Source organism: Sciurus vulgaris (genome assembly GCF_902686455.1).
Source record: "Sciurus vulgaris genome assembly, chromosome: 17".
Classification (NCBI taxonomy): Eukaryota; Metazoa; Chordata; class Mammalia; order Rodentia; family Sciuridae; genus Sciurus; species Sciurus vulgaris.
The window spans coordinates 53,017,829-53,295,279 of NC_136478.1; the positions used below are offsets into that span (position 1 = coordinate 53,017,829).

At 48.9% G+C, this 277,451-nt stretch overlaps 17 protein-coding genes and 1 long non-coding RNA gene across 38 annotated transcripts in view; 8 read left to right on the top strand and 10 right to left on the bottom strand.

Annotated features, from left to right (window-relative positions):
• The window catches only part of CD177 (CD177 molecule), an 8,899-nt gene extending 5,159 nt beyond the window's left edge, over window positions 1-3,740 (top strand). The window contains exons 6-9 of one of the 2 annotated variants that reach the window (XM_079117118.1): window positions 1,612-1,752; window positions 2,352-2,537; window positions 2,630-2,764; window positions 2,947-3,740. In XM_079117118.1, coding sequence (XP_078973244.1) covers window positions 1,612-1,752; window positions 2,352-2,537; window positions 2,630-2,764; window positions 2,947-3,185 — 701 coding nt within the window. In that variant the 3' untranslated portion in view covers window positions 3,186-3,740. The remainder of the gene's footprint in view (window positions 1-1,611; window positions 1,753-2,351; window positions 2,538-2,629; window positions 2,765-2,946) is intronic. The other variant, XM_079117119.1, reaches the window with a different exon arrangement.
• Window positions 3,741-15,545: 11,805 nt separating this feature from the next.
• On the top strand, window positions 15,546-17,819 carry TEX101 (testis expressed 101; the record flags this gene model as incomplete). Its single annotated transcript, XM_079118697.1, has 4 exons — window positions 15,546-15,609; window positions 15,841-15,984; window positions 17,297-17,425; window positions 17,590-17,819. The coding sequence occupies 4 exons, from the start codon at window positions 15,546-15,548 to the stop codon at window positions 17,817-17,819; spliced, it is 567 nt and encodes a 188-aa protein (XP_078974823.1).
• Window positions 17,820-55,987: 38,168 nt separating this feature from the next.
• Window positions 55,988-60,374, bottom strand: LYPD3 (LY6/PLAUR domain containing 3). The gene is made up of 5 exons (XM_079117033.1): window positions 60,208-60,374; window positions 59,463-59,594; window positions 58,531-58,701; window positions 58,046-58,207; window positions 55,988-57,026 (listed from the first exon to the last, which is right to left on the bottom strand). Exons 1-5 carry the CDS (start codon window positions 60,290-60,292, stop codon window positions 56,521-56,523), a joined length of 1,056 nt encoding a protein of 351 aa, XP_078973159.1. The 5' UTR covers window positions 60,293-60,374; the 3' UTR covers window positions 55,988-56,520.
• Window positions 60,375-66,556: 6,182 nt separating this feature from the next.
• Window positions 66,557-86,081, bottom strand: PHLDB3 (pleckstrin homology like domain family B member 3). Its single transcript, XM_079117117.1, has 15 exons — window positions 85,504-86,081; window positions 84,462-84,644; window positions 84,101-84,238; window positions 81,082-81,210; window positions 80,761-80,922; window positions 79,624-79,737; window positions 79,406-79,489; window positions 78,130-78,243; window positions 73,585-73,681; window positions 73,361-73,451; window positions 73,189-73,276; window positions 72,194-72,250; window positions 68,990-69,209; window positions 68,224-68,309; window positions 66,557-66,985 (listed from the first exon to the last, which is right to left on the bottom strand). Exons 1-15 carry the CDS (start codon window positions 85,735-85,737, stop codon window positions 66,851-66,853), a joined length of 1,932 nt encoding a protein of 643 aa, XP_078973243.1. The 5' UTR covers window positions 85,738-86,081; the 3' UTR covers window positions 66,557-66,850.
• A 1,554-nt stretch (window positions 86,082-87,635) lies between these two features.
• On the bottom strand, window positions 87,636-114,991 carry ETHE1 (ETHE1 persulfide dioxygenase). Of its 7 annotated transcripts, none has more exons than XM_079117124.1 (8): window positions 114,973-114,991; window positions 108,453-108,591; window positions 105,024-105,168; window positions 104,565-104,713; window positions 90,528-90,657; window positions 88,557-88,646; window positions 88,024-88,140; window positions 87,636-87,832 (listed from the first exon to the last, which is right to left on the bottom strand). In XM_079117124.1, exons 3-8 carry the CDS (start codon window positions 105,166-105,168, stop codon window positions 87,780-87,782), a joined length of 684 nt encoding a protein of 227 aa, XP_078973250.1. In that variant the 5' UTR covers window positions 108,453-108,591; window positions 114,973-114,991; the 3' UTR covers window positions 87,636-87,779. The 7 variants fall into 7 exon arrangements, with proteins under 7 accessions (XP_078973250.1, XP_078973249.1, XP_078973248.1 ...); XM_079117123.1 differs by lacking the exon at window positions 114,973-114,991 and adding an exon at window positions 112,340-112,472; XM_079117122.1 differs by lacking the exon at window positions 114,973-114,991 and adding an exon at window positions 111,886-112,016.
• On the top strand, window positions 111,975-114,872 carry ZNF575 (zinc finger protein 575). Of its 2 annotated transcripts, none has more exons than XM_079117129.1 (4): window positions 111,975-112,113; window positions 113,001-113,109; window positions 113,555-113,668; window positions 114,145-114,872. In XM_079117129.1, exons 3-4 carry the CDS (start codon window positions 113,572-113,574, stop codon window positions 114,801-114,803), a joined length of 756 nt encoding a protein of 251 aa, XP_078973255.1. In that variant the 5' UTR covers window positions 111,975-112,113; window positions 113,001-113,109; window positions 113,555-113,571; the 3' UTR covers window positions 114,804-114,872. The 2 variants fall into 2 exon arrangements, with proteins under 2 accessions (XP_078973255.1, XP_078973254.1); XM_079117128.1 differs by lacking the exon at window positions 111,975-112,113 and adding an exon at window positions 112,613-112,747.
• A 3,948-nt stretch (window positions 114,992-118,939) lies between the features above and the next one.
• On the bottom strand, window positions 118,940-146,423 carry XRCC1 (X-ray repair cross complementing 1). 3 transcript variants are annotated; one of them, XM_079117034.1, is made up of 17 exons: window positions 146,229-146,422; window positions 145,742-145,834; window positions 138,217-138,327; window positions 127,695-127,853; window positions 126,698-126,772; window positions 126,504-126,615; window positions 126,156-126,265; window positions 125,971-126,082; window positions 125,599-125,857; window positions 125,199-125,315; window positions 122,020-122,113; window positions 121,754-121,886; window positions 121,422-121,473; window positions 121,191-121,330; window positions 119,911-120,001; window positions 119,461-119,536; window positions 118,947-119,377 (listed from the first exon to the last, which is right to left on the bottom strand). In XM_079117034.1, exons 1-17 carry the CDS (start codon window positions 146,277-146,279, stop codon window positions 119,264-119,266), a joined length of 1,899 nt encoding a protein of 632 aa, XP_078973160.1. In that variant the 5' UTR covers window positions 146,280-146,422; the 3' UTR covers window positions 118,947-119,263. The 3 variants fall into 3 exon arrangements, with proteins under 3 accessions (XP_078973162.1, XP_078973160.1, XP_078973161.1); XM_079117036.1 differs by lacking the exon at window positions 138,217-138,327 and having other exon boundaries at window positions 118,940-119,377; window positions 146,229-146,423; XM_079117035.1 differs by lacking the exons at window positions 145,742-145,834; window positions 146,229-146,422 and adding an exon at window positions 143,559-143,702 and having other exon boundaries at window positions 118,949-119,377.
• Window positions 146,424-147,121: 698 nt separating this feature from the next.
• On the top strand, window positions 147,122-152,184 carry PINLYP (phospholipase A2 inhibitor and LY6/PLAUR domain containing). The gene is made up of 6 exons (XM_079119744.1): window positions 147,122-147,535; window positions 147,629-147,775; window positions 148,655-148,771; window positions 150,230-150,382; window positions 150,598-150,741; window positions 150,889-152,184. The coding sequence occupies exons 2-6, from the start codon at window positions 147,706-147,708 to the stop codon at window positions 151,041-151,043; spliced, it is 639 nt and encodes a 212-aa protein (XP_078975870.1). The 5' UTR covers window positions 147,122-147,535; window positions 147,629-147,705; the 3' UTR covers window positions 151,044-152,184.
• A 3,994-nt stretch (window positions 152,185-156,178) lies between these two features.
• Window positions 156,179-161,543, bottom strand: IRGQ (immunity related GTPase Q). 2 transcript variants are annotated; one of them, XM_079117408.1, is made up of 3 exons: window positions 161,274-161,543; window positions 160,436-160,961; window positions 156,179-159,245 (listed from the first exon to the last, which is right to left on the bottom strand). In XM_079117408.1, exons 2-3 carry the CDS (start codon window positions 160,957-160,959, stop codon window positions 157,928-157,930), a joined length of 1,842 nt encoding a protein of 613 aa, XP_078973534.1. In that variant the 5' UTR covers window positions 160,960-160,961; window positions 161,274-161,543; the 3' UTR covers window positions 156,179-157,927. The 2 variants fall into 2 exon arrangements, with proteins under 2 accessions (XP_078973534.1, XP_078973535.1); XM_079117409.1 differs by having other exon boundaries at window positions 161,402-161,535.
• A 119-nt stretch (window positions 161,544-161,662) lies between these two features.
• ZNF576 (zinc finger protein 576) lies at window positions 161,663-166,467 on the top strand. Its single transcript, XM_079117410.1, has 3 exons — window positions 161,663-162,033; window positions 162,339-162,439; window positions 164,400-166,467. Exons 1-3 carry the CDS (start codon window positions 162,005-162,007, stop codon window positions 164,825-164,827), a joined length of 558 nt encoding a protein of 185 aa, XP_078973536.1. The 5' UTR covers window positions 161,663-162,004; the 3' UTR covers window positions 164,828-166,467.
• Window positions 166,468-170,904: 4,437 nt separating this feature from the next.
• ZNF428 (zinc finger protein 428) lies at window positions 170,905-180,386 on the bottom strand. Of its 4 annotated transcripts, none has more exons than XM_079118051.1 (4): window positions 179,465-180,386; window positions 176,920-177,016; window positions 176,272-176,477; window positions 170,905-171,569 (listed from the first exon to the last, which is right to left on the bottom strand). In XM_079118051.1, exons 3-4 carry the CDS (start codon window positions 176,345-176,347, stop codon window positions 171,067-171,069), a joined length of 579 nt encoding a protein of 192 aa, XP_078974177.1. In that variant the 5' UTR covers window positions 176,348-176,477; window positions 176,920-177,016; window positions 179,465-180,386; the 3' UTR covers window positions 170,905-171,066. The 4 variants fall into 4 exon arrangements, with proteins under 4 accessions (XP_078974177.1, XP_078974176.1, XP_078974174.1 ...); XM_079118050.1 differs by lacking the exons at window positions 176,920-177,016; window positions 179,465-180,386 and adding exons at window positions 177,261-177,364; window positions 177,448-179,414; XM_079118048.1 differs by lacking the exon at window positions 176,920-177,016.
• On the top strand, window positions 173,796-176,267 carry SRRM5 (serine/arginine repetitive matrix 5; the record flags this gene model as incomplete). Its single annotated transcript, XM_079117200.1, has 1 exon — window positions 173,796-176,267. A coding segment is annotated over exon 1 (1,593 nt), but the record flags the coding sequence as incomplete, so codon positions are not given.
• Window positions 180,387-182,252: 1,866 nt separating the features above from the next.
• CADM4 (cell adhesion molecule 4) lies at window positions 182,253-196,213 on the bottom strand. Its single transcript, XM_079119849.1, has 9 exons — window positions 196,067-196,213; window positions 186,728-186,874; window positions 186,320-186,472; window positions 185,932-186,066; window positions 185,432-185,596; window positions 185,248-185,338; window positions 184,636-184,808; window positions 183,804-183,932; window positions 182,253-183,276 (listed from the first exon to the last, which is right to left on the bottom strand). Exons 1-9 carry the CDS (start codon window positions 196,128-196,130, stop codon window positions 183,167-183,169), a joined length of 1,167 nt encoding a protein of 388 aa, XP_078975975.1. The 5' UTR covers window positions 196,131-196,213; the 3' UTR covers window positions 182,253-183,166.
• Window positions 196,214-202,527: 6,314 nt separating this feature from the next.
• On the bottom strand, window positions 202,528-219,190 carry PLAUR (plasminogen activator, urokinase receptor). Of its 3 annotated transcripts, XM_079117690.1 has the most exons (7): window positions 218,984-219,184; window positions 216,977-217,088; window positions 214,255-214,397; window positions 206,745-206,894; window positions 206,062-206,196; window positions 204,523-204,669; window positions 202,528-203,074 (listed from the first exon to the last, which is right to left on the bottom strand). In XM_079117690.1, the coding sequence occupies exons 1-7, from the start codon at window positions 219,054-219,056 to the stop codon at window positions 202,818-202,820; spliced, it is 1,017 nt and encodes a 338-aa protein (XP_078973816.1). In that variant the 5' UTR covers window positions 219,057-219,184; the 3' UTR covers window positions 202,528-202,817. The 3 variants fall into 3 exon arrangements, with proteins under 3 accessions (XP_078973816.1, XP_078973817.1, XP_078973818.1); XM_079117691.1 differs by lacking the exon at window positions 204,523-204,669 and having other exon boundaries at window positions 218,984-219,190; XM_079117692.1 differs by lacking the exon at window positions 206,745-206,894 and having other exon boundaries at window positions 218,984-219,189.
• Window positions 213,427-214,245, bottom strand: LOC306648020. The gene is made up of 2 exons (XR_013760250.1): window positions 213,623-214,245; window positions 213,427-213,574 (listed from the first exon to the last, which is right to left on the bottom strand). It is a non-coding gene; the product is annotated as an uncharacterized lncRNA (long non-coding RNA).
• Window positions 219,191-227,182: 7,992 nt separating the features above from the next.
• LOC306647564 (uncharacterized protein) lies at window positions 227,183-240,305 on the top strand. 2 transcript variants are annotated; one of them, XM_079117050.1, is made up of 7 exons: window positions 227,183-227,247; window positions 228,409-228,510; window positions 228,757-228,897; window positions 235,030-235,161; window positions 236,849-237,013; window positions 237,280-237,423; window positions 239,485-240,305. In XM_079117050.1, the coding sequence occupies exons 1-7, from the start codon at window positions 227,193-227,195 to the stop codon at window positions 239,718-239,720; spliced, it is 975 nt and encodes a 324-aa protein (XP_078973176.1). In that variant the 5' UTR covers window positions 227,183-227,192; the 3' UTR covers window positions 239,721-240,305. The 2 variants fall into 2 exon arrangements, with proteins under 2 accessions (XP_078973176.1, XP_078973177.1); XM_079117051.1 differs by lacking the exons at window positions 227,183-227,247; window positions 228,409-228,510; window positions 228,757-228,897 and adding exons at window positions 231,312-231,451; window positions 233,489-233,629.
• A 15,833-nt stretch (window positions 240,306-256,138) lies between these two features.
• On the top strand, window positions 256,139-259,811 carry IRGC (immunity related GTPase cinema). 3 transcript variants are annotated; one of them, XM_079117243.1, is made up of 3 exons: window positions 256,139-256,352; window positions 256,829-256,899; window positions 258,304-259,811. In XM_079117243.1, exon 3 carries the CDS (start codon window positions 258,370-258,372, stop codon window positions 259,762-259,764), a length of 1,395 nt encoding a protein of 464 aa, XP_078973369.1. In that variant the 5' UTR covers window positions 256,139-256,352; window positions 256,829-256,899; window positions 258,304-258,369; the 3' UTR covers window positions 259,765-259,811. The 3 variants fall into 3 exon arrangements, with proteins under 3 accessions (XP_078973369.1, XP_078973370.1, XP_078973371.1); XM_079117245.1 differs by having other exon boundaries at window positions 256,203-256,352; window positions 256,829-256,903; XM_079117244.1 differs by lacking the exon at window positions 256,829-256,899.
• A 6,676-nt stretch (window positions 259,812-266,487) lies between these two features.
• Window positions 266,488-277,451, bottom strand: part of SMG9 (SMG9 nonsense mediated mRNA decay factor) — a 20,248-nt gene continuing 9,284 nt past the window's right edge. For both annotated transcript variants that reach the window (XM_079119850.1, XM_079119851.1), the window contains exons 7-14: window positions 274,658-274,769; window positions 272,814-272,909; window positions 272,304-272,389; window positions 269,682-269,788; window positions 268,868-268,975; window positions 268,585-268,713; window positions 268,170-268,314; window positions 266,488-267,001 (exon numbers count right to left, since the gene is read on the bottom strand). In XM_079119850.1, the coding sequence (XP_078975976.1) occupies window positions 266,923-267,001; window positions 268,170-268,314; window positions 268,585-268,713; window positions 268,868-268,975; window positions 269,682-269,788; window positions 272,304-272,389; window positions 272,814-272,909; window positions 274,658-274,769 (862 nt within the window). In that variant the 3' untranslated portion in view covers window positions 266,488-266,922. The remainder of the gene's footprint in view (window positions 267,002-268,169; window positions 268,315-268,584; window positions 268,714-268,867; window positions 268,976-269,681; window positions 269,789-272,303; window positions 272,390-272,813; window positions 272,910-274,657; window positions 274,770-277,451) is intronic.

Below are 277,451 nucleotides of genomic sequence, written 5' to 3' on the forward strand. Positions count from 1 at the left end.
TCCCTCATGGGACTGTTGGGAAAGGCTACACGTGTTTGCAAATGCTGATTCCTAGGACCAAGAGCTTCTGCGCCGCGAGGCGACACGGCTGATCCCGTGATGAACTGACGACAGGGCCCAAGCTCATGGTTCTCAAACTAGACTCCTGAGGGCCACTGAGGCCACGACAGGTGAAGATGGTCACAATACCTGCTGTCCCCTCACCTACTCCAAACCCAACCCTGAGGAACCAGGATACCTGAGTTCCCAAACTAGCTCTGCCACTTACTGGCTATGAGACATCGGGCGAGCTACTCAGTAGCTACCCAGACTGTTTTCCTGACTTGAAAACAGGGGTGATGATGATGATGATGATGACAGTGACGCCACTGACTGGGGGTTGCGGGGGAAGAAATGAGGTGATCTAGTCAGAGGTGAAGATGAAATGAGCCAACTCATGGAAAGCAGTTACAGCAGCCATGTACACTAGGCATTTGAACGTTTTTGTTTGGAACATAGGATTTCTCAGTTAAAAGGAGTGTAGCTCAGAGGTACAGAACTTGCCTATCATGCAGAAGGCCCTGGGTTCTAACCCTAACCTTTTTTTTTTTTTATTTTAAGCATCAGCACACATCTATAATCTCAGTGACTTGGGAGGCTGAGGCAGGAAGAATCCAAATTCAAGGTCAATCTTGGCTATTTATTTATTTGGTACCGAGGATTGAACCCAGGGGCACTCAACCACTGAACCACATCCCCAGCCCTATTTTGTATTTTATTTAGAGACAGGGTCTCACTGGGTTGCTGAGTGCCTCACCTTGCTGAGGCTGGCTTTGAACTCGTGATCTTTCTGCCTCAGACTTCCAAGCTGCAAGGATTACAGATGTATGCCACTGCACCCAGCATCGTGGCAATTTAGGGAGACCCTGTCTCAAAATTTAAAAATTTTAAAGGACTGGGAATGTAGCTCAGTGGTAAAGCACCCTTGAGTTCGATCCCCAGCATTGCCAAGAAGAAGAAGAAGAAGGAAGAAGAAGAAGAAGAAGAAGAAGAGGAGGAGAAGGAGGAGGAGGAGGAGGAGGAGGAGGAGGAGGAGGAGGAGGAGGAGGAGGAGGAGGAGGAGGAGGAGGAGGAGGAGGAGGAGGAGGAGGAGGAGGAGGAGGAGGAGGAGGGGGAGGAGGAGGAGGAGGGGGAAGAAAGAAAGAAAGAAAGAAAGAAAGAAAGAAAGAAAGAAAGAAAGAAAGAAAGAAAGAAAGAAGATTTTAAAAAGATAAATAAGCCACCTTCCTCATTATCCAGAAGAGGACCTTGAAGCTCAGGCAGGGAAATAGAGATAGGCTGAGGGTAAGAACCAGCCATCTATGGCTTTCACATCCAAAGGGAAGAGAAGGCTTCCTCCAAGGATCACAACAGGAGGTTCCTACAGGTGCTCATGCAAAATGAGGTGAGTGGTACTCATGTCAGGATGCTGAGGCTTCCTGGTCCCTTCTAAGTCTGAAATTGAGGGACTCCACAGCCAGGTCAGTTGGAGTGTGATTCTGAATGTGATCACCTTTCAGAGCACGGGACCTGGAGGAACAGGCACGGTGGATTCCCTGGCTCATGCAAACCCTGGTGATTTTCTGTCCCCAGATACTCTGACCTGTCATCAGGGGAACATGTTGCAGATGGGGAGAGACTTGGCTCAAGAACCAGTTGAATGGGACTCATCCACGGACCAGATGTGTAATGCTGGGGAGGTGTGTCAGGAAACACTGCTGCTCATAGACTCAGGTGTGTGGGCTGAGCAAGAGGTGGTCGTGTCCCTGCACTGTGGCCAGTCCATGCCCACCTGGGACTGTCCTGCCCACCTCTGCTCGCGGCTAGATATCTCAGTCCAGCACTCTACTCTTTGGGCCCTGGTTTCCCCTGTTGAAAACTGGGGGCAGTTTTGACAGGAATAGTGCCTATCTTGCAGGGTAGCCATGAGGATGTTGGTAGCCTCCATGCAAAGGACGGAGAATGGTGCTGGCACAGAGGCACCTCAATGACTTCATTCGCTTAAAAAATGTTTTTTGAGCACCTGTGTTAGGTTCTGCAGAACCAGCAGGGAAAAGAACATACGGAAAGTGAGCTGAAGGTTGCAATTTTGCTACAGAAGCTCAGGGCAGACTTTATGGATAAGGTGACATTTGAACAATACCTGGGAGGTGGCAGAACACAGGGGAGAACCCAGTTTCTGCCCCCAGTCTTTGTTGGGCACTAGGATGATCTGTGCTGTTATAATCCAGGAATGGTGTTCACCTCACCCTCTGTCTGGGGGGCGCTTCATGGAAGTCAGAGTTGCTGCCTGTTGCCTCCCCAGCCCGGGTCTCACTCTCTTCCCTCCCCAGGAAACAAATCTCTCTTAGTGGGGAGCAAAGGCTGCAGCAAGGCGGGGGCACAGGATTCTCAGGCTGTCTCTTTACACTCTTGGCCCCCCGGAGTGCTGGTCGCCTCCTACACCCGGTTCTGCTCCTCTGACCTGTGCAACGCAGCCCGCAGCAGCAGTGTCCTGCTGACCTCCCTCCCTAAGCCAGGTACGTGCAGAGACACAGATACTTGAGGCTTAAGCAGGTGGCTGCCAGTGACAGCAGAGCTGTGCACCTGCAAACTTGTCTCTGCTCCCCAGCTGCTCCTGCCCCAGGAGGCCTGCAGTGTCCTGTCTGTGTACAGGTTTTTGGATTCTGCTCAGGAAGCTCCAACTTTGTTACCTGCCCTAAGGACACCACTCATTGTTATAATGGTAACATTGATCTCAGTGGAGGTGAGTGCTGGAGGCTGGGTTCCAGGGATAAAGGGAATGGAGGCTCAGACACCTGGGTCTGAGGGAGGAGGCTGGGCCTGGACCCCTGGGTCTGAGGGAGGAGGGCTGGGCCTGGACCCCTGGGATTAAGGACTTTATGTGTGCTGCATTGTATACCCTGTGACTGGATCTTCACCCTCCAGGTGGGGTGTCTGCCACACTGAGCATTCAAGGTTGCATGGCCCCAACTTCCAGATCCTTGCTGAACCATGCCCAAACTATTGGGATCTTCTCTGTACATGAGAACTTTGAAGATAACAAAGAGTATAATCCTGAGCCTATATTCCCAAGTGGAGTTTCCCAGGCCACATATCTGCTCTGGGTGGTGGGACTTGGGCTATCACTAGGCCTTTGGTGTGGGGGACTTTGCCCTCCCTACTAAATCCATTTCCCCGTGATTCTTAACCTCTGCTGACCACCTAAGTCCAAGCCTCCCTTTGACCTCATAATCGAATGGCCTTGGACTCCAAATTATCTTCCCATCGTCTCCATGAAGTATCCCTTCTCACCACCCCCCACCCGATTCCTGTCACCTGGTAATAACATGGGGGTGCCAAGGAGCAGCTGAACTTACCCTGCAAGTATTGGTCACATGTGTCTGATAATAAAGACCCTGTTCTTTCTCCCAGTACTGGAATTTCTCTATGTAAGGGGAGGGAAGGAACCCAGGGAGAGAATCGCCATCCAAAGCTCATGTTTCTTTGTTCTGGTTCATATCTTCATTCCAACTTGGGTGCTGGCAGGGCCTTCAGGGTGTCACAGACCAAAGTGTTAGGGCATCAGCGTGTCTCGGGAGGTGAAGGAGCACTGGGGCCATTGACTCTTCCTTATCAGTCGGGGTCCCAGCACAAACAAGGGCTCACCTCATCTGAGTAACTGGAGGACAGTTTAGTAATGGGAAAACTGACATGAGAGGCTGAGAGGAGTTGACATCAAAGGGGTTCTCACAGTCTCCCAGGGTTGTTACCACTGGGTCTTTGTTACCATCCTAGGCCTGAAAGGGTGAAAATGAGCCATTGCTGGAAAGAGAGAGAGTGAGAGAGAGCAATAGGGAGGGGGCTGAGGAATTAATGTTTGAAATTCACCCAATGTCCTCCCCAGGTCTCCTGTTGGGGCTCCTCATGGATTGAGTTCATCTGGAAGCCATAAGGCAGGAGATCACACTGATGCAGTCCCTGCATCTGCCACTCATAGTACACAGTAGGAGAAAGAAGGGGAGGAGGATGGATCTTGGGGAGGAGACAAAGTGTCCATCACAGTCCACCACCTTCTCCCTCAACATCCACCTTTTTCCCTTCTCCGGATGAAAGTTGGAGTCCTCCATACAGAAGGTGCACAATTCCCATGAGTAATTACTCAGTCATTGTAACATTATGTGATAATGATAATGAAGCCCTCCTCCTACTGTTAGACCACCATCATATACCATGGCGAGAGAAAGGTGGGGAGGAGAAAACGTAATAGCTGTTAAGGTCCTGGTAGCAGGTGTCAGAGCTGCCTTCTCCACCATTCACTCCATAGTCCCTTACCTCCTGCCAGCACCTTGTTTGAACAGTCTTCATTCATATGGGGAGTGAGTCTTGAATGGTCTTGTCTTCCTTGAGTTTCTGCACTTATCCATGGAATAGAAATATCCATGGCCAAAGAAATATCCCCCCAATGTCTTGCCTGCCTTCCAAACACAGTCTCCTTAACCCATCAACTCAACCTCCTACTGGTAATCAGTTTTGCCACCCTGACCAACAGAGCAACCCTATTTGGTAGGTTTCAGCTTGGGACACTCATGGCTTCCTATTGATTAGAAGGATGATGTGATTCTTCAACCACACCAGCACAGGGTCATAGGGACAAGAACCAAATTATTTCAGTGGGTTTTTAGATCCAATAGTGGGAAGGACACTCCCTTAACCTTCCCTTACATCCTGGACCCTTGCATTTGGCCACAGAGGAAGAGGGACAACATTGGCCATGAGTTTAACATGTGCAACATTTCCTGTTGGATTTCTGGCTCTCATCTCTTACTTGGTGTCTTAATAAGCCATGCATAGGCCATTCCAACATTTGAATAAGCCAACTGTGGCTGTGTAGTGGGGTAACGGGGAAAGTCAGTGAGTTCTAGGGTGTGATATTACCTTGCCTCCTTTGCCTTAAGATGCATCCCCTAGTTGGAAGCAATATTGGATGGGACACCATAGCGATAGGGAATTCTCTAAGTCCCTAAATGACAGTGTCTGTAGAAGCACCGAATAAGGTGCAGAGAGGGAAAACGAACCCATGGTGTTTGTCTATTCCCGTAAGATAAAGCATAGTCCTCTATAATGGAATGTCCTGTGTGGTTACCCTACTCGCAGAGGCTACATAGTCTGGCTGTAGAATAATGGTATAACAGGGTCTTGACCTTGGTCTCCATCTGGACTGGGCACCGAGGACAGTCAGCCAGGTCAGCCTTGGGGATACTTAGCCCATTTGTGGTAACCATGCATGGCTGCATCCCTGTCCACATGGCCATTCACACCTGGACCCAATGAGCCAGTGCTGATACTGTCCACCAACACTATGAGCCTCCTGCCCAGTGGATGGAATCCAGTGGGTGAACGTGTGCAGCGTGGATAGCATACACTCTATGCATATCCCAGAGGACCGTTCACATGCTTCCCTGTCCCCATTTTATAATTCTATTATTTTTGAGTCCTTGACCATGTGGCCCAACCTGAATCCATGCAGAAATGGTGCTAAGGCTCCCTCTCCCTCACCATATCTCACCATGATAATCCATGCAAAATCCTGGTATTCACTTTCCTTCCTCTGTAAGGAGGTCACAGAGGATTCCCAGGAGCCCATAGATGTGGTGGAGGTAGAGGCAGGAGGAGCAGGTGCTATGGAACTTTGAGCTACCTGCAAGGTATTCAACTGTGCCCCTGACCTGCTTGAACCTGATCCCATAATACCTTTTACATGGATGAAGGATGCTACTATGCAACCTAATGTCAAGTTTTAATAGTGCAGACAGCTCTTAGGACATGATGTTCAGTTCAAGTCGCATTGCCCTTGGTGTCTCATGGTCAAGTACTCAGATTCCATACGGGATAGTTATCTGCAGAAGGAAACATATCTTTGATCCGGAACTCTGAGGTTCTGCAATGTGATTATACTATTTTCTCATAATGTTACAGAAACTTTTAATAACATTGGGTTTGTTGGTCACGTGCCCTGAGATTCAAAGCAGCTGGGTTTCCAGCCTGGAGCTTCTGCAAAATCATTTCTTCCCATCAAAACTGGCAGTCTTATGGGTCCTCTGACAAACATGTAAGAGGACCATATCAAAATGTGCTTTATTTCTTCCACCTCACTCCCCAAATCTTAAGGGATGTGTGTCTTTTTTCATGTCAGCAGCACAAAGAGCAGCGGATTCTCTCAGGTTGGACATGTCCCAGACCTGTAGGAATTACACCAGGAGAGGGAGTAAGAGGCTGGATATCAGCTCTTGTGCCTGAAATATGAATGAAAATTCTTCTGATTATCTCTGCCAACAAACACAGAAAATATGCACATTTAGATCTTTAAGAAGCCACAGCCAGAGTTGCTGCTGCAACTGCCATTGCCCCTTCATTTGCCACAACCTGTCATCTCTCTCCTGATCCTTTTGCAGTGACCAGACAGGCATGGTAAACTCTTTAATGTTGCCACTAGTCTCAGGAATTCCCCCTGGAATTCATTATTGCTTCTAATTTATTGTTTTGACAGGGGTGATGGTGACATAGTGCCAGAATTGCTTTTCGGCTTTTTCTACCATAGTGGCTTTTGCTGGATGAATCAGGAAAAGTTATAGGGGATTTTCCCAGTTCCTATACAATGATACACTCTGAGACAACCTAAATCACAGAGAGTGGGTCTATCTGTTCCCTGGCATGGTGCATAGTGCATCCCTGTTGACAAATAATTCCTTGGAATCTCCCATTGACCAGTGTCCTACTCCCCCAGTCGAATGGCCCCAGGTCCCTCTGCATGGGGGAAGTTTCACTGTTGACACCCTTGGCCACATTTCAGGATCCTTCTCAAACAGACCTAGCCTCTTCTCCATCACACGAGTCCAGGTCTTTGAACTGTCTGGGAACTGAGCGGTCATTGTGGTGGTTCACGCTAATTTTCTCCCCATGAAAGTAAGAAAATTTTGTATTTATCAAGTGTCACCCTGCAGCTCTTTTCAAGGATCAGGGCACCTTGTCTCTGAATGTCAGTGTCACCACTTGGTCACTCCAAGATCTCTTTTCCCACTGAGATCAGGGAACCCAACTCCATTACATCATTTCCCATAAGCATCTTCTGCCTCAGAGGTTGGAGAACGGTGACTCGGATCATGGTCTCTGACTGTCTTGTGGCTGCGTTTGCACTGGGAACTTCTTGTGCAAAGGTGCACATCAAGATTGCACCCAGTTGCTCTGGTGACAGCTGGCCTGAGAAGGCTCTGTGCAAAGGCAGGGAGCTCTATCAGTCTGAACCTTGAACTCAGGCACCAACTGTTGGGGATAGAGAATTCTGGGCATAATAAGATAACCACGATGTCTCACAAATGCCAGGACCTTCAAGTCTGTCTGCTTTGCAGAACCTTTCCCACAAATAACCTTTCAATGATAAAGCCTATATAATAAATGTGCCGTACTAGCTCTGGGTCACTTTTCCTCCATCAGAGGTGGTGTTCCACCTGGTCCTAGTTTTCTCCCTATAAGTGTTTGTGAGTCTTTCTTAATCCCTGATCACCCTTTGCTAGTTTCCAAGGTTCAGCTGAGCAGGTCATGGCAACCACAGAGCTCCTGAGACCCCCTCCTCCTTGTATTTCTTAATCCCTCCCAGGGGCTGTGGTGGGGAGCTGATGGAGGAGTCTGTGGCTGGTCAGTCATTCCATTCAGGCTTTCTCATTTCCCCAAGCTTGGAACTCTCTCTCTCCAGGATGCAAGAGAAGTCCCAGCATTGACTCCAGATATTAACTTACTCCCCTAGCAGATTAGGAATGTCATTCTCAAGTGCTTGAGGAAACACCTCAAATCCCAAATCCCATTAATTTGGCTCTATCAATTCTCCTTCTTCATTCTATTTGATCTTAAATCCTTAGAATCCATATCTGCCAGGGTCCAGGTAGAAATCAGAAACCACTCATTAATATTAATTTGGAAAGTTTTATAAATTATTAATTAGTAGAGGGGATTAGCTACTAAAGGGTAAAGAGAATTCTAAAGAAAAGGAGCACGTTTGTCAAGAATCAGATGGCTCTAGCTGTGTGGGTCTGTCTTTGTGTCTTCTATTCTATTCCATTGCTCTACACGGACCTTTATTTTATTCATTCATATGTGGTGCCGAGACTCAAACCCAGTGCCTCACACATGCTAGGCAAGCACTCTACCATTGAGCCACAACCCCAGCTACATGTCTGTTTTTATGCCAGTGCCCTGCTGTTTTGTTACTATGGCTCTGTAGTATAATTTGAGAACTGGTAGTGTGATGCCTCCAACATGGTTCGTTTTGCTCAGGATTACTTTGGCTATTTTGGATTTTTTGTTCTTCCACATGAATTTTAGGATTTTTTTCTAGTTAAGAATATCATTGATATTCTTTGATGGGGATTGCATTGAATCTGTAGATTACTTTTGGCAATATGGCACAATAAGGGGAAGGTGGGAGGGAAGGAAAGGGGAGATATTGGAAATTGATCAAATTATGTTACGTAGATGTACGAATATGCCACAATGAAACCCACTGTTCTGTATAATTAATATACACCAATAGAAAAACGGTAGGGGCAGATGGCAGGTAGAAAATTCAACCTCTGGGCTGGGGATATACCTCAGATGGTAGAGTGCTTGCCTCGTGAGCACAAGGCCCTGGGTTCAATCCCCAGCACCGCAAAAAAAAAAAAAAAAAAAAAAAAAAAAAAAGAAAATTCAAATTCAACCTCTCTCCTAGGGCTGGAAGAGAAGCCCTTTCTCCTGCGGTGTTCCTCTAGCACCCTCTACTGGCCAAGTCTCACAATGTGAAATACTTGGAAGGTGGGGTCCTAGCTGTTTCACAAGTGGGGTGATGAAAAGTGGATCCCCAGCTTAGAGGCAACAAATGGGATAATTGGCCCCAAATCAATTCACACACACACACTATAGGATTTATGCCAGTGCAGAGTGGTGTCCTGTAATTCAGTGTGTGGCTCATTCACCCCAGATCATGTCTGCTGTTCTTCCTGTGTTGGAACCTCACTCTTGGGGGTGTGGAGAAAGTGAGCCTCCCTTGTGAGGTAGCTGCCCCTGGCACCATCCCTGGCAGGTTTTGTGCAGGGGTGGGCAGAAGAGGGGAGGACATCTTCACTGGCAATCAATGTGCTGGAGATTTGTCTGTCCAAGGACCCTGTCCTGTGTCTGAGGGCCACGGACCTTCTCCACCAGTGCATTTATCTTACCAGTTTGGTGGAGGTTGAATACCCTTAAAAAGTAAACTGAGGCACAATATAATTTTTAAAGAGTTTATTTGAGCAAACCATGATTCATAAATTGGACAGCTCCAAACTCGAAGCAGGTTGGAAGCTCCATCAAGGGAACGCTGGGTGGAAGCTTCCATAGGACGACACAGAAGTGAAGCAAAGAAAACATTTGAATAGTTGCAGTTAAACAGTTGTCTTGTTTTGTTGGTGCTGTTGGAAGCCTCTAGTTATATAAATTTATTGACTGCTTCTGATTGGTTGAACTTCAATTCTATTTTTTTCTTTCATATAGGCATTTATTAAAAAATATGTCAAGTTTCACGTAAGTTTGCAAATCAAGAGAGGTTAAGGTCACGTATGAGGCCTGACTGGCTGTCTGATCATGGATTCTTCAAGCTTGGTATCCATGTTAACTTACTTTAATGACCCTGACCTTGCTGTCCAAGACTCTGCCAGTCTTTCCCTCAGGCTCTGGGCTTGGTCCTCAGCCAATCTGCCTTGGGACTACAGAAGTCAAGGGACTCAGTTCCAAGAAGGCTTTTTGAATGCCCACTAGCATCTCCACTGGGACACTGTCTTTTTTCCTATTGCTCCTGTTCCCCAGGGTTGCTTTCTAGGATCATCCAAGGAAACCAGTTGAGTCAACACATTCACCACTGTTGCCATAGTGACAAAATGCCATGACTACATCTATTCCTAGAACTTTGTCCTCTGCTTGCCACCCCTCCCCACTTTCTTTTGCTATTACCACCGGTGACAATTTGAGCAATTGTGATGTCACCACAGGCCTTGTCTCACCTGTGCTCCATCTTTCTCCATCATGGTGGGTATCTCTACACTCCTTTTATGTCGCAGCAACCTAATCCCAGAATCCAGCTTTGATGGTCTTTGACGTGATGTCACTCCTGATTCCAATGATTGAACTGCTCAAGATTCCTAAAGGAAATGGATGACACCGGACCACTGTGAATCTGGGTCAGGTTGTACCTGCACAAGACTCTGCATCAAAGGGGTGGATGACAGAATATCATCTAATGCTTCCTTTTCTTCATTAGCCTATGTGACTAGTTCCAGAATGTCATGTAACTCTGCACTTAAAAGGTTGGAAGTCAATGTGCTTCTTGGCTGTAAATATGCATGCCATTTCACTTTTGTGCCTGTTTGTGCTGATCTGGGATGGGGCTTCTTAAAAGCATCCTGCAACCATCCTGTGATAGGAAGATGCATGCAATAGTAACTGGAGTTGTCTTAGTTATCCAATTGTAGTGCTGAATACGGAGCACAGAACTGTCTATCAATGGAGCCAATATGGTGCTTCTGCTCCTTTCTGACCAAAATCTTAAGGGAACTCATTTATTGCCATGCCACCTCACAGACCCCACCTAAACCCATAGGAACAAGTTAGAAACAGTCCATTTATAGGGCCGTTCTTGGAATAATATGCACAACAGTTGTAATTGCTTTACAACTATTTTTGCTTGAGAAAAGACCTCAAGGTGCTCAGGTCCCCAGTCCCGTGTTCCCCTTTGTACTAAAGGACACAATGGTGTAACATCTCTGCTAAATATGGAAAGAAGGGGCACCAGTACCTTCATGATCCCAATAGTCTGCAACTATTTGAAGGGAGTTGGAGTAACAGAAGCTTGGGTTTTATCTAGACTAGCAGCTGGTACCCCTTTAGCTTTACCCACATCCACCCATCCCTGAGTACTTAACAGATAGCCCAGGCCCTTGCCATTTGGAACAATACTTGAGCTGCTTTTTCTAGGTAGGGAAAAGACATTATCTTTAAATTTAATATTCAGACCACTAAATTTCAATTGAACTCCTTGAAGTGCTTCTCCCAGGGATTTGTGGTAATTCTGATACCTTCCTTTCACTCCACACAGAATGCAAGTGAATGGTAGGGCCTACCATGTCTCTCTAAGACAACTTTCTCTTGATACTGTGCTTGTCGCCTTGACCCTGGGGCAGCAGCAGCAGAAACAGTGCTGTGGGAATTGCTGGGCCCACAGAGCTGGGTGGTGGCTTTTCCATTCTCCTTCCTAGTGACCCAGCTCTGGCCACCCACTCCTCCACCTCTACCTCCACCACTGTTGCTTCTGCTGTGGCCAACGTGTGTCCGTGGGGCGTGGTCACGTGCATGGGACTTGGGCCCAGTTATCACTATCGTACCATCACCATCACTGCCAGCTCCCAGTGGGAAGTGAGGGGCAGACAGAGGGTGGAAGCTTGCTTTGGCTTTGTGTTCTGCCCAGAGGGTGACTCTGGACATGGGCATTTAGGAGATTCCTGCCTGTTTCACCCAACTTGGGTGAAAGCCTTGCACCCCACTCCAGGAGTCAGTGAAGGGGGCAAGGGTTAGGGTGAGGAGGGAGGGAGTAAAGCACAGGTACTTGGCACAGGCCCCACTTGAAGCTCAGCCTCTATTGATGCCTGCACCGCCATGAGGAGCTACTGCATTGGCTATAATTGTACACCAATCTTTCTTTTCTGTAAATCACGTTGTTTGTTAATAAACTATAGTATTCCCCCTAGTCCATGGGGAGGGGCATCAGTATACTCACATGGTAGCCCCCGTCATCCATAATGGTCACCACCACCCCACACATGGGGGTTGAAGGTCATCCCAGGAGCTGGTGCACACCAGTCTATCTCCTCTTTTCAATGACCATAGCTCCGGTGCCCATGGAAATTTCCCTGGTCTCCTGATTGGTGCACCAAATGTAATATCCACAGCCAAGTTATCCTAGGGCAGTGGGATGGGGTGCTGAGAGACCAAAAAAGACACCTGAAGACAGGTTGAGAGGTGGAAGGTTTACTGAGAAATGCTTACGGGGAAGATCCAGTGTCAACAGACTAGTTAGGTGCACCTCCGTTTCACATGGTCCTTGGATACTTCCCTAGAAAGTACAGTGGTGATGGGCTGGACGGGTGTACCTGTTTCACATGGTGTTTCTGTTGTTTCACCAGAAGAAAGTTCCTCTTTCCTTCTTGGTGCTTGTCCAAGGGCGGCTAGCTGGATGAACACTTCCCTCTCTACAGGGCTCTATTCTGCAGCAGTCACCATGGGGAGAGGGGTTTATAAGTTTGGCTACAGCAGCAGTGACATCATCACTTTGCTAGTTTGCTTACCTCCTTGTATGACCAGCATCCCAAGGAGCAGCTGTCCTGGTGTTTGTGCAAGAAAGCAGCTCCTACAGATAACACCAGCTGGCCCTATTTGCAACATATGTGAGAAAGAGATAGTTGGTGTCCTTCAACATGGTATTTATCTGGTATAACTAGTCCTAGTACTTTTAATGAGTGGTAAGCTCTTAGTGTATGTGTGTGTATACATATATATATATATATTTTTTAACATAAGATTAGGTGTTTTTACCAATCCAATTCTTTTTTTCTAAATTTTTTTTCTTAGTTGTAGATGAACACATTACCTTTGTTTCATTTATTTATTTTATGTGGTGCTGAAAATCAAACCCAGTGCACTACCACTGAGCTACAACCCAAGCCCCAATGCAATTCTTATTGTCGCATTTTTCTCTATTAAAAAGAAACACTTATTTTTAGTTTAACTCCCAGAATCAGTATCATTTCTAAAAGATCACAAAGGGATCCTTACATCCTGTTATATTTGGGTACTAAGAATTGAGCGGGATAGTGACTTGGACTCCTGGGTCTGAGGTAGGAAGGGTTGAGGGTCTGGACTTACAAGTATAAGAGGGAATGGGGAGACTGGGTTCACACATCTGAGAGAGGTGGCAGCTGGTACAGGGACCCATAGGTTCTTGAGCAATGAGAGGGCTGAGGAGGGGTGGGTCAAACATCAGGGACCCAGCATTTGAGGTGGATTTCTCACTATCTTTTCTGTAATTTTGTTCCTGGAGGCAGAATGAAAGCCAGAGAGTGCTGGATGCGTTGGAGCACGCCTGTAATCCCAACAACTCAGGAGGCTGGTAGCAACCTGTGATCACTTGGTTACTGGTCATACATATAATTTAAGGACATACAAAGTGATGCTGAACAGGGCATTCCTCTATTCAGCTCTCCAGGAGACGATGGAGGAGGATGGTGCAATGATACAGTCGGAGAATGAAGGCTAGGCCGAGCAGTGGCCCCTGCACATGGACTGAGGAGGCCAAGTTGATATCCAGTGGGAAGGAATTCTGGATGGGTGCTGGAGCAGGGGAAAGACTAAGAACATGAGAGGTCATCTGGATAGGCCATTTGGTTCAGTGGGTAAGGATCCAGGGTTTAACATCCTAGTGTGGCTGGAGAAGCAGAGATAATGCACCTCGAAGAGAAGAAAAAGTGAAGCAAGGTCACTTGGGTATGCACCGCACACACTGCATTGCAATGCCTGGACCTGCAAAGACCAAGCCGGCGCTCTTCAACCAGGTTGCCCACTACTCACCTTCTGCGCATGCACGCCTTCTAGCCAGGGATTGGCTTCTCTGTGGCCAATGAGGAGCAGCGATTCTTCAGGTTCATCCAATGGAGTTCGTCCAATGCTTTCGCGTCAACCAATGGGACTTCGAATGTCCTGTCCGGTAGAGGCCAGCCCCGCCTTCCGAGTCCCCGGGAGCTAGATTGTGTGAGAAACACCGGCCCGCATGTTTGGCGTGGTGAGAGTCTGGTGAGGTCATCTTGCAGTCAGCAAGAATTTGCTGTTTTAAAGGGGAGAGAAAAAAAAGGAGGAAGGGGACCTAGATTCTTGGATTCGGAGGAAACGGAAAGCCGTGGGGCAGACTTCCAGGTCTGAGAGAGGAGGGGCTGAGGCCCCTACTCCCGCGTCGGAGGAAAGAGGGCTGGGGGTTTGATCTCCCGGGTCTGAGGGAGGAGGCTGGGCCTGGACCCCTGGGTCTGAGGGAGGAGGCTGGGCCTGGACCCCTGGGTCTGAGGGGAGGGCTGGGCTTGGACCCCTGGGTCTGAGGGAGGAGGGCTGGGCCTGGACCCCTGGGTCTGAGGGAGGAGGAGCTGGGCCTGGACCCCTTGGTGCAAGGGAGGAGGCTGGGCCTGGACCCCTGGGTCTGAGGAAGGAGGACTGGGTCTGGTCCCCTGGGTCTGAGGGAGGAGGAGGCTGGGCCTCGACCACTGGGTGCAAGGGAGGAGGCTGGGTCTGGTCCCCTGGGTCTGAGGGAGGAGAGCTGGACCTGGACCCCTGGGTCTGAGAAAGGAGGACTGGGTCTGGACCCCTGGGTCTGAGGGAGGAGGACTGGGCCTGGACCTCCAGGTCTGAGGGAGGAGGCTGGGCCTGGATCCCTGGGTCTGAGGAAGGAGGACTGGGTCTGGACCCCTGGGTCTGAGGGAGGAGGAGCTGGGCCTGGACCCCTGGGTCTGAGGGAGGAGGAGCTGGGCCTGGACCCCTGGGTCTGAGGGAGGAGGGCTGGGCCTGGACCCCTGGGTGCGAGGGAGGAGGCTGGGCCTGGACCCCTGGGTCTGAGGGAGGAGGCTGGGCCTGGACCCCTGGGTCTGAGGGAGGAGGGCTGGGCCTGGACCTCCAGGTCTGAGGGAGGAGGCTGGGCTGGACCCCTGGGTGTGAGGGAGGAGGCTGGGCCTGGACCCCTGGGTCTGAGGGAGGAGGGCTGGGCCTGGACCTCCAGGTCTGAGGGAGGAGGCTGGGCTGGACCCCTGGGTCTGAGGGAGTAGGACTGGGTCTGGACCCCTGGGTGCGAGGGAGGAGGCTGGGCCTGGACCCCTGGGTCTGAGGGAGGAGGCTGGGCCTGGACCCCTGGGTCTAAGGGAGGAGGGCTGGGCCTGGACCTCCGGGTCTGAGGGAGGAGACCGGGGCTTGGAAATTTGGGTCTTGAGGGAATAAACAGCTAGAACCCCAGTTCCCAGATCCCTAGGTAGGGTAGGGCTGAGCTCTCAGAATCCTGGGTTCTGATGGAGTTAGGAGCTAAGGGCTGACATATTCGGTCCCTGAGAAACTGCTGATTTAAACTTGACTCCCAAGTCTGAGGGAACAGTCTTTGGACCCACACTTCTGGATCCAGAAGTTTAAAGGTATTGGGTTGCCTGATTTCATAGTTATAGGGAATGGGTGGCTGGGTCTGAGAATTACAGCCATGGAAAGTGAAGTATAATAAATTTTGACCTTTCCTAAATTCACAAGTTAGGTACAGACTGACTTCAGAGGTCACAGACTTATATACCATCAGTCTACCCTAAAGTCAGTACTTGCCAAAAACCTAGATTTTGTCACAAACCTGGAAGTTGCCTTTTCTACGTCAAATCGCAGATCCTGATCAGTTCTTCCCAACCTCTCTAAAAGAAGCCATGCGAGCCTACCATTTCCAGGACTTCCTGTTCCTCTTTCTCCTAGGAGTCTCCTCCTCGACCTGTAAGTATGTGGGATGGTGGAAAGCGCATCTGGGTCACAAGAGGATGGATTTATGGTGAAAGTGACTTTGGGCTGGGGATATACCTCTGTTTGTAGAGTGCTTGCCTGTCAAGCACAAGGCCCTGGATTCAGTCTCCAGCACTGGAGGGGGGTGGGGGGCTGGGGGGGATAGAGTGACTTTGACCCCAGAGAGAAGGGCAAGGGCTTATCTTTATCTCATTTTCTTCACAGTGGCCCAACATATGTATTGTCATAAAGGTGTGTACGTGAATGTAGAAGATGACCCAGCCCATACCTTTAACTGGACCACAGAGAAAGTTGATACTTGTGACAATGGAGAACTTTGCCAGGAAACTGTATTATTGATTAAAGCAGGTAAAACGAGAGTGGAACAGTTGGTTGGTTGGGAGAGGGGGGTGATTCTGCCCTTATCACTGTTGTTTCCCCTTCCTCAGGCCAAGCATTCAGCCTGCCATCCACTTTCCTTTCCTCCTGTCTCATAACAGGGCCCAAGACAGCCGTTTTGGCCACTAAGGGCTGCTTCCCTCAATTGATTGAGTCAGTGACATTTGTGAAGCACACTCAACCTCCTGGTTTGACTGCAGTATCCTTTAATAACTACTGTGAGGATCCACTTTGCAACAGCCAACAGAGTATAGCTGACTTTTGGAAACCAGAAATGACCTCAGGTACCCTGGAAATAGGTGCTAAGAGAAACTATAGGAACACTTAGAGAGATTGTATTTTTCCTCTTTGTGTTCTTACTTGACCAAGTGGCACATACACAAAAGAACCTTCCAGTCCAATTAATTGTCTTTTTCTAAGCTGTTACCTTTGGGGTCTAAGCAATTCTCAGAATAGAGGGACATCAGTGAAGGCTGGAATGTAAACTGAATTTATATTTATTAAGCAATAAGATATCTGTGTAGGTTTTTGAGTAGGGTGGTGGCATTGTCAAACAATTTTGGTTCCTCATTGCTACATGACAACAGCCCAATTCCTCCATTTGACCTCAAAGCCTATAATAATCTGACCCTGTCTGTCTTTTCAACTTCACTTCCCTTTTTCATTTATCATATTCTAGTTGGGGCTAGTATTCAAATCCTTAACAATGGAGGTGGTACTGGCCATTAAAAAAAAAAAAAAAACAGTTCAACTGTACTTATGCCTACCCACTGAATATTACCGCTAAAGCTTCTCACAGTTCTTTAAATTCACCAAACTGGTTCACATATCTTGGACTTTGTCCTTGCTATCTCCTTTGCTACCCCCACCAAAACTCCATTTATACATTGCTAACCTCTGTTCATTCTCCCTCTTAAATCAGGCTTCAGCTCTTTGAAAATATTTACTTCAATGTTTTTTAGGTAGTTAGGTCTACCTCCATTCCTTTGCCATTATATCTTGAACATAGTACGTACTGATTGTAGTTAATTACATGTCTCTCTCCCTGTAAACAATGATGCTAGAGCAGTGTCCTCCTCATCTATTGTCACACCTAAGCAGAGAGTTTGGAAGTCCTGTGGATGGAATTGTGACACAAAATCAGCTGAGGAAGGATGGGGGGGCTTCAGTAATGGGCTTTATTAGAGTGGCAGCAGGAGAGGCTTTGGGAAAAGAAGGCAGCAAGGAGAGACTTCTTCAGAGATGGGATATGTCCTGAATTGTCCCTCTCTTCCCCCTCCAGATACCAATATGTCAGCAACCCTCCATTGCCCAACCTGTGTGGCCGTGGGGACCTGTTTAAGTGCTCCTTCTCTGCCTTGTCCCAATGGTACAACTCGATGCTATCGAGGAAAAATTGAGCTCAATGGAGGTAAAGTGAACTGAACATCTGATGGTATCAGAGACTGGAAAAACCAGACATCTGAGTAGACCCTGAGAGGGGCTGGCACTCAGAATTTCAAGGATGAGGGAGGATTGGATTCTCCACTGCTTTCCTGAAATATTGCTGTCTCCCCATCCTTCCTTCTTCCGTAGGAGGCATTGACTCATCTGTGGAGGTCAAAGGCTGTACAAACCTAATTGGTTGCAGGCTGATGGCCAGAATCTCAGCAGTAGGACCCATGACGGTGAAGGAAGTGTGTCCTCATCAGTCTGTCTATCAATCCCGAAAGACTGAAAGTGGGGCCACTTGGCTTCTTGTTTCAGTTTGGTGTTTAGGGTTATTGCTACCATTGCTGCTGCAATCACTTATCCATTTTTCCTGAGAAGGCTTTCCTGTTCCTGTGTCTCAAAAAACTTTTGACCCTGATGACCCTGGTCATCAGTTGAAGGTAGAGATTTGAAGGGGCAGAGAGAGATGCTGTGGATATATTTGACATGTCTAATAAAGTTTCTACTGTGGTTTGTGTATGTTTCAAGACTAGAAATGGAATTTTAGTGCTGAAATAAAATTTGTTCAACTCATACATTTTCCAGACAGGGAATCTGAGACCTGGAAAACTTAACTGAGTTTTTTATATTTACAGAGCTGTGGACAGAGTCAAGACATGAACTTAAATATTTTGACCCGAAGTCTGGTTTTCCTTTTACTCTAATATGCTAACTTCTCTTGCTACCTGGACCGTGACTAGCCTCCTCCAGAACCCTCCCAGCACAATCTTTTGGCCAAAGTCAGCTGCTTTGTGGTTCTAATAATTCCCTAGGAGGGAAGGCAGAAGAGAAAAATAAGACTCAATTCTCTGATTAGGGGCCCATCTCCCTATGTCTTGTTGGTCCCTGGCCTGCTCTGAAGCATTTCCTCCCTTCTCTGTGGCTTATTTAATAGACAGACAGAACTTGGGAAGAAATCAGGGTTTGGCAGAATATGACGAATGGGGTCCTGGGATTTAGGAGGAAAATATTGTTTGGAAAATTCTCATTTGCTTATTTACTTATTACTCAAGACTACACAGAATCTTAACTGTAAAAGACTCAAATACAGGAGGCATCCAGAGGAAGTAAAATGTGGGGTGAGGGTGGGGACAAAAACTAAAAGCACAAAATCTACTAGATATTTCTTATAGGACTCTGGCTTTCTTTTTCTTTTTGTAAAAAAAAAATTTTGTAGATGGACACAATATTTTTTTTTTTTTTTTTTTTTTTTTGGTGCTGGGGATCGAACCCAGGGCCTTGTGCTTGCAAGGCAAGCACTTCTGCCGACTGAGCTATCTCCCCAGCCCTCCTTTATTTTGTTTAAATTTATTTTTATGTGGTACTGAGGCTTGAACCCAGTGCTTCACACATGCCAGGCAAGTGCGCTACCACTGAACTACGACCCTACCCTTTCTTTTTCTTTTTTAAAGGCAAACTCAATGACATTTAATATGCCAATCAGTGTTAATAAAACAAGTCAAAAAAGTGCAAACATGTTTTAGATCAAAATTAATGAGAAAACAAATGAGAATTTTTTGGTCATCTATTAGCCAATATTACTAGTTAAATAACTAATCACAGATAAAATATATTTTGTGAAAAGTTTGGAAGAGTCAGTGGTCATTCTGGCATTTCTAACAGTTATGTACAGTATTATCAAGTTCACCTTATATATGCAAATGTCGAAGAGAAACCAGGCAAAACATTTTAAATCAGACTAACCATACAATCAAGTGAAAAACTTGGGAGAAAGAAGACATTTTTTTAAACAGCCAAGGAAGGACATTATCAGAAAGAAATACAAAAGTAGCAATCATACCACATTAATACAGCATTCCAAGGGGGCAAAGTGCAGTTTTTCAATGCACTAATTTCAAAGTTCAAAGAGGAAAAAAGACAAATAGCCATTTTTCATGAAGGGCAGCTTATATTACTGAGTGAATGCAGAAAGTACACAATTTTCAAAATTTCAGTCTGTGAATGTTTTGTTTTTTAAGCTATATCCATCATAGTCCAAAGAAGTTTTTACAATTTATACAAATGTTTAGGCCACAAACTTTTTTTTTTTTTTGTACTGGGAATTGAACTCAGAAGCACTTTACCACTGAGCCAGATCTCCAGCCCCCACCTCACTTTTATTTTTTATTTTGAGAAAGTATCTCACTAAAGTGTTCAGGGCCTTGCTAAGTAGCTGATGCTGGCCACAAACTTGCCATCCTCCAGAATTGCTGGCATTACAGGTGTGCACCACTGTGCCCAGCTACAAAATTTTAAAAAGCATTTTTACATAAACATATAAAATATTTTAAAACAGTGTTTAGTTTAAAATAATTTTATCACAATCCCACATTCTACCAAATGGAAGATAGTGACTTTACCATTTCAATGCACTAATTTCAAAGTTCAAAGAGGAAAAAAGACAAATAGCCATTTTTCATGAAGGGCAGCTTATATTACTGAGTGAATGCAGAAAGTACACAATTTTCAAAATTTCAGTCTGTGAATGTTTTGTTTTTTAAGCTATATCCATCATAGTCCAAAGAAGTTTTTACAATTTATACAAATGTTTAGGCCACAAACTTTTTTTTTTTTTGTACTGGGAATTGAACTCAGAAGCACTTTACCACTGAGCCAGATCTCCAGCCCCCACCTCACTTTTATTTTTTATTTTGAGAAAGTATCTCACTAAAGTGTTCAGGGCCTTGCTAAGTAGCTGATGCTGGCCACAAACTTGCCATCCTCCAGAATTGCTGGCATTACAGGTGTGCACCACTGTGCCCAGCTACAAAATTTTAAAAAGCATTTTTACATAAACATATAAAATATTTTAAAACAGTGTTTAGTTTAAAATAATTTTATCACAATCCCACATTCTACCAAATGGAAGATAGTGACTTTACCATTCATAGACTGAAACTCAAAAATTCCATTTCTTGTAAGTCAAAAGTTGAGCCTTTAGAACTATCATCTCTGCCTACTTTGAACTTCAAGGCTGAATTTTAAAATATTTTTGTCTCTTTGAACTCCTGTGGTAATAGCCCTAGAACCTGAGTCATTGCCTCTTACGAGCTAGTTCCTGCCTCCTGACCAGAGAGCATTCCAGAGAGCATTTTAAGTGTAATGACAACACAAAGTATCAGATGTTGTGAGATACTGCTAGGGCAGAACCCAGGGAAATGTAGATCACCGAACAACTATATTAGAGCAGAGAAGTGAATTATCAAGTTAATGACATCAACTTCCATGTGTAAAAAATAGGAAAAGGGAAAGGTACACTCATACACTGCTGGTGGGGCTGCAAATTAGTGCAGCCACTCTGGAAAGCAGTGTGGAGATTCCTTAGAAAACTTGGAATGGAACCACCATTTGACCCAGCTATCCCACTCCTTGGCCTATACCCAAAGGACTTAAAATCTGCATACTACAGAAATACAGCCACATCAATGTTCATAGCTGCTCAATTCACAATAGCCAGACTGTGGAACCAACCTAGATGCCCTTCAATTGATGAGTGGATAAAGAAACTGTGGTATATATATACTATGGAATATTACTCAGCCATAAAGAATGATAAAATTATGACATTTGCAGGCAAATGGATGAAATTGGAGAATATCATGCTAAGTGAGATAAGCCAATCTCAAAAAGCCAAAGGACGAATGATATCGCTAATAAGTGGAGGTTGACACATAATGGGGGGGAGGGAAGGGTTAGAGTTAAGGTTAGGGAGGGGGGCAAGTATGGAGGAAGGAACTACTGTATAGAGGGTAAAGAGGGGTGGGAGGGGTGGGGGGAAGGGAAAAAAATAACAGAATGAATCAAACAACATTGCTCTATGTAAATTTATGATTACACAAATGGTATGCCTTTACGCCATGTACAAACAGAGAGGCAACATGTATCCCATTTGTTTACAATAAAAAAAAAAAAAAGAAAAAAAAAATAGGAAAAGGTGAGCAAATCAAACTTAAGCTGAAGAAACAAAAGCTTAAAAATCCAAGAGCTGATTAAGAAATCAAAATAAGGAAAAGATAATATTTTCTTAAAATAGTCCTGCAACAGCATACGCTAAGACCATACACAAAAATTAACTCAAAATGGAAGATAGACCTAAACATAAAAAACTATACACCTGTTAGAAGACAACATAGAAGAGAATCTTCATTACAATACGAAGTACAATCCACCAATTGACAAATTAGACTTCAAAATTAAAGACTTGTTCTGTGAAAGATTCCTTAAAAGAATGAGAAAACAAGGTACAGACTGGGAGAAAATATTTACTAAATATCTGACAAGGACTCATATCTGGAATACAAAAAAATCTCAAGTCTATGTATTCAAAAAAGTTCCAATTAGAAAATTAGCAAAAGTTATGAAATGTATTATGAAATGAAAAAGCATTTCTCTGAAACGGATATATATATGCCTGATTAAAAACATGAAAAGCCTTCAACTTCTCTAGCCATTAAGATCATAATGAAATAGCACTACATACTATTGGAAAAACTAAAAAAAGTTACCATACCAAATTCTGGGGAGGAATTAAGAAAACAGACCTCTCATACACTGCTGTTGGAATGTAAAATGGCACAGCCACTGTGGAAAATAGTTGGGCAGTTAATGATAAAACTAAATATACACTTACCCTCCCCCCAACCCCCGTAGTCATGCTGCTGGGCATTTATTAAATGAAACCATATGCGAATTCTGTACGTGATTGTTCAAAGCAGCATTATCTGGAATAGTCCAAACTGGAATCACCCAAAATGTCTCACCATAAGGGGATGTTAAACAAACTCCACAAAAGAAAAAAAAAATTATTGATACAAATAAAAACTTGGCTGGATCTTGAAGGCATTATGCTGAATGAAAAAAAGTCAGTCTCAAAGATCATATATGTATGAGTCCATTCATATAATACTCCTGAAATGCAAAATGATAGAATATTTTATTAACTAAATATATTAAAACATTACCATTTCTACATGTAATCAAAGCAAACATTTTAATGAGCTATTTTGCTTTCTTTTTATATTAAGTGTTCAAAATGTAGTGTGTATTTTACACTCATGGTACATCTTAATTTGGATTTTCAACATTTTAGGAACTCAATATCCTTACACAACTATTATATTTAATGGCTACTATACTGAACAGCAAAGGTCTAAATAATAGGAAACGTATTCAAATATATGGCTTGTTTTTAATTGTGGCATTTTATTTTGATTATTTTTTATATATTCCAGTTGCAAATTATTTTCTAGGTATGTTATTGAAAATGATGTCATTTACTTTTTTACCTTGTCCTTCTATTCTCTTAATAGTGTCTTTCATAGAGCTGAAATTCAAATTTAATAAAGTTCAATTGATCAAGTTTATGGATCATGTTTTCAGTATTGTAAAAAATCTTTGCCCAATACCAGGTCACATTTACATATTTGTTTATTTTAATGCCGATATTATTATCTTGATGACTGTAGCTGTATGCCCAGTCTTAAAAGCAGATCCTGGGGTAGGCACAGTGGCACTTATAATCTTTGCAATGTGGGAGACTGAGGCAGAAGGATCACAAATTTAAGGCCAACTTGGCAACATAGTAAGACCTTGTCTTAAATTTTTTTTTTTTTTTTTTAACTTTTAGAAAGCAGGTACTGTTTTGGTTTTCCAACTTTGTTCTTGTTTTGCAAAACGTTCTTGCTATTCTAGTTCCTTTGTGTTTCAAATGAATTTTAGGATTGTTTAGTTATCCTGCTGGGATTTTGATTGGTATTGCGTTGAATCTGTGGGTAATTTGAGGAGAACTGACATCTTAACAACACTACATCTTCTTACCCATTAACCAGTATATTCCCCTATTTATTTAAATGTTTTCAATTTGTTTCAGCATTGCTCTGTGGTTTTCAGTATACAGTGTTGGCAAGAGTATGGAAAAGTTGGACTCAGACATCACAGGTGGGATATAAGATGATGTAACCACTTTAGAAATACTTTAGCAGTTTTGTAAAAAAAAAATTAAAAAAAAAATTGCCATATGGCCCAGCTATCCATTCAACTCCTACATATCCCCCAAGAGAAATAAAAACAGATTGTATTATGAACACTTGTACAAATATTGGTAATGGCTTTATTTGTAATAGCCAAAACCTGTATATGACCCAAATGTTCATCAAGAGGTGCATTTAAAAGGAATGAACATTATTTTCCAGGGTCTCTCCTCATGCTTGCATGTTAGGTAAGAACACTACTACTGATCCACACCCCCACCCTCATTTTCATTTTTTAAATTTTAATGGAGACCAACATGACCATCTTTTCTGTAAAGTATCACTTTTTCCTATTTTTTTTTTTTTTTCCTTTTGCAAGGTTGGGGATCAAACCCAAGGCTTTGTGCATGCTAGGCAAATGCTTTACCATTTAACTCCATCACCTGCCCCCAAATCGGACATTTTAGGTAATATATTGTAACTACCCTTGATTTTTCACTCCATTCAAACCCAGGGTTGTTTATGTTGAAATTTGTTTGGTCACTCGACTGGAACAATTTTCTGGAGCCTACTCTTCTGCAGTGTGTGACTGCTGGTATCTGAACTCAGATGTTTCTTTAAGAATTCTTGTTTTTCTTTTAAACCTGGTTTTGGGAGTCACTCTGGTTCAGTACAGTTTAGCGGAGAGCCAACCATTGCTCAGCGATTGTGTTTAAATATCCTGAGTCAGTAACTCTCCCTCCATTTGCTGGTGGAATTTTGGTGTGGGGAATGGTGTGAGAGTCTATATCATTCATTCATCTGTGAATTAATTCACTGATAGCTGAATAGACTACTGAGAGAAGGTGGAAACTGTAGGCAGGTTGGGCGTGGTTGGAGGAGGTGGATCTTTGGAGCCTGCCCTTGGGGACCATATCTTGTCACTGTCTGCCTCCTCCTCCTCCTCCTCCTCCTCCTCCTCCTCTCTCTCTGCTGTCTGGCTGTCGTGAGCTGAGTAGCTTTCCTACACCATGCCCTTCCACCATGACGTTCAGCCTCACTTCAGGCGCAAAGCAATGGAGCCAGCCAACCAAGGACTAAAAGCTCCGAAACCGTGAGCCAAAATAAACTTTTCCTTCTTTAAGTTGTTTATGTTTATTTCAGGTATTTAGGCCACAGCAACAAAAAGCTGACTAATATAACAAACCTCTCTAAAAACAAAAAAAAGAGTAAAGGGGAATTTTTCGGAATGCCTATACTTGCTCCCATAGCCTGGAGCACTACTCAATTTGGCAGGAGAGATGGACACTGAGGTTTTCCTCTTCCAGGGAATGGAATGTTCCTGATAGTAATCAAAAAGTCCTAGACATCTCCCTAGGGATTAATTGATACCCATATCACCCTCTGCACTGACCTTATGAATTTTCATGATTGGGTTTCTGTCTACCAAAAAGGGATTACACAGAGTTAAAAGGCTATTTTTTGATGCTTCCAAATGCAAACTTTCCAAAGAGTCCATAGGTGATACAGATGTTTCAGGCTAATGTGATTTGTGTGAAGAGTATTAGCCCTGCTGTGTGCGGTGACAGACCATATGTATGATGTTGGTTCCATAAGATTATAATGGAGCTGAAAACTCCAGTTGCTTATGACACTGCAGCTGTCATGATGTCACAGCACAGTGCATTACTCATACATTTGTGATGATGCTGGTGTAAACAAACCTGTGATGCCACCAGTTGCATAAAAGAGTTACACAACAATTATGTATAGTACATAATACTTGACAATGAGAATAGATGACTGTATTGATATGTTTACTATACTTCTGATTGTCAGAGTGTACTCCTGTATGTATTTAAAATTTTTTACTCTGTAACAGTATGGTGGACAGGCACTATGCAGAATGCCTATAATTCCAGAAATTTGGGAGACTGAGGCAGGAGGATCATAAGTTCAAGTCCAGACCCAGCAACTTAGCAAGACATTTTCTTAAAATAAAAAAAGGGCTGGGATATAGTTCAGTGGTAGAGCACCCCCTGGGTTCAATCCCCAGTACTGAAAAATAGAAAAACTATTGCATTATGCTGGCAGCAGCCTCATACATCTGGTATGTACTGCCTCTCTTGATTGCATTATTTTCTGTTCAGCTTGATTCAGTCTGTGTTTTGCTTATCGTGGCCTTAGGAACAGGCTACACCATATATATTGCTGTGGTTTGGAACTTGAATGTCCACCAGAAGTCTCCATGTTAAAGGCTTGGTCCCCAAGGTGGAGCTACTGGGAGGTGGTGGAACTTTTAAGAGGTGGAGCCTTATGGGAGGTCCTTACGTCACTGGGGGAGTGCCCTCAAAGAGAACTGTGGAACCCTGGCCCCTTCCTGCTATCCTCTTTGCTTCCTGGCTATGAGGTGAGCAGTTTACTCTGCCATAGATTCTCCATCATTGCTATCTGGCACCCTCACCAGAGGCCTAAAAGCAATGGATCTTCCTGGTCATGGATTGGAACCTCTCAAACTTTGGACAAAAGCAAGCTTTCAGTGACTGAAAGCTGATCATACCCACCACACACACACGCTCGTGCCTACAGCTTAGGTGTGTAGTAAGCTTCACCATCTAAGCTAATGTAAGTACACACGGTGAGAAAATTCCCTAATGGCGTATTTCTCAGACGTTATCCCTGTCATTAAGTGACACATGGTTGGATGTAAATTCATTGAATTATATACTTCAGTTTTGTGCTGCTATACCTCAATACTAAAAAGTTAATTTTTAAATGTTTTAATTAAAACAGTCTTATATATTAGTATTCTCAAGATACCCAGAATACTGGAACGCAGGTCTGGCTTGGTGGAGAATACATGGACAGAACTGAGCAGAGGTGCTTAGATCCCCTCTCTCACCACAAGGCAGCTCTCTCCCCACCCTCTGCTTTCCACAGCCAAGTCCTCTGGGAAAACCAGCAGCATGGGACATTACCCATTCAGAAATGTCCCTGAAAGAGGAAGCTTGTATGTTTGGGAAATGGGAAACGTGGGCCTGGCGAGAATGCTGTGTAATGGTGCAGACCTCTCTTTGGAACAGTGTAGCCCTTAAGGACAAGGGTTCAAATCCCAGCTCTTCCATTTCATGGGTGTGATCTTATGAATGCTCCTTAACTTCTCCGTGCCATAGTATTTTCATTTGCACAGTGGAAATAAAAATAGTACACACGTTGTGGGGTTGTTGTTGTTAGTGTTAAATGAATCAGTCATGAAATTCTTGGAACATAGCCTGTGTGTTAATCAGCTTTCTGTTGCTGTGATAGCCAGGCATGGTGGCACATGCCTGTAATCCCAGCTACTTGGGAGGATGAGGCAGAAGGATCACAGGTTTGAAATAAGCTTGAGCAACTTAGCGAGATCGTACCTCAAAATAAAATCAAAAGGGCAGGGGATGTAACTCAGTGATAGAGCACTTGCCTAAGCATATGCAAAGTCCTGAGTTCAATTTTCAGTCCAGAAAAAAGGTAGGGGGGCGGGTATAAAACTGAGACAATCAACGTATAAAGAGGAAAGGTTTATTAGGCTTACTTTGGCTCACAGTTTCAGAGGTGTCTGTCAGTGGTCACTTGGTCCTGATGCTTTGGGTCTGTGGCATCATGGTGGGTCTGCATGTCAGGTGAGGCCTGCTCATCTCACAGCAGCCAAAGGCAAAAGAGAGAAAGCAAGAGACCAGGGTCCCAACCCTTTCAAGGGCACGTCCCAACTACTTCCTCTCACTGGCCCCACCTCCTACAGCACTGCCACCTCCTATAGCTCTAGGGCTTGTGATCTCCTAGCCTTTACTACATGAGCCAACCTGGCACAGAATAAAAGCTCAAAGCTCAGGAGACTAAAATGGAAGCCTGCCCTCCTGTTTCTTTAGGGTCCAGCTAGGTGTGGGAAGCCTGACTAAGATGGAGATGATCGTTCTTGTTTGGCTTTGGTGTTCTTGCCCAGAACTCAATGGCCTACTCACCACAGCTGGTGCTGTACAGGTCTGTAGCCCAGAGGGTTCCCCGTCTTTCCTGGTGCCAAAGCTGGGTGATCCTTATGGTGGTCAGAATACTGGCTCCCCCAAGAAGTCCACATCCTAACCCCAGGACCGGAACACGTTCCCCCACAAAAGGAACCTTGTGGCCTCGTTAACAATCTTGAAATGGGGACATTATCCTGGATTATTCAGGAGGACCCTGTATAAGGGGGAGAAGGAGGAGTCAGAACCAAGGAAGGGGGTGTGACAAGTGAAGCTGAAGTCAAAGCCATGCAGCCAGGAGCCAAGGAAAGCAGGGGCTTCCATAAGGCTGGAAAGGCCAAGAGCAGATTCTCCCCTAGAGCTGCAGAGAGCACAGCCCTGGAGTTCAGCCCTGGCCGACCATTGCTGGTTTCTGACCTCCAGAACTGTAACATAACAGGTTTGTGTTGTCTCAAGCCACTGAAGTGGGTAATTTGTTGCTGCAGCAATAGGAAACTAACATGCTCAACTTGAAGCAACACCTGGGTGACTTGGTGGTGTTTGTAACCGTGCCTCTTTGTTTTCTTCCTTTATTTTTTAAAAATATGATCTCATTGTTTCAGAATTCAGTAAGTATATACAACCATTTTGGGAAAACATCAGTATTTTGCTGAACATAGGGAAACCCTGCCCACGTACCCAGCAGAAATGCAGACATTTGTCTGCCAAGGGACCCCAGCAGGAATGGGTCTCGCTGCACTATGGCCATTGCCCAAACCAGCAGCAATCCAGATTCTGCCAACAACAGAATGGGTGACTAAACGGTGACGGGTCCCACAGAGCAGTGAGGCTGAAGGGCTGCAGGCACAGGCAGCAACATGGGTAAGTCTCAGACACAGGTGGAGTGAAAGGAGCCAGATAAGCCAGGCATGGTGGTGCCTGTAATCCCAGCGACTTGGGAGGCTGAGGCAGGAAGACAGCAAATTCGAGGACAACCTGGGCAACTCAGCAAGACCTGTCTCAGAAATAAATAAATAAATAAGCCTCGGGTATAGCTCAGGGGTAGAGCACTTAGCTCACGCACATGGGGTCCAGCACCCCCCAAATTTTTTTATTTAAAAAAGGAGCCAGACATACACAGAATATAATTCCACTTATCTGAAGTTCAAAGACATACAAAGTCAGGGCTTGAGGCTGTAGCTCAGTGGTAGAATGCATGCTTAGTTAGTGTGTGAGGCCGGGGGTTGATTCAACCACCCACCAAAAAAAGACAACAACAGTCTGTGCTGTTAGGAGTCAGGACAGCTCTCCCTGGAGAGGGGATGGAAGGGGACGTCGGGAGGCTTTGGGGGAGGTGTAGGTCATGACCCCGAATGAATGTGGGTGCCCATGACACAGGTGTTTGGTTGGTGAGAACCCACTGCTGTGTGCACTCCCTTTTCTACACGTTATGCTTTAATAATCTTTTTTCATTCTGCAAATACAAAAAGGTCACGGAAATTCTCCTTCCCTACGCTGTAGGAGTTCCCTTTCCAAGAGGCACCCAAGCTCCCAACGGCTTCTGAAATCCATCAGAAAGAGTTGGTGGCTATACAGGTGTACATAGGCACAACACACATGTGAACAAGGACACACGTGCACACACGTTATGCACACAGCAGTTATGCACACACGTGCATGAACACCATACGTGCAAACACAGGTGGCCGTGAACACACAGGTGACACACACGTCACACACACGCGTGCACACGTTCCCTCATCCCTGCTTTACGCTGACGGTCTACACTTTGCTTCACCCACTTTCCATTACGACCATGGAAATCATTTTGGGTTAGGCCCCAGAGAGCCTCCCCGCTCTTTCTCAGAGCTGCAAAACATTTCATTGTGTCAGTGGCCCGGGTCCAGCTGGGCTGCTCCAACCCAGGACTCTGTGGACAGACTGCTGGGCACAAGTCGGCCTGGATAGGCTGTGTGGCCTGGGGCGAGCTACTTAATCTCTCTGCGCCCCAGTTCCTCATTTTTAAAACGAGCCTTAATCATGGTCCCTACCTTGTCTGGTTAACATGAGGGTCAATGAATTGTTATTTTTAAAGCACTGACAGTAGTCCCTGATACCTTGTAAGTGAAACGTGACCTTTTGGGGGTTTTGTTTACTTGATTTTCTGTCATCTCCCTCGTGTAGGTCACTTAGGTCTTTGTAGTCATTTGCCATTTCAGATAATGCGGTGACACACTCTTTTAGAAGCACATCACCGTGGGGTTGCCAAGCCCCAGGCTGGGGAGGAAGTGCAGTGGTAGCATTTGCCTTGCCTGGGTGAAGCCCTCAGTTCCATCTCCAGCACCACAAAAAAAGGGGGTGATTTTTCACTTGAAGACACGTTGTCAAATTTCTCTGCATAAAGTTTGCACCAATTTACAGGCCTGCCCACAAGGTAGGAGAGAAGCCCTGTCCCCACTGTCCCTGGTTGTGGTGATGGTGTCCAAGACGCACGTGTACCCGAACACCCGTCAAGCTGCAGACCACAGAGATGTGCAGGTTCTGTACACTGAGTCCACCTCAGGCTGGAGCACTGGCCTGGCACAGGCACGGCCCTGGCTCCATCCCCGCCCTGCAGGGAACAAGAAAAGGGAAAAAGAAACATCAGGGCGACATATATGCTTCCGTCTTTTTCAAGTCGAATAAACTGAACAAAAACCGCTTAGGACCATCATGTTAAGCCAAATAAGCCAAACTCAGAAGGTTAAGGGTCGTGTGTTTTCTCTCCTGTGTGGATGCAAAAGAGGAAAGAGGAAATCAAAGGTGGGTGGACCTCCTAAAGATCAAAGAGGGGTCAGTGAAGGGAGGGACGAAGGGCGGGGCGGGGGGAGAGGGAGGGGGAATGCTGGGAGTGCTAGTGGCCAAATCACATTGTTATACTGTGGCCACGTAGGAATATGTGACAATAAATCCCATCCACATGCACAACCGTAATGCATCAATAAAAATAGGTGAAAAGAACAAGCCAAAAAAAAAAAAATTGCTTACAAATTTTAAACACTGACCAAATGGTTAATTATATTAACAAACTATCACTTATTTTTCAGGGCTGATCGTGATACATGGTTATTTTCTTCTAAGAGTCCTTATCATTTAGAGACACGTGCTACACGTTCTGCCTCTTCAGAAGGTACAGGCGATGTTTGGGGTTGACCTCAAAAAACTGGAAAACTGGACAAAACGGGAGCGGCTGGTGATCGGCCCACGGGGCTCCGTCACTCTCCTCCCCTACATTTGTGAAGTTTGACATTTTCTGTAATAAAAAGAGAAGAAAAAAGCATCACTGTTGCGACCCCCCAGCCCTTCCCTGTCCACACCCCTCCTGCACCTCCTGAGGCCGGCTGGGTCCCCTGGGGTCTCCTTTCGGGAGTTGAGAACCAGTGACTCCAATTCCTCTCCAGACGGGGTCTGGGTTCCTCAGAGGGGTGTTGGCCTAAAAATCAAGAAAAATGGCACAGGGTAGGGTTGAGGGGGTTTTGACACAGAGGAGATGCACAACTCCCTGAGAGGGCACCGTCCCTCTTCTTCAAGAGTCCAGGAAACATACCCTGGGTTTCTGGAAGCTTCTTCAGCTGCACTGGAAAGTCCCTCTAGGAAGCTCGCCATCCTGTGAGGCCAGGTGGTGGACAGTAGGCGTCCCCTCCTTTGGTGGATTTGTTTTATGTCAAGTCAGGGAACTGCGGGCGATGCTCCCAGCCCTCCCTTCCCTACGGAGCTCTGAGTTAACATAGCACGCAGGCATTTGGTATTGGAAGGTGGAAGGGAAAGGTCGGCCATTTTCTTTATATATCCAGGAGGTTCTAGCAGCCTGGGGGACACTCTGTGGCTCACATTCATTATCACTTATCTGCCAGTCACTTTGGTAGTGGTGGTGGGTGCCAAGCCCACAGCTACTCTCTATCTGTTGGATTTTCTACTTCAGTTTCTCTGGCTTTTGGGCAGCAAGCCTATTTACTGTGTGTCTCAGTCCATTTTCTGTTGCTCTAACACAATATCGGAGACTGGGTCATTTATAAAGAGGTTTGTCTACCTCATGGTTATGGAGGATGGAAAGGTACTGGCATCTTCTCAGCTTTTGGTTAGGGCCCCGTGCTGTTCAACTCATGGAAGAATGTGGAAAGGGGAAGGGGGCGTGTGGAGAAGGAGAGCGTGTGCAAGGGAGCGGGCGGAGGCACCAGGCTTGCTTTGTGATAACCCATTTCTGTAACAACTAACTTACTCTTTTTTTGTTGTTTTGTTGTGGTATTGGGGATTGAACCCAGGGCTGCTCAAACACTGAGCCACATCTCCAGTCCTTTTTATTTTTTATTTTAAGTCAGGGTCTCTGTAAGTTGCTTAGGACCTCCTAAGTTGCTGAGGCTGGCCTCGAATTTGCAAACCTCTTGCCTCAGCCTCCCAAGCTGCTGGGATTACAGGTGTGCCACCATGCCTAGCGATAACTAATCCACTCTTGTGAGAACAACATTAACTCCTTTGTGAGATTACAGCCCCATCACCTAATTACCTCTCAAAGGCCCACTACCTCTCAACATCAGCACATTGAAGAACTGAACCTCCACATGAGTCTAGGTGGGGATAAGCCATATTCAAAGCATAGCACTCTGTGACTCAGAGTAGCCCCCTCTTTAAGATCTCCTATACAGGGAGTTGGAGAAGCAAGGTGGCAAGAGACCCTGCAGGTTCCAAACTACCCTCTGGTTCCACTCCTCCTCCCAGGTTCCTGTCTGTCCTTGCTCCTCACTTCATATCCCTCTTTCCTACCTGCTCTTCAGACTTCAGTGTCCAGCACCAAACACGGGAGGGACAGCCTTGCACAGATCACATGACCACCTTTCACAGTTGCTTCAGGTCCAATTCCTATAAGAACCCCTTATTGTATATGGGAGTAGCTAGGCTCCAAGATGGCCCTAGTGATCCTCGTCTCCTGGGACTGTTGCACTGCAGATGTGACTCTGTGTGGATTCCTGGTAGTGTAAGTCCACTTTCCATCACGGTGACACAATAACTAAGATAATCAAGAGGAAAAGGTTGGGGCTGCAGTTGGAGCTCAATGGTAGAGCACTTGCCTAGCACATGTGAGACACTAGGTTTGGTTCTTAGCACTGCATATAAACAAATAAATAAAGGTCCATCAACAACTAAAAATAATTTTTAAGAAAAGAAGAAAAGGTTTATTTCGATTCTCCACTTTCAGAAGTTTTAATCCAGGGGCACTTGACCCCATTGCCTCTGGGCCTGTGGTGGTACAGTACATCATGGCAGAGGAAGCTGCTCGCCTCGCAGCAGCTGGAAAGCAGAGAGAGAGGAAACCCCCCTTCAAGGACCCAATGACCTAAGTTCCTTCCATTAGGCTCCACCTCTTCAAGGTTCTAACACCTTTCAAAAGCACCAAACCGAGGACCAAGACTTTAACACATAGGCTTTTGGGGGCCATTCCAGAACTGAATACAGCACCAGTCTATCATAAAACAGACATCATCACTTTGCTTTGTTTGCTCTGGGGGAAGCCAGCCACCCAGCATGTCAGGATGACAACCAGGCAGCCTTTGAGGAAGACCGTGCAGCTGAGAAACTGAGGCCTCCCACAAACAGCAAGCACCAGCTTGCCAGCCTTGTGAATGAACCACCTCAGAAGCAGATCCCAAATCAAACGTCAGTCAAAGGCAATAAGTAAATAATCAAGAAATGATCGCTACTGTTCAAGCCACTAAATTTAGGGATGTTTTGTTATGTAACATTACACAACTCATACATACCTATATCTCATAATGGTTCTGCTTCTCTAAGCAAACTCTGATGCACTCACCATTTCCATTTCCTATGTGGCCACCTTGGACCCTCTCAGGGCTCACCTTGCAGAGGAATGAGCCTCAATGTGCCCAGATGGGTAGGACCCCTTGCACATGGTCGTAATGGCAGGAGCCAATATTCACTCGGTACTTACAAGGGTCAACTCATCTTATCCTCCTATTAACCCTGGGAGGTCACCCACATAGAGTGATGCTTTTAGTAACCCCACTTTTACAATGGGGGAAATGAGGCACAGAAAAATCTAAGGCCAAGGGATATTTACCAGTGCGGAGGGAGTATTTGGAACCAAACCATCTGGCTCCACTCAGAGCAGGAGATAAGCAGCTCAGAAAGCAAGGAGCAGGGTGTACCTGCACATGACAGGCTTGCTCCCCTCATGGCTGGAAACAGGGAGCCCTCCAGACCTAAGCTGTGAGAGGCCAGTTGCCTTGACCCTCTATCCAGAAGCACTGAGCCTTTGCAGGAGGGGCCCAGGTTGCTGCCCAACCCTGTGCTCGGGTGTGGGCCGATGATGTTCTTTCTAGCCCCAAGATGGTGACAGAACCCTTGTTTCAGATCTGATGGCTGGTGCTGGGGACATCCATAGGAGTACCGTGATGAGCATGCAGGGAACCAAAGTAACTGTCCTTATTGCAAAAGCTCCAGGATCTTTACTCTGGGCCAGAATAATATCACCAAGTGGTTGGGAAATACCACTCCCTCTCACTGTTCGGAGACCAAGGACCAGAGCTCTGACTGGTAAAATGCAGAGAAAGTAATTAATTAATTATCCTGAGGAGTGATAAATCTTCCAAATATGGTCTCCCCAGGGGAGAAATCCAAAATTCCTCAGTGACAATTCAGGAGGAGGGTTGAAGGACACACATCTGCCATCTTGGATTTGTCACAGTAGATGTGAAAGCATCTGTGTTATTATAGACGGAGCCTTTCAAAGCCTGTGAGCCTTGAGGGCAGGGAGGTCACTCTGGAAGACCAGGAACCAGGGAAAATCCCACACCCAAAGTTACTGTAAGAATGACAGCTGCAGACCAGCCCAGTCCCCCGTTCTACCTCCTGGGTGCAGGAGGGATGGGAGTTGGTTGATCCCTGCCTCGGGCCCCCATGCCGAGACAGCTGTCTCTAATCCTCTGGTGACAGACCAGCTAGTTCAGTCTTCTCAGGGAAGTTCTAGAACCATCTGTTCTGATGATTTTCACAAGAAGCCAACCTCCTCTGGGAAACTGACTTATGCAAACCACTAAGGTTCCCTCGCCTATAAAATGGAGATAATCACAGTCCCAGTTTCTTGGAGCTGTTATGATGTTTTGGTGGCTTCTGCACGTGAGATGCATGGACTCCGGAGGGCACCCAGGTTTGTGAGTCCCGAAGTCTACGCAAGAACTACCAGAAGAGATTTTGAAATGAGCTCGGAAGGTCTTGGGATGCATGGCGTCCTGGTTTGTACCTTTATTTTAAAACTAATGCTTAAATGAGCTTAAGCCAAAAAAAGAAAAAGGAAAAAGAAAAGAAAAGCATAAATAAATAGATAAATAGCTGTATAATTGAAAAATAGGCAGATTTTTAAAAAAATGGCCAATACTGTGGTAATCCCAGAGACTCAGGAGACTGAGGCAGGAGGATTACAAGTTGGATAGCCATCAGTGATAGAGCCCCCTGGGGTCAATCCCCAGTACCACAAGAAAGGGAGGAAAGAAGGAAAGAGGGAGGGAGGGAGGGAGGAGAGGGAGGAAGAAAGAAGGGAAGGGCCTGTGAGTAAGAACAAGTAGCTTCAACTGTCCACTCCTCCTCAACCAGCTAATGTGACCGACTGACTCCAAAGCTTCCTGCCAACTTCCTCTGGAGAGCCAACCACACCCAGAGGAGAACTGCAGACCCAGCAGCTTTTTACTGAGCCACGCTCTCCTGTTGGTTGCCTTTCCACGCAGGCCCCATCCATCCTGAACCTGGGAGTGTCCTTCGAAGAAGTTGCAAGTGGGAGCCTTCTGGTGTCCCCGCCCCAAGGGCCTCTGACGCTCACGCCTGGGAGCAGAGCCCGAGAACTGTGAGCTGGCAGGAGCCAGGGCACCCGGTCTTGCTAGCCCTGATTCTTTCCTCCTTCCTGGATCCATCTCCACCATCACCATGGAATTTTGTAGTTTCATGATTCTAGACTCGGCCATGTGACTTGCTTTCACCAACAGAATGTGATAGAAGGGGCAGTGTGCCAATTTTAAGCCTGGGCCCTGACTGAGAGGCCTTCTAGGTTGGCACCTCTATGAGAACAAACCCAGGAGAGCTTATTGGAAGATGGAGTACAACCAAGTTGTCCCAGTGATCACAGCCAAGACCAACTCAGATTGGCTAACAGCTGACCCCCAGTCAGGAGCAAGCACAGTAGAGCCCGGGAGAATCATCCATTCGAGGCCAGTCTACATTGCCCACCCACAGATTCATGAGTTAAACAACTGTGACTGAGTGCTGGTCTGGTTTGTTCCACAGCATAATCATAGATAACTGCTACAGAAGGCCTTAGCTCCCCAGTCAAATCCTGAAGCCAGACTGCTTGGATTTGAAACCCATCTCTACCCAGTCAGCTGAGTGAGTTCAGCGACCTGTGTCATAGACCCCTCATCTGTAGAATGGAATAATAGCAGTTTTGACCTGTGGAAGTTATCAATATCAAAATGGAGTCACAGCGAGGAGGCTACAGAAAAGGAGCCCTCACACACTCATCCTGAAAGAGGATTTACCACAATATATCATACACATACGCTTGTGAGAATATTAGACAGACTCCAAAACCACAAAAATCCCAGGTAAGTCCCTTCTGTAAGGACATTGCCTCAGCAAACAGCCCCTGTTCCAGGGAAGCCCCTTATACAGAGCACTTGCCCAGCAGTGGCCGTCCCCACCATAAAGCCAACACCAGCTTCTGCAGCAGCTGCTGCCACAGTGGTGTGCTTCCCAGCAGCTCACGTGGACTTAACATTTTTTAAAACATGCCCAGACCCCGCCTCTCCTGGTGTGCCTGCCACTCACAGATCTTGGATTGCAATTCCCTGCTAGTTCCTGACACTCTTTCATATTCTTTTTTTTTTTTTTTTTTTTTTTTTTTTTGTACTGGGGACTGAACCCATGAGCACTTTGCATTGAGCTACATCCCTAACCCTTTTTATTTTTTATTTTGAGATAAAGTCTAGCTGAGTTGCCCAGGCTGGCCTTGAACTTGCGATCCTCCTGCCTCAGCCTCCCTAGTTGCTGGGATTACAGGCATGGACCATGGCACCTGGCCCTGAGAAATACACTCTTTCTTTGGGGAACCTCTCTCTCTCTCTCTCTCTCTCTCTCTCTCTCTCTCTATTTTAGGTTGACAAACCAACAAGATTGACCCTCATGTTTATGGGGCTTCCATTGCTGTGTGAGCAGGAAGCCAAAGATCCAGATGCAAAGACGTCACGTCAGGTAGCGACAAGGGTTCCCGGGGAATAAAGGGATGAAGGGCTGGGGAGAGGCTGCTTTCATAAGTAGGCCAAGAGGCCCACTCGGAGGGATGACATGAAGAGGGAGCGGAGGCATCTGAGCTGGAGAGGGAAGAGCAGTCCCCATGGGCTCACCAAGCTCCCTGGAGTCTGGGTCTCTTGTTGTGGTAGTGAAAGGAGCTCCTGTGGAAAGAATTGCAGGGAGCACCTGGGTCACAGTGACCGCCTGGTGCCGGTCTTGTCTCCACTATTGGTATTTTTCACCCATGAAATATAGGGTCTCCCTGTTCCAGGGCCACAGGAGGGAAATCCTCATGAATGGAAGAGAAGGCCCCAGGGGATCTGGAGGAGAGAAAAGTGATTTTGTTCCACCTGACTTGCTATCATTGGAATTCCTACAGCAGGATTGAGTCCAAGTACTATTTATGTGATTAAAAAGGAATGTAGTGCATAACAATAATCCCAGCGGCTCAGGAGACTGAGGCAGGAGGATTGTGAGTTCGAAGCCAGCCTCTGCAACTTAGTGAGGCCCTAAGCAACTCAGTGAGACCCTGTCTCTAAATGAAATGCAAAAAAGGGCTGGGGGTGTGGCCCAGTGGTTAAGTGCCCCTGGGTTCAATCCCTGGTCCCAAAATTAAAAAACAAAACAAAATGTAGAACTATCCAAAAGTCCATCACTGCTGAATGGACAAACAAAATGTGGTGTCTCCAGATAGTGGAACATAAGAAGAAGACAAGAAACAAGGCAAAGCTAAATATATGTTAGCTGTAGCTAAATGTAAGTCAGGCACTCCTGTAATCTCAGTGGCTTGGGAGGTTGAGGCAGGAGGATCACAAGTTCAAGGCCAGCCTCAGGAATTTAGCAAGACTGTGTCTTGAAATAAAAAATAAAATGGGCTGGGTTCGAGTCCCTGTACCAAAAGAAAAAAGAAAAAAGAAAGAAAGACATGATTGGTGTTGAGGGGAGTGCTCTGTAGGTTCCGGGTGGGCTTGTTTAAATAGGACAGCCTGGGAAATCACAGAGAGAGGTCACCTGAGGAAGGAAGAAAGAGATGAATCTAGTTAGTGTCTATAAATTGCTTAGAACTGTCCTTGGTACCAAGTAAGCACTAGCTAAGTGTTAGTTCCACACTTGTGGCTGATGGGGGCACAGTGGACACTCTAGACTCGGCACAGCAAACGCAGGCTTCTGAGGAGGGAATGGCCCTGTGGTCGAGGCTCCCGGGGAAGGCCGGTGTGGCTGCCCAGGAACAGCCAAGGGTGGCGCCAGGAGGTGAACCAGGAGGTCGCAGGGGTCCAATCCTGCAGGGTCTGAGGGCCCCTAAATGAGAAGGAAGTGCTGAAGAGTTTCAGGAGTGAGCTGCCATGAGCAACCGCCCTGCTGCCCACCGCTCCCTCACCCCTCTCTCCTTAGGCCTGAGTCCTCCTGCCCCACCGGCCACGCGTGGCTGTAGGCTTTGGGGAAGTTTCTTCTCTTTTCCTTGCTGATTGGAAGGAGGCAGCTAAGCAATCTGAGAAGGTGCAGAAGATGTGTGTCCCAGTATGTATGGAAACATCCGTGTGATGTTTTTCCAGGATTGGCTATTTCTTTTTTAAATATATATATTTTTAGTCATCATTGAATCTTTTGTTCAATTTTATTTATTTATTTATTTTTCGTGGTGCTAAGTATCAAACTCACACATACCACCACTGAGCCACAACTCCAGCCCCCGGGGTTGGATTATTCTGTAGTAGGATCCCTTCCCAAGATCCCCAGCATGTATGACATAACTGTTTTAAGTTGTTGTTTTGTTTTCTTGGTACTGAGGATTGAACCCAGGGGTGCTCTACCACTGAGCTACAGCAGTCCTTTTTATTTTGAGACAGGATCTCTCTAAGTTGCCCAGGCTGGCCTCAAACTTGTGATCCTCCTCCCTTGGCCTCCTCAGTAAGTGGGATTACAGGCATGCACTGCGCCCAGCTAGGACCCAATCATTTTTAAAGATGGCATTGTAAAAGCTAATAATAATGTGAAGACTGAGACTTTCAACTCTCTTTCCAGCTAGCTCCAAAGTCATCCACAACCCCACCCACCTTGACCTCATTCCCAGGAGCTCATTCCTGCCCCAGCGTTGCACCAGCAATTATCTTTAACTTCACGCATTCCTTCTATTAGGGACTTTCTAATGACTCTAGACTCTGAGGGTCCCGGATACTCCCAAGAACTAATTCACAGTAGGTGTTCATTAAAAGCCTTTGGAATGAATAAAAATGGTTGTTTGGTTTTAAGTCTATACTACCGAATAACAAGTTGACAACCTGAACGTCTGACGCTCCAATTCTCTCTTTGAAACTTGCCTGTTCACAGGTTCACAAGCTCCAAACTGTGTTACAGGGCAAAGTCCCCACGGCAAAGTTCTCTCCAGAACGGATCCTGAACTATGTTCCCAAACCTTCCTCCCTAATCCCTCCCTCCCAGTTCCCTGTTCTCTTAGGTTTCTGCACATGCTTCTTGTCCTTTAAGGCCCTGCTCTGACGTCACTCTCCCAAAAGACGTGCTGCAAACCCAAGCGGCGTCCATGCGTCAGCGTCCCTGCCGCAGGATTTAGCCACACGTTGGTGTGCACGCGTGAGCTAGCGCGGCGGGACCTCCCCGGGGAGCAGGGCGGGATGCGAGCTCTCAGCTGACAGTGCTCCTCTGAGCCACCAGGGGGCGCTCTCTCAACACCAGCCGGACCTGGCGACGTCCCCAGGCGCCAGTTGCTTTTAGGATTAACAGTTCAGACATGGACTGGATGGGACGCCCGTCCATTCAGAACCTCGGCCCCGCCTTGGGTCTGTCCAGGGCTCTGCCTCTGCCCAGGATGGTCGGGTAGATTAGGGAGATTCTGGCACAGCTGTCGGACACTCAGCAGGAAACCAACGGCAAACAGAACCTGAGTAACTGCCGAGGGTTTTCATAGACTATCAGGGTGGAGGCGGTGGGTAGGGAATCCACAAAAGGCGCTCTGGCACCCAGGGCTGGAAAGGAGGGAGCTCTTACCATCCGGAGCCAAAGGGCAGCCATCACCAGAACCCAGAGTGTGAGGACAGGACCTCCTGGAAGGGTTTGTGGCCTCCTGGGGAAAGACCCAGCCAGCCCAAGGCAACCCACTTCAGGGAGGAGCTAGGGAAATAAATGTCCCCACTGGTCAAACCAAACAGGAAACTAGAGCTCAAGAAAGCCCAAACGTGGTACATACTGACGAGCCTCCCAAGGTAGGATCACACTCCCAAGAGACAGTGGGAAAGGAGGAAAGTGAACCTGCAGAAGCAATTCAAAACTAACAAGCCAGGTGCTGTGGTGCACACCTGTAATCCCAGCAACTCTGGAGGCTAAGGCAGGAGGATTGCAAGTTCGAGGCCAGCCTCAGCAACTTAGGGAGGCCCTGTCTAAAAATAAAATATAAAAAGGGTTGCAGATGTAGGTCAGTGGTAGGGTTGGGGATGTAACTCAGTGGCACAGCATCTCTAGGGTCAATCAATCGATCAAATATTTGGTGAGGGTGTTGAGTCAGTCAAGAAATTTGGACTGGATTGGTTAGAAGAGTCAAGTAAAAACGAATTTCTCTGGGACTTCCCATAGAAACCACAACCACTTCCTTGCAGACTAGGGCTGTCTTGCAGGAATGAATGATGCCAACGGTCAAGCTTCAGTTCTGGGGGAAGCCTGTCGGGAGAAAAGTGCAGAGAGGGGAGAGGAGAAGACAGCACCCTCTCTTCTCAGAATTCCTGGGATACATGAAGCCTTTAATATCTGAACTCATTTGTTATCCATGCAACAAACACCTAGTGAGACTCTCCCCTGTGTCCAACCCTGAGCTGTGTGCTGCTGCCAACATGGCCCCGGCCTTGTCCTCGGGGACTCAGAGGCCAGTGGCAAAGGCAGGTTCATTCCCCAGATACCCATAATCCCAAGTGATACCAGATACCCATAATCCCAAGTCAGACCAATGATGGGGCAAATCCCACGGAAGGAAGCTAACCTAGACGGATACTCAGGGAAGGCTTCCTGATGGAAAGGGCATCGGCCGAATTTTGAAGGAGTATTGTGTCAACCAGATAGACAGGTGGGGGTGGGGACAAGGGAAGAGCAGAAGGAACAGCACATGCGAAGGCCTGCAAGCAAGCAGATGTTTACAGTCAGAGCGACTGGAACATAAATGTGAATAAAGGGTAGGGAGAGGCTAAAGATAAGCAGGATAGGTCCTAGATGGCCTCCTGAGCCCTGGTGGACCTTATCCTGAGAGTGTTAGGGGGTCATGAAAAGAATACAAGCAGCGGAGGGTTTGACCAGATTTGCTGATGATTTCAACTGCAGAACATGTGGAGGTCAGCATAGGCTGAGTTATGCTGCTATGACAAACAGCTCCAGAATTCAATGGCTTAAAACAATGGAGGCTTATTCTTTGCTTGTGTGACATTTGTGATGGATCTCTAAGGATTCTTTATTTCTTTGTTCCTTTTTTTTTTTCTTTCATTCACGGCATGCTAGGTAAGCATTCTGCAGCTGAGATATATCCCCAGCCCAAAGACTCTTTTCTACCATTCTTCACTCTAGGTCCCTGGCTAACAAATGCTCCACCATTTGGAAAGTTGCCAGTCATGTCAAAGAGGGTAGAGAAGATGAAGCATCTCACACATTAGCTCTTAAATGCTTCCACCCGGATGTAATATTTGACACTTCTGCTCTTTCTCTTTGACTGTGGCAAGCCGCTAGCCATGCATTTAAGGCCCGGGAAAGTGCAAGCTTTCCCTATGCCCAGAAGTCTAGGGGGACAGGCAACTGCTGAACAGGAGCAATGGCCACCACAGGATGCGAAGGTGGAAGCAGCGAGAACAGAGAGCAAACAGGAGAAGGGTGACCTGGCGTAGGTGGTAGAGAGAAATGAATAGATTCCCAAAACATTTAGGAATCATACAAAATTCCCTTCAGAGAGTGGGAGTAGATACAGACATAGTAGCTGATTAATACGTCCCCACAACAACCTGCGAAGCAGGAACTGATGTTGCTTCCATGTTACAGATGAGGAAACCGAGGCATGGAAAGTGGGCCTTGCCCCAAGTCTCAAGCTCTTGGAAGAGCAGGAATCTGTACCCAGCCCACCAGGCTCTCTGCACAGAGAAGAGAGAGGGGCTCCTACATGGACTGCGTGCTCTTGGTGAGCACAAGATCAGGGGTCTGCTACCATCCCCACCAGAGTCCTCAGTGGAAAGAATGCTCGTCACTTGAGAATGCGGAGGGGGAATTCCACAGCTGCTTCCAAGTAAGAGGGTGTGGATGGGAATGAAGAGATGCGGACAAATCCTGTCTCCAAGGAGTTGGGAAAATCCCCTTGCACAGCGGACTGCAGACCAGAGGCTGCTGGTGCTTCAGACTCTTAATTAATTAATTTATTTATTGTGCTAGGTATTGAACCCAGGGGTGCTCTACCTTTATTTTGTTTGAGACAGGGTCTCTCTAAGTTGCCCAGGCTGACCTTGAACTTGCGATCCTCCAGCCTCAGCCTCCCATGTCACTGGGATTCACAGGCGTGGGCCACCCTGCCTGGTGCTTCAGATTCTTTTTCACTGTGTGAAGCAGAAGTTGGAGCGAGCTCCTGGGGACATCCAGACCACCCAGGGGTGCGCAGGAGGCACCTCTCTCCAGCAGGCATCTCCAGGGTGCTCCTCCGCAAGGAGAGAGCCGCCTCTCATTTAAGGACCCTCCCTTTCCAAATGGGGACGCTGAGGATCAGAGAAGACATGTAGTGTGTCCGAGATGGCAGAGCAGAAGGATGGGAGAGATTCATCAGAAGGGGACTGGACACTCAGACAGTGGTCCCTCGATCCCATGACCACCCCGTTTGTTTTCAGAGGCAGTGGTATTTATTGACCTTTTTGGGCACAGACCAGCATTTATACAGAGATCATCTGTTTACATAAAGGTAGCAGATCGTTCTGCCTATGACCTTTTTAAAACAGTATTATCTTCAAGATCTTTCCAGATGAATACAGAGATGTATCTTTTTTTAATGTTCATCAAGCATCGCGCTGTCTGAATGTACCACCATTAAGTTATCCAGTCCCCTTCTGATGAATATCTAGCTTATTCTAGTTTCTTCGTGTGTTGAGAACAGGGAGGTTGTTTTCGTTTGGTGTTCAGGGATTGAAAGGTTCCTAGGTTTGCGATCTGTTTTGGTCGGCTTGCTTTGGTTGCTTTTATTGTTTGCTGTTACAAACACTACTCCAGTTAACGTCCTTGGGCAGACTTCACGTCAGTCATACGGGTCGATGCCTGTAGGACAAACTCCCAGGAGGAAAACTGCCCAGTTGAGTGTGGTGAACGTGGTTTATGGTTGCAGAAAATTAAGCTTCCTCCTTCAATCCAGTGGAAAGAAAAATGGTGATTTTGTGCATTACGACGGGATTCCTAGGTCACCCGGTGACAGGACACAGGGTGGAGGGACTTTTTTTCTAAATGAAAAGAGAGAGTATGTTTGCTCAGAATGTCACTCCAACATTTAAGGCAAGAGAAAATTGCTATTGTCAGTGAATGTGCACACAGAGAAAATTTGAATTTTTAATTGTGATATTCCCTTGCAAAGATAAAGGGGGGAAAATAGGGGTAAACAGAACCAAAAAGTCTGTTTGGAGAATGTAGAGATCTGCAGGCTGCAGGGACGAAAGATGTTTGCAAGCTTCCAGCTTCACTGCTGGAAAGAATTGACTGTCCATTAAAATAATCACAGAAAAAATGATGCACATTTTTCTTTTTGAAAGACATTTCCAAATATCCCCTGTGTAACAAATGGATGGCCCAATCGTAAAAAGGACCTTTTGCTCTATTTTTTTTTTTTGTACCGGTGATTGAATTCAGGGGCACTTAACCACTGAGCCACATCCCCAGCCCGTTTTTGTACTATATTTATATTATTTGTGTAGCTCCTTATTTTTGCTGAGGCTGGCTTGAATTCATGATCCTCCTGCCTCAGCCTCCGGAGCTGCTGGGATTATAGGAGAGCACTACTGCTGCTCTCTGTATTTCTAAAAATGTTTCACAGCAAGAAGGCACCTGTATACTATTTATATAATTAAAATATAGCCAAGTGTGGTGGCTCATACCTGTAATCTCAACTACAAGGGAGGCTGAGGCAGGAGGATTACAAGTTGGAGGCCAGCCTCAGTGACTTAGTGAGACCCTGTCTCAATATAAAAATAAAAGGGGCTGGGGATGTGGCTCTGTGGTGGAGTGCTTGCCTAGCATGTGTGAGGTCCTGGGTTCCATCCCCAGCACTGAAGAAAATAAAATAAAAGCCCTTCATTAAAAATACTCACTTGGGAAGAGCAGAAACCTGGAAGCCCAGTTTAAGCAAACCCACCCTGTCCCTTGTCCCCAGCAAGCCCTGCCCGATGTTGAAATCTTACTTCCCATACGGTGGATCCCAAAGCTGACACCTTGGGAGAAAACAGAGGGCAGAGATTTGTCATTTCCCCTCTGTGTCTTTTCACCTGACTCTCTCCTCCTGTTCCTCACTTCCTCTTCCTCCTTTCTCTAGCCTCTGCTTCGGCAATCCCGAGTTAGGAAAAGTTGGAGCTGGCTTTGGGTTTTAACCTGACCTCCTAGCACCCTACAAAAGGAATGCTATTGTTCCCCATTTGACAGATTGGGAAACTGAGGCTCAAAGAGAATAAATGGCAGATATCAAAAAGCACAGACTAGTTCCCCAGAACAGTCTTGCAGAGTCACGGAGAACTGATGCCAATGCTTGGATCCCAAATGGGGAACCACCATCAGTGCGCGGCACCCAGTTACGAGAGGGCAGCGCCCCCGTTTTGCCAACGTGCAGCTGTCCATCAAAGCTGCACTGTTCAATGTGGTGGCCACAAGCCACGTGTGGCTCTTTAAGTTAATTAACATTGAATGAAACGAAAGCCTCAGTGTCTCATACCGGTCCATTTCAAGTGCCCCCGCACCTGCATGTGGGCGTGGCTACCGCACCGGTCAGCACAGACTGCCGGCCGCTGGCCTGGTGGTGGGAATTCCCACCGGTGCTCAACCTGGAGATTGCTTTTCAAAGACCCAGAAATCATTCTTTCCGAGGGAGGGACTGTCGGAAGATTCTTTCCAAAGAATCTTTTCCAAAGATCAAAATTAGAAAAAGCTAGATATTCATCGGAAGGGGACTGGATAATTTAACGATGGTACATTCAGACAGTGTTATGCTTTATGAGCATTAAAAAAAAAAGATACATCTCTGTTAATCTGGAAAGATCTTGAAAATAATACTGTTTTAAAAAGGTCATATGCAGCTGGGCGCAGTGGTGCATGTCTGTAATCTCAGTCGTTGGGGAGGCCAAGGCAAGTTCAAAGTCAGCCTCTCAACAGCGAGGCGCTAAGCAACTCAGTGAGACTCCGTCTCTAAATAAAATACAAAATAGGGCTGGGGACGTGGCTCAGTGTTCGAGTGCCCCTGAGTTCAATGCCCAGTATCTGCCTTTAAAAAAAAAAAAAAGGTAATATGCAGAATGGTTGCTACCATTTTGTAAAAAAGCCCCATATCTGATTTGTCAACAACTCTATCCCACCATGTTTTTGAAATGATTTCATGTTTTTGTCAGATTTTTCACATAGCTCACTCATCAGGAAGAAAAATCCCATTAGCATCGTCCCCAACTGAGGTTTGGGTCCTTGGTCCCCATATCTGACGGTGATAAACTCTCACCCTGGAGATTTCTAACTCGGTAGCTTGAACCCCGGATTGTGTTTCCATGTGAACCGCGGGATACAACCTGTGCATTATGAGCAGAAAAACCAGAAGACGCAGGGTTCAGAACCAGCAGCAGCTGCAGGTTCCTAGACGCCTAAGACCAGATCTCCGCCACCCTCACGCTGCCCCTAGGAACTGTGTGCAAGGCACCCCTGAGACACCTGGGCTCACAGAAGGCAACTCACCTGCCCAGGTGACTTTGGGGTGGACCTGCCCCACCCCAAGCGACATGTCGGCTTCTTCCTGGGACTTCCCTGTTCTAAGGCAGGCCATAAACGCCATGCTGACTTTGCCCACTGGGAGGTTTAAAATGACACTCACGGAGGCCATTAGGGTCACAGTAGGCTGACGCTGGGCTTTGTGCTAATGCTAGGTCAGAGGTGGGGAGTGAGGAAAGAGTGAGAGGCACATGCAGGCAGAAGAGAAGTTGGAAACACAAACCAGAGCCAAAAAAAAAAAAAAAGGCCAAAGAGAAGAGGGGGTGCGGGAGGAAGCACCCAGCTGGCCGAACGTCTCCCAGTTCTAAATGGTATTGGATGTTGTGATGGATTCTAACTCAAGTGTCTGCGGCCACTTGTCCCTCTGGGCTACCCAGTTGAACAGACGGTGAGTTGCAGAAGGTCAGGGCAGGGCCTGTCCCACTCATTTCCGAACACGTTCATGTCAACTAGTTGTTTGGGGCTCTCCAGGGCCAGTTGGCCTGGGTTCAGAGCTAAGCTCTGGGAAACCTCGGGGAAGCGACTTGATGTTTGTCCTCAGGGTTGGCCTCACAGGAGAGCTCACAAAGTGTTTTAAAATTACTGAAGCTGAGGGAGGATAAGTGGGGTTCACGCCTGATCTTTTCAACTTGCCTGTTGGTGTGCAATTTTTATAATGAAATTTGGAAAACACGTGCACATACTGTTTTATTTTTATTTTTTGAATTTTATTTGGTACCAGGGATTGAACTCAGGTGCACTCCACCACTGAGTCACGTCCCCAGTCCTATCTTGTATTTTATTTTTTAGAGACAGGGTCTCACTGAGTTGCTTAGTGCCTTCTTTTTGCTGAGGCTGACTTTGAACTCTTGATCCTCTTGCCTCAGCCTCCCGAGTCGCTGTGATTACAGGTGAGCGCCACCACGCCCAGCTTCAAATACTGTTTTATAAGAGTGCTTTGAGGTTTCCAGTGATAGGTACAATGTCTGCATAATTCTTGGCAAGTATAAACAATGACTGTTTTTTTAAAAATGGAATGAGGGGCTGGAGTTGTGGCTCAGTGGTGAAGCACTCGCCTAGCATGTGTGAGGTACTGGGTCCGATCCTCAGCACCACATACAAATAAATAAATAAAATAAAGGTATTGTGTCCATCTACAAAAAATATTTTTTAAAAATGGAGCATTTAATAGGCAAATATCTACTCTCTATAAATTGCAGGAGACACAGAGACAAAATAAGTGACACTTGTCAGGTGCCGTGGCGTGTGCCCTCATGGAGGCTGAGGCAGAAGGATCACCTGAGCCTGGGAGGCCAAGGTCATTCTGGACAATGTAGCAAGATCCTGTCCCTGAAAATAACAACAACAACAACAACACTTACTGAGCACTTCCAAGAGGCCAACTTGTCCTGTTTTATATATCAATATACTCCTTTTAATCTTCTCAACTACTCTAAAAGGTAGGTGTACCACTACCATTTATTTTTGGTAAATTATCTCATGTGTTCTTTCTTTTATTTATTTATTTATTTTTTTATTTTTGCAACTGGGGATTGAACCCACAGTCTTTTAACCACTAAGTCTCACCCCCGTTCCTTGTTTTATGTTTTATTTTGAGACAGGGTCTCACGAAGTCCTTTAGGGCCTCAGTAAATCGCTGAGGTTGGCCTTGAACTTGCAATCCTCCTGTCTCAGCCTCCCAAATTGCTGGGATTACAGGTGTGTACCTCTGTGCCTGGCTTCTTTTTTAATTTTTTGACACAATTTAAGGTTATAGAAAAGTTGTAAAAAGAATACAAACAATTCTCAGGTACCTTTCAACCCGATTCCCCAAAGTTATCATTCACCACATTTATTTTATCATTTTCTGCGTATATAAATATTTTCTCCTGAACAATTTGAAAATAATTGGCAGATGTTGCCTCTAAAGATACATCAGTGTGTATATTCTAGTATTAACCTTTGTGTGTGTGTGTTTCTGTGCAGCGCTGAGATCCAACCAGGATCTTAAGCATGCTAGGCAAGTGCTTTACGGCTGTAATGGGCTGACAGATCTGGCTCCATGAGAATGTTATAGGCCAGACTCTAAGAGAAATGACTAAATGGACTCCATTTTTCTCTGAGACTCCATGTTATGTAGGAAATAAGTTTCTCCCATGGGAACACCCCGCCTCTGTGCCCATCATCAGTTACTTGGTGTGACAGGTTTAATAATATTCAATGGCAAGTCCTATGTAGTAACCAATGTACCATGTGAACAGTGATTGTGTGGATGTTAGCAACCATTCTTTAGTTTGTACCTAGGTAAGGGTCAGTTTGACCCACTTCCCCCTCTGTCGATGATCTCATGATGTTAGTTTGTAATTTTGAATCATAGCAACAGACACTTAATGACTGATGTGATTTTTGGTATAAAAACCCCTACAACCCTGTGGTTGGGGCTGTTCTCCCAATAACCATTTTTTTGGGGCATTGTGTGAGACAGTCAGCTGGCCGGCTTAATAAAGACTCTCAAATTTGGACTTCTCAGTGGTGACCGGTCTGTTCTTAAGTTGCGCCCCATAACATGGCCAAGCTACGTCCCCAGCAGTGGCAGTGTGTATATTCTAAACCCAAGGTCATTCTCCTACATAATCGTGGCACACATATCAAGGTCAGGAAATCAACGCCAAACATACATGATCTCGTTTGCGAACCTCATTGAAATTCTATCAGTAATATCTGTAGCCGAAGAAGTTCCTGATCACGTACCACCTACCTCCTCTTTGGTCTCCTTTCTCCTGGAATGGGCTCTGTGATTTTTTGTGTTTGATAACATTGATATTTTTTTTTTGGAGTGAACCCAGGGGCACTTAACCACTGAGCCACATCCCCAGTCCTTTTCATTTTTTTATTTTGACACAGGGTCTCACTAAGTTGCTTAGGTCCTCTCTAAGTTGCTGAGGCTGGCCTCAAACTTGCAATCCTCCCACCTCAGCCTCCTGAGTCACTGGAATTACAGGTGTGCGCCCTCACACCCAGGGACGTTGATGTTTTTGAGAATACAGATCAGTTATTTTGTAGATCGCCCCTCAGCTGTGTTGTCTGATGTTTCCGCATGATTAGATTCAGGTTATGCATGTTTTGCCAAATACCACGGAAGTGATGCTGTGGCCTTGCTCAGTGCTGCTTATCAGGAGGCACATGATGTCTCTTTGTCCCGTGACCCCTGATGTTAGCTTTCATCACTTGGTTAAAGTGGTATCTGCCAGATTTTTCCTTTTATGTCACTATTTCCCTCCATGGAATTCATTAGTATCTTGTGAAGAGACAAACTGTGAACATATCTTGTTACTCCGCGGATTCCCAGCAGCTGATTTCAGCATCTGTCACTGATTCTTAACTGAATCCATGATTATTATGACACGAGCTGCCCGGCAGTGCTCTGAGTCCACCTTTCCTGCTACTTTCGTGAGTGGACTTTTGACCACAAGGAAGAACTTTTCCTTTTTTCTTATTTATTTATTTATATCAATGTGAACTCATATTTAGTCATGTGGATTCTTATTTATTTCATTATGAACTCATGATTATCCATAAGGGTTATTTTTATTCAGTGGGTTATAATCCTTTACCATCACCACTTAATTTAATTCTCAACTTGTCCCAGATTTGGTCACAGGGAGCCTCTTCCAGATGTCTTCCTCCCTTGTCTGGTGGTCAATGCCTGTAATCCCAGTCACTCGGGAGGCTGAGGCAGGAGGATCACATGTTTGAGGCCAACCTTGGCCACTTAGTGAGACCCTGTCTCAAACAGGAAGAAGGAGGAGGAGGAGGAGAAGGAGGAGGAGGAGGAGGAGGAGGAGGAGGAGGAGGAGGAGGGGGAAAGAGGATACAGCTCAGTGACCAGCTGCTTGCCTACCATGTGCAAGACCCTGGGTTCCATCCCTTGTACTGGAAAAAAAAAAAAAAAAAAAAAAGTGTTGAGCAAATGAGTGAATGATCTGTCAATCTCCCAGGGCCTAACTTTCCTCCTTTCCAACCTTAAATTCCACTCACTCATCATCTCTCTTTTGCATATACTCTCAACTTCCCAATTTTGTTTAGATGATCTGGTAACATCCAATTTTTGACATTGCCTGCCCCCAAGATAAGTGACCAAAGCTAAAAAAAAAAAAAAAAAATCACACCACCCTACTGTTTTTGTCAGCTTTTTTGCTGCTGTGACTAAAAGAACTGACAAGAACAATGTTAAGGGAGGAAATGTTTATTTAGGGGCTCACAGTTTCAGAGGTCTCAGTCCATAGACAGCTGATCCCATTCCTTGGGGGCTGGAGGTGAGGCAGATCATCATGGTGGAAGAGTGTGGCAGAGGGAAGCAGCTCATATGATGATCAGAAGGCAGAGAGAGAGAGGGAGGGGGAGAGACTAAGCTCAGCTCACCAAATACGAACCGTAATGATCTACCTCCTCCAGCCACACCTACGCACCGCCAGTTACCAGATCATCCTATCAGGGGATGAATCACTGATTGGGTTAAGGTTCTCATAACACAAACCTCTGAATGATCTTGCATCGTCTCACACATGATTTTTCGGGGGACACCTCACACTCAAACCATAACACATGCTGAAAAGTGTTACTTTAAGTTCATGATTTTAAATAGGTGAAATCTGCTGGGCCCTTAATTTCGCCTAGGAATCAGCCTCAACTTTGAGTCCACTCACCTGCCCACTGTCCTGCTTCATGCCTTCTCCACTCTCCCCAAAGCTCCTCCCACTATCCCTTTGGAAAGGGGTGGAGAATGGGCGGGGAGCACAACTGGACACCCAAGGCCTGGAAACCAGGTGGCCACCACGCCTGACAGTGTGACATTTAAAAAGTGGTCCTGGCCATAAAGGAGTGACTCCTACTGAGCCTCCCTCCCCTAGGAAGCAACTATCAACTCTGCAGATCATTTTAAAAAATAACAATCTGATTGCACTGGAGACTGACCAGAAGTAAGCAAAGCTGGAATAGTTTCTATAGTTGGAAGAATAGAAAAGCAGACACTGAATTTTCAATGGATTTTTGGTGTTTTAGACTGAGGGGAGGGTTCATTTGGTGCCCTAAGTAGAAATCTTGTAGTCTTGCCGCGCACACCTGTAATCCCAGCGGCTCAGGAGGCTGAGGCAGGGGGACCTCCAGTTTGAGGTCAGCCTCAGCAACTTAATGAGGCCCTAAGCAACTCAGTGAAACCCTCCCTCTAAATAAAATATAAGAAAGGGCTGGGGGTGTGACTCAGTGGTTAAGTGCCCCTGGGTTCAATCCCCGGTACCCCTTCCCCCAAATCTTGTAGTCTCACTGATTTGTAAAATCAAAGGACAACTGTAAGGTATGAGGAGAAATCCCAGAAAGGAAAGATGCAGAAAGGAAGAACCCAAAATCCTTTTTATAAATGCCACCCAGATCTCCACATGACCCGCAAACTGCACATGGGCAGGGCAGACTGTAAACATCCCTGTTAATGCTGCAGAAGTCAACAGAATTTCATCGGCCATTCTAGAAAGGAAGTCCACACAGATAGAAGAACGTCGGAGGGACACCAGAGCCCTCCGATGGCCAAAGCTGGAACAATTTGAGTCCCAAAATACATAAAGTAGTACTGGATTATAATTCAAAGTGTAAAGTGAATACTTAGGATTCCATGTGGGTCGATTAAAAAAGAAATGGAGCACAGACAAATCTCTCAAGCAGAAAAATTCCAAAAAATAATGTAGAAACTCTGCCCTGAAGAGAGAGGAGTGTAACTGCCGCTCTGCAAGCATGAGCTACGAGTGGGAACTTGCTTCCCAAAGTAGAGTAGGGAAGACACTGGGGGTGGACTAATGTCCTAGTGAAGAGACCTGGAAGCACCACCTCAGCCAGGTCAAGGCCAACAGCGACAGGGACAAGCCGTGCTGATTCACGTGGGTGGTGGTACCTCTGATGGAAGAACCACTACCGTTTACCACATCACAGGGAGCGAAAGAAGTATCACGCGATAGAATGAATATCGTACGTTTCCATTTCTACAAGGTTCTCAGATGGAGACAATGTGCCCTAACCCCTAACCCTGTGGTTTTGTCAAAGAGGTTTCAAAGCAGTCCCAATAGGAAAGTGTCTCCAACCAACCATGGTGGAACAATTGGAAAAGATGAATCTCCACCTCTCATCACACCATGCCAGACATTAGTTTCAGTGAATCATGGGCCTCAGTATAAAAGCTGAAAATATAAAGGTTCTAGAGAAAACGTAGGTGAGTAACCTCATGATGTGGGAGTAAGCAAAATTTTCTCCTTTTTTAGTGTATCATCAAATGGTTTAATGTGGTACTCATTTAAACCTCACAGTAACCCCAGGGTCGAGGTGGGGATATATGCACTAGTGACATAATGTAGAACCAGGTTAAGGCCAGGAGTATTCAGCAGGTTGCTTCCTTCTCCCAGTGAACCTCTCAGGATGTGAAGTTAAGACATTATTAACGATTCACCGCTGGTTATTGACTTATTTATTTATTTATTTATTTATTTATTTATTTATTTTTGGTCCCAGGGATTAAACCCAGGGGTGCTTAACCACTGAGCCACATCCCCAGCCCTTTTAATATTTTATTTAGAAACAGAGTTTCACTGAGTTGCGTAGGGCCTCACTAAGTTGCTGAGGCTGGCTTTGAATTTGTGATCCTCCTGCCTCAGCCTCTGGCTGGGTATTCTTAGAAGACAGAGATCGGGACAGGAGACACAGGGAGAATGCCATAAAAAGACAGAGACGGGAGTGACGCATACACAAGGGACGCCCGGGCCTGCCAGAGCTGGGAGAGGCAGGGGAACGGAGCCTCCCTGGCACCTTCAGAAGGAGTGTGTTCCTGCCAATACCTGATTTCCAATCTTCAGCTTTCAAAGCTGTGAGGCAATATATTTCTGTTTTTTTAATACATGCATTTTTTAGTTGTAGGTGGACACAATACCTTCATTTTATTTTCGTGTGGTGCTGAGGATCCAACGCAGGGTCTCACGTGTGCCAGGCGAGCCAGACCCCAGCCCCATTTTAAGTCACTCGGTTATGGTGCTTTATTTGGCATCTTGGAAAGTGGACGACATCTGACGGCTGCTTAGCTATGGAGGTGAGAAAGGGGCCGGGGACGATGACTCCCTGCAACTTTGGTGGCTTTGATACGGCAGCCATGCTTGGAGGGTCATCTTTCCTCTGTTCCTCATCTGTGCTTGAAAAATGTCCTACCTCGCTGCATATCAGGACATGCTGAGTCTGGGGCTCCCCCACCACACCAAGGACTCCAGGCGTTGAAGGACTCTGTGATAGCAAGAAAGGGACACAGTGCAGGGAGCATGCCCTTCTGGGCCGTAGCTTCTTCTCATCTTCTTAACTACCACCGTAATGGACAAGATCCTGTCTGGCGGAGTACAATCATTGATTTCCCTGTGGGTAATGACTGGTTTCGCCTTCACTTGCAAATTTATTTCAGCTTCCCTGATGTCCAAATGTCCTTTGAAACTGAAAGTGGCACTCAGCTGTAATCCCATAAGAGGCTGAGGAAGGGAGGATCCCTATTTGCAGGGCAGCCTGTGCAACTGAGCTGGACCCAATCTCAAAATAAAACACGAAAAGGGCTGGGGATGTGGCTCAGTGGTAGAGCACCCCTGGGTTTCATCCTCAGTGCCCCCGCTCCCATACACAAAAACAAAAACAAAACAGCAGCCTGAAAGGTTCTTGGAACCAGTGGTAACATTTTCCTGATTCCCTCATTAATCAATAAGGTACAGAAGATGCTTGACACATGTTCATATTTGTGTGAGAATCTTAGAAATATCCTTTAGCATCTGCTTCAGCTTTCAGACTGTGGCCTCCCCTAACCTGGGCCCCGGCAGAACGCAGTCAGGACACCCTCGGGAAAGGACAGGGGCCTCCATAGCAGAAGCCCAGGCTGAGTTAAGCTCGGGAGAAGATTCTAAAGTCTTTTAATTTTCCTGTGGTGCTGGGGTGGGACCTAAAACCTCATGAGTGACAGGCCAGTGCTCTGACCCTGAGCTCCAGGGGCAAAAGGAGAAGTCTAAGTCTTTCCCCACTCTGGAACGCTGCCCCCACAAAAGGGAAAAAAACCCTGTGGAGTGGAGGTGATGTGAGAAGGATTTTCAGCCTCAACACCCTCAGGAACCCAGGAGTCCTGCACTGTGGAAGTGACGAAGACAAGCTGAGTGACCAAGCTCTCAGCGTGAGCCCAAATAACATGCTCTTGTTGGTCAAAGCAAAACTTGGACCGACTTATGTTAAACAGGTAAGGAAGACTTGGTTCATGAGTGTTACGAGAGGAGACAGAGGCCAGAACTCAGCTGAACTCGACTCTGCTGAAACAAGGGGCTGCCAGGTTTTTAAGGTCACCTTCTTTGCTAATTGGCTTTGCCCAAAGGAAAAGGGAATTCTCTTTTTCTCAGCACTGGGGGTTGAACCCCAAATCTCGCAGATGCTAGGCAAGCACTCTACCGCTGAGCTACATCTGCAGCAGCCCTTTTTAGTCTATTTTGAGGCAGGATCTTGCTAAGTTGTCCAGGTTGGCCTCAAACTTGTGATCCTCTTGTCTCAGCCTCCTTAGTAGCTGGGATTACAGGTGTGCACCATCACACCCACTGAAAAGGGAGTTTTCTTGTGTCCTCGTGACAGAGACCTACTAAAGACACTTACCAAGGAAAAGCTCTTGCACCACTATGGAAACTGGTAGATAGGAGCACTCTGATGCTGGCAATTCAGAGAGGGTTCCCAGGTCTTTGAGAGAGGCATGTCCTTGGATGTGAACTAGCAAGAGCTTGAGATTCACATACATCTCAAACATGCAGAGAAAGAAATTGACAATACCTTATTTAAAGTAAATCCTCTGCAAAAGGGAAGTCAGGGGGCTCTGTGGTTAGGCCATCTGGATTTTAAGACTTGGACTCAGAGGGAGATCAAGAGCCCACAGGCAGGAAGAAGTCTGCTTAAAGTTGAGTAAAAGATAAAGTTTAATCAAGCTGTGGCGGGTGCGGGTGCAGGGGTGGGGTAGGGCTGGGGGGTGTTAATCTTACGGCTGTATACTCTGCATGCCAGTCTGCCTGGGTTCAAATCCAGACACCACTGCTTATTAACTGGGTGACCTGGGGCAGGTTTCTCAACCTCTCTGGACCTGATTCCCTCATTTTGTAAAGTGCTGGTGATTAATACTTACCTCATAGGGTGGTTATATAGATTAAATATATTGATCCAATTTAGTACTTAAAGTAGTACCTGTACATAATAAATATATCACTTGATGTGGATTCATTACTTCACCATTCTGAGCCTCAGCTTCTCCCATTCCATCTGAGGATTTATGTGGAAAATTAAGTGAGATAATGGGTATAAATACCCCTAGGATAGCCTGGTATCTGGCAAGACTTTCTTTAATTGCTAAATTCCTATAACTATAGTAACTAATTTTTAATTAAAAAAATTTTAGTTGTAGATGGACACAATACCTTTATTTCATTTATTTATTTTTCTGTGGTACTGATTTTGGAACCCACTGCCTCACACATGCCAGGCAAGCGCTCTACCACTGAGTGACAACCTCAGCCCCTACAGTAATTAGTACTGATGTTACCATTTGTCAATGCACTACATACGTTATAGTACAAGTGTCAAATAATGACCACTCAGGCTCTCATTCTTTTACTATGATCATTATTTACTATTGTTTTGTCTATGATTGATAGTAATATTAGTAATATTACTATTATCTCCCTGTTCCCCACATCTGGTCTCCCCCACATCAAGCAGTCCCAACACCTAGCAGGACCATTTTTCCCCCTCTGGGGTCAGGCTTCGTCTTATTGAGAGGAGATATGGCAGTTGGGCTCAGGTCCCAAGTCCCCACCCAACATGAAGCAAAAATGGACAGCAGCACCTTTGGCTCCTTTGGACCAGATGGGTCTAGGTGGGTGAATGACTTTTGGTTCTTCATAAACCAGATGGATGGCAAGGAGCATGGGTCCTGGGGAAGTTGCACCAACTCAGTACCTGAAGCTTTTTCTGCTCCTAGCTTGCTGGAAGCCCAGCTACCCCTCCATACTGCTTAATGGTTTCCACCGATCTTCCCCTCACCTGTAGGATCACCTACAAGCTGGCTTGACCCCACGAGATAAAAGGAGTTCCAACCATGATCCCCACCTGGGGCTCTAGATCAGCTTCTCCACCTGCAGAAGGTCTTGGTATACCCACCCTCACTGAACTTCAAGGTTGTTGTGAAAAATAAATAAGAAGGATCTGACTCCTTTAGAGCACTGTACAAAGTATTAAATCTTTATTTGAAGCCTTTCTGTGCCCAAAACTGGCCACACAGAGGCGAAGGCACGGTCCCTGCCCAGGAGGAGCTCACCATCTAGCATGGAAGACTGAGGACAGGATTCCCACAGAGACACAGGAGCCTATGGCAGAGCTCAGGGGTGGAAGTCACTGATCCCCGGAAACCATAATGCAGCTGGGCCATGGGATAATGGACGGGAAGTTTATCATTCACTGCACCAACCTCCCTGGGACAGCAGACTTCTCTCACTCTGTCCTAGGCATCATGAGGGGGATGCAGTTGCTGCTTGGAAAAGTCAGAACACCCGGGCAGCTTACATAGTAAATAGTTACAACAGTAACTATTTCCCCAAGCTGCAAACCCGTGCAGCTGAAGCTGGAGGAACTCGGGACATCTACAGAACCCAGGCTGGGCCAGCCCAGTCCAGCGGTGGGAAATGGAAGTAAGGGAGAGCTGGTCCCCGGGTCAGAGAAAGTCAGGTGAGAGGGAAGTTTCCAGGTAGAGAAGCTCATACCAGGGCTTCAGCAGTCACAGCCAACAGCAGAGCTGCCAGCCCAGTCCCCACAGTTGCAGTGCCTTTGTTAGGGGTGTGCTGAACCCCACCTTTGGGGGGATACTGTCCCAAATTACTGCGGTCCTGGTGGCCAGCGGCACCTCCAGTCAATCTTGACTCCTCTTCCGGGGAGACCTCGGGCTGTACTTCCTGGGGAGGAGTCTGGCTGGTTGGGGCTGGGGTGGGTTTGGTGGAAGAGGAGGGGACAGTTGGGGCTGGGGTGGGAGTGGGGACAGAGGTGGTTGGGACCTGAGTGGTTGGAGCCAGAGTAGTTGGAGGGGGCAGCAGGACAAGGGGTGGGATTCGAGGAGCGAAGTAGGTCTTGTTGCGGAGGTCCGAGTTACAGCGGGAACCCTGGCAGCAGGAGCCACTGAGCGTGAACCCCGGGCCTGTCACCCCATCCCGGGTGCAGGATTCATCCTGGACACAGCCTCGTACAGGCAAGGACACGGTCACATTAGCTGCAGGAGGGAGACACAGATAGTTAGTGGTTGGAGGGAGAGAGGTTGGCACAGTCAGAATAAAACTCAAGGACTTCTGGAGCAAGACCAGAACGGAAACCCCCAAAATGGAACAGAAAAGGCTCTGCACCCGTTAATCCAAAAACCTCTAAGCTGGTTCCCCCATCCCCCAGCTAAACCAAACACCATCCCTCTGTCTTTGACACATGGGCCACATTCCTACAGAGTGCTTTGAGAGAAAGAGTGTACAGCCTGAACTACAAGTCTGCCTTGAAATAAAGGCTCAGAGACCAGGAATATAGCTCAGCTTGTCAAGTGCTTGCCTGTCAAGCGCAAGGCCCTGGGTTCAATCCCTAGCACGGGAGGGCGGGGGGGGGGATATTATATATATTTCATATATATTCATATATATTTATTTCTCATATATATATATATATATATATGAAATAAAGGCTGGGACTGGGGTATTCATTATCTTTCCTATGACCAAAGATCAGAATGAACTTCTGTTATGTCCCTTTCACCACTCACCACTCCATATCCGCCAAAATTGACTCAATCGCAACTACATCTCCCATAGCACACCTGGTGCAAGATGGAGTTGAAGAATTTCATCTCCCATGGTCCCCCGAGGTGGGGCCTGAGACGGAACCACATATCTCCTAAAACTCTGGACAGGTGAGGATCCCTGAGTTTTAGGACCTGGCAGAAGCTTAGAGTCTTACATATATTTTCCATTGCATGTCCTCATATTTTATACTTGGAAGACCTCTATGGAAACGTACCCCCCCACCCAAAATAAAAAAAAAATTTTTTTTGGACAAAAACATCCCTGTCCTCAAGCTACCTGGAGATGGGACTGCATTTCCCATAAAATGCTCTGGGACAAGACACACACTTAGGCTCCAGGACCCCTAGAAAGCGTGGAAGGTGGGGAAACCCTTTGGGCAAAGGCCCCCCTCCCGCCCAGGGTGCCTCAGGAAGACTTCGCAACTGTCACCGACAGCAGGCTCGCTCACCTGCGGTCAAGGTGACGTTGCCGTCGAAGCAGCCCTTGTAGACGCGGTCGCTGGCATTGTAGCAGCTCACGACGGGCGGCGCTGTACCCTGGCACTTCTTGTGGCTCAGCCCCACGCAGCTGTAGCACTCGTAGCCGTTTGGTTCATAGGCACTCTCGTTGCCTGCGAGGAAAACCCGGCGAAAACCAAGGATGGAGAGGGCCCGGGAACCACTGCTCAGTCCCGGGGTCCCGCCCCTAGAAAATGCGTTTCCATAGAGGGCGGGACCCCGATCCACCGGCGACACCCCCGCCATCAGGCTCCTAGCTCAGCCCCCGGCTTCTACCACTCGATGCCTACGGTGACGAAGCCCCGCCTGCTGTCCCCAGAAGCTTGACTCCACCGCAGCCAGGAAGGCTAACCCCGCCACCCCCTGGGATGGCGAACCCCCAGCTCCCGGGGCCGCTGTGGCTCCGCCCCTGGCCTTCGGCCCCGCCCCCACGGACCCGCCGGGTTGAGCCCTCGCGAGGTGAGGTTGAGCTTGGCGTTGCAGCGGTCCTGAGCGCACTGTTGCAGCTGGATGAAAGCCAGGAGCCCGTGAAGGTCCAGTCCGCGGTCATTCTTGCCCGGGAGTCCGGAACCGCAGCCCCGCACTGCCACCGAGAACTGCCCGTGGACTGCAAAGAGGGAGGGGCGGGGTCAGAGAGGCGGGGCCTCGAAAAGAACCCCGAGGTAGACCAGCCGGGATCAGCGGGCGGGACCCACCCGAGCCGAAGGAGGGAGGGGCGGGGTCCTGCGGGCTGAGCTTCCAAGAGCAGAGTCGGAGAGGACCCACTGGATGGCAGAAGAGGGACAGAATCGAGGAGGGGGGACCAAAAGTAAAGCTAGGAGCCGTGAAAGAGTCGCAGCCGCAGAAAGCAGTATCAGAAGGAACCCAGAGACAAAAAATGTGTAGGATCAGACAGGGGCGGGCCCCCTGGGGTGACGGTGGAGAGAGGGATTCTGCAAAGAACCAAGCCTGGGAACCAAGGGGCTTCCACAGAGGGTGTGGGGCAGAGGGGCGGATCCTCGGCCTGGAACCGAGGATTGCCCTCTTGAGGGATCCTCATGACCAAGAGCCCCATTGGGTGGTGGAGTCTGGTTTGGGGTGGGGGAAATTTCCCGCAAGAACTGAAATGAATAGGGAGGTCTTAATGATGGAGAGGAAAGGGCGGATAGGATAATTCCCTGTCCCGGACTCCGCCAGTCCGTCCCACCCAGTTCTCAACTCTCAGCTCCCGGCCCTTGTCAGCCCCCCGGAAGGAGGGGTGAGGCGGTGCCGAAGGGGAGGAATGGGACAGCGTTAGAGGGTTATGGCCTGAATCAGATAAATCTATAAGGAGGCGGGGCAGGGCTGGGGAACCCAGCAGGGGCGCGTGGACCGCGCGGTGGCACTCACTGGTCTCCACCGCCCCCACGGCCTCTGTGCAGACATCCACGCCCGGCGCGCACTTCACGGTCTTCATCTTCTGCGCAGAGCACCCGTCGTCGGCCTTCTGCACGCAACTGTAGCACTCCAGGGCCTGCGCTCCTAGGGGCGCGGGGCCGAGAGCGAGCCTTGCTAACGCCTCCTCCCGCAAAGGAAAAATAGTGCTTCCCACGCTCTGTCCCCGGGATGAGAATCCTACTGCACATGCACAGACTTTTCCAGGGCAGGAGTAGAGGAAACCTTCCCACAAATCCGGGATTACGGATACACTGGACCCTTTTCCTTCTCACCCCCATAGGCCTAGGGTAGGCGCATCTTTCAAGCTCCGTATGTCCAAGTAGGGAATTCCTGCCGTGAAGTCCCTCGTCCCAGGACAGGGGGGATACCTTCCCGCGGTTTTCTGCTCGAGGTGGGAGAACTTTTCCCACTGCTGACTGCTCACTGAGGGATGCCTTCCCTCAGTCCTGTCTGAGCGGGGCCCGGACCTTTCCCACAGGCCCCCTTTGCTGAGAATGACAACTGTGCCCACAGACCCTCTGCCCAGGACAAGGGAACCCTTTCCACAGCCTACCTTGACCCAGGATCGAGAACTTTCCCTACAAGCCTCTCTGCTCGCGGTGGGAGATCCTCCCCAGTGCCCTCTCTGTAGGGGGCGGGGCCCTCCTCCCCAGGAGCCCCCGCTCTACCTCCTCAGATCCTTCAGCTGCAGACTCACCTTCGCGAAGCAGTAGCGGCAGCAAGAGCAGCCAGCCTGGGCTCCAGATCACTGCCCGGGCATCTGCTTTCCTGGCGGGGTCCATGGCTCGGTGCTGCTCTCTCGGCGTCCCCCTGGGTGTGCCGCCTCCCAACCCGGGCCCTCTTACCTGAGCCCGGGATGAGTAACCTACCCCGGGGCAACCCTGGCCTTGCCCAACCGGGCCAACTCAGCGTCCGCTGCGGGGCGGGTGGGCCCGCCCCTAGGTGCGTCACCCACAGGGAGAGTGGCCCCTGCCCTGTGCAGATGCCAAGGAGGGAAAGAGCGGGAGTCGAGGTTTCCTGACAGTCCCTGGGAGAAAGTCTGTGTTTGGGGGTGCGGAGGAAAGAAGAAGGCAGGGGCTACTCGGCATCAGCATTCAGTAACTATCTAACCAGCACTAACGGTGTGCCCCACTTTGGTGCGGGTGGTGCTAGAGAACAAGGGGACCATCGCCAGGCCTCGCAGAGCTCCCAGTCTGCTGGGGCAGACGGATGTTAATCAAATCATCTGGTACTGTTATTCACAGTGGCGACTAGGGCAGTGGAGGAGGAGTGTGGGGAGCTACCGGCAAGGATGGAGTCTAGGGGTGAGACTGGTTTTCTCCAAGGAGGTAGTCTGAGAGGTGACCTCAGACATGATGGATTTAGCCAGGTGGAACAGGTGGCCAGGAAATCATGACAGTAGCACATGGGAAAGCTGAGCAGAGGCAAGCAGCACTCTCCATTTAGAAAGGAAAGCTGAGGATCAGAGCTCAGAGGGCCCAGGACAGAAGGGTGGAAACTGAGGCAGAAGAGTCAGGCAAAGGTAAGTCCCAGGAAGAGATTTGGACTAATTGTGAGTAAAGTGGGGAACTTTTGAGAGGGTCTAAATCAACTGGGGGACATGATCAAATTTGCTTTTCAATATGATCAATACAGGAGATAGTGCAAACATCTATCAAGAAATAAATGGAGGGCTGGAGAGGTGGTTGAGTGGTAGAGCGCTTGCCTGGCATGCCTGGGTTCCATCCCAGCACCACCAAAAAAAAAAAAAAAAAGAATGGAAAATAAGCAGTAGTCCATTCACCCAATGGGCCTCTATACGGCAATGGAAAGATCCAGCAAATGGTGTGTGCAGCAACATGGGTAAATTTTTACGACTCATAACTGCATATCAAATTCGTACAGAATCACTGGGTCGTATACTTGTGCACTTCACCGAAGGACCTTTTTCTTCAATAAAAGCAAGGGAAAGGGGCCACTGTGGCCTCCATGTTAAAAAAAAAAAAAAAAAAAAGGAAAATAAAAGGAAAAGGAGTCTAGAAGGAGCAAGAGAAGACCAGAGGACAAGCGAGGGAGCCGGAGCTGGGCAGTGTCCCAGGTAAAAGGAGAAAAGCAGCCCTAGAGTTGGGAGTTGGCCTGGCACTCACAGAGAGGTGGAGGGTTCGATTGCACATAAAATAGTCTCACAAACACCAGCGTCAGCCAAGGTCACGTTGTGACAGTGAAAGATGCAGACAAAATCAAGACCACTCCACAGCCATGTCTGAACACAGAAACAAATAAGATCATTACGCAACCCACAAAATGACGCATCCTCATATCCTGCCTGAGACAAGTGACTGTTTATATTATTCTATTAATATAAGCTACGACTTTAACCTTGCTTTGTCTCTCCTGCCTCATAAATAAGATTTAGAAAAATACCCAATGATAGCATTACCCCTACTTGGTGACAGTATCTAATCCAGAGCGAACCCCACTTTCTGGGACCGTCCTCAAAATCACCACCCATGAGTCCAAATCTTAAAATGAGTCTCTTCTAATATCCTGTTACTGGTACTCCTCCCAGGTCCCCATGATGGGCCTTCTCCCTCACTTGTTCCACCAAAGGTGTGTTCCTGGTGGAGAACATGGCAGGGGCAAGAGACCAGGCAACCTGGCCTGAGTTTGTAGCAGAAGAAAAGGTGAAAATTGAAAAGATCCAAAATAGGAGGAAGAACTGGTCGGGATCACTGATGGATCAAAAGGGAGCAAAAAGACAATGCGAGGTTTCCAAGAGCATTTTGAGAGAGCTCTTGCCACAAACCACATCATGACAGTAATAACAATGACAACAAAAAACAATAATAGCAATGACCAAGAATCAAGCATTTACTGTGTGCTGGAAACTCTTCTAAACGGGGCATGCAATGTCACATTTAATCCTCACTTTTAAGGTAAGGATGGCTTTTTAATGATCATTTACTGAACACCTGCTCTATACTGAGTATGTTCTATGAATCCTGTCTGTAAAGGGAGGACTGAGCCCCATTTCACAGATGAGGAAACAGATTAGAAAGGGGAGGTTTGAAAAAGGAGAACTTGGCTTTGAATCCAGGGTTGTGTTCAAAGGCCTCTGCTGCTGCTTGTTAGGGTTGAACCTAAGATAAAATTTTGCAATGATCCTTAGTTTTGGAGCTGACCAGGTTTGGGTCTGAGTCCCAGTTCTGCCACTGATTTGCTGTGTGACCTTGGGAAGTGGTTTCAATGCCTTGATGTTCAGACTTCCTATATAAACAGAAATAATGACAAAACACTTTACTCAGTTTTTTCTCTGTGCTGGACGCTGATTCACACTCTCCATGCAACAGTGCAACAGCTCTGTGAGAAATGTTAAAGACAGTGGGAATGGAGGCAGAGAGAAGCTAAACCCTCGCCCGGGGTCGCACAGCTAGGAAGTGAGCGAGGCACACTCGGACTCAGGCAGTCTGGCTTGAAGACTGACACTTAGGTATTTAGGCATGCTGGCTACTAACCATGAAGCTGATCATCGCTGGCCTCTGTGCCTCCACGTCCTCATCTGTGAAATGGAGACCTTAACAGTATCTGCCTTATGTCTGCTGTGGGGATCAGTGTTAAATATGTAAATGCTTCAAATAGGGCCTGGTTCTAGGTGCTACAAAAGCATTTGCTATAGCCTAATGTGGTGGCATGCGCCTAAAATCCCAGAGACTTGGGAAGCTAAGGCAAGAGTTTTGCGAGTTTGAAAGAACATAGAGAGACCCTGTCTCAAAATAAAAAAACAAAAAGGGCTGGGAATGTAGCTCAGTGGTAAAGTGCCTCCAGTTCATCCCAGTATCAAAAAAAAGTTAGCTGTCATTAAATAGGTTGTTATTATTACTATTAGTATTGGTTACCAACAGCCCCCACTTCTTGAGCTCCAACTGTGAGCCAGGTAGGGAGCTTGTTGTTTTAAAGCAACCTCTTTGTGAATTCCTAACTAAAGGATGGAGAGAAGTGCCCATTTCACAGAGGAAGAAACCGAGACCAGAGAGATTCAAGTTCACGCAGCAGACTTGGCTCCATCTGGTTGACTTGCTTTCTGATAGCAAGAAAAATAGCGGCTATGTCCTTGAAGGTATGTGTTTTCCAGACCTCGTGGGATACCCTGGTTCCCGACAATGACAAGCACCTCTGTCATGTAGGTGGGGTCACTTGGCATCCTGCTGAAGCTTGGAGAGAGAAAGTGAATGACTTCTTGTGAGGTCATTCAGCCTCACTGTTCCTAACTCAGAATTCCAGCCCCACATCTGGTTCACCCCTTGGAAGCTCCAAGGTATCCTTTATATAAAAAAAGGAAAAGTTGTCTTTTATGGTGGATTGAGGCATTGAGCAAAGTATCAAATCTAGAATTGGATAGACTGAAATTTTCGTCCTGCCTTCTTGCGTGTGACCCCAAACGATTCAGTCTCCCTCTCTGAACTTCAGCTCCTTCCTTTGCCGAATGTGTATGAAACCCTACCTCCTGAAGGATGAGGGAAGACCCAGTGAGTGGTGGGCAGAGTGATAATACTATTATTGTGTGCTTGGGAGCAGGAGGCCCCAGCAGCGTGGGAGAGTTTCAGGGAGGAACCCCAACTGGCCCAACCAGAAGAACTAGCGTCTTGGGAGGGAGTAAGACCCAGGGTGGGGAGTCTCCTCTTGCTCAGGCCTGCCTAGATTCTGGGCCACTGACCCACACCTGGCCCAGGACCAGAGACCAGAGGGAGTTTTGAATGCGCCACCGCCATGCACTCCCGCTGGCTGCTCCTCTCCACAGACTTCACTGCAGACGGTTCAGAATCTGGTTCAAGTAGATAAATAGAGGGGTCAAGGTGGACGTGGAAGTGGCCCTAGCCACTGGAGGTCACACAGGGGCCTCAGAAAAGTCTGGGGCCATATCCAGGATGGGGTTCGTGACCCCTGGGGTGGGGCAGGCTCTGAGTTTCAGATCCACTCCCTCTGGGACACACTTTATGGGACATATATGAGGGAAGGTGTGGGCAGGGCCATGCAGTTGCTTTTGTTGGCAGGGGGATTGAACCCAGGGGTGCCCTACCACTGAGCTGCATCCCTAGCCTTTTTTTTTTTTTAAGTTTATTTTGAGACAGAGTCTGAAGTTGCCAGGCTGGTCTCAAACTTGCAATCCTCCTGCCTCTGTGTCCCTAGTTGACAGGATCACAGGTGTGCACCACCACACCCAGCTCAGCTGCATAATTCTTGAGGTCCAGAGCAAAAGGAAAATGTGACATAGGGATACTGGTGGGGCCAGCACAGACCCTCACAGGGGTTTCCCTCCTCACCAGGGGCCACCACCATGCTCCACCCCAAGATGTGGCACAAGTACCCAACCCAATCTTGCCGTGCCTGCACCCAGTCCCCTGCCAGGAGTAGAGGGTGGCAGTGGTCAGACAGCCAAGTTCAGGAAGGGAAAAGGAGACAGAACCTGTGCCAGGGAGGTGGGGGGCAATGGTGGGGGGCCACCCATGACCTGAGACTTCAATCCCTCCCTTCAAACTCCACGGTCCCACCAAACTTCATTACCAAACACGAATTCAAAGATAAACTAAGAATTTCCAGATGATGATCACAGAACACAAAACTGGTCAGAAACCTGTGAAGCTGGCCCCAGCAAGGGGCTGGGGGATGAATTGATCCAAGAATCCAGAAGTCTCACACCTGGAGGTGGAGACACTTGGAAGACCTGGGGATCTGGGCCTTTGCACTTCCAGGACTCAGGAGCGCTAGATCTAGATTTTTTAAAAAATTCTGATTCATTGTACACAAATGGGGTACAACTGTTGTTTCTCTGGTTGTACAGGAAGTAGAGTCGCACCATTTGTGTAATCATACATGTACCTAGGGTAATGATGTTTGTCTCGTTCTGTTATTTTTCCTTCCCCCCATAGATCTAGATCCTTAAGGGGGGTGTCTGAGGGAAGGAAAGAGCTGTCCTCAGAGAGACAGCCTTGAGTGCTGGTGGCGAGAGGGGGAGAGGACATGTGCCCCAGCCTCAGGACCAAGGAGAGCTTCTCACAAGAGACTCGCCAAGTAAGATCTAAAGGATGAAGTCAATCCGGAGCTGTCTGCCTTGTTCACAACTCTTCCCGGTCCTTAGCACCCTTAACTCATTTATTCAACCGCAAGACATTCCTTCAGCACCTAGTTTGCACCACCAAAGCCCTTTGCTGTGTGACAAGGACTCAGTAGTGATCAAGAGAGCCCTAGTCCAGAGGGGGAGAGAGATTCAGCAGCAAGGAAGGGCACGATGGGAGAAGCACCAGGCAGAGTGAGCAGGTTGTGCTGGGGAGGCAGAGGCAGAGCCCTCAGGGCTATAATGGGAATCCCTGAGGAAACATCTGATTCAGTCAGCACAATCAGGGAGGGCTTCCTGGAGAAGGAACACAGGTGCTCCAGCCTAAATGAGAAAGTGGGTGGAGTGTGGAGAGATGCCTACACAAATAAACGGTATGTACAAAAAGACCCAAGGGCGCAGGGACACGTTCTTGTTTGTTTTCATGGAATGAGATTTGCCCTCCATTACTGGGGACACAGAGATCACAACAGCCTTGGCTCTGTCCTCTTGGAGTTTCTGGTCTATAAAGAGCACAGATCCACCACGGGTGATAAGCCAGGAGCTGAGGGATAGGATGGGAGCTCAAAAGGAGGCGCCTGACCCAGACGGGTGGTGGTCAGAAAGGACTTCCTGAAGGAAGGAACATCCGAACTAGACCTGGAAAGTGACAAGCTGATTAGGGAAGAGAAGGGCTGAGGGGAGAGGGAGCCCAGGCGTTCCTAGAAACTGCCAACAGCTCAGTCAGGTCAGGTCGGAAGCAGAGAAACCCACAAACTAAAAAAACACTGCGAAAGATCTTAGTCTCCCAACCCTCTCCTCCCGGCCAGGGCCATAGGGGTAAGGTCTTCCTTCCTAACGAGAGAAACAGCTGTGCGACGCTTGGCTCTGAGGTACCCATAACTCCAAAGTCCCGCCTAGAGGCCGAGGGGCCCCGGACGCCTGGGCTGGAAACCACAGCAGCAACCCTGTTTTTTCACTATGTTTAATTCGGATTCACAGGAGCACCAATAAATAGTTTCTCCCCACCCCTGCAATCTTCCTCCTGCCCCAGGCAGGGCCCCGGGAGCTGGTGACCCCGTCACGGGACCACACCAGCCGCCCGAACAGCAGCGCGACTCAGGCCAGCTGAGCAGCAGCCGCCTCAGGATTCCCGGGAGAGTTCCAAAGGGGCGGGCCCACGTTTTCCGAGGTGGGCGGGGCCTTGGAACGCCACCGCGTGCGCGCGGGGCGGAGCCTCGCCAGGATACCCCCCCGTGGGCGGGGCCACTCAGGGGGCGTGGTTCTCATCTGCCGCGGTCACGATGACGTCCATCCATATGCGCATAGCCTCGGGGCTCGGGGCCACCATGTAGAAAAGGCGTTCATAGGTTTTGACACAGAAAGTCAGGCGAGGGCTGGGGCTCTGGAATAAGCAGGGTACAAGGTGGTTAGGACAGCAGGCTCTGGCCACAGCCTGGATTAAAAACCCAGCCCCCTCCAAATCTAGGACCTCCTGGTTTGTAATTTGGAAAGTTAGTGCCCGTTTACAAAGTACCTACTTGCCAAACCGAAGCTGTGTAAAGGCCCTACATCCATTCTGTTTTTAACCCCGAGGGCATGGGTTGAAGCGTGCCCAATTTGCATCTTAGAAAACTGGGCTGGAGAAGAGATGTCACTTTTCTGATGTCAGACAGCTGCGATTCTAACTTAAGGCTTAAAAAGCCAGGGTTGCCTCCTCTCCCCATAGAATTCTAAACATTGCATTAGTTACCAATATTTATTTTTATAAAATAAAAATAAGTTTGGGCTGGGGAGATAGCTTAGTCGGTAGAGTGCTGGCCTTGCAAGCACAAGGCCTTGGGTTTGATCCCCAGCACGGCAAAAAAAAAAAAAAAAAAAAGTTTGATACTATCGGGCTTATTCCCATTTGGTAACTATGGTAATGGCTGTATTATTTCGGTGCTCTCAGTCTGCCTCAGTCCATACGTTGCCCTCCTCACTCATTCCCAGCTTGGCATCAGTATTCAAGTGTGTGTGTATTTTGAGCTCACGCTCATGCTGTCATTGAGCTATGTCCTTAGACCTTTTTTTACTTTATTTTGAGACAGGGTCTCACTAAGTTGCCAAGGCTGACCTGGAATTTGGAATCCTGCCTCAGCCTTCTGAGGACCTGGGATTATTGGCATGCACCACCGGAGCCCAGATTTTTGCTTGAAAACTTTTTAACTTTTGTCCAAGTAAATTAACAGTGGCTGGCTGAGAGTCAGAGTCTGAGTTAGTTTTTGCTTTTGTTTTGTTTCGTTTTTTTTTTTTTTTGGTACTGGGGATTGAATTCCAGGGTACTTTACCACTGAGCTATAATCCCAGCCTTTTGAAAAAAAAAAATTTGAGACAGGGTCTTCCTAAATTGCTGAGGCTGGCCTTGAACTTTACAGTCCTCTTTTCTCAGACTCACAAGTTGCCAGGATTATAGATAGGTGTTTGCCATCATGCCTGGCTAGAGTCTGAGCTTTTAATTTTTGTTCTCTGCACACATTGGACCCTGAGTGCACTGATGGTAGCAGCTGTGGGTGGCTTTGCCCAGGATGAGCTAGGGATAGGATAAGGCTTGATTGCTGGGCTCTGACTGAGGGGGCAGGGTGGCCCTGAATGGGGCTTCACCTTGAAGGCACAGCGTAAGTGGTCATAGTAGACTTCCTCAATGGCCTGGAAGTAGATGACACCCTTGAGCTTGGTCTCTTCCTTGTCTGGTGGAGGAAGGAGGGGGAGAAATAGAGCCAGTGAGAGCCGTGTGTGTGTGTCAGGCCCGGGTCACTGGGTCAAGCCTGAGACAGGGTCTGGGGTGAGGAACATGGTGAGAGAGTCTGAAGATCCAGAAAGTACCATGGTTGGAAGTGAGCAGATGTCAATGCTAGATGAGAAACTGGAGTGTCCGAGGCTGGACAATACTGCAGGTGGGCCCAGGGACCTGGTGTCCTAGGTCCTTGAGAAGGGAAGAACTCAAGGAAAGTTGGGACCATCTAAAGACAAAGAGTCCCACTCCTGGAGCTGGGGTTGGGGAAGGTGCTGATACTGCAGGTTCAGACTCCTGGGCATCATAGGAAATGGGGTCTGAGACCCAGAGTTGTACTAAACTGTCACCTGTGTTACTGAGGATGGTTGTGTGTGTGGATTCTAGGTCACTTAAGGAGAAAGGGACTGGGGATCTGAACTCTTGGGCCCTGGACAAGAGAGGTGACTCCTGGGTATACAAGAGGAGGAACTAGGGGCCCCAACTCTTCCACCCTCAGGGAGGGGGAAAATGGAGGCCTGGACGCCCCGTCCCTGATGGAGGGGGCAGAGGCTGACTCCCAGAGGCCTGGAGTGGAGAAGGCATCTGGAAGGGTCTTCCAAAGTCCTGGAGCCCAGGGCTCCAGGCTGGGCTTACCTGCATAGTAGGCCAGGCGACGTGCCTGGCGGTCAAAGCAGAACCAACGCTTCCTCCAGGTCTTGATGCGGCCGCCCATCTTGACCAGGGGCCCCCGGCAGCAGCCGCAGGACACTCGCACATGAGGACAGCTTTCTGGGTTGTGGCCCCATCGTTCCAGGTGCTGCCGGAGATCCAGGACACGAGGGCCTGGTGGGCGGGGTGGTGGTGCGGGTGGGGCCTGTGGAGGTAGAGAAGAGGCCGCTGTTGTGGGAGTCAGGAATTGGGGGCGGGGGTGCAGCCTGGAGCCCAGGAGGGAGCCAGGCCTGCTGCAGCCTTTAGTCAGTGACTTAATAATCGCAATCATGAAAATGATCCCACCAGCTACATTTATTAACACTCTGCCCAGGGTTTTGAGCATCAGCTACCCCTGACTCCTGTGCCCTGGTTGAACCCAGAGGCGCTCTACCACTAAGCTACATCCTCTGTCCTTTTTTAATTTTTTTGAGATAGGGTCTCACTAAATTGCCTAGGCCGGCCTCCAACTTGTTATCCTCCTGTCTCAGCCTCCTAAGTAGCTGGGATCACAGGTGTGTGTTATTGCCCAAGATAGCATCGACAGTACTGTTGCAGTTGATGGGGCTCCTATGAGCCCCATTTTACAGATGAACGAACTGTGGCATAGAGACATGAAATAATCCACCAGATGACATACAGCTTCTAGGTGGCAACAGCTTCTCCATGCAAGCAAAGCCCAATGGGTTGTTTTTTGTTTGTTTTTTTAATGCAGACTCTCGGTCATTCCAGAGTAGGGGCCTGGGTAGAGGTGAGGTTCTGCATGTCACACGAACTCCCAGGGACACTGGTACTGTTGATCCGCCAACTGCACCGACTGCACTTTGTAGGGGGCTTGAAAACTGAATTCAGGGCAGAGCAAGAAGGGCTGAGGACCAGAGAGGAGAGGCACTGGTTGGAGATAAGGGAGAATGAGGAGGAGGGGACAAGAGGTGGGAGGATGACCTGCTGCAGAGGAGGAAAGACCAGGCGTAAGGAACACCCACTACAGCCGGGCACAGTGGCGCTCGCCTGTAATCCCAGCAGCTCAGGAGGCTGAGGCAGGAAGATCTCGAGTTCAAAGCCAGCTCAGCAATTTAGCAAGGCCCTGTCTCAAAATAAAAAATAAAAGGGGCTAGAGATGTAGCTCAGGGGTTAAGTGTCCCTGAGTTCAAGCCCCCATACAAAACAAAAAATCAAACAAAAATCCACCCACCCACTAAGGCCTGGAATCTTCCCTGGTCATCTCACCAAATCCACACAGTAAATCTAAGGATCATCATCCAGCATGGAAGCTCCCTCTGTGTGTCAGGCACTGCGCCAAATGATCACAGTGATTACCTTGTTTCCTCTCAAAAGCAACATATTAATGTCCCCATTTGACAGGGGGATAAATGAGGCTTCCAGAAAGGAAATGGCTCACCACATTCACCCAGCTGGGATGTGGCAGAGCTGAGCCCCAATCCAGGTTAGCTGAGATGGGCTTAGGGCTCTCAACTCCCCCACCAGTTGACTGTGTCACCGCCACAGAATCCCTGTCCCTCTGGGAGCCTCCAGGTCCCTGTGCTGAAATACAGGAGTCTCACAGTACCCCCTTCCTGGGGCTGTTTCGAGGATGAGCTAGCTGCAGCCCAGCCTTTCCCTTCTGGGCACCAATCCCAAGAGACACTTGCTCACCTGCACCAAAGACAGTGTGGGTGTGTGTATGGGGACAATGCACACAGCAGGGACTGTTTAATAAATGATGATGCTTCAAGGCAGGGCAAACTGCTTCAAAGTCGGAGCACTCCATTTTTAATGAGGTTGAGCTTGTGCCTAAGAATGGAAGGCTCTGCCTCCCTGCCTGCCGCGTGTGGCCACCTGATGCTTACTGGCATCTCACCTGTTATCTATTTGACTTAAGGATGCTGCTTTTATGTGTGTGTGTGTGTGTGTGTGTGTGTGTGTGTGTGTGCGTGTGTGTGTGTGTGTATGTGTATTTGAGTTTTAGATGGTCACAATACCTTAGTTTTATGTATTTTTTATGGGGTGCTAAGGATGGACCCAGTGCCTCACGTGTGCTAGGCAAGTGCTCTACCACTGAGCCACAACCCCAGCCCCAAGGATGCTGCTTTTTGTTTATCATCTCCAATACACATCAACTTCTTAGAAGGCAGGGATTTTTACATTGGTCACTGCTGTAACCCAGGGCCTGGCACACAGTAGGCAGCTGATTCATTTTTGGGTAAAATGAATAATGGAGGGATAAGTGGTTGAGAAAACAAAAAGCAGGTTGAGAATGATGTGCTCATTTATGTGACAAATAAATTCGCAAAGTTTTGATCAGTAGATGCAAGTGGAAAAGTATAAAAAAGATTCAAAGACATCTCAACAATAAAAAAAAAACACCTGTGCAGAGGTAAGATCAGGGAGAGAGAAGGTGACCTCACTTTCACAATACCGTATCATTCTTTATAACGAAAATATATTCAGGCTAGATTAAAAAAAAATTTACCCATCACAATGGCACATGCCTATAATCCCAGCAACCTAGGGGGCTGAGGCAGGATCACAAGTTCAAGGCCAACCTAGTGACTTAGCAAAACCCTGTTTCAAAAAAATAATAACATAACAAACACTAGGAATGTAGCTCTGTGGTATAGTGCCTGGTATCCCCGAAATAAGTAAATAAATAAATAGAAGTTTAATAAGGTAGATGTCAGCAAAATTCAGAATGTGAAAAAATCCACAGAATAAATGGTTCATTAATTTTTCATAAATAAATGAAATTTTAAAAAAGATATGAGGAGAACTCTTAGAGATTAAAAGAGATGCTTTAACCAAATGCATAGTGTATGCTTGGTTTGCATCTGGATTCAAATAAACTAACTCCAAAGACATTTGAGATAATTAGGGAAATATGAATATGGACTTATATGATTATATCATAGAATTATGAAAAATCTATTAAGGTATATCCTTAAGAAAATGGAAAAGAAATGGAGCCAGGTACCCACAGAGGAGTCACATCACAGATGGCTGAACTGGGAAGAGAAATTGAATCCTTTTCAGTCCACTTCCTTGTCAAGCCCAGGACCTTTTTCTGTTGCATTTCAGGGGAACAGAGTGAGGTGCAAGAAAGGGCCAGAGCCGGGGGAGAGACTGAGCAGGGAGGGGTGGGGAAGGACTGACCATGATGGCAGGAAGAGCTGGGCCTGAGGAACTTTCTCTGCTCCTTTTCATCCCTTCCTGTGGATTCAAGATGAAGGATCAATGAGAACGTCAACCAGGAAAATGTGGGGGAAATGGCCTGGACCCCTGGGTCTGAGGGTAAAGGTCTGGGCCTGGACCTCTGGGTCTGAGGGAGGAGGCTGGACCTGGACCCCTGGGTCTGAGGGAGGAGGCTGGGCCTGGACCCCTGGGTCTGAGGGAGGAGGCTGGGCCTGGACCCCTGGGTCTGAGGGAGGAGGCTGGACCTGGACCCCTGGGTCTGAGGGAGGAGGGCTGGGCCTGGACCCCTGGGTCTGAGGGAGGAGGGCTGGGCCTGGACCCCTGGGTCTGAGGGAGGAGGGCTGGGCCTGGACCCCTGGGACTGAGGGAGGAGGCTGGACCTGGACCCCTGGGTCTGAGGGAGGAGGGCTGGGCCTGGACCCCTGGGTCTGAGGGAGGAGGGCTGGGCTGGACCCCTGGGTCTGAGGGAGGAGGGCTGGGCCTGGACCCCTGGGTCTGAGGGAGGAGGGCTGGGCTGGACCCCTGGGTCTGAGGGAGGAGGGCTGGGCCTGGACCCCTGGGTCTGAGGGAGGAGGGCTGGGCCTGGACCCCTGGGTCTGAGGGAGGAGGCTGGGCCTGGACCCCTGGGACTGAGGGAGGAGGCTGGGCCTGGACCCCTGGGACTGAGGGAGGAGGCTGGACCTGGACCCCTGGGTCTGAGGGAGGAGGGCTGGGCCTGGACCCCTGGGTCTGAGGGAGGAGGCTGGGCCTGGACCCCTGGGTCTGAGGGAGGAGGGCTGGGCCTGGACCCCTGGGTCTGAGGGAGGAGCGCTGGGCCTGGACCCCTGGGTCTGAGGGAGGAGGCTGGGCCTGGAACCTGGGTCTGAGGGAAGAGGGCTGGGCCTGGACCCTGGGTCTGAGGGAGGAGGGTCTAAGGTAGGGACCCTGTTCCTAAAGAAGAGGATCTGGGGTCTCACCCTGGCCTTGATCAGCCGTTCCCTCTCTGCCATGGCCTGTCGCAGAAGCCGCTCCATGTGAGCGATGTCTGGGTGGAGGGCCTTGGAGCTGGAAGGAGGAAACAGAGACGGTTGGGTTCCCAGGCCTGGGCCTCGTCCTCCCATCTCCCACCTCTTCTCCCTGCTGTCTCACCTGTTCCCAGGGCCACAGTTTAGCAGCTGATAGAGGGGAAGTCTCCCAGAAGCCTCCACTGCTGGTGTGAGAGCTGAGGCCTCGAGAGGTCCTGAGGGAAAGGGGACCAGGTGAGGAGACCAGGACGCTCCCTGCCCCGTGCCCACACTGTTTCCTCCATCACCTGCAGTAGGATGGGTGGAGATGGGGGCAGGAGAGTGGGTGGGGAACGGGAGAGGCCTCACCGGTACAGTGGAGGGACAGAGGTCGTGGGGATCCCCTCTGGCTCGCTCTCTCTCTTCTCCTGGGCAGGCTTCCAGTCCTCTGGAGGCCGATGGAGCCCTGAAAACATGCAAGGCCCAGGCACTCAGGAGAGGTGTTCCATCTCATTAGAAAGTCCAAGAGCTGCCAAGTAAAACTACCATCTAATTGGCACAGATGAAAATCCTTATTTTTTCCCCCCAAGGTGCCGGGGATGGAGCCCAGGGACTCAAGGATGCTAGGCAAGCACTTTACCACTGAGCTACATCTGCCACCCTTGAAAACCCTACTGTCAACATGAGTGAAAGCAGCCGGTGGCAAAGGCCCACACGGTCTATGGCACCATTTATATAAAGTGTCCAGAGTAAATTAATACGGAGCAAATAAATACAGAGGCAGGAGGTAGAATAGTGGTCTCCAGGGGCAGGAAGAGATGGACGGATTGGGGAGTGCTGGCTACGGGGTGCTGGGTTTCTTTGGGGGTTAATGAAAGTGTCCTAAAGTTGAGCTAGACATGGTGGCGCACACCTGGAACCCCACCTAGGGAGGCCAAGGCAGGAGGACCACAAGTTCCAGGCCAGCCTGGGCAACTTAGCAAGACTCTGTCTCAAAATGAAAAATGAAAAGGGCTGGGGATGCAGCTCAGTTGTAAATAAATCCCCAGTACTGCAATAAATAAATAAATACATACATGTATATGTATATATAAATGCATAAACAATATGTCCACATGTATACTAAGGCGAGAGTGCACAGACTGCACGAGGGCAGCTGGAACAGTGTCCATGTTTACACTTGCATATCAGCCGCCCACATGGCCCATCGCCCCAAAGGCTGCCTTGTCCCTCTTCCTGGCCAGTGGCACATCTGTCAAGGGACCATTCTTCTGACTTCATAGACAATTCCACCTGCTCCGGACTTCATAAAGAATTACAAGTTGGCCAGGGTGTTGTATCTTCTAACACAAGAGGGAGTTACCAGAATGTTCTCACAGGACATTTCAGCTGTGCATTTGTTTGATGTGATTTCCACGCTTGTCTTATTTTTGATATTAAAATTTTATTTTATTTTATTTATTTATTTTTTTTAAATGGCTGGCAAGGATCCAGAGCTCCTTAGGTGCCTGCAGTGCGCTCTTGGCCCTCTGTGGCTTCTGCATCTTTGGACTCAACATGCTGCAGGCCAAAAATATTTGAGAGAAAGGAAAGCTGCATCTGTCTCAACATGTACAAACTTTGTCTCTTGCCCTTATTCCCTAAACAATGCAGTATAATAACTATTTATAGATGCTATAAGTTGTCTGGAGATGATTTGCGGTACACAGAAGGATGTGTACAGGTTAATGGCAAATACTACCCCATTTATATAAGGACCAGAGTATCCTCAGACATTGGGATCCCCGGGGGTTCTGGAAACGATCCTCTACAGATCCCAAGGGACGGCTGTACTGGGCACTCTGCAGGTCTGCTGAACCTCCTAAAACCCCGAGGCCAGGCACAGTGGTGGCGCCTGTAGTCCCAGCTATTTGGGAGGTTGAGGTGGGGGGAATCACATGAGTCTGCGAGTTCAAGGCCAGTCCTAGCAATGTAGGGAGACCCCTATCTCAGAGAACAACAAAACAAACAAACAAAAAACCCTGGGAGTTGGGAAGTGTTAGCTTCACTTCACAGAGAGGAAACTGAGACCCAAGTCCCTGGGCTTTCCTTCAGTCAGTGTCCCCAGCACTTCCTGGCTGGGAGCGCCTGGATACTTGGCAAATGAGGATGGGCGATGCAGACCCCAGTTTTGTCTGCATGGGGCTTGCATTATAAGGAACTGAATAAGATATCCTACAAATGAACACACCCTCAGAAATTGCTGTGTGAGACCAGAACAGGGCACTAATAAAAAGGATCATCTTCTAATTAGAAAATCAGGAATAGCCTTCTACATACCAACCCTCAGCCCCAAAGGATGAGTTGTCCAAGGAAGACTGAAGGAAGGATGCTTCAAGTAGAAGGATCAGCAAGTGCAAAGGCCCTGAGGCAAGAAAAATTATAGCATGTTGATGGATCAATGCCCCCATAGCTGAGCACAGTGAGACATGGGCAGGGCCACAACAGCACTTGCAGCCCATAGTGAGCCAGGGAAGCCACTTCAGGCCTTGGGGCCAGGATATTAAAGCGGGAAGGATGAGGATCACTCTGGCTGTTGTGTAAAGAATGAATTATTGGGCTTGGTGTGGTGGTGGTGTATGTTTATGATCCCAGAAACTTGGGAGGCTAAGGCAGGAGGATCACAAGTTCGAGGCCAGCTTCAGCAACTTAGCAAGCCTCAAAAAATAAAAAGAGCTAGAGATGTAGCTCAAGTAGTAGAGCACTTGCCTAGGACATTAAAGGCCCTGGATTCAAATGCCAGCACACTAAAAAGAATAAATTATTGGGAAAAAAAATTAAGAGGGGAACATCAGTGAGAGGCTGATGTAGTCACAAAATTTTTTTTTTAATTTTTAAATTTTAAAAAGATGAGAGTGAGGTAAATAGAACAAGGATGAAAATAATTATAATAATACTAATAAGTATATCATAGTAACAGCGGCTCTCACTGAGCACCTACTATGCTCTGCTGGTGTTGCCTAGCAACACAGCCCACACTCCAGCTTCTCAGGTTTCCACAAGAACCAGACAGAAAGTTACTTTCTCTTACAGAAAACCATCTATAAATCTTCACCCAAATAATAATAGGACCTGCTTTGGGGGGTTCTTCTGAGGAAGATATGAAATCCTACAGATGTGAAATTGCCAGGAATTGTTTCTCAGCTCCACATAATAGCAATCCCATGTGTAAAGGGACAGATTGGCTTAGAACAGAACTGGCCTATCTTAAATGCTAAAAATGGATTATTGTTATTAATGATCATTAATGAATATTAAATAATAAACATTTTAAAGTATTTTTAAATATTAATTCATGAATGTGAAATATATAATTATGTATAATATAGAATAATATAATAATCATATTATATCTAATATAATAGTATTTGGTAATGTAATATTAATTAACATTATTTGCATCTTTTTTTTTTTTTTTGTGGTGCTGGGGATTGAACTCAGGGCGTTCAATGTTATTTTTTACACAAACGAGTGCACACACACACACGGGTATTCTTAACAACACTGCTTAAACTGCAAAACCTCAAATCACTACGTACAGAGGGAGGGCAGCTCAATGTCCCCACCACAGAACTGTGTGCCACACAGAAGCCAGAACATTGGCACAGCTGGGGCTGGGATCAGGGGCAGAGCCCTTGTCTAGCATGTGAGAGGTCCTGGGTTCCAACCCCAGCACCACCTAAGATAAAATGAAAGAGAACACAGGCTCTGCAAACAGAATGCTTGGGTCCAAATCCTAGCTTTGGCGTACGCCACCTGGCTAAGTAACTTAACCTCTCTGCCTCAGTGTCTTCGCCAATAAAATGGAGGTCACCTGGCCAGTAGAATCGTTGCAAAACCTAAGTGGGATCTATGTGAAGCATTTCCAACCACCCTGGCACTCTCTAAGGACTTGATAATTAGCTGTCATTACTACTCTTGTTACTGTTTATATTACTACAGCCTTAAAAATGAAGAGGCGGCTCTAAATGTATCAACAGAGAACAGTTTCCATGATGGAGGAAGATAATGAAGAATTAAAACCAACAAAGGAAAGACAGCGGGAGGAATCTGACATCATTTTCCCTGTCCACATATGAAAACACCACAGAACCCGGCTGTCACGTACAGCCACAGGAAGGGGATCCTAACTAGAAAAAGACAGATTCCACGCTTGGATAATTGTATCAGAATGGATTCTGCTGTCACGTTAACTAAAAAGAACCAACAAGAGAAAAAGAAAAAGAAAAGAACAACTGGCTAATGCACACATTTTGGGAAAAAATGTTTACATGATATAATGAGAGCTACCAATTTCGAAGAACCTATCAGAAACAAGACTTTTTTCCATGTACTCTTTACCCTTACTTCATACACAGCACTCGGATATTTTCTACTCCATTAAAAAAAAATTAGTAGCCCCAACCCATCCAATAAATGTTTAAACCATTAAGAAGATGGGGCTCCCAGTTTTTCAGGTTTGTTTGTTTTGTGGTGCTTATAGGCAAATGCTCTGCCACTGAGCTACACCCACAGCTCAAGGGGCCTCATTTTTAAAGAGCTCTGGAAGGACCAAGAACTTCCTTCTGGAGAGAGGGCTTAGGGGCCTGCAGGGGCACAGAGACCTTCTTACCAATACACCCTGCTCAGTCACTTTTAAAATTTACTCTTGGGTGCACATGCTCTTATTTCTCCAGGGAAGAGGTGGGGTGTTGGCAGAAGGAAGAAAATAAATAAGTAAAACTGCAGTCATCGAATACCCCTAGGTCAAGCTTCCCTAGCCCCCACCCCCGTGCAAAGAGCCCCCGTGGAAGTTCTGGCACAGGGCTCTGCTTTCAGTCCCTCCCTCCCCACTGACCAAAGAGGCATGAGGGCAAAGAAGCAGCAAGGAGGCACCTGCAGGGAGCTGTGGACGGAGAAGAGGCAGGAAGAGGTAGAGGTGGCAGCAGCATGGGTGGCAGGGTCCTGTAGCACCAGCAGCTGCCGGTCTGTCTTCTGGGTGAACAGCAGCTGGGAAGAAGGGCAAAGATTAGGAAGAGATGAAGAGATCACAGAGCCACCCCAATTCTCAGATGCTCTGGCCCATGCCTCCAGTGCCAGCCCATTTCTCAGATGGAAAAACTAAGGCTCAGTCACAAGAGGGGCCAGAATGTGGTTCTTAGTATCTTGTTTCCCAGCAAGAGCAAGGGCTGTGGGCCTGCACTGCCAGTTCTCGAGGAGGAAAGGCGAAGGCTAGAGCTCCTGAGTCCTAAAGATGAAAGGAATTGGGATGGGGAATCCTGGATCCTAATAGAGGAGGGCTGGGCCTGGACCCCTGGGTCTGAGGGTGGAGGGCTGGGGCTGGACCCCTGGGTCTGAGGGAGGAGGCTGGGCCTGGACCCCTGGGTCTGAGGGAGGAGGCTGGGCCTGAACCCCTGGGTCTGAGGGAGGAGGGCTGGGCCTGGACCCCTGGGTCTGAGGGAGGAGGCTGGGCTTGGATCCCTGGGTCTGAGGGAGGAGGAGCTGGGCCTGGACCCCTGGGTCTGAGGGAGGAGGGCTGGGACTGGACCCCTGGGTCTGAGGGTGGAGGGCTGGGGCTGGACCCCTGGGTCTGAGGGAGGAGGGCTGGGCCTGGACCCCTGGGTCTGAGGGAGGAGGGCTGGGCCTGGACCCCTGGGTCTGAGGGTGGAGGGCTGGGGCTGGACCCCTGGGTCTGCGGGAGGAGGCTGGGCCTGGACCCCTGGGTCTGAGGGAGGAGGGCTGGGCCTGGATCCCTGGGTCTGAGGGAGGAGGGCTGGGCCTGGACCCCTGGGTCTGCGGGAGGAAGCTGGGCTTGGATCCCTGGGTCTGAGGGAGGAGGGCTGGGCCTGGACCCCTGGGTCTGAGGGAGGAGGCTGGGCCTGGACCCCTGGGTCTGCAGGGAGGCTGGGCCTGGACCCCTGGGTCTGAGGGAGGAGGGCTGGGCCTGGACCCCTGGGTCTGAGGGAGGAGGTTGGGCCTGGACCCCTGGGTCTGAGGGAGGAGGCTGGACCTGGACCCCTGGGCCTGAGGGAGGAGGGTTGGGCCTGGACCCCTGGGTCTGAGGGAGGAGGCTGGGCCTGGACCCCTGGGCCTGAGGGAGGAGGGTTGGGCCTGGACCCCTGGGATCCGGGGTTTGAGGGAGGGGGCCTGACAGGTGTGTGAACTGCCTTACCTTTGTGAGAGCTTGGCTGGGCTCAGAGAAGTCCCCACCTGGTGTTTCCTGAAGGCAGTTGAGCTGGAGGAGTCGGCTCCGTTCCTAGGGAGACATCATGGTTTACCACATGGTGAAGCCAGAATGGGCCATCCCCAGAGCCAGGGGGCATGATACAGGGAGATGGTGGGATACCCAAGGGAAGTGAGGACTTGGGACAGGTCTCCAAGGAAACTCACCTGCGCCAGGGCCTGAAGGGTCTCCTCCTTCTTCTTCCGGCTCAAGCCCCGGCTCTCAGCCGCCATCTGCTCCCCCAGAGACTTGAGCTGCTCCTCCAAGACCTGGATCCGGCGCTGCAGGGCCACCCCCTACCCTGGTTACTCAGCTGCTCCAGGAGCCCCAGCCCACCCTCCCACAGAAGCATGTCCTCCCTGTGAGTCTGGAGTTTGCTCTGTCCCCTCAGAGAAGGTGTGATCCAAATGTCCAGGGGAGGGACCTGCAAGTGAGCTCCCTGGTGCCCTCTTCCCATTTGGGGTTCCAGAAGAGATCTGGGGTAGGTGAGAGAGGATGGAGGGACTGAGATACAGGCAGAGGCCTAAGGAGATAGCAACCCCAGAGAGTCCTGCAGAAGAGACAAAGGGACAGACAGAGAGGGCAAACCAGAACAGATCGAATGAATGGCAACCAGGACAAACCTCAAGTCGGAAATGCAGAGAAAGTGCAGAGGAAGGAGACAAGATAGAAACAGAAGAGAGATAGAAAGAAAGGGGCAGAGGAAGGCTGGGCTTGTGGCTCAGAGGTACAGGGCTCGCCTACATGTGTGAGGCACTCAGTTCAATTCTCAGCACCGCATGAAAATAAATAAACTTAAAAAAGAAAGAAAAAAACTAACAGAGGAGGGACAAGAAAGAGGGATGTGAAGAGCCGGAAGTAGAGGTGGGAGGAGGAGACCCCCATCAGAGCTTCGAGCCCAGATGAGGGCACACTGGTGTGTAGTCAAACACGCCCCTCTCCTCACAGAACCTGCCAGACTCTCAACCTGAAGCTTGCAGGAAGGACTGGCAGGCACATTTTTTGGACAAGGGATGGAGAGGAATAGAGGGTGGTGGCAAAGACTGTAGATTCCAACCCCAGCTCCACCCTTCATGAACTAAGTGACGTTGGGAAAGATGACATAAAAACTTTGACCCATTTCTTCATTTTAAATATGGAAAAACTAGGACAGGACTTGCCTTGTGGGTTTGTGTGAAGATTCAACAAGTGAAAACTCATGGACGCTCAGCACTGGGTGTGACACACTGAAGGCTCAGTCAGCGTCACGGAGTGGGGGAGACACACAGGAATGGCCTCAGGCAGGGCTAGTCACTGATGCTCACCCTGTGCTGTGCCACACTGGCCTGAAGCTCCTGGACCTTGGGCTCTGGCAGCTGGAGCCCAGGACAGTCCCGATCCTCTTCCTCCTGCCGGCTCTCCCGCTCCAGTTGCTGGAACTCCAGGTCCTCATAGGCGCGTTGGGCCACGTCCAGCTGTTCCCTCATCTGTGAGTGGGGACATAAAAAGCCTGGAGGGAAGTAGTGGGCTGCAGCCTGGATTCTTGGTCAATGAGGGAAAAGGGTTGAGCTTTTGGACCCTGGGTCTGAGGGAGGAGGGCTAGGGCCTGGCTATCGGGTCCTAGAGAAGATCCAGAGGGCCCTTACCTCCTGTACCCCCTGCAAAAGTCGCTCACGCTGGTCCTCTGGCTGGGAATCCAGCTGTCCTTGGGCCTCCTGAAGTCTGTGGCGAAGACCCTCCACACGTTCCCGCTCCTGACTTAGTCGCCTCTGCTCCTGAAAAACAACCAGACTCAGCTTCAGACCGAGTTCAGAGAGGGAAACAGGCCAGCAAGGGCAAGGGCAAGGCCAGCCAGTCCTGAGACCCTGCCTGCATGTCAGCTCTCCGAGGGCAGGACCCTGCCTGTCTGGTTCAGCCCTGTGCAGGGCCACCCCAGAGGAGACTCCAAGTTAGCAGCTGTTTGAAAAACAAATTAAGGAGAAGCTTGGTGCAGTGCCGCCTATAATCTACTACTCAGGAGGCTGAGGCAGGAGGATTGCAAGTTCAAGGCCAGCCTCAGCAACTTTTGAGACCCCTGTCTCAAAATAAAAAATAAAAAGGGCTGGGTGTAGCTCTATGGCAGAGTACTTTCCTAGCAGGCACAAGGCCCTGAGTCCAATCCTTAGCATGGCAGAAAAGAGAGCGAAGTAGAGTAGGGAGGAGGGAAGGGGAAAGGAAAGAGAGGAACACGTGAAGGAATGAATGGAAACATGTCCTTCCTGGGTAATACTGGGTCCCTGGGTCCAAACTCAGGCCCTGTCCTCCAGGGGGACAGCCATTTACAATTGAGGACAATCAGAGTGATGAAAACAGAGATGTGGGAACCTGGGCCACAAACAATTCCTGCTGGAAGCCAAAGTTTCCTGGACATGGGGATTTTAAGGTGGCCCTCAGATCAGGGAGCATTTAGACCTGGGGACACCAGGACAATTGGGACAGAGAGAGCAGCATGGCACTAGTGCACAGACACTGAACAGCATAAGAACTTTGGGGGGCAAACCTCAGCCAGGGAGGTGGAGCCTGCTGGGACATGGCAGCGAGGAGGCTGCCCATGTGCCTCATGTCAGGTCTGGTCAATGGGGAGCCATGAAGGACTGAAGGGATGGAGGAGGACCAGGCTCTGAAATCATCCCCCTGCGAGCTGGAATAGCAGGGCCAGTTCCTTCAGGAGTCCTCAAAGCAGTGAGTGAGCATAAGACCTGAGCTGGGGCCTGGCCAGCGGGGACAGGAAAGAGATGTATCAGAGAGACACAGGGGAAGCAGAACCCAGTGACTCATGAGCTTAGTGGTAACAGAAAGGGAGGCATGTAGGGCCTGGTGACCGAGGGACAAAGGGACAAATGATGTGGAAAAGAGAGTTGCCAAAGACAGCTTTAGGAATGGAGAATGAAAAGAAGACTCCTGGCTTCTCCTGAAATCATCCCCCTGCGAGTTGGAGAGAAGGGCTGGGCCTGGACCCAGGGTCTAAGGAAGGAGGGCTGGGCCTGGATGAGGGAGGAGGGCTGGGCCTGGACCCCTGGGTCTGAGGGTGGAGAGCTGGGGCTGGACCCCTGGGTCTGAGGGAGGAGGAGCTGGGCCTGGACCTCTGGGTCTGAGGGAGGAGGAGCTGGGCCTGGACCCCTGGGTCTGAGGGTGGAGGGCTGGGGCTGGACCTCTGGGTCTGAGGGAGGAGGGCTGGGCCTGGACCTCTGGGTCTGAGGGAGGAGGCTGGGTCTGGACTCTGGGTCTGAGGGAGAAGGGCTGGGCCTGGACCCCTGGGTCTGAGGGAGGAGGCTGGGGCTGGACCTCTGGGTCTGAGGGAGGAGGCTGGGGCTGGACCCCTGGGTCTGAGGGAGGAGGCTGGGCCTGGACCCCTGGGTCTGAGGGAGGAGGGCTGGGCCTGGACCCCTGGGTCTGAGGGAGGAGGGCTGGGCCTGGACCCCTGGATCTGAGGGAGGAGGCTGGGTCTGGACCCTGGGTCTGAGGGAGGAGGCTGGGGCTGGACCCTGGGTCTGAGGGAGGAGGGCTGGGGGCCTGTACTCTTGGGTACATAGGCAGGCACATAGATAGACCTCAGGAGTGAAATCAGGGTGAGAAAAATCATGGTTGGAGAAATACGGTATCTTTAATTATAAATGAGGGCCCTGGACCAGTCCCAAGAATGCCAACATGCAAGCTACTTGCCAAGAGAAAGAATGATAAATACTAAGTCACATTTTCCGAGCCATGATGGTAATCAATCCAAGCAATGACCACCAATGGATAGTAAAAATCTTTAGATAAAAGATTATTAAAAGATATCAGAGTGACCTCATGGAGGTCTGGACTGCCAGCAGTGATGTCCCTGATACTTGCTCAGAGAGCACAAGCACATCTAACTCTGATTGAGCCTCTACAACTAAGGAACCACCTGCTCATAGCAATAGAAGGCCACTGAGTGTCACAGTCACAGCCTGCCCATGGGACCAAATATTTGGTTTCTCCAACAGACAGCAAGGAGAGACAACCCCAGGTGAGAACCAGAGGTGATGAAGCCATGGGAGACATCACGACCAAGCACGACTCAAGCTGATTCACACAAGCCGCCTGTTAACTGGTGTATTTGAGACAGTCCAGGAAAAAATTAAAATGGACTAGAAATAAGACAGTAATAAGAACATATTAATTCTTAAGGTAAGAGTTGGTAGAGCACTTGCCTAGCATGAGCAAGGCCCGGTTCCATCCCTAGCACATTAAAAATAAAATAAAAATAAAAATTCCTAAGGTGAGATAATGATGTTATGGAGATGTTGGGACGTGAAAGGAGGAAGGGAGATTTACTACTGCAGAGGTCAGGGAGCACCAGGTAGGGAGGCTGTCAATTTGATTTTTGTGGGTTTGAAGTTTTTCCTACTATGATAATTAAAAAGCAAAAGGAGAGGGAGTCAAGGAAGAACCCGAGGAGCCGGGTCTGGAATCACAGTCAGGGAGGGAGGAGGAAACCAAGAGAAGGATCTGCTCTCTGTGTTTCTGGATCCCAAGTGAACCCAACTGGGAAACAGGGACAACCCTGGGGCCCAAGTCACCAGAACAAACCACCAGGAATACCCCCCATCCATACACACACGCAAGGAAGGAGACCAACGGAGAAGCCGCAGGGGAACAAACCTGTTCCCGCTGCTCCTGGCCGCCCTGCTCCGCGGCCCGCTGCTGCCCTAGCAGCTCCCGGAGCTGCTCCTCCTCCCGCCGGGCAGCCACTCGCTCCCCAGCCAGCTCACCCCGCCGCAGGGCCACCTCCACCTCCATCTGCGGAGAGAAAGCAAGGTCCGTAGGCGGGGGCTGAGGGTTCTATACCTGTGAAGGGCCCAGGCGCCTGAACGCCTGGATTCCTGAGGGTGGATTCTGGGCACCCGGGTTTGGAGGAAGGAGGAAGCTGGGGGCCTGGAATCCGACCCAAGGCAGAAGAGGGCTGGGAGCGGGCGTGGCAGAGGAATTGAGGGCAGACTTCCCAAGGGGTCCACAGCCTCACCTCAATCCTCAGCTCCTCCTTCTGGCGCTGAAGCTCCTTCACTCTCTGCTCCAACAGGGCAACGCGAGTCACTGCCTCCAGCTTCTGTGCTCGGAGCCGCCTCGCCACAGCTCGCACCCCTTCCCCATAAGGGGTGCATGTGGAGGGCGTGGCCGGCATCGGTGCTGGAGGCGCGCCCTCTGGCTGAAGTTGGAGAGAGTGGGGATCACTGAATAGTCTGGTCCCTACCCCTCATCCCTTGGGGGATCACGGTCAGGCTCACTCACCTCCATGCCCCATTATCTATAAGGGGGGGTAGGGGAAGGGGCAGGTCTGGGGACCTCTGGATCCTAGGTGCTCACAGTTCAGGAAGGGGGTACAAAGCAGATTCATGGAAGGTGTTTCTTTTTAATCCAGGTCCCATTCTCTTTGCGTCACTTTCTGGTAGTCCCTGGATCTCTCTGATTTTTTCTCCCCAGGTCTCTCTGAGTCTCTTCCCCTGTCTCTCAGTGTGTCTTCTGTCTCGGAATCATGAGGTCTATTTGTCCCTCGGGGTCTTTCCCTCTTGCCAGGTTTCTGTGCCTGTTTTTCTGTTTCTCTGAGTAATTTCGCCCTTTGTTTCTGGGTTGCCCTCTGTGTCTCTAACCATCCCTCTGAATCTCGGGACTCTTCCTCTGTCCTTCCCTCCCTCCTTCATGTCTCAGTCTCTTTGGGGATCTTTGTCTCAAGGGTCTGTGTGTCTCTATCTGGTTTCTGTCTCTCAGTAGGTCTGAGTCTATCTAGCTCCAAGTCCTGGTTTGTCTCTCTCTATCTCTGTGTATCTCTCCCTGTCTCTGGGTCCACATCTGTCTGGTTTCTCTACGTGTGCGTTCAGTCACCCGTTTGGGTCGGTCTCTGTTGGGTCTGCTCGTGTATCTGTCGTGATCTTTCCCCATCTCTGTGTGTTTCTCCCTGTCTCTAGGTCTCTATCTGGTTTCTCTCCATGGATCTGTGTGTCCGGTCACCTGTTTGGGTCGCTGTCTGTCTGGGTCTCCCAGTGGCTGCCGCCCTGAGGGCCCCTCACCTCGTCGCGGCTGCTCTCGGTGCTGCTGCCTTCTCCCACTTCTTCCTCTTCCTCAGTCTGCTGCTCCACTCCTTGGCCGCTAGGAAGCTCCGCCGGGGCCCCAGGCGCCTCCTGTTCTTGGGGCTCATCGGGATGACCATGGGGCTGGGAGGCCCCTTGGGGCTGAACCTCTGCGTCACACTCGGGGACCGGCGGGGACCCGGACCTCTCCTCCGGGGTACTGGGAGTCCCCATGGCCGCTTCAGACTCCCGCGGAGTGGGCGTGGTCCGGGCTCCGGGGCGTGGTCTGGGCGGGTGGGCGTGGCCTGGGGTCCTCGGCGCAGCACCCGACGGCCTGGCCTCGCGGAGTGCTCCAGGAGGCTGGGCCTGAGAGTTCAAAGGACCGGCCTGAGCACTGGAGGGCGTGGAATGAAGCTTTCTGGGGCGGGGGATGAAGTCGGGACAAGGTTTGATGGCTCCGGAGGCAACGCTCCCCGGGAGGAGGGACGGGAATTTGAGTCGGGGGTCCCAGCTCGGACCCTGTTGGCCTCGGCGACCCAGAGCCTCCCTCCCATCCAGGTGTCGGGCCTCGGACTCTCCAGCAGCCCGCGACAATCTCCCGGACAATCTCCCGGACAATCTCCCGGACTACTTTAGCGGGACTCGTTCTCCTCCTGTCGGGTCTCGCCGCCCCTTCCTCCCCGGAGTCCGGGAGTCCCGACCCCACTGTGTAAGGGAGCAGCACCCTTGTCGCGTCTCCCAGGGATTCAGAGATCGGGGCTCCTGGTCTTCCCCTCTCCGGACAAGGCTGGAGCCCAAGCCCTCTGCTTCTCCCAGGAACTAGATCCCGATCTCCAGCTTCCGTCTCCCCCGCGGGCCCAGGAAGCCGAGTCTCCAGCCCCCTCCTTCCCGCAGCCTCGGCCCCCTCACCAGCTCGGGCTCCGGCGCGCTCCGCTCCGCGCTCTGGGCACCGCAGCTTCTGCTGGAGACAGGTGGCTGAGGAAGAGGGAGGAGAGGCCGCCCGTCCCCCTCCCCAGCAGCCCGGAAGTGGAGGGGGGATAACAGGTCCAACAGCTCCGGAGGGCGGAGGGAGCCACCAGCCCGCCCCGCCCGCAGCCGCGGCATCTGGCCTTCCGGGCCCCACCCTCGGAGAACCCGGCGTCGCGACCTCCCCCTCCGCCTCCAGCTCTCCCATTCCTGTCCCCTGAAGGGCCGGGCTTCTTAGCCACCTTTGTATACCAGCCTCCCTAATGCCCACATTCTGAGAGTTCTCAAAGGGAGATAGGAATGGAGATGGGGACTTCTCCCCTCTAATGAGCCCTTTAGAAGGGCCCCAACCGGTTTAGGGAGCTGGACGAGGGGAGAGGGGTACTCTGAGCTGAGTCAGGTACCCACCCAGAAACACTAGGAAGTGTGCCCCCGCCCCAAACACACTTTGCTATGGGGTGGAGGACAGAGGTTAAAGGTCTCAGTCAGACCTTTTCCTCTCTAGGCAAAAACAGAAAATAACTGGTACGTGAAAGCTGATTATTAGATGTCAAGAGCTGTGCTGAATACTTTACACACCTTAATTTAGTTTCATCCTCAAAGCAGCTCACTAAAAGAGGGATTACTGCTTCCATTTTATACTGGGGGAAACTGAGGCTGAGGGGGCCAAATGCGTCCAAGGTCTACACATCCTGAATGTTAACATCAGGTTCATTCTTTCAAAATCCACCTTCTTAACCATTATGTAAATTGTCACTCCAAGTCAGGAAGTGCCTAAGAGATCATTCCAAATGATAGCAACAATAATAGCACTCACAGGGAGTTGGCCATTTAGGCAGAGTGCCAAGAACTCATATTTATGGACCTATCAGATCTTCATGACACCTGATTATTATTTCCATTTTACAGATCAGGCAATGGAGGGCTGCAGAGGGAAAGTACCTTACTCTAGGACTCAGGCCTAGAACATGCTCTGACCCAAAGCCATGCAAGAGAGCACCTGCCCAGATAGGCTGGCTTCTAATCTTGTGATTTAGAAATGTCATTAGGGCTTCCTGGACCTGCATCCTGCCCAGCTCCCCAGCCTTTCCAAGGGACTAGAACTAACTCCAAGCATCTCCACTGAAAACCCAGCTGGTTCTCCCAGAAAAGAGACAGAAGTCAGATTCATGACAAAAAGAAAAAAGTCTTTTTATTTAAGAAGTTTGAGGGGCTGATGGGGTGGGGGGATGGAGGCCTGGTAGTGACCCCTCTCCCCTCGCCCAACTGAGTGCATTCTTAACGGACATGAGCACCTGACAAGAGACAGGTCAGGAAGGTGGGGTCTGGACCCCACAGCGCATGTTAGCTGGAACGGCAATGTCTGAAAAGAAGAAACTGTGGATGAAACCAAGGGGCTAGGCAGAAGCCCATGCCCCACCAAGGACCCAGATATGCTGAGCCCTTCTTTAGGGAACTAGAGTTCTGTCCCTAAGCATCCTCCCTCAGACCCAGGAGTACAGGCCCCACATCCTCCTCCCTCAGACCCAGGAGTCCAAGATATCAGGTGCTCACCTATCTGCTGTGGTTTAGGCAAGTTCAGATTGTCCATGACCTTAACAAACTCTTCACAGCTGAGAGTGAGCCGAGGGTTCAGAGTCCGCTCCTCTTCCACAGTGGACACTGTGTGTCCTAGTGACCGAGGTAGGGGGAAGGTAGAGGAAAGTCAACTGCTTCTGCACCTTGGGCTGCTCAGAACTACAATTCCAGGAGGTTTTTGGGTGCCTCTCTAGCCTAGCATTAACGGGGGCCAGGGGGGGTCTTCCCAAAATATTCCTGAGATTGTCTCCCCATTGGGCATTATGGGAAATGTAATTTTCCACTGTCCCCTGAACTCTATAAGAAAGTCCCAGGAAAACCTACGCCCTGAAGAATTCTAGAAGTTGTCTAGTCTAGTTTCTGTATCCACACACAGCACACCCAAGCACTTAATCTTTTTTGGCCAGAGGAATTTCTGGGATTTGTGGTCTCTGCACCACACAAAGAATGCGGGAGTTGGCTATCCCCTCAAAAGTCATGTAAGCCCCCACCCTCCAGCGAGTCCTCACCATGGTAATCATGAGCAGGGTAGACCAGACAGTTGCCTGGAAGAGTGAAGATCTTTTTGTGGACTGAGTGATACAAGGTCTTAGCACAGCCTGGGGAAGGAAAGGTCAGAGGTCAGTGGGTGAACAGGACAGAAGAAGCCCTAAAATGCCTTCCCTCAGGAAAAGGATGGAGGCTAATCAGGGTAGCTAAGCCCCCTCCCTCATCTGCTGCCAGCAGGCCTCTGTCAAGGTAGAGGGAAGGACATACATGAAGAATTATGGAATGGTGAGAAATTCACCTTCATGTGGGATTGTAAGGTTGGGAAGAGACTCTGCAGCCCCCAGGAGGTGTATCCCCACTCTGGGGAGCCCGAGGAAGGGCTCTGGGTAAAGAAGGTGAACCAGAAGGTAAGACACCAACGAAGAGAGGCCAAGGAGGAGAGTGGAACCACGGTTCCAACAAGAAGCCGAGTCCTCTACTGGGACAGAGGCAAACAAACCTCTCTGGAATGTTCTTCTGCCTTTCATTTCAACCCAAACCTTCCCATTTCATGGTGTGTTGGGAATGGATGAATAGCACATTAGGAGTCAGAGAAGACGAGAGACTGAGGTGAAGTAGAGAGGGAGTAGAGAGAGGGAGGCGGGCAGGGACCTGGCTTCCTCCTCCAAACCTAGTGTCAAACCACATTCATGCACATACCTGAAGGGCGGCCGAATCCTGAGGGCCAGAACTCAACCCTGTTCCCACAGGGAAACCCCAGTCAAACCGCCCTCTGCAGCTGCACCCCGAGTGTAACTGCTTCTCACGGCTGAACCAGGGACCACAGCCTCCTCGTGGTCAAACCCCATCTCACGGCTGAACCAGGGATCACAGCCTCCCCGTGGTTAAATCCCCAGCCTTAAGTGCTCTGAGCAGCTGATGTCCTGAGCAGAACTCAGCCCCCCACACCCACCAGCAGCTAAGTTCCTTGATGTGGTTTTAGAACACCTTCATAAATTCTTGGCTCTTCTTGTTGAAACGTGACACTTCGTTTCCCTCACCTTGATCTAGCTGTCTGGATTATATACTTTGCTCCTAATAAATAGGAAATTGCAAAAGTGATAGAGTGTAACTTCTGAGGTGAGGTCAAAAAAAATGAGGGCTTCTTGGTTATTTTTTTCTGGGAGTATCCAGCTGCCATGCCATAAAGACACTCATGCAGCCCTATGGAACAGTCCACCTGGTGAGGAAGTGAGGCCTCTGCCAACAAGCACGGGAACTGCAGCCACGAGAGGGAGCCGCCCCAGATGCGGGTCCCCCAGCCCCAATCCAGCCTTTTGCTGAGTATAGGCCACGTCCCAAGCTGCTCCTGAATTCCTGACTCTCAGAAATTGTGTGAGTGAATGTCCAATCTTTTTTTTTTTTTTTTTTTTTTTTTGGTAACTCTGCCACTGAGCTACATCTCCAGCTCTTTGGGTTTGTTTTGTTTGTTTGTTTTTAAAATATTTTTAGTTAAAGGTGAACACATTATTTTCATGTGGTGCTGAGGATTGAACCCAGTGCCTCACGCATGCTAGGCAAGCACTCTACCAATGAACCACAACTTGGTCCTCTAGCTCTTTTTTAAATTTAAATTTTTTAAAAATGAATTTGAGATAGGGTCTCACTAAATTGCTAAGGCTGGCCTTGAACTTGCAATCCTCCTGTCTTGGCCTCCAGAGTTGCTAAGATAATAGAGATGCATCACTGCCTGGCTAATCGTTGTTTAAGTCCCTACATTTTGCAATAATTTGTTATACAGCAATAGGTAACTAATGCACCCCTGGATTTAATGGGCCTTCAACAGCTAATGCCCTAAGTGGAACTCTTCCCATATTCTGGCAGCTATTCTGAATGTAAAACTGGCCCCCTGAAAACCTAAGGTCCACCCATTCATTCTTGGAGCTGATGCTTAAAACCCTGGGGCACATATAACCATATTTGAATCTTGGCCTGAATAAGGAGCCGATCACCTTGCTGGAAGTCTGTCCGTCCACATCCACGGATCAGCAGGGCATCTCCAGTAAAGGCCATGCTGTGGTCGTTCAGGACAAAGGTGACACAGCCTGGGGTGTGGCCAGGGCTGGCCCGGGTCTCCAAGGCCTAGCAGGGACGGGTGTACAGAGACAGTCACCAACAAGCTTTGAGGTAATTGGCTCCAGAAGCCCCACCTGGGGCCCCACCAGAGTCACATCTAGATGAATGAAGAGATTATGAGTTTTCTTAAAATCAATTTGAAGTTTCTGAATGAAAATAACACCACAAAGCAAAGTAAAACAAAACGAAAAAACTTAAAAGGAAAGCACATTTTTAATGTATTCACCACAGTGGTCAATATGTTCAATATATGAACAGCTGACAAGACAGTAAGAAAAAGATAAGCACACTACCATAAAAATGAAATACTAAACAGCCATTAAAAGTGCAACTGCTAAAACGAAACTTAATGATGCTTCACAAATACTTAGGGACACAAAAAAGACATTTGCTATCCAGTAAGTGCAAAGAAACAGGTTACAAAGCAACTTGGACAGTGTGATATTTGCAAAAATTTAGTCTTTAAATATATATCTTATTCTTTTTTAAAAATACTTTTTAGTTGTAGAGAGACACAATACCTTTATTTTGTTTATTTATATTTACTTGGTGGTGAGGATCGAACCCAGTGCAAGTGTTCTACCACTGAGCCCCAGACCCAGCCCTTTATTTTCTTCTAGTCTCTTTCTGTATTCTTCTTTCTTTAAACTGTGAATGTGCAATTTTATGCTTAAAGGAAACACACACACACACACACACACACACACACACACAAACACATATATAGATAAAATCCTGATGTGGGAAAGGTTCTTAAGTATAACTAAAATTTTAGAGGCCATAGGAAAACAAAAATGTGACCACATAGTTCAACTGTTTTTTTTCTTTTCTCTTTTTTTTCAATCCTGGGAATTGGGCCCAGGAACACTCTATGACCAAGCTACACACCTACCCCTTATTAATTTTTTTCCCCCTTAAGATAGGGTCTTGCTAGGTTGCCCAGGTTGGCCTTGAATTTGCAATCCTCCTTCCTCAGTTTCCCAAGTTGCTAGGATTACAGGCATGTGCCACCATGCCCAGGCAACTTGATGATTTAAAAAACAAAAATCAGAGTTAAAAAAAGGGCTGGGGAGATAGCTCACTTGGTAGAGTGCTTGCCTGTCAAGCACAAAGCCCTGGGTTCGATCCCCAGCACCGCCAAAAAAAAAAAAAAAAAAAAACCAAAAAAACCCTCAGAGACAATATTGGCAATATGTAAAACGAAGTACTTTAAGGTGAAAAAAGCCACAATACATAAACAAATCCTAAGCACCAACAAGAATTCCCAAAAGAGCTGGGCATGGTGGTGCACACCTGTAACCCCAGTGGCTTAGGAGGCTGAGGCAGGAGGACTACAAGTTCAAAGCCAGCCTCAGCAATTTAGTGAGGCCCTAAGCAACTCAGCAAGATTCTGTCTCAAAATAAAAAAATAAAAAAAGGGCTGGGGATGTGGTTCAGTGATAAAGCACACCTGGGTTCAATCCTCATTACCAAAAATACAAATGAACAAACAATAACAAAAAAAAAAAAAAGAAAGAAAGAAAGAAATTAAGAAAGAATTCCCAAAAGAGGAAAAAGAAAAGAACAGGCAGTTCATGGAAGGGAAAATAAATAGTCAAAAATCACCTGAAAAGGTGTTCAACCTCCCTTAAAAGGGAGGGAGGGAGGAAAGGATTTAAATTTTAAAAACACTTACTTTCACCTACCAGACTGACAACTATCAGAGTCGCCTAAGGTGTTTGGGACAAGCCTTTTGATTTCCTGGGGTATGAGTACAAGTCAGCGTAATTATTTTGGAGGGAAATTAGCAGTATTTATCAACATCTCAAATACGCACACTTTATGACCTCTCAAGCTACTTCTGACACTGCCATTGGGAACCACTGACGCATATGCACCAAAATGCCCATGTTGGGAGTCCTGTGGTCTAAATCTGCACACTGAGCTCCAGGGAGGCAAGGTTCATCAGAAAAAAACATTACTCTAATGACCCAGCATCATTATTAAATTAGTCCTCATTTATAAAATTAGTCCCCACACACCAACCCCTCCTCCCTCTCAACAGAGCTCCCCCTCACCAAACCTCATCCTTGTCCAGGTCAGTCATCTGCTGACATCCAAGGACCCCACATGCAGACTCTGTGGCTCCCACCAAGTCATCCCGCCTTTCCTTACTCCAAATGGGTTCTGGATATCAACGTCCCTGGAAAACACTTTTCCAGTCTCTTTGGCAGCTTGGGTAGCCCCTGACTGTTCTCTGGTCCACAAGATCTCAGTTAAGACTCCTGAGATTTCTAGGAAAGCTTTTCTTTCCCTGATAAAAGGAACAGGCATTGTTTTTTCCTCCCGTCTCTGGCTCTAAATTCAAGGTGTGAAGGCTGCTGCTGCAGCAGCCACCTTGCAACCGAAAGGGACAGCCCTGAGAACCCCACCAACCTAGTGCTGCTGAAACAAAGGCGGTGGCTGCCTTCTTCTACCTTCCAGATGTCCTATTGAAGGAGAAAATTAACTCCTGCTTATTGAAGACACTGTGGTCATTTTTCGCTTGTTTCATGTTCAGTGCTTGGTAAGTGGGAGAAACGACAGGAGGCTGCAGTGAAACGAGCAAGAGTGGATGGTAGAGACGGCAGGCTTGGATCCAGCGGTGCGGGTGAAGCCATGGGAGCGGGTGAGCCAGCGAGTGGCCAGATCGATCACACGTTTTCTTAACGTCAAGCACTGGTTCACTGCAGTACCGTGGTGGGAAAATGGTCTTTTCAATACAGTTCTGGATCAATTAATGTCTCTTTAGGAAGAAAAGTTTACATGGACCCCTACCTCACACCACACACAAAAATAAATTCTAAATGGACTACAGATCTAAAGATGAAAGCTCAAACAGCAGACTTTAGAGAAAAACATTGAATGACTTTGTCATCTTGGAAGGGGCAAAGAATCCTTCGGCCCACAAAGTCTTCACTCCAGATCCAGAATGGATATGTTGAACTACACTAAAATTAAAAACATCTCTTTTTTTAAATGCACCATGAAGACGGCGGGTGGGGGAGGAGCTATACATAAACAAACATCCAACAAAGCTCTTGGATCTATACGTAAAGATAACCTCCAAATCAACAAGGTAGGCTACCTAACAGAAAAACATAGTAAAGAAGTGAAAAAAAAAAATGGCAAACCTGGATATCCAAAGCGTAGGAACACATGAAAAGGTACTCCACTTCACCTGTCATCAGGGAAATAAAGTGACATCACCACAGGACGTCACCACACAACACCAGAAAGGCTGCCAGAAAGGGCTGATGTGGAGAAATGGAAAGTCTGGTACGTTATGAAGGGAAACAAAAAACCTACCCATGCCCTGGGCTGACCTCCTGGCACACAGCGCTGTTCCTAAAAGCCGAAAGCAGAAGCAAGCCTGCTAACCGGAGTGATGGACATGTCGGGGTGTATTCACCTCCTCGTGTAGCAAAGTGACTACACGGGACAACGCGGAGGGACGCAGTCCACAGATACAAGGATGAGCTAGACACAAAGAGTGGCATCACGTCCGAGGAGTGGCGGGGGCAGCAAGGGCTGGAGTGGAGAGCAGGGGACAGAACGAGAGACCTCACGGGGCCTGCTGCACAAGAGCGAGCACTGCTTCATGAAGCTGCAGCTCAGCTCTGAATCAAGGTGGAGAATACTTACCTCTTGAAGAGGGCACAGGGACAAGGGTGAAAAGCAATCCGGGACTGCTGGAGGTTTCTAGAGAGGCTGGGGAGGCAGCAGAGTGGCAGAGCACTTGCCAAGTAGGGGTGAGGCCCCGGTTCCATCCCAGCACCACAAAGATTGGGGGGGCAGAAAGAGGGGCACGTAGAGGAGCAGACAATGATAAAGATACACACTGAAGCAGAGGCCACGGGCATGGAAAAAGACAGGGGCCAGGGTGGCAGGGACATGCTAGGAGGGTGTCAGGAGACCATGAGCTTTGTCCTGAATATGAAAACCTTCTCATTGGCAGCAGCCGTAGAGGTCAACATGCCTCCTCTTCCTTCTTGCTATTTTACTGGGTTGCTAATTTTCCAAGCAGGATAAGCCCAATGCTATAGTTCGGATCTGGAATATCCCCCAAAGTCTCCAGCTCAGGTGCTGCTGGAAAGTGGAGAAACCTTTAGTAGGGTGGGGCCTAGTGGGAGGAAGTTAGGTCATTGGGGGCGTGGCCTTGAAAGGGATATAGCCACCATGATGTGCTGCCTCACCACGGGACCAAAGTAACAGGGACAACAGATCATGGATTGGAGCTTATAAAACTGTGGGTCAAAATAAACTTTTCCTCGTTATGTTTATCTCAGTGATGGAACTTTTCCTCCTTATGTTTGTCACAGTGATGGAAAGCTGACTAACATGCCCAAAGAAATCATATGAAGACAAATTGCAATTAAACTTCTGAAAACAAAACACACACACACACAAATAATCTTGAAACCAGGTCATATGCAGGGTGGCTGACTCCCAGAGTTAATAACTGCACAAGTGGTTCTTGGTATCAAAATTATGCTGGTTGCATAAAAGAAACTGGGAAGTTTTTCTTCTTTCCCTATGCACTGAAATGTTTTAATTAGTTTTAGAGTTATTGTTCTGTAAATATGTGGTGGGTTCACTTACAGACCTGGTGATTTCTTTATAATTCTTTCCTTATTTCACATTTTTAAAAAGCTATTCCCATGAAACCATCACTACAATCAGATGACAAACATTTCCAACAACCCTGTTTCCTTATGTCCCTTTCCAATCCATGCTTCCAATCCTTCCTCCACCCCTGTCCAAAGTCAACTCCTGACCTTTCTGTTATTACAGATTAGTTTGCATGTTCTAGAATGTTATATAAATAGAATCAAATAGTTACTAAAAATTTTAAAAAAGCACTCTCTGGAGCCAGACAGTGAGGGTTCTAATCTTAATTCTTTTACTAGCTGTGTGACCTTGGACAAGTTATTCTACCTCTCTGGGCCTGTCGGCTTATTTATAAAATGGGAATAATAACTGTAGCCAGCTTGTAGGACTGTTATAAGGGTTAAGCTACTTTGTATGTAAAGTGCTGGAAAATTTCTCAGTACACAAGCGCTACATAATAAAAATATAAATAATAAATAAAAATGTTTTAAAATTTGGAATACAACTGACCTAGTAGAATCAAAGTCTCCGGGGTTCGAATCCTGGCTTGGCCCTGCTTCCTTACTGTGTGATTTTTAGACAAATCCCCTTCTTCTCTGTGCTTCCTTATCTGCGCAATGGGGAAAATAATTCCGATCTCACGTCACTGTTAAGAAAGCTCGATGAGGTCGGTCTGTCAGAAAGGACATGACAAGAGGCCCGAGGGCTGGATGCGGCCCACAGAATTGTGTTTGGACAGGTCGGTGGTTATGAGGAGACCGCATTTGTTGTCCACCCTTCAGAAGTAGGAGATATTGATCTATTCCCAACTTGATTCTTACAATCAAACAGAAGAAAAGCTTGGGTTTATTCCCACATGTAGAAAACCAACATGAACTTTGCAGTTCATGTCCCCATAAGTAGGGAATGCACCCGAAAATTTGCCAGAGGCCACACCACTCCCTGCTCCCTGGTGCCAAATGTCAATTGCTATTTATACCCACTGTGTGCTTGGTTCACCCAAAACACAGGGTGAGAAGGGAAGTCAAAGGTGTCAGTAAAAGACAATTTGCATAACATGTCACAACAAGAACAAAACATGCAGGGAAAACATATTTCTCTGTGGGAATAAACCACAACGGTGTCAAGAGCAAATGTTTTTGCCTGGAACCAACTACAAGCCAGGCTCTGCTCTGCCTACTCTCCATGGGTACCCATGTTGGGCCATGATGGGGAAAAGTGAAGCCCAGAGGGGTAAAACGCTTGCCCCGAATCACACAGCAGGAAGTCGCAGAACACTGCCCATGCAGCCTCTGTGGGCATTTAAGTCTGTGACCTTTGTATATCAGACCAAATTTAGAGTTGCCAAAACTTTTCTGTATTATTCGTAAGGAAAGGATCAAGGGAGGGTGGTGAGTAAGAGAGCCAGGTGGAGCCCTGCCTTCCTGGGACTCTGAGGAGGGAAGATGGGGCTTGGGTTGGGGCAGGCAAGGGGGCCCCTCTGAGCAAAGAAACCCAGCCATCAACCCACAGCAGGACCGTCTGTTTAAACTGTCCCTCGGGCATCTGGGAGCTGAAAACCTTGGTGGTCAACAGCAAGGCCCTTGAAGTCAATCTGCCCAAGTTCAAGTCCTAGTTGCCCCACATCCAAGCTAGGAGGACCGCGCATGTGCTTAACCTTCAAACTTCCTCCTCCCCAAAATGGGTAGAGGGCACAATATTTGACTCTGAAAATACCTGGAGGTAAATGCTGTGAAAATTCACTAACAGAGCTGATGAGAAGCAAATACTCAATTTTTTGTCACTAATGGTTAAATAATTACTATTAACCAACACAAAAATATCCACGATCAACTTCAATCTGTAGGAAAGGGAAGTTTTAGAAGACAAAGAAACAAGTTTTAGGCCTCAAGGAAACATCAGACATATCTAGAATGTGGAACATGCTACAAGACAACAGGTTAGGAAGTTTAAAGAGTCAATGTCACAGCCGCGTGCAGTGGCGCATGCCTGAAATCCCAGTGGCTCAGGAGGCTGAGGCAGGATTGTGAGTTCAAAGCCAGCCTCAGCAATTTTGTGAGGCCCTAAGCAACTCCACAAGACTGTATCTAAATAAAATATAAAAAAGGGCTGGGGATGTGCCTTAGTGGTTAAGTGCCCCTGGGTTCAATCCCTGTACTAAAAAAAAAAAAAAAGTCAATGTCATGAGGCACAAAGCATACAAAACTGTTCTAGATCGAGACTCAGCAGCCATAATAAACTAATGCTGTGTAGGAACCTCTACTGGGTCAAGGTTCCTAAAACCAGGTGCAAAAAATTATTCTTGGAGCAACCCAAGAAATTTGAACATGGGCTCAATATTTACTGATGAGATGAATCACGGTACACTGTGGTACTTTGACAAAGGCTTTGTAAAAGAGTGGTTCTCAAAGAGTAATTGAAAGAAACCTGAGGTTCCACAAGGTCAAAATGGTTTTCATAACATTTCAAAAAAGTCTTTTACTGTTGGGAGTGGTGGCACACATCTGTGACCCCAGCAACTCAGGAGGCTGCGGCAGGAGGACTGCAAGTTCAAGTTCAGCAACTGCTCAAGGCCCTGTCTCAAAATAAAGAATAAAAAGGACTGGAGATGTGGCTCAGTGATAAAATGCCCCTGGGTTCAATCCCCAGGATTCAGAGAAAAAAAAGTCTTCTGCTTTTTTTCCCCTTGCATTGCCCTACAAATATTAGTGAACTTTCCTGAAGTTTCATGATCTTTAATGATGCCATTGCTCTGATGTCAAATGGAATGTGTGCTTGTATATTCCTGTGTTTTTAAAAAAAAGTCTTGGGTTGGAGATATAGCTCAGTTGGTACAGTGCTTGCCTTGCAAGCATAAGGCCCAGAGTTTAATCCCCAGCACCGCAAAAATAGATAAATAAATTAAATAAATAAATAAATAATTAATTAATTAAATAAAAAACATTTTAAAAAGTCTCAGGTCTGGGGATGTAGTTAAGCAGTAGAGCACTTGCCTAGCATGCACCAGGTCCTGAGTTCTATCCCCAGCACCAAAACATGAAGAAGTTGCAATTTGCATTTCTAATAAAGGAAATACTAAGAGAACCACATAAACTAAACAGCAGGGCATGATGGCACACATCTGTAATCTCAGCAACTCAGGAGGTAAAGCAGGAGGATTGCAAGTTCAAGGCCAGCCTAGGCAACTTAGCCAGACCCTCAGAAACTTAGCAAGACCCTGTCTCAAAATAAAAAATAAAGAGGGTCGGTGATGTGGCTCAGCAGTAAAGCACCCCTGGAATCAATCCTTGGTACCAAATTAAAAAAAGAAAAAAAAAAAAAAAACATTTTAGGGTCTTCTTTAGTTCTTAGAAGAGTCCAGAGATCAAAAAGTTTGAGGGCTGGGATTGTGGCCCAGTGATAGAGCACTTGCCTAGCATGTGTGAGGCACTGGGTTCGATTCTCAGCACCACACACAAATAAATGAATAAAGGTCCATCAACAGATGAAGAATATATATATATATTTTTAAAAAGTTTGAGAGTCTGAACACTGTTAGAAGATTTGAGGGGTAATATGTCTACAATTCAGTTCCCCCCCCATGCTGGGGATGGAACCCAGGGCCTTGGACATAGCAGGCAAGCGCTCCACCACTGTGCTACACCCTGAGCTCCTGCAATTTACTTTTGAGTGTTGGGGGTAGGGGAAGTGGGAAGCATATAGAAAGAGAGAAATAAAGCAACTGCGATACCAGTAACTGGGGAACGTATGGGAACTGTGTGAGGGTGTTAAAATTGTTCTATCGGGGCTGGGGACATAGCTTGAGTGCTTACTTGACTAGCAAGTGTGAGGGTTTCATCCCCCAACTCCGGGGGGTGGGGAAGGAACTATTATCTCAGTTGCTTGTCGATTTTGGAAGTACTCGAAATAAAAAGTTGCAAGTGGGCTCAACTAAGCTCTTGACTGAAGGCAGCCTCAGCTGCTCCTGAAACTTGAGTGATCTTCCTGGTTGCGGAATATTCCAGCTGGTCCCAGCTGCCTGGCAGTACCTAACCCCTCATTCTTTCAACAATCTCATCCTTCCCCTCCATGATGCATCATCAAATGAAGGACACACCACACCCTTTCTTGTAGCTGCTAAATCTTCTGAAAATTCCCGCAATCAGGCAAACAATACAAACAGGACCAAGCAGTGCAGACTCCACTCACAGCCTGGCAGTTCCTGCAGCCTACACTGCCCCCTGGCGGCCAGCAAACTCTCCGCCTGCTTTTCATTTGGTCCCCAAGTTTCTTCTTCCAGGATTCAAAAGTACCTTGGTAGAAAGATCCACTGTTCCTAGGACAGCTAAGCTCCAAAACCCAAAGCCTCATTTTCATCGTCACTAAATACTCTGTATCTCCATCAACTAAATCCAATTCCTTTATCTTGTGAAAGGAAAAATTATTTGTTCTGTTTAGGGATGGTGTGCTAACATGTCCAACTTGGTGATGCATCAAAAATAAAGATGGGCTGCGGGGGATAGCTCAGTGGTAGGGCCCTTGTCTAGCACGTGAGAGACCCTGACTTCCATGCCCAGCACCACAAAAGAAAAGAGAAGGGACAGTGGTATACAGTGTGAATGTAGTTTTTCCAAATTTTCTGTATGCTTGAAATTTTTCCTTATAAAACGTCAGCAGGAAAAAAGACTTGCTTCATGATTCAAATATCTAATTTCAAATAAGAGGAATTACTCCGGTCAGCTTGTCATTCTTTCAAAATTCCTCCACGTGGGTCACATAGGAATGACTGATGGAGCTTCTGAAAACTACCGATTCCCTGTGTCCACCCCCAAACAATTAAAGAATCTCTATATCAGGGCCTGAAGAATCATATTTTGAGCAGCACTCTTCTATAAATCAACAGATTTAACAGGCAAGGATAACTTTCTCAATCTGCCACCTGCTGGAGGGAGCACAATGTTTAATTGTCACTGCTTATTAGAAAAGAAAAATCATTCTACAATGAAACCATTCACATTTGGTCCATCTTCAGAGTAAATTGTACTAGTTCAAAAAACTGTTTGGCACAATGCTGTGGTATGTTTTTTATTGTTGTAATTTGCGTTTTGCTTATTGAGCAGTGGATCAGAATATGGGTTAAAATCATAAAAGAACTGCCACTTAAAAGATGAGCTGTGGATATAGCTTAGTGGTCAAGCGCTTGCCTAGCAGGCCTGAGGACTTGGGTTTGATCCCCAGCAACACAGACACACACAGAGCATGCCTACAGTCCCAGCTACTGGGAAGGCTGAGGCAGAAGGATCTCTTCAGTCCAGGAGTTCAAGACCAGCCAAGGCAAACATAGCAAGACCCTGTCAAATACAAAACAAAACAAAAATCCAACTGTCTGGCAATTTCTACTAAAGTCAAACATTTTATCTCTATGACACAGCAAATTCAACTCCTTGGAATTTAGGGCAATGTTCACCATGAGATTTGCACAAGAATATTCATATATTCTTATACAGCACACTAGCCCATGCCTGTAAACCCAGCAACTCAGGAGGCTGAGGTAGGAGGATCGTAAGTTCAAAGCCAACCTCAGCAATAAACTTAGCCAGACCCTGCCTCATAATAAAAAATAAAAAAGGGCTAGGATATAACTTAATGATAAAGTATCCCTGTGTTCAATCCCTAGTATTGCCAAAAACCCCTCACAAAACATGAAAACTTCATAGCAGTATTTTTCATAGTAACCCAGAACTGAGAACAATCATTAAAAGGAGAACGTAGGGCCTGGGACCGTAGCTCAGTGGCAGAGCACTTGCCAGCACGTGTGAGGCACTGGGTTCGATTCTCAGCACCACATGTAAATAAATAAATAAAATAAAAAATAAAGGTACAACAACAACTAAGAAAATATTTTTAAAAAAAAGGGAGAATGCATAAACAGACTGTGGTGTAATTTACACCGTGATATACTCTATATCAGGGATCAGCAAACTGTGGTGGGGTGGACCAAACTGGGCCTTCCAGGTGTTTCTGGAAGGCCTGCAAGCGCAGAATGGTTTTTGTATTTTTTTCATGGTTGAAAAACATAATAATTATTTTTTGACACATGAAAGCTATCTGAAATTCAAATTTTAGAGGCCCAAACCAATATTACATTAGAACACAGCCATGCTTATTAACTTATGCACCATCTATTGCTGCTTTCACACCATAAAATGAGAGCCCAGTAGTGGCAACCCTACAACCTAAAATTGAAAATAGTTACTATCTGGTCCCTTCAAGAAAAGTTTGCCAACCCTGCAATAGAGCAATGAGAAGAAAAGAACTGCAACAACAGACGGCAGAGTCTACAGAGCATAAAGGGACAGACACGGGCGCACACACACACGCGTAACTAATAATTGATCTTTCTCCTCCTTCTCCTCCTTTTTTATTTTTGTACTGGGGATTGGACCCAATGGCACTTTATCCCTGAGCCACAGCCCGTTTTACTTTTATTTTGACACAAGGTCTAAGTGGCCCAGGCTGGCTTTGAGATTGTGCTCCTCCTGCCCTGGCCTCTGAGCATCTGGGATCACAGGTTTGTACCACCTGTGGACTGGCTTGTAATTCTTCCACATAAAGTCCAGACAGTGGAACTATCTGTGGAGACATGAGTCAGAAGAATGATTCCTTGACAGATGTGTCACCGGCCAGGAAGAGGGACAAGGAAGCCTGGGGGTGACGGCCTGTTCTGTACCTCCATGTGGGTGGCGAGTACGCGGGGTAAACATACGTACACGTATACCAGCTGCACTGTGCAGTCTGTGCACGTCCCACCTTACTGTGTGGATGTTAGAGACTTGACTTCTTTAAAATTAGGAGCAGGAAAAATAAGAGGGTTAAAAAATGGGCCCACCTTCAAAGACTGACAAAGAGCCCAGACCAAAGGCAAACCAACACTGAACAACCATAAAGTCAGATTCTACCAGGGCCGGCAAGGCCGAAGGGGGAACTGGAACGCTCAGGTGCTGCTGGTGGGTCTGTAAAATAGTGGGACTGCCTTGGGAAAGTCTGGAAGCTCCTCCAATTGTTAAACATAAAATTATCATGTGACTCAGCAGTTCCACCCAAGAGAAATAAAAACATATGTTGACAGAGAAATGTGCACATGAATGTTCCCAGCAGCAGTATTCATAATAGCCAAAAAGTGGAAAGAGCTCAAATGTCTAGCAACTGATTAATGCATAAATAAGACAGGGCGTAACCATCCATGTAATGGGATGTTGTTCAACAATACAGAGAAATGAAGTACTGATATATGCTACAATAGGAAAGATTGCTGCAAAGACTGTGCTGTTCGGGGAAAGAAGTCAGTAAAAAATGATCACATTGTATGATTCCACTTCTATGAAATATCCAGACTGGGAAAATCCATAGAGACAGAAAGCATATTACAAATTGAGGTGGTGCAAACCTGTAATCCCAGCAACTCAGGAGGCTAAGACAGAAGGATCTCAAGTTCGAGGCCAGCCTCAGCAACTTTGCAAGACCCTGTCTCAAAAGTTAAAATTAAAAATGGCTGGGGACATGGCTCAGTGGTAAAGTATCTCTGGGATAAATCCCCAGTACAAAAAAAAAAAAAAAAAAAAAAAGCCAGGCATATTGGCGCACGCCTATAATCCCAGCAACTCAGGAAGCTGAGGCAGGAGGATGCAAGTTCAAAGCCAGCCTCAGCAACTTAGCAAGTCCTTAAAAGCAACTTAATACGACCCTGTCTCAAAAAAAAATTTTAAAGGGAGGGGGGATGTGGCTCAATGGTAAAGCACCCCTGGGTTCGATCCCTGATATTAAAAAAAAAAAAGTTGCCGAAGGCTGAGGAAGAGAAGGGGAAGACAGGGCTGATGGCTCAGGGGTATGAGATTTCTTTTTTGGAGAAATGAAAATAATTTAAAATTGCAGTGATGGATATACATCTCTGAATACAGTAAAAGTCACTGAACTGCATACTTTAAAAGGATGACTTATATGGTACATGGATTATACCAATAAGGTCACTAAAGATAAAATAAACACTGAAATCAAATGTACCATAGCTAAACCCTTCCACACTTGCTCACAGGAAGCAAGACTCACCTTGACACAAACTCTAAACGTTCCTAATCCTTCTGAAGCTCTGCTCAAATCCAAGAAATGCTCATTAGCACCTGGGTGTTAACACACCACACACAGAAGCGTACAAAGTCTTTTTTACCTACTTCCCAAAACAAGCTTGAAATAAAGAGTCTGTGTCTGGGCACAGAGGTGCCCACCTGTAATCCCAGCAGCTTGGGAAGCTGAGGCCCTAAGCAACTTAGCAAGACCCTGTCTCTAAAACAATATATATAAAAAAGGACTGGGGATATGGCTCAGTGGCTAAGCGCCCCTGGTTCAATGCCCAGTACCAAAAAAAAGGTCTGTGACTACTGCAGCGAAACAATCTGACCCCCACAGTCCTCATTTCCACTGAACACTCTTGATAAATAAACTGTTTCCATTGAGCAAAACCTTTTAACCTAGAGGCTGAGACTTCACCCTGTCACCTGGCATTGTGTCCCCAAAGTCAGCCAAATTCTCTACATCTTTAGCAACTCTGATTAGGGAAAAAAGCCCTGTCAGCTGTTTCCCCTCCCCTGAGCAACCCCCTCCACTCTTCCATATTGCCCTGGATTGCAATTCTGGCCGGAAACCTGCTGATTACAACTGTGGCAAGAAAGAGAAGAAGGTGGGGACCTCCAGACCATTCCTAGGTGAGGCAACAGCAGGGCTGGGGCTAGGGCAAGGCTACTGGGGTGCCATATTTAAGGAGGCACCCACTCTTAGGCACCAGCCCTGCATTTACAGCACTCTGCAAGTGAGTACCACCTTAAATACTGCTCCCTAGATGCCTCACCCCAGTCCTGGCCCTGTGCAAGGGAAGCTACTTCCTCCAACAGTGGCTCAGAAGGCAGAGCTGGGTCTCCTTCTCAGTCCTGGCCTCAGAATTCGAACTAGCAATCAATTTTTATGGAAATTCCAGGCCAAAGGAGCTGCCCCAAAGTCATAGAAAACTCCATAAATGTTGTTGACTTAAGGAACTTGGCTGGAGACACACCCACCTAGAACCTGCTGCCCCAATGCCCTACCTGTGTTTATGGTGGCCTCCTCCCAAAGATGTGAGTTCAGGGGCCAGGAATCCAGGTCCTGAGGTCCTTCCTCATGAAGACTCAGTAGCCCAGGGCTCCAGTACCCTCTTCCCTTAAGCTCAAGGAGTCCAGGCCACCACCCTCTTCTCAGGGACCCAGAACCCAACTTACAAAGCGTCCAAAGCGGATGGAATCACCATCCTCAATGTGCAGATCAGCTTGGGCCCCACTAAGGCGGGAGATGACAGACTGGCAGCCAGGAAGTAGAGACCGGAGCACCCCTGAGCCTGTGATGTGGTCTGCATGGCAGTGGGTATTCACTGGAAGAGAGGAGGACAAGCCTAAGAAGGCACAGAGCCGACCAAGTGTTCCCAGCCCCCAGCCCTCCTCCCTCAGACCCAGGGATCCAGGACTAGCCCTCCTCCCTCAGATCCAAGGCCCAGGCCCAGTCCTCCTCCCTCAGACCCAGGGTCCAGCCCACCTTCTCCATCAGATCCAGGGGTCCAGGCCCAGCCCTCCTCCCTCAGACCCAGGGGTCCAGGCCCAGCCCTCCCCCCTCAGACCCAGGGGTCAAGGCCTCAGCCTCCCTCCCTCCCTCCCTCCCTCCAAGAGTTTGGTCTCCAGACTAACCAGCATACAGCAGCCAAAGTCCCAGCTCCTTGACCAACTGGGCATCCCGAGGTGCTGTCTCTAGAACTGGGTCAATCAGAATAGCCTCCCGGGACTCTCTGTCACCCAGTAGGTACGTATAGGTGCAACTCTTGGGTTCAAACATCTGGTGGGGCAAAGGCAGCACAGGTGAGAGCACTGAACTGCGACTCCCATCCCTGGGTGCCTGGAGTCCAGACCACACTCCGTCCTCTGCCTAAGATTCAGAAGCAGAAACCCTGGTCCCTCTTTCTCCTGCAGTCAGGAAACGGGGTATCCGGGACCCCCATCCTTCCTCTGCCAGACCTCAATAATCCTAAGTTTCTTTTTCCTTCTTTCAAAAGGAGACAGGGGTTTATTTAGAAAGACAAAAAGTCAAAGGAGAATGAGAACCTCGAGAGGGAAGGCTTTAGGGTAAAGCAAGGAATAGGCATTCAAGGGAAAATACGGGCTATCCAGAGGGAGAGAGAGCCAGGAATTCCAACTAACACCCCAAATCAGGGTCCCCAGCACTCTCTCTTGTAACGGACCCCGGAGTTCGGCCCAAACCCAAGGTCCCCCAGATCGCTCCGCTGGACATGGCACTCCAGCCTCAAGCACCACCGCCTTTGTGCAATATCCGGGCATGGGACCCCCAGGTCTCTTCCCCCTAAAAGATCCAGAAGTTTCTCCCCTCCCGCTGCCCACGGTCCAGTACACCCGCTTCCCGGCCCAGCCACCTCGCACCTGCCGCAGGAGGACGGGGGCTCCAGACCCGCTGCGCTGGCTCAGCTGCCGCCCAGCAACCCTTAGGGCCGCCGCTGCCATCGCGCCCCAGGCCGGGGTCCACCCTGAGCCCAGGCTGAGCACCCGCCAAAGCCGGACGCTCCAGGGCTGACCCTGAGAGCGGGGCGGGGCGGGGCGAGGCGGGGCGGGGCGGGGCCTGTCTTAAAGGGGCCGCGGGCGCTGCATGCAGCTGCAAAGCTGGAGGCCACGGGGAGGTGTCAGAGGCCAAGGAAGACAACGAGCCACGCGGGGACACTCAGACCCAGAGAAACAGAACAGAGACACTCCGGAGACGCGCAGAGACACAGGGATACTGGCATAGAAAGAGAGATAGAAAGGTAGCTACCTAAGAGACCCCTAACCACGAATAGCCACAAGCCATTTTATAGGAAAAGCCCAGTGGTCGAAGAGTCAATATGAGAAAGAAAAAGATACATGGTTCGAGGTCACTACAGTTTTGAGGGACTGTTGGGTGGGTCCCTAGTTACCAGAACAACACTTAACTCCCCTAAGGTTCATCCAAAAATTTCCTAAAGCAGTTTATCAGAAATGCTTTCTTTCTTCCCAAGAAATGTTTTATATTATATATGCATTTGCACATGCATACATGCATTAGTATGTATAAAAATATGTAAAAGTTTGCAAGATATAATTTTGCATTATATCTTGCAAGCTCAGGCCGAGGACTGTCTTGTCTTCTGATGGGTTGTGAACCTCTACAAACAGCTTTTGTTCATTCACATCAAAATCCCAGAGCCAAGAAACTGTTGTCTAAATTGCTGTCATGGACTGTCAGAAGGTTTGTTCTTCAGAATCATACCAATAGTGTGAATAAGACACCCCTGGGCTTGTGGAGTAGCTCAGCGGTAGAGCACTTGCCTAGCACACAGGAGGACCTGGGTTCCATCCTCAATACAAAAACAAACGGATATGGGGACTGGGGTTGTGGATCAGTGGCCGAGCATTGGCCCAGCACATGTGAGACACTGGGTTCGATCCTCAGCACTGCATATAAATTAATTAATTAATTAAAGGTCCATCCAGAACTAAGAAAAATTTTTAAAAATAAATAAGTAGATAAATAAAAAACAAATAAAAACCCCAAATCACTCCATTCTTGTCTGGAAGATCCAAAAACCTGTCAGAGAAGCAGCCTGACTGCTAGCCCAAGTGCATAGAGCTTCTGAGGTGGGTTTCAGGCAACAAAGGTCCACCTTTATTCTCTTTTTTTTTTTTTTGATACTGAAATTAAAACCAGAGGTGTGGGGGTTCTCCTCATCCACGTCCCACGTGGATGAAGGGAAGAGTTTCTGTTGGAGGAAGATACCAGCTCTCAATTAATCACCAAAAAACTTATTTAATCAAATAAACACAAGAGCCAATAATCTTTTCAAATGGAAGGAGGAGTGGCTGACTGGGCCATGCCAGATCTGGCCTCCAACAACCTGGAGGAGCCCACCTTCACCTTTCTTTATCATCCCACAGGTAAAGGGGCCCGATGGAGGGGCTTCTTCCCTTGAGGAACAGGATGAGGTGGAGTTAGGGAAGCCATTTGCTTAGTGAATGAGCATTTCCTCAGACAGTGAGCCAACTCTATACAGGGCCACCTACCCACAGGCTATTTGAAACAGTCTCTCATGACTGTCAGTTTCCATGGCTCAGCCAAGCCTGATTTGCTAAACACGCATGGCTTCCCACACAGGGGCACTTTACCACTGAGCTACAACGCCAGCACTTTTAACTTTTATTTTGAGACAGGATCTTACTAAGTTGCCCAGGTTGGTCTCAAGCTTACTATCCTCCTGCCTTAGCCTTCCAAAACTGCTGGGATTACAGGCATGTGACAATGCACTGAAGTCCACCGTAGTCTTAACTCTGGAGTTTCCAAGAAACCAGCTCTGGAGGGCATCCTCAGAGGAGGCCCCACTTTAATCTGCTTTGCCTTAAGCCTAAACTCTGCCTCATTCAAATTTTACACAAATGTCACCTTTTCCCAGGTCCTCTGCTAGTGCTAGCCAGAGGAGCTGGCCAGGACTTCCTTTGTGGTTCTCCCTCCTAAGCTACAGCAAGTCAGTAAAACCCAATTTTGCCAAACTCCCAAAGTATTTCTGGGGGCGTTTGGCAGAGGTAAGACTCAGAGAGTCACTCAAGGGCAAGGGAGCTACTCAGATACCACAGAGGGAGACAAAAGAGCCATTCAGAGATACAGGGAGGGTTGAAATAGATGTCCTACAAAGAAATAGAGTCACAAAGGTACAGTGACAAATTCCAGAAGATTGTGGGAGGTAGGAAGAGGTGTTGGAGATCAGCATAGGAAATCATATGGAGAGAGAAGACGAGAAGACACCTGGAGAAACAGGCAGAGAGAAACGCTCAGAGTCAAGAGAACTTTGTTCATTTATTCCAGGCATGAATTCCAGGCTTGCCAAGCTGGACAAAACTGGGACCCAGAGATGAGTCCCCAGTCAGGATGGCAAGACACAGAGGTGGGGACATCAGGAAGTGCAGCAATTAGAGGAGCCCAGGGGAGGGAGAAGCCAGGGAAAAAAGAACCTTCAGGCACCCTTTACTGACACCCCCCAGATAAGACCTGCTCACCACTAGGGCTCATTCCTATTGTTCTGGCAGGATTCCTAGGTCACTTACCTGATCCTTGAAGGCCCTTTGGGGTTTCTGTAGGCTCAGCTGTGAGATGTCCTAAAAGTTAGAAACCATGGCTTCATCCTTCTCAGATCTGAGACCCTGGACTGAAAATTGTTCTTTCCCTGGGTTTCAGTATTCTCACCTGTAAAATGAAGTTGAAAATATTTCCCTGCTTCTTTGTGAAGATCCAGTTAGTTCCTACCTGTAGCGTTTGGAAGAGAACCGGGCACAGAACAGGCCCTGGGTGGGAGCTGGCCAGCATTACTCCATCATTGTCCTGCACTTCCTTCCCTGGCCACCTCTACCCAATTCATCTCCAGGTCCTGCTGAGGAAACCTCTCCATTCAGGCCCCCTTTCCATCATCATGCCCTCTCACCCCATCAAGAAGCAGCAAAGCATCCATGTGAATCATTTGGATTCCAGGACCAGGTTGCAGGGATTCAAATCCTGGTTCTATTACTTCCTGCAGAGACCTGGCTATGTGACCTTGGGCGTGTGACCTTGTGCTCCACGCCTTATTTCCCTCTTCTGTGCAAGAATAATAGTAGTACCTCCTCTTAATAAATGGCTGTGGAGATTAAATAAATTAATGCATATAAAGACAATTTCCAGTACATGACAAGTTAATACGTGCTCAATAAATGCTAGCAGTTAATACTGTGATTACTATGTAATAGGGCCTCACTAAGGTTTTCTGGCTTCCACTTACCTCTTTACAATTAATTTTCCATGCAGCAATCAGGGTGAGCATATAAAATGTCAATGTGACTTAAGAGTCACAGCAAACAATGCAATGTGTGGACCTTATTTAATTCTGATTCAAACTAAGTGTGATAAAAAGATATTTATGGGACATGGTGTCTGGTGGTGAGCTTCAGAATCATCTGGGAGGAGTGGTGTGATAATTTAAACATTGGTCACAAGTGGGTGATTGTTGTCACTTTTTTTTTTTTTAAGTGCTGGGTCTCAAACCCAGGGCCTTATGTATGACAGGCCCACACACAAATGCTAGCCAATTCTATTATTGGGGAAGAAAATAATTGTTTTCTCTCAACTTTTCTGTATGTTTGAAATAAAATTAAACATTGTGCTTAGAAAGAGTGGGGAAAGGGGCTGGGGTTGTGGCTCAGTGGGAGAGCGCTTGTCTCACACATGTGCGGCACTGAGTTTGATCCTCAGCACCACAAAAAAATAAATAAATGACAAGTAAAGGTATTGTGTCCATCTACAAAAAATTATAAAACAAAATTTAAAAAAAGAAAAAGAAAGAGTGGGGAAAATATGTTGATGGGGCCACAGGAAACACTGAACCCTGATGGTGTATTAGATAACATTAAAAAATGGCTAAGCTGATTGTAATGCTTGTAAACCCAGCAGCTTGGGAGGCTGAGACAGGAGGATCACAAGATCAAGGCCAACCTCAGCAACTCAGCAAGTCCCTAAGCAACTTAGCAAAACCCTGTCTCAAAAGAAAACATTAAAAATAGGGCTGGGAATGTGACTCAGTGGTGAAGCACCCCCATATTAAATCCTCAGTACCAAAAAAAAAAAAAAAAAAAAAGAAACCACTATAAATTTTTAAAGGCATGATAATGATATCATGGTTATTTTTGTTTGTTTGTTTTTACAGATTGTCTTTATCTTTTAGAGACAGATTGAAAAGTTTCTGGATAAAATATCTGAAATTTGCTTCAGACTAATTCAGGGGGCTCAAAAAGGGGTACTGGAGTAATGGTGAAACAAACTTGGCCAAATCAAACCTAGGTGATAGGCATACAGCAGTGAGCGGTTCTCTTCTCTCCTTGTCCTCTGTGTAAGTTTGAATTTTTTTATTTTATTTACTTATTTATTTATTTATTTAGTAGTGGGGATGAAATCCAGGGCCCCACACATGCTCTGCAAGCACTATGCCACTGAGTTTCACCTCAGCCCTTTAAAAAAATACAACTATTTTTTTTAAGCCGGGCAGAGTGGTAGACACCTGTAACCCTAGCTACCAAGGGGACTGAGCAGGATTGCAAGTTTGAGACTGGCCTTGGCAACCTAGCAAGACCCTATCTCAAAACAAAAAACAAAGGGTAGCTTTGTGGTACAGTGCTTACCTAGCTTGCTCAAAGCTCTGGGTCTGATTCCCAATACCTCAAAAAAAAAATTATTTTGAGACAGGGTCTTGCAAAATTGCCCAAGCTAACCTTGAACTTGCAATCCTCCTGCCTCAGTTTCCCTAGTAGCTGGGATTATAGAAAAACCACACCTGGCTTTTCCATAACAAAAAAAAAATGGTTAAAAAAGTGTATGAGGAGCTGGAGCTGCGGCTCAGTGGCAGAGCACATGCCTAGCACATGTGAGGCACTGGGTTTGATCCTCAGCACTGCATACAAAAATAAATGCTGTCCATCTACAACTACAAAAAAAATAAATAAATAAAGTATGTGAAAACCAAAACTAGTTCATGATATCTCCTGTGTTTCTCCGACTCACTAATTCTTTTCCTTTGCAGTGCTGGAGATTGAGCCCAGGGCCTCATGCACGCTAGCAAAGCCCTCTTCCACTGAGCTATAATCCCAGCCCAACTTTTTAAGTTTAAAACCCTCCCCTGGTTTCTCACTCAGCTTAGACCCCTGCCCAAGTTCCTTGACCTCAAGTTCTCCATTCTCCCCATAATTCTATCTTTCCATCACAGAGGGATTCTGATTGTTAAAATTCTTTCAAGCATTTATTTGACACAGATTTAGTGATCATCTACTAAGCGCTAGGCCCTGTTCTGGATTCTGGGGACACAGAAATGAACAAGATTGATAAGGCGTCCATTTTAACAAAGCACACATTCTAGAAGACAGACAGACAGTGATAAGGGAGAGGACACAGCAGAGGAATGGAGGGAAGGGTGGGCAGAGAAGCCTTCTGCCTTTATAACATCTGAACTGGGGGTGGAACAGGCCATCAAAGAGATGGAGGAAGAGCCCTCGGGAAAGAAGGAACAGCTAGTGCAGAGACACTGAGGTAGGACTGACAGAGGCATACACAAGAACTGAAAGGAAAGCAAGAATCTGGGACATGACAAGATATGACAGGAGAGATCCTCTGAATGCAGCAAGGTCCTTTCCATCTTCAAGTCTGGTCACTTGCTATTCTTGGTACAACTCTGACCCCATCAGGCCTGTTTAATAACAATAAAAACAAAAATATTGATAGCATTTATTGAGCACTCTAGACACTTTCTATTCTCAACACTTTCCATTGATTATCTTATTTAATCCCAAGAACCCTCCTCCGTTTTATATATGAGGAAATTGAAACCCTGAAAGATGAAGTGACTTGCCCAAGACTAGAAAGTGGCAGAGCCAAGAGTTCAGACCAGTTACCCAGGCAATCTGGCTTCAGAACCCAAATAACCTGCCAAATCACTCCCACAGCTCCCAGGGCTCGCCAGACCTTGTTGTCAGGCTGGAGAGTCAGCCATGCAGAGGACTTTAAAGGACACTTCACGGTCCTTCCAGCGTGGGGCAGGAATATGCACGTCACTGCCTGGGAAGAACGCCACCCCTGGGTCTGGCATCAGGAGAATGGACCTGGGCACCTCGGGACCACTCAGGCCCGGGGGAGGAAGGACGCGTGGAATGCGGGGCGCGGGGGGCGCTGAGAACCTCGAGCCACCCAGTGGTGAGGGTTGACGGGACGCTATACAAATGCCGTGCCTTTTATTGGACACCAACTCGCTCTGAGCGAGTCCTCCCCCGCTCTCTCTCCAAGAAATGGTCAAATTCTTTTGCAAAGGCCTTTAAGGAAAACGAGCTTTTGAAACTGCCTCCGCAGATGGAACTCAGGCACGCCGGTGGAAAGAAGAAGGGCACTAAAGGAGAAGTGCAGATGCCGGGAGCTTTCTCACTGATCTCCAAGCGTAGTTAGTCCGTGTGAACCGCACGTGCTTGACTCCAGCCAGCCACCGTAGGCCCCGTATCCGCTCTGCACTTTACCGCGGTCCTTGGGCGGGCAGCTTTGCGCTTGATGGTGAACTTGCCTGCCAGGCTCACCCAGCCCCTCCTTCCATTCGGTCTTCCCCCGCCGCAGCCTCTGCCGGCCGCAACTGCGCAGGCGTCCACGCGGGCGTGGGCGGAGGGAATGGAAATGAGGCTGGGCCCTGCGGCTCGCGGAGCTCCCTCCTCCTCTGCCCTCCCCTTCGCGCGGTGGTGCAGCTCCGTGGGTCCGAAGGCAGCGCGACAGCGGCTGGGGCAGCCGGAGCGGCCGAGGAGGGAGGGGCTCGGAGCCCCGCCCCCGGGGAGGGGCGGTCCCGCAGGTGAGCAGGGTAGGGGTCCTGGCTCGGACGCCTAGTCCACGGAAAATAGAGTTGGGGCTAAAAGCCAGAATCTCTCGGAGGAGGGTCGATTTGGGTTCGGACACCTCGGTTCCGGGGGGACCTGGCATTTGGTGCACGAATGCTACTATTCTGAGGGGTGCATTTTGTCCAGATGCTTGCAACCCCAAGGGAAATTCCACTGAAGAGCTCTTGATTGCTACACAGGCCAGGTTCCTTTCGTATCTTCCTCCAGGTCTCCCTTCTGTCTTCCACGGCCGCAATCCACACCGGGGATGAAATTTACCAGCAAGAAAGACGAGGCTGACGCGGCGTCAATGGACTGAGACTAAGCCCAAAGCCTGGTAAAGCCACTTCTTGGACGTAAACTTCTGCCCACTGAGCTCATAGGCCCCTCCCCTGGGACAGAGCTGCACTCCCACTCAGAGGCCCGCCTCTGGCCAGAGTTTCAGAGCAATTGACTTTGGTCTTTTTGCATAGCCCCGCCCATTCCCGTGTTAGCGCTGACGGCCGTAGGGTTTGGAGGGGAAGGTTCCGCCCACTCTGAACACAGGCCCCTCCTACTCCGCCCAAGGCGTCAACCCTGGGTTTAAACTGCAAAAGGTCTTTAGGTTAGATTTGCATAGCCTCGCCCATTCTGCTTTTAGGCCCCCGTCTTCCCGCCACACCTGCCCTCACCTAAGGATCCCAGACTAAACAGACTGACCTAATTTTAGGCCCTTCAACCAACCCTATCCCTATCAACCCGGTAACAACCCGCATCGTCCCGCCGCCGCGCCCTGTCCCTAGGTTCCTGTGTCAGCAAGATGCTGGATGGAGGTGCGAAGTCAGAGGCTGAGGGCACAGATCCTAGTCCTACTGGCAAGGATCCGGTGACCAAAGCAGTTGAGAGCCGCCCTGCCTGTGAGTAGGGGTCATTCCCAGGAATGGGTGCTACAAGATCACATGTTTTGGGAAATCATAGGCTGAAAGTTTAAAGTCCCAGGATCATGACATTTAGGATCCCCCAAACTGCATCTGTTCTGGAGAATCCTCCCATCTGGTTTTGGGAAATCTCCAGTGATCATTTGCTAGGACTCAGGAAATTATAGGAGCCATAAGGGGGATGTGGGACTTAAGGGTGATCACTGGAAAGATACTGGAAATAGATGCCTCAGTAACTTTGAGGACCTAGGAAGGTAACCCTTTGGAACCCCTCAGGATGATGCATGGGGGATGAGGGAAGCAGAAACATTGCCATTTGGAAAATCAGTGTGACATTTAAAATGCTAAGGTACACTTTGGGTGGTGGGCTGCAACGTCAAGGTGGTGGCGGAGCCTAGCTTAAGCCCAGGGTGTTGGGCTGGTTCCTGGAGCCCACCAATCCTCCTGTCCCCCAGCTCCCCACCAGGCCCCGCTGCAGAAGCCCAGCCAGTCGGCTCCAGGGCCCTCCAAGTCTGGGGGCATGCCTTCTCGGCCCCGCCGGCGGCCCCCACCCCAGCGCCTGCACCGCTGCCCTGACTGTGACAAGGCCTTCTCCTACCCGTCCAAGCTTGCCACTCACCGGTTAGCACACGGCGGCACCCGACCCCACCCGTGCCCCGACTGCCCCAAAGCCTTTTCCTACCCCTCCAAGCTGGCAGCCCACCGCCTCACACACAGTGGTGCCCGCCCGCACCCCTGCCCACACTGCCCAAAGGCCTTTGGCCACTGCTCCAAACTGGCAGCCCACCTCTGGACCCACGCTCCCACCCGTCCCTACCCATGCCCTGATTGCTCCAAGTCCTTCTGCTACCCCTCCAAACTGGCAGCCCACCGCCACACGCACCATGCCAATGATGCCCGCCCCTATCCTTGCCCACACTGCCCCAAGGCCTTCTCATTTCCCTCCAAACTGGCTGCCCACCGCCTATGTCACGACCCCCCCACCGCACCCGGCAGCCAGGCCACTGGCCAACACCGATGCTCCAACTGTGGCCAGGCCTTTGGCCAGAGACGCCTCCTGCTTGTTCATCAACGCAGCCACCACCAGGCAGAGGGCCAGGGGGAGAGAGAGTGAGCCCTCCCTTTGGCTCACAGGTGGCCCTCTGCCAGCCAGCTCTGGTCAATAAAATGGTGGGATTTCTAAGCCCGGCTGTATGGACTTGGCTCTTCCGGACAGGGGGCAGGGTGAGAGATTTGCCATTTACACTGGGTTCAGACTCAGAAGCCTGAGGAACTTTGCTCACCTGGAGGGGTAGGTGTCAACCTGAGTTAACACTGGGTCCCAAACCTTGGACCTGGAGCTGTGGTTGATGGCACTGGTTCACTGTGGTTCTTCCCACCCATTTGTAAGGCAAAGGTAAAGCCTGCTAGCATCCTGGGTTGCTGAGGAATGCAGGCAAACAGGCTCTCCTGTTGTTGGAAGTTTAACTTGGCGTCTCTACCTTGGCCGCATGACTGGATCTGAGACATTTAAAATACACATTTGCGTGTTTCAACTATCCCTCTTGTAGGATTTCTCCCATAAACTCAAAACATGTGAAAAAGACATAAAAGTAAGGACGTCCACTGCAGTATGATGGTTTCCAAAGCCTGGAAACAGCCCACGTGCCCACCCATCAGCAGGGGCCAGCTAATGAATGACAGTGCAGCCCAGAATGGACTGTGCAGGGAGAAGGCAGCACTGCCTTAGAGTGGAAAGAGCCCGAGACGACTAAGTGATGAAGGCGAGCACAAGGAAATGCCCACACTGCAGAACCGGCCCTGCCACTCTTCAAGAGTCTGGGGGCTAAGGACAAGATCTGTCACTTCTCCAAACTTGGATCTCCTATCTGTAAAATGGGGATGTTGTAAGGCATTTGTTGGGGAGCAGTCAGCTCTCCTTTTGGAGTCTTATTCTCCTACTACAAAGTAAGGATGAGTGTGCTAACATTGGACAGCTCTGTTCCAGATATGTATTAAGCACCTACTGTGTGCTGCATCCCCATGGGGTGTTAGGGACATAGTGAAGACAGAGCTGGTCTAGTGAGGACAGTGGGCAGTAATCAAGCCAAGCCTGACCCAAGCCAAAAAACAAGTCAGGTCTGTTTACAGGAACAAGTCTGGGAGCCCTGGTTTGCTGCCCCCTCCACAGGATTACTTTAAGGCTGTAGTAGTGACATCTTTCTTTGGTGTTGGCTTGGAAACAGACCAATGGAAGGGAACTGAGAGTTCAGAAATTGACCTGTGCTTATACTGACCAACTATCTGTAGATCAGGGGTGGCCAGCGTTTCCTGTAAAGGGCCAGTGTGTATTCTTAGGTTATATAGGCCATGTATCTGCCAGCTAGTCACCTCTGGACTGGAAAGCAGCTCTACACATTATTATGCACATGAAGGAATGTGGCTGTGTTTCAATAAAACTTGCTCACCAAAACACTCAGTAAAACTTGCTCACCAAAACACTCAGTGCCTGTAGGACCCAGTTTGCCAACTCCTACTGTGGATGAGTGGGGAAAGGACAGACTCAATAAAGAGGCTGATCAATCCCCAGCACCAAAAAAAAAAAAAAATGTTTAAAGAGTCTGAAAAATACGGAGGAAAATTAAATGGGATCACATGGTGTACAGAATAATGCCTCCTGAAGATGCTCGCGTTCTAGCCCCAGAACCTGTACGTTAGCTTACACGTGGCAAAAGGGACGCAGGCGGACAGATGCTGAAGGATTTCCTGTTGAGATGGGGAAATGATCCAGATTTTTTAGGTAAGCCCAATGGGATCACAAGGGTCCTTATATGGGAATGCGCAGCATAAGAGTCAGAGGAGGAGATGTCAAGATGGAAGCAGAGATTGGAGTGATAAAAGACCCCTAGCTGAGGAATCTGGGCACCTTCTAGAAACTAGAAAGGGCAAGGAAATGAATTCTTCCTTAGAGCTGCAAGACCTGCTGAAGAATTGTGGACACCTTGATTTTAGGACAATGAAGCTGAGTTTGGACTACTGACCTCCAGAACTATAAGAAAATAAATATGTGTTGTTTAAAGCCATTAAGCTTGTAGTGATTTGCTACAACAATAAGAAATGAATAGAGATCCTGGCACCTCACACTATGCACAAAATAAGTGTCTGTGGTTTTAAGATCTAAATTTGAGGAGCAAAACTCTAAAGTACTTAGAAGGAAGTATAAGAGAATTATCTTAGTAACCACAGAAGCAGACATAGTATTCTTGGTGAGGGGAACAAATTATAGACAAAAAGGTAAATTTAACCATATATAAATGCAAAGTTATGACTATGATAGAGACAGAGTTATTAGAATGTATGGTTGAGTGCATCTGAATCCTATGGGGTCCTAGAGGAGATAAGGTTGGAGCTGAGATCTGGAAGCTATGGAGGATGGATCAAGGGGTGGGCTGTGGAAAGTACCCAGCAGAAGGGGTAGGACTAGTGGGTCAGTGGAAGTTAGCAGGTCACTGTGCTGGGATCTACTCAGTAAGGTCCTGGGGGTGAGGGGAGAGGGCAAGGATTCTGCTCTCCTCTGACCTGGCAGGGCTGCTTGTACCATGTTTACAGAAAGAGCAGTCCTGATAGAGTTATTCCAAACTTGCAAGTACCCCAACTCATAAGGAACTGTTGACTTGGCCCAACCTTTTTGTACACATGAAGAAAATGAGGCTAAGAGAGAGGATTTACCTGCAACCAAACAGGGCAGTAGCTGAGTCTGGGTGGATGGTGGGTCTCTTGATAGTTTGATGTCTGGTGGCTCCTTAAGCACATCAGACCTGCTTGTGCCTCAGGACCTTTGCACTTGCTTTCCATCTGCCTGCAAGGGCTCTCCTGTACATCTCCCAGGTCCCTGCAGAGATCACCAAGTCCCATCTAAACTACCCTGCCCCTGCCCCACTGCTATCACTGCCCTGCTGAATTTGCTGTCACTGAATTTTTCACTGTCCAGTGCACCAGATACTCCCCCAGCTCTCGTGGTGCAATGGCAGCCCCAGGAAACCAGAACTAGTGTCTATTTTTTTTTTTTTTTCCACAGTAGCGTCACATGTGCTGGGTACGGTAGGTAGAATTGTGGCCTCCCAGAGATGTCCACACCCTAATTCCTGGAACTTGTGAATATGTAGCAAAGGAGAATGGGGTAGAGAAGGAATGAAGGTTGTTAATCAGATGACCTTCAAACAGATTGTCCCAGACGATCCAGGTGGGCTCCGTGTATTCACAGGGCCTTTATGTGAGGAAGAGAGAGAAAAGGCAGTGTCACAGCGATGCCACCTGAGAGTAAACTGTCCATGCTGGCTTTGAACATGGAAGGGAAACAGAATGTGGGCTGTCTTTAAAAGCTGAGACCAAGTAGAATCACCTCCAGAGCCTCCGGGAGGATCCCTGCCTGCCTACGCCTGGAGTCTAGCCCAGATCCCCATCTGGATTTCAGACCTGTAAGATAAGTTTCTGTTGTTTGAAGCCACGGTTTGTGGTAACTTGATACAGCAGCCCTAGGAGATGACAGTGATCTGAAAGAGGGTGATTGAATGGAGGAAAGAATGCATTCTAAAGCCATCTTTATCTCATAGTTGAAGAAACAAAGGTCCAGAAGGGGAAAGGAGGGAGATCTGACTTGGTGTGTTCAAGAAGAGATGACCCAAAGGTCAGATCTCAAACCCAGCTCTGACCCTGGCCTTTGCCCTGCTCAAGCCCCTCCCTGACTTCCCCACTACAGGATAAAGTCCAAGGTCCTGGACCAGGGGTGCACAATCCTTTGGGGCAGCCCTGTCCAAAGAGCCTTCCACAGTGACAGCGCTCTCTCTGTGCTGTCAATACAGGAACCACTGAGCACTTGAAATATGTGGCCAGTGTGACTGAGGAAGTTCATTTCCATTTCATTTCAGTTCACTGAAGTAGCCACCTGTGTCTAGTGGCCACCACTTGGACCACACAGAAGCAAGGAATATGCCCACCTTTCTGCTATGTCTGTCCTTTAAGCCTCTTTTCTAAGGGCAGCAATGTTCCCCTGACTGCCTCAGGCTAGTCCCACCTCTTGGCCTTTGCCATGGCCTGGTGCCTGCCTACGGTGCCATCCCTTCTGTCCAGAATCCCTAACACTTAGCTCAGTTCCCACCTTCAATGTGGTGGAATCTTGAGGGGGGTCCAGGCCATCACCCACAGAGGGAGAATCAAGATTCAGGAACAAGGATCAGAGGATCAGAACAAGTAGAGGAGCAGTGCTGAGTAGCAGATTCTTAATTCTGTCTCTAGCCAGCACAGGAGTGTGAGGCCAGGGAGAAGAGAGCCCCTTCCCTCAGATCTCTGATGAAGGGGCCCGATATTCTTCCCAGATGCCAGGACAGGGGCCTAATAGTAGCCCAGAGACCTGACCCTCACGCAGTGAAGCAAAACCAAACACGAGACATAAGCCAGAACCTCTTGGAATTCTGGGAGACTCCTGAGTATGACAGGGCAGCTGCTCCAAACAAGTCACCTTTATTAAACTGTGTGTGCATGTGCATGTGTGTGTGTGCGTGCATGCATGCACACCCGTGCACACAAGCTCCTATTTCAGGCCTGGGGCACGACCCCGTAGAGCTGGTGGGGAAGTAACTTCTGCTTCTCGTTGCAACTGTAGATCCATCGAGGACGAACAAATGCCAGGGAGGGGTTGTCCATCAAGGCCTGTGGAGAGCAGGGCCCACATGAGCATGTGTAGTGGAGGAATGGCAGGGGTGTCAAGGCAGGCTCACCTCCTCAGGGCTCACCTCCTCGAAGCTGGGATCCCACTCCTGTGCCGTGATCACAAACTGAACCCGGTCGCTCATATAGTCCTCGAGCTCCCTTGTGGGAAAGAGGAAAAAAGGCAGAGGGCATCAGGTGATCAGTGTCCCTTCTTAACACCCTACCTACCATCCATTCTCAGAGGCTGTCCTGTGCCCCCTCAAGCTACCCCACTTACCAGCCTTGCCAGGCCACAGTGGTAACAGACCCACAGTGGTAACCCTGATGATGGCCCTTTCCACAGGAGATGGAGACTCTCACTTCAGAGGAGACTGGGGGGCTGCCCAGCACAGCAGGCAGGGCTGGCATTTGGTCTCTGCAGCCTGTGCCCACCCTGCCCGCCATGGTCCTTCTCCAACCTCCTTCCTTCTCACAACCTCTCCACAATGTCCCTGAGCCCTCCCTGGCCCCATCAGCGCCCCCAGCACACTGACCCATTGAAAGCTGTGACATATCGAATGAGTTTCCGCCGCTCGTCTCCAGGGAACTCCCCATACAGGAAGAAGTGTTTGCCCTGGAAGAAGTCTGCAGGGGAGAGGGTGGAAGGGGCAAGTGTGAGGTCCCCGAGTTCCAAAGCATCAGTCCAGAGTGACCGAACACTTGGAGTGAACACGGAGGCGGGCAGGGTGTCTGAGATCAGGGTGCACAGGGGCAGGAACCCAGGACAAGCAGTGGTTCCCAGTCCAGGGGCCATCAGAGCCTTCTGGGAGGTTCGTCCATTCGCTTGCTTGCTTTACCAGTGGAAGACACCATTACCACGGTGGCAGTGTGTCTGACAGAGTGGCTGCAGGCACTCTGTCAGCATGGCCTGGCTGGAACTCCAGAGCTGGCCACTTCATCTGGGCTGGCTCATTCTTACAGCCAGTGCCTTTCTCTTGCCCTGGCCTCCAGGGTGACTTTCTAGGCCATTGATTTGCTGCTGCTACTTCAGGGACTTTGGAGACCAAGGTGTTTTCTTGCCGTCACCCATAAGGAGCTGGGTAAGCAGGTTTTCCAACAGCCCAAACCTCACCTCCACTCAGACCCCGACCAGCTTTCTTCTCTCTCTGGTCTTCACCCCAAGAGTCTGTGTTTCCAGGCCCCTAGGCCCACAAACCCCTGTAGTTTTCCCATTTTCCCTTCTTATTCTTTTAGATGTTGATAGACCTTTATTTTAGTCATTTATTTACATGTGATGCTAAGAATCAAACCTAGTGGCTCACACATGCTAAGTAAGCCTTCTACTTTCTTATTCTTTTATCTTAGAAACACACACACACACACACACACACACACACACACACACACACACACACACACTCGCAAACAGCATCCCATGTCCCAGGCCATGAATATACTAAAGCAAACACATGTGCCCACCACATGTGCCTAAGGGCAGCACTGCCCTGTCATCTGGAGTGTCTGGGTCTGCCCCTAGACAGAACTAAACAGGAGGAATGTGTGTGTATGGGAAGAACTGGCAGGATGTCAAGGCTGCTCACACCTGCAGGGGACCCCAAGGGCACCACACCTGGTACTGGGCTGCAAGGGGGTGGGAGCAAGAGGCCAGGAAGGGACAAAAAGGGAAGTCACAGACAGGATGCTGAAACCTAAGGGAACAGGCTGAGGACAACAGGGAAGCAACCAAGGTAGCAAGCCCAGAGCTGGCTGGGGTAAGCCACAGCTGGGAACTAAGGAGGCAAGTCCTAGCTTGGGGGATGACGGGATGTCCCACCTGGGAGCTCAGGGATCGGCAGGCCAGGAGACTCTGGGTCTTCCTCATTGTCAGTGTTCTCGTCTGTGGAGCCTGCATAAGGGTCCTCACCGTTCTCCTCCTGGGCTGGGGGTGGCCTCTGCTCCCTCTGCTCAGCTACCCTGGCAGAGCCACGAGTGGTGGAAGGTGAGTGCCCAGAGCAGATCTCCTACACCCAAGGCCAGGTTGCCCTAACCCCAGTCCCAAGCCTACCTCCTCAGCTCATCCTCAGTGTCCCCAGAATCTTCTGCTCCATTGTCTTGTCCTGAGAGTAGAAGCTCAGTCCATAAGAGGTTGTGCCTTGTCTTCTGGGAAACTTAGTAACACTCCCTTCCCAGAATGGCACCAAGCACAGACCCAGGCACCCCAAACTCAACCTCAACTGCCCTCCAGATTCAGTTATCTGGAGCCCAAGGCTCCCTCCTTCCACTCCACTTGTCTGGAATCCAGACTCCTCTTCCCTCAGACCAGGATTCCAGAACCCCAGCCTCCCTCCCTCAGACCCTGGAGTCCAGACCCCAGACCCTCCTCCCTCAGACTCTAACCTGACTGCTCCTCCTCAGTGTCAGTATCTTTCTGGGGTCCTGGCGAGGTTGTTTTGGTCTCTTCAGGGGTTGAGGGCCTTTGGGGTGAACTGGGTACCGCTCCCTGGGGGGTCTTGGTTTTGGTTTGGGGGCGCTAAGGAGGAAGGGTTGTGGGTTAGGACAGTGGGAGCAGAGTTGTGAGTGGGGGCTGCCCACAGGGGCTGGCACCACAGCAGACAAGCTACCCTCCCAATACACCCTCCCCCACCCAGGCAGGGGCAACAGACCTTTCGAGGAAGCTCGGGGGCTTCATCCCCACTGCTGCCACTGTGAGAGGCCTCCTCATCCTCGCTGCCTGAGCCAGGCCCTGCCATGAGGTACCTAGGGGAAGAATGGGGCATGAGGCCAGGGAGCATCGAGTCCTCCATGGGAGCTGGGAGGGCGGGTGTCCAGGAGATGACAGCCAAGCCCATTTACTAAACACAGGGTGGGGATCCTCCCCGCTTCCAGGTGAAGAAGGGCCCCGGGCCCATCAGCCTAGCACTCCCACAGAAACCTGAGCACTCTCTCCCACCTCCTTCTTGGGGGAAGAAAATGTCTCATTTCAGAGAGGAAAGAAAAATATGAAAGAGGCATCCCCTTTGAGAATCAAAGTAAGTTTCTCATTAGGGAAAAATGCCTATCAATTAAGGGAAAATTCTCAAAAGCAAATACAGTTGGCTCTTTGTAGATCTAACTAACTGTGAATGAAAAATATCCAGGGAGGGGGAAAGCAAAAAGCTCTATCTGCAGCAAACACAAATGTATACACAAGCGCGCGCATGTACTTTGCCAGAGATTGAACCCAGGGATGCTCTACAACCAAGCCATTTTCCCAACCCTTAATTTTTTTTTTTTTTTTTAAGATAGGGTCTTGCTCTGCTGTTGAGGCTGGCCTGGAACTTGTGATCGTCCTGATTCTGCCTCCATAGTTGCTGGGATTAGGGGCATGGTCATAGTGTCTGGCTGAACATGTATATATTTTTATCATTATTCCCTAAACAACATAGTATAACAAAACAAGTATTTACACAGCACTGACATAATATTAGGTATTATAAGTGATCTAGAAATGATTTAAAATAATAGCAAGATACGTGTAGTATGCAAATACTGTACTGTTTTATTTTATTGCCCAGGCTGGCCTTGAATTTGGGATCCTCCTCCTTACCCTCCTGAGTAGCTAAGATTGTAGGTGTGCACCACCATGCCTGGCCTACAGTTTTATATAAGGGACTTGAATATGCACAGATTCCCCCAGTGTGTGTATGAGTGTCCTGAAACTCACCCCCCAGCCCCCAATGATACCAAGGGTCCCTGTGTAATTGAAGACCCTGATAACCTGCATGGTTCTGCATGCTGCGGATGCCTCAGGAAAGGAACGCTACTAGCTATAATCACAGTCACAGCTAAGGCTTATGTGGGACTTCATGTGCACTAGGAACTGTTCCACTTGCTTGGCAAATACTGACTCACTGAATTCTGAAGTAGGAGCTATTTTTAGTACCACTTTACAAGTGAGGAAACTAAGGCAAAAAGAAATTATTTAATTTACCCCCAAAGCACAGGGCAAAGCAGAAGCAAATACTGGCTTCGCTTTCCTAGGATTAAGACCTTCACGTATGACCTGGCTCTCTCAAGGCTGGAGAAACAGCATCCAGCTTTATTTCTGTGAAGTGCTGGGGATCAAAACCAGGAGTACATGCATGCTAAGCAGGTGCTTTACCACTGAGCTGTGCTTCTACCCCAAAATGTTTTTAAAAACTCAGTTTGTGATTATGATAGGAAAATCCATGCCCTGGACTCTTCTATTCTTGAATTTTTAAAATACAATGTTTTCTGAAATTTTTTGTGATAAAACCTAGTCATAGCTGGGTGTGGTGGCACACACCTGTAATCTCAGCGTTTCAGGAGGCTGAGGCAGAAGGATCTCGAGTTCAAAGCCAGCCTCAGAAAAAAACGAGGCACTACGCAACTCAGTGAGATCCTGTCTCTAAATAAAATACAAAATAGGGCTGGGGATGTGGTTCAGTGATCTAGTGCCCCCAAGTTCAATCCCTGGTTCATACACATACAAAAAAACCTAATCATAAATCCAACAGTGTTGATCTTATTCCATTTCCTCCATGTCCTCCTTGGGGTATCCCAGACAGTGATCCAAATCTGGTTTCTTCTGCCCCAAATGTATCCTAAATCCCCCCCACAACACTTTCTTTCCATCTCCAAGGCCCTAGTCTCATCAGGGTCCCTATCTGCAGTTTTCCCCTAACACTGCCTCCCTCCCAACAGAACCTGTCCCTGCCCCCCTCAAACCTTCTGTGGCTCCCCACTGAGACCCTTGAGACCAGACGGGTTTTAGAATTTTGATTTTTGGTTTTCAGAGAGGCAAATGGCAGGTATACAGACTGTCACATAGCACCCTCAGAGAGATCTAGGGGAGCACCCTCTAGTCAAAGTCATGACTGTCTGTAGTAAATATCATGACAATCACCAGGAGATACACACAGTTCACATTAGCTCAGGATGGTTGTACAGCCAAGGGAGTTTGTGCCAAAGACAGGGAAGAACCCAAGGATTCCAGACACTTAGAGTCCTGAATAAGGTGCAAAAGGTCCATGGAGCTGGACAGAGCCCAGCACCTCAGCCAGGCTGAGCTGACCTTACCTGCCTTTCCAGTTTCGTTTTCCCCCAACGGAGAATCTTCCTTAAAGAGAAGTGCAGGGTACAGACCTACTTCCGAACACACGCAGGCCCTGCAGTATGATTCACTCTCCCCTGCCAGCCACAGGTCTCAGGTATGATCTTCTCTTCCCTCGCTCAAAAGTCTTCCCAGGCTCCCACTTCCCACAGCCTCGTTCCTTTGCCATTTCACCCTCCACTGCAAGCTCAGCAGGTGCCCCTGGCTGCCCCACCCTTGTCTCCTCTGCTCAGCAAGTCCTCTACCTCGGTTCAGATGGGCAAACCTCTTCTTGTCCTGGCTAGCTGTGGGTTTCTGAGGGCCTTCGCCATATTGGGTTTTAACAAGTTTGAACCTCATCAAAGTGACATGTCTTCAGAGCAGGGCTCAGAGTCTAGGTCCCCAGCACTGCATGGCCCAGCACAGCACCAGCCAAGCAGAGGCTTCAGGACCTGCTGTGAATGACAAATAACGGGTGCTCTGTTCTCCACCCAGCGCCTCCGTACCTGCCATTCCTGCAGCCTGCCATGTCCTCTTCCTTCTCCACTAGGCAGATTCCATGGAGCCCTCTGTTACCTTCCCAGAAGAGTCCCTTCCCAGCCCTGTCCCTCCTCTCTGAAGCTGCCTGGCTCTGGGCTTGGATCACCTGAGCTCTTGGTCAGCAGGCCCCAAGTCCTGGCACTGCCCAGCACGGGGACATGGTGCATGTGTGCCATGTGTGCCACGTGAATGTGTGCAGTGAGGCCTCACCTTCGGGAGGGCAGCCGCCGACGCATGCGGTGACAATCCAGCACCCATTCTTTACACACGATGCGACCTCCGAGGCCCAGGACCTGGCTGTACTTGGGGGTGTTGGCAAAGGCACAACTGGTGGGGACAGAATGGAGGGGTATGGTTAGGTGTGATCTGAGAGGCAAAGGGGAAAAACAGATGAGTGACAGAGAGAGGGAAAGGATGAGTAAAGAGTGTGCGACAGACACTGGAGTAACAGAAGGGACAGGAGACGAGACAGATGTAGAATTCGGAAGAGAAAAAGAGGCCGAGGCAGGTGAACCAGGGAGACAGACAAGCAGCGGGTGGCAGGGGAGGTGGAAAGAGAGCAGTAGAGGATGGAGAGAAAGCCAACAGCAGGGTGTGGGCAAAGGCCTACATGAGGTGAGTGCTGTCCGGGGTCCAGTCTGGACGATATTTGGCGCCCAGCTCCAGAGCCTTGTCCCGGAGCTCTGAGCGGAAGGGGTTCTGGAAGCCACTCAGAACTACCACCACACCCTGAAGGATCTTTCCCAGCTCCTGAGGGCCAGTTCGGGTTCCCCTGGTCTTGGTGCCATCTCCCTGGGGCTTCCCGGGCATTGTTCCCTGTGCTGTGGCAGGAACAGGGGCTGTGGATGGGGTACGGGCAGGAGCTGGTACTGGGAAGCAAAGGGGTAGAGATTCAGTTAATACCACTGGGCTGAATGTCCAGCCCCTGACCCTCAGACCCAGGAGTCCAGGCCATATGGAAATGAGGATCTAGTTTACTCACGTTTGGGCCTCTTGAGGGCAGGTGATGAGAGCTGGGCTGACGGTTTGTTGGGGGTCTTCTTTTCTTCTAGATTCATATCCAACTTCCTCTTCCCTTTGGAAGACTCCTGAGGCTGAAGGGGTAGGGATGGGCTGAGGCTTCCAGCTTCTTTTTTCCTCCATCCCACCAAAGTCTGATGATCTCACCTTGGAGGTGCTGCTGACAGTCCTGGAAACTGGAGAGGCTGACGAGGTCACACTAGAGGCCTGGAGGGTGGCTGCTGCATAGCTGGGCCCTGCCGGGTCATTGGTTGTGGCTAGAGGGAGAAAGCAGAAGCCGGGTGACAGGGCTGGAACCTGAGATTCTTTAGCTCCTACCAATGGGACATACAGTGTCAGTCCTAAAACTCAGCAGCCTCTGCCCTCCTCCCTCAGACCCAGGGGTCCAGGCCCAGCCTCCTCCCTCAGACCCAGGGGTCCAGCCACGTCCTCTCAGTCCTAGGAGTCCAGGTCCCAACCCTTTATTAACCCAGTACCCAGGTTTCCCACACTTACCTGGGGATGTCTTGTTGATTCGGCTGAAGAAGAGAGCCCCTGGTCTCAGGGAACTGGCACTGTCATCCTCCTCCTTTACACGAAACTGGCCAAGCTTGGTCACTGTCACCTTCTAAGGTCCCACAAGGTCAGTGCAGTGGAAGGATAGCTGGCAGGTAGGGGTGCAGAGGAAGGGGGTGGCAGGTAGAGCTTACCTGGGGTGGGACCTCTGCCTCATCTTTGTCTGGGGGACTATGAAGTCGTATAAAACTCAGGCCATAGGGGGAGTCCTAGGAAAGTAGGAGTGATGGTCAGGGTGTCTGGGCCAAGGACAGAACCTGGCCCCAAGACCCTTTCACTTACTCCTTTCTGGCTCTTTCTCTCTTAAGGACACGAATGTCTAAGGAGGTGCCCTGTGGATGATGACGATGATATTGAACTTTACTGAGCCCTAACTCAGGGTCAGGTCAGCTCTATGCCCTTGACATGCATTAGCTCCTTTAGCCCTCATGGCAACTGGCAAAGACTGCTGGGAAGCCAAGCAAATTCACTTCCACATGCTTAAATTCCTACCTAGGAATGGGAGGGAGTGCTGGGTACTACTTCCTGAACACAGAAATACTCCAAGTTCTTTCCTGCTCTGCCAGTTGGCTGCAGAGCTAGAAAGCAGGAGGAATTCAGACTCCGCAAATGACCTCATGGAGAGGAGGCAGCTGACCAGCTAAATATCCCCCAGGCCAGCTGGGTGGGCAAGAAGCACATCTTTATTGTGTGGGGCTATTACATATTTGGGTCTCACTGTCACCACAGCTGAGCCTCCCCTATAAGGATCAGGAAACAGAGGTCCAGAGAGGATAAGTCACTTGCCCATTTACACAGCTAAAGTGATATAGGCAGGTTTTGAACCCAGTGGTCAGACTCTAGATCCCATGATGTTAACAGCTAGTCCCTGATAATGAGTCAGTTGCCCCTCCTCCAATTCCCTTCTGATGTACCACAGTTTACCTTTTGCTGGACTCCCTTCAGGGAACTAAGCCTCTCAGCACAGGGACGATCCCAAACCCATTTCCAGGAACGCAGGGATACAGCCTTGCCAAAAATCCCATGGGGATTCCAGTTATCCATTCCTGCCAGCCCCCTAGGACCCAAGATCGGCCCCTCAGTTCCCTCCTCACCCAGAACCAAGGGTCCGTCCTGTGCCTTAGCGAGTACCTTGCTGTAGGGCTGGCTGCACACGATCTTGACACGGTCCCAGCGCTTCTCTGCTGCAGCCCGGACCAACTTGTCAGGCCCAAAAATGCGAACACGGTTGGGGTTTGAGCCACTACGGCTCTCAGAAGGAGACATGAAAGATGAAGTGACCAGAAGGACCTGAGAGAAGAAGGCATGGTGAATGAGAACCAGGGCTGGCTTGTTTGGATGACACCTCTTAGGGGCTGGGCAAGAGGACAAGGGACCCAAGGGCAGAGGATAAGAGGCGATTAGACTCCAGTTTGAGCCTGGACAGTTCCAGACCCAGTAAGTATTGCCCTGCATAGGTTTCAGAGGTATTTTTAAAAACACATATCTTAATATTTTTAATTTTTTAAAAATTTTATTTGTGATCAAATATAGGGCGTAAAAACACTAGGCAAGCACTCTACCACTGACCTACAACCCCAACCCACAATATAGACATATATTCCTTTTTTAACTCACATATAGTAATTGTACATATTTATGGGGTACAGTGTGACATTAAAATACATGTAAACAGTCTGTAATGATCAGATCAGGATAACTGGCATATTCATCACCTCAGACAGTTATCATTTCTTTGTATTAGGAACATTCAAAATTGTCTCTACTAGCCATTTTGAAATGTACAATTAATTTTTGTCAACTGCAATTATTCTGTGCTATGGAGAAGTTATTCCTCAAATCGAACTGCAACCCTGCACCCATCAACCATTCTCTCTCCATCCCTCCTCTCGCACACCCTTCCCAGACTCTGGAAAACATGCTTCTATTCTCTATTTGCTAATTCTTTGAGATCAACTGTTAAGCTTCCACATTTAAGTGAGAACATGAGGTGTTTGTCTTTCAGTACTTGGCTTATTAACTTACACTGTGTGTACATGCAGTGTTTGCTATACCTATTCATCCACTGCTGGACACTGCAATTGACTCCCTATCTTGGCTATTGTGAATCATGCTACAGTAAACATAGAACTGCAGATACATCTTAACAAACTGATTTTATTTCCTATGGGTATTCACCCAGGAGTGGGATTGCTGGATCATCCGATAGTCCAAAGGGCTCTTTCTAACCTCCGGGTCTGAATGATCTTTCTCTGAACTCTTCCACGGAGTTTTCAATATCAGACAATATGGCAGGCTACATGTCCTAAAGGACCCTCCCAGCAGAGAATATTCAGTGACTGGCACAATATTCAAATGCTTTGGGGAAATGTATGGCTGAGTCAGTGGAAAGGTCAAGAGAATTATAGAAGAATTATAGGAGGCCAGAAATTTTAAAGCAGAATCCAAAGAGCAGCGTCAATTATTAAGTGATTGCTTCTCCACTCACACCCACCTCACCCTCAGCACTGTGATGTGGGCCAGGCTTGGCTAGCCACATTCCTGTTGCCAGCTACACCTCACCAGGCTCTGCCAATAGGGGGAGCTAGAGAGAAGGGAAAGAATTAGCCTGCCCTGGGCTGCAAGCTAGGAGCGGGCTCTGCTCCCTCTTGTCCATTTGCAGACCCTACAACTACCACTCCAGATCCACATCTACTGAGGATCTTTCCCACAGCCCCAGATGAATCTAGTTTACAGCTTCCTGACATCTGTGGAGCCAGCCTCATTCTGCCCTCTCAGGGACACCAGCAGCAGTGGATGGGTGAACAACTCCCACTCAGGGTCTGAGTTTAGGCTTCACAGGACCCCACCTTCTGGTTTTTAATCAAGTACATTTCATTGATTCCAACTTCTTTCTTTGGTTCCTGCAACCTTAGGAGCCGCTCTCTCTATTGCTTTTTTGTTAGACCTCAGCCTTGAAGTAACAACTAGCTACTAACTCTTTTTTTTTTTTTTTCAAAATATTTTTATTAGCTGTTGATGAACCTTTATTTTATTTCCTTATTTATATGTGATGCTGAGAATCAAACCCAGTGCCTCACACATGCTAGGAAAGTGCTCTACCACTGAGCCCCAGTCCCCTAAGTTTTTATATTACATTCTCTTTGCTAAAATAACTGGTGTGGTCTCCTGGTGGGGGCATGCCTGCAATGGCAGCACTGACTTTTCTAGTCTATTCTGATGCTAATCCCAGTTAGCACAGAACTTGATTTTAAAGGGCCCTGATTCTCTGCTTCCTGGTGGCCAAGTCCTGAGCTGCTTTCTTCCACCATTCCCTTCTGCCATGATGTTCCGCCTCATCTTGGGCCCAGAGCAATGGAATCAGCCATTTATAAACTGTGACCTCTGAAACCATGAGCCCCCCAAAAATCTTTTTCTCCTCGATGTTCTTGTCAGGACTTTTGGTCACAGCAATAAAAAAAACTGATGAATACACACTTGAATGTGTAATCCCTGGTTTTCTAAATAAATCTGTGCCTCTACTGAAAATAAAATACATAAATAAAGGGCTCTGTGTGGTGGTGGTAGAGAACAAGAGACAAAGCCTAGCCTCCAAGCAAAAGACAGCATCTCAAAGATCACTGCCACATCACAGAGAGCTGGGGTCCCCACCGGGTAACATCTTCAGTAGGTAAATTTGGGGAAATAGCACCTGTGGAGTCTGGGAGAACTATCTTGGCCTTCACTGAGAAAAAATGAAAAATTCTCTCTGGAGAACTCCCAGGCACAAATCTTATTCTCAAACATTTGCAGTTAAAAATTATACTATCTACCTGCATTGAAAAACCAAGGGGAACATTTAAAGTGACCCTATGTGCACAGTACCACCTGACCCAGGGCAACTCTTCTTTGGAGGCATGTACTTCCAAGCAGGCCCTTAGAGAATTCCCAAAGAACAGAAATCAGTGATTAGAAATACACACACATATGCACCTTTGAGGATGCAGCTGCCCTTGACTTAGGGTCAGCAGGAACCAAACTTATTCAAATTATAAAACATAAAATGTAAAAGTAACTGTTTAATTATTTAAAGAAATAAATGGGGTTATTGACAATATGACAAAGGAACAAATGACAATCAGACCTGACCAGAAAGTTTTGAGAGAAGGTGTGTGCCCAACACAACAGAATAAATCATGATTGACCCAAGCAACCCCATCTCTCTGCCAGTGGTTGGACCAAGATCCAGTTCTACCCAGTCAGACAGAAGAGGAAGGCTGCTTAGGGCTTCTGGGAAAGATTTTCCCTCTTCATGAAAGAGAAACAGAGGAAGGAAGAGGGTTACTGCATTTCTGCCATTCCACCTCCTCCCTGACTTCTTGCTTTGGATGCTACCAAGTGATAGATGGAGCAGCAACTATCATCTTGTGACCATGAGGCCAAATCCAGAGAATCAAGAGGTGCCAACAAAACACCCTAACTTCATTAAGCTGCCAGATCAACTCTGGGTCTGCCTAATGCTAGACCCCCAAGGAAAAAGGGTCCTTCCTTTTTCCTTCCTTAGGAAAGAACAAATGTATTTCCCAATCCAGTAAGAAACTTTTGACTAGGTGTATTCTGTTACTTACTTAGGCTCTTTTCTAACTGACATACTGTGAAATTTATAAAATTAGAAAATAAAAACCTGTTACTGAGAAAAATGCAGAATATAACCACATGTCTCTTTGTGTCCAGCTCTGATTGTGAAAACAATGAAGACAAAGAAAATTATACAGAAGGTAAGCTATCACCCTGGTCTTGACTATATTTGCTTATAAAAGGCCTGATTCTTAGTGGGGCTTGGTGGTGCATGCTTGTAATCCCAGCAACTATGGAGGCTGAGGCAGAAGGATTTCAAGTTTGAGGCCAGCATCAGCAATTTAGTGAGGCCCTAAGCAACTCAGCAAGACTTTGTCCCAAAATAACATAAAAAGGGCTGGGGATGTAGCTCAGTGCTAAAGTGCCCCTGGGTTCCATCCCTAATACCAAAAATTTTTAAAAATGTTCTAAAAGGCCTGATTCTGAGCTGACAGGGAAGCTGAATGACTGGAACAAAGGGGTAGTGCAGACTGTGGCAGCAGCTCTAGCCACACTAAGAGGCAGATTTCCTCTGACTATCTTCTCTCATGTGCTGTAAAGGGAAAACTCCTCTGGTTGTCCGACTTGCATTATCCAAGGCTGCCTTTAAGCTTCCAAAATTAAACCTTTAATCTCTAGTCTGCACTAACCCCAGATCTCCTTTGTACAGTTTAGATGGTGAAAAAATAACATGTTGGTTTTGTAGAAAACTGTATTGGTTATTGCTATCATGTGCCTCATGCTTGATTTGTAGGTGATGTTAACCTTGACCACACCTTCTCCACCCTTTTTCCTTTTCTTTCTTGGTTCTTCCAGCTATATCTAATTTCTAGGTGGAAACCAAGCACTATAAGCCCCAGAGACCTCAATTCAGTTGTGACTAGAAGCTGTAAAAGAAATCTGAGACCAGAGCAGAAGTTTAATTAAAAACCTTGAAAGGCCAGGTGTAGTGGCACACACCTGTTAATTCCAGTGGCTTGGGGGGCTAAGGCAAGAGGATCGAAAGTTCAAAGCCAGCCTCAGCATTTAGCAAGGCCCTAAGCAACTCAGCATGACCCTGTCTCTAAACAAAATATAAAAAAGGGATAGGGATGTGGCTCAGTGGGTCCAATTCGCAGTACCAAAAACAAAACAAAACAAAACCTTAAAAGAATAAGACAGTTACCAGGTGTTTTTAGACCTTGGGAAGACAAAACTCTGAGATAGCCATTCCACCTTACTAGAAAGGCAAGCAGGGCAAAATAAACATTCACATATCAGACATGATAATCTTAGCTTAAAATGTACTTATTCAGTTTTTATCATTATTAAGAAAATTGGTCTGCCAAGAGGAGAACTTTTTCACAATAATTCCAAAGACTGTTAACTTATCCCACCTTGAGAATAAAAATGTTTATTATAGGAAATCTCATCTTGTAAAATTTTGCTTGTAGCCAGGAACCATAATCCCAGCAACTTGATGAGGCTGAAGCAGAAGGTTCCCAAGTTCAAGTTCTGCCTCAGCAACTTATTTTTTATTTTAAAAAATAAAAAAGGGATAGGGATGTAGCTCAGGTGTAGAATTATGTCAATTCCCAGTACTGAGAAAGAAAAAAATTCCTCATACAGCAGAGAAAGCACCTGACAAAATTCAATACACTTTCATGATAAAAAATAAAAAGCTCTCAACAAACAGAAACAGAAAAAACTTACTCAGCCTGATGCGTCCCCCCCAAAAAATCTATAAAAAACAATCAAACCAGCCTCAGCAACTTAGTGAGACCCTAAGCAAGTTAGCAAGGCCCTATCTCAAAAATAAAAAGGGTTGGGGATATGGTTCAGTAGTTAAGAGCCCCTGGGTTCAATCCCTGGTACCAAAAAACAAAAACCAAAACAAGCCTACAGTCATACTTAATGGTCACCCCCTAATATCAGGAACAAGGCAAGGATGTCCACTTCATCACCCTTCACTCAACACTGCACTAGAGGTCCAAGTTACTCAGCATGACAGAGTGAGAAAAAGAAAGAGTGGAAAGGAAACCAGCACATGGTGGTCCACACATATAATCTCAGCTATTCAGGAGGCCGAGACAGGAGAATTGCACATTCAAGTCCAGCCTGGGCAACTTAGTGAGATCCTCACTCAAAATAAAAAAAGTCTGGGGATGTATCTCAGTGGTAGAGCACCTTTGGATTCAATCCCCAGTATCACACATAAGGACGAAAGGAAGGAAGGACGAGAAAAGAAAAAGAAATGTCTTTGTTTTTAGGGAAAACCCACTGGAATATGCAGGGATAAAGGATTTTCATACAATTTATTCTCACTTCAGAAAAAAAATATGCACATGTGTTACATTTGGGGACCCCGAGTGAAGAGTATATGGAAATTACTTGCACTACTTTTGCAACTTTTCTGTAGATCTGAAATAAATCAAGTAACTGACAAGCTGTTTTTTATACTTCATATGGAAATAAATAAATGCAAAGGATCTTTTTTTTTTTTTTTTTTTTTTTTTTGGGTGCTGGGGATCGAACCCAGGGCCTTGTGCTCACAAGGCAAGCACTCTACCGACTGAGCTATCTCCCCAGCCCCCAAAAGAATCTTGAAGGAGGCTAACATTAGAAGTCCTGCACAACTTGATTTCGGCATTTATTTTTTCTATTAAGACAGTGTGGTATAATCCCAGCGGCTCCGGAGGCTGAGGCAGGAGGATCGCAAGTTCAAAACCAGCCTCAGCAATTTAGCAAGGCCCTAAGCAACTATGTGAGACCCTGTCTCAAGTGCTGGCATGATTCCATCCTGCACAGCTCTACTCTGGAGCAGTAGTGGTGTATCTCGATCCTCCTTCTCTCCCACCTAAGTGTGAGCCACCACCTGTGGAGGATTCAAACAACACAGACCTGAGCACCCTGAGGCTCCAGAACTACCTTTTTAGGTTGTGAACTAAAGGTTAATGATTATTCTTTTAAGGTGGCTAAGAAGGAAAATGAGCACCAGTTGTAATTAAGGACGGTCACACAGGGGCTTGGCAATGGATGAACTGCACAGTTGGAAGCAGAGGCAGTGGGTTAGGAAGGCGGTCCAGTTAAACACACACTGGCAGTTTTGAAGTGTCTGTGTGGTCCAGGGCTTCCAGTGGGGGCTTTGAAATGCCATCACCTACAGCTCAAGTGGTTCAGAGTCCGTGCAAACAGTGGACAGCACTTCCGAGCTGTGGAGAAAGATGCAGTCAGAAGTAAGAGTAGGAGGATGTGAAACTCTCAATGCGCCTGGAAAGCACCTACAGTGGAAGTGCCAGCTGAAGCCTCAGAAAGAGTCAAGCCTGGTGCTGATGAAGATGAGGACAAAGATGATGATACAGAGGAGGAAGCAGACAAGGAAACTGAAGAAAAAGTTCCAGTGAAGAAATCTATATAAGATACACCAGCCCAAAAAAAATCCACAAAAATCAAACCAGAATGAAAGACTCAAAACCATCAACCCCAAGATCATCAATCCCGAGAATCCTTCAAAAAACAGGAAAAAAAAAAAAAAAAAAAAAAAAAGAATCCCAAACGCCAAAATGACTGAGTTCTATAGAGGACATTAAAGCAAAAATAAAAGCATGTATAGAAAATGTACACTGAACAGCTCTGGGGATTACTGGGAATGAAGTCGAGATAGGCAGAAGAAGAGAGACAAATACAGTCCAGAGTCAGCATGGTGAGCAGTCCAGACCTGAGTCTTCTGTTTTAACCTCAATGTCCTCTCCTGAATGCCACCTGTCCCCTTCCAGCCGGAGCAGTCTCACTCTCAATTTGCTAAGGCACCTTGTCAGTGAGCCTCACACACCGCTTTCTATTACGTGTGCACTTGCCTTACGTCTTTAACCATGTTTTAATCATCTTTGTACCTCCTCAGCTGCTCGAAAAATATTTAAATAAAAAAAGGATATTTGGGGCTGGGGTTGGGGCTCAGTGGTAGCATGCTTCTCTAGCACACGTGAGGCCCTGGGTTGGATCTTCAGCACCACATAAAAATAAAGGTATTGTGTCCACCTACAACTAAAAAAAAAAAAAAAAAAAAAAAACGTATATATTATATATACATATAATATATATATATAAGGAATATTTAATTAGTATATACAAACATACAGAGGGTTAAGGACGTAGTTCAGTGGCAGTGTGCTTGCCAAGCATGTGTGAGGCCATAGGTTCAATCTCCAGTACCACCAAAAAAAAAAAAAAAAAAAAAAAAGCAGAAACAAAACTGGACCTTATCCTCTGCTGCATGCAAACACAGAAAAATTCATTTGAGATGGAACAAAGATCTAAATGTAAATGCTAAAAATATAAATCTTCCAGGAGAAAACAGAGGAGGCAGTGACAGGAAAAATAATGATCCCTTAAAGATGTCCACATCCTAATCCCTGCAAAAGGGACTCTGCAGATGTGAAGAAGTTGAAGATTTTAGGATGAGGAAGACTGCTGGGATTATCCAATGGGCCCATGTCTTCATGAAGGTTTCTCTTCTTTACTTTTCTTTTCTGAGATGGAATCTTGCTATGTTGCCCAGGCTGGTCTTGAACACCTGGGCTCAAGGGATTCTCCCACCTCAACCTCCCAAAAGCTGAGAATAAGGCGAGTATCACCATGCCCAGCTCATCAGAAGGGACTTTTTATAAGAAAGAGGCAAGAAAGTCAGAGAAGAAATGATGATGGAAGCAGATGTTCAGTAATAGGAGTGCTAGTGCTGTTGGAAGAGGCCAGCAGGTGGCCCCTAGAAGCTAGAATAGATAAGAAGATGAATTCTCCCCCGGAGCCTCACAAAAGAACACAGTCCTGCCAATACCTTGAATTAAGCCCAGTGAGATTGATGTCCACAACTGCAAGATAATAAATTTGTGTTGTTTGAAGTCATTGAATTTGTGGTGATTTGTTACAGCAGTGCTAGGAAACTCACACAGAGAACATTATTACTTTGGAGCAGACTATTATTTCCTGTAGGACACAAAAGCCACTAAGCATTTTTAAAAAATTAAACCTTGAGGAATTGGACTTCACAGCTTCTGCTCACTAAAAGGCATTGATAATGTAGTTCAGTGGCAGAGTGCTTGCCTTGTAGGTGCAAGGCCCTGGGTTCCATCCCTAGTGCCACTGCCCTCACATACATGTGCACAGTTAAGATACTGAATGGGCAAGTCACAGATAAAAAGACAAAATAAAAAATAAGCCAAAGACTTGACCAGACACTTCATAAGATAAATGAATGACTAATAAGTACATGAAATGTATATAAAGTCTCTACTTTTCAGGAAAATGTAAATCAAAGCCCACTAAACATCATTTGACTGGCTTAAATTTAAAAAAAAAAAAAAAAGATTGCCGATATTAATACCAATAGGTAAAGATGTGGAGCACCTAGAACTTTCATATACTGCTAAAGGAAACAAAATGGTACAACCACTTTGGAAACCTGTCCATATCTAATAAGATTAAAATATATATTTAGTCTAAGACCCCACAATTCAACTTGTAGATATTAACCATAAGAAATGACAACTTATCTCCATACAGAGGCTTGTACAAGAATTTTCACAGCAGATTTATTCATAATAGCAAAGCACAGAAGGCTTTGGGGGTGTAGCTCAGTAGTAGAGCATTTGCCTAGCATGCAGGAGGCCCTGAGTTCCATCCCCAGCACAAGAAAACAAAATCAAAACTGGAAATAGCCCAGATGCCTATTAACAGGAGAGCAGATAAACAAACTGTGGCATATTCGTATAATAGAATACTACTCAGCAACAAAATGGAACAAACCACTGGAATCTGCACAATGTGGAAGAATGCCAAGAAAGAGTATGTGTTGTGAAGGAAACAGTCATGAAAAAGAAGCACACTCTGCAAGAATCCATTGACATGAAATTCGTGGCTAGGAAAACCTATCCTTAGTGCCAGAAAATAACTCAGAGGTTGTCTTAAACTGGGATCAGAGGAGTGACCACAAAGGGACAGAGGGAACTGCAAGGAATGCTGGAAGTACTTGGGGGACTTTTACACTGTATCTGCACACATCAAAACTATTTCCCTGCACATGCAGATCTGTGCATTTTATTGAATGCAAAACTAAACCACAATTAAAAACTTTTTCCTACAACAAATGTGTCTTGTAGAAAACTGGTTTGTTCACTTAGACTCTGTGAATAGTAGGTTTATTTCTACCCACCACTGATTAAGAAACTGGCTAACTAGGACCTCACAAATCCGGTTCTAATGAACTCAACCAGTGAAAAGGGGACTGTGTGAGCCAGGTGCAGTGGCAGCACCTTAGTTCCAGCTACTCCAGAGGCTGAGAAGGATGGCTTGAGCCCAGAAGTTCAGGGACAGTCTGGGCAACACAACAAGATCACATATTTAAAAAATGGAAAATTAAAAAAATTAAAATGAGAAAGATAGTAGACTGAGACAGTCTTGCCCTGTGTACATGTATGATTACATGAATGGCGTGAATTTACATTGTGCACAACTATAGAAATGAGAGCTATACCCCATTTGTGTACAACAAATCAAAATGCAGTCTGTAAAAATAAAAAAAAAATTTAATTAAAAAAAATTAAGATGAATTATGCTGACTTTTAAAAAGCTGTTATTGAGCTAAAGTATTCCTTCTTGTAAACATTTCTTGCAAATAAAATGCTTAACAGAGGCACCCCAACCAATGCAGAATCTCAATTTGCCAGGAACTCTGTGAGAACCTTGGGGACCTGACAAGCAGAGCTTTGCTCTCAAGCAGAACCCAGCGAGTGCCTCTGGGTTTTGTTTTGTTGTTTTTGTTTTGTTTTTGTTTTGTTTTGTTTTGTTTTTGTTTTTGTTTTTTGTTTTTGATCGATTAAGCATCTCTGGTTTTTATGTAACCATGACAGAAGCAACTCGGCTCTTTCCTGGGGGGCCCTTTACCACCCATGTCTGCTCTTTTCTTCTCTGCACACCTGGCAATCCTCCAGAGGGCATCTAAAGGGTATGACTTCACCCTTGCAAGGCACCCTGGAGGCCCTACAGGGACAGGCAGAGGTCAGCTTCTCCCAGTCCTGCTTACCTCATAGTCTTGCTCGCCGGCCCCACCAGCTGAGCTGCCCACCAGCACCTCCACGAAGGCAGAGCCATCATTCCCAATGTCCACGCTGTGTATCTGCTCCTCCTTCTCCAACTACGGGCAGGGAGAAAGGCCACCATCAATGTCTGCTCTGCCCTTGGGCTTGCTGTGGGACCAGAGACTGAAAAAGGGATGACCCCATCTGGGCTGCCAGGTCCCCTGGAATGTCATCAGTGCGTCAGTGGGAACCAGGGCTGAACAGGGTCACTGTGTTCCTGCATGTAGGACAGGGCATGGCAGACCTGTTCACCAAATGAATGCATCTACTCACACCCCAAACACAAATGCTTCCTTGGCTTCTTCAGACTCACATTCCATATTTATAACTTCATTCAAATTATCACATAGACTCCATGGAAGCTCCATGGATAGATGGATGGATGGAAGGAGGCTTGTCCAGTTTTGCTAGGTTTGAATCCCAGATCTGCTGCACACTAGCTGTGTGGTCTTGCTGGCTAACTTCTTGGAGCCTCAGTTTCCTCATCTATAAAATGGGGATAAGCACACTGAAGACCAGGCACATAAATAACGTGGCCACAGGGCACAGCATGTAGGTGCTCAACCGCTGTCAGTTAGGAAGCATTAGTAATTGATGCTGAATAATTATTTGTTGAAAGAAAGGAAGACCTATCTGTAATAAGGACTCCCTCAGGATCTGTCATTCCTTCCTGACCGCTGGAGTTGCAGAGATCTGTGCAGGGGTGGAAACAGTCAGGAAAGGCTGAGGCAAGCCTCCTGCCTTCCAGCTGGGGGCTCTTTTACTAGGATCCTAGAGTGTCGAGTTATTATAGTCTTCAAAGATCCCCAGTCTACCACCTTCTACTGCCCTGCCCTGTCCCCAGGGACTATCTGCTGCTCCCATCTCCTCTCTCACCTTCCAGTCAAAAGGTCACCAAAACATCACTTGCCTGATGCTACCAAAAGGAATGTGGCTACATGGGAGGAAGGAGTCTGAACTTGGGGTGAGGTAGGCCTGGGTTCCAAATCTAGCCCTGTCATTACCAATCTGAATCCAACGTCTCTGAAAAGCAATCTCCTCACAGGCAAAGGGGAAGGGTCAGCATAACAAGCCTCCTGAAGGGAGAGGAGATGACCCAGAACAAAAACTGCAGTAACTGCAGCCAGCATCTAAGTGCTCGCAAGGTGCCAGATGTGTAAGAATAACATAAGTGGCTACTCTCCTCACTACGCTCTACCAGGCAGGTGCTATAATTATCTCCTCCTCATACATGAGCAGCCACAGACAGGAAGCAGTTACATAATGTCACAGCTGGTGTGGGCAAAACCTGAGAGAACCCAGGCAGGCTGGCTACAGAGTGCCTGCACTCTCGCACCACAGCACTACTGGGTGGAGGAAGAGGCAGCAAGGGCAGGGCCTTCCCAAGGCTGAGCTCCGCTGGTCTCCTGCAAGCCAGTCACACCGGCCTGCGTCCTTTCCAGGAAAGGCTGGCTCCTTTCTCCTTCAGGAACACATGCCCCTGCCCCCACCTCCAGGTCACTCTTCCCCACTCCTTTCCCTTGCCGGTACCTTCCATCCTTTAGGTCTCTTTTCAGACCAAGGGATTCTCCCTTATCTCCTATCAGATACCACTATTTATTCCTAAGCCTGTTTTATTCCTTTATTAGCACCACTTTGTATTTAAATACTTAAATTTTTTCTTGGTTTATATTAAGTAACATTTTTGTTTTTTGTTTTGGTGGTGCTAGGGATGGAACCCAGGGCCTTGCACATAGTAGGCAAGTGATCTACCGCTGAGCTACTTCCCCACACTAGACTTTTAACCCCATTAGCAAGGACAATGTCTGAATTGTTCCGAGCTGTGTACCAAAGTCAAGAAAGGGTCTGGCCTTCCCAGTTCTGCTTGCTTAATGCGGTGTGATCCTAGAGCAAAAGATTTCATTTCACAGGGCTGGGGCTGGGGCTCAGAGGTAGAGCACTTGCCTAGCAGGTGTGAAGCACTTGGTTTGATTCTCAGCACCACATATAAATAAATTAATAAAACAAAGGTCCTTCAACATCTAAAAAAAAATTTTAAAAAATAGATTTCATTTTACCCTGCTGCCTGCTTCCTAACCTGTAAAGTGGGGACAGTAACAACTTCTACTTTAAGGGTGGTATTTCTTTTCCCTGATAAGTAAAAACACTTATACATGGAAGGAGCCCAAACATTTATCAACTGATGAATGGATAAACATTGTGTAGTATATTTTTCTTATTTATTACTATTAATTTTATCTTTCCTTTCCACTGTATGGTATATTAATGGAATGTTATTCAATTAAAAAAAGGAACATGGGCTGAGGGTGTAGCTCAGTAGTAGGGCACATGCTTAGCACGCTTTAATATGATGAGCCTCAAAAACATCATGCTAAGTAAATGAAGGCAGATACACACATATATGAAATGCCCCAAACAGGCAAATACACAGACAGAAAGTAGATCAGTGGTTGCCAAGGTAACCTGGGGGTAGGATATAGGAAGTGGCCACTTCATGGTTATGTGGTTTCTTTTGGGGGTGATGAAAATAATCTGAATTAGAGAGTGGAGACACTGCCAATATACTAAAAACCACTGGATCAGACACTTTAAATGGCTAGAGTGGTGCATTTTGTATTGTGTGACATTTATCTCAAAAAACAAAGGGAGTTCTCAGGAAGCGACATCTGTCCGGTGAAGGCTTAAGCAAAGGGTGACCGTCATCTGCAGCCCAGGTCCGTGAGAATGCTCTTTTCTCAGGAAGACACAATGCATGAGAGGGAAACAAAGGAGATATAGAAGGCTGGTAAAGTTCCTGAAAGATAGTCTGTGAAAAAACGGTTCCATCTTCATGAAATGTAATGTTAAACATCATTTAAAAGAATAAGGGGGACTTATATAAGTAATGGTGGGCCTGCATGATACAGTTCTTCATAAAGAGAGAAAAAGAAAAGAAAGCAAGGGGAAGAACAGTGTATATACTGTGTATTTTTATTTCTTTATTTATATTGCAGTGCTGGGGATTAACCCCAGAGCCTCACACATTAGGCAAGAGCTCTACCACCGAGCTACACTGCCAGCCAATTTTTTTCTGATACTACATATTTTTAAAAAGGAGTGGAGAGGGTAGTTATAAACACTTGTATGTATACAGAACAAGCCAGGCAGGAAACAATGAACTGCTAACAGTGGCTGCCTCAAGAGTGAGCCACTGAGTGGGAGGAGGGGACAGATCGGAGGGACAGGGAGATACTCTTTTTTCAAAAAGTAAAGATAAGGGGCTGAGGTTGTGATTCAGTGGTAAGCACTTGCCTAGCATGTGTGAGATACTGGGTTCGAGTCTCAGCACCACATATAAAAAAATAAAGTTCACCCACAATATATATAAATGTATATATATGTACATGTATATATATGTTTATGTAAAGATACTATATATATATGTATATATAAAAGTAAAGATAATAAAACCATGTTGGTTGTATCCACAGAATGGAATGCTATACAGAAATAAGAAGGAACCACCCACAGCTACACCCAACACCACAGACGGCATTCGCTATGTAGACCATAAGAGGCCAAACACCAAAGAGCTCGTATTGTACAGTTCCACTCATGGAAAACTCAAAATCAGGCAGAACTAATCCATGCTGTTAAACATTAGGACAGCCAGGAGTAGTGGTACATGCCTGTAATCTCAGTGATGCCAGAGGCTGAGGCAGGAGGAACCAAGTGCAAGGACAGCAAAACCTGCAGCAACTTGGTGAGACCCTGTCTCAAAATAAAAACCAAAAGAGGACTATGGATATAGCTCAGTGGCTATGTGCCCCTGAGCTTGATCTCTAATACCAATAATAATAGTGATAATAATAAAAATTTAAAAATAAAAATCCAGGACAGTGGTTACCCTTTATGACAGGTAGTGACAGGAAGGAGCGTGAAGGGACTTTGGGGGTTAGGCAGTCTGTAATTGACCTGGCTGTTGAATATATGGGCTCCAGTTGAAGATTCATTGAACTGTACACTTACGAGTGCAATTTGCTATATGTATGTTATACATTCTTTTAAAAAAAGGTAAAAACAAATTTAAAACACTACAGTCATGAGTTGAGTGATTAGAAAAACACTCAAAACCAAAACCAAGATGTGTGTCACCATGCTGATGAACACTGCTTCTAAAGAAAGCGCCTCCAGTGGCACACAGGGGCTCCACCTAGATCACGTCCTGGCCATCCCCTCCAGAGCAGGGGAGGGCTGCTCCTCCAATGTCTCCGATGGAGTCTCTGTCTCCTCCCCAGGAGGGGTGGGCAAAGAGGCTGAACTCCTTGCCTTGGGAGCTGGTGACCAGTTAGTGATAAAGCCTCCTACAGCTGCTGCAAACAAAAAAGGTGTGCAGGGCTGTCACAAACAGAGGACTGAACCCCATGTGGCAATACCCAGATGGTGCACAAGAGTGTTTGAGACAATACAGGGTAGTAGAAAAACCCCAAAAGCAGCCTTGATGTCCAGAAATTATGGTCTTATGATTCACTTTGAAAGAAGACTTAAGTCAGATCCTGTCCCTCCTCTGCTCAGAGCCTCCAGTGGCTCCCATCTCTGTCTCCTCCCCAGATAGGTACACAGCTCACTCTGCTCCAGTGTCACCTTCTTGGGACAGCCTTCCATGACTACCCCCATTTAAATAAAAACTTCTGGCCACCAGCCCTCCCCAGCTGGACACGCCCATTTCCCTTAATTGTTTAATTCCTTCCACAGCATTCATCTGACACAGGTTCTACTTACTGACTTATTTTCCATCTTTCTGTACTAGCAAAACAGCTCCATAGGACTGACAGGATTTTTTTTTTTTTTTTGGCGGGGGGGCTAGTGCTGTTCACTGATATACAGTCCCAGGGGTTAAAATAGTACTTTGTCTACAGAAAACACTTAATAAATACTTGTGGAATAAATGAGTAAATGAATGAACTAATAAATCCATTTACTCCTGAGTGTGTGAGTCAGTCTTCATGGTGACTACTTCTTGTATTTTGTACTGGGGATTGAATCCAGGGGCATTTAACCACTGAACCACACCCCCAGTCCTTTTTATATTTTATTTTGAGTTGCTTAGGGCCTCACTAAGTTGCTGAGAGACTGGCTTTGAACTCCAGATCCTCCTGGCTCAGGCTCCCAAGCTGCTAGGATTATAGGCATGTGCCACCGCAGCCATCCACAGTGACAACTTCTATACCTCTATTTCCAGCTTTGAATCTGATCCTTAATTCCCAAAATTATATCAAAGTTGCATATACCAACCAAAAGGCATCACCTTGCCAAGCTGCTCCCACTCTAGGTTTCCTGTTTCAGTGACAGCTGCAATACTCCTCCAGTCTCTTTCAGGCCAGTAAATCCTGTGTCTTGCTCCCTGGCTCCCTCTCTTTCCATGTATTGTCTCTTCTGTCTCCATTTCTCTGCTCCTACTTCAGTTGGGCAAACAGAAATGAATATCATTTCTGTTTGGTCACCTGATCATAAGGGAGCCCAGCAAAGTGATCACCCCATAATAAAACCACAAATCCCTCCCTTTGTACAAACACCTACGTGTTGACAAAGCACTTCTGCAGACATTATGTCACCAAATTTTCACAACCACCTGGGTTTGGATGCCATTATTCCCAATGGACAGATGAGACAACATGTTAAGAGAAATGAAAAAATTTGCCTGAGGTCACAGAGTGAGTAAGTTTGGAGTTGAATCCAGGTCCTAAAACTAAACTGTCATCAACCTAGATCTCCCAGTTTAAAAGACTGGCTCTCAGGCAAGTTGCATAATTTCTCTGGCCCTTGGTTTCCTCATCTGTAAAATGGGAATAATAACAGACCCCAGGTCATGGGATTTTTATGAGTATTAAGTGAATTAAACCATGTGAGGCTGGGTGTGGTGGAATATACCTATAATCCCAGCTACTCAGGAGGCTGAAGCAAAAGGATCACAAATTGGAGGTCGGCCTTGGCAACTCAGCAAGACCCATTCTCAAAAAAATAACGTAGCTAGTGGTAGAGCAACCTGGGTTCAATCCCCAGTACAGCAAAAACCAACCAACCATGTGAGATGTGTAGCATGATGACTGGCAGGTTATAAAATATTGAATAATGCTAGCTTTCATTATTATTCTTCTGTTAGAGATTTAGGAGATGCTTAAACACCTAAAGTCAGTCAGGAAATTTTGTGGGTCTGTGTATTTTTCCTGGGAAGAGAATCTTCAGTTTCTATTCTCAAAAGGCTGACTTGGAACTGAGCAAAAGAGAGACCAAGAATGTTCAGGGCTTGGCACACACCTGTAATCCCAGCTACTTGAGAGGCAAAGGCATGAGGATCACAGGTTTGAGGTCAACTTCAGCAATTTAGTGAGACCCTGTCTCAAAACAAAAACTAAAATGGGTTGGGGATTTAGCTCAATGGTAGTGTTCCCTGGAGTTCAGTTCCCAGAACCAAAAAGGAAAAAGAAAGAATATGTTCACAAGTAAGCCTTGTCCCTACCAACATCCCTCCCCAAACACTCCTCCATTCAGAACTAAGGAATGTGGTTAGCATCAAGAAAGTCACTGTGTGGAGCTGGGGGTGTGGTTCAGTGGTACAGAACCCACTTAGCATGCACAACGCCCTAGGTTAAATCCCCAGAAAGCAAGTTCGGGGGGCTGGGGAGCAGTATGTGAACACCATGTAGTACAATAAAGTGGTTAAAAGCACCACTAATTAAAAAAAAATAATAAAGGACCACTACTCAGTTGTGATCTCAACTCTTAGCACTGTATTTTAATAATGGTGAGAATGGCCCTAGCAGTCATTTTATTAGTGGTGAGAATGAATCATGCCACTCACTCATACCCGGGCACCACCTGACAAAGGGCAGATTTTTCAAACCCACTTAGCTCTGTTTTTTACACCTGACAAAACAGCCTGTTTGGAATTCTGTAACTATCGCTGGCCAAACCACCCTTTCCAGCTTGCCTCCCTCCAAATTCACAGGGTTATGGTATGAATTCTATGAAAGCATATAAAAAAGCACTCAGAATCCAACCCGCATTCCAGAAATGGTAGCTTAGACTGGCCATTTCATTTCCCTTCCTTATGCTTCAGTTTCGCCCTCTTTTAAATGAAGTTGATTTGCTTAAATGACCTTCCTGGACACCTTCCCACCTTGAGCCCACTGATTTAAGGGAGGTACATGGCAATGATTCTGTTACAAGTGAGGAAACTGAGGCCCAGCAGGTGGAAACTACTTATCCAGGACCACACAGTGATTGGTAGGGTCATCTCTGGGCCTGTCCTCTAGTCTCCTTTTCTCCTCTGCTGAGGGAAACAGGGATTGCACTTGCCTATCTCCCAGGTAAGGAAGCTGAGACCCAAAAGGGAAAGTGACTCAACCTACTGCCAGGTGGCTCAGCAGAATCTGGACCTTGGGATTCTATACCCCTAGTCAGTAAGAGGTAAGGGGAGGGCAGGATCACCTGCAGCACCACAGAGATGGTCTTTTCGCCAGCCTTGGCTGCCCTCCATTTCCGGTAAGTGTCTGCCTTGAGAAGGTTTTCTGCACAGTGGGTCTGGAGACAAGAGGAGGAATGGAAGGTTAGGGCAGAGATGGGAGCTGGGCCTCCAGCTTTCACATTATTCCTCTGCGTCCTCCCAGGCCCTCTAGGATTACCCAGACTTAAGTTGCCCCGTCTGTCTCCCCACCCCACACACACACCCCGCCTAGAGTTTTCCACACATTTCCCTCTGGAAGTTAACTATGGGTTTTCCTATTCCTCTATTCCTCTCCGGAAGTTCCAAAAGTTCAATTCCACATCTCTCTCAGAATTCACTTACAGCTTCTGGAAATCTCCCTATGCCCCTCCTTCAACTTCCATGAAGTTCCCTTTTAGACCCCAAAGTTTTTACGGGCCCACTTCACTAATTCCCTTGCGTCTTCCAACCTCCCCGACGCCAGTCCCTTACCGAGTCCTGGCTGCTGCAGGACACGACGTGGCGGAGGCGAATCTCTGGCATGTCAATGTCTTGGGCTTTGCCTGGACAGGGGGATGAAGAAGGGTCCCGGCTTGGGGGGGGCGGGGAGGGAGTGCGCCCTGCGCGGGCTTAAGTGCGCAAGCGCCGGAGGCTCGGGCCTTTCAAACCGCGGCGCGCCGACGCTCGCGTCGACACCGCGCAAGCCCAGTAGAACTTTTTCAGAGCGAGGCAATGCGTTCCCTAGCAACAGGCTTTCTCTCTGGCCCCGCCTCCTTCGGATCCCACCACTCTCCAGCCCGGCTTCCGGATGACGTTAACACACTGCTTCCCCGGCGCCTAGCAACTGGAGAAGCCTCAAAGATTGGTGCCTAAGAGAAATTCGCCATTCTCATTGGACAGGGTAGTCACCGCCCAAACTGAAGCTTAGAAGGCAGTTCGCTGGAAGCCTGGATCCTAGTGAAACAGGATCTCCTCCACCTGTTCTGCGGCTACTCTTCTTCCCTTCTCCCGCGCGCGCGCACACACACACACACACACACACACACTCACACACACACACACGATAAAAATCTCAGATCCCTTATTAGGGGAGTTGGGTTTGTGGCTCAGTGGTAGAGCGCTTGCACGTGTGAGGCACTGGGTTCGATCCTAAGCACCACATAAAAATAACTAAAGAAAAAAAAAAAAAAAGATGCTAAAAAAAAAAAAAAAAAAAAACACTCGGATCCTTCTCAGCCCAATTCCTGAGACCAAGAGGAAGAAGGGACAGAACACGAAGCATGTTTCCAAACCGCACACGCCTAGAGTGCTTCCACAAATGCCTCAGTTTCCCAATATGTGACCTGCGGATATTTGTCTTCTACCACACCCGCATCTGACCGCTGACAAGTACCTCTCTGTTCGGTCCCCTCAAGACCCAGGGATGCAGCCCTGGGCGGGGTTGGAACAGGAGACAGTCCGAACACAGAAGAGGGAGTATGAGCCAAGCATGCGAAGGAGAAGGGAAGGGAGACAAGGCATCCAGCCCCCGCAGGACTAGTCTGGACATGCTGGATGCTCCCAGGTAGGACCTCACCCACGCTGGGCGCCTCCTTGAGAAGAGAGAGGAGATGGGGAGAGGGGATCCCAGTCTTTGCAGTTGTTCTACAACTCACAGGGAATCAAGTAATCGAACTCCGACCTTGAACTTAGGGGAGGGGTGGAAAGGTGAGAAAACTGGGCAGAGTGACCTGGGTCCTGAAGGAAGAGGGGACAGGAAGACTCCTGAGGTTCCTGTGGAGAATCGAGCTGGACACAAGGTGAGGTCCCTTTTGGATGCTGGTCCCGCCTCTTCAATCCGAAGGCTTCAGAGGAATGCCCTGGGTTCTGACCTCAACTATTTCTCACCCCAGGGTGAAGGTGGGTCTGGACCCGCCCCTCCTCAGCTTCCTATAAGGGCAGAAGACCAGGAACTGCAGGTTCACACACCATGAAGCCATCCGCAAGACAGGGCACCTTTCTGCTGTCCTTCACTCTGCTCTGCACCCTCTTGGACCTCGGTAAGTGACAAGGGACCCCAGCAAAGAGAATGGTGAGAGAGAATTCCGCACAGTCTTCAAGAAGGAAAGGGGAGGTACCCTGGGAATTCAGATTCCTGGACGAGGCAGAGGGCAAGAAGGAGAAAACCTGGGCCTCAGAAGAAAAGCTCCCAGTGGTTGGATCCCTGAGAGAGGGATTTGGTGGGCTCAGAATCCTTTGTCCCATAGACAGGGTCCCCAAATAAGACACCTGAATTCTTTCCCTCTGGACGGAGTTCAGGCACCTGGACACCTTCTTCGTGTAGATCCGGAGTGCAAAGCAGCTTCACTTTTCCTAGGACTCAGGTGTTTAGGTCTGAGTTCCCTTCTCTCTCAGGACCTTGGAGTCCAAGCCCTCAATCCCTCCTGGTCCTCCTCGTGCTCCCACCTTGTGCTCGGTCGCAGACCCCAGCCTCAGGTACCCTGCCTGAACTCCTACCATCTGTAAGACCTGAGCAGTACCTGTGAGGAGAGTCCCACACCCAAGAACCAGCTGGACCTGAAGTTTCACAAAAGTCCATGAAAACCTTTGGCACGACCCCTCCCTGCCCCCGAGCTTGCTCAAAGGACCCTGGCGTCCAAAGTCCCCAGCCTTGTAATTAAAGAAACAGGCTCCATGGCAGAGTCGCTTCCCGCCCCTGGAAGCCGCTTTGCGGGCAGCACTACCGCTTCCTTGTCAAACTCTGGACAGTTCCCTGGACAGAAATCAATGCCCCACCCATGAATAAAATGAGGGAAACGCTGGTCCCTCCTCCGTCAGGACCCCAAATCCTTCCCCGCTGCCCCTCTAAGCGCCGAAGTGGAATTCGTGGTCTGAAGACCACGCCACTTATGACTACAGACTCGCCCTCTACACTGCAGGATGGCCTCTAAGCTGTGAGGTGTGTAAAGGCTCCGGGCACACGTGCAGCGGAAAAATGAAGACTTGCGAGGCTGGCAAGGACGCATGCGTGGTTCTCGTGAGCGAGTCCAGCACAAGTAGGAGAGCGTGGCGTCCAGCCACAGGGGCGGGGCGGGCGTGCCTTCAGGGGAGAGGGTGACTCCACGAGGAGGGGAGAGCATCCCAGTTCTCAGGATGGGTGAAGCGTGGGAAGGAAATCATAGGACGGCAGGAAAGAGGCAAAGGCATTAGGAAGATAATTGAGTGATGCGAGAGAAACTGTTGTCGTAAGGGATTCTGAAGATGTGACTGTCCAAAGGAGGAGATGCTGGTGGTGTGGAGCTAGGTAAGGAAAGGACATGGGGGAAAAGAGAAAGAGCCAGAAGGAAAGGCTCCAACAAACCACCGTAGAAGTAGGGCAGGGGTAGAAAAGGAAAGCCTGTGCTGGGGTCAGGGAATGTGATCAGGGAAGAGACCATTCCTGACAGGAGGACAGATGGTGTAGGGTTAGGGGAAGAGACAGAAGTGACCACCCCAGAATGAAGAGAGAAGGTAATTCTGAAGTATGGAGCAAATCCCAGCAAGGAGAAGTAGAAATGGAGAAGTGGAGAGGCCCATGAGAAAATGGAAGGGAGAGCATGGGTCTGACAGAGCCCTGCTGAGGTCTGAGAAAGAACGGGGAGAAAGGCAGCAATGCAAGCCACCCCGAAAGCAGTCATGATCCTTCAAAGCTGAAAGATCCTTAGTCCCAGGAGGAGAGATGCTGGAGAACTGGCGAGGGAATGTGGCTGCTACAGATGAAGGTCAACTCTGCGATCAGGAAGAAACTATCCAAACAGGAGGGGATGTGAGAGGAAGTTGGGCTAGAAGATTGCTATCCTGTCCTGCCCACCCAGCAAGTGCTGGCGGGTGAGGGAAGGACCCAAGAGACCCTCCTGGGCATAGAGATGGCAAATGAACCTTTGGGGTCATGGGAAGAAGCAGCTGGGGAAAAGCAGTCCTCAAAGGGGTAAAAAGGGGAATTTTTGAATTAGCAAAGGGAGGTTGTGTAGACTGGAAGCTAACACCCAGACAAGGCCTGGGGCTAGCCAAGAGGGACGGCAAGAGACCACCGATGGGAGGAGTTCTGGGGAGTAACCATGACAGAATCTGAGCTATGAGTGTGGAGGTTGTTAGAAGAGACTCCTGGGAGCAGGAGCAAAGTCTGGAAATCACGCAGACTTGCAAAAGCCCCCCACTGGCAGGGCAGGGAGAGAAGCATGGGGGGTGGTGAAGTGGAGTGGTTGGAAGAGACCATACTGGGTAGGCACTTAGGAGTTGGCCATGGGACCATGGGAAGACCACCAAAGGCCCACTCTCTTCCATGGCACCAAGGAGGAGGGCTATCTAATAAACCACTCCAGACCAAACACCAGGCAGATGAGGGACTGTGGTTTTAGGGGACTGGAAGGGACCATCCTGGGGAGTCGTGGTGTTGGGGAAGTGTAGGGTTAGGAGATCTCCAGGCAGCGGTTGGCTAGAGCCACCTGCTCTCCGCTTCTGTCCCCACTTCACAGAGGGCCGGCAGGCGGTGAGCACATTTAAGGCCTGCATGAAGTTCAGCGACTGCTACTCGGGCTTCGTATCTACCACCATGGGCCCCAATGACTACATGGTATCGAACGCACACTGTTGCCAGAGTGACGGCTGCAATCGAGGCTCTGTGCCCCGTAAGTGCCAACTCAGCCCTGCTCCAGGGGCCCACTGTGCGTGATGTGGCCCATACCATAACACCTGGCAAAGCACCTCACTGGTACTGGGCCTCAGCGTCCTTACCTGTAAAATGCAGTGTCCGTTAGCAACCCTGGCGTTCCCAGGGCTCTGGGGAGGTTCGGACAAGGGCATAAACATTCCTGTTCACTGCACACGTCACTCTCATCTGCAGCTCCCCAGAACAATCGTACTGAGAATGGCCTGATGTGTCCCTCCTGCATCGTGCCCTTCCAGGAGACGTGCCCAGGAACGCAGGCAGCCCGCTGCGTTGGCCAGGAAACCCACTGCATCTACTTTGCTGGCAATGTGCAGGCTGGTGAGGGCACAGGGGCCCCAGAACTGGAAACCTACACTTCTCTGTTTCAGGGAGGAGGGGCTCCTGAGAACTGGGCAAGGAGGTGGTAGGGGCGGGGACTCCTGGGCCACCAGAGGAGCTGGCTCTAGTCTGAAACCCTCCTTCCAGGTATCTTCAACACCAAATTTGCCACTCGAGGCTGTGCTACAGAGAGTGCCTGCTACACAAAGGCTGGGGCCGAGGTGCCCTCAGCTTCCTACCTCTACTTCCTCCGCCGGGCAGACTGCCTTCCAGCCCCCTATCCCCCTGGTCGGGCTGAGTGAAGAACTGAGGAATATATGGCTTGAGGTCCCCATTTGTCCCAGTCTGCAGCTTCCCTATAAATTAAACAAGTTAACAGAACAAGCCTGAGTACTTGTGACATGACGCATCTTGGGGAGGTGGGATGTAGAGGGTACAGGTCTCAATCCTCTTTTCAAAGGATAGAGGGAAGACCTTGCATTTTATTAAGGGACTCTCTTTGCCAGGCCCTTCTGCTAAGTGTTTTCTATGCTGTACCTCAATTTATGATCACGAATCTATGGAATTGATATTATACCCACTTTTCTGATGGACAAACTGAGGCAGATTGTGGGTACCACTTGCCTGGGGTTTAACAAGTAGAAAAGGTCAGAACCCTGATTTGAACCTGAGTCTGTCAGACTCTGGAGTTCTTGATTACTTTTTGCCTGTTTTCACGTCTACAAAATGTAAATAATAGTTATAACATTACAAGGTTTTTGTAAGAGGCAAATGAAAGAACACTTTAAATCACTTAGTACAGTGCCTACCACCTTGAAGAGAATGATGGTCCTGTGAGCAATATGTCTAAGTAAATACTAATTATCATAATGGCTGCCACCTACTGAGTGGCCATCAGTTTGCAGGTGCTAAACCCTGGCACCAGTTGGGACAGACTAGATTATGTTATGATGACAAACAAATCCCTATTTTGTGGTTTAAAACAACAAAGTTGCCAGGTGTGGTGGCACACACCTATAATCCCAGGAACTCAGGAGGGAGCATGGAAAGTTCAAGGTCAGCCTCAGCAATTTAGCAAGACCTGTGACAAAGCAAAAAATAAAAGAGTTGGGATGTAACTTAGTGGTAGAGTCCCCTGGGTTTAATCCCCTGCACCCAAATAAATAAATAAAACAAAGTCGTATGAATCACCTAATGCTGCAATAATGCTGTGTAACAAAACATCCCAAATCTGAGACAATATTTTTTGCCTAAGGGTTTATGGGTTGGTTGGGTAGCTCTATTTCTGTGTTGGCTGATTTGGCTCTAGTGTGGGAGGACTCTTCTCCTTCATGCACGTCCACAATCTTCTGGATCAGTGGCTCCCTGGCAACTATCCTCATAGCAGGTCACAGAAGTATAAAAGTCAAGTATATTGAAGACCCTTGCTGAAGTTAGGACTGCTAACATTCTCTTGAGCAAGATAAGTCATATAGCCTAATCCAACAGCAAAGAGTAGGAAAGTATTCTCCCCCTCTGGTGGGAGAGAAAGGAGTGGGTGTTTGCTGAATGAGTGCCCATTCACAGAAAATTAACTCTTCCTTAACTGTACATGTTCGGCACCATCCAGTGTTCAGCTCATTACAGTCATTGAGCAGCCACCAACTTGAACACGGCCCATTTTTAAAAATACATATTTTAGTTGTAGGTGAACACATTTATTTTATTTTCTTAACACATTTTATTTTTATGTGGTGCTGAGGATCGAACCCAGGGCCTCATGCATGCTAGGCAAGCGCTCTACCACTGAGCCTCAACTCCAGCCTTCGACAAGGCCAGTTTCTATACCCAAAGCAAAGAGCCCAGGAAAATCTCACATGTGTGATTAAAAGCTGTGATACAGCCAGGCATGGTGGTGTATGCCTGTGATGTGATCCCAGTAACTTGGGATGCTGAGGCAGGAGGATTCCAAGTTCAAAGCCAGCTTCAGCAATTTAGCGAGGCCCTAAGCAATTTAGGAAGATCCAGTCTCAAAAACATAAAAGTGGCTGAGGATGTGGTTTCGTGGTGGAACACCCCTGGGTTAACACTTTTTTTTTTTTGCCCATACTGGTTGAATACAGGGGTGTTCTGCCACAGAGCTACATCCTCAACCCTTTTTATTTGAGACAAGGTCTTGCTAAGCTGCTGAGGCTAGCCTTGAACTTGTGATCCTCTTGCCTCGGAGTCCCCAGTCCTATTATTACAGGGGTTGCATCAACCACCACACTCAGCAACACTTACAACTGATGTGACAGAGCTCGTCACATAGCCTAACACACCCACAGGGGAGTCAGGAAGTGCAATCCTGCCCCAGGACTAGGCTGACAGCTAATGTTTCATGAATACCATGTAGGACCACCGTGGCCTCTTAGGGCTTCTCATGTTACCTTCACAACTTTGTGTGACAGGCACTGTTGCTCAGAGAAGGATGTCACATTGAAGATTTCAATCACTGGGCTATGGTGAGAGGGAGAAAGAGACCACATCACAGAAGAGAGGAAACAAATTTGTGTGTCACCTTTAACCACATAACAAACAACTCCAAAATTCTGTAGTTTACAACAATCACCTTTATTTAGCTCACGAATCTGTGTACTGGCAAACTGGTCAGGGAACAAGCTGGGCGGTTCTTCTGCTGGTCTCAGCTGCCAGTCGACTAGGCAGATGTGTTTCAGAGGGCTGGCTGCTGAGAGTTGGAGTGCCAAGGATAACTGGAATACATGTCCCTTTATTACCCAGCAAGTCAGCCTGGGTTTCTCAATCTGGCGGTGGGGGCAGGGGTCACAGGGACAGCAGGAGGTCCCAATGCACAAGCACTTTTCTAGTCTCTCCTTGCATCGAATTAGCTGTTGCCCCAGTGGATGAGTAAGAGGGGACAATCCAAGGCCATGGCAACAGACGAGCTGAACAAATAGGGTCATGCTGGTTCTGGAGTGAATGTGCTTGACCACTACAAACCCTCAAGGTCCTAACGGCCATTAAGTCCACCTTCCAGGATGGCAAAACTCAGATCCTACAGATAAAAGCTCCTAATCTTAGCCTAAGGAACTGGTTCCTGGACAGATTCCCCATCAGTTTTCCTCTTTTAGGACCAGAAGTCCCCACCCTCAGCCCCCAGAGTTCAGGCTCCCAGCCTAGTATCCTCAGTATCCCTCCCCCTTCAAAGCCCAAAGAACACACAATAGAATCTCTACATATTTTTATTCATTCCTCAGGGAAAAAAAAAAAAAAAAAAAACCATAGGCCACCATACCCTTGATTTGTCCTTCCTGGTTCCTCGTTGCAATGGACACAAGCCCCTCCATTACTCCAAAATGTACAAAGCTATGCTATGGTGATGAGGGCATCTCATTCATTCTCCCATATTTTGGGGGGTCTTTTCTGCTTTGGCAATGGCAACACCAAGGTACATCACACAAAGACATCCCAATGGTAGCCAGTGACCTGTCCACAGGGAATTCTAGAGTTGGATGCTCCCAGAGACAGATACCTCACTCACACAACTTTATGACTCCCCAATTCCTAAACTGAATCCATCAACAGTCATCATTTTAAAGGTCACCACCAGGGCTGGGGATGTAAATCGGTGGTACAGCACTTACCTAGCACATGAGGCCCTAGGTTCAATCAATTCCCCAGGACAGGGGCAGGAGACAAAAATGTAGAAACAACCACCAAAACCAGTAGTCAAGAAACCCAAAGGTGCCAACAGACAACTGTGTGAACACAACTGGCATTCAACACACAATTATCTTGCTTTCTTTGATTTTATCTCTGGCATGAGGGCACAGGGAATGTATAGCAGCAAAGCAGAGTTGTCAGTAGGACAATCTGAACAAAGGCTTGCGGGTGACAGGTGCCTAAGCTAGAGACCTTTTCATGCTGTCCAGGGCTGAAGATGTGTGCACAGAAGCAAGAGGTCTAACGTTTGAGGCCCCAGGCTGCCTTCTCGGGAGGGGATGTAGCGTGTTGCCTGTACACATATGTACATACCGTGAATTCTCATCACCTTTGTGAGGTAGATGCCATTTGCTGAATGACTTCCCCAAGATCACCCCCAGTCAGCAGGCCTGTCTGACCCTAGAGAGATGCTCGTACGTTTCCTGTGATCATAAAAATGTTCTATATTAGCTGGGCACGGTGGCACATGCCTGTAATCCCAGCGACTTGGGAGGCTGAGACAAGAAGACTGCAAGTTCAAACCCAGCCTCAGCAACTTGGTGAGACCCTGTCTCTAATAAGATGTTAAAACAAAGGGCTGGAGATGTGATGTGGCTCTGTTGTTAAGTGCCCCTGGGTTCAATCCCAATGTTCTATATTGATATTGGCCAACACTGCAGCCACTAACCACATGTGAAAATGAGAAATTGAATTTTATTTACTTTTAATTAATTTAAACATGAATACTCAGTTACTGAAGAAATAGTAAACATAATTTGAACTTGGGTATTTGAATCTGTCATCTATGAATTTTATTTACTTTTTTCAGTACTGGGGATTGAACCCTGGGCACTCTACCAAGCTAGACCCCCAGCTCTGTATCTTCTTTGAGACAGGGTCTTGAGAAATTGCTGAGGCTGGCCTTCTTGCAATCCTCTTGCCTCAGCCTCTAAGTAGCTGGAATTATAGGACTACACCATTGTGCCCAGCCTGAATTTTATGAAATTTAAAGGTCAAACTTTCCTAATAAAAATGTATTATGTGAATTGAGATGCTCTAAGTTTAAAGTAAATAATGGATCTTGACCTTAGTATAAATGAATGCAAAATAGCTCACTACTACCTTTAAAATAGTATGCGTTGAAATGATATTTTGGATATCAGGTTAAATAAAATATATTAAAAAGAATCTCATATTTCCTTTCAGCCAGATGTGACAGATAAGGATGAACCCCATTCTAAGGCTAAATGAGTTCTGTGTACAAAGCCTGGAGCCACGTGGCACCAAGCCAAGTGGTTTTCCCCGTCATGGCCATCTTGACTTTGATGGGACAAATTTGTGCCAGTGGTAGGATTTCAAGCAGCAGATCTGTCTGTCCCTCTGATCAGTAATCCTTGTATTCAGCTGTCAAGGAAAATGGGATCTCAGAAGCATTCATAGTTCTCATCCAGCCCTTTCATCTCCTAGATGGGACAATAAGGCACAGGTCCAAGTGACAGTGAGAGTGGCATAGCCATGCTTGCTTCCCAGGTCCCCTGCCCCAACTCTGGGGTGTTTTCTTCCATCAAATGCTTGCTTCTCTCCATCTTGTTCCTCTGTCCCTTCTGAGAAGCCAACAATATAAATTCCACCCTAGTTCTCCCACTATTCAGTGAATTTACAAATATGTACTGAGCACCTACTGTGTGCCAGACACTGTTCTAGGTACACACCAGAGAACAAGACAAGCAAGGGGGTAATAGCCAGTAAGCAGGTAAATAAATAAATACATAAGGTCATTTATTATAGTACTACAAGGTAAATCAACTGGCCAGAACCAGTAGTGAGGATGTGCAAGCTATATCAGTTAAAATGGTCAGGGAAGGCCTTCCTGAGGGGACATTTGAGTGGAGACCTGATGGTCAAGGAGCCAGTCATGGGAAGATATGGAGACAGTGTATTCCAGGGAAAAATAACAAGTGCAAAGGTCCTGAGGCAGGACTCAGGACAGCCTACTCAAGTGTCAGAAGAATCTACTGGGCTGACTGCGGACAGGATAGGGCAAGGAATGAGAAGAGGCAGGAGCCAGATCACATGAAGTCTTGCTATGACTGTAGGGTCTCTAGCCTACCCTCTGGACTTGCTCTCCCCATTTGTTAGAGCTTCCTTTTGTTTTTTGACACTATAATCTATAATTTGAGATTTCCTGCTAATACACAGCTAGCAGCTTCAAACATTACAGGCACTGCAGTTTTTGCCTTTGCCTCACCCCTGGCACATTCCCACCACCTGGAACACCTGCACAGCTGTTCCATGGGAACACTACTGGCCACAGCACCCTTTGCGTATACCAGAAGGCAGAGTCTCTTAGGGATACCTGAGAAGGCCACACAAAAACGTCTGGACTAGTGCAGCAGTATAGCTGTTTCTTTAAAAAGGTAGATGCGCAGAACGCCAAAGCCCAAAAGGGTTAAGGCTATTATGACAGAAGAAATGGAAACAAAATAAAAAAAAAAGTAACAGAACCCTAAAGGAAAGACAGGGATGCCTGCCCTGGAGGTACCCAGAATCGCACAGCACCTATAAATTGGGGTAGTTATACCCCTTTCCCAAACTTCAGGGAGTAGCTGCCAGGATCTCGGTATGGTAGGGAGATGAGCGTGGCATCTCTGAAGTGTGGTTCCTGCTCTGCCACACCCAGGCCTCATTCCTGGCCTCTGGCTACCCCAGAGCCCACCATGCCCAGACCTCTTGCCCCACCTTTACTTTTGAGGGACCATTTTTCCTACACCAGACCCTTGAAGACTGAATATGACACCGCTTCACTTCCCCCAAAACCACGGAGTCTTGGGCTCTCTCCTGTAGGCTCCCTGTTCCTTTTTCCACATGTGGCCCTCCCATCATCCAAGAACTGGCAACCAAGGTCCACAGCCCCCTGAGAATCAGGAACCTGAGACCCCAGACACAAAAACCCCACCCCACAAAAGATTCAAGGCCCACTGCCCCTTGGATCCTGGGAGGCTGTGTGCAGGAATTTTCCTTCCAGGAGACAGATCCTTTTTCCCTTTGAGACCCAGACTCAAGGGTTCTGGCTCCCTGGAGTACCAGACCTACCTCCCCCATACAGAGCCCAAGATCTACCCCGTCAAGAATCAAGGCTTCTCACCTGCATTCCTGATAATGCCCAATAACTCCACTTGGAGACCAAGATGCATCCTGCTTTTAGGACTCCAGGTCCCCAAGTCCCTTCAGGACAAGGGTCTGGATGGCATACTCCCTGGTCTGCAGAGAAATCAGGAGTCCTGTCCCCTAGACTCTATTCTCCTCCAAAAATCCAGATAACTAGACTCTATTCCCCTCCAAAAATCGAGATGACTAAAAGTCAGAGCCTGCATCCTCAAACCCCCAGAATTCCGAGTACTGGGCACCCCCATCCTTTATTTCAAAGGGGCAAACTTCCAAGCCCCCTCCCATCTTACTGGGCTTGGGTCCTCAACCCCAGAAGCCCCGGCTCCCATCCCACCCCTCACTGGGTGGGTTCAGAGGGTGCCAGCACAGCCTCAGCATCTTCCCGCATCTCATCTAACGCCTGCAGCAGGACACCATGTGCAGCTCGGTAGCCCAGACCACCTGTTGCAGCTGCGCCACCCGCAGGCCACAGGAAGGACAGTGCGCCCAGTGCTGCACCACCTGCAGTGCCCTCACCGGCCCAGGCACCCAGTCTGGCTTCCACCTCGGCCCGCGTCACTGGGCCTGGGAAGTGTGTACGGGCGGCTAGCTCCCCAGGAGCCAGGCCCAGGGCGCGCTCGCGTCGCGCCAGGGCCCCAGGTTCAAGCCCCAGAGCCCGCCGCCACTCGGCCAGCTGTCCCCGGAGAAGCGCCACGTCGCACGCCCAGCCTAGCCCTGGTACAGGGGCTGCCGCTGCCGCCAGACTAGCCAATAGAGCAGGTCTCCACGCCCCGGCGCGCAGCGCTGCGGCCTTTCTGCGGGCAGCGCCTGGAGACGTGGGTGGCAGGGCCAGCAGCAGCGCTCCCGCCTGGGCAGGGGGCAGTGTGCGCTGCAGCCATTCGCACAGCGCGGGGAGCCCACCAGGCCGTAGGGGAAACACTGGCGGGGGAGCCTCCTCCAGCACCTCCCACATCTCATCCTCTGGACTGAAAGCAGCAGTGCCCCCTGAGTCCCCACTGCTTGGTTTCTTAGCGCTGATAACTGCGCTGTCAGCTTTCTCTGAACCTTCCCCACTGCCTTTCTGCCATCCAGTGCTAGGTTTTTCCTTTCCCTTGCTGGGCACATCCTCCAGCCCTCCTTCATCTTTCTTCTTGAGGTTTTCGTCGCTGGGCTTTATCTTTTCCTCTTCCAGAGACTCCGGATCCTCACCCTCGCCGTCTGTTCGCACGCAGACAAGGGGTGCATCTGGTACCACCAAGGAGCGGACCTGGGCCCAGTCCTCCTCAGTGGGGGCCCCATGAGTGACAAGGATGAGGGCATCATAGTGAGTGGGGTGAGGGGCAGTGGCAGGGGAAGTACCTGTGGGACCCAGAGGCACCGTCCAGAGCACTACATTGGGGCGCTCTGGTGCTGGGAAGGGGGTGGGCGCTGTGGGGACAGAAGGAGGCACTGCACCAGGGTCACTGGGATCCAAACCAAGTAGCGTGTCCAGCACAAGGCCCGTGTCAGTTGTGCCGGCCACTGCCATGTCCAGTCGTGCACTGCCCAGGCGCTCCAGGCCTGAGCGCACCCAAGACAAAGCTGCCTCAAGGCCACCGGTCTCAAAGGCCTCCCGCACAGCCTCCAGCTCAGCCGCGCCCAGCACCTCAAAACCATCCTGGGCTGGTGGCAGGAGCCTGTGGGAGCAGGGAAGAATGGGGTCAAAAGCAGCTAAACATGGGAAGGCCAGGCTGGGGGAACAAAGCATGGGCTATGGTGACAGGTTGGAGCTTTCCGAATAATCCTGGTGTGTGGCAGGAGCGGGAAAGGGAGAGGCCAGACTAATCCCCAGGGTTCTGCTCCTAGTCACAGATCTCCAGGGCCTTGATGAACCCACTGATTGACTTGGGTTCTGGTTTCCAACAGTCAAAAATGAGGACTCCCCCAACACCAAGATTTCTGTGGGATACAATGTGGGGTGTGTGTGTGGGGGGGGCTTTTCTCTGGGGTCTGCTAGCTGGAACAAACTTCACAGGGGACTGGCTTAGAGCAAGGACAGAATGGCAACTGTATTGTAGCCTAACGGAATTGAGCACTATTGACAAATGACTTTAAGAGGGTCCCCAAGGGTGTTCTTTCAAGAAGCCAGGTGTTAAGAGGGCCAGTGAGGGGAGAATATGACTGATACTAGCTCCTATGAAGGACATGAGGCTAAGGAGACACAAAGCAGGTGAAGCAAAGGAAAAAAGATGCCCCCTTCTAAGTCCCAATTTGCCATCCATAAAATAAGTTGGCTGACAGTTGAGGAGTGGGGAATCTAGGAGGTAGCCAGCAAGTAGAAACAAATGAGGGAATTGGAGAAAGAAGGCAGGACTTCGAGATATAATAATGGTCATTACAGGCATGCCTTTGGGGCAACTGAGGTCACTTGAGAGCCAAGTTGATGGTAGGGAGGAGGGCTTGAGAGTTTGAGCCCGAGTAAAATCTTGGTCAGGATCACAAACTTCCTGGAGGAATGGAGTCCTTCTTCAAAACTTGCCTTGGGCAGGATTTGCAGACTAGCTCCAGGCCTGTCCTAGAATTCTTGGTAGGGAGCAGAGCTTGTGACCTCAGAGGGCTCCCAGAAGGGGGGAGATCATGACAGGACTGACAGGCCCACCAACTGACCCTTGCCTGAGGCGGGGCCTAAATGATAAACAAGGGTCAAGTAGAGCACAGGTTTGGGATGGAGCCTCTTCGACCTCAAAACCTACGGGGATCTTGCGGGGTCTGGGCAACGGAGCGAAGCCTGGGCAGTAGTTTCTCCTCAAAGTCCCCAGGGGTGGGGTCTAGACTAAAGGGATCACGCCCCCCCCCCCCCCCCCCCGCCTGGAACCCTGTCACTCACCTCTGCAGCGCCTCCGCCTGGCTCCGCAGCGCCACCCTCAGGCGTTCTAGCTCCTCGCAGCAATCGCCGCTGCAGCCGTCCGCCCGCAGCACAAAGAGAGTGGCCGCTCCTAACCCGGCGCTGTTCAGTAAGGCTGCTGTCTGAGACCGGGCATCATTCTGCGAATCCCCAGGGCGGAGGTTCCGCACAGCAAGCAGCGGGGTCCCTCGGGCTAGGGCGGCCCTCGCTGCCTCTGCCAGGGCTGGGTCCAAGAGCTCCCCGTCCCCCTCGGGTCCGGGTAGCACCAATACCAGAACATTGGCCTCCGCTGCCCAGGGCCCCGGCACCGCGGGTGGACAACTCAGTTCACCCAGGAAGAGACCTGGGCCCGCAGCTCTCAAACTAGGGATTCCGGAGTCCGGCCGTCCCTCGGGGATCTCTACCGTCTCCACATCCTTGTCACACAGTGCTGCAATTAGCGCAGACTTTCCCGAGCCCGGAGGCCCGAGGAACAAGGCGGTCACGTCACCCCGCGGCGGAAGCATTGCTGGAAAGCAAGGGGGTGGGGAAGACACGAATCAGACAACACTTAGTCTTTTTCTTTTCTAGCCCAGACTTCAGTTCTCCACCTTGTATCCAATTTCCATTCTTGGGTGTCACCCTCCAGGACCTAGAAACCCAGCATATTGGGCTTATTCCCTGGGGACACCGGCGCTTATTCACCCTCTTTCTAAGTGCAAGCGTTTCCCTTTCTGCTTCAACACCTCAGAAATCCATCCTTCAATCTCCCATCCCTCGGGGACACGGGAATGATCCTTCTCCCTCCCAAATCACCAACGGAGCAAAAGAGCTGACACACCAGGAGCACAGCTGGTGGCGGCTGGTCAGTCGCAGAGGAGTCCCGCCCCTGGGGCCCGGAGGATAGAGGCCGAAGAGACCAGAAGGCCCAGATTTAGAGACGTCGGGACGCGATCGGATGGTTCTAACCTGACGTCACTCCCTCTACGAGGCGGGGTATCTTGGAGCCCCACGGTAGAGAAACGGTGTTCTTCTTGGCGGAACAGCTGAGACGTGCTGGCTGCGGGGACTCTGCGGCCTCCGCGCCTACAACAATGAGGGGGCCGAGGCGCCTGCGCGCCGCGAGCGCCCACCTAACCCTGCGCAGGAAACTCAGATTTGTATGGTACGCTCGGCTCACAACGTCATCATAGTGCGTCCAGGACAGGGAAGGACCCCCCCCACACCCCGCCCATGATTCTGAGGACCGGGCCGGCGTGACTGTACTGCTGCCGGACAGCAATCCCTGACCTCGACCTCTAGAGGCTCTTCCGGAGAAAGGACGCGGAGACCCCGGGGACCTCGAGACTCGGTGGGCCCTACCCTACTCCCCTCGGTGGCGGCGCTGTGGCGCGCGACTGACAGGCGCAGCGAAAGGCAGCCCGCTGCTGGACCGAGAGCAGCGGAGGCCGGGCCGACCGGCTCGGGAGCAGGGGGCTGAGGCCGGGCTGCCGGGAGCGGGACGCTGCGGCTGGAAGCGTGCCTGGGAGGCAGGGACTCCGGGTGGAACAAGTCGCAGGATGCCAAAGAACGATGTCTCCCGGGAAGAGGAGGGTTAAAGGGTGGGTACCACGACTCTCCCCAACACGCGTGAGACCAGAATGAGATTAGTGTCAAGACCAAGGGTTCCACCCTTTCAGGGAGTTAGTTGGGTGGAGGAGGTCAGAGGTCATACAGGTGAAAAGGCCCTAGGGGGACTGCCAAACCCAGGGAATCTAATCTGGGTGGGTTGAAGCCTGTCTAGTGAAAAAGCGCCTTCAGCGAGTTCAAGGAGATGGATGTGTGGGGGCACCAAAGGATTAGCAGGCTCTTTAAGGCTGGTGACAAATGAGGAGCCCTCACATAGGCGTGCTCTTCTCTTGACCAGAGGAATCTCAGTCCCCATGGAGAACTCACACCCTGAAGACACCATGGAGCAACAGGATTCACCCAAGGAGAGGAGGCCCAGCAGCCCAGGAGGAAACGTCTGTGAGTACTGCCGGCCGGAGGAGGGTGGGCGCAGAAACCTATGCATTCCGTGTCTGTGGTGCTACCGAGCCCTGCCTGTTGGGAAGGGGCTGGAACAACCTGGAACTGCCCTGCCAGGAACTGTCTTTCCTCACGCTTATGCTCAGGTGTACTCATCCTGCTCTGGCCACAGAGCAGAAAGGGGAGGCAGTTTAGAGGGATAGGGTGGCTTCCAAGAGAGGTTTGGGGTAGAAATGTGGCTGGGAAAATCTATACTGTGAGGGAAGCCCCAAAGTTCTGGCCCCAACTCTGACCTAGATTTTTCAGTGTGATGACCCCCCTTGTCAAAAGAGGCTGCCACACTGAGCTCAGTGGCGCAGGCCTGTAATCCCAGCATCTCTGGCTGAGGCATGAGGGTCACAAGTTCAAGGACAGCCTCAGCAACTTAGCAAGACCCTGTCCCAAAATAAAAAATGAAAAGGGTTGGGGATGTATAGCTGGTACAGCACCCCTGCATTCAGTCCCTAGTACTGGGGATGGGAAGGGTGGGACCTGCCACTACCCACCTCACAGGTCTGTTTATGGGATTAGCTGCAGAAAAGGGGAAAGCCTGATTTTAATAAAGGTACACTGTTTGACATACAGTGGCAGCAGCTCCTACTGAATGCTTACTATGTGCTTGGTGCATTCATTCTCATACTGAGTTTAACACTCATTCAGTACTCCTAATCATTGACCCTGTGTAACTGATACTGTCACTTTAAGTTAAGGGAACTGAGTCAGAACTTAAGAATCTGTAACAAGTGCCACAGTGTCAGGGCCCTCTAGCTAGACCACTGGCCACACACCTGTCTTGAACTAATTGGGCTTATTGTTCACACATCATGGGGAACTAGGATGTCTCAGGATGAGTGTTTAAGAAGGATTTATAGGGAACCAGGTCAGTGGTGCATGCCTGTTATCCCAGTGACTTGGGAGACTGAGGCAGGAGGATCACAAGTTAGAAGCCAGTTCAGCAACTCAGTGAGGCCCTAAGCAACTTAGTGAGGCCCTGTCTCAAAATAAAAAAAGAACTGGGGATGTGGCTTAGTGGTTAAGTACCCCTGGGTTTAATTCCGAGTCCAAAAAAAAAAAAAAAAATTATTGGGTGTGGCTTGCTTGTGGTGATTTGGGGAATGGGTTAAAGAATGGGGCTTTTGCTCAGGATTAGATGCTGCCAGGAAGTAGGAACAACTCTAACTGGCTCTCATAATCTTATCTAGGAGGAGGGAAAAAGTGAGGTCAGGTTGTGATTGATGAAGAAGCAGCGGACACTCACATTAGCAAGAACAGGGGGGTGGCCAGTCATTTTCATGGCTTAGATAATGTTCATGTTCTATTTGTATCCAGATATTATGATAGTGTGGTCTTGATTCATCCCAGTCACAGCAACACCTTGTCTGTCACTGTTTTCTGTGGAATGATGTTCACTAGAACACCTAGGCCTTGCCCTGTCAGGTCAGCTCCCTGGTACAGGTGCTTTTCCCTGCCTTGGGAGTAATAACTGCAAACATTGTTTAAAGCAGCACTATATAAATTGACTCATTCCTTGCAACAATCCTAAGAGGAGATACTGTTATCATCCCATTTTCCAGGTGAGAAAACGGTGTGCTTGCCTAGGAAGTGGTGGAGCTGGGGTCCAGTCCCAGGCAGTGCTCTAGCCACCACACTGTTGTCAGATGGGCAGACTCCCTCGGTTCAATTCCTGGTCCCATCTTTTCATTTCCCTACCTTGTGACTGTGGGCAACTTGCCTGACCTATTTGAGCCTTGTGTCTGCTCATCCATAAAATAGGTTCGTAACAGTTCTGTACTGTTGTTTGGCACTAGCAAGAGCCTAGCACATCTAGCATTCACTGGTGGTTGCTGGCATGATTCTGGGGCTTGGGAGAGGTCCTGGATACTCCTGCTGGCCTTCCCCGACCTCTCCCCACATCCCTTAGGCCACCTAGGGGCCCCGCAGTGCACCCGCTGCCTCATCACCTTCGCCGATTCCAAGTTCCAGGAGCGTCACATGAAGCGTGAGCACCCAGCGGACTTCGTGGCCCAGAAACTGCAGGGGGCTCTCTTCATCTGCTTCACCTGCGCTCGCTCCTTCCCCTCCTCCAAGGCCCTGATCATCCACCAGCGCAGCCACGGTCCAGCAGCCAGGCCCTCCTTGCCGGGTGCACCCACCACTGCCCAGCCCACCTTCCCTTGTCCTGACTGTGGTAAGACCTTTGGGCAGGCTGCTTCTCTGAGGCGGCACCGCCAGGTGCACGAGGCCTGCACTGCCCCTGGTCCCTTTGCCTGTACGGAGTGTGGTCAGGACTTTGCCCAGGAAGCAGGGCTCCATCAACACTACATTCGACATGCTCGGGGGGAGCTCTGAGTACACTCTAAGCCCTTCACAGTAATGCAGGCTCTGGCTGGTGGGACCTACCCATGGTAAGGCACAGGTCTCCTGGGGGCTCTGGAGGGATCTGCTTCCCACCCTGGGAAGGCCAAAAGTCTCTTGACAAGTAGGACCTGGAGGGCTGTCATTTAGATTTTCAGTCTTCGGAGGATATAGGGCCTTTAGGGAAACAGTGAAATTGGAAAACCGTGAGATCTTTTTAAGAAAATGAGCAAGGGAAAAAAAAAAAAAAAGAAAGAAAATGAGCAACAGAGAAGGAAAAATTATTCTCCCTCATTCCCAGTTAAATAACTAGCTGCAGATTGTATAATCACCTTTAATGTTTCCCAGATGGATGCCACGGGCTGCAGGAGCAAATTGCCCTGGATCTGTGCCTGAGTAGGGGCAGGGAAGGGAGGTGTTGCTGTTCTGCAATGAGACTGGGTAAATCCCAGACCTGGAGCAACGTGGGCCTCTGCTGGGTCTCTGCAGATGGGGCAGCAAGGTGGGAGCCAGACCCCAGGTCCTAGAGGCATTGAGGTTTAGGTCCTGTCTCCTCCCTGTCTGCCGGCCCTCCCCACTCATACAGCAGCCACGGCACTGGCGGCATAAGTTCATTTATGTCCTATTTAAATAATTTTGTGTACCATTCTAGGAATGGGATTTTTTTTTTTTTTTTTTTTTTTTTGTATGTGTAGGGGAGACGGCATGAATAAGCTAACAGAAATAGTATCTAAAAACTAAACATCCATATTAAAACGTCTAAACAGGGAGTTCTGGCTTTTGAGTGGGAATTGCTAGAGAACATAAGGATGTGGGAAGGAGGGAGCTCAGGGCAGAGCTGGCCTAGTCCTGTAGGGAAACTAGTTTGGAGTCAAACAGAGATACCTTCTGTTTCATATTTCATTTGGCCAACTCTGGGAGCTTTCCCATTAAGATCCTATTTTCAGTTCTCTTAAAAAGACCAGCACAGGACTTATGTTGTCAGCATGGTCAGGGCAAATGCCGCAAGCTGGAGCCGAGCAGGGAGTGTCGCCCTCAGACTGAAGATGAGTCCTGCCAGGCCCATTTTCATCTCTAACATGACCTGCCTTGCCTCTGGAGACAATAGCTGATGCCCTGCATTCATTACTCAGGCCATATTTGAATTGAGGGATGTTTTTAAAACCCACAGGGATATGGGAGAAACTGATAGCTAACTCAATTTCTAGTTAGGCATGTGGGAATTAAAGACCACATTTCCCAGACTCCCTTGCAGCTAGATGTGGTCCTGTGGCCAAGTTCTAGCTAAATTCCTAGGTAGAAGAGTCAAGCCTGAAAAAGGCACGTGCCTTTCCTCTAAATGGAATGTGGACATGGTACCCAGTCACCTAGGACTGAGGATGAGCAGCATGTGGGATGGCAGAGCAACAACACAGCAGGAGCCTGGGTCAATGGCCAAACTCACAGAACACTACCATACCAGCCCCCACTCCGATAACATGTAAGAGAAACAACTCTCCATCTTGTTGAAGCCACCATCATTTTGGGTCTGTTACAGGCTGCAGAATTTCAAGCCTAAGGCAGGGGTCTGCAAACTATGGCCAAATCTAGCCAGCTGCTGCTTAGTTTTACAAATAAAGGTTTTTTGGAACCCACTTGGCTCTTTTTTTTTTTTTTCTTTCTTTCTTTCTTTCTTTTTTTTGGGGGGGGTCTATGACTGCTTTCACATTGAATGGCAGATTTGAGTAGCTGCAGCAGAGGCCTCATGACCCACAAATCCATTTGGCCCTTTAGCATGAAAGTCTGCAAACCCTTTGTCTAACTGAATACTCCTATTGGACTCCTCTTTTGAGACCTACTCTGAGTCTGGAATCAGGGTTTGCCACCTGGGAAATACTAGCTGTACCTGGTGTGTGTATGTGTAGGATTTGGGACAGGGTTAGCCTGGAACTCTTCCTGTAGTGACTTATGGAGAAACAGGTTTACAGTCAGTTGGCCATCACTTCTCCCCCAAGATACCAACTTCACCAAAGCCAAACAGATGTTTCCAATTCAGATGTTTTCATATCACTCCCACAGTGGCTCCCCCAATCCCAAACAAGGGATACACGTTCTCCCACGATAGTGGTCTGCCCAGTTTCCCCCTGGGCTTCCTGTTCTCTCTGATGTCATATATTCCTAAGACTAGATAGCATCACTGGTGGCTTCCAAATATTTACAGCCCAAACCCCAGGCATGTGGTACAGGCACCTGGATGATGAATGGGAACCTCAAAATGGGTCAACATGATTCCTACAGCCCCTGGCCCCCTACACAACTCTAAGATCTTGAGTCTCCTAACTGCTCCCCTTGCTACCACTCCTCCCTCCACTCTCTACTACCCTGTGTGTAAAGTCAGCTCCCATCACTCCTCTTATAACACTACAGTGGCACCCTGTAAGTATCATCTGAAACCTGATTGAAGCCACAAAACCTGACTGAGTTCCAGTCCACTCAGTAACCAATTCCCTTTTTTTTTCTTTGGTGCTGGGGATTGAACCCAGGGCCTTGTGCTTACAAGGCAAGTGCTCTACCGACTGAGCTATCTCCCCAGCCCCTTCCTCTCTTTTCACTATATTCCAGCTGCACAGGCCAGGCTGACTTCTGCCTCAGGGTCTTGGTGCTTGCTGTTTGTTTTGGAATGCTTTTACACCAGAATTTTGCAAAGCTGACTCCTCATCCATCAGTTCTCAACACAGCTACCTCCTAAGAGAAGTGCACCTCAGCCAGCGTGATTAGAGGGTCACTTCACCCCTTGTTCTGACATTTTCTGCATAGAACTCTTCAGCAGCTGGAATCACCACACTTTGGTTGGTGTGATTATCTGTGTCCTTACACTCCAAAAGCTCTTGAGAACAGGAAGTATCATATTTCAGACTCCCACCACTTCATCCTTTGACTAGGATGGTGCTAGGATGGAGGACTTGAAAATACTCATTGATTAAGTCTCCATGATGCTAGAGCTTCCCACAAACTATTTCCCAGATTCCCTTGCTGCCAGGTGCCTGACTTCAAATGGGATTAAGTGCCCTTATAAAAGGGCTCCAAGGAACTAGCTAGGCCCTTCTATCTCTTCCACCATATGAGGACACAGCAAAAGGCACCATCTTGGAAGCAGAGAGCAGCCCTCACCAGCCACTGATCTGCTGGTACCTTGTCCTTAGTCTTTAGAACTGTGAGAAATACATTTTTAATCTTTATAAGGCACCCAATCTCAGGTATTTTGTTATAAATATAACATCTTGTTTTTACCAGCTGTGAATTTCTGCCTTGACACTTTTAAGGTTCTGTGATGTTCAGCTGTAGTGGTTATAAAAGTTCCATTTCAAAGACTGGATGTCAGGTTCTGTGACTTGGATGAGAAGTGTGGGTTTTGAAAGACACTTTGGTCCAAGATCCTGTGACAGGTATCAAAATGCAAATGTTCTGTGCCAAGCAAAGCATAGGGCACCCAAGAATGAATGCCTCCCCATAGGAGGTGGTCCCTACTCAGCTCTATCCAATTCCTGCCCCGTAGGAAGATGGATTCAGCAGTCCACCTCCCATAATTTTTCAAGAAAAAACAGAAACCTCCATTTTTATGTGAAATTTCCATTTTTCAATGTTGGTAATCAGTGTTATCTAGCTAGCCAGGCACGGTGGTGTGTGGCTGTAATCCCAGCTATTCAGGAGGCTGAGGCAGGAGAAATCACAAGTTCCAGACCAGCCTCGGCAATGGGGGGGGGGCTGTCTCAAAACAAAAAATAATCAGGATTATAGCTCAGGATTATAGTGGTAAAGCACCCCTAGGTTCAATCCTCAATACTGCAAAAAATAAGCCCTCAATAGTTCTTTGGAGACAGGTACATTCTGTCAGTCAGACTAGCTGTGGGCAACCACGCTGCTGTACCTGGTGTGCAGCTTAGTAGTGGAATGTATGCCCTGCACCTGGTTGTCTGGGTTAAAACCTGAGCTCTGCTCTGTGACTTGTAGCAGGTCACTCAATGGCTCTACACTCCTGTTGTAGCGGTTGTAAAATGGTGGTGAAAACTGCCTGTATATCTCTAAGGGTTATTACGAGGACTGAGAGGAAGCCTAGGTACCTAAGCCCCACAGCACAGCCCCGCGTTGCTCTGCCTCACACCTCCTGCCAGTCCTCCCCTGGCTCCCAGAGCTCCAGCCTCATGGCCCACAAGCACTGCCACACACACCACAAGCAGGGGCCCCAGGCGGCCCTGTGGCTTACTCCTTTCCCTTGTCCAGGTCCTGCTTTGACGTCACCTTCTCAGTTACTTGGCCTTGTGGTCCCTGACACCATGTTGAAAACTACAGCCTTTACACACACCAGCTTCCCACTGCCCTTCCTATTTCTCCAAAGCACTTCCGGCCTTCTAACAGTCTACACATTTTGTATATTTTACTTAATCATCTGCTTACTGTCTTCCCCGCTGTAATATAACCTCCATGAAGGCAGGAGTGTGTGTTTGTGTTCACTGCAGCAGTCCAAGCTCCCAGAACAGTGCCTGTATCTCACAGGTACTCAGTAAATCACTGCCAAACGAATGAGAAAATAAATAACAGTCCCTACACCTCAGAAGGATCCCAAGCATTTGTCCACATAAAGCACTTAGCCCAGGGCCTGGTCTGCTGGAAGCACTGACTTCATGATGCCATTATGGTAATTCAGGTCCTATTCTTGAAGGTTCTTAGTTGCCAAGCTTGTATGAGTTAACACATGTAAAGCACCAGAGAACAGGGCTTGGCACGTGTAAATGTTCAGTAAATGGTAACTACCATTATAATCAGGCTTCTATTTTTCAAAACAGCGTTAGTGTTTTGAAAGCCTATGGGAATTAGTACTTCCCACTCCAGAGAGCCCAAGTTTCACCAAGGTTGTGATGAGCCAGCCCTCTGCTACCCTCTGACCCTCACTGATCCTTGTTGGTCCATGACACCACGTTGAAAACTCATGAGGGCTCAGCCCTCCTCACTCCCTTCCTGCCATGCTGGGCAGACCCTTGCTTCATCCAACTGTATCTCTCTCTTCCACCCCCAAGCACAGCTCCCCACTCTTCCTTCAGGCCTCAGTCACCTTCTCAGGGAGGACTGTGCTACTTAAAATGGCAACCCCTTCCAGAACTGTTCTCCCCTCTCTCCCTCTTCTTTATTTTCTCTACAGCATTTACCACCATCCAGCATATGCTATATCTTGTTTTCTGTCTGTCTCCAATGACAGTCCCTGCTCACCCCACATCAGCTCCATGAAGACAAGGATCTTATTCACTGGTGCATTCTCAGTGCTTAGCACACAGCAGGTAATCAAAAATTATTTGTTAAATGAATACATTATAATCCCTACTTGACAAAGTTATTCTAAGAACCAGATGATCTCATACAAATAGAGTACAGCACTGTGCAAGTCCTGGGAAGATGGCAGCTAGAATTATCACGAAGGTTCTATTTTTGTAAGTTCCTAGATGCATAATTTCTGAGTCCATATACATAAAGCCCTTGGCCTGGCACCAGACTCCCAGGAAGTGCTTGCAGAGCCTTGCATGATTCTGATGGCAGTCCTCTTTATGGAGGTGCTCAGGCAATGTGACACTAGCTGTCCCCCACAAACCATTTCCTGCTTTCTGGGGTCTGGCTAGACTGCCCTTCCTAGGCTGCTTTGCAGTTGGCTGTGGCCATGTATCTAACTCCTCGGTCAAGGCAGGGCAGAGCTTGCAGAATGGTGTACTTCCAGGCTCCCTGTCCTCCCCCACCAGCAGGACCCAAGCATGGCCACCCACTCTGTGTGGATGATGGCAGTCTTAAGGGGCAGCCTGGTTCCCAAATCACCCACCCGGGACCATTATATGAGTGAGAAAAAAAACTGTTGTGTTGGAGCCTGTATATCCTGGAGTCTGAGTAAATACATGAACCACACGGATGGTCAGCAGGGAGGAAATGCAAAGTTATCTTGGCCACAGCGACCTTGAGCTGCCACAAAGAGGAGCCTGGGATGGGGGTGGGGATAAAGGCTCAGGTGTGTGCTACACATCTCACATACACACACACACCCAAACACATGCTGGGCCAACACACGCAGAATCTGCATTTTATTCTGGCCTTCACACATCTACTACTAAGACAACACAGATCAGCAGTACCCCATTCCTAGGACCATGCTGACTTCCTCAGTCCTTCCTCCCACCCCACCCCTTCTGCCCAGCTCCCTGGGTTGGGGGCTCTGTCTACACCTCCCCCCGGGCATGCAGCATGAAGTGGCCATGCAGCTCGCCGAGGTTGTCAAAGGAGTCCTCACACTCTGTACAGTGGTAAGTGCCTTCCTCCTCCTCCTCTTCCTCCTCCTCCCCCCGCCCAGCTGGCCGTCCCTCCCCAGCTCGAGGTGGCTCCTCCTCTTCCTCCCTGAGGGCCCTGCCTTCAGGGGCTGGTGCTTCCTGGGGGGCTGTAGCAGGGCAGCAGAGCCGGCAAGGTGGGGTGCCCGGTGGGGCCTCCCCAAGTGGTGAGCGGCCACAGAGCTGGCAAGGCTGGGCTGGGGGACCTGGGGGCTGGGCTGCACGGGGAGGCCGGCGAGACGGGCCTCCCCGGCCCCCACCAAGGCGCTGCTTCACCTTGTAGCCCGGGTCATATTCGGGATCGTCAGTGGTCTCCTCTTCCTCCTCCTCCTCATCATCTTCTTCTTCGGAATCCGGCTCTGAGAGAGTATATTCGGAGTCAGAGGAATGCTCAGGGCCTGTCAGGACAGATGGGGAAAGACAGTGGCATCAGAGGACAGAGGGCTATGCCTAGCTGCCCCCGTTTCAGATTCACCCAATGGAGAGGGCAGCCTGGCACAACCTTCCTTCTCCACGGATGGGGCCTCCGGGCGGAACTGGGCCTGGCACAAAGAAGATGCTCCATGTCTGTGTCCAGAGAACGAATGTCTAGCATGAACTGCATCTGGGGTGCAGTGGGGTCACAGCAACAATAAAGCATTCACTGCTATCCTGTACACACACACACACACACACACACACACAAATCCTTACAACGACCCTTGGAAGGAGGGTGCTATTGTTACTCTACCTGACAAATGTGGAAACTGAGGCATGGAGCAGCAAGGCGACTCTCTTGCCTGGGGTCACTCAGCTCTAATATGGACAGCTACATGAGTGATGGCCAACACCCCATCACTTCAGGGAGACACATTTGAACAGGTAGTTAAATTAAAACACACATACATACGCATGTATTTTGATGTGCGTGGTCATATACATATACATATAATTAAAATATGAGTATAGATACATTACTGTGATTTCATGTGTATGAAGGACACGCCTAGGACGGATTTAGGTTTAAAAAAAAAGGAAAAATTTTGAAGCTGACATACAGGAAAAGGTGGTATCAGCAAGTGGTCTGGGGGCACACATGCAGAGCAGCCCCCACGATGACAGGGAAGCACTGGTGCCCTCTCCCAAAGGCTCTCCCAGGATGGCACCAAGCCTCACCGTCATCCACAGAGCTGGCCAGGGCACCTGTGCCACAGGCCTTCCGGCACCTCTCTGCCTCCTTTTCTGTCCTCTCCAGCCACAATGGGCTCCTGGCTGTCTCTTGACACCCCAGGTATGAACCTACCTCAGAGCCTTCACTATTGACCAAACTCACTCCCTCTTCCCCTTGACTCTGCTCAACTGTCTCAGGAACTCTGGTCACGCTGCCTAACCAGCAGTCCTCCCCAGCACTCCCTATGCCCCTTACTCTACTTTTCTTTCAGACCTAATCTGCTCACAGCATGTCCCTGTGGGTGTGTTTATTGTCTGCTGAGAGCAGGGACCTAGGCTCACCATGGTGGCCTGTATCTGGCACTCTCTGTGCCTGCAGGTTGTGGAATGGGAACCTTTGCACCAATTTTCCAGGCCTTTTCTGAGAATGGCTATTCCCTCTGCTGTGAATGTCCTGCCCTACTTTCCAGTTAGGACCCAGGAGGAGGCTCCCCTCCTTGGTGACACTGTCCCAGACCTCCTCACCCCAGGCAGCTAATCACCATTTCTACTGCTCTCATGCTGTCCCAGCTGTCCCCAGCTCTGGGCCCACAGGGCTATGCATTTTTTTTTTTTTTTTTTTAAGTACTATGCCATGGTGGCTTTAATTTGGTTCTCCTCAATGACTGAAGAGGTCAATAGCTTTTCAAGTACTTATGAACTATTTATATATCTTCTTTAGAGAAATGTCTATTCACATCCTTTGTTCACTTAAAAAACTGCATTGTTTTTGAGTGAGTTGTGTTCTTTGCGAATTCTGAATACAAGTCCTTACCAGATATCTCAACAGATTTTTGACAGGTACAAAAACAATTGAGCCCATCGTAGTTGTGCATGCCTGAAATTTCAACAACTAAGGAGGCTGAGGCAGAAGGATCATTGAGGGCAGCCTCGGAAACCTGGCCAGTCCTTTTCAAAATAAAAGGGGGCGGGGGATACTGCTCAGTGATAGAGCACTTGCCTAGTATGGGAGAGACCCTCCGTTCAATTCCCGGTACAGGGTGAGTGGACAAAAAAAACAAAACCCCCAAATCTTTCCCGTCTCATTATCACGCTACTTGCACCCACGCGCTACGTTCACTTTACTGGGGCTTCGATTAATGCTCTTTCCCGTCCTCAAGCCAGATTTCTCCGCTCGTGCCGTGCTGCCACCGCTGACTTGGCGAAAGGGTGCCACCAGTTTCCGAAGAACTGGAGGGACGAGTTCACGGACTATTTCCGGACAGGTGGAAGAACAGAGGGAACATCGCAACTCCCTGCTCCGTTCCCTTAAGTCCCTCACTTTCCCTATTTAATTCTCCCGGGCGCCACCCCGCGGCCCGACGCGGCGTGGCGCCCGGTCGTGTATGTACAGAGAACCGCAGGCAGGGCCAGGGCTATGCATTTGTGTCCATGTTCCATCCCCACCAGACCAGGGATAGTCCTGTGTGGCTCACTGCTGGGTTCCTGTCCTCACCAGCCCAGTAGGGTTATAATACCTGCTGAACAGCCTCTCCTCAGCTCCGGCTGTTCCTGCCCCATCCTGCTACATCCCTGCTGTTTACCAAACGTGCTGTTTCCTGAGGCCCTGATTTGTGCTGATCCCTATGTGTGGAATGCTGTCCCTGACTCTTTCCACCTGGTCACCTATTCATTCTTTAGGACCCAGCACAGGCTGTTCTCCCTGAAGCCATTACCCTGATTCCTCCAGATACCAGCCAGGGGTCTCTCCCAAACTCACTCTGCCCTGGCTACCCCACCTAAGATCCCCCGTAACTGTCCTTACAGCATAACTCTGGGACCCCATATGTCTCCCCCATCAGACTGGGAACCCCTCAAGGACAGGTCTGACCTCAGGTCCCACCACTGTTTAGCAGAGGACATGAAGGTCAATGGCTGACAGTGGCCCTGCCTCCCCAGGGCACCCTTTCCTGCTCTATAGGCAACAACGCTACTCTTCAAGGCCCAGCTCACATGCCACCTCTGCAAAGTCCATCCCAGCTCCCAGGGGATGGTGTTTTTGTTCACTGGATTCCTTCAACCCTTGGACCCCCATATCACCCTGACCACACTGGGCACTGACAGAGCAGGTCTGCAGACTGAAGACTCTTCAAGGAAGGGCTATTACCAACCCCTCCCTGTCCCCAGCAATGTTGAGCATGTGTGTCCCAGAGACATTTGCTGAACAGCTGCAAAATGGTGGCAATATCCCCAACCTTGGTCCAGGGCCCCTCCTGCACCTCACACCTGACTTCATACTGCCCACCCTTCAGGAGCCTCCATACCCACTATGACTTCACACAGTGGGCCCATGACAGGCAATCAGGTCACTGTCCATGGCTACCAAGTCTTGCATGTCCACCATGACTTCTAGGACCACAAGCCCTTTTGTACCCATCATGCCTTCACCTAAGAGATCCTCAAAGCCTAGCATGTCTGCGGCATCCACTGGATCCTCCAAGCCTGCTATGGTTCCCACATCTCCTGCCTCCTTAAAGGTCACCAAATCAGCAATGCCCAACACCTCCTCAGTAGCCCCCAAGCCATCAACGTCCCCCAACTCAGTCATGAGCCCGAGCAGTTCCAAGTCCACCAAATCAACAAGTACAAAGACGGCCCCTTCTAACCAGCCCCACAGCAAGTCCCAAGTCCGCAATAAGGTAAGAACGCCCAGCAGGGCGAGCACTGACACGAGGACCAGCAAAGGCAGCAAGATCACCAGCATGAAACGCCACCAGCAGAGAGGCACGCACAGCCGGGGCCGTACTCCTGGCAGAAGGGGCAGTCGCAACTCTAAGAGGTCACCCAGCAGGGCCAGCACTCCCAGCAGGATGAGAACTCATGGTGCCAGACCAGGCTTAGCCAAAAGGGCGAGAACTCCTACTTCCCATCCAAAACAGAGTCGGGGCAAGAGTTATAGCCGGCCTAGAACCAACACCCAGGAAAAGAGCGACAACCAGCTCAAAAACATGAGCACAAAAAAGAGTTACAGCCCGCCAGAAGCCTTAGGTATGGGGAGCAGTTCCAGGCTGGTTGTAACCCCCAGTCGGTCAAAGAGTTACAGCCCAACCAGAATACCCTTCCAGGAGAAGGGTAACAGCCAGTCTCCAACATCATCAAGGAAGGTGAAGAGTTCTAGTCAGATGGCGGCCCCCAGCAGGGAACCAAGTTACAGCCCGACTGAAGTGGCCAGCAGGCTCAAGAATTACACCCAGCCTACCACCCCCAGCAGGACCCGGAGTCACAGCCAATCCAGCACCCCCAGCAGGACCCGGAGTCACAGCCTCTCTAGCACCCCCAGCAGGACCCGGAGTCACAGCCTCTCTAGCACCCCCAGCAGGACCCGAAGTCACAGCCGATCCAGCACCCCCAGCAGGACCCGAAGTCACAGCGAATCCAGAACCCACAGAAGGACGCGAAGTCACAGTCGGAGGAGGACCCACAGCAGGGTGAGAAGTCACAGTTGGAAGAGAAATCACAGTAGGGCAAGAAGTTACAACTGGAAGGGAACTCCCAGACAGGTTAGGAGATATAGTCAGTCAAGAACCCACAGCAAGGGGAAAAGTCAAAACCAGTCTAGAAACCTCAGAAAAGAAAGAAGTCATAATTGGTCTAGAACCCCCAGTGAGGAAAGAAGCCACAGCCAGTCCAGAACTTCCAGCAAGGAGAGAGACCCTAGCCCATCTAGAACCTCCAGCAAGGAGACAGAGCACAGCCAATCTAGAACCTCCAGCATGGAGAGAGATCCTGGCCAGTCTACAACCTCCAAGAGTTTCAGTGGGAAGAGATCTCCTAGCAGGACAAGGACTCCCAGTCAGGCCAGAGCCCTCAGCAAGACAAGGAGTCACTCCCCATCAAAAGTGCCCAGTGGGTCCCAATCCCCAGGCCAGGATAATAGTCAGAACCATACCCCTACCAACAAAGCCACCTCACCTGGGGAGAGGTCTTCATCGTCTTCTTCTAAGCTGGCGTAGCCCCCAGTCTCAGCTGGCTCCCGAGTCTCTGTCATGGCCAGGGGAGGGGACGGGAGACAGGAGAAGAGCAGCAGCTGGGCAGCGTCCCTCCCCGGCCAGCTCTCCAGTCACACCTCCCGGCCACCAATTCTTCTAATACAGGATGTTGGCAGGTAGAGAGGGATGCTGGACAGGGGAAAGGAAAGGCCTGTGGTGACTCAATAAATTTTTACATAGTGCTCGTCCCTATTCCAAGCCCCGCCGTGTGCTAAGTGCTGGGATGAGGCTCTCAGACTGCTGTCAGAGCCCCAGCTGCAGCCCTGACCCCTCTGGAGGGTTTCATTTCCTCACCTGGGCCACGACACTGTTTTGTGGTTCTTATTCAATGGGGTAGGAAGAGGCGACATCCCATATGTTTAACAGTAGGAACTGGCATAGGTACTAATCAGAATTAAGAGTGGGGCAGGCATTAACCCTTTTGGTGCTGGATTGTGGGGAGGTGCAGGGCTGGAAGAGGATCCAAAGTGGTTGTTTGTGATACAGAATACTTGGTACAGCAGTTCATAAACCATCAGTCTGGAAGTATTTCAGTATTGAAACAACTGAAGCCGGGTACCATGGCGCACACCTGTAACCCCAGCGACTCAGGAGGCTGAGGCAGGAGGATTGCAAGATCGAGACCAGCCTCAGCAATTTAGTGAGACCCTCAGCAACTTGATGAGATCCTGTCTCAAATAAAAAAAGTAAAAAATAAAAAGGGCTGGGAAGGTAGCTCAGTGGTAAAATGTCTCTGGCATTTAAAAAAATTAAACAATTGATATGGCTGCACTAGTTTGTGAATGTCAGCCTTAGTTGTGCATCAAGTGTCAAGATAAGTGTCTAGGTATGAATCCTAAATCTGTCACTCTAGCTAGGGAGCTTCAAACAAAGGACCTAACTACTTTCTCTGTAGGAAAGACTTGCACAAACCTCAAAACCATGTTGACACATTATCTTCTTTGTACAGATGAGGAAGGTGAGGTAGAGGATAAATGAGTAGTCCAAGGTCACACAGCACCTGGCAGGTGGTCTAACTAGGATTTGAAGCCATGTCATCTTACCTCTCATAAAATGATTTTAAGGGCTCAAAAATTTTTTGAAGATTCGGTAGACTCACATATTGCTGGTATGTGGCAGAAACTCCATGAACAGTGACAGTAAATACTCCCAAAGCCTACCCCTGCTATAAACTCCAGCCTTTCCCTGTGCGCAGCAGGTCTTATCGCATCTGAAGCACTTGGTGCACCCTGCTGTTGCCGTCTGGAATGTCTTCTTTTGCCCCTGTAGATCTGGAGAGCTCCTTTTCACCCTTCAAAGTACACCACAAACACAAGAACCTCTACGCTTCTTCCCGGTCCAAGCATTCCTCCGCCTCTCCCAGGAAGACTTTTCCAGTCCTAGTCCTTTCTCTCCTCTTTACCAAAAGATCCCCCAGACATACAGACAGCACTTCTTGTTTCCCCTACTGCATTCCCTAGCGGTGAAAAGCCATCCAGGCCACTTAGTGAAGAGGGTGGCAGCCTCCACTGCACCTCTTACATGACAAAGCCTGTGCTGGGCACTGGGGATACAATGGTGGAAAATACCTGTCTTCAAAGCCAAGTTCACTCCTAGGGACCTAAGAGAAGACTCACACTGAATCTTGGAAGAAGATGGAGCATGAGAGGAATGACATCATTGGCAGGGGAACTTCCTAAAGAAGGCAACTAGAAGCTGGACACAGTGGTACAGTACACTTCTGTAATCCCAGCTACTCAGGAGGCTGAGAAAAGAGAATGAAAAGTTCAAGGCCAGCCTTCCTAACCTAAGAGACCTTGTCTCAAAAGAAATTTTAAAAGGGTTGGGGATGCAGCTCAGTGGTAGAAAGTCTCTGGGTTCAATCCCCAGTAACACACACACAGACACCTGGATCTGAGTCTGTAAGGACAGGATTAATAATTGGCAGAGAAGAGTTCTTGTAATATTCTAGTACATAGAGGGAATTCTAATTTGGGAATTCTATTGTATGCCTGGATAAAATGGACAGAATTTAGCAAATAAAAACAGGATACCCAGTTAAATTTGAATTTCAGATAATTATTTAATATATGTATGTTTATGCACTATTTGGGATGTTCTTTGTCTTCCTTTTTTGGGGGGTACAGATGGGTGGGTTCTGGGGATTGAACCCAAATGTGCTCTGCCACTGAGCCCTTTTTAATTTTTTTTTTTTTTTGACACAGGGTCTCTAAGTTGCCCACGCTGTCTGTGAACTTGCAATCCTCCTGCTTCAGCTTCCAGAGTAGCTGAGATTATAGGCACCTGCGTACTTTTCTAAGATTCCTGTTTACCTGAAATTCAAATTCAAACGTTCTAATTCTATCTGGCAACCATACAACAGGGACAATCAAGATTTCCTGTGAGGTTACCAGAAGACAATGTCCACCATTCCAGCCCACCCCTCCCCAAACCCACAACACACAAGGCCCCTTTCGGAGTATTCCAGATTCTGGAGTACTAAGAACCTAAGCCCCACTCCTACAACACCTATGGTGGTCAGACTGGCTCCCAAGATCTTAGAGGAGTATGAATGAAGCTCCCTCATAACTGAAAGGCAAAAGCGGTGACCTGGACCCGACAATGCCCTGACCCTATAACAACCAACTTCCAAAATGGCCCGCTTGCACACAGTAGGCACGCATGAGCGCAAGGCTAAGTCAGGGACCTTGTACAGAACAATAAGGACCAGTCCCACAATGCCCTGCGGCAATGCTTCCCAGGATGCTTCGAGCCTGTAATGACCACCTTCAAGACGCCCTACACCGAGGCACTCCTGACTTCCAGGACGCTCGGGGGAAGGCGCACGACCAAAGGGACCGGACCCCCACAGGGTTTAGGGCGGTCCTTCCCGGGGTACACCAGGCCTGAAACGACTCCCACAATACTGTAAGGCGCAGTGCCGGCTTTCCCAGGATGCCCCAGGAGCGTGCGAAGCCGCGTCGGGGGAGGAAAGGAGTCTGGTCTCGCCCTCAGGTCATCTCGGCTCAAGACCGCTGCCGGCTCCTCGGTGACGGCTGCCGCCACTCCCATCATGCAGCGGGGCCGTAGCGCCCGCTTCCCGGCATGCCCCGCGCACCCCGACCCCGGACACTCACCGGGGCTGGCGGCCCCAGCTCGGGCTCGGCGGTGGCGGCTGCACGCCCGGGCTCTGCGCCTGCGTTGCAAGCGGAGTAGGAGGGAGAGCGAGGGGCGTGAGGAGCCTAGGGCGCTTGCGCAGGCAGATGGACCATTCCTGTCGCACTGTGGGAAGAGGGGCTATCCGAGTCGGGCCATGGAGGAAACCGGCGCACGGGTTGTCGTGCTTTGCCCCTCACTGCCGGCGTTTACTTGGTACAGTCCGCGGCCTGAAGGCTCGAGAAGCTACTGGGCCCGCGCGTGCGTGTGCGGAGCTGGAACGCGCTTTATGAAAATGGGATGCGCTGTGGGTGGAGGGCGACAACTCGGCCTGGATCGGACTGGAGGCTTCTCATTTACATAATCCTAGCGCGGGACAAAGGAAGGCCTCCCGCACTGGAAGGAGTGATTTGCATATTCCTGGGAGAGGCTGTACTCCCCAGCGCAGTGATTAGCATATGGGGGGGTTGCTTGAGAAAGGCGCATGCGCTTAGGAACCGCAGATTAGTGTGAAGTGGGCAAACCTTGTCATAGTTCATGTCCGAAGGTAGTTCACAAGGGCCTTGATCCCTATCGATCCTCACACCCCTCCCAAGGAGGGTGAGTATTTATTGATCTGTTATGTGTCAGGCCGTGTGCTGGTAAACACTTTTTTTTTGCAGTGAACAGCACAAATCTGGTCCGCATCTTCGTGGTGCCCTGGTCAACTGAAGATCTGCACATAATTAGACCACTACATAAAACGGTCAGACCTGGAATGGTTGGCGCATAGGAAGCTGTGGGTGCCAGAAGAAGCGCCTGCCTCAGCCTTGGGTACTGGAAAGAATTCCAAAAGGTGGCTATTTTTGAGCCAAGTATGAATGGGAGCCAACTAGAATGGGTGTCTTTCTGGCAGAAGGAACATCAAGGGCAAAAGCGGGGGGGGGGGGGGGGGGGGGGGGGGGGAAAGCATAGTTTGGGGAAGTGAAAGCAGCTTACTGTGCCTGGAACACAATTGGAGAGGGAAAAGACGCCTATGGGTGATTTTAAAGAACTTAGACTTTATTGAGTATAAGAAGCTAATCACAACGTTCCAACCTTCCCAGAAGAAACTTTGTCACCTGGCAATTTAAAACTCTTCAATGGAATCCTGTTACACCTTTAAAAAAAAATCCAAACTCATTATCATGGCCTCAGGGTCTATCATGTGGTCTGGCCCTATTGCTCTTTCAGACCTCACCTACCCTCCGTTTTATCCACTCCTGTCTAGCTCCACTTGACTTCAAATACCTCAGTCTCTTTACCATCTCATGCCTTTGCTCTTGCTGTTCCCTTTACCTGAAAATGCTTTTCCCTCTGATCTTTTAATAACTGTGCTCACTATTCCTATCTTGGCACACCTGTCAATCTGAAGTCAGAATTGGGGACAGGCAGTTAGTGTAGAAATAGGGGATCGGGTCAGATGGAGGAAATGGAGGCCATGAAAGCCATCTGCCTCTGGAAGTTGGAGACTGCCCTGGGAGAATGGAATGTCAAGGACCTGCAGAGCTCATTGGTTACCAAATTTACCTGCCCTTGTCAGGGACTACAGGCAAGGAGATGCTAATTAATGCCCCCTGGGCCCTTACCTGCCTGAATGACCTTGGCCCTCCCCCCTGCCCGTTGCTTCTCACTTTATGCAAAACCGGGCCTAATCACGTAGGCAGGAAGGAAAGAGATAAGGGGGAAAGAAGAATAAAACCTATAAAAAGGACAAGATTTGCTCAATCCGATGGATTCCGCCTTGGGGTCCCCTTCTTCCAGCCGGGAGAAGTCTGCTTTTACTTTTCTCAGCAGGCTTCTCTGGCATTATACTAAAACACCTGAGGAAGCAGGATGCGCTACCAGTAAACAACGGTATCAAATCTAAGAAGATTTCTCTGATTATAATAGCATCTTCAGATTAGGGCAAGGTTATGAATAAAGCAAGATGGGCGTCGAGTTGTTTGTTGAAACTGGAGTGAAGGGTGCACGGGACTTCTTGGTCCTTTCTCTCTACTGCTGTATAATTGAAGCTTTCATAGTAACTAGCTAAAATGGTATTGCACATCCCCTTTCTCTACTTATTTTTAAAATTTATTTTTGGTGTTACTGGGAATTGAGCCCAGGAGCACGCTAGCCCCTGATCCACATCCCCACCCTTTTTATTCTTTATTTTGAGACAGGGTCTCCCTTAGTTGCCAAACCCAGCCTAGAATTTGACCTTCTTCTGCTCCAGCCTCCTGAGTAGCTGTGTGTCACCATGCCCAGCTACATTTTTTCCTTAATGGTCCTCATCACAGTCTGATATTAATTCCTCATGAAATCTTCATGAGGGTAAAAATGGAGTCGCCTTTTCACTTTAGGTGCTTAGTACCTAGAACAGGATCAAATTTCAGATTAGTGCTAAACTACCTGTAACACCTAGCATTTGCCTGTTTTATTCACCCTGGACTCTGCAGAATTTGAGAAACACATTGTAAGAGGCAACATTTGGCACATTGTAAGAGGTTATGCCCAAGCTGGCCTTGAACTCTTGGGCTGAGATGATCCTCCTACTTAGCTTCAGGCACACATCCTGCTTTGTAAGAGGTTATATTGTCATCTAAAGTTCAAATAATACATCTAAAATTGAGATGAATGAGATATCAGACTAAAGGGTTTTGACTTGAACTAGTAGTGATGGGGAGCTAAGGACAGGGACAGGATGAGATGCAAATCAAAGTTGCCCTAAAGACTAATGTCAGAGGGACAGACACACAGCCACCCCAACACTTTGTTCTCTCCTCAGTTTAATGGTGGTTAGTGGGATTGCCAAACCCCCTCCCAGTTCCCCTTCCCGCCCCGTACAAAAATGTGTGTGTTTTTTAAAACAAGAAAAAGGGGCAAAAGCCAGGAGTGGGGGGAGGGGTGCAATCTGATATTTTCATACAGATTTTTGATTTTTTTAATATATTATATATAAAACCATAGAGACCACATATCCCCCCAAACTCCTTTCCCTCTCCCCGGGGGGCCTGGAGGAGAGATGGGGAAGGCCCCCCCAGGAGTGGGTGGAAAGACAAATATGGGTGGGACAGGTGTAGGGGAGGAGGTGGAGGGAAGGGGAGCCCAGGAACCTGGGGAAGGGGGATTGGAGATAAGGGTTGGGCTGTCTCCCTCACTGCCCCCATCAGTTATGACACGAAGACACAGAATCCCTGTTTCCAAACCCTCCCCCCACCCTTCCTCCCACCGTGCAAACATGGCTTTGCAAAGAGGTGCCCAGAGCTCTGTGGAACTCTTACAATGGCTGGCGTGGGGTCTGGGACCCCCAAAGAAATCTGTGTTCCCCTTCCCTGCCCACCCCACTGTTCCCAGAATCTGACCCCCTCCCCACAGGACCTGGTTCTGTAGCCTGAGGGCCCTGGCCTTCCCCCAGTTATCTTCCCCCAACCCAATCCCTACTGCCCTCCCTGGACTTGGGGGATCTGGACCTTTGGCCCCTGCCCCAGAAGGACCCAGACTGCTGGGCCCTCACTTCTGGCCAGGCATCCAATACCCCCATCCCTGACCAAACGTCTGAGGTGTTAGTGGTGAGGGGGAGAAGCCCACCATCCCAGACTCTGATAAATGTCTTTGCTGGTTCCTTGCAGCTGGCAGTGGGGAGACCCCAGCCTAGGTCCAGGCCTGGGGTGGGGGTAGGGTCAGATGAAGAATTCTTCTTTCCTCTTGTGTCCATCGCTGCCATTGAGGAAGGCTTCTCTTGCTTCTCCCTGCTCGTCCAAGCCACTGGCCTCGTGGGTCAGATAGGAGCCTGAGGGGTGACAGACCCCAGGGCAGCGGAACATATATGTGGGCCCAGAAGTTGTAAAGAAATATATGGAGAGAGGGAGACAAACATGATAGACACCAGTGAAAGAGGGAGAAATGGAACATTCAGGACGGGGTAGACAGGGGATAGCAAACAGTGAAGAGCACAACAGTGGCAGAGAAGGAGGTAAAAGCAGAATTAGGAAGACTCCAAAAGTTCATGGAAAGATCCACCCTCACCCTTTACTTGGTGGTATACCCTTGCTGTGCTCACAATGAATCCAGCAATCAGGAAGATAAGTTGTTTTATTCAAATCCCTGCCTTTAATTGGGCTTCTATATCACCCTTTTCAGAATCCTGGACCAAGACCCCTTTGGAATCTTGGCCTGATTTTGAATCAGGTCGAGGCCCCGCCACCTTATACTGCCTCTAGGCCCGCCCTCCTTTGAATTAGAGCTCTAGGCTCCGCTCCTTTCCAAGTCCCACAACCAGCACACCCTTCCTTGAATCCAGGCCCCGCCCCCACTCACCCTTCTGTCGTACAGAGCACCAGACCATGCCCACTAGCACACATATGATCAGAAACACCAGTAGTGCCAGGATGCCGCCCACAATGGCGTAAGGAACCGACGTCTGAGCCTCTACCACCGCACCAGGGTCTGCCAGAGAGGGCGCAAGCCCAGGTCATCAGAGGATGATTCCATCACTGCCAAGCTCTTAAGCACATACCACTTCTAACCTCTCTCCTAATGTACCCTGTCCCTCAGAAATACTGCCACCTTGTAGTCCCTTCTCATGATTCCCCTCTTTCCAGGTATCTCTTCCTCAAAGAATACTTGTTGGTTTGTACACGGTCTGATCCCAATTCCTGCCCTCCCTCCTTCCTCCTCCTCCATCCCCCAGAGGACAGAAACAGCACATCCCTTTTCTTTGCCTCAGTCCCGCTGAGGGCTCCCCAACCCCACCTGAGAATGTCCAAGGAACAGGTCTCTTCCCACCTTGTCTAAAATGTTCCAGGTGTTTAAAGTGCTCAGATAGGGCTTAACCACTTCCAAAATCCCTGCTGCACAGTAAAAGTGCTAAACAACTAACTTATTTTGTGGAAGGGGCTATCCAGTTAGTTCATAAAATCTAAAAACTTAATGACGTGTGGGCTGTTGTCTCCACTTTACCCAGGAGGAAAATAAGGCATAAAGTTATCTGCAACAGAATACTGCAGAGCCGAATCTGAACCCGGTCTGTCCCACAAATTGTAATAACTCTATGGGCTCCTTACCCACTAAGTCTTTGCTCAAGCCCCGCCCCTAAAGCCCCGCCCCTGCCCTGAGCCCCACCCCCAGGTGTGCAGCGGCCTGCCCTCACCGTAGACTACCAGCACGTAGAGCGCCCTCGCGTGGCCGTGTTTGTTGGACGCCTCACACGTGTAGGTGCCGTTATCTGCTGATACTAGGCCAGGCAGCGTTAGAGTCTCCCCCAGCGCCTCGGCCCTCTCTGGGAGGGACTCATTCCCGCGGTTCCAGCGGATCTGGTTTGGCCTGGGAAGGGGTAAATTATAAGCAGAGTTAGGACTCCAGTGCCAGCACCCACGTCTGGCTTCTCAGACTTAACGCCTCCAGTTAAGAAGCTCCTCACTAGCCCCTTCCTTTATGGAAAAGCAAGTCCCAGGCCCAGCTTCCATTGTCATCTTGCCCTTTCCTTTTGGGAAAACCAAGTCCTGGGTCCAGCTTTCAATGTCACCAGTGTCTCAGGAATTAGCCCTTCCAGTCCCTTGCATCTCGAGAACCCAGGAGCCTGGGACTCCACGGCCTCCTTCCTCAGGATTCAGGAGTAGGAGTCCCCAGGCCCTTTTCTCCTTCTGGACCCAGAAGTCTGGAGCCCAGCTCCTGTTCACTAAGGCTGTTGGTTCCTGAGACTCAGGTGCCCCGTGTTCTTGGCCCTCTTCTCAGGAAAGGAGTCTTGGGCTCTAGAGCTCACCTGGGGTTCCCCGTGACAGCACAGGTCAGCACCAATGTGTCTCCCTCCCTCACCACAGCTTGGGAGGCATGGATCCGGGCCGTGGGAGAATCTGAAGGCAGAAGGAAGAAGGAGGAGCGGTTTCCCCATCATGCTGGTGGGTCGTTGGTGTGGGACCCCAGGACCCTGCCAGCTGAGCACTTACACTGCACGTCCAGCACGTACTGCGTCTGCTTGCTGTGCCCGGAGGGCAGCGCCTGGTTCTGTGCCTCGCAGATGACAATACCGCCATCGTCTTTGCGGTCCACACGGAACCGCACTGTGCTAGCCACGCTCCAGACCTTGCCATTTTCCTGGCCGCTGCTCACTCCTGCCACGCCACGCCAGGAGACACTGTCAGGCCAGGATTTCGGCTCTGCCCACCGCCCCCACCAATCATAAAAAGCTATTTGCCAAGCTCCGCCCCACCCATAGGCCCCACTCTTTCCCTCCAAACCCTCCCCAAACCAGGGGCTCCAGTGCCTCTTCCCAAAGTCCCTTCCTCTTTCACTCCCACATTAATTCATTCGATAACTGCATATTGAAAGGCTAGCTGTCAGATCCTGTGCACTTTTCTAAGGGCTCTGCCCACATAAAAACGAGCATCCTTCCTAAGCCCCGCCTTCTCTCAAGTCCCGCCCCTCGCCAGCAACCAGCCTCAGGTACCTTTCAGCTCTTTGCGGTCCCGGTACCAGCGCAGGACTGCGGCAGGTCGCGACCGTGGAACTAAGCAGCTGAGCTCCACCTCACCACCCTCCACCGCCTGCTCTCGGACCTCCACCACTGGATTCTCCGGGGCCACTGCCGCAGGGAGAAGGGGGTTAATGGGGCAACGAAGTAGGCCCAGGGCAACCAGAGTGCGGCATCCCAGGGACCAAAGGGAGCTAGGGTACCAGGTGTCTAGGGTCAGATGCAAAAGCCAGTCGGCAAGGTCGGCCATATCAACGGAGCCTGATGTCCAGAGGTTAAAAACAACCAGAGTCAGAAGGTCTCAGGATGAGAGAAGCAGAGGAGAGAGAGGAGGGCACGGGTCTAAGGAGGGGGAAGCCATTACCTAGTACAGTGAGCGTGGCAATCTGGTGGTGGGTATCCTCCGTGTACAGCTGGCAGAAGTAGCCCCCTTCATCTTCCAGGCGGGCATCTGAGAGTCGAATTCTCACCCGGCGTGGGGAGAACTCCTCAAGCTGGAAACGCTCGTCCTTCAGGGCTAGAAGAGAGGAAGGAGTAAGCTCAAGGAGTTCTGGCCTCAAGCTTTTCACCTCCCTCCAGGTCCAGCCCTCTCCCTCTTCTCCAGCCATACCTATGAGTCTGAGGAGTCCATTTACTTATCCCCTTGGAGACCCAGGAATTACTCAGGCCTTCTTGCCTGCAGGGCCAGGAGTGCAGCCCCCCAGCGCTTTCCTCCCTCCAGACTCAGCTCTGTCTTCTTTGGGGATACAGGAGCCCAGGTCCCAGGACTCACCACGGGTGCCATTGAAGAAGAGGGTCTGTCGGGCTGGGTTCTGGATGACAACTATAGACCCATCATACTGGTGCAGACGGCAGGTGATCTCTGCCACCCCGCCCTCAGCCACTGTCACGTTCTCTGTCTGTACTTCTTGTCCAGAACCTGGACCAGGAGACAGAGAGGCAAGGACTCATTGAAGGCTGCAATTCAATCTCTTCTTTCTTCTCCCATCCAACCCTCCAATCCTCCTTCAGTTCGTTACACCACATTTCCTACCATCTAGAGTCTGGGATTGGGTGGAAAATCTGTTCTCTAGAGGAGCTGAGCAAGATCTAGTGTATATGCTCTAGTGTGGCAACATAGGACACACCAGGAACGCAGAGGAAGGGGAGACTAGAACTGCCCAGGGAGATGGGTGGTCTTCTGGGAAGACTTCTTCTGGAAGAAAATGCCATTGAATCTGGATTTTAAAGGGTGAGTCGGTGTTCACAGGTATTGGAGGCTGATGCGTTCACACAGCCCATCTTTACACGTGGGCACCAAGTGTAGCTTGTCTGCAAAGATGGCCATCGTATTTTTCCTGTTCCCAGGTATGCCCTTTGCAAACTGACTTTGTTGTTCCTCCTATTAAGGAGGCATTTTGCCTCCTTGAATCTGGGCAGGCCTGTGACTTGCATTGGCAAGCAGAATTTGCTAGAAGTGATATTGTATAAACAACAGGCTCTGAAGAGGCCTTGTAACTTCCGCTTGTGCCCTCTGGGCGAAGATGCCACAACTAGCCTTGTTGAGGGAAAGAGCCCACACGGCCAGAGAAGGCGAGCCAGCAGCCAGCACCAACCACCTTCTGTGCGCATGAGGCAACCCTGGATCATCCAGCCCAGCTGCATCACCAGGTGAGTACTGCCACAGGTGAACCTAGTTGAGACCAAGCGAAGTCTGCTTGCCTAACCCAGCACAGATTGCTGACCCAGAGTCATGAACAGAAAGAGTGGTTGTTGTTTTGAGCCACTAAATTTTGGGTGGTCTATTCCACTGTAAAGTTAATAGATACATAACACACCTATGATACTTTTCCCAGCATCCCTAATAGTTAGGTGGAACCATGTGACTCATTTCTGGCCAATGGGATGTAAGTGGAAGACAGAAACACTTCTTCCCACCTGACCCATCTCCCTCACAATCCTTCAGGCTCTCTGACTGGAGATGACTCTAGGGAGCTTGGAGGAACACAGAATGTTAAGGTAGAAGGAGCCCCAGTCCCTGACTGTCTTCCATGACCTTCCCATGGTCTGTGGTCTGTGACATGGCAAGAAATATACTTTTTTGTTAAGTTATTGAGATTTTTGGCCTGTTAGTTATAGCAGTTAACCCACCCTGAATCATCCATCAGAGGAGCAAGGTGTGGGGTGAGAAAGACGATGTTGGAATGGGGGTGTGGCTTAGAGGTAGGGCACTTGCCTAGCACTGGGTTCGATTCCTAGTACTGAAGGTGGGGTGGGGGGAGGGAAAGTTTTCTAACACTATCAGAGGAAACAGCCTAGAGGGGAAAACAGAAAGCCAAGAATAATCAGCAGCAGCGTCACCGTCACTGTCCTATCCAAAATAAGATTAACCACTACACCTACTGCATATTATTAGGTACTGCTGTCCTAGGCCCTGTGCTAAAGGTCATTTCCTACATAATTTCCATTTAATCTTCATGATACCTGTATAAGTTATGCATTATTTTCAATCCCCATTCTTCCCCATTTCCATTTTTAATAATTGATTAATTAATGCTAGGAATTGAACACAGGGTCTCAAGTCCCAGTTCCAATTTTATAAGTAAGAAAATTGGCCCAGAGAGATGACATGACTTGGCCACAGTCACAGCCAGAGTGTCAGAGCCAGGATCTGCACCTAGTCTCTTTGATTCCATATCCAGCATATATATCCACTCCTGGCTGTCTGGGTGAAGTACAGTATTGGCCATGGGCTGTGGGATATGCTTCTGATGGGTTGCAAATGATAAGTCTTTTATCCTAAAGGTCAGTGGAGGTTTTGAAGCAGGAAAATGATCATATTTGGTTGTCTTTAAATGCTAAATAACTATCCATGTCTTTTACATTGTGTTTCACGGTTTCATTCATTCAATGAGTATTTACCGAGCAACTAGTAGGTTTCAGGGACTGGATACCCAGAGATGAGTCAAATGAGGCTCCTACCCTGGAAAGCCTTTAAGGTTTATGGGGAAGTAGACACAAATCAATGAACTATCCCATCAAAAGTGTGATATTTCCTGTTAAGAGGACAGGTAACCTAATTTTGGGGTCAAGCGGTAGAAAAGATGAATTCTACAGACAAGAGACTGCTTGCTTCCTGTCCAAACATCCATTTTTTTCCCATTTTGTCCAGTAAGAGAACACTGATTATATTTTATGGTCCAGCAGAAAGTGTTATTTCTGTCTCCCTTGCAGCTAGGTGAAGAAGGGAACAAATTCTTTTTCTACTGGGTCACTGTCATGCCACCTGGAACTAGGATGTGATGCATAGAATTCTGGTAGCCATCTTGTGCCATGAGGATAAGGGCAATAAGACTGATGGAACCAATAGCCAGAAGATGTCTGGGCCTCTGGTGTAGAGCTGCTGCAAGAGCCTTGGACTCTTACTTCTGGACTTTTTAATGTTTAAGTATAATAGTTCTAAATCACTATTTTGTGGGGTGTTTGGTTCAGTATTTTTTTGTTGTTCTTTTCTTTTTTCTTTTTTTGCTAAGCCACTATTTGAGGCTTATCTAGCAACCTAGCACCTCCTGGAACATCAAACTTGACATATCCAATCCTTGCCCCAAATATTTTCCTCCCCAAGTTTTTACAACCTCAATAAATGTGATAACCATCCACCCAGTTGCTCAGATCAAAAATCTAGAAATTATCCATATTCCCTTCCTTTTCTGCACCCCCAACACTCTCTTTCCATCAGCAATATCTGTCCCTTTTGCCCCAAAACATCCAAATCTATTCACCTCTATCTACCTCTCCTGCCCTCCTCCTCCTTCGACATCATTTCTCCCCAGGACCCATCAAGAGCCTACTCGGGGGTCCCTCTGCCCTGTGCCTGCCTCCTCCCAGGCCATGTTCCACACAGCAGCCAAGTGGACTTTTCAAAAAGTCAGATCAAGTCACCTCTCTGCTTAAAGCCCTTCAGGGGACTAGGGATGTAGCTCCTTGGTAAAGCCTTTGCCTAGCATGCACAAGATCCTGGGTTCAATCCCCAGCACCACAACAACCAAACAAACAGAAAATCGTCTGAGGGTGGGTGAGTGGCACACAGCTGTGATCCCAGCAACTCAGGAGGCTGAAGCAGGAGGACTACAAATCCAAGGGCAGCGTCGGCAACTCAGTGAGGCCCTAAGCAACTCAGGGAGACCCTGTCTCTAAATGATAAAAAAAAATTTAAAAAGGGCTGGGGATGTGGCTCAGAAGATGAGCACCCCTAGGTTCAATCCCTGGTACCCAAAACAAAAGCAAACCCTCTGAGGGCTGCCCATTACACTTAGGATAAAATCAAAACCCCTCCCTGGGCCTTCAAGGTGCTACGTGGCCCCTGTCTCAACTCAGTGGCCTCCATGTCCAGTGGCCTCTGCCCTTGCTCCCACTCCCAGGCCTTGGCACTGTACTTCCTCTACCTGGAATGTTCCTTCCCGCCCTCTGTCATCCCAGGCTGTCACCTCTGCAGAGCAGCCCTCCTCACTCCTGTCCCTTCACTTCCAGAACACTTTCTAGTTCCTCCCTGTGGGTTTGTATCTTCCAGGTTAATGTCACTGAGTGACCTGCTCACTGGTGTACTGTCTGTCCCCCATCACTACAGACTCCACGAAAGCAGCAGGGTGATCCACTGGGTTTACTGCGGCACCCCAGTGCCTAGAGCAGGCCTGACACTTGGTAAGTATCCGGGGAGCTTGCTGAAAGAATGGCCTGTGTCTGATGGGATCCCATTTCAGCCCCACAGCGCCTTTGGGACAACATTAGTCTCATCTTAAATACCGGGTTGACCTCAGCGCCACCATTTGCCATCTGTGTGACCTTGAGCAAGTGTGCTCACCTTTTGGAGTCTGGATCACCCCCTCTGTAAAATGAAAACGATGCCAGTGCCTGTCTCGTAGGGATTAGCTGGGTGCCTGAAGCTCAGGGAGTCCTCCTGGAACACCCCCTGCATGTGAAAACTGGCCTGCAAGTTCTGATGCTTGAAGAAGTATCTAGAAGCTTCTCCATGGATCCTGGACCTCAGGTTGTCTAATGCTAGCCCCCCCCATTCTACAGATGTGGAGAATGAGGCTCAGGGGGGTCCCAGGCAAGTCAGTGACAAAACTCACCATCTCCTGGGAGCCATGGGACCTCTGGACCTGCCCCCCAAAATCTATCCACTGTTCTCTGCTTGAGGGTGCACATGGGGTGAGGGTGGGGGGTTTTTGTTTTATTCCCTCCCCGTCCTGAGGAGTCAGTAACCAACAGTGTCTGTGCTTGGAATATTAATGTCCCAGGAGCTTTTGTTTTGGGGGCTGGGGGGGTGGTGGGGGCGGGACTTTCTGGTCACAGAGGGGCTGAGCTTTTGGGACTGGGGCACTGGCCCTTTAAACTGTGTTGACAGCCAGGAGTCGTCATGGGGATGTTGCCTGGAAAAAGGGACAGGGGAGGGTTTGGGAAAGAGTGGCTGAGCAGGTGATGGGTAGGGAACCAGGAATCCGGCATCCTCTGTCCTTCGACCCAGAATCCAGCTCCCAGCCCCTCCTTTCTCAGGACCAGGGAGTCCAGGTTCCTAGCCCTTCCTCCAGCAGGTCCTAGGAGTCTGCCCCCCCTCTTCCTCCCTTAGGCCCAGAAATCTAGCTCCCACCCTCCTCCTCTCCTGGGCTCCAGCAGTCCAGGTCTCAGCCCCTCCTCCTTCAGCACCCAGGAGTCTGAGCCCCCAGCCTTCTCCCGCCTCAAAATCAGAAGTCTGAGCTTCCAACCCCTCCTCCCTCTGGACCCAGGAGCCAGGGGTCCAGAGTACACAGCTGGTGGATGTTTCCACGGAGAATAAGCGAGGTGGGGGGAGCACTTCCTGGGTCCTGAGTCAGCGAATACCCAAGGGAGTCTCAAGGTCACAGTTCTGGGAAGGTCACTGCCACCCTCTCTGTATCCGCTCCCCAGGGGGCTCCTGGCATCTTGCCTCCTTCCTCCTTCCTCCCCTAGGGAGGTGGTACATCCCTGCGTCCTGACTGAACCCCCCCAGCCCCCCATCAATGGCGGAGTCCGAACATCCTTGCACAAAGCATCAATTCTTCCCCAGCTCAGCCTTGTAAAGGCGCCTGTATTCGCAGGACCTAGGCATTAGGGTCCCAGCCCCTCCTCCTTTGGAAACCTGGAGTGGGCCCCCCACCCAGTCCTTTCTTCTCTCAGGACTCAGGAGTCCGTACCCTTCCACCCTTGAGACCTAGAAGTATGGACTCCCAGCCCTTTCCTCCTTCAGAACCAGGAGTGTGGACCCTAGTCCTCCTCCCTCAGACCCGGGGGTCCAGGCTCCAGTCCTCCTTCAGACTCCGGAGTTGGAACCCCTGGCCCCTCCCTCAGACCCATGGGTCTAAACCCTAGCCCCTCCTACATCAGACCCAGGGGTCCGGGACCCAGCTCTGTTCCCTCAGACCAAGGGATCCCAGGACCCACCCTTCTCCGTCAGGCCCAGAGGTCCAGGTCCCCAGCCCCTCCTTTCCTGGAAACTTTCGATTCCAAGTCCACAGCCCTCAACCTCCAGAATCACAGTCCTGCCTTCCTCAGTTCTTTGTCTCCCTCCTCTCTGGGGACCCAAGCATCAGGTGGGGGCGTAGGGGTGAGTCAGCAGCCTCACACACAAAGTCTTCCCTGTGGCTCCCGCGTTCCAGGGATATTCGGGACTCCCTAGATTCCAGGCCTCACGCCCAGAAAGGAGGCGGGAGTCCTCTGGAGGCTCACCCTGGGCATAGGGTTGAGGGGTAAATTCCTGCTCCTGGAAGGGTACAAGCCCGCACCGAGCACCCCCTGTCTGATCCTCCACCCTGAGTGCCCTCTGTTCACTCCCTTCGCAGAGCACCACAGGCTCTGCCCCTGTCCCCTTGTCCCACTGGGTGTATGCAGAAGAGCCTGGTGCCTGGTTCTCAGGGGCCTGGGGTCTGTATGAGCTAAAACCAAGGGTGCTTGGGTCCGGGTGCCACAGGCCATTGGATGCTGGCGGGTCTAGCTGTCTCCAACCCCCCCACCAAGCCAGAGAAAGAAAGCTGCCTTTGTGTTCCCCAAGACGGGGACAGGCCAGGCTCGCACGACATTAACCCACCCCTGGGCCCAAGCCCTGCTCTGTCTCAGGTCTTGAAATCCATGGTGGAACCTGACCCCCACCCCCAGGCTGGGGGCTCATGCATCCAGCTCAGGGGTGGGTGGGGGTCAGTGATAGAAATCTCCTAGGACCTGTTCTTTGGGGTGACTCACAATGAGGGAGGATCCCCCTGTTTTCAGAATCACTGGTCAGAACTTTAACAGGGAAAAGTGAGTCACCCTAGGAGGGAAACATTATTCGGGATCACAAGCTCCCCCTCCGCAGGCTCCCCAACTCCTAACAGCCTCTTTATTCTTTCTTGGTATCTGCATATCTGGTTGCTTCTTTCTGTTCTGCCCAGTTTCTGGCCTGTGGCTCTGTTTCTCCCTGTGTGCATCTCTGGGCAGGCAATTCATCTCTTTCTCACTTCCTCTCTCTTGCCCATCTTGGACCCTTTTGCCATGAATCTCACCACCTTCTTCTGGTATTCTCAGCAGATAAATAAGCCAGGAAAGAGCAAATACATTTTTGAAAGGGCACAGACAGACTTCATCTCCCATTCCCACTCCTGCTGGCTAAGTAAGGTGAGAGAGGAAAGAGGAGATGAAGGGGGAAATGCGGAAACCACCCATGCCTTCTAAAATTTGGTGGCCAAGACCATTCAGAAATATCCGATGAAAAGGAAAGCACGCAGGGCCCTCGGAGGCCAGTGCCCCAGCTCCAGATTCTAGGCTCTACCAAAGGGGAAAGTGAGGCTCAGAGAAGGACAGAGACTGACAAAACTATACCAGTGAGGACTGGGCGAGGCTGGGACACAGCTCCTTAGCTCCTAGCCTGGAGTTCTTCCCATGATACCAAGCTTGCTCTCCACTTGTAAAGCCCTGCACCATGTAATTTAGAGGACATTTACAGAGAGAATTAGGCAGGAAGCAGTGATCTTAAAATCAAACCAAGGACAAGGCTTAGTTATCTCCCAGAAGTGCTGGAGGTATTGGAGAAAGCAATCTTGAATGGGGGAGGTGGTCAACTGAGGCTACATTTTGATTCAGAGAATCCCAAATCCCATGATTCCAAATGGTCAAGATGCTACATGGCAGAGAGATCAAGATCCAAGAACTCAACAGGTCAAGGTCTCAGAATTTTTAAGATGTCAAGATTCTGGAATGCTAACAACATCAAGGTTCTAGAACTCGAAAGGTGTCAAGGTTCTAAAGACTTCTGGATTCTAGAATCCTAAAGATGTCAACATTCTAAATACGAACACTCTTTTATTTCCTGGATTCAATGGTTCCAGGAGCCTATGAAACTGGTTTTCAGCCTAAAACAAAAAAAATAAAGAAAATTAAAAATTGATGGAAATGCAGCTAAAGTACCAAAGCTGTCATGTGGGAAAATGGGGCATGTCTGCTGCAAAGAAAGGAGATACTGACAAAAGTTAAGAAGCAACCACAGAAGACTATGGAAGAAAGGCAGAGCATGGGAAATCAGCTTCACCCCACACTTGTCCAGAGGTGAGGGAGGCTCTGTCCGAAACCTTGGATGGAGGAAGGTGTCACTGCACTCAACTTGCTGGAAGCCCCTTCACATCCAAGCAAGGCATTATTCCCTTTCAGGTCACTGAGTTCAACATCCTCACTTTACAGAAAAGGCAACTGAAGCCGGGAGTGGGGGCGGTATTTGTGGCAAAGGCAAGAGCCAGAACTTAAATGCCGGTCCCCAGCCTGGTGCCACCTGGTTATAATTCCTCTCCCAAATCCCTACAGAACACCGAGCCTTCCAGCTTTGCCCAACCACCATCCAATCATCTGTTTCTCCCCAAAGTGGCTCAACCTGCTGGGGAGCAGGGTAAACCCATAGTAGGTTTGAGACATACACAGTATGAGAGTGTGAGTGTCTTTGGGTGAAATTTCCTGACCTTGTTCCCAGGCTCAGGGTGACCCTATCTTGAGGGTCTCTCTCTGGCTTCCCACAGTGTGTGATAAGGATGTGTGGATGGCTCCCTGGATATCCATGAGCCGGCTCATGGCCTGGGTGTGTGAATGGGTGGGATGGTTTGGGGAGGCATTTGCTGAATCCACGTGTCTGCCCACATGCCAAGGTTCTCCATTCCCCCTTGCCTACACACACGCACATGGACATTTCCCCCTCAGGGCTCTTGAGGCTGCCCTGTTTGACTCAATTCCTCTCCAGGGCACAGAGGGATCAGAGATGCAGGAATGAAGGATGGGGATGGAGGATCCTGGGATGGACGTTTTAATGGGAAGAGAGAGGAGGCAGAGGCAGGGGACAGGTAGACAGTGGGACAGACAGAAGGAGGGAGATAGGTGGGGGGGCTAGAGAAATGGGTGACAAAATGATAGGGGACAGAGAGACAAGAGGATGGGGCAAATGAGGGACAGAGAAAAAGGGACCGAGGAGAAACAGGGTGACAGCAAGACAGGGACAGAGATGGAAAATGGGAGCCGAGAGGGAGGGCAGAAATAGGGGAAGAGACCAGGGTGAATAGGGAGGATGGGGAGGAGGCAGACTGACCTAGGAAAAAGGGACAGAGACCAGGGGACAAAGGTGGGGGACAAAGGCAGGATGGAGGGATGGGGAACCCCGGAGGCAAGGAGAAAGGGGAACAGACAGGAGGGACAGGACTTCAAGACTGAGGGACAGAGGACAAGGATAGGGATACAAGGAGAGAGAGGGGGGATCCAGAGGGATCCAGAGAGGGGCGGACAGAGGGACGCGAGACTGACAGAAGGGCAGCGGGACCGGCCGGGAGAAGGCGGGCTTGTTGGGAGGGGGGTCTCGGGCCCTTTGTCCCCGCGGGGATCGGGGCCTGTGCGGGGTGGGGGGGGCTGCGGCAAGGAGGCCGGGGCCCGCGCCCCCTCCCCCGCCCGCGGCTCCCGGCTCCCGGCCCGCGCTGCGCTTTGTCCCGGGGAGGGGGCCCGGCCTGGCCCCGAGCGCATTGTTCCGCCTCTGCGGCCCCGCGGCGACCGGGCTGTCACCGCGGCGCGTCCCCCCGCCCCAGCCCTGCCGGCCGACCCCGGCCCCCGACCCTACCTGGCCCCGCCGCGGCCACCCACAGCAGCAGCAGCGGCCACTGGAAGCGCCGGGCCCGGCCCATGGTGCCGCCGCCGCCGCCGCCGCCGCCGCTCGCTCCGGGCCCGGCACCTGCACCGCCCGCGCCGCCCGCCCCGCCCCCCGCGCCCCGCCCCCTGCCCGCCCGGGGGCGGGGCGCCGAGGCCGGGGCGGGGCCGGGGCCCAGAAGGGAGGGAGAGGGAGGGGGGGCCGGAGAAGAGGCCGAGACAATGGGGGGTGAGGGCAGGGAGCGCGGGGGGCGAGCGCCCCGAGGCCCGGAGGGGAGCTGGGCGGGGGCGCGTAGGGGGGACGCGAGAGCGCGACAGCGTGGCGGGGACAGGTGAGGGAGGCGGGTGAAGGCTAGAGGTCCTGGGGACCGTGTGAAGGTGCAAAGGTGATGTGAGTGAGGGTGGGGACATCGTGTCTGCGAGGGAGGCCGAGTGCTGTACTGAAGGTGTGCTCCGGAGGGCGCTGTGCAGGGGTGTGCGAAGGGGCGGGAAGGGGTTGCGTGAGGGTGGGAGGGTTGGGGTGCCGGTGCGTGAGAGGGGAGAGGGGTGTGCGTGGGTGTGAGCACTGCGGGAGGGAAGTGATGCGGAAAAGGTGAGTTCCAGAGGTGTCCTGCGGGCAGGTGAGGGTGAAGGTGAAGGCGTCTAGTCTGCTGGAGGCTGGCGGACTGCAGGGGTCTGAGCAGCTCAAGGATCTCCCAAGGCGGAACTGGCTCAGGCAGCGGGTGGGTCGGTCCTGACCCCGAAACCTCGTGTTTCCGCCCAGTTCCCCGGGTGGGCCCCCTGAAAGCGAACCCACTGGAAAGAAGCCTGAATCCTCAGCCCCAGGGAGGGGGAGGCTCCTGTGGACACCTCCCAGGCCCTGGCGTCCCGGCTTCCCACCCTTGTCCACCTCCTTCCTGCCCAGTCTCTTCTTGTTCTCTCTGCCCTTCCCGTTTCTCCCCGCATCCTTGATTGAGATCGACTCCTTTATGCAGATTTCGGTCTCTTCCTCTCCTGGGAGTGGGTTTCTCTGAACACACTTCCGTGGGAACCTGATGACCTGGTGCAGGATTGTCACTTACGGGCTCAGGAAGAGTGAGAAACCATGGAAAATAGGATGCCTTAACCTCTCGCATGCCTGACTGACCGTCTGGTAAACTGAGGTCCAAATATGCCAATTCTGAAAATTCTTGCTCTTTATCTCCATCATTTCTATTAAAAAAAAAAAAAAAAATTCTACATCCAGACCGACCAGAGTTAGCTCCCTAAACTCTTTCTGTCCAGTTTTGGGCTCTGAGCATCCTCTCCATCCTCAGTACCGCAGCTCTTTTTCAGTTCCCCTTTACCAACTTCTGTGGACTGAGGAAGAGGTCCTCAGGCTGAGTAATCTCTAATCCTTCCTTCTGGGCTTCCATTCTGTGACTTGGGTCAGGTGGAAGAGAAGTGTTTGAACTGCATCTGGGACACTGGTTCAGGGGTATACTAACTAGTCCACTTTCTGTTGCAAATAGCACAATGCCACAGACCGGTGAGTTATAAAGAGAGGAGGTTTATTTTGGTAAGGTCAAGGGACTGCATCTGCTGATGGCTCTTGCTCTCAGAGTCCCCATGTGGCACAGGGAGTGCACATGTCTCTTCTGGTCTCTCCCCCTCTTCTTATAAAATCACCAGGATTCAGTCATGGGGGCTCCACCCTGATGATTTTATCTAATCCTAATCACCCCCAAGGTCCCACCTCTAAATTAGTTGGATTAAATTTCCACCCTCTTAATACCTCACGATGGGGGTTAAATTTCAACACAGGAAGGCTCGAGAGATGCTCAAGCTATATTCAAACTAGTGACCAGGGGTGGCTCGGAGTTGCCTTTTCTCACTAGAATAAATAGGCACCTCTCAAGGCTCTTAAAGACCCTGCTTGACCCCGCTGTGGGGCATGCTGGGAAATACTGGTTTGGTTCTTACCTGTCATCTTTGGGTCCCATCATTTCTCCCATCTGAGGACACCAGGAGAGTGGTAGTCTTGTCCCTACCCTAACTCAGGGTAACTTTGTTAGGATTTTAGCACTGGTCCACATGACCAAAAGTGCTGGATATGACTGGCTTCCCATGATCTGGACTTCTGTCTGTCCTGAGGGTGGATGGCTTTCCTCAAATGGCAATATGACTGGCCAGCACCCTGGGGGGCCAGATTCACAGAGGCAGGGAAGAGATAAAGACAAATAAATAAAGGGAAAGAGCTAGACATAGGGAAATAAGATGGGAAGAAAAGGGTGAGAGAAGAAATTGACTGAGAAACTCCCTCAGCAGCTCTTCATGATGGCACAGACCTGTAAATCCAGTGGCTCAGGAGGCTGAGGTAGGAGGATCACCAAGTTCAAAGCCAGCCTCAGCAACTTATGCCCTAAGCAACTTGCCAAGACCCTGTCTCAAAAAGAAAGGAAAGAAGGAAAGAAAGAAAAAAGAAAAGAAAAGAGCTGGGGATGTAGCTCAGTGGTAAAGTGTACCTCAGGTTCAAACCCCAGTATCAAAACAAACCAACAAACAAAAACAACAAACCTCCCTCAGCACAGTGGGGAACTTTGAGTCCCTGACTAAAACTTCCTGAAGCCCTGAAAACCAAAAACTTCTTATACCCTAAAAGCCCCTGACTCACTTTCATTGGCCCAGATAATTCCCCTTACCTGATACCTATGGCCAAGGGCATAGAATTATGCATGAACCATAGATTCCGCCTCCCAGTTAGAAGAAATCCACTTCCTTCTTCTTTTTTTTTGTTTTTTTTTTTTTTTCCTTTCAGTGTTGGGACTGAATCCAGGGGCACTCTATCACTAAACCACACCCCAGCCCTTTTATTTTGAGATAGGGCCTCACTAAGTTGCCCAGGCTGGCCTCAAACTTTGGGTCCAACTGCCTCAGCCTCCACAGTCAATGGGATTACAGATGTGCACCACCACGCCCAGCCGAAATCAGCTTTCTCCTCGCAGAAATGGATATTGGGGAAATAGCTACTGTACCACTGCACAGGGGAGGGAACGGACTGTATGTGTGAGTCAGTCATTCTTGAGTTTTCAGGTCATATATGGGAACGATGCAGACTTTCAAAGGTTGTCTTTCAGGTGTCATCGTCCCTCCGCCCCACTTCGCTCCTTCTTAAGAGAACACTGTTTTTGTGCAGACATCCACCCTCTACCCTTCTTCATGCACCAAGTGATAAGGAGGAACCCACGAGTAGATTCTGAATATTCTTTTCCGAATAATGTTTTGTTCCATTCTCCCTTCTGGGGATTACTTTGGGCATGGGCATATGAAGCAGGTCAAGCAAATGAAACACAAAGTTAAGTCTGCCTGGAAGTTTGAAAGTAAGTTGTTTGTTTGTTTGTTTGTTTTAAAGAGAGAGAACCAGAGGGCTAGGGCTATAGCTCAGTGGTAGAGCACTTGCCTAGCATGTGTGAGGCACTGGGTTTGATCCTCAGCGCCACATTAAAAATAAATAAACAAATAAAATAAAGATATATATCTCCAACCTAGAATTTTGTAGGCAGCAAAACTGAGAGAGAGAGAGAGAGACCAGGAAGAAATGTCTCCATTGTGATTGCCTCTGAACATGGGTGTTGTATCTGCAGCTGAAGCAGCCATCTTGAACACAAGCCTAAATGTGTCATTTAGGCCATGGTAGAACCATTGAATTAGTCAACCCAGGAACTGCCTGCCCTACCTCATAATCTTTTATTATGAGAGATAATCAATTTCCTCCTTGTTTCTACCTTTTTCAGTTGGGTACCCTGTTATGTGGCTGCCATATTGCCGGTGACTCACATAGACTACACTGAGGCGGACCTACTTGCCCATTAAGGCATTAAATGATAGACACTTTCATCTTCAGTCCCCACCCCCGCCCCACCCATCCTTGTGGTAGGATCTCTCTTACACGTTCTTTTTTCCCAGCTATGGTTGACTGGGTGGCATACCATGGGAATGGCAGGAGCAGTGGATGCTTGTGTTTGACCTGAACAACTGCATATGATGTTTTCCCTGGTCCTAGTAGAGGGGGCTGTGGGCAGAGCCGTGAACCAAACTGGACACAGTCACTCTTTCAGCTAAAACTTTAGAATCGAGACTCAAGCAGTCCTCCATACTTAACATTTCAGTGGGCATATTTGTCTAGTATGCGCGAAGTAGAAGAGGTAATCTGTACAGAGACAGAAAGATAAAAATAAAATGGAAGCCCAGGAGGTAACGAGAGAGAGAGAGAGAGAGAGAGAGAGAGAGAGAGAAGATTCTGATTCTGAAAGAGGGAGACGATTTTTATTTCACATAACCTTTCAATTTTGTTTCCCATCCTGGATGAGAGCTAGGTCTTGCATGGATTCTAAACTTCCAATAACGTTGTTTGTGCTTAAATCAGCATAAACACATTTTACTTCTTGCAACCAAAGATCCTTGAACAAAAACTCAGAGGTCAGTAATTCAGGGCTTTTTTTTTTCTCCTCCCAGTACTAGGGATCAAACCCAGGGTTTTATGCATGATAGACAGGTGCTCTATTACTGAGCTATATCCCCAGCTCTCTTTCTTAAGATTTTATTTTGAAATAGGGTCTCACTAAGTTGCTCAGGCTGGCCTTGAACTTTTGATCGATCTTCTCTCAATCTCCCAAGAAACTTGGATCTCAGGCAGGCATGCACCATCACACCTGCAAATTACAAGGTCTTGATCAGAGAAATATGGCATAGTACTTAAGAGAAAATTGTCCCTTCCCTCAATGTCTGCTGGAAGGCATTATGGGACATGTATTTCTATTCTCTGATTCGTACCAAAGGTGTTATGAGAGATGTATCCCTAGTTTCAATATCTGTTGTAGGATATTGATATGGGTAAGATGAAATTATCTTCAGTTTTATATATGGAGTATCTCTGAAAATGTTGCCCTCTCTCTCTGCTGTAGAGCTTTGTTATGGTTAGAATATAAGGTGTCCCCCCAAAGCTCAGGAGACAATGTAGCAATGATGAGGGGTGAAGTGATTTGCTTATGAGAGCTGTGACCTCAGCAGTGGAGCCATCCATTTGATGGGTTACTAACTGGAAGATACTACCCTACTGGTTAGCTGCAGGCAGGTAGGGTGTGGCTGGAGAAAGTAGGTCACTGGGGTTTATGCTTCCTCCCTGGCATCTCCTCCTCTTCTCTCTCTCTGCTTCCTGGTTGCCATGAGTTGACAGCTTTTACTGTCATGCCCTTCTTCCATGATGTTCTGTCTCCTCTCAGTCCCAGAACAATGGAGTCAGCCAACCATGGACTTAACCTCTGAAACCATGAGCCAAAATATACATTTCCTCCTCGAAATTGTTTTTGTCAGGTATTTGAGTCACGGTGACCAAAGCTGACTAACACAAGCACCATGAAAAATAAAATCCTGGCTCAGTTTTTGTTGGAAGACATCATCAAAGATGTAGTTTTTTCTTCCTTCCCTTCTTCTTCATCTGTCCTGTTCCAGATATAGTCTGGGCACTAGGAATACGGTAGTGCATAAATAAAAGTCTTTGTCCACCATGAAAATTTTAACAGGGAGAGTTAGCAAACAACAAACCCAAATATGACTGTCCGCGTTAGCCATTGCTAACTCACCCAAACCCACCGAAACTTAGTGGTATAAAACTAAAGTCTTTGTATTCTATATTCTGTGGGTCAGGAATTTGGGCAGGATGGGTTGGTGAATATCTAGCTGCCAACATGGTCTGACTTGAATAGCTGGAGATGGATGGGATGCTCATTTGGGGACTTGTATTTGAGGCCTTGGTTTTGGCTGTTGGTTGGTGTTGAGGATGTTGAATTGTGGCCTCCTCAGATATATGTTGGGGTTCTAACCTGTGTAATGATGTATCTGATTTTATTTGAAAATAGTCTTGGCCAATATGACTAAGGCAGTGATGAAATTGATCAATATTGGACTAGGGTAGTCCTAAATCCAATGATGGATTTTCTTTTAAAGAGAGATAGAGTGGGCTCAGTGATGCATGCCGATAATCCTAGCTATTCCAGAGGCTGAAGCAGGAGGATCACAAGTTCAAGGCTAGCCTTGGCAATTCAGAGCCTGTTTCAGATTTTAAAAATAAAATTAAAAAAGGGCTGAGGATTTACCTAGGTAGTAAAGTACCCTTGAATTGGCATGGCTCTGCCAATACGTTGGTCTTGTGTTGCTAGCATCAGAACTACGAGAGAAGAAGTTTCTGTCATTTTAAGCCAACACCAAGTTTGTAAGTGTGTAGCCATGTGTTACAAAGCTCTGGGACACCGATACAGCTAGGGTTCCTGGTTCTTCTCCATATTGTATCTGTGGGGCTGCTTGTCCACAACCTGACCTCTAATTCCAGAAGCCTGCAGACCCTGTCCCCCAACTCCACGAACCCAGCATTCATCCTCCCAGAGACAGATGTTAAAGAGAAGAGCAGACCTAGCTTGGTACACTATTAAAAAATTTATTTACATACAAAATAAATAATATGAATATTAATTGAAATAACAATAATAGTAGCAAACATATTAATAAAACCAAGGGCTCTCCTGCACCTGTAGTTTTCCCCAACTTTTCTTCCATAGTTCTCAGGAAAAGTTAGTGAGATGTCTTCTGAGCTGGGAATGCCGAGGCCAGGCCCGGAGAGGACAGCACACTGGCACCCAAGTCTGCAGGGACGGGAGCTGAGGTAAGGGAATAGCACCACCCTGGGTCCAGCCAGGGTAGGGGCTTGGGGTTCAGGTCCAGAGAAGAACACCTCCCCATAGCCTCACGGTCACCAGCAGAGTGATGGTAAGGCTGAGGTGGGCCGGGCCAGGCTGGTGTGGGGCACCACCACTGCGGTACTGGCCATCTTGGACTGGGTGGTTACAGCTACTGTTGGAACAGCAGGAGACATTGAGATGGGTCAGGCCGAAGGCGTCCGCCACGTGGGAGCCCTGGCACCAGGAGGCAGTCGCACAGCCTCTTACGGTGTAGCTCTGACTCTCCAGCCCTGAGGAAAGAGAAGACTAAATGGGTCTCCCAGCTCTCCCCCTGGGCCTGGAATTCCCAAGTGGGGGACGACCATCCTGCAGCGGGTGCCATATCCACCGCCACCTGGGGAAAGCAGTAATTCTCAAAGTATGGCCCAGGGACCCCCGGTGGTTCCTGAGGACCATTCCAGGAGTCTGTGAAGTCAAAATTATTCTCAAAATATGGGACTGGGGTTGTGGCTCAGTGGCAGAGCACTTGCCTTGCATGTGTGAGGCACAGGGTTCTCTCCTCAGCACGACATAAAATAAATAAAATAAAGGTAATATGTTCATCTACAACTAAAACAAATTTTTAAAAAATTATTCTCAAAACGGTGCTATATTTGGCTTTTTAAATCTCAAGTACACAGTGGGGTTTTCCAGAAACTCCAGGACATGTGATGTTGTAAGAGACTGATGTAGAAGCAGAAATGAGAATGCATTTGTCTTCTATTAAGCCAGACCTCAAAGAGAGTTGCAGCACAGTAAAACAATGCCAGCCTTCCCATTTACTTTATTTTTGTTTTAATACTTGGGATTGAACCCAGAGGCTCTCTGACACTGAGCTACATCCCCAGCCCTTCTTATTTGTTATTTTAAGACGAAGTTTCACTAAGTTGACGCGGTTGACCTTGAACTTGCAATCCTCCTGCCTCAGTCTCCAGAGTCACTAGGATTTCAGGTGTGTGACACCATGCCCCGCTTACGTTTTTCTGCTTTGGAAAACACAGTCATTTTTTTATTTAAAAAAATGTTACTTATGTTAATGTACAATGAGAGTTTTTCTGTTATCTTAATAAGTAAATATAAATTATGTTGTTATAAACTTATTAATAAATCTTTTGTTTTGGTTTTAATTTCTCATCAGTACATATCTATAGATATAACTGTTGTAAACAATTTTTGAGAGGTAAAGGAGTCTTGAGGTCAAAATGTTTCTGCTGGGCGAAGTGGCACCTATAATCCCAGCAGCTCGGGAGGCTGAGGCAGGAAGGTCGTACGTTCAATCCAGCATCAACAACTTATCAAGACTCTATGCAACTTATCTTGTCTCAAAATAAAAAATAAAAAGGGCTGGGGATGTGGCTCAGTGGGTTCAATACTGGCACACACACACACAAAAAAAAGTCTGTCTTCAAATGTTAACCATTGGAATAGAGACACCTTCCTAGGACCTGAGATGTCCATAGGAAGTCCCACACACCTATAGGAAATCCCCACCCCAAAGAAGTCCACAGCACTATGGCAGGAGTGTCCATTTCCTAATGGATGAGTCCTAACTCCTTACTACAATTTGAACCCTCCTGAAGGAAGTCCCGCCTCTTCCACAGGACGATCCACCTTGGTTAAGTTCAGCAGGAAGCCATCCTCCTTCAGAACCTTCTCACCCCCAGTTAATGTCCCCTCCCAGCTTTCCAGAGGGCCTCACCATTAGTGCCCGTGGCTTCTAGACAGTGATTCATGGGACCATGGCAGTCGATAAGGGAAGTCTCTGTGGAGGAACATCCGTGGGTGCTGTTGCCTTCACAGCTATAACACTGGATGCCATTTGGTGGCAGGTTTTGAAGCTCCAGGACTAAGAAGACAAGAGACACAGAGACCAAGGAAATGAGCAAGTGGGTCCCTCACAAGTTTCCCCTCCAGGATGCCCAACCCTCCCTAGAGACATCGTAGAGCCACCTTGCGGTCAGGATTTCAACAGCACCTTCTTTTAGGGGTGGAGTCTCTTAAGTCCAGGCAGAAACCCAACTATCAGCTCCCCATGAACCCTGCATCTGACCAGGCACCATGCCTGGCCCTGGGTAAAGCAACTGTGTGAGATGAAATCGCCTCTGTCCTCTTGAACTTACCGTTTAGAGCGATACTGTCTGATATGGAAGCTACTGGCCAAATGTGGTGACTTAAATTAATTTGTGTTAAATATAATTTTTTAAATTTTCTGTTTTTTTAAAATTTGTTCTAATTAGTTATATATGAGTGTTAAATATAATTTAAAACTTCGGTTCACATTTCAGGTGCTCCATAGCCACATACAGTAGTGGCTACCATATTGGACAGCACGGAATTAGACATTTCCATAACTGTGGAAAGTTCTGTTGGACAGAAGGGTGGGAGAGATCTGCACTGTAATGGGGAAGATGGGTGTGGAATTTGCTCTGAGGATGACATGTGAAAGCTGAGATTTCATGGATGAGAAGCAGCTCACATGAGCTCATGGATGAGATCTGTTCCAGGCGGAGGGTGGCCTGCATGCAAAAGCCATGGCAGTTGTAGAAGTAAATGAAGTAAATAAAGACCTCAGTGGACAGGTGCAGACTATGCAGATCATTGCAAGGCCTTTGGGTTTGTTTCTAAGAGGAAGGGGGGGTCACTGAAGTGCTTGAGGAAGCAGCGTGATGTGACCACATTCACATTTAAAAGTCACTCTTGCTGCTGGGTTGAACCCTGGCTGTAGGGTGGAGGCAGGGAGATCTGTGACGTGGAAGTGGCCATGGAGGTAATGAGTGGTGGGTGAAGTGGAGAGATGCAGAGGCAGGAAGCATGGGTCTCTTTGAGGGATTGATGGTCTCACTGAATTCTTACGAAATTCTTTGAGGAAAGGCTTGAGAGGCCCTTTTTTTTGGTGGGGGGGGCGGGTACTGGGGATTGAACTCGGGGGTGTTTAACCACTGAGCCATATTCCCAGCCTGTTTTGTATTTTATTTAGAGACAAGGTCTCACTAAGTAGCTTAGGGCCTCACTCACTAAGTTGCTGGCTTTGAACTCACAATCCTTCTGCCTCAACCTCCCAAGCTGCTGGGATTACCGGCGTGTGCCACCGCACCTGGTTTGCTAGGCCCGTTTTTCAGAGGGCACATGGACACTCAGAGAGGAGTGGTTTGTCCAAGAGTGGGTAAGTGGGAGAGTCTGCCTGGGTGAACCTCCCTGTCCCAGACCCAAGCCTCACACCCGTTTCCATGCCCCTTACCTGGGCCCCTGTTGCATTTGGTGGTGTTACAGCACTTCAGGAAGTGGAAAGTGTGGTTGTTGTGGAAGCCAGTGGGGCCTGGGCAGCCAGGAAGGTAGCCACAGCCCCGGGAATGTTGTTCATCCTTTGTGTTTCCTGTGGGGTCAAGGAGAGAGGTCAGAGGTCAGATTGTGGATGAGAGGCCGAGACTGGATTTGCCCATTGCAGTAGGCATTTGACCATTCTCTGCTTCTCCCTTTATCCCTTTGCCATTTTATTTGGAGTAGCCGTATAGCTTGCCAAAAGACTACATCATCGTCATGTGCTGAAGTTCTGGCTAATATGATATAAATGGAAGTGCTTTATGGAACTCCAAAAAGGAAAACTCTTATAAAATAAGGAGTCTACCTTTTTGGCCCCTTCTTGCTTCCTGGAACTTGTACATGAGGCCTGGAGTTCTGGCAGCCATATGGGACTATGAGGCCATCTTTAGAATGAAAGTGATATGTAAGAAATGAGGAGACATCTGGGTTGCTGGTGACTCCTGAATTATCCTGATGGCCCTGGACTATCAATATCTGGATTTTTTTGAGTGAGAGAAAATTAAATCTCTTGCTTAAATCACTGTTATGTTGGGATCTCTGTTAAGTGCAGCCTTGGGGGGAAGCAAAGCAGAGAGGAGTTCCTGGCAGGTGGGGGCTCACCTTCCAGGTCGTGGGTCACCACCTCCACACACTGTTCTTCAGGGTAGCGGCATTGCAGGCTCTGCTCTCGGCCCCTCTCGCAGCTCATGTCTGATGAGGCGCAGGAGACACACTCAAGGAAACGGCCATAGGGAAAGGTGCGCGCCCGGCCTGATTGGAAGAGGGACAAGGGCTGGTTCTCCTTGGGCTGAGTCCTGGAGCATCTGCTCTCTCAAGCCCTCACCTCAGCCTCAGTTCCTCCTCATTCTACCACTCGGCCAATCATTGTGCCTTGCCCAACTTCCTATGATCCCATGGTTCCCAGCCCCATGGCCTGTCCAGCTCAGATCATCCACTCCAGCTTCCTCCCTGGTCTCTGGGTTTCCACTCTCGCCATCACCATCCCAACCCAGTGCATCCCACAAAGCTCTGGACGGATGTTTCCAATACTCATGTCTGACCATGTCTTTTCCTGTGCTCAAAGCCATTTCATGACCGCATCCTTCCCTTAGAATGAAAATCCAAGGTCCTAAGTGCAGCATTCAAGTCCCATTAAAGATGGAGTCCTGGCCACCTCTCCTGCCTCATCTCCTTCTAGTAGCCCCTCAGACTATTCCACAGTGACCTCCCCCGGTCCCCAAACACACGTTGCCTGGCTTCCAGACCATCGTGTATGCTGTTGCCTTTGACTCACTTCGCACTTTCCCTGACTTCCACTCATTCCTCAGAGGCCATCTCCAATCTCACCTCCTCCAGAAGCCCTCCCTGACCCACAAGTCTGGATCAGGTGTCTCCTCTGAGCTCCTCCCATCCCACCCTGCCCACTCCGGCTCATCACTCTCTGGCAGCAGCTCTGCCTCCCCCACAGAACTGTGAGCCCCAGGAGGGCAGGGCCAGGATTGTCAGGGTCACTTCTGTGTGCCCACCCAGCACAGGACCTGGGCCAGAGGAGATAATCAATAAATATTTGTTAAATACATGAGTAAATCAACACTTAGAATTGTTCTGTTCTTCCCTGTGGTAGCCAGCCTCCAAGATGGCCTCCAGTGACTTCTGCTTCCTAGTATTCAGGTCCTGTGTAGTCTCCTTTCTCTAACATGTAGGGCTGATCTCCATAACCAATAGGACTTTGTGAAAATGTGGCTAAATCATAAAGGATGTTGCAGCTTCTTCCTCTCAGACCACTGGATTTGGTGGAAACCAGCTGCCATATTGCATGCTCAAGCAGTACCACGGAGACTTCTATGTGTGTGGGTGGAGACCAAGATCTTTGCCAAAGCCATGTGAGGGGATCTTGCCTGGGAGTGAAGTTACCTTGGGAGGCTTCAGATAACTGCAGCCCTAGGTGACATCTCAACTGCAAGAAAGACCCACCTTGCTAAGCCACTCTGGGATTCTTGACCTCCAGATACTTTGTAAAATAATACATACCCATTTTTTGTTTTAAATTTTGTGGCAATCTGTAATACAACAATAGACACCTCGTATACTATCTAATTGCCTGAGAGATCCAAGCGTCCCTTGATTGATTCATGATAGCTTTGCCTTTCACACAAACCTTCTGGTCGGAGCCAACTGGATTAGTTACTTTTCCCTGGAAACACTGGGTCCTTCCTCTGCCCAGACCTTGGCTCACACCATTTCCCAGCCTGGCATGTCCTCCCCTTCCAGACCCAAGATATCTGAGCTGAGTTGGGGCCAAGACTTAAAGAAGGGATAGGACTGTGTGAGCCAAGGCCCTCAACTGGCAGGCTAGCTGTGATTAGGTGAATCATGGCATCCAAAGCCAACACATCTCCCTCAAAGAAAAATACCTAAAAGGCCAATAACCCGTGTCTTCTCACATGAACTTCATGAAAAATGAAAACGCAAATTTCCACTGTAGCCAAGACAGCTGTCTCACCCCACATAAGGGTCTCCCTGTGACTCTTCTTCCTAGGCCACTCTTCAGGGCTCCATCTTAGGCCTTTTGCATTTCTCACAGCACAGATTCTCTCCCACATTATCTGTCAATGTGGCTTCATTTCTGTCCCTCTGCAGGTCACTCACAAACTTGCCTCCAGAAGTCTGAGCTCCAGACCTACACACCCAACTGTCTCTTGGGTGCCTCCTGGCTGTCCCCACCTGAATCTCCACCTGCTGTGCTATGGTTTGGATGTGATTTGTCCCCTATGGGTTCATACGTCAGAAGCTTGTCCTCAGTGTGGTGATGTGAGAGGTGATGGAAATTTTAAGAGGTGGAGCCTAGCTAGACGTGGTGGTATACCCTGCAATCCCAATGGCTGGGGAGGCTGAGGCAGGAGGATTGCAAGTTCAAAGCCAATCTCAGCAACTTAGTGAGGTTTTACCCAATTTAGGCAGGTCCTGTCTCCAAAGTAAAAGGACTGGGAATGTAGCTCAGTGATAAACTGTCCCTAGGTTCAATCCCCAGTACCAGGGGGAAAAAAATAAGAAAAAGAGAGGTGGGGCCTAGTGGGAAGTGGTTAGGTCATTGGGGTCACTGTCCTTGGAAGGGATTATCTTGGTTCTTGTGGGACCCCAGTTAGTTTCCAAGTAAGTTATTATAAAGAGCAAGCTGGGTCCCTCCCCAAACTCCAACTTCCTGTCTTGCTATGTGAACTCTCTCACACACACACTCCTGCCATGATGCCATCAACCATGAGGTGATCCAGAGCCAGGACCATGCTGTTTGGACTTTCTGTCTCTAAAACTGTGAGCTAAACAAAACTTTATTTACAAAGTACCCAGACGCAGGTATTTCATTATAATGATGGAAAACTGCCTAATACATGTCCCAAACTAAATTCTCCATCTTTTTCTAATACCTGCTCCTTCTCCTGAATTCCACATTTCTAAGGTGACTATCCAGAAACCTGACTGAGCCCTTGATTCTCCACATCTGTGCCTTGGTCTGGATACTTCTACTATCCTGTCTTCTAGTTTGTTTTGTTTTGTTTAGTTGCAGCATCAGGGATTGAACCCAGGGCCTTTTGTAGGCTGGGCAAATACGCCACCACTGACTTACATCCCCAGACCCTTTTATTTTACTTTGAATCAGGGTCTCACTAAGTTGCTGAGACTGATCTTCTTTATAATCCTTTTGCCTCAGTCTCCCTAGTCACTGCGATTACAGGCATTTGACACTGTGCCTGGCCAGAATTCATTTTTAATTGCCAGGCCTATCTTCTAGTTTTGAATCCTTTTGCTCTGCTGTTTCTAATCTCTACTAAGCACATCCAGACGTCCAGAGAGTTATTCATTTCAGTCACTTTTTTCTTCTTTTGTGGTACTGGGGATTGAACTCAGGGGCACTTAACCACTGAGCCACAACCCCAGCCCTTTTTAATATTTTATTTAGAGGCAGGGTCTCCCTAAGCTGCTTACGGCCTTAATAAGTTGCTGAGGCTGGCCTTTAACTTGTGATCCTCCTGCCTCAGCCTCCCAAACCACTGGGATTACAGGTGTATGCCACCATGCCCTGCTCAGTCACTGTTTTATCTTTTCTATTTGACTCTCTTTAGAAATAGAATCTGGCCAGGCACAATGGTACACACCTGTAATCCCAGCTTCCAAGACACTATGGCAGGAGGATCCCAAGTTCAAGGCTAGCCTGGGCAATTTAGCAAAATCTTTTCTCAAAATAAAATAAAACGAGTTGGATGGTAGCTCAGTGGTAGAGTACTTGCGTAGTATGTGTGAAGCCCTGGCTTCCATCCCCAGCACTGAAAAAATTTTAAAAAAATGAATTCCAGATGCTCAGACTTATCTTCCCCATCCCCACAAAAGAAAAAAAAAAAAAAAATATATATATATATATATATATTTTTTTTTTTTTCTTTTTTAATACTGGGGATTGAAGTCAGGGCCTTGCACACTCCAGGCAATACTCTACAACTGAGCTATCTCCCCAGCCCCCCTTTTTTTGCAGTGCTGAGGATGGAATCCAGGGCTTCACATATGCTAGGCAGGCGCTCTACCACTGAGCTACATCCCCAGCCTTGGATGGGGGCTTTTTAAGGGCTGGTCCATTTCAGTTTTGCCATTACCCCTGGGAGCGCCTGGGTGGTTTCCAAAGGCTCTTCAGCTTGGCACCTGTCTCCCAGCATCACATGCCTGCTGGAAGTTTGGCTCGGTTCTGTGGCTTCCCAGCTATTTTTTGCTGAGTTTCTTGAAGTCTCACCCTACGCGTGTGCAGCTTGCCAATGGCTTGAGGGAAATATGTTTGCAGGTCTGGGGACTCCCTTTTCTGTGGTCCCATCTATTCCAGGATTGTGCTACCTCTCCTCTTCCAGACATTCTGGCACCCCCAGACTCCAACCTGTCTCGTCTGTCTAGCGACTTTCTCTCCGGGCGGGCCTCCATTTCCCCTTCTCAGCAGCGAATTGCAAAGTACTCTCGGGAAAAGCCAGGTTGCCCCTGAAACCCAACTTCTGAACTTCGCTGGTTTCCAAGACCAGTGCCTCAAGTTTCTCCCTCCACTGGCTGCTCTCCAGTGACTTCGAACAATTGCTTGTCATTTGTCCAGTGTTTACAGCTGTCATTGGCAGACGCATTACTCTGGCATAAGTGACTCCATCGTGGTCAGAACTGCACGTCTCCACCCCGCATTTCCCCATCACTAATGTTAGGTCGGGCTTGAGCCGGGCGTGGGAGGGCGCGGGACAACTGGCAACCCACTGAGAGCATCGGGCAGCCGGCGCCAGAGAACAGCCAATCAGACGCCGGCAGATACACCTTAGAGGTGCCTGGCAACCGCCCGTCAATCAACGGAGTCCCCAGCCAACCCCAGGGGAACACTAAACCCTCAAACCTTCCCTCACCTATTCCTGCCTATAAAGACCTTGGGCAGCAGGGGCCACGTGCGATTTTTTCTGGCTCTCCGCCCCGACCTGTACCCCGGGGGGCTCGGGATTTCTCCGGAGAGCCAAAATCCAATAAAGCTTGGTTGGGCCGCTTTTGTCCGACTCCTGTTTGACCACCAGCCCTCGAACGTACAACTAAGGCCGACGCCCACCCCACTGCCAAAGGGCTCTTCAACCCAGTCCTTTCTGTCCCTCTGCACAGCCGAGGCCCTTGTCCAGCCACCCTCTTCCTCTGCCCAGCCTCGCCCACCTGCGAGTTGGTTTCCCCTCATCCACTTTTGCTTCCCTCCAATCTGTCTCCTGTTCTGGTTTTTGTTTTTGTTTTTTGTTTGTTTCGTTTTTGGTGGCGCTGGGGATTGAACCCCTGGCCTTGTGCATGCCAGGCAAGCACTCTACCAACATCCCCAGCCCCGTTTCCCATTCTGAAGGCAGAATGATTGGTTCAAACATAAATGCGATTGTAACATCCCCTCCTTACGACCCTTCTGTGAGCTCCTGCTGTTCCCAGGGTGAAGTCTATACTCCTCACCACAGGCCATGAGGCCCTGTGGAATATACTCTGCCAAGTTCACCAGCTCACTGCCCCCCTCGCCCGCCCGTGTTTTCCTTCCTCCAGTCTCCTCCTTCTCAGGACCTTTGCAGGGGTTGCTCCCTCTGCTGGAAAACCCTCTCCTCTCCAGGGGCTTGTCTTCCAATCCTCACCCCTCAGGGTCCATCCAGTTCAGCTGCTGCTTCCTCGGGAGCCCTTCTCTGAGCTCAGTCAAGACCCTGCTGTCCTCTCCCCTGCCTGACCCCTCTGCCTGTGCCTCCCAGGTCCTGCAGACCCATCTAGGGGTGGGTCTGACACCATATCACCCCACCCCACACACCAAACTGTGAATCCCTGGGGGCAAGACCCAAGGCCATCTTGATCAGTTCTGTGTCCTCAGCATTACACAAGTAAGAATGTGGTTTAACCAACTATTGCAAGCTGTCATCACAAGATAAGATGGTATTAGAAGTGGGAAGAGAGGCATATGAATTACTAGATTTCCGAACTGACAGATGGTGCCCCAAGCTCCTTGTGGACCCCTGACCATACCCAACTTTCTCCCTAAAATGCTGATGTGCCCATGATCCATCAACATGAAGGGTAACATCAGGCCCAACAGGGGCCCTTCTGGGATCTGTTTTGGCACTGACCACAATTGTTAAATATCTTGACTGTCATCTCTGATTAGATGCATTCCTTAGACCCAAGTATTAGTGCTTTCCTTAAGCACATCTATCTGAGAGGGGAAACCAGTGTGTTCTCTTTTGACACTTCCTTAAAAATTGCCAGGTGCAGTAGGGCACATCTACAATCCCAGTGACTCAGGAGGCTGAGGGAGGAGGATTGCAACATTGAGGCCAGCCTCAGCAACTTAGCAGACCTTCAGTCTCAAAATTAAAAAAAAAAAAATACATAAATAAAATAGGATTGGGGATGTAGCTAGTGGCAAAGCAAGCCCGGGTTCAATCCCCAGAACCAAACTAAACAAATAAATACTCCAGATGACACTTTCTTAAAAGTGAACATCTAGCTCAGGCCTGCTACTAGCTAAAAGTTTTTGGTTAGGATGGAAGAAAATCAGGCTGAATCAGGATGAATGAAGAAGGAAACCCAATGCTTACTAATGTCACTGTGACTGCACTGGCCTTTTATCAACTTCTTTCTTAACCAGGGCCAGAAAGAGGAATCCCTAACAATGCAACATGGGTCCCTTCCTTCCTCACCCTTTCCTCTCCTGTGGGAATTTTTGAGAATTTGACTCTTTCTAAGTCTTTTTCTACTGACCAGAGCCTAAAGTCATGAAAGTCTGCTAACAGGTGTATAGAAGTGTCTTTACTTTTTTTTTTTTTTTTTTAATTGTCCAAATCAAGGACCAGGGAACTTTTCCAACTCACTGCAGCCTGTCTTATCCTCCTTATCCCCTCCCTCTCTCTCTCTCTCTCTCTCTCTTTCTCTCTCTCTCTCTCTCTCTCTCCCTCTCTCCCTCTCTCTCTCTCTTTTGTAACAGGGATTGAACTCAGGGGCACTTAACCACCGAGACACATCCCCAGCCCTTTTTTGTATATTATTTAGAAATGGAGTCTCACTTAGGGCCAGCTGAGGCTGGCTTTGAACTCTCAATCCTCCTGCCTCAGCCTCCTGAGCCCCTGAGATTACAGGCATGTGCCACCATGCCCATTTTCTCTCCTCTTTGGACTTAAGAACTTTGAGTTTCTGCTTGTGGCTTGGCCCCTCAGCATCTGTTGCTTGGACCATTTCCTGTCCCGATGGAAAAGTTAGATTAACAATAAAACACCAAAGAGACACCTCATCTACCTCTCAAGCATGTGTGTGAGACTATTAATGGCACGCGTCACATCTTATACCACACAACCCTCTGTGCAAACGTGTGGGCTGGGTGTGAGTTTATAATCAGGAGCAGGACTGGGGATCGTTTGAGAGGAGAAGGGGGGTGATTTTGGGACAGGTTGGAGTTGGAGACAGCGATGGGATCAAATGGAACTGGGGCTGGGCTTGGATGGGTTTGAGCTGGAGTGGGTATGGGATAAGGTATGCAGTTGGGGTGGTGGGGAGTGGGGATAGGACGGAGACAGTGATGAGGTGGGGCTGGCTGGGGGTTGAGGGCTGCCCCACTCACCAGGTTTGGGCTGGTTGCACAAGTTGGATCCACACACTGTCTCCGTAAGGCTGATGATCTGGGAGCCGGCACGGTAGCTCATGGTCCTGTTGGTTTTCTTTGAGTGGGCACAGCCTCTCTCCACCACCTCCGACTCTTCTTCACTTGTGAGGAAGGAATCTTTAATGTCCCAGAGGCTCCCCTGGGCCCAGCCAATCTGCGACGCCCCCAGTCTTCCGACCGCCCGCTCCCAGGGCTAATCCTTGCCAGGCCTCACCTCTTTCCTCAATCCAGCTCTGTGGTTTCTAAAGTTATCTCCTACCCACCTACTCTCTCTGACCGACACTTCCACTGGGACATTCTGGATCCATCTACTCCTTGCCCCTCCCCCCACCACTCAGTGACACAGCAGGGAAATGCCTCTAAGAGTAATCATTTTTAAGCTCCTGGGGATTGAGCTCAGGGACACTGAGCTACATCCCCAGCCCTTTTGTTTTATTATTATTTTGAGTCATTCAGTTGCCAAGGCTGGCATTGAACTTGCTAGTCTCCCATCTCTGGGATCACAGGAGCGTGCTACTGTGCTGGCTTCTAATTGTAATTTTTAGAAATGCTTCAAAAGTATAAGAGAATGATATAAAAAATACTGGCTATTCATCACCCAACTTTGTAATATATTAGCATTTTCCAATATTTGTTTCTAGACTTTTTCACTTTTTTTTGTGACAGTTTCACCAAGTTGCCCAGGCTGGCCTGGAATTTTTTTTTTTTTTATTGTTTTTATTTGGGGGGGGGGGGCGTACCAGGGATTGGGCCCAGGTCTGCTTAAGCACTGAATCACATTCCCAGCCCCTTTTTATTTTTTATTTAGAGACAGGTCTTGCTAAGTTGCTTAGGGCCTTGCTAAATTGCTGAGGCTTGCTTTGAACTTGGAATCCTCCTGCGCCAGCCTCCTGAGACAGAGATTACAGGCATGCACCACCACACGCCTGGCTGGCCTGGAACTATCGATCCTTCTGCTTCTGCCTCCTAAATAGCTGGAACTGCGAGGCTGCATTACCACAGCTGGCCCAGATAATTTTTAAAGGAAATGGAATAGAAAATATACAGGTACGCCTGTCACAGTGGTGCATGCCTGTAAACCAGCAAATCAGAGGGCTGAGCTAGGAAGATTACCAGGTTCAAGAACAATCTGGGCAACCCTGTCTCAAAATAAATTTTTTTAAAAATATCTTTTAGTTGTCGATAGACCTTTATTGTACTTATTTTTATGTGGTGCTGAGAATCGAACCCAGTGCGTTGCACATGCCAGGCTAATGCTCCCCCACTGAGCCACAACCCCAGCCCTCAAAAAAAATTTAAAAACAAGGACTGGGGATGTAGTTCAGTGGGAGAGCACTTGCCTAGTACATGGGAGGCTCTGGGTTCAATACCCAATAAAAGAAGGAAAGGAAGAGAGAGAGAGAGAGAGAAAGAGAGAGAGAGAGAAAGAGAGAGAGAGAGAGAGAGAGAGAGGAAGGAAGAAGGAAGGAAGAAAGAAAAGAAAAGAAAAGATACAGTTAAAATGCTCTGTTTAGGGCTGGGGTCGTGGCTCAGTGGTAGAGCGCTTGCGTAGCATGTGTGAGGCACTGGGTTTGATTCTCAGCACCACATATAAATAAAATAAAGGGAAAAGTGCCCTGTTTACACTTCCCAAATCCAGCTCCCTCATGTCTAGTCCAGAGGCACCAACGTGTAAGTAGTTCTTACACTATGTATGCATAACAATATGTATTTTCTTTGTTTTATTACTTTTTTTTTTTCTTTTTTGGTACTGGGGATTGAACCCAGGGGCACTTTACCAGAGATCTTTATCCCAGTCCTTTTTTAAAAATTAGTTTGAATCAGGCAGGGAGTTGAGGTTGTCCTGGAACTTGCAATCCTCCTGTCTCAGCCTCCCAAGTTGCAAGCACCACTGTACCTGGCAGGTTCTCCCCTCCCCTCCCCTCTCTTTCCTTTCCCTTCCTTCTTTCTTTCTTCAGTGGTGGGGACTGAACTCAGGGCTTCACAAAGGCTGGTAAGTGCTCCACCACTGAGCTGCATCCCCAGCCCTGTTTTCTATATTTTAAGCTAATAGAGGGTAGACCCGGCAACGTGAGCGCTCTCTCTCTCTCTCTCTCTCTCTCTCTCTCAACGTTGTGCTTTTGCAGTGGGTCTATCTGTACACACCTGCAGCTTTAGTTCCTTTATTTTAAGGCTGCTAGTATCCCGTGTGTCCCTGCTACAGACTGTCTTGAGATTGTTTTCAATTTCTCATAGCATGAACAATGCTGCTAACTTCCTTATACATGTGTCACGAGGCATACGTGACCAAGGGTCCTTGCAGTTCCTCCATTCCTAGGAGTTGAACTGCCGACTGTAGGGCACACTAATTGTCATCTATACTAAATATTGCCAAATTGCTCTGGGCAGCATAGGTGCCGATTTACCCCGTACCTCAGGGTCTGTGTCTCCACATCCTCACCAATCTGTGTGTTGTCAATATTCGACTTCATTTTTGGTGTTAGGGATGAAGCCAGGGCCTTGCTGCATGCTACACCCACTATTCAGAATTTTAAATGCCTGCCAGTCTGGCAGTTGTGAATGGGGTCTGTCTGTCTGTCTCTCTGTAGTTTGCATTTCCCTAATTTCTGTCGAGAGAAGTTTTCTCCATCACTTGCATTGCATTCCCTGTCGCTCTTGGGCGGGGCAGGGGGAATCTCACCTTCCCCATATGTGCAGGACTGTGGTTCTGCAGAGGTCTTGGCCAAGGGCACACTCTTCCACCTGGTGGCACCCGCTGCTGTCACACTGCAGGCACCGCAGGCCCCAGGAGGCTGGGGGAGGGAGAGAGGGAAAGGAAAGGAGCGATGGTTACACGTTCTGTCTCAGGATCTGCCTCTCCGCCTCTGCCCCTTGCCCCAGTACCCGGACCGTCTCCAGGCTCGGTCCCCGCAGGTTTGTGCTCCACCTTCTTCCTGCCCCTCGGTTCCAATGCTGGGTCCTGCTGCCGATCGTTCCAATCTAACCCTGTCCCACATTCTCTGTCCACAAATCCTTCCCCAGAGTCTCGCCTTGGCGGGTTTTCTTTGATTCTGTCCTAGAGCGACATCTATCCTGAAAGTCCTACGCCCCGCCTCTCAACCAGGACGTTCTATCCCGGCTCCCTTTTAGTTCCTCCTCACTCCGCTCGCGCCCTCGGTTTATTCCGCCCCTTAAACTCCACTAGGACATTCTAGCCTCACCCTACCCATTTCGATCTTGAGGTTCTGCCTCTCTCCCGGTGCCCTTCTGTCACTATTCTCGCCCCGCCACTCACCCCAGGTTCTACTCCCCTCTATATCCTCTTCGCCACCTTCCCTTTCCACCTATCGGTTCTTTCTAAAAAATAAAGGGAAAAAAATGTTTTCGGTACTGGAGATTGAACGCAGGGATGCTTTACCACTGAGCTAGCCCCCAGTCCTTTGTATTTTATTTATTTACTTATTTTCCCAGACAGGGTCTAGTTAAGTTGCGAAGCTGGCTTCGTATTTGTGATCCTCCTGCTCAGCCTCCCGAGTCCCTGGGATTAGTTCTTTCTAAAATTCTAACCCCACCAGTCAACTCTTCCTATCCCCAATTAACCTAATTTCAGTGACGTTCTGTCCCCGCCCCTGGCTCCACCCCGACGTCCTGTCCCCGCCCCTGGCTCCTCCCCGACGTCCTGTCCCCGCCCCTAGCTCCTCCCTGGAAGTCTAGTCCCTCGCTCCAGATTCTCCTCCTAAGTTTTAGACTGGCCCTGTCGCTCCCCCGAAGTTTCTGCCGTTGCTCTCCAGCCCCACCCCGACTTCCTAACCCTGTCCACTTTCCTACTCCAAGGCCCTATCCCCGCCAACAGGCCTCCCCAGACATCCCTTTTCACCCCCAGATTCTGAGTTATTATTCATTCTCCTTCCCCCGCGGTGCCGAGAGCGTTATAAGTTATTCATCGCAGCAGCAGCTGCACCACCACCTCATCCCCGCCACACCACTACCATCTGGACCTGACTCAGTATCTTCTCAATTTCATTTCTCAAACCCATTGCTCTACGTTTTCCGGGGGAAACCGTCGAGACTTCCATGTCAGTGAGTGGATAGAGAAAGGGAAGTGTCCTCAGCACCTGGCTCTAGACGCTTGGCCCCCGTCTCTTTAGACATTTTGTAAAATGCGACGCTGTCCTCCCTTATCTCTCAAAGGGGGATCCAACAGAGTAGGGAGCCTCGTGGGGCGTCGCTGCGGGGTCAGAATCCCACTTAGTTTGAAATTGCCAAGGAGTTTAGAAGAGCGCCTGGAATAAACGATCACCCTTGTTAAGTTAAAGACCTTCGTTCAAGTAGTCTTCCTTCTTCCTTCTTTCTTTTCTTCCTTCCTTTCTTTTTTGGTACCAGGGGTTGAACCCAGAGGCGCTCAATCCCTGAGCCACATCCCCAGCCTTTTTTGGTTTGTATTTTGAAAGAGGGTCTCGCTAAGTTGTTGAGGCTGGCTTTGAACTTGTGACCCTCCTACGCAGCCTCCAGAGTCGCTGCGATTACAGGCGTGAGCCACCGCGCCGGGCTCACGTATAGGATTTCCTGAGCCCGTACCGTGTACCAGGTACTGAGCCACGTGGGGTCTCAGGAGGATTCTGCTTCAACTCACCAGAATCTGCCCCACGTCCCCATCCCACCCTGCTCGCAGCAGCGGTGTTGCAGGGCGGGGGCACCCAGCCCCTACCTGGAATGCAGGTCTGAAGCAGCAGCAGCAGCAGCAGCGGCAGCGTAGGTGGCGGCAGCAGCGGGCGGCCCATGCTCCGGTTCTCGGCCTCCCGGTACCTCTCCTCTGGGTCTGGCCTCCAGGGAAGGAGACAGTTTTGTGGCCCTGGGGGCTCCTCCCAGACGTTTTGCTAAAGATTCAGTCACCGCAGATGCGTGGGCGCCTCCCCTTCCTCCCCCTGGGTCTCCCCACCTCTCACAAGACTTCCCCTCCCAAGGGGCGGGGACCGGGCAGTAAAGTGGCTTGTCCATGACTCACGGACAGCCGTCACAGCTCGGTCATTAGACTGCCTGGGTTCAAATCCCACTTCTTCCTCTTCCTGTTCTGGATCTTGGGCAATCACTCTTCTGAGCTGTAAAATGAGAATTAAAAACATGGTAGATTGAATGTGACTGATTATTAGATAATACTAGATTTTGTTTTGTTACCTTTATTAGGGGTGTTGATGGTATTGTGATTATGTGGGGAAATGCCTTTATTGCTCAGTTGTACTCTGAAATATTTGGATGTGAAATGACATGTCATTTACCCTAAAACATTTCAGCCCAAAATAGTAGATATGTCTGTTAGGAAAAATGTTTCCCAATTACTTGGGGAAATTGTTCTTATTTTTTACAGGGGCTCACTGAAGTATTCAGGAGTGAATATCCTCAGTGTCTGTTTGCTTTAAATACTTTAAAAGAAAATAAAGGCAAAAAAAGGCCAAATATTTGCATTAATTATATCAAATTTACAGGTATATGGGGGCTTATTATGCCTTTCTCTCTCCATTTTTCTGTTTCTAAAAGTGTATAATAAGACAAATAAAACAGTAAAATAAAATGCCAAAAAGATAGCCTCCTGTTTCATGGTACTTCCACCAATCGAAGCAATTTAAGGCAGGGGAAATGTCCAGAACAGTTGCTGGCCACTGTGGAAGGCCAACAAATTCCTTCAGCATTGACCAAGGACCTGCTTTGTGTTGGGCACTGGTCCAGGAGCTGCGACACAGCCGGAAACAAAGTATGGTTCCCACCCTTGTGCCACTGTCCCTGGGGAGTAGGTGTAGATTATCTCATCTTCCACTGTGATAAAAGGCAAAAAAAACAAAGCAGGCTGAAGGAGATACGAGGGTGCAGGTGAGGCGTGAGCTGTTTTGGGGGGGTGATCCAAGGGGCTTCCCAAGCTGGTGGCATTTGAGAAGTGGGGCAAGGAATCTGGCAGATGTGTAGGCAAACCTTTTCGGGGAGAAAAAACAACCAGTGCAAAGGCCCTGGGGTGAGAATGTGCCTGATGAGATCTAAGTCGGTGGACAGAAGGGTAGAGCACTAACTACCTCTACATAATGATTACCTTATTATGATTCTTATTAATCCATTGAAGCCTTGAGCTATTACTTTTAAGATAAAGTAAATCCTTTCTTCTAAGAGGCAGTAGGGCCCAGTGGTTCACTGGGAAGATTGTCCCCAGACAGTTTAAATTTCAGTGAACCTCACCCCTGGCTGGGTCACCCCGAACCAACATGGTCCTCTATTCTGAGCCTCTGTTTCCTCATCTGGAAAACGGGGCACCTCTGGAGTTGAAGTGAAGTCTGAACAAGACATTACAGTGAATGAGGCAGGGAAATAGAAAGTGCATGCTGGTCTAGGCAGGTTTGAGAGCTAGCTCAGCCACATGCCCCAGATGACCTTGGGAAGATGCTTTCCTCCACTGATCCTCAGTTTTACCACCTATACAATTGGTCTGGGGTGGGTGGGAGGCATCTCTCAGTGAAAAGAAAACTCAGGGTTGAGGAGTTTCAGAGCTCTGGTGTCTGGAACCACTACTCCCTGGTGGGTGACCTGGTGACTCTAGGCTGTTATTTTCTTTTTTATTTAAAGAATAAGGGAAGTCACTTTTAGCCACTCATCCCTACCTGGAACAGCTCTGGTCTCTTGAAATCTCTCTCCCCGCTCGTTTGTCTCTGTCTTTGCCATTTTCTATCTTTGTTTCCTTCCTTTTCGTTGTTTCTATCCCTCTCCCTCCCTCTCTCTGTCTCTCTCTGGCTCTGTCATATTCTCTCTGCCCCTTGTCTTTCCTTCTCTTTCTGTTTGCTTCTCCCCTCTCGGTCTCTCCCTGCTATCTTCTCTCACTGTTTCGGAATCTGTCTCTCTGACTCCTTCTCTGTCTCCCCTCAAGTAGCACACACCTGTAAGGTTCCGGGTGACGTAATGAGGGAGGGACAGGCAGGGGTCAGGGCCCTGGCATCTCAAGAAAAGTGGCAAGACTGTCCCCTACTTCCGCCCAGTGACTCACCTGGGCCTCGCCCAGCCGTGCCTGCCTGGGGGGCTGTGGGTGAGGCCCTCGGGTTTCGGGGCTTCCCCCAGCCTAAGGAGAGAAGGATTTTGTGCAGAGATAGAGATGGTGAGAGAGCAGGGGAGACGAAGCAAGGCAGAGACCTGGGGATAGCAAGAAAGACAGGAACAGACTGCGAGGGGGACAGCCAAGGGGTCGGAGGCACAGAGAGAGAGAGACGGAGTGGGAAAGACAGCATGAGGGAGACCGAGTAAGTGATAGGGCAGAGCTGGGGGTGGGGAGGAGAGGTCAGGCAGAGCGAGAATGTGACCTCCAGTGGCCCTCAGAGAGATAGAGACACTGAGTCTGTGACTGTGCCCTTGTGCCTGTGTGCACATGTCTGTGTCTGGTACTCACTCACACTCTTGCTCCCTGCCCTGAGGAATGACCAATCCCTGGCCTGGCTGCTTGGGAGGGCCCTTCCCTGGCTTGGGGAGGGTGTGGTAGGGGCAGGACTACCTGGCCACCTCCTGGACACAGAGGAAGAGCTGGGAGCCCCCTCGAGTCCAATACCCTTCTCTTTCCAGTTTCCAGGCAGAGGTCCAGAGGGGAGTCTTTTCTTGGGGGGCATTGGGGATTGAACCCAGGGGTGCTTAACAACTAAGCCACACCTGCAGCCCCTTTCTTTCTTATTTATTTATTTACTTTGAGACGAGGTCTCCCTGAGCTGTTTAGGACCCCACTAAATTGCTAAGGCTGTTCCCAAACTTGGCGATCCTCTTGCCTCAGCCTCCCCAGTTGCTGGGGTTATAAGTGTGCACCACCGAGTCCAGCTCAGAAGGCAGTTTCTTCCCCACTCAATTTTGTTCTGTGCTTGTGTGATGCTGGGCACAATTCCAAGGGCCTTATCTATGTTATCGGTGAATCCTTACCATGTTCTATTTTACAGATGAAGAAACTGAGGCTCAGAGAGGTGTGGTAGGCTGAATAATGCCCTCCAAAGATATCCAGGTCCTAAACTTTGAAACATATTGATGTCCCTTTACAGGAAAAAAAGGGTCTCTGCAGGAGAGATTAAATTAAGGATTTGTGTGTGTGTGTGTGTGTGTGTGTGTGTGTGTGTGTGTGTGTGCGTGTGTGCGTGAGTGTGCGTGCGTATCAGGGATTGAACCCAGGGGCACTGAACTCAAGAGCTACATTCCCAGAACTTTAAATTTTATTTTATTTATTTTTTTATTTTAAGGCAGGGTCTCACTAAGGGACCTGATTTAGAAATAAGCTTGTTGTAGAGATGACTCGTTAGGATGAAGGTGGGCTCCTCATCCAACATGACTGGCGTCTTTAGAAGGTGGCATGTGAAGACAGAAGCACAGGAAGGTGGCCGTGTGACAGCGAAGGCCAAGACATGACTGACGCCCTTAGAAGCCAAGCAGCACGCAAGATTGACAGCCGATCACCAGGAGCTTGGAAGGGGTGGAAAAGGATCCCCACCCCCAGGGTTTGGAGGGACCACGACCTTGCTGGCACCCTGGTCTTGGACTTCTTGACTTCAGACTGGTAGACACTCAGCTTCCGGTGTTTTAGCCCACCTGGTTTGCTGGAACTTGTTACGACAGTCACAGGAAGCTAATACGACTTCTATGAATCAGTGAGACAACTAGTGAAGGACAGGAAAGGAAGCACGCACGACACTAAAATGCTACTTTCATCACCTAACCTCTGCCGTGAAAACCAGCCCCAAATGCAAGGCTTGAACAAATATTGGGGCCTAACTCAGTGGAGATTGCTGGGGGAGCTCGGCCCAGGGTCTGATCTCCAGCACCACAAACCACGAGTGTTAAGCTTCAGATTCTGTGGGTGGTTGGGGCTACTCTGATCTCTGCTGGCTTGGCCAGGCCTGGTTAGATTTAGAAGGTATTATGGTCTGAATTTTTGTGACTCTTCCAAAATTCAGATATAGAAATTCTAATCCCAAGGGGATGGTATGAGAAGGCAAGGCTTTGGGGAGGGGATTATGTCATGAGGACAGAGTTCTTATAAAATGGAATTAATGCCCTCATAAAAGCGGTCCCAGGGAACTGCCTTGAGCCTTCCACCATGCGAGAGTGCAGAAAGAAGATGTCTTCCCTTAACCAGAAAGCAAGAATCTGGTGGCACCTCAGTCTTGGACTTCCCAGTTTCCAGAAAGGTGAGAAATAAATTTCTGTTCTTTATAAGTCACCGGGTTTATGGAGTTTTGTTACAGTAGCTCAGACTGACTAAGACAGGTGGCCTCATTCACACCACAGTGATGGCTGCTGTCCAGAGTGTCTCCATGGAAACCACAGGGTCTCCCATCCTGCAGGAGGCCATCCTGGCCCCACTTGTCTACTGTTGCAAGGGTGCCCACAGCAAGGGACAGAAGTTGCAATCCCCCAGGCCTTGGCTGGCACTCAGGCAACCTCACTTCTGCCACCTTCTCTGGGCCAAAGGAAGTTACGAGACCCACTCAGGTTCAAGAGGAAGAAGAGAAATAGACTCCATCTCTGGTTGGCAGGAGCTGCACATTGACACCTCTAGATTCACAAAAACTCAAGGCGTTTGAGAATATATGGAGTTGGGGAGACTGAGAAAAAACAGATATTTGCCTAGGGTGTGGGTGTGAGTTTACATTGGTATCACCTTACAGAAGGTAATTTTGCAATTACTCTTGAAATTAAAAATTAGAAAACCCCTCTGGATGGAGCGAGACCACTTAACACTCTTGGGAATCCAGCAGGTGAGTGAAATGAGACGGACACAAAGTTCTTTGCAGCATAGTTGGGGATATCAAATGGTATGGGCACCCAGCCGTAAGAAAGAAAGAGGAAGCACCTTAGGTCACTCAGGTTACCTGACTGTCCAATGTGAAAACCTCAGGCAGAAGGTAGGTACACAACATTGCAGCGTAGAAAAGCAGGGGCATGTGTCCGAACTTGCTTAAAATGATGTGCATTAAATAACTTCATGCCTGACGTCCCCTTACCTCCAGCTCCAAACGAAGGACAGGGAAGCGTCCCTGCATGCCCGCCCTTCACTCTTTACCCCACCAGCCTCTGTTTGCACAGTGACTCCTTACTCCCAGCCTGATAACCTCTGTGGAGACTGGCTTCTAATCACGAAGCTCTGGGAGCTACTTTGTCCTCCCCTGGACTCCCTCTCCTTTCCGCCCACCTTTCCTGAACCCAGGGGTCTGGGATCGTCCAGGAAGGAAGCGAATGAACCAATTCCCCAGACTTCCTGTTTCTTCCTGTATTCATTCAAGAAAAGCCAGCCCCTGCCAGGATCCTGTCTTTCCTCCTCAGGGTTGGCACCTTTCCAAAGCCAGCTCTTCAAATGCACACACGGATTGAGGGACCCTGCCCAGAGTCCGGAAGCCTCAGAGGCTGTGGGTGACCTTGGGCTTGTCCTTTCTCCTGCTTGAGATCTCTCCTCTGAGCCAAGGGGAGAGGTGACCTCTTTTACCAGCCATATTTACGTTGCTCAATTAACGATGATGACAATGACAGCCGCAGCTAGGGCCTGCAGCTCTAAGTGCCCCACGCACATCAACTCACTGACTCCTCGCAGTGACCCTTTGATGCAAGTTGTCCCCCTTTACAAATGAGGGAACTCCAGGCTCAAAATGCCTTGTTCAAGGCCACTCAGCTCAGAGGCAGAAGTGACAGAACTTCTGCCCACTGTCAACCCAGCTGTCTGGTTCCAAAGTGTTCCTCTCCCTCCAGGAGCACTGGCTTCTGTGTCCCTTCCTGGCATTTGCTGTGACCATCCTCCCCACCCCCGCCCCCGCCAGCTCCAGTTAAATCCATTTAGCAGACAAACTTCCCTGAGGCCCAGAAGAGGGAAAGGGACAATCCCAGAGTCATACCTGAGAGAACTCCATCTTCACAACAGGCCTTTTGATGCAAGTCAAAGCTCCAGGAAGGGGTGACTTCACAGAGGGCCACCCCCATGCCCTCTGTTCATTCCCACTGAACAGATGGAAAACTCAAGATGGCAGTGGGTAGAGGCAGCAGGGTGAAAGGACTTCACCCGTCTAGGGTAGGCCAATTTTGCTTTTATCAAAGCCCAGTGGATACTTTAGAAACTGGGGTTCAAATCCTGAGTTTTCACTTTGGAAAGCAGTATGGAGGTTCCTAAGACAACTTGAAATGGAACCACCGTTTGACCCAGCTATCCCACTCCTCGGTGTATACTCAAAGGACTGAAAATCAGCGTACTACAGTGACGCAGCCACTTCAGTGTTTATAGCCGCTCAGTTCACAATAGCTGGATTGTGGAACCAACCTAGATGCCCTTCAATGGATGAATGGATAAAGAAAATGTGGTACATATACCCAATGGAATGTTACTTAGTTTTAAATAAAATTATGGCATTTGCAGGTAAATGGATGGAACTGGAGAGTATCATGCTACATGAAATAAGCCAATCCCATAAAAACCAAAGGCTGAATGTTTTCTCTGATAAGCAGATGCTGATCCATAGTTGGGGGTGGGTAGGGAAGAAAGAAGGAACTTTGGATGTTGCAGGGGGGAGTGAGGGGAGGGGAGGGGCGGCAGGAAAGGCGAGGAAGGTAGAATGAGGCAGACATTATCACCCTATGCACATGGATGAAAAAGGGTTTTTTGTTTTGTTTTTTTGTGGTGCTGGGGATTTGAACCCAGGGTCTTAGTGCTTGTGAGGCAAGCACTCAACCAACTGAGCTATATCCCCAGCCCTGAAAAGAGTTTTTTAAATAGAAAAAACCCTAAGTTTTGTGGGCCTGGACAAAGGCCTTGACTACTCTGTGCCTCTGTTTCTCTGCCTGTGAGGGGGACACTCAGGGCTGATTTCATCCATCCCAACTGAGATACATCCAGATTTGGTTGGCAAAAATCTGCTGCCTGGGGACCTTGAGAGCCCCCATGGCGTCTCTGGTTCCACCCAGACACCCCCATGTTCCACAACTGCAAGGGTAACACTGGGTCCACAGGCCACCCATATGTCACCCTGGCTATGGGGCAGAATGACCACTGACTATAACCTGACTCATACCGTCTGACAGTTGAAGATTTTGAACATCTATCCTGGGGTTCATAATGGTGGCTTGTCCAGGTTGAGTGTCTCTTATCTGAAATGCTTGGGACCAGATGTGTTTCAGATTTCAGGATTTTTTTTTTTTTTGAGATTTTGAAATATTTGCATTCACATAATGAGATGTCTTGGGGATGGGAACCAAGTCCAAATATGAAATTCATTTGTTTCGTATATACCTTATACACATAACCTGCAGATAATTGTATATGATATTTTAATAATTTCATGCATGAAACAGTTTTGTGATGTAGAATTTTCCACTTATAGCCTTAGGTCTGTGCTTAGAAAATTTCAGATTTTGGGTCATTTCACATTTTGGGCTTTTGGATTGGAGATGATCAACCATTGTAAGGACTTAAAGAGTTAACATCAGTACAAAGTCACTAGGCAACCTGTTATTATTACTCTTTAATTGTAGATGGACACAATACCTTTATTTTACTTATTTAATTTTACACGGTGCTGAGGATCAGACCCAGTGCCTCACAGGTGCTAGGTGAACACTCCACCACTGAGCCACAACCCCAGCCCCAGGCAACCTGTTATTAATAATAATTATTAAAATAACAGCAGGTCCATCTACCTTTTGGCCTCATGCAATAACCTGAGGCTTCTCCCAGGAGCCTGCCGGGCTGTTCCCCACCTGGATGTTCTCTCTGTCCCCTCCCTCCTACCAGGCGTCCCAGCAGCCCGGAGGGTGGGTCCGGCCGCTATCTCACTGGGCTATTTGCTCTCCCTCTTCTGGGGCTGCCACCCTGGACAAGGCCCTTGGATAAAAGGCCAGGGCACCCGTGTCCTGCTTCCTACTCTCTGGTCTGAATCATGCTCCGGCTCCTCCCTGCCCTGGCCCTCCTGGGGGTGCTGGCTGCCCCAGAAGGTGAGTATGGTGTGGACACTCAGAAGGAGAGACCAGCCCAAGGTCACACAGTTGGTGGGAGTCGGCTTCAGAGTCTGAGACCCAGACCCTTCCACCTGGCCTGGTGGTCACAGACTGGTTGAGAAAGAGCATGGATCTGGAGGCAGGCTGCCAGGATTCACATCCTGGCTCTACCACTTGATAGCTGTGTGATCCTCAGCCTGCCACTTAACCTCTCTGTGCTTCAGTCTCCCCATCTGTGAAACAGCTCTTAATGATTCTCTGGAGCAATTATTACTAGTCTGTGACTTTACCTGCCTATCTCCCCTTGGTTCTAATTCTGCCACCGTTGACCTGGGTTGAGAATTGAGTGGCCTGGATGCCAACCAGAATCCTGTTGTGTGATCCTGAATGAGACCCCAAGTCCCTCTGGCCTCAGTTCCCCCATCTAGAATAGGAAGGTGTGAGGCAAGGTCAGCATTGTCCGATGGGGCTTTCTTGAGCCTTGAGGTTTCTTTGAAGAATCTCAGAGGCCTCTGCAGATCAAGGCTGGGCAGGAAGACAGAACCCCCCTCAGCAGGGCCTCCAGAGGGCAATCCCAACTTCATCTGCTCAGTTCAGGCTTGTGAGCATGATGCAGATGGCCGAAGCTCTAGAGGGTTAGACAGGAAGAGGCAGCAGCTGTGGCCTGGAGCTCCTCTGCGTCCCAACCCCACACCTTTGCCATGCTGTGTCTCCTGCTGAAATGCCATTCCCACTCCTCTAGAGAGTGTGTGTGTGTGTGTGTGTGTGTGTGTGTGTGTGTGTGTGTGTGTGTGTGTGCTGGGATTGTATCCAGGGGCATTTTACCACTGAGCCACATCTCCAGTCCTTTTATTTTTCAGTTTTGAGATAGGGGCTCTCTTAAGTTGCTTATGGCCTTGCTAAATTGCTGAGGCTGGCCTCAAACTTGTGATCCTCCTGCCTCAGCCTCCCTAGTACCTGGGATTAGAGATGTGTGCCACTGTGCCTGGTAGAAAATGTTTCTTTACCTTTTCTCAACAGCCCTCCTCCAGCTATGGCAGCCTCCAATCCTATTCCTGAATCCCGTGTGTGTGTGTGTGTGTGTGTGTGTGTGTGTGTGTGTGTTTCTTTCTCCTCTCTCCTAAACTACAGGGTTTGACTACTCCTCTCTTCCCACAGGGGCTTCCAAGACGTGTCCAGCCTGCTCTTTGCCTCAAAATTGCACGGATATCTCTTGTCCTTCTGCCCAGGACACCTGCTTGTTTAGCCAGATGCATCTGGGTATTGGACTGGCCAGGGTGGGCAGAGAGGGTGGACAAAGGAAAGGCAGGGGTGGGAGGGGACAGGCATGGAGGAGCGGCTGGGGACCTGGGGTTGTGCACTTGGCTCAGCGGGTGCTGCTGGAGTGGGTGGGTGGGGTGAACTAACTGCCAGTGGGGAGGCCCTACATAGGCTTCCGGAGCTGAGGCCCCAGGAGGGCCCTGGGAAGAAGGCCTTTAATCTCTCCTCCTTGGACTCTATCCTTAGAAAATGGCACGGTCCTCGAGAGCGGGTCCTGTGTGGCCCCTGGGGGATGCCAAGAAGGCGCCTACGCCCTGACCTACGGTCCCCACCCCAGTCTCTGGGTCAGCACGGTGTGTTGTGAAAACTGCAGCGCCCTCCAAAGAGGTTTGTTGGCGGTGGGACCTGGGGCCACACACCAGCCAGGGTGTCATGGGGACTTGGCCAGGAGCTTCCTCTCCAGGAAATTTCTGTCTGGTGGGTGGGAGCAAGAAGGGAACCTCAACTTTCTCATCTAGAAAATGGGTCTGAAGTAAATTTTGCAGAGAGGGGTCCCCTTGTCTGGCACACGGCGGGCACTCTGTATTTTGTAACTATGCTTATTGAATTTTGGGGGGGCTGGAGAGAGGCCCACAATTCTTTCCTCTCCTGAGAGCCTCTCCTCCAGACTCTCCCTGCAGGCTGTCCCAGCAGAACAGGAGCGTTATGGGTGGTGACAGGCGGGTCTAGGGTAAGACCAGCCATCTTCCTGTGGCACCAGACTTAAGGGAGAGCTCACTCTGCTCCTTCGCACTCCTGAGAGTGAGCATCTTCTCAAATTTTGTGCCCCTGGCATTACAACAGACCCAGCCCTGGGTGGTAATCAAGATAATTTTTTGTTATTTGGTTATTTCTTTAAAGAAAGGATTTGTATTTGACAGAGATAGGAATGAGGAGATACAGCACTCAGGGCTACCAGGCATCCTTTCACACAACCGAGGTGTCCTGCTTTCTATAAAAAACCACCAGGTCCACCAGGTCCCAGGAGAAGTGGGGTCCTGCTCAGCATATAAAAGAGCAGTAATGATTAAAATCACATTTAAAAATCTTGTGTGTGATGATAGATTGAAAGGACCACACCTGATAATTTGTGTGTGTGTGTGTGTGTGTGTGTGTGTGTGTGTGTGTGGTACCAGGGATTAAATCCAGGGGGGCTTAACCACTGAGCCATATCCCCAACTGTTTTTTATATTTTATTTAGAGACAGGGTCTTGCTGAGTTGCTTAGGGCCTCGCTAAATTGCTGAGGCTGGCTTGAAACTCATGATCCTCCTGCCTCAGCCTCCTGAGCTGCTGGGATTACAGGTGGGCACCACTGACCCTGGTCCACTAGTTGTCTTTTGATAAAGGGTCTGTTGCCACATTGTCCAATAGAAATGCAACATGAGCCATGTGTGTAATTAAAACTTCTCTAGTAGCTACATTAATTTTTTTTTTTTTTTTTTTTTGGTGGCATGTACCTGTAATCCCAGTGACTTGAGAGTCTAAAGCAGGAGCATTGCAAGTTCGAGGCCAGACTGAGCAACTAGCAAAACCCTGTGTCAAAATAAAATACAAAAATAAGAAGGACTAGTGACTAACTCAGTGGTAAAGTGCCCCTGGGTTCAATCCCCATACCCTCCCCCAAATAAATAAATAAATAAATAATAAAGAGACAGCTCTAAAATAATGTTTTCTTCAGTCGACTTATCTGAAACTGCCAGTGTTTTGAGATGAGCCCCTGTTAAGATGATTTTTTTTTTTTGAGAAAAAGGAAAAGAAGTTTTATTGACTTGCTAGCAAATGAGAAGTCAGCAGACTCACGTGTCAGAGGTTATGCAATTCTATCAGGAGAGCAGCGGGCTTTTAAGCAGGACCAAGTTCCAGGTGTGCATATCAGCAGTCATAATTCATATCCAAATGGGATCCTTGAGAGATAGCCATTTCTCAGATCTGCTGGTACCAGCTCCTTAGACTTGATTTCTTCATTCCTGTGATCAGTGAGCTAAAGGAAGGACCATTAACTTGGCCTAGGGTGGGAGGAATGTTAATGGTTTCAGAGGTCTCAATCCATAGATGGCTGGCTCCATTCCTTGGGGCTCAAGGTGAAGCAGAACATCATGGCAGGAGAGTTTGGCAGAGGGAAGCAGCTCACAGGATGATCAGGAAGCAGAGAGAGCTTAAGATGATTCTTGGCTGAGATTTTACTCTGGAAAAATATACCTAAATGACTTCCTCTTAAATGTTTCAGATCTCCAAGGAAGCATTCAAAATTAATCAGATGGTGGTGAACCTGGAAGGCAGAGGTGTACTCTTTTGCAGAATACCACAATATCTTAAGCCCCAAATAACAGGATCGCTTTCTAATCACTTTTGAAATTCAGGATCCCTAAGGAGGGGCCCTCATCCGTTGTCAGTGCTGTGTCTCCAGGGCCTAGAAGAGTGCCTGGTACACAGTTGGAGCTCAAGAAGTGTTTGTGGAATGAATAAAAGAAGCTTTAGGATCCAATCGGAAAGTTTCTTTAGGACAAACGAACAGAATGGGGCTGTTATTTGTGTCTCCTTAGAATAAGCTTTCAGGGTTTGGAAGGCGGCATCTGAGACCAGGCTGGTCCCATTTTGGAGGAAAGTGATCTGAATTGTTCCTGGCAGGGGTTGGGGTGTGGTGTGGAGGCAAAAATAGAGGGAAGACAGGGGAACAGAGGGCTGGTGGGGTAAGGAGGGCTGGGCACCGGGTTCACTCAACTCCATCCCACTCTGACTATACCTGCTTCCACCAGAGGCAGGGCCCAAGGCCCAGCCCAACGCAGTAAAGTGTCCTTACTGTTCTGGGGATAACTTCACCTCATGTGACTCCCTTTCGATCATGAACTGCACTGGGAACCAGACTGTGTGCGTCACTCTCAATGGGACATGGAGTAGAGGTAAGGGCTCCCTTTGGGAGGTCATTTGCATGGCAGACTCCCCTTCCACCTGCATAAATAACTGTTGTGGTTCCTTTGCACGTGTGTTCACATTATCTCTTGTTATTGAACAAATCACCCGCAAATTCTGTGGCTTACCATGACCATCTTTTATGCTATCAATGGATTGTGAATTCAAGAAGAGCTCAGCCAGACAGTTCCGGGTCTCTCGTGTGTTTAGAGTCAGAGGGTGGCTAGAGCTGGAATTAGGAGTAGGGCCAAGAGCAGCAGGGGGCTGGCTGAACTTCTCTCACACATGGAGTCTCTGGGTCTTTCCACGTGGTCTGTCCACATTGGTTAGCTTGGGCTTCCTCACATCATGGCTGCCTCAGGACCCTTTATGTGGTAGTAGAAGACTTCATCCGGCAAACGAGGTGGCAGCCTCCTGGACTTTGATAACCTCACCTTGGAAGTCACATAAAGTTACTTCTACCATACTTTATTGATTGAAATGGTCACGAAATTCCATTTAGTTTCATGGTGGGAGGTGTAGATAAGCACAGATGTCACCTGTTAAAAGAATTTGAAGATGCATTTTATTTTATTTCCACAGTACTGAAGATTGAGCTCAGGGGCACTCTGCCACCAAACTACACCCCCAGGCCTGTTTTATTTTTATTTCAAGACAGAATCTCACTAAGTTGCCGAGACTGGCCTCAAGCTTGTGATCATCCAGCTTTAGCCTCCCAAATTGCTGGGATTACAGGCGTCCACCATTGTACCAGCTGAAGGTGCATTTTAAAATGACGACTACGTGTTTGCAAGTGGTTGAGGCACAGGCTTTTTCAGCAAAAGCCTTAGGAGAGAACCATCCTGGCCAGAGCAGAGACTAACTCTGAAGCCAACAAAGTGATCGAGAGAAGTGGTCTATGCTTCTGCCACTGTCAGTAAGGTGGAGTAGATCCTCCAAAGCATCTTCCTGCTGTAAACAGTGGCATGCTGGGAAGGAGCTGGGGAGAGGGATCCACCCTGGCAGGGAGGAATATTGTATCAACGACATTGTTTAACATTGCTGGTGCGTGGTGATAATAAAAAGCAGATTTACTTTTAGTTGATTTTTTTAATGTTCTACAGACAAACACCCCCTTAGCCTGCTCCCATGACAGGCTGCTCCCACTAGCCACCCTTGCCTCTTTGTATGTCACCGTTTACAGATAAACTAGATCTTGTGTAAAAATAAATTTTTTCATGCTGTTGGAGATTTCAGGAAGCTAGGGAAATTTCCAAGGGTCCCTAAACAAAACAAAAATGTGAGCAGAAGTCAGAATGAGAGCAGTGAGAGAATGTGAAATTCACAGTGGCCCTGAGAACAGATGCTGATAATGACCTTCTGTGGGTAAATAGGTCTTAGCACAGCACATTGGTCAGGGAGCTGACCCTTGGGTTCTCACATAAGATAGGACCTTGGAAAGAGGCTGAAAAGATCCCAGGTTGGTAATATCACCTTATCTGTATAGAAACAAAAGCAAATCCTCCCAGAGGAAAAACCCCAAGGATTCCCACAGATCAACATCAACCAAACATGAGCTCATAATCAGAGCTCCTGAAACACAAGGAAGCAATTCACCATGAGGAAGAGCAGAAACAACAAATCATAGATGTGTGTCCATGAGGAACTCGGCCATTGTGATCCTCAGCTACAGGACATAATAATATACCTCTATGTGATATACCTGACGGTATAAAGTTAGAATCACAAAAAAAGAGCAGCAAGAAGAGGTTGTAAAAAAAATGGCAAGGTAGGGCGGGGGCTGTAACTCAGTGGCAGAATGCTTGGCTAGCATGTGTGAGGCACTGGGTTTGATCCTCAGCACCACATAAAAACAAATAAATAAAATGAAATAATTTCTAAAAATGGCAAGGTAGACTTGAAAAGGAATCATATAGAATTACTGAGGGGCTGCCAAGACATGGGAACTTGCTGACAGAAAAAGGCAGACATGAAGGTGGAGACTTTGACTCTGAGTCTTTCCCTGCAAACTCTTCTTATTTCTGCAGGAGGTCCCCAAATCCTGAAGGGCTGTGCTACACCAGAGATCTGCCACCTGCAAGTGAATGACACTCTGGGCCCAGAGCAGGCTGGATTTCATCTCGCCACCAAGCCTGATTGCAGTTACCCGGCTCCTCCCACACAACCAGGTGCTTTGAACCCTGCCTTCCTAGAACCCCACCCTCTCAGCCCTTCCCAGGCCTCATATGTCCTTCCCAATCCTTTGTGTTCCTGGGGTACACTCCCCCCCCCAACAATGCTCCCAGGAGTACTGTTATTCATATGCACACACAAACAGCACCCAATACACTCAGTAGCAGAAAATCCATTGGTGCACAACCACAGACACCCACAGTTCTATCTCAACACCTACTGCACGTGCACAGAGGCGCATGAACTTCAGACATGAACATCTGTGATGTGAAATTAGAGATCTGAACTCCGCTTAAGGAACAAACCTGATGTTCTTTTTCTTTCTTCACTTCCTTGCTTGTGAAAGATGACAGATTGGTCAACAGTCTTCTTTTGGATTACCAAAGAACATTCACCACCATTTTTTTTGTCTTCCGGAAAAGAGAGATGCTAATTGGAATACTATTTACTGGGATAAGAGTATATTGAGCGATTCATTTGAACAGCATTATGAACTTTTTAGAGGCCCATCAGGAAAGGCAAATTTCCCTGGACAGAGCAGTTCTAGGGATGCAGAAGATGCCTTTGTTAGAAACTGCACAGCCGGGATCATTCTGCGTTGCAGAAAAAGATCTGCTGACTGACTCTGCAGGCAGAGCGGGCGCATTCCCACCTTAGCTTCCTCAGATTCCAGTTGCCAACAGTTTTACTTTCCCAAACTAAGCAGTGGATCAAGTTAATTATCACAACGAAGAAAAAAAGGCAGACTTGGGAGCTTGAAATTTACAATAGGAAAAGGAAAAGGGTAAAATATGATTGCCAGCTATAGGAACTTGGGTCATGGAAATTTATGCAAACAGACGTAACTCCTCCATGCGTGGACATGTGGATTCTCAGGTCCATATTCAGGGACTGGGAAAGACAGGCACAGACATACACCAGCATGCAGAAGTACACATTGTCCACAGGCACACCGACACACCGACTGACATCTATGAACACTCACAGTTGTACTCTGACGCATCCCAGTACCCCACACCTCACTGGAAACAGACACACCCCGCTCCAGAAGCACTCACAGATCCACAAAACCAGCCTTAAACACACACAGACACACAGATCTGCTTGTACCCCTATGCACGTAGGTGGGGCACAGAGGCACACGCACAAACACCTCCACGGCCCCCACCCCCAGCCAGCTTCAGAAACACGCAGACAATTCAACACAGGCCAGATGTGCACACAGGAAACGGCCCTGCATCCTTGCCCCACAGCAGAAATGCATGCCCTTTTGTACACTAAGGGCAAAGACGGGTGTGCCCAGAAATTTTTGCAGGCGCACATGTGTGAACACACACACACACACACACAAACACACACACACACACACACACAGAGGTTTTCTTTCTCTCTCCAGGTCCCCATGCAACTGTGACCCATAGCAAGCCAAAGGCCACCATTTGTTTCACCTGCTCAGACCTCTCCCATTGCAACCTTGTCTCCTGCCCCGAGGACAGAAACTACTGCCTTCAGACAACAGGAATCACAGGTGAGCGCCCACAGGAGCAGAAACAGGCCCTGAGGCACAGCGAGACTTCTTGCCTTTCCGTGTCTGTGGCCTCCACTTTTCCTGGCCATGCAGGATGGAGGCTCGGGGCAGTGGAAGGTGTGAGTTGCAAATCCCATGGCACATTTGGTTCAGCTCTTGCTGAGTAGCCATCCACTTGAGAGGCTGAGGCAGGAGGATCGAAAGTTCGAGGCCAGGCTCAGCAATGAGTGAGGCCTAAGCAACTTAGTGATACCCTGTCTCAAAATAAAAAGCAAAAAGGTCTGAGGATTTGGCTCAGTGGTAAAGTACCTTCTGTGTTCCATCTCCATTGAAAACGAGGTAAAGGCTCAACCAGTCACAAGAGGATGGATACTATATGAGTGCATGATTTCACTTTATGAGAGATCTAGAGTAGTCACAGTCATGGAAACAGAGAGGAATGGTGGTTGCCAGGGATTGGAGGAGAGGGAATGGGAGCTGTTCAATTGCTATAGGGTTTCAGTTTAAAAAAAAAGAAAGTTCTAGAGATCTGTTACACAATAATGCAAATATAGTTAACCATTGAACTGTACACTCGAAAATGGTTAAGAAGGTAGATTTCACATGATTTTTTAACCACAATTTTGTGGTTTAAAATAATAACAGCTGGGCGCAGTGGCACATGCCTGTAATCCCAGCAGCTCAGGAGGCTCAGGTGGGAGGGTCATAAGTTCAAAGCCAGCCTCAGCAACTTAGCGAGGCCCTAAGCAACTCAGCAAGAAGGACTGAGGATGTGGTTCAGTGGTTAAGCATCCCTGGGGTCAATCCCTGGTACCCAAAAACTTAAATAAATAAAACAATGCGTTGTTATTTCTCATGATTCGGCCATCTTGGGCTCAACTGGACAGACCTTCCACTCCAGGTGGTGAAAGCTGAGGTCCCTTATATGCTGCATTCTGCTGGGAACTTGATGTGCACTGGAGGCCCCCCATCCCCCAGAGCCTCTGTCTGCGGGGGCTCTTGGCAGCCCATAGCTCAGCCTCAGCCTCCTCACAGTATGGTGCTGACTGCTGAGAAGAAAAGAGTAGAAAGTTCCAGGCCTCTCAGGAGACAGGCTCAGCCGGGGCACAGCATCACTGGTGCCACTCTCTGTTGACCGGAGCGAGGTGCCGATTGAAAGGGGAGGAAGCACTTGCTCTTGCTGAGGCAGTGACGGTCTTGTTGCCGTGGGCTGGGAGATTCAGTGGTGGCCATCTTGGTGTCAGTGATGTTCTGGGCAGCGAGCTCCTTAAGATCCCTGCACCTCTGTTCCAATAAAGCCGAAAAACTGTAAATGGGAAGAAGAATTGAACTTGCAACCAGCTCTTTGCTATCTTCCAGCAGCATGAATAGTGTACCAGGCTCCCGTGCTGGGCATTTCTGGAATACCAGAGAAGTATCTGAGTAAGGCCACGAGGTGCTCAGAGACAGAGCAGGGAGGCTCACAGAGGCCCCCCTGTTAATTGGAACCCTAAGGGAGAAGGCAGAGTGTCCAGGAAGGTTTTCTGAAGTGTGTCTTTATGAGCAATGACCAGGTTGGATTTATTATGGGGGGATCTCAGGCAGGGCGAATGCCAATAGGATGACATCAGAAGGGACTGGGGGCATTCCATTAGAGGGTAGCTTGCGGTCGCCTTCTCTCATTAGCCTGCCCTCCGCCTCTCTCCAGCCTTGAGGGAAGGAAACTTGGTGGCCTGGAGAAATGGCTCCTGTGTGGCCTCCAAGGACTGCAAATTGGACAGCTCCATCTCTGCCTTGACCTACAGTGCTGGCTTCGGCTTCTGGGTCAACACCACCTGTTGCCGAGGCAACTGCCAGAAGCCCACTCCTCTCGGTATGCTGCCCCCAGAAAGCAGTCAGATGGGTGGCCCAGGAAGTGGTAGGTGACTTTGGAGGAGAACTTGTCCTCAGTCGAGGAAGGTAGGTGGGCAAGAATATCAATGCAAAATTCCCCAGTTGGGTTCCCCTAAGTCATTGACCCCAGCTCAGTGGGAAATCTCATTAAGGTCATTCCCCTGTGGTCGATTGTATGAGCACACCAAGGGCCCTGGAGGTTCTGAGAGTCCTCTTGGCTGACCTTCGCCTTCCCCTGTACAACAGCTCTGCCAGCCTCACGTACCTTGAGCAAGTTCCTGTGCCCTACGTGTGCAGAGGACCACCAGGAGCCCTGCAATTCCTCCTTCTATATGCAGTGTCCCCTTGGGGAGACGGAGTGTGTCCAGCTGGACCTGATGCCTGAAGAAGGTAATGGGGAGTGTGTGTGTGTGCATGTGTGTGTGCGTGTGCATGTTCACACACAGTGAGTTGAGTGTATTGGTTTTCGATGAAGACATGCCTGAGTTTGGGTTCTCACCTCCATCATGTACCCTGCGTGGCCTGTGGCAAGCAACTTCATCTTTATTAGCTTCCCTTTTCTTTTCCAGTAAATGGAGATGCTGGATGGACATTCTCCCCCCCGGGTTTTGTGAGGTCTGAGTGAATTCATGAGAGAGGCAGTAGAGGAGCGGGTATAAGAGCAGGACTCTGGGCCAGGCTGCCTAGGTTCAAATCCTGGGTCCACAGCTTAGAGCTGGGTGATATTGGACAGGTGATCTAGCCTCTCTGTGCTTCCATTTTCCCATTTGAAAAAGGAGGCAGTAATAGGCTCTGTCGTAATACTGTTGTGAATAAAATCAGAAATCCATTAAACTCTTACATGAGTGCTGTCCAAAAGCAATATAATGTGAGTCACATATGTAATTTAAAATTTTCTAGTAGCCTCATTAAACAATTAAAAAGTAACAGGGGAAATTAACTTAATAACCTTCTGTTTAACCCAATGAATCCAGCATTATCATTTCCAACATGCAATCAATGTAAGAGATTGTAAGCAAGACATCTTGTGTTCGATTTTTCTAAGTCTTTGGAATCGGGTGTTTATCTGACACTCACAGCAGTGTCAATTCAGACTGTCCACCTCTCAGGTGTTCAATAGCCACATGTGGCCAGTGATTACCATATTGAACAGTATCCCTCTAGAACACAGGAAGTGCTGTGAATGGCGCTGTGGTGACTCTAAGGTCATATCTAAGGAAGACAGGAAAGAATGTCCGCGGGGGGTGCAACTTGGAAGTGTGAGGGTCATGACCGGCATGTGCACGGGGCTTGTCACACTCGGGAAGTGTGCACCTGTGTGTTTCTGGATGGGGTTGGCAGGTGCCTTTGTGTTGTGTGTGGGTGTCTGGGGATGGGAGATAATGTGATTGAGGTGTGTGTGTGCGTGTGCGCGTGTGCATGGGTGCACATGTACGGGTGAGTGTGCAAGAGAATGGGTCTGAAACAGTGACTCACAAAAATGGTTCTGTGAGGGTGTGCGCACTAGTTCAGGCAAAATGAAACAAATTGGGACCACCCTGAGGCTTATGCTTCTTTTTAGCTTTTTTTATTTTTATTTTTTTTAATACTGGGGATTGAACCCAGGAATGCTTAACCACTGAGCCACATCCCAGGCCTTTCTATTTTTTATTTTGAGACAGGGCCTCCCTAAGTTTCTGAGACTGGCCTCGAACTTACAATCCTCCCGCCTCAGCCTTAAGAGCCACTGGGATTGTAGGTGTGCACCACGGCACATAGCTCTTTTTAAGATTTTTTTTAATTATAGAGAAGTTGTTCAAAGATAAATGAAAGTGGGAATAGTTTAATAAATTCCCATTATACCCCACTCTGAAAATAGCCCCCTGATGGCCAATCCTGTTCCATCTCTGCCCTGATCTCATATTATTTTGAAGCAAATTCAGATATTGTACAACTTTCTCCATACATATTTCCATCTCTATCTCTCTAAAAGATAGGGACTTAAAATTAACCTACAAACTAAGTGAGCCTGAAAAGGAATAAATGTTATTATAAAAAATAATAACCTAAGTTGTGAGGGTTTTTAAATTGAAAAAACTTTACTTGCACATTTTCCATCAAGTCCTCGGAAAACTGGTTCCCTTTGCGTATTGATGCCTGTGCATAAATAAACCGCCTTACATCATTACATTAAGTATGGCTCCGAAGAGTCAGGGAAAAGTTGCAAACGTGTGAAATCAGCGGCATTCCGGGTGTCGCGCGGCCTTTGTCAGTGTGGAACCGCAGGGGAAGGCATACCTGCAAGGTAGAAGGACTAACGAGAGGGACAGAAACATCCCAGTGAGGTCTCACCGAGGACACTCCCCCTGGTGCCCCTGTGCCTGCCAGGTGCGCGTGTGCGCGTGCGCAGGTGTGACCCTCCGCCCGCGCGGGCGTGTCCCCATGTCGCCCTCCTCACACCTGTCTCCGCAGGCGGCCGAAACCTGAGCCTGAGCCTGCGGGGCTGCGGCTCCCGCGACCTGTGCGACGCCCCGGCTGTGAAGGAGGGACGCCTGGCGCTCCCGGGTCTCCGGCTGGCCCGCCCACCATACTGCAGCACCCGTCACCGCGCGGTCCTGGAGTCTCAGTGTCTCCTGGACACCGCCTCTGGTCTCCGCCTCGCCCTGCCCGCGCTGGTGGTGGCCCTGGGGACCTCGGTGCTTGCCTGAGGCATCAGGCCCGGACCGCCTTTCCCCTGGGACTCCCCTGCTGCCTGCTTGCTCTCATCTCACTGGATGATGCCTGGATTCCCTCTTTAGGACACTTTTTGGGCCTGGAAGCTTCTGGTGAGATAGTCAGGGACCAGGGGCAGGCTCCTCTCCCAGACCAAGCGCTTCCCCTAACGTCCTGGTACCAGAACCCCGCACAGGCTATACCTCCTCCATGAGCATGGGCTGTCTTCCCTCAAGGCCACCCACCCCTGCGGAGGCCAGGCCTCTGCTGGTCGAGGACCAAACCTCCGTGGACAGCAAGGGTCCCCCCACCACCCAGTCCAGACCAGCGTTGTTCTTCCTCAGACTACAAAGGCCCGCCTTCTCTTTTAGACACAAAGACTAGGCCAACTTTCTTAAACTAGGGGATCCCCAACACCAAGCCACTCCCTCAGCTGGGTCAGTGTCTTGTTTTTTCAAACACCAGGAAGCAAATCCTTCTTCTTGTCTCCCTCTGTAGGGTCTAGCAAAGTCCTGTGAGCCAAAGTGGGACTTAAGGACCCAGTACACCCACTTCCCAAGGCTTCTAGGGCAGCTGGTTCCTCTCCCTCTGGGCCACGATGGGCAGGGGGCTTGGGTGGGGTGAGAGTTCCCTGCTGTCTGGGCTCAATCTCCCAGCTGTAACCAAATCTAAATGAATTGCCTTCCATAATGCCAAGCAGTTTGGATTTCCCTTTTCTGAAGTAGCAACCTCACATAGGATCCTGATGGGGTCGACTTTCTCCTCTGGGGCCTGGAGAGGTCAAGCCTGTCTTTGGCCAGGACTTCTGAGACCTGGGGTGGGGACTGCTAGGACCACAGTGCCTGGGGCCAGGTGGGCATAGAGCAAATGCTTAGTCTGGAGGCAACATCATTTTGGAGCAAGCAACAAACTCAAAGGATTGAGCAGAGAGGTAAAAATGGGGAACTCGCAGTGGGTAGGATGCCAGGAACCTTCTGCTTTTAACCGAAAGTAACAAAATCCAATCCAAGAAACTGAAACCATTTGTCATTCATCTAACAAATGTTTATTGATCACATACTCACATTAAGCACAGTTCTAGATATGAGGGATACAGAAGAAATCCCTTCCTCTCATGGAGGCTGTGTTGTAATGGAGGAGATAAATAATAACCAAAGACCCCATATGATATGCCAGAGAAGAGACAGCTGCTGGTAGGAGGAAGGGGTGTGTTGCCAAAGTCAAGAGATTTTACAGAGGGTGGGTTGAGAGGGTGAGATTTGAATAAAGGACTGAAGGGGATGAGGGAGAGGTGATGCAGATGTCTGAGTACCAGTGATGGGGCTTTGCAGGCAGAGGGAAATGTGAATGCAAAGGCCCTGCGGCAGGCACAGTGAGATAGTGCAACATGACCCAAAGAACAGCGGGGTAGGGGGTGTCCGGGGTCTGATTCAGACCAAGGAGTCATTGAGAACCTTTCTGCTTTGCTACCCTAGCACATTGATGTTTGCATTGTGGCCACAGCCACACTCGTACAGCAGGTACCCAAAGCTGGAAGGGCTGGCTTCCCTTTCTGGTCTTTCACAAACCTCCATCCCTAGCAGCCTTTCCTTATGCCTTACTGACCAGACTTGAGCAGCCAGTCTCTGGAAGATAATGGACTCATCCTGATTGACTTCCCCTAATCAGGATTCAGACCCTGGAGTTGAAAAAGGTCCCAGCCTCTCTTAAGGAACAAGGCTGCTCCGGAGTCTGGATAAACTGAGGTTCTATTAACAAGGAAGAAGGGGAATAGGGGCCAAAGGGATCAGTCAGGAAGAGAAACCACCCTAGGTTGTTCCTTCTTCTCCTTCTTCTCTCTTTTTTGGTACTGGGGATTGAACCCTGGGGTACTCAATCACTAAGCCATATCCCCAGCCCTTTAAAAAATTTTTTTTGTAGTTGTAGATGGACAGAATGCCTTTATTTTATCTGTTTATTTTATGTGGTGCTAAGGATCAAACCCAGTGCCTCACACCTCAGAGGCAAGTGATCTGCCTCTGAGCCCAGCCCTTTTTAATATTTTCATAAGGACAAGGTCTTGCTGAGTTGCTTAGGGTCTCACTAAAGTTGCAGAGGCTGACTTTGAATTCACAATCCTCCTGCCTCAGCCTCCTGAGCCGCAGGGCTGGTTTCTTGATAGAAGGAGTTTAATTGAGGGAGTTGCCTATACTGGGAGAACAAGCGGTAGAAGAAGTGGGGCTAGAGAGAAAAAGGGAGAAGGGAAGGGTGTTCTGATTACTGTGGCCGTGTAATAAATTACCCAAAAACGTAGTGGCATAAAATTATTCAGGAACGTGACTCAGGAGTGTGGGGAGTGTTTGTTTCTGCTCCACAAGGTCTAGAGTATTTGAGGTCAGGGGACTGGAACCATCTCTAGGCTCATATATTCATAAATCTATCAGTCATTGCTGGCTGCGGCTGAGATCTTGGCTGAAGCTGCAGCTGGAACCCTGCATGTAACTCTTTCCTGTAATTACGACTTCCTTATGACATGGTGCCTTGGCTCGTGATGGGCAGGATTCTAACATAGCCACCTTTCCCAAGATTCCATTGTCTCCCGGACTATGAATTAAATGGGACATTACATACATGATGATCTTATGTTACACAGTAAGGGAGATTTTTCAGATGTCATTAAATTTACCAATTAGTTGAGTTTAAGTTCAGCAGAAAGATGATCTAGGTGGACTTCATCTACTCACGCACGCCCTTTAACAGCAGAGCATTTTCTCTGGCTGTAGCTGAAGAGGAAGTTGGACGTGAAGCATGCAAAGGATCTGCTGTGGCACTGCGGGCTTTAAGTTGAAGGGGCCGTGTGGATAGGCCTGAGAGTGGCCTCTAGGGGCTGAGAGTCACCCACCACCAAGAGCCAGCATGACAGTGGGGACCTTAGTCCTATAAATGCGAGTAACTGATTCTGCTGAAAACCTAAATGAGTGTGGAACAGGATCCCAATTCCCAGAGAAGAACCAGCCTGGCCAGCACCTTGATTTTGGCCTTGAGAGATCCTGAGTAGAGAACTCAACAAGCCCACTGGATTGTTTTTTTTTAATTTTTTGGTACGAAGGATGGAACCCAGGGGCACTTTATTGCTGAACTACACTCCTAACCCTTTTATATTCTTATTTTGAGACAGGGTCTCACTAAGTCCCTCAAGGCCTTGATAATTTGCTGAGGCTGGCCTCAAACTTGTGATCCTCCTGCCTCAGCTTCCTGAGTCATTGGGATTATAGGTGTGAGTTGCCCTGCCTGGCCTATTGAACTACTTTTGATCTACAAAACTGAGATGAGGAATGGGTGCTATTTGGCTCTGAATTTAACGGTAATAAAATATATAAAACATAAAATTTACCATGATAAACTACATCTAAGCATAGAGTTCAGTAGTGATAGCGGATATCTGCATTGTCCCGTTTGTTACCAGTCTCCTGAACTCTTTGGTCTTGCACAACCAAAACTCTGTATCCATCAAACAAAAACTCCCCAACTCCCACCCCTGCCAACCACTATTCCACTTCCTATTTCTATGAATGTGACTACTCTAGATTGCATGCAGAGCGGGCAGCATGCAGGAGTTATTGTGACTGGTGATTTCCGTTTAGCCTGATGTCCTTAGGTTCATTCATCCTGCATCACATGCCAACAGTTTTTTTGTTTTTTTTTTTTTCCGGTGCTGGGATTGAATCCAGGGCCTTGTGCTTGCAAGGCAAGCACTCTACCAACTGAGCTATATCCCCAGCCCAGTTCCTTTCTTTTTAAGGCTGAGTTATACTCCATTAAATGGACCCACCATAGTTTGTGAATCTGTTCACCTCTTGATGGACGCTTGGGTTGCTTCCACCTCTTGGCTCCTGTGAATGCTGACAGAAGCAGTGGTGTAGAAAGCACGTCTCACCTTTTTTTGTTTTTTATCTTCTGAGGGGAAGGATCTCCACTTTGCAGAGGTCAGGCAACAGGCGAGCCTGGGAAATGTAGTTTTCCAACTTCTAGCTCCAGCGTTCAAGGGAAGAGAAGGGTGGATATGGAGCCAAGAGACCACAGGTCAAGTCCCTTCCCCTCTCTCAGTCCCAGTTTCCTTGTATAAAATTGGAGTTGTGATCATTCCTGAAAAGGCAAGTGATTACAGGGTGCCTAGTAGGTAATAAGCACTCAGTGTATGGGAGTCGTTAAAATGTTACTTGTCCTAGTCAGCTTGGCCACCATAATGAAAGATCTCAGACTGGGTGGCTTCAGCAATAGAAATCTATTTTCTCACAACAACACTTGGAATCATCTTTTGCTATTGATTCATGATTCATGTGGATGAAAGAGTCACCAGGCCCAAGGTTGAAAGAAGGAATGGGATGCACATAGAGGGACTCTGAGTGCGGGCACTAGTGGCATCAGTCAATTCTGATGTTCAACTCAGAGTGTTAAGTGAGGTCTTTCCTGTCTCTGCTCTCTTGTAATGCTGACCACAGGGCTCCAGATCAAGTGTGCTAACTTGGGTCCTGGAACATACAGATGTTGCTCAAAAAGTTACAGCTGACCCCACAATGTGAGTGAGAAATAAGTTCTGCTGAGTGAGAAATAAGACACTGGGGTTGTTTGTTACTGCAACATCAGTTGGCCTATCCTGACTAGTTCAGAGGTCTCCAAGGGAGTGGATGGCAGAGGTGGGTGTAGAATCAAATATCTCCAACTGAAGTCCTAGGTGGATTGGAGAAGATGTTGAACTCAAAAGAGTCCTGGGTTTGTAATGTGAATTCACAGATCTGTTGTCTGGGTGGGCCTGCACAAGTCTCATAACCTCTCTGAGGCTTGTGTTCCCTTGTGTAGTAATGTGGCTCTCAGATATTACGATATTATCATTGAGTATGTAAAGCACAGGCTTGGCACTTCCTATTCTTTTGATAGATAGAAGTAGTCACTTCCTAGGTGGCTAATAATCATGACAACTGTGCTATCACTTATCTGCATTATGAACAACAGGAAATGGAGGCTCAAGTTGAGAGGAAAGGTTATTCTGGCTCACAGTTTTGGAGGTTTCAGTTCCTGATTGACCCTTTGGCTTTGGTCTTGTGGCAAGGCAGCACACCATGGCGGGGACTCTGTGGCAGGGGTGGCTGCTCACCTCATGGCAGCTGGGAAGCAAAGAGAAAGACAGAAAGGGGCAAGGGTTCCAAAATCCTTGTCAAGGGCACTCCCTTGATAACCCGACGTCCTGCACCTGGGCCCCACCCAGGTTCCACCGTCTCCCACTAATGCCACACTCCAAGGACAAGGCCTTCAACATAGGCACTTTTGAGGGACATTTCAGATCCAAACTGGTACATCTCTTCCCATTGTCTTCCAAACGCAAGCAATCCTATGTTTACATTTGATACATCCATACAGATATATACGTTTGTATGTATATCTATACATATCCTCCTACCCGGTATATGGAATTTTTTTATCTTCCAAAAATATTAGTCACAGCTCTCTACATCCTACTTTACGCACTTTTCAGTACCTCGTGGAAATCCTCCACGTCATTCAAGTCCTACTCTTTGATGGCTGTAGGTTGTGGTTTCATGACCCACTGGAGTGGATGTACCCATATTTACTCAGTCATTGTCCTTCTGTGGTGAATTGACGCAGTTACCTTTTTTTTTTTTCTGTCCTATTGTGGGAAACTCACTCAATTTCCTTTTTTCTTCCTCCCACGATGATTCAGCAGTAAACATCCTGATGATGAGATGACAGTGTATTAGCTGTTATGTTTTTACCTGGTGACATAGCCCTTTCATACACTTAAAATATACAATGAAATGATCTTGAAGTTTCCAGTGAAAAATCAAAAGTAAGAAATAGTGGCCCCCCACATCCTGGGTTCATGTCCACCCAGATGAGTCCCTTGGACATCCTTTCTCCCCTGTAGACAGACCCCAGGAGCAAGCCGTTAAGTTACTTCTGTCCTAAAAAGATCATTGGAACTGATTCTCAGGAGCAGGTGTTGGTTCAAGGGAACATGTGCATTTATTTCACCATTAGGTGACGTTGGATGGGCCTCGAATGTTTCTTTTTGAGCCTGTTTCTCTAGTGGGGCAGAATCAGACTGCTCAGCCCTTCCCCACTGCCTCCTCTCTACCCTCTCACTCTGAACGTTTGGCAGTGACAGCTTAGGGTTCTGATCAATGCTGTGCTGAGCCACATCAGGCCAATACAAAAAGTCCCTATGCTCCTGTGTCCCTATTAGTGAATTCATGTATTTTGCCAGAACTCATTTCCCTCCCAAGAATATCAGACAAAAAAAAAAATTTGAAAAGTTGTAAAGTGGATGTATTAAAACTCACATCGAGTTAAAATATTTTAATTATACCAAAATAAAATGTTTTATAGTTTTATTTCAGCAGAAGTTAATTTAAAATGATTTAGTATCATCACTTGGTCAAGAGAAATGGTCAAGCACAGAAATTCTCTCAACTGAAAGTGTAGGAGTGGGTTTTAAAATGTCCTCCACGAGTTTGTTTCCATCAAAGTCACAACATGGTACGCTTCTCCTTTCGCTTCAGGCACCAACACGTCTTGATATGGCACTAGCCTTGATTTAGAATTTTGACATTTTGTTCAGCAAAATATCATGTTTTTTTTTTTTTTTTTGCATTAATTTTGATTTGTTAAAAGATCACAGCGAGAATATGTGTCTTGGTCACTGAGCTTTTTAGCACCCCCTTACAATCTGTGCACTAGACCACTTCCTCAGTCCTTGGCCCCAGTTCTGACCAGAGTGGATCACTGAATGCAGAAGGGCCCCCTCGTGTTCCTGGTCTATTTCTCACTCGTCTGTGGGTTGGATGGGCTCAGCTGGACGGTTCTTCTACTCCCACAGAGAGCTGGCTGGGGCCACTCCTATGGCTGCAGTCAGCAGGAGTCCAGTTGTGGCTGGAATGTTCAGGAAGGCTTCAGCCCATCTCCAGGCAGCTGCTGTTTCTCCATAGGTCTGTCCAGCAGACAGGGCCCCCTCAGGGTTCCAAGAAGAAGAAAGCAGAGGCCAGTACGTCTGATGACTTAGGCAGCAATCCTCAGAATGTCACTTCTGCCACATCCTATTAATCAAAGCAAATCGTGGGGGCTGGCTCAGATTCAAGGAAGGGGAAGAAAACTGTCTCTTACTGCGAAGAAGAGTGGCATGGCCCATGTGGGGGGCAGCCCATCACTTCCCCCAAGCCTCTCCCCTTACCCTGGCTTTTTCTTCTTCTTTTTCTTTCTTTCTTTCCTCCCTCCCTCCCTCCCTCCCTTCCTTCTTCTTGGTACTGGAGATTGAATCCAGGGGCACTTTCTCCAGACACCCCCCTTTCTTCAAATTTTAAGACAGTCCTTGCTAAGTTGCTTATGGCTTTACTAAATTGCTGAGGCTGGCCTCAAATTTTCAATCCTCCTACCTCAGCCTCATGAGTCACTGAGACTACAGACATGCACCAACATGCCTGTAACTGGCACTATCTTTATTCTTTTTATTATCTATATCTTTCAAAAATATAAGCCCCATGAAAGCAGAGGCCATCTATATCTTATTCACCACTGTCACACTGCCTAGGACTGTCCCTGGCACCTGGAAGGCAGCCACTCTTTGGATGAATGAATGAATGAATGAATGAATGAGTCCCTGTGGTCTAACTTCAGGTTTACCCAGGGTTATGCGGGAATGAAGGTTTATGATGTGTAGACATTCCTAGGCAAATGCATTAGAATTTCTAAGAGAGAGCCATGCATGGTGGTGCACACCTGCAATCCTAGCAACCCAGGAGGCTGAGACAGGAGGATTGCAAATTCAAAGCCAGACTCAGCAATTGAGTCAGGCTCTAAGCAACTTAGTGAGACCCGGTCTCAAAATAAAAAACAGAAAAGGCTGGGGACATGGCTCAGTGGTTAAGCGCTGCTGGATTCAATCCCCAGCACTTACCTGCCACCCCCCAAAAACAATATTTCCAAGACAGAGAAAGGACAGGGAGGGAAAAAGAAGGATTGGGAGTGGGCAGGAGAAGTGTTAGGAAGAAGGGAGAAGTTCTGTGAGCTTCATGAGGGGCCATCTAGGGACTATCGTGGTCACTGCTGTATGTCCAGCACAATTAACCATGGCCTGGCACACGCAGGTCCAGAAAGCATGTGGCAAATGCCTGGACAGGATTATAATGAGGAAAAGTGACTGGGGAGCTGGGAGCATTGGAGGTGCTGGGAAGGAATGGTTGGACAGGAAGTTAACATCTATGGCTCTGTCCACCCAGCATCTCCGAGGCTGCAGAAAAGCTGAGTTCTGCTCTGATGGGTGAGAAGCAGGGTGTTACACACAGTCAGGCAGATGGCCAGTCAGGCAGCAAGTCCACCTGCTTCATTACCCACAACAGCCTCGTCTACCACGCTGTCAGCTCTTCCACATCCTCCCATCTTGGCTGAGTCCAGAACTCCTGGCTAGGTACTAGTGGAACACAATAGATTGTCAGAGGCAAATGTGACCCTCTAAGATCTGTAAGGGGGCCAAGAAGAAGCTTCTCTCAACAAGTGGCTTCTCTGTTGTATCCAGTTCATCAGCCTCCAGCCAACCTCAGCCTCCTAGAAGATGCTTGGGTTCTTTGTGAGGAAGAATAGTTCATGAATGGGAAAGTGTGTACACAAAGAGGGTAAAGCAAGTTAAGGAACTCGTTCATAAAGGGATACCCCACCACTTAAGAGGAAGCGTTGGGCATCTTTTCTGCAGAGTTCAAAGAATGCCAGTGAAAGATGAGTATTCAGGACTCTGGAAAATAACCTCCCCTGGTGGAAAAACTGACCTGGAGGGTCATTGCAAAATCACACCCAACACAATTTTTTAAAGAAAAAGCTTTGGCTGGGAGGTTTCATCTAATGTCATGAAGGCATACGCATTAGTGGATTACGGGGTTGGTTAAGGTCATGAAATTGTTTTACAGTTGAATTGTTGCTTATGCAGATGCCAGAAGAAGCGCTCTGGATATTTGTTAAATTTATGCAAGATTATAGACTTTATGAACTTTTAAAACCATGTGCGGCCAGTTGCGGAGGTGGATGCCTGTAATCCCAGCTACTCAGGAGGTTGAGGCAGAAGGATCCTGAGTTCAAAGCCAGCATCAGCAACTCAGTGAGGCCTTAGGCAACTCAGCAAGACCCTGTTTCTAAATAAAATATTAAAAAGGGCTGGAGATATGCCTCAGTGGTTAAACACCCTGGGTTTGATCCCCAGCACCAAAATAAAAAATAAAACCAAGTACAGCAGAATTGGGCCTTTGCATATGCCAGTTGAATGCATGATACAGGAGCATCTCCCAGGCCTCTTGGTCCATTTTCTATCTCGGGGTTTTCATACTTCATTGTACGTATCATCCTGGTTTCTGACAATATTTCTTTCAACTTTTCTACTACCAAATGCAACAGGGTGTGCGATATCTTTCTGTCTGAGGATTTAGAAATAGTTCAAGCAGAATGGGGCTTCTGCAAATGAATCAGGCAGAATTAATGCAACTTGACGTAGAAGGGATGTTATAGCACTTTCGGGTCATTCCACATCACTTTGATGGTGTTTCCAGACAAATTAATCCAAGCCTCTTATCAAATCAAATACTACTCAAAGAACAAAAGCAAAACAAAAAGCAAAAGCTTGAAAAAGAATGCAGAATAAAAATTAAAGAAATGGATCGGCAAGTTAATAATAAAATGTTACACACAGGAAAGAGACTTCAAAAACAGTGCATTGAGCTGGTCGCCTGAAATCCCAGCAGCTCGGGAGGCTGAGGCAGGAGGATCTCGAATTCAAAGCCAGCCTCAGCAATGGCCAGGCACTAAGCAACTCAGTGAGACCCTGTCTCTAAAAATACAAAATAGGGCTGGGGATGTGGCTCAGTGGCAAGTGCCCCCAAGTTCAATCCCCAGCCACGCCACCACAAAAAACAACAACAACAACAACAACAAAAAAAAAAACCCAGCATACTGAAACATTAGAAAAACCCAAATGCAGTTCCAACTACAGGGAAGATTTTGTGTGACAGTTAGAGAAAGAACTGGTCCAAGCAAGTTGAGTGAAGGCCAGCCTCATTGTGCACTAAAGGAGATGCAGGATAGAGTACCGGAAATAGAGAAGAGGACCAACGCCTTTCCTCATAGGAATAACATCACAGATTTCAAGGAGGAACTCATCGCTGTGAAACAGAGAAGCAGAAGCCATAATGGATTTGAAAGAACTGAGAAAGCAAGTCGAGAATTCCCCAAAGAACGGGGGCTGCACCACTTAGCTGGTGCAACTGGGAGATGGAAAACCCGCGGAAGAAAAATGCTGTGAGGAGTGACAGGGTGAACTGATGACCCCTCAACTTAGAGAAGCTGAAACATGGTAGATATAAGAGAAATGAAACAAAGGATCTATGGAAGTGGAAACAGAACCCGATCAATAGTAATCATCTGCAAAGCACAGACCAGGAGATGATCAGCCGCAGGAGAAGGCGCACGGTCTTTCCGCACAGAACGACGAACTACTTTCTCAATGAGGCAAAGCAAAGTGCAAATCAGCTGAACTGGACCCCACGAATAAGGAAGGGGTGGCGGCTTGAGATCCGGGGAAGTACAATTACAGCTTCACATTGCTGAGCTTGAAATTCAGAAAGAAGGAAAGCTTGCAGGACAGTTTAACACGTCCAAGTCTGATGGGTGTATCAGGGGACTGGAAGATCAGATGGCAAGCGGAATCAGGAGCTCAGGGTCCAGGCTTCTCAGACCACTCTTTTTACCCCTGCGGTGCTGGGGATGCAAGCCAGCCTCCTGCAGGCGAGGCCAGCGCTCTTCCGCTGGGCCCCACCCCAGCGTGTCAGCCTCCTTCTGATGGAACCCACCTGGTCAACCTCTGCGTAGGAGATGATGGCCCCATGTCTCTGGACCCGACTGTGGCAGATGGTAGTGACAGCGAAACAGAAGACCGGGTGCTGGAGACCAGAGAGCAACCAAATGGTTCAAAAGGAAGAGAGTCACACTCGGCCACCGACTGGCCATCACTGTGACCTGTAGGCTGCAGGTCTCTTCAAGGGATCGGGTGTCATAGGTTAGGAATTGGGGGAATATATGTTTTGTGTGCCTGCATTTTGTTTTACAGTCTTATCTGCTTTTTTCTTGGCCAAATCTTCACCACTGATTTTTCCTTTGCCACAAGTAGACTGGAATGTGATCAATGGGTAAAATAAGGTTCTAACGGCATTACTGAATATTAATGCTGCTGCTTTAGAAAATACAATGATATCTAAATGTGGGAACCATTTTGAAATTCAGAACGACGGAAAACTGCAATTTTTTTTTTTTTTCAGATAAAGACAATCGTATGCAATACTCTGTTAGTAAACGAATCTTGTATTTATGTTTATCCATGTGACTTTTAAGGTGACTGTGTACAGATATTTGACCAAGACATCTGATTTACCTAGTCTTTTTGTGTTTCGGGGCAATTTTTTTTCTCACTAAAATTACCATTTTATTAGTGGGCTGCTGGAAAGCCTTTTTTCTGTATACTTTTATTAAATGCAAATTAATTGTTAAATATTTTGAAAGTTTTACTTTAATTTCACATTTTTTATGCACATATGATGCTTCCATCTGTCAGGTAATGGTCAGAGTAGTACATTGACACAAATATATTGTTTATTTGTACATATTTATAAATCTGCTCACCCAACATTGAACATCATTTTTTTATAAGGAATATATATATTGCAAATTACCGCTTGAAATTGAAGGGCTGGGGTTGTGGCTCAGTGGTAGAGCACTTGGCCTAGCATGTTTGAGGCACTAGGTTTGAGTCTCAGCACCATATACAAATAAATAAACAAAAGAAACATCCATCACCAACTAAAAATAAATTTTGAAAAAAAAAGTAAATTGAAAAATAAAACCAGACATTAACTGGGCCTGGTGGCCCATGCCTGTAATCCCAGTGACTCAGGAGGCTGAGGCAGGAGGATCACAATTTTGAGTCCCTCAGCAACTTAGATTCTGACTCAAAAAGATAAAATTAAATTAAATTAAATTAAAATGTAGCTCAGTGATAGAACACTCGCAGGTTTAATCCCCAATACTGTGAAAACAAACAAACAAAAAGCAGTCACTAACATTTCAATAGCTTTATTATTTTGCTTAGCATTCGTAATGGATGGCTATTCACAAACACTATTTGTGAAATCTTTTACTGCACACATTTGTAACAAAATTTTTCTTTTTAAAAATATATTTTAGTTGTCAATGAACCTTTATTTAATTGGTTTATTTATATGTGGTGCTGAGAATCGAACCCAGTTCCTCACACATGCTAGGCAAAGTGCTCAACTGAGCCACAACTCCAGTCCCACTAATAAACTTTCCATGATTAAAGAAAAAAGAATTATAATGAATTATAAAAATTAATGAAAACTTTTCCATGAGTTTTTTTACATCAGAGTTGGGGTGCACACTTTTTCTTTTTCTTTTGGCACTGACATGGCTTAGCATAGTACTGGTTTTTATTTAAGTTCTGACATTTTGTTCAGCAAAACACCATGAATTTGGGGGGGGGCATTAATTTTGATTTGTTAAAAGATTGAATTAAAAATCACTTAACTTGCAGTATGGTGATGCATACTTATAATCCCAGCAACTCGGGAGGCTGAGAGAGGAGGATCTCAGGTTCAACGCCAGTCTCAGTAACTTAGACCCTGTCTCAAAATTAAAAAACTAAAAAAAAGTTCTGGGAATATAGTTCAATGGTTAATGGTTACAGCACCCCTGGGTTAAATCCCCAGTACCAAAAACTAATAATAATAATAATAATTAATTTATCCCAACCACTGAGGTTTTTGGCACCCCCTTAAAATTTGTATCCAAAGCCACTACCTCGGTCTTTGACCCCAGCTCTGCCCACATTGCATTACTGAACGCAGAAGGGTCCCCTCTTTCATTTCTGGCTTCTTTCTCATGAGCCTGGAGGGTGGCTGGCTAAGCTGGAGAAGTGAATTTTCTCCCACGGGACGTCTCCGTCTCCTCTCTCCCGCTACGTGGGGTCAGGCACACCTGGGCTCCCACACCCCTCTGGGTATAATTCCATTCCCACCTTAACCACAGCGTGTCGTCACTGTCTGGGGACCCCCTGGACTCTGAGTCCTGTGCGTTCAGGGTCAGGGCCAGCTCAGGCATCCCTGGGTCTGAACATGTTGCCTTGACTTCCTCCTGATGGGGCAAGGCCCGCTCTGGGTCCCCAGCCTGGCCCAACACAAAGTGAACACTCGGGAAACACCTTTGCGGATTCCGAGATGCACTTTTTTCTTTTTTACATCTTGATCATTCTGAAATCAGGAAGGGTAACAGATGACAGTGCCTTAACCATCTCCGTTAGCCAGGAAGCCATTGTGATGTGGCTGTTGCTGCCTGATGTGACAATGGAGTAGCATCATCCGGGCTCCTGAGGCTCCTGAGGTGAGGCGGCTGAAGCAACGTGGAAGTCAGTAAGTCAGAGGCAAAGTGACTCCAAAGAATGAGACATGGCTGTTCTAGGGTCAGCTGAGCCAATTTTTTCTCAAGTGCTTTCCTATTTATATGTACACTGACTGACGACTGCTAAGGATCTGTGTTTTCTAAAGTTTATCAAGCGCTCTTCCAGTAACCATAAAATAAAAATTTAAATAAAGAAATATCATAGCGTCATTTTATTGGTGGTAGTTTTTTCTTTGTTAGTGGGACCAAAAAGAAGGTGTCCGACAACCGATGGTACCTTGGATTTAAATATACGTGAAATCTGTGGAAGAAAGGAATGTGTGACTCTCATTTAGCTCTGTCATCCTCGCCACTAGTCTCGGCTCCTGAGCTGTTCTGTTTTGCAGCACTGGGGACGGAACCCAGGGCCTCACACATGCTAAGCACATGCTGTCACTGAGCCTTGCCCTCAGCCCCAGCTCCTGGGTCGTGTGTCTGTCTGGGGATGAGAGTCAGAGGAAAAGAATTCTACTCCCAGTTAAGTGAATCACTTCCACTGATGTGCTTTAAAACAGTGCCACGTTGTTTTAGTCAGCTTTTTCGCTGCTGTGACTAAAGGACCGGAACAGAACAACTGTAGCGGAGGAAAGGTTCATTTGAGGGCTTACAGTTTCAGAGGTCTCAGTTCACAGGCAGTAGGTTCCATTCCTTGGGACTCGAGGTGAGGCAGAGCATCATGGTGGAAGAGGGTGGCAGAGGGAAGCCGCTCACACGATGATCAGGAAGCAGAGAGGGACTCCACTTGCCAGATACAACATACATACCCCAGAGGCTGGTGCCCAGTGACCCACCTCCTCCAGCCACTCCCCACCCCCAGCCTCCCGTTACCCCTCATTTAATCCATCAGGGGATTAATTCACAGATGGGGTTAAGGCTCTCACAACCCAACCATTTCTCCTCTGAACCCTCTTGCATTGTCCCACACGTGAGCTTTTGGGGGACACCTCACATCCAAACCATAACACATGTGTACTGCAAACCCTCTTTGGGCACCATCGGACTCATCAGCTCTGCCTTCTCCACTGTCGCTCCCACCAGCCGGGGCGTCTTAGGAGAGCAGGAGTCCTCATGAGTCACACAGCTGAATCAGGGCAGGGTGTGGTCGAGGGTCAAGACTGAGTAAATCTTTGGATGAATGAACGTTCTCTAAGCTTGGGGTCTTTGGGTAGGCTTGTCCCTTAGCTGGGTGGTGACTCCCTAAAGGCTGTGACACACAACTATGCAGCCTTCAGGTCTCAGTGCTGGTGCCTCCCTGACCCCCAGGCTGGGTCAGGCACCTACTTTGTGCCCCCATCCCAGTCTTGTGATCTCATTGTCTTGGAATGGATCTGACTCTCCCACCAGACTCTGAACCCTGTGGAGATGGATCCCAGGGGGCCTTGGTCATTGCTGCTTTCCCAGCACCCAACCCTGGACGGGTCAGGAGGGGCATGGGATGGGTGAGGGGTGGAGAGTACGAGATGGCTTGGCAGGTAGGCGAGGGTGCCGACTTTCTGGTTGGTGCCATCAAGAGCCAGTGTGCAGGTGCCCTGCAGCTGTCTTGGTCCACTGTCACCCTGAGCTGTGATCGCCTCCCTGTTCTCAGACCTGGAGTCCCTAGGACAGTGCTTGGGTTTGCTGCACCTCTGGGGTCCTGACTCAGAGCTGAAGGAGAGGGAATGAGGCTCATGACAGGATGCGGGGCGCTCGGGGGTGGGGGCAGGGTGAGGATGTCTATAATTGCACCTCAAGATCTGCAAGTCTATGTGTGTCTGAACACGCATGTCTTTCGGGTTTGTGTGTCTGTGGGTTTGCTTAATGATTCTGTCTTGGGGGTCTTACTGGGTCTTTCCTTTCCCTCTTGGGCCAGACATGCATGTCTGTGGTTTGGGGAAAGGAGCCCTGGATCTGTGGCTCTGTGGGTTTTGTGTCTGGGAATGTCTGAGGATATTTGCATTTGTGTGAGTCCAGGGGACTGAGGCTGCCGCTCTGCATCTCCCTCCTCCTGCGGCTGAGGAATGCCGGACCACAGGTCGGCAGGCCACCTGCCCCAACTCTTGGTTGGCCTTGAGCTGCTCTGTTCCCTCTCTGGGCCTCAGTCTCCTCAGTTGTTTCTGGAGGCTTCTCTCCCAGAACTGACCTGCAGATGATGGGGGCCTGTGGTCTGTGGTCCAACCCAGAAATGGGGCTGAGGAAAGTCCCCTGGAGACTGGCCCACACAGAGAGGAAGTCAGGAGACAGGGTAGAGCACTGTCAAAGGACTGGAGCGTAAAGGGGAGGCAAGGGGGTTGCAGGGTGGTGACCAGTCCAGGGAGCGGCTGGAGCCCAGTGTGCCCAGTGGGCTGGGTTTCTGGGGTCTCTCTGGGCATTTGGCTCCCTCCCTGTGTCTCAGCCCCACCTTTTGCTTCCCGTCCTGAGTCATCCTGGATCAGAATCGGTTCCTTCTCTCTGTAGCTTGTGCCTCTGAGTTCCCATTTGCTCTCTTATCCTATTCTGTCTTTCCAACCTTCCTATTTTTTCTTGGGGATTCTCTACCCTCACCTCTGTTTTTCTTTTCGGTACCAGGGATTGAACCCAAGGGTGTTACATCCCCAGCCCTTTTTTATATTTTATCTGGAGACAGGGCCTCACTAAATTGATCCTCCTGCCTCAGCCTCCAGAGGCTACATGGCCACCTCTGCTTTTCTTAAGGGGCTTTTCCCCCTCCCTTTCTCATTATTGTCTCTCTACTTGCATCTTCCTCTTTTGTCACCCTGATGACACTTTGAAAGGTCAAAAGGAAGCGGAGAAAGGTGGGGCAGAAGAGAGAGAGGCCGTGGAAGGCTGGTACCTGGGCTGGGACTGACAGAGCGACTGGTGGGGGGGTGGAGGACAGTGAAATAGCAGGGAAGAGGGGAGGAAGGCCAGGGCCCAGGGAATAGGGGGACCCCATGCAGTCAGGGTGTGGCTGCTGAGCAGTGGTGGTCCTCAGTCCTGCCCAGGGCCAGCCAGGGTGGTATTGGCAGGGACTGAGGAGACAGTGTCAGCCCTGGCCGGTCCCCCACTGGAACTCTCCTCCAGCCAGTGCTGCCCAAGTTGGGGAAACTGAGAGTCCCCTGCATAGGGGTGAAGTGGTGTGTAGGTCGGGGCCCTCTGAGGCCAGGCTGTGCATTTGGGATTTTGTCCCGAGAATCATGGAGACCTCAGAGGATTTTTAAAACGTCTCAGTATTACAAAGATGTCTGAGGCCTGCATGGCGACTGAGGGCCCAGTGTGACCAGATGGTGGCCCTAGGAGCCACTGGGGTGGGGTCCCTGCTCCCCCTGTGCCCCGCCCCCTGACATCACTGTCCCATTATTGCTCCAGGCCTGGCAGACCAATAGGCTGCTGCTTGCTCTTACAATGGGTCCTAGCAACAGGGCCTGATCTCAGGGTAACAAGGGAGGAGAGCCCACCAGCGGGGAGAGTGTGAGGGGAGAGGGAGGGAGCGCCTGCAGGGCAGGCAGGTGAGTCTCCAGGGCAGGGCTCTGCAGCTGGGCCCTGGGGGGCGGGTGGCCCGAGGCAGGGGCTGGCCAGCTCTCCATCTTAACCCCCTCAGCTCTGATTTCAGCCCCGCAGCCACAGACTTGTCCGCCTCTTGCTGCTAGGACCGGTCCCAGGCTCCCACCATCCCCTCCCCAGGTGGGTCCCACCGAGTTGGGTTAGGGAGAAGATACAGCAGGGGCGGGTGGAGCTCGTGGGGGCAGCGCACTGCCCAGCGAGGAGGTCGGACCTGGTGGGAGCATTGAATGTTGGCGGGGGTGAGGGAGGGTGGGCGGGACAGGGTGGGGGGTGCGGGGCGGGGAAAGGGGTCAAGGGGTTGACAGCGGCTTGTGGCCTGGGGAGCAGCTCTGTAGTGGAGCAAAGGAAACCAGGGGTCTGGGTTGGAGCCTGGCTGTGCCTCTGGGTGGGAAGACCTCACCTGTTTTGTCTGAGCCTCTCAGTCCCTCTCCCTGGGAGGGGACATGATCCCAGGTGCCAGCATCTCTCCCAGGTTCTCTGAAGAGAACATGTATTTTAGAGGTGATGGGCCAGAGGGAGAGCGGGCGGGAAGAAGAGCAGGGAAGCACCAAGGTAGGAAGAAGGGAGAGCCCCTGTGAGGCTCCAGGGGTCGGGAGGACACAGAGGCCCAGGAGGTGAGGGAGTTCGCCTCGCAAGGCCGGCCGTGCAGGGCTCGGATTGAGTGGAAAGGACTGAATGTCTTCAAAGTGGGCACAGGGCTGGGGGGACAAGGCTCAGTTGTCACAGCAGCCCTGGGAGATGGGAAGGATCATCCTTCATAGTACGGGCAACGGCCGAGGCTCAGGAGCGCAGGGACCTGCTTCTAGTCACACCACCGGCAGTATGGCTGCTAATGATCCTGACGATGGGAACGACAGGGCACCTGTGGTGTGCCCCGCACGGTTTTAAATGTCATGATCCATTTAATTCTCAACCGTTCCAGGAGCTGATTTGCCCTTACTGTAGTTATTACCCACATCTTACAGGTGAGGAGAGGGAGGCAGAGAGCTGAGGAACTGCCCCTCACTCAGCAAGTGCAGGCTTTGCTCTGGGTCTGGGTCCCCTTCAATGTCATTTCACGCTGCCCTCCCAAGACAGAGACGGGACCCAAGATGATCTCTGGGCCCGTGCCACAGGCCTGGGAATCTGGGCTTAGGCCCTTTCTGGGCAGAGCTTGACTAGATTATGTGTGAGGCCCAGACCAAAATGAAATTGCAGGGCCCCTGGTTCAGTCAGGGTCAGCAGGACATAACCTGACAGCACCTCAGGAGGCAGCTGGGTATATCATGCCCATGACCCCAAAAAGCAAACAGGCACAGAGAGGGGCTTCATTTTGCCCCAGGTCACACAGCAAGTTAGGGACAGAGAATCTGAACCTTATAGATCCCAAATCCCCTCACTAGTGCCAAAAGGTACCCCAGGTTCTTGAGGAAAGCAGCTTTGGGGTTCCTGGGGGGGGGGGGGGCTCCCTTCACATGCTCAGTGCTGCTCTCCCTGCCTGGTGCCAAGGTCCACAGGTGTGACCAGCTCCCTTCTCCTCCACAGACGCTGAGGATCACACATCCTGTGATTCTCCCCTGTCCCCTGCCGCACTCTGAACCACTGGTCACCATGGCTACTTCCAAGTTGCCCTCAGCGCCTGGGGAGGAGGAGACCACCATTCTCATGGCCAAGGAGGAGCTGGAGGCCCTGCGCACAGCCTTCGAGTCTGGCGACATTCCCCAGGCTGCCTCTCGCCTCCGAGAGCTGCTGGCCTCCTCAGAGAGCACCCGGCTGGAGGTGGGCGTCACGGGCGAGTCGGGGGCTGGCAAGTCGTCCCTCATCAATGCCCTGCGTGGCCTGGGGGCCGAGGACCCAGGCGCGGCTCTCACCGGCGTCGTGGAGACCACAATGCAACCCTCGCCCTATCCGCACCCACAGTTTCCTGACGTGACCCTGTGGGACCTGCCAGGGGCCGGCTCTCCGGGCTGCCCGGCTGACAAGTACCTGAAGCAGGTGGACTTCGGCCGCTACGACTTCTTCCTGCTGGTCTCGCCCCGCCGCTGTGGGGCCGTGGAGACCCGCCTGGCCTCGGAGATCCTGCGCCAGGGCAAGAAGTTCTACTTCGTGCGCACCAAGGTGGACGAGGACCTGGCGGCCACACGCACCCAGCGACCCTCGGGCTTCAGCGAGGCCGCCGTCCTGCAGGAGATCCGGGAGCACTGTGCCGAGCGGCTGCGGGTGGCTGGAGTGACCGAGCCCCGCATCTTCCTCGTGTCCAACCTCTCGCCCTCGCGCTACGACTTCCCGATGCTCATGTCCACCTGGGAGCACGACCTGCCCGCCCACAGGCGCCACGCTGGCCTGCTGTCGCTGCCCGATATCTCCCTGGAGGCCCTGCAGAAAAAGAAGGACATGCTCCAGGAGCAAGTGCTCAAGACCGCCCTGGTGTCGGGCGTCATCCAGGCCCTGCCGGTGCCCGGGCTGGCCGCCGCCTACGATGACGCCCTGCTCATCCGCTCGCTGCGCGGCTACCACCGCAGCTTTGGCCTGGACGACGACTCGCTGGCCAAGCTGGCCGAGCAGGTGGGCAAGCAGGCGGGTGACCTGCGCTCCGTCATCCGCTCCCCGCTGGCCAACGAGGTCTCACCCGAGACCGTGCTGCGGCTCTACTCCCAGTCGTCCGACGGCGCCATGCGGGTGGCCCGTGCCTTTGAGAAGGGTATCCCCGTGTTTGGGACGCTGGTGGCTGGTGGCATCAGCTTTGGCACGGTCTACACCATGCTCCAGGGCTGCCTCAATGAGATGGCCGAGGACGCCCAGCGGGTCCGCATCAAGGCCCTGGAGGAGGACGAGCCCCAGTCGGAGGTCAGCTTGGAGGCAGCTGGTGACAGTGGTGTGGAGAAGCGGGGATCCGGGGAGGGAAATGGCGAAGACGCCCCACTCTCTGCCCGCAGGAAGCTCGGCCTCCTCCTCAAGTACATTCTCGACAGCTGGAAGAAGCGTGATGCGTCGGAAGAGAAATAAAAGTGCAGCCCCACCCCTGCCTCACCCCCAAACCAAGCCTTAACAAAACCAGCCAACCAACCAAACAAGGCCAATGTGGTGAAAACGAGACCTGCAGTTGCTGGGGGCCGGTGGGGAGGGCTGGGGGCCGGTGGGGAGGGCTGGTGACCGGCACTTGCTGTCTAGGAGGGGCGGCGTGTTGTGTGGAGGGGGGAGGCCGGCAGGCTGGCCCGCGTCTAAGAAGGAAAGACCGAGCCACTGGGGCAGGAATTGACCCTGGGCTGGGGAGGTCAAGGTACCGGTGGTGGGTCTGTCTCCCTGGCCCCCATGTGGCCAAGGGGGATTTGTGTGGTAGGCCTGCATTGCCTGGTTCCAGGACAGGAGCCGACCGTCCACGGCTGTGGGTGGCAGAGCAGTGGCTGGGTCCTGCTAAGGTACTTATTATTTGGTGCTGGGGATGGAAGTCCGGGCTTTGCACATGCTCAGCATATGCCTACCACTGTGCTACATCCCCTGGTATGGACTTAGTTCAATCCCATGTCCCTTTCTGACGACACCAATATCTCAAAGTCCACCTCTGGAGAAGCAGCCAATGGGTGCCTGGGGTTAGCACAATGGTGCCTAGCAACAGGTCAAAAGAGGCTGGAGAGGGCAGGCATCCTAGGCCTGCCCTGCTGCCTGGGTGTGATGGTGGGCGGGGTGGCAGGGAGAGGGAGGCCAGGAGGCCCTGGGGTTCTCCTCAGAAAGGAGCTTGGGCGAGACAAAGGTGAGAGGGCTGGTGGATGGTTTCCATGAGAATCCAAAAAAAAAGCAAAGGCGAGGGGCCCAGCTCCATGGCCCAGACCTGAGCCTCTTTCAGGAAGACGACAGTCACATCTGAGGGTGAAAGTGCATGGCGATGCGTCTGGTGTGTCTGCAAATGGGAGGACTCATGGGGACTTCCTCTCCTCTACAGCAGTCTGGGGAACAGAAGTACGGACCAGACTCCCTTTGGAGAGTCCATGGATGCCTGGCGGGGGTGGAGGGAAGGCAGCAGCCCCTGTTGTTTGAGAGAGGCAGTGACTGGAGAGCCGAGTCTTCTCCCAGGCTCTGTCCTTCACATGGGGCTGAGGAGAAAGGTGGGACCAGGACCCAGCCTGGGTGGTCACACTGTGGGGATACCTCCTAGGGATGAGGTCCTAGGTGCTGGCAGGTTTCCAGGACCTGGTAATGATTCTAGCCTCAGATTATCCCTAACTCTAGGAAAGAGTTCCAGACTGAGGGTCCAGATTTTTCCTGGGGACTTTGGGGGTGCCAATCCCTACTGCTTTGCAAAAAAAAAAAACAAAAAAACAAAAAAAAAAACACCACTATTCCTGGGAGGCCTCTGCCAGGACCACTTGGGGTTCACATGAGCTTTTCTGTATACAGAAAAAGAGGGGGTGTGGGGGATCATGGTAGAGAAATCCCAGTCCCTGAGGTACTCCCAAATCTGTGTTCCAAACCACTTCACATCTTCATGCCCTGTGGACCTTCAGACATTATCCCAAATTCAGAGCATCCTGGCCCCATCTGGGGTTTGGTTGGAGAGATAGGAATGAATGCTGGGTGCTGTCAACACTGGTTGCAAGGTTAAGAGGGACAGAGTGGGCTAGGCATGATGGTGCATGCCTGTAATCCCAGCAACTCAGGAGACTGAGGCAGGAGGATCTCAAGTTTGAGACAAGCCTCAGCAACTTAGCAAAAAGCAGGGGGCAGGGAAACAAAAACTGGGACACAGTGGGTTACTTTTGTCTCCTCTCTCCCCTGCACTCCCCTTAGCCAACTGGTCCCCACATCTGCACCTTTTTCTTCTTCCTCCCTTCCTCATCCCCATCCAGAGATCCTCAGTCCATTCCAGCTTAGGCCTTGCTCTCTCCACCCAGCTCCTCTCCCACCTCCTCCTCCTCCCAGGTTCATCTCATTCTACATAAGGCCACAGAAGGATCTTCCTCCTGCTCAAACCTTCTCTGGCAACTCTCAGATAAGCAAGCTGCTCAGCCTGAGTTCCAGGCTTTTCCCCAGCTAGCCTCTACCTCAGCCTCACCAGGAGGCAGAACTGAGAGGGCTCTGAGGAGTCAGCTGTGCATTTACAAGTAAGAACTGACACCTGCATCCTGTCTGCTCCTGGCAGGAAGGGAATAAAGGTTGCAGTGGTGATGTGATCTGCCCAGGGTCACCCAGCAAGTCCCTGATACGCAGGGACTAGATGCAGTCAAGCAATCCCATTACATCTGCCATCCCAGTGAGGACACCAACACCTGGAGGGGGCACAGGGCTTGCCTAGCCATTCGCTTTGGTTCCTGAGCAGATGCAGGTGCTCAGGGGCCAGGCCGTGTGGGCAGGCGACGTTTCCACTCATGCGCCAGATCCACGGGGACTCTCTTTCTTCGGGTCTGAGACTGCAGCACCCAGAGGTCTTGGCATGCAGAGGGTGTCCAGGATTAGGGTGTGGGTGTGGTATGGCAAAAGGACCTGAAACAGCTGGTTCATGTCCTGGCTCTGGAGGAGGCTGAAAGACATTTAGCAGATGTTTTTCACCCTCCTGAGCCTGTTTCTGAGAAATAGGGACTTACTGAAATGATGCTCATGGTTAGAACAGTGACCGGCACAGAGGAAGTGTGAAAAGTGATATGAGTCCCAGCTCATCACTGCCTTCCATGACCAATCACAGTGCCTGGTGCCCCATTAATACAAATAAAAAAATAACCAAACAAAAGCAAAACATTTAAGTTTGAATCTTAGGTTCAGAAGACCTCAAATCCATTCCCATCACCCCACTCCCTAGCTGGCAGCCTTGAACAAGTTATTCATCCTTTCACTGCCAAACATGGATAGCAGAGAATCTTCTTTCCTAGGCTATTATGAGCCAGGAGTATCTGGCAGTGATGAATAAATGTTAAATAAAGCACTTAACCCAACATATTGTTACACTCAGTACTATTACTGGTAAAGACCCAAATGCTTTGGACATGGTTGTGAGTCTACTTTTATGGTTTCTTTTTAGTTTGGTCTTGAGGTTTCTCTTGAGAGTGGACCTAAGTCAGAATAGCCACTCTCCAGGAGGGCCCTGACCAGGGCAAAATCAGGTTCAAGTTTGTGTCAGGTGAGACACCATGAGGAGGTGAAACAGAATGCCCAGAAATTTATTACAGAGAAGCCGGTGAGAAGTCTGGAGAAGGCTGCCAATGGGCGGGGAGCAAGTGAAGAAGAGAGAACCTGCGGACTGTGCCTGTACAGTATAATACAACCAGTATTGTCCTGAGGGGGTTGTGGATCGGCCCATTTAAAGAAAACTAGCTTGAAGGGGGAACTCATGATGTCCTGCCACTTGCAGGTTGTTTCACGGTCAGCTGCTGGGTCTTGGGTCAATGGGATGAGGAACAAGTGGGCTCTATCGTAAACAAATGCAATGGAGGGGAAGTCTCACCAAGCCAAAGTGATGAGGTACAACTGGATTTCAGACAACTTCTGTCAGGGTTAAAAACAGGCAGCAGTGTTGTCAGTAATATTAGCCAAATTTATGACAGGCGTGCAGACGCATCTAGAGAGAGGGAAACCCAGAGAATACTACCTTACCTGTCCTACTGAAGGTCAAGTGCTGAAGACCAAGAACCAGGGGTCTGACAATCCCTGGCAAAGCCGAGCCAAGCCTCAGCCAGTTCAAGGTATTAATGCTCTTGCCAGAGGAGGTCAGGGCGCTGAAGGCCTTCAACATGGGAGCCTGCCAGCAGTCACTGCCAAGTCACAGTCACACTTCATTTGCTGGAGAGTCAGGCCCGACACTGGCTGAGACAACTGATGTTGACCTTTGTCAACATCATCCAGGGGCTGGGAAATGAAGACCCCTGCTCAGCGTGCATGGGGTATCATGGAAAGGACTGTGATGTCTGTGGTATCTGCTCTCCAAGTACTTCAAAGCCATCCTCTAGGGCCTGCTGGGCACAGGCACTCCCACTGGAAGGCTGACAAACATCCCCACCGCAGTGCTGGCTGCACCTCAGAGCATCCTGCTGCATGCCTGACTGCATGGCAAGATCCTGCATTGGGCTAACCGCTCCCACCTCACTTTGAGGTAGCCACGCACTTCACCACCTCCCACGGCCATCGCCCAGCACCTTCCCCAGGAGACTGCTCAGCCAGGTTTAGGATGGCTGTGGGCAGTAGCGAGGGTCAGGAGCAGACTCTGGGGGTTAAGGCTCAGAGTGGGAAGAGGGGTTGCCCGAGGCCACATTGTGTGACTGAACCGGGCCCACAGTGAAATCATGCTTACAACTGCCATTTCCTGAGAGCTGGCTCTTCCCGGCCACTGATGGCAGAGAACAATAATTTGAGGGTACCCATTATGTCCCATTGTCCTATAGAGAATCAAAAACTTGGGACTTCATGGGTTAAAGAAAAAAGGGTAGGTGCTAGCTCCCATGTTTGCAGAGTCAGAACAGTGCAGATGCTATACAATGGTACAAGCTGGCAGTGGTACAATCACCACACACATTGTTTTACAGATGGGAAGCCCAGAGGTTTGGTGACCTGCCCAAGCCCACACAGGCAGTAAGGCTGGGATCTGACCTGACACAGCCTGGCCCCAGGGCTGACATTTTTAAGTCACATGCTGTGCTCGTGGAAGGCACTGCGCCCAGGCAGCTGTCAGCATGACAGTACTCACATGGACTGATGGAGGGTGCTTGTCTCTAGAAGTGGATGGCATGAAGGAACCCAAGGTCTCCCTATCGGGCAGGGGCAACTTCTAGAGGCGGGAAGAGGATGGTGAAGGAACTGCAGAGCCACAGGCAGCATTTCTGGTGGCCAGGCCCAACGCCTTGCAGCCCATCCTAGAGAAGGCCTTCCACATCTGGCTGGTGGCCTGAGTGCCACGCTGGTGCCCAGGGTGTGGCTTGCCATCTGTACACCCTTGCCAACTCCCGCAAAGGCCACTGCTTGGCAGATAGGCCAGCCGTGCACACCATCCTGTGGCGGGGCTGGGAATGGGGCCCAGTGGAAGAGCGCTTGCCGAGCGTGTGCAAGGCTCTGGGCTCAGTCCTCAGTACCGCAAACGGAAAAGATCTTGGTGGCAACAGGGCCTGTGGACCAAGGTTACCACAGAGCTGGCAGAAGAAACGGGAGGCCAGGTGGCGCTGCCTTCACTGCTGTGGGCATCGCAGCTAGCCATGGCATCTCCCTAACCACCGTCTGCCACATGGGCTGCATGGCCTTAGATGTGGCAGCTGATGTGACAAGTCGGGCCTTCCACATGCTAACCACAAGATCTGAGGGGAGAGGCTGGGGTTGCAGCTCAGTGGTAGCACGTAAGGCACGGGGTTCAATCCTTAGCACCACATAGAAATAAAGGTACTGTGTCCATCTACAATTTAAAAAAATTTTAAAAAGCTCCTAGGGGAACCCAACCGATAATCAGCCCTGAGTCCGGGCCATCTGGAAGTGGCAGGGAAAGGCTGGGTGGACACAGCGCTATCTGTCCCCAGGCTTGGCTCCAACTTGCCTGCACCAAGCTTTTCTGCTGTCTTGCTTTTGTCTTCGCCCTGCCACCCCCTCAACCCTTCTTCTGACAGCTTCCCTACTTTCCGTACCCCCTAGGTAGGGCAGGACCCACAGGTTTTGACAGGGAAGAGCTCAGTCTGCAGCTGAAAGTAGTGGCTGGAGGGTTTCTGCACAGATGGAGGGATGGAATGAACAATTTAGAAGCATTTCTGTAAGAGGGCAGCCAATGTCACACCTCCGCAGGGCCCCTGAGGATCACTTAAATTGGGACGATGGCCAGGGAGGGGAGTCAGGGAGTGGTAGCACCAGAGCCTGCCCCAGGTCTCGTCTCCCAGATTTTAGCCTTGCTCTCTGGAGACTGGCAGGGACTCCCATACAGCCTGATGGAGGCCTGCCCGCTGCTTCCTCACTGCCGCCACTTCGGTTCTGCTTGTTTCTGAAGAGGCCCCAGGATACCCACTACATGGACACGAGACAGGATAGGCATGCCTGAGAGGAGGAAGCCCAGGAGAAGAAGTGACAGACAAGACTGCTGGTGGGACTGGAACGACTTGCTTTATGGGGTGGTGGGCTGGCATGATTGGGAGGTGAGGACTCATTGGGATGCTAGGCCAATTTGGAGACATACTTTGGGCAACACTAAACTAAGATTATGTACTGTATTTAACTGAGGGCTGGTTCTATATTGAACTGTATACTACATTTAACTGAGGGTAGATTCCAGATTTAAATTAAAGGTAGGGCTGCAGTTTTAAAAGTAGATTTTTACAAGGGAAAGGAGTCACTGTATTTAGCCAACAGCAGGCATGTCTGTAAGGAGAAGGTTAAGATATTTGAATTAAGGATAAGTACTATATTTAACTAAGGACAAGTTCTGATTTAAAACAAAAGTATTCTATTTAACTAGGCATTTAACCCAAAGGCGGGCACTGTCAAGAGAGCAGAAAAGTGTAGTCACCGTATTTAGCTCAACAGTTTACTTCCCTATTCAAAACACATGCAGAAGGGAGGCTCAATGCAACCCCAGGAAGCAGAACAGTCCTTTCTGGGGGCTTCCATCTTAGCAGACACTGGTCACTATCTGTTCCTGAAGACTGTGCCCCACACTGGATATGTCCCTGAGGAAAGGTCATTTAAGATCCAATGGGTAGCCGAGAATAATTGCCCCACTCCCCAGGACCGCACACAGGGTGGAGGGGATGGAATAAGAGGAGCACCAGGATAGACTTGCGTGACCATGTTTATTTGAACCACCAGATCCGCCCCATAAACAGCACTCCAAACCCCACCTCACCTTACAGGGAAGGGCCTAGAGCCAGGGAGAGGGCCCTGTTGCTCCTGTTCCTGAAGAGGGAGGTCAAGACAGGGCTTAGGCTTCCTGGTGACCACTTAAGACGCCTCCCACTGCCTGTCCCTGTAGGGAACTTAGGCTGCTCATCCCATGTTGGGGTGAGATCTCTTAAAGTCGTCCCCTGAACAAACCCCCAACTGAGGGTGCAGAGCCTGGTCCTGGACACCTCATGTCTCTGGGGCGGGAAAGTCACTACCCCTCATCCACCAGGTCTGTCCACTCTCCACCCCACCAGGGGAAGGACGTGTGTGCTCCCTCACTGTCCACCGAGGACCTGGGAGGTTTCCTGCATGACATGCCTCCCCTTGGCATCAGGCCAGCAGGCGGCTGTACTCTGCCAGTGCAGAAGACTTTTTCACCCCATCCCAGATCCGGGCAGCATAGTGGAACCTGTGAGAGAAGATAACAGTCAGGGTGGCTCTGGGTGGGGCCCCACTCACCCTGGCACCAGCCCTGGACAGGTGGGAGGATGGAGGCCATGTATAGCCCAGTATATGACCCAAGGGTCTCTCAGAGTCCATTCCTCTTGACTGAGATACAGGGAAATACCAACCCAAATGGGAGGTGGCCCTGGTCTGTCATCGTGTCACCCAGGGAACTGGACCTAGGTGCTGGGCTCAGAGAAAGACTTCCAGGTCCGGTATCTGAGTGTAACCTCCCACGCCACTCAGCATGGCCTCTGAGGAGAAGCTTTTGTCTCCACCTCCCTCCGATGGTGTGATGGTGGAAAACATTTTCACAGCAGCTGCATGGCCTCTACCACCAGGTCCTCCCCTCCCCACTGGGCCTGGCTCAGACCAGGAGAGGAGCAGAGAGGGACTGAACACTAGCTCGCTCCAGCTCTGCCCTACGAGCCCCGAGTTTCTCTGGCTGCTGAGTTTAAACCCCTGGCCCCTCCTGGTCACAGCTGACCACAAACTGACCCTGGGGAGCCATGATTGAGAGGCTGCACCAAGTCAGGCTATTTTTCCTATTTGCTTCTCTTGGACATAAAATGAGGCAGGCCTGGACCCATTTGCTGTAGGCTTTGGACACAGAAGCTGTGTAAAGCAGTGGCTAGAGAAGTGATGGAGGGCCACGTGGAAGCAGGGGGAGAATCAGCAGGCAGGAAAGGAGGAAAGTGGAGAAGACAGTGAGAGGAGCCCCTGAGAGCTGAACACAGCGCCTGTCGCTCCTCTTGGCTTCTGGTTCCCACCACCTATAAGGCTATGCCACTCAGGGTCTTTGATCTTCAAGTTTAACCAGGCTCATTGGTCCTTTTCTTAGCAATCAAGTGTGACCTTCCTATGTGACACTTCTCTGAGTCAACATTTCCACACCAGTAAAAATCTTCTGACAAGACCTGTCACCCCTGAGCCCCCACTAGCAAGTCAGGAGCATTCGAAGCCATGAAACAGCATGCTGCCTGGCACATTCTAAGATGGAAGCAATTACCACTGCTCAAAGGGACCCAGGTCTTGAGGGGAGGGCTTAATGAAGTCACACAGATATCTGAGACTCCCCTTAATCTGCAGCAGGGTGGGGCATCTCAAATTGACCCTCTACAAAGGGCTCTTACCAGTTCTTCTCAGTAAGGATGGTGTGTGACAGCTGTGGCCGAGCCATGGACATCACTTGGCTCCTGAGCTTGCTCACCAAAGACTGAAAACTAGGGTGGCCACAGTACCCAGGCAGTAGGGAGAAGAGTGGGCTGGATCCAGGCCCTGGAGGGGGTGGGGAGAATGGGAGAGCAGACTGCAGGGAGCTCTTCCTTGCAATGAGCATCCTGGGCTTCAGGAACACCTGGATCTGCCCCAGTCCAGCACTTGCTGTACCTTACAACTCTGAACATGCTCCTGAGAAAGGGTCCAAGCACTTTAGGGACATCTTTTCTCAGGTCTGTGTCACTCCCAGACCAGGGCAGCCCACATCATTTCCTAGCCCAGGGAAGGCTGTCTCCCCATGGCCCAGATTCCCTTGAGGGGTAAGTGTACCTGCTCTCGGTGGGGTCTCACTCTCTGCTTCGCTGTCCATGAAGGGCACCAGGAACAAGTTGACCTCAGAGTCCAGGAAGTCAGGCGGAAGCCCCGGAAAGACATTGCACTGTAACATGGACAGAGTACCTAGAGGAGAAAACACTTAGCTTACAGGTACCATGCTGTGGGTCTGGGGGGTGGGAGTAGCTGATGTCAGAGCCAGGGTCAGGGATTAGTCTGGGGGTCTCTGCCAAGGGATTGCACCATGGGTTAGAAAGCTCTGCTGGGAAGTGGTTCTCACCCTTGTAACGCAAGTGGGAGTGCGCCATGAGCTGATCAATCATCAAGTGCATTTGCCGCAGCTTCCGAGGACAGAAGTCCTCCCGGCGAGCTTTATTCTGTAGGAAGACTAAGGTGGGAGTAGATAGGCCATGTGAGGAAGACAGTGCTGGGTCACACAGACTCCTTTCTCACCCTAAAGATCTGCCCTTGCCTGGAGTTCAAATTACTATCAGTATTTGTGCAACTTCACTTTAGCACCAAGCCCTGTGCAGGAAGATACTAAAGAGTCCCAGGGACAAGTCAGAACTGGTTTCATCCTCAAGGAGCCCCTAGTTTAATGGAAAAAAAGATGAGGAAGAAGGCTATGTGATTAGGAGTGTGACAAGAAGCACAGGGGCTCAGCAAGGTCAGGGGAGGTCAGGAGGACCCTGCATGGGGTAGCAGGTCATAAATGAACTAGATCCTTGCAGGAGAGAAGTGGACCAGAGGACACTGCAGGAAAGGAGTGGCAGGTACAAAGGCTGGAGGAAGAACAGGCACATGGGGGCTCACGTTAACCCAGCACTCCTTCCTTGAGCCCTGTACTAGGAAATGCCAGGGACCCCGAAAGAGGCAGATTCATTCTGATCATGGACTTGGTGGCCAGGACTGGACTGAGGCAGTGGGAATCTGAGAGAAGTAGCAGCCAATCTGTTTTGATTTCCCTCTTCACAACTCGCCCACATGCTCTTCCCAGATCCCACATCCGCTCTTCCTGCTTCCTGAGTGCTCATGGCTTCCACTCCCTCCTTTTTCCTCCCGCCTGTTCCTCTAGCCCCCAGGAAACCTCGTACCCAGGTGGGGGTAGTACTCGGTGCCTTCATCAGAGCCTGAGGAGCTGCTGGACTCGTGGCTGGGGGACGGGGTGGAGGGCTTCACCATCTCTGCTGTCTGGAGGAACCTGGGGGTTTGGAGTGAAAAGGCCGTTTACTGCTCCTGCACTTGCACCCTCAAGCCCCTGTCTGGGTGTGGGGTGCCCCTTGAAATTCTGGTGAAAGCTACAGTCATGCTCAGAAAAAGTCACAAACATGCCATGTTTCTCACACAAGTTTAGGGAATTCAGAGACAACCCTCTCAGACACCAATCCATGGAACTATGTCAACTGTACAAAAAGTTTATGTGTTTACCATATTTTAAAAAAATAGCCCGTTATGGTAGCATGCATCTGTAGCTCCAGGTATTTGGGAAGCTGTGGTGGCAGGATCACTTGAGCCTAGCTTGGGCAATACAGACCCTGACTCGAAAACAAAACAAAACAAAATGACTATTTTTTAGAAGCTTTAGGTTCACAGCAAAATCGAGAGGAGTTCAGAGTTGGCATCCACCTCCTGCCCCACACAAACACAGCCTCCCCCGCCATCCAGATCCCGTCAGAGCAGTGCATTGTTACTGATGAACCTACGCTGACATGTGCTTATTACCAAAGCCTGTAATTTACAGTGGGTTCACTCTTGGTGTTGTGCACTCTGGTTTGGACAAATTATAATGACATGTAGTCACCACTACAGCACCTTACAGAGTACTATCACTGCCCTAAAAAAGTCTTCTGCACTCTGCCAAATTCTCCCTCCCCGCACCCCAGCCTCTGGCAACCACTGTTTGTTTACAGTCTCCATAGTTTTGCCTTTTTGTACAGTTAAAGTCATAAAGTTAGAATCATATGGTATGCAGCCTTTTCATATTGGCCTCCTCATAAGCATTTTAGTTTCCTCTGTGTCTTTTCATAGCTTAATAGCTCATTTCTTTCTAGCAGCGAATAATATGCTATTGTCTGGATGCACCAGTTTCTTTATTCATTCACCTTTTGCAAGACACTTTGGTTGCTTCCAAGTTTTGGCAATTATGAATAAAGGTGCTATAAATATCTGTGTACAGGTTTTTATGTGAACATGTTTTCAGTTTGTGCTATTTTGAAATAATTTTTCCCAGTATGTGAAAGTAAATAAAATAAACCTGGTAGCCAAGGCAAGGGATAATGGGGTCTGACAAAATGTGTGGATTTTCTCCTCACAAACAAACACATTATCCACAACTTCAAGGGGCCCGCCTACTCTGAGAAGCCCTTGTGCAGAAAATGGCTTAAGAGCAAGGTTCTTCCACATGCCCACCCATGAGTCAATATTCCCACCATGAGTAGTCTGCTCTCTCTGTTTTGTTCACCCGTGTATCCCCAGCACCTGATATCCACAATGTTCAATATATTTGTCATGTGAATGAATCCCAGTGGATGGTGGTAGGAGGGGCTGTTTCAGAATTAAGTCACTCGGTTCTGATCACAGCAGATGTGGGTCTGGCACTGGCCAGGCCCAGAGTTCATCCCCATTTCCAGTTCCCATTTACCAACTGCTTTCTAAGTACAGGTGCTATGCTGAATGCTTTGAACTCTAAACTCAATCTGCACCAACTGCAGACGAGGTGCTGCTGATGAGGAACTGAGGAAAGACATCTAACAAGAACTGGGACTCAACTCCTCTGCTGCCTGACTTTGGAGACATCTGCTTCCTAGACCCAGTTTTCCCTTCCCTGTGAGCCTGTCCCTTCCCTCTGCCTGAGCTCTGTGCCAAAGCTGCCCCCTCCTCCTCCCAAGTTTCCCTCTGGAGCCTGAGGCCAAGAAGGATCCCTGAGGTCAAAAGTTTTGAGTTGGTCTTGTCTGGGGGCATTTCTGGAACCTACAGCTGCTTCATGTAGGATTCCTCAGGTCCTATCTCTTTTTACCCACCTGCAAAGGTACCAAAGGGATGGCACACATACCTAGAGGAGACGGCTAACAAAATTCCAAAGACCAGACAAGCCAGGTCCTTGTGCTATTCATTCACAAATTTGTATTAAATATCTACCTTGTGCCAAGCACTGTGTAAGGTGCTGGGAACCCTGCCCTTTGTGGCTCACATTCTAGGAGGGGAGAGGGATCATGAGGAGATTCAGAGTATCCCACTAGAGTTTTAAGTGCAATGAAGGAAAACAGTGTCTGGGGGGCAGGAGCAGGGGGTAGTAACAGGGGATGCTGTTATAGATTGTCCAGGGAGGGCCTGAGTGACTAAGGAGGGCAGGAAGGAACAATAGAGATGAGGTTGACCTGAGCAGTATGAAGGAGGGAGTCTGAGAAGATCTGCAGAAAAAGTGCTTCCAAGTGAGGACAAGCAGCAGTAGAGATCAGCAAGGTGATCAGATGGCACAGGAGCTTGTAAAGCATGGAAGGCCTCTGAAGGTTATTCTGAGCCATATGAAGTGAGTGGAGGATTCCAAGTGCGTGTGCATCTTTTGGGGAGGGGGTTAGGTAGGGAAGACCCACTCCAACTTACATTTCAAATGGGTCCCTCTAGCTGCTGTGCGAAACTTGTGAGACCCTGAGCCCAGGGTTCAGTCTCAGGGCCTTTGCCTCACACCTCACTCCCCCTCCCTACCTGCTCCTCACCTGTACAGACTGAGGTCTGTAAACCAGTCCTGGACGACAATGACCACATGGCAGACCGTGAAGAGGAAAGCAGCAATCTGGAGTGACTAAGGTGGGCAGGAAGGAACAACAGAGTTGAGGTTTGGGTCTCCTGTGCCCAACTGTAGTTCCTGACCCCAGGACTAAGCTGAGGGAGCAGCAGGGTAATGGCCTCGGAGCCTCCGAGCGCCTCTGTTGCCCAGCGCTGTGCAGTCACTTCTCTTACAGGCCAACCTGACCGGGGCAAGGGAGCAGGCACTGCCCCAGTTTTACACAGGGGGATGTGGCAGCCTGAAGGGAAAGGGGCAGGAGCTGAGCCAGATCTGACTCTTCATGCTGTCCTCTACCTGCAGCCCTCAGGGCACCCAGGGCTCTTATGAAGCAGACACTAAGTCAACAACCACATGCAGCTCCCGTCACAGATCCTGAGGGGGTGGGAGGGGAGCGGGGAGTGCAAAATCCTTACCCCTGGGTCTGGCTAGGTTCCCTTACCTGCATCTCAACATAGGTGTGGGGAAGGTTATATTCTGGAGGCAGTTTACGGTCATTATTGATGAGATGGTCCAAGATGGAGGGGCTCAGGATGGGCTGGAGCAAAGGAGAGAAGACAAAGTGAGGGGAGGGCTGACCACAGCCACCAGACTTGCACACACTGAAGATGAATACTGCCTTTAGACGAAGGAACATGAGCCGGCGATTTCTAATTAGTACAGTGCTAGTCAGCAGGAGGCTAAAGGGAAAAAATTTACACTTTCCCCAGCTCCTTTACAAATCATCACTGCTCGCAAGCACCTCATGCCCAAAGAGAAGACGTCTCCTCCTAGTGCTAATAAATTTAGCGTTTCCTTGAATGAGTGATGTTCCTCAAAGACCCTTTTTGTTAGTTGTTTCACATGCTTTCAAAACTGTGCTACGATAATTACTTAGGTCAAAAAACAACTGATAGTGTGAAATTTGGTGAAGATTTAAAAATCACATCAGTTCATGTAAAAGCTCAGTGGTGAGCTCAACAAACTTTTCTTAAAGGGCCATTCAACTAAAAAATGAAAAGAACTGAATTACCTCGACAGTCACTATTTTACTATTTGAGTGGAATTCTTCTGGCAAGAGTTTTCACAACTGCTCACTTTCTAGAACTCCAAAACACCAAGCAGGGCTCTCTTCCGTCTCAACGTCCTTTGTTCCCCTCACAGGCCTCTGACTCAGCCCACAGCCAGGCGGGTTTGTCTCCAGGTCCTGGTGGCCCCTGCTCAGGGCCTGGCACACAGTGCTCACCTCACGTTTGCAGGTTTTCCACTCTCTGTCATCAGTACATAGTGACCAGTACACTGTTCTAAAAAGTATGAGCACTGACTCTGGCCCAGGCCCTGTGCCCTGAAAAGCGTGACAGGTGGAGAGCGGGAGCACACACTGGCAACACATGTGCTGAGAAGGGAAGTGCACCTGGGCAGCAGTGGGCCTCAGAGGTGGGAGGCTTCCGAGGGGGGCCACCCAACGGGCTCCTCAGGGAGAGGGGTCAGCAGACTAACAGGATGATACTAACAGCTGAGTGCAGTCAGCACTTGATTCATGCTGAGCACTACCATTACAACTTCACTTGTATTGGTCTGTGAAACCTCACAAAGACCCCAGGAGGTGGGCCATATATTTTCCCCACTTGAGAAAACTGAGGAATGGAATGCTGAGCAACTTGATCAAGTCTGCCACAGTTCACTGGTGGATGCACAAAGTCCGAGAGGAGCGAGCCCATGGAGAGGAGTTGTGGTGTGGATGGGGCTGGTGACTACTCCAAAGAGGGTGAGGAGAGACTGAGGAGTCAAGCCACAGAATTCAACGTCAGGCTGAGGAACCTGGACTCTACCTGAAAGCAAGGGAGCAGCTGAGGAAAGCAGCCAGGCAAAGGCAGGACAGGGCAGTTCTAACCACAATGATAAGTCTGGTACTAACCTCGTGCCAGGTCCTGGCCAAGCACTTGGCCTGGACTGTTCCGCTGAATCCTCCAAACTCCTAAGATGCTAAGTACAACTCTCATCCCCGTGTATTGTTAAAGAACTGAGGACTGAGGGGGTTCAAATGTCAAGTTGCCCACCTGATGAGAGTTAAAGGGCAGAATCTGGGCCCACATTTAAATGCCCTAGAAGTGTGCTAGAACAGCCTTCGGACCACAGTGTGCAGTGAATGGGAGAGGGGCAAAACCTGACTCAGAGAGACTAAGGGCCAAGAAAGATACAACCTGCCCAGGGGGACCCAGCATGAGCATGGCCTGGCTGGAATCCACGCAGGGTTCTGGCTTCAAAATACACTAGCTTGGGGCTGAGCAAGTGCAGGGCTGGCACCTGTGTGTCCAGGAAAACAATCCGTTCTTGGGTGATGAAGAAGTCAATGCCACTGGTCTGGTTGCCCCCTCGTTCCTTCATTTCAGCGCTCTGGGCCCGGAAAACATATGCCCTATGAAGAGAAGCAGGTGGTGGTGTGAGAGTGCTACCTCTGGGTCTTGATGCCTCCAAAGCATAACCCCATGGCAAGCAGGGAGATGCGGTTCCCTGCCTGCCAACTAAGCCTTCCGTCTGGGGCTCGTGTCTGAAGCGGGTCATGTTTTGTGCCCCATGACTTTACTCTTGCCCATAAGTAGGTTTCTTAGCTAAGCCAGTAGACAGAGGCGTTTAAGAGCAGAGACTCTGCCAGACTACCAGGATTCAAATCTCAGCTCTGCCTCTTCCTGGCTCTGTGGCTTTGGACAAATTCCTTGATCCCCTTCTTCTCAGTTTCCCATTGGAAATGGGTTAACAACAGTACCCAAACTGTTAAGATTATCATGAAGTTAATATATGCAAAGCCCTTAAAATAGTGCCTAACAACAAATGGGCTAAGGAAATGAACAGACACTTCACAGAAGAAGATGTACAAGCAATCAACAGATATATGAAAAAATGTTCAACATCTCTAGTAATAAGAGAAATGCAAATCAAAACTACCCTAAGATTTCATCTCACCCCAATTAGAATGGCAATTATCAAGAACACAAGCAACAATAGGTGTTGGCGAGGATGTGGGGAAAACGGTACACTCATACATTGCTGGTGGGGTTGCAAATTAGTGCAGCCACTCTGGAAAGCAGTGTGGAGATTCCTTAGAAAGCTTGGAATGGAACCACCATTTGACCCATCTATCCCACTCCTTGGCCTATACCCAAAGGACTTAAAATCAGCATACTACAGAGATGCAGCCACATCAATGTTCACAGCTGCTCAATTCACTATAGCCAGATTGTGGAACCAACCTAGATGCCCTTCAGTTGATGAATGGATAAAGAAACTATGGCATATTTATATACAATGGAATATTACTCCGCCATGAAGAATGATAAAATTATGGCATTTGCAGGCAAATGGATGAAATTGGAGGATATCATGCTAAGTGAGATAAGCCAATCTAAAAAAATTAAAGGACGAATGATCTCGCTGATAAGCGGATGAGGACATATAAGGGGGGGTAGGAGGGGTAAGTGTTAGGGTTAGGGTTAGGTTTAGGGTTAGGGATAAGGAGGGTGGTAAGAATGGAGGAAGGAAGGACTGTATAGAGGGAAAAGGGGTGGGAGGGGTGGGGGGGAAGGGAAAAAAATAACAGAATGAATCAAACAAGATTGCCCTATGTAAATTTATGATTTTTAATTAAAATTAAAAAAAGAAAGAAATGTCTAAACCACAAAAAAAAGATGAATTTTACTATATGCAACTCATATCTCAATAAACTTGACTTTTTTTTCTTTCAAAAAAAAAAAAAAAAATAGTGCCTAACATATAGCACATATATAGTTGCTAGCTACTAGTCACTGAATGTTCCTGCTATATGCCAAGCACTGAGGCACAGCATGGAATGCCTTCCACCCCAGTCAAAGAAGTTTGGAGTCTTGGTTCCCAGTTCCTCCCCACTTGGGCAAGTCTCCCTCATTTCTACCTGTGCTGGGTGCTGGGGATGAGGGTAAAGGAAGCAGAGCTGTGTCTTGCCCCCCACCACTGAGGTCAACACTGTGACAGAGTGATTTTACTTCTTTCAACTATAAAACCAGGATGATAGTATCTGCCTCCCAAAGGGTAATTTCTACCTCCTGAAGATGCTCCGTTGTGGGACACAGAAGAGGCATCCTCCCACGTCACAAACACTGTAAGAAAACCCACTGTAAGAAAACCTCCTATCTGCCAGGTACCAGCCACGTACCAGCACAGAGCACTGAACAAGAAAGACACAGTCTCTACTTCCATGGAGCTTCTGCCTAGCTTATAAATCAAAGGAAATGGGAAACTGTGGGTGGCAGAAAGGAGAGGTGTGTAGCAGTGAGTGGGGACAATGTAGCTGGTGGAGCTGGGAGGGGCTGCCACCAAGAGGGAAATGACACTGTGGGTGAGAGACAAAGAGGGAGTTAATTAGGTGGGTGTATATGAGGGAGAGGAGTGGGACACAGGCGGCTATTTCAGGCAAAAGAAAGGCAGCTTGTAGAAAGTATCATAAGAGCAGAAAGAATGGGAGTGTGGGACAGGGAAAGGAAGAGCAGCAGGAAGAGTGCACAAAGGACCTTAACGGACATGGTCAGGAGCTGGGGTTTTAATCTTTGAGCCTAGAGAAGTCCCTGACAAGTAGAGGTATAATGGGAACAAATTTTGATTTGAAAAAAATTCCCCTTGCTGCTATGGCAAGGACTGTGTGTGGAAAAACAGAGAATGGCTCCTAAGGCCAGCACTGGGGTCTTCCTTTGCTTCTCTGATCTCATCTTCTATGACCCCCCTTTTTTGTGTGGTGCAGGGCATCAAGCCCAGGGCCTTCTCATGCTGGGCAAGAGCTCTCCCACAGAGTACTGACTCCCCCTCTTGCTTCCTCCGCATCCATGCTATTTTGCACACACTTTGAGCAAGATCCCACCTCAAAGACTGTGCGCTTGCCATTGCCTCTCAGTGCAACACTCTATCCCGAGTCCATGTTTTCTTAAATGTTCCCTTTACAAAGGCCTTCCCTGATCACCCGATTTAAAGCTAACCTAGGCCCAAGCACCTGCCCTGTAACTCCTCTTTGGTTATCATCCTCTAACATGGCAAATGATAGATGTGTTTCATTTTCAATCTCCCCTACTAAATA

What these genes read in the sequence shown, in the direction of transcription:
- PLAUR (XM_079117690.1), bottom strand. Translation starts at nt 219,056, where the DNA reads ATGGGCCGCCCGCTGCTGCCGCCACCTACGCTGCCGCTGCTGCTGCTG. An exon ending in GCTTCAGACCTGCATTCCAG is followed by an intron (nt 217,089 to 218,983) that starts GTAGGGGCTGGG and finishes TCCCTCCCCCAG; the next exon opens with CCTCCTGGGGCCTGCGGTGC. An exon ending in GTCCTGCACATATGGGGAAG is followed by an intron (nt 214,398 to 216,976) that starts GTGAGATTCCCC and finishes CTTCCTCACAAG; the next exon opens with TGAAGAAGAGTCGGAGGTGG.
- IRGC (XM_079117243.1), top strand. Translation starts at nt 258,370, where the DNA reads ATGGCTACTTCCAAGTTGCCCTCAGCGCCTGGGGAGGAGGAGACCACC.
- LYPD3 (XM_079117033.1), bottom strand. Translation starts at nt 60,292, where the DNA reads ATGGACCCCGCCAGGAAAGCAGATGCCCGGGCAGTGATCTGGAGCCCA. An exon ending in GCCGCTACTGCTTCGCGAAG is followed by an intron (nt 59,595 to 60,207) that starts GTGAGTCTGCAG and finishes CCGCGCCCCTAG; the next exon opens with GAGCGCAGGCCCTGGAGTGC. An exon ending in GCGAGGGCTCAACCCGGCGG is followed by an intron (nt 58,208 to 58,530) that starts GTCCGTGGGGGC and finishes TTTTCCTCGCAG; the next exon opens with GCAACGAGAGTGCCTATGAA.
- ZNF576 (XM_079117410.1), top strand. Translation starts at nt 162,005, where the DNA reads ATGTCTCCCGGGAAGAGGAGGGTTAAAGG. An exon ending in GGGAAGAGGAGGGTTAAAGG is followed by an intron (nt 162,034 to 162,338) that starts GTGGGTACCACG and finishes TCTCTTGACCAG; the next exon opens with AGGAATCTCAGTCCCCATGG. An exon ending in CAGCCCAGGAGGAAACGTCT is followed by an intron (nt 162,440 to 164,399) that starts GTGAGTACTGCC and finishes CACATCCCTTAG; the next exon opens with GCCACCTAGGGGCCCCGCAG.
- CADM4 (XM_079119849.1), bottom strand. Translation starts at nt 196,130, where the DNA reads ATGGGCCGGGCCCGGCGCTTCCAGTGGCCGCTGCTGCTGCTGTGGGTG. An exon ending in TGCCACGCTCACTGTACTAG is followed by an intron (nt 186,067 to 186,319) that starts GTAATGGCTTCC and finishes TCCCTGCGGCAG; the next exon opens with TGGCCCCGGAGAATCCAGTG. An exon ending in CTACGTGCTGGTAGTCTACG is followed by an intron (nt 183,933 to 184,635) that starts GTGAGGGCAGGC and finishes CCTCTCTGGCAG; the next exon opens with ACCCTGGTGCGGTGGTAGAG.
- IRGQ (XM_079117408.1), bottom strand. Translation starts at nt 160,959, where the DNA reads ATGCTTCCGCCGCGGGGTGACGTGACCGCCTTGTTCCTCGGGCCTCCG. An exon ending in CAGGCGGAGGCGCTGCAGAG is followed by an intron (nt 159,246 to 160,435) that starts GTGAGTGACAGG and finishes CTGCTCCCACAG; the next exon opens with GCTCCTGCCACCAGCCCAGG.
- PINLYP (XM_079119744.1), top strand. Translation starts at nt 147,706, where the DNA reads ATGAAGCCATCCGCAAGACAGGGCACCTTTCTGCTGTCCTTCACTCTG. An exon ending in CGTGAGCGAGTCCAGCACAA is followed by an intron (nt 148,772 to 150,229) that starts GTAGGAGAGCGT and finishes CCCACTTCACAG; the next exon opens with AGGGCCGGCAGGCGGTGAGC. An exon ending in TGCTGGCAATGTGCAGGCTG is followed by an intron (nt 150,742 to 150,888) that starts GTGAGGGCACAG and finishes CCCTCCTTCCAG; the next exon opens with GTATCTTCAACACCAAATTT.
- PHLDB3 (XM_079117117.1), bottom strand. Translation starts at nt 85,737, where the DNA reads ATGGGGACTCCCAGTACCCCGGAGGAGAGGTCCGGGTCCCCGCCGGTC. An exon ending in TTTTGCAGGGGGTACAGGAG is followed by an intron (nt 80,923 to 81,081) that starts GTAAGGGCCCTC and finishes CCCCACTCACAG; the next exon opens with ATGAGGGAACAGCTGGACGT. An exon ending in CCCTTCAGGCCCTGGCGCAG is followed by an intron (nt 79,490 to 79,623) that starts GTGAGTTTCCTT and finishes ATGTCTCCCTAG; the next exon opens with GAACGGAGCCGACTCCTCCA.
- ETHE1 (XM_079117120.1), bottom strand. Translation starts at nt 108,711, where the DNA reads ATGCTGGCCAGCTCCCACCCAGGGCCTGTTCTGTGCCCGGTTCTCTTC. An exon ending in TTTTCAACTTCATTTTACAG is followed by an intron (nt 108,504 to 108,591) that starts GTGAGAATACTG and finishes TCTAACTTTTAG; the next exon opens with GACATCTCACAGCTGAGCCT. An exon ending in CCCTGCTCATGATTACCATG is followed by an intron (nt 88,141 to 88,556) that starts GTGAGGACTCGC and finishes CTCGGTCACTAG; the next exon opens with GACACACAGTGTCCACTGTG.
- ZNF575 (XM_079117129.1), top strand. Translation starts at nt 113,572, where the DNA reads ATGCTGGATGGAGGTGCGAAGTCAGAGGCTGAGGGCACAGATCCTAGT. An exon ending in AGTTGAGAGCCGCCCTGCCT is followed by an intron (nt 113,669 to 114,144) that starts GTGAGTAGGGGT and finishes CCTGTCCCCCAG; the next exon opens with CTCCCCACCAGGCCCCGCTG.
- LOC306647564 (XM_079117050.1), top strand. Translation starts at nt 227,193, where the DNA reads ATGCTCCGGCTCCTCCCTGCCCTGGCCCTCCTGGGGGTGCTGGCTGCC. An exon ending in CTGCAGCGCCCTCCAAAGAG is followed by an intron (nt 228,898 to 235,029) that starts GTTTGTTGGCGG and finishes TTCTCTCTCCAG; the next exon opens with GTCCCCATGCAACTGTGACC. An exon ending in GGACCTGATGCCTGAAGAAG is followed by an intron (nt 237,424 to 239,484) that starts GTAATGGGGAGT and finishes CTGTCTCCGCAG; the next exon opens with GCGGCCGAAACCTGAGCCTG.
- XRCC1 (XM_079117034.1), bottom strand. Translation starts at nt 146,279, where the DNA reads ATGCCAGAGATTCGCCTCCGCCACGTCGTGTCCTGCAGCAGCCAGGAC. An exon ending in TGCCCTCAAGAGGCCCAAAC is followed by an intron (nt 125,858 to 125,970) that starts GTGAGTAAACTA and finishes TTTGCTTCCCAG; the next exon opens with TACCAGCTCCTGCCCGTACC. An exon ending in GCCGATCCCTGAGCTCCCAG is followed by an intron (nt 120,002 to 121,190) that starts GTGGGACATCCC and finishes TCTCCCCTGCAG; the next exon opens with ACTTCTTCCAGGGCAAACAC.
- ZNF428 (XM_079118048.1), bottom strand. Translation starts at nt 176,347, where the DNA reads ATGACAGAGACTCGGGAGCCAGCTGAGACTGGGGGCTACGCCAGCTTA. An exon ending in CGATGAAGACCTCTCCCCAG is followed by an intron (nt 171,570 to 176,271) that starts GTGAGGTGGCTT and finishes CTGTCCTGACAG; the next exon opens with GCCCTGAGCATTCCTCTGAC.